General features: G+C 40.3%; 2 protein-coding genes across 4 annotated transcripts; both read right to left on the reverse strand.

Moving 5' to 3' along the window:
* Positions 1–3,853: 3,853 nt before the first annotated feature.
* On the reverse strand, positions 3,854–26,226 carry LOC308219000 (coagulation factor X-like; the record flags this gene model as incomplete). Its single annotated transcript, XM_080613538.1, has 16 exons — positions 3,854–5,533; positions 6,357–6,474; positions 6,982–7,232; positions 8,031–8,171; positions 9,091–9,204; positions 11,864–11,888; positions 13,338–13,498; positions 16,342–16,431; positions 18,815–19,351; positions 19,560–19,680; positions 20,145–20,251; positions 22,093–22,233; positions 23,084–23,197; positions 23,291–23,315; positions 23,869–24,029; positions 26,157–26,226. 16 exons carry the CDS (start codon positions 26,224–26,226, stop codon positions 4,986–4,988), a joined length of 2,724 nt encoding a protein of 907 aa, XP_080469664.1. The 3' UTR covers positions 3,854–4,985.
* Positions 26,227–34,162: 7,936 nt separating this feature from the next.
* Positions 34,163–179,796, reverse strand: MCF2L (MCF.2 cell line derived transforming sequence like; the record flags this gene model as incomplete). 3 transcript variants are annotated; one of them, XM_080613331.1, is made up of 32 exons in its annotated part: positions 34,163–34,369; positions 34,491–34,594; positions 34,720–34,832; positions 35,419–35,546; positions 39,494–39,568; positions 40,880–40,966; positions 41,620–41,735; positions 43,110–43,176; positions 43,329–43,407; positions 43,918–44,010; positions 44,551–44,772; positions 45,483–45,608; positions 47,028–47,120; positions 47,295–47,387; positions 48,548–48,617; positions 49,497–49,612; positions 52,289–52,355; positions 53,367–53,443; positions 54,474–54,544; positions 54,689–54,848; positions 55,544–55,735; positions 55,944–56,135; positions 56,973–57,092; positions 58,064–58,178; positions 59,565–59,689; positions 60,364–60,513; positions 61,015–61,131; positions 61,907–62,026; positions 71,672–71,762; positions 88,087–88,201; positions 96,747–96,830; positions 154,116–154,194. In XM_080613331.1, 32 exons carry the CDS (start codon positions 154,192–154,194, stop codon positions 34,275–34,277), a joined length of 3,552 nt encoding a protein of 1,183 aa, XP_080469457.1. In that variant the 3' UTR covers positions 34,163–34,274. The 3 variants fall into 3 exon arrangements, with proteins under 3 accessions (XP_080469457.1, XP_080469458.1, XP_080469459.1); XM_080613332.1 differs by lacking the exons at positions 39,494–39,568; positions 40,880–40,966; positions 154,116–154,194 and adding an exon at positions 179,619–179,796; XM_080613333.1 differs by lacking the exons at positions 39,494–39,568; positions 40,880–40,966; positions 154,116–154,194 and adding an exon at positions 127,930–128,717.
* Between the last annotated feature and the right edge of the window lie 23,716 nt (positions 179,797–203,512).

Below are 203,512 nucleotides of genomic sequence, written 5' to 3' on the forward strand. Positions count from 1 at the left end.
TCTAGGTTTTTCTATACTTCCTTCTGGAGGTCAGATCATGAAGGAGCTCATGATTTTGATTAATCCTCCTGACCTTTCTTGACCTTGGGAAAGTTTGGACATGTGCCTTCAGCACTTTGGGATTTTGTGTTTAGTTGTTTTTTCTTTTTATAGAAGTAGCCTATCTCTTTTAAAAGATACTATGATTATATTCATTTGTCCATTTTCTTTGCTTCCTTCATAAGCTCTGACATTTTACACTTACCTTTATTAATCCTCTGTCTCTGTGTTGTCAGCCACTTTTAGTCTGTTGATGAAAATAAACCATAGATGAGTGCACTTTAAATTGCTTTCTACTTGTTTGTATGAGAAAAATTTCCTTGAAACCTTCTGAAGACTCTTGGGGCACCCTGTGTCCCACTGAGTACCTTTTCCTGGGATAAGTACCTCACCTCTGGGATATCAAAATCTTCCTCCAGCTCCCAACTTTTGTAATGTGGATGGCTCAGGTGTTTGTTCAGTTGTCTCCAACAAGCCCTCTGTAATCACCAAATGATTTTACAACAAAATTAAACAACAAAGCGTGCATCATGTCTGCGGTATGATTCACACATTCCTTAGAGAAGCATCTCAGGGTCCAACCTAAAAGACAGGTGGGACACTTCCTCAACTAGAGTTGTGATGTTTGTGTTGTGACTTAGACAAACGCAGTGGGTGACGGTGTAGGGCTCTCATTCTCCTCTGCACTGTTAAACATTGTGGGGTTCATTTTGTCAGCCAACAGATTATGAATGGTCAGTAAGGATTATTTATCTCATCTCTTAAGGATATGTCAGTTATGTGCTGTCAGTCTGAAAGTCCTGCATATTGACCCGAAATTTTACATTGACACAATTATTTCAGTCCAAAATGGTATTCTCCAAGTGACTCAGCCCTGGATATTACTGCTCTGCAGCATACCAGTGGAAACAAGGCAGGTGAGAAAGCAAGGCTACCACTTTTCACTCATGCCGTACTTGTCCACAAAGCACAAATAATGGCAAATAATTACCTGTGTGGTTTAGGCAAGGCATCACAAAGCCAAGTTAAAGCAAAGGCTGTACCTGTCTGCAGCATCTGAAGGAAGACAAGGACAACAGGAAGAAGCCACATTGTCCAGCAATGACCTGCCATTGCCATCCTCTGAGCTGACTGTGTGTCTCCCACCCGTTTCTCTGCAGAGTTCTGGGGTAGCTGCTAAATGAGAAACTGGAATGCCAAGATCAGTAACTCACAAGAAAACAAAACCTCTCAGAGCAAAGCTTGGTCTTAATGTCAGCATGGGACAGAGCTCAGTAAGCATACTGCAAAGATACTGCCTCCCAGTTCTGGTAGCGCCTTAGGAAGCAAGTAAAGCACAGAGCTGATCAGAACAAGAAAAAGAAAGAGAAAATTCAGAAGTTTTTCTGCATGAGGCCAATAAGGTCTGGCACAAGGTTTTGGTCTCTGATTCCAATCCGCTGTAGTTTGAACTGCTTTAACTAGAGTGAAATTAATTGTCATGCTTGCAGGTAAAGACTTCGAATCCAGCAGAGCTGGAAAGCGGATATCCTGTATAGACGCAGCAGGCTGGATGAAACCTCTGGGACACACAGCATCCAGCCTCTGTCAGAAGCACCAGACCATGCCATACTTGCACAAATTCATCAATTTCTACCTTATTCAGAGTAGAGGGTTTGTTTTTTTTTGGTTCACACTACTCCATGGGGATAGCTATTGACAGCACCTTGTGGTCTGGGGCCAAGCCTATGGAAGACAAACCTGTTGGACGAATCAAGCAGTAGAGGGGAAGGAAAACCTTGTTTGCTTTTACTGTGATAGCACAAGTCACAAATGTATGACCATAACAGTGACCCTTTGCTTGTGTTGCTCACCTGGAAATGCAGAAAAACAGGGGCTGGCAAGACTTCCAGCGTCACCAAGCCCAGCTTACTTAGCCAGCAAGGGATCAAGTTTACCTTTATTATTCTTGGCATGTTGGACAAGGCTCCAGCAAAGGACCTTTGTGGGAAATTGCTTCCAGTTGGACACTGTGCCTGCACAAGTATGTTTTTTTGCTGTTCAGTTGTGTACCATAATGAAGGCCAGCTTGTCCACATTCGTTCCCTGGATCAGTCCCCATCGTGCTGCACAAGTAGCAGCTACTTACCTCTTCTGTTCTGAAAGACTACCAACATCAGAAACTTCCCTGCCGTCCAGACAAAATCTGTTAGAGGGCCTTTCTAGTCACAGTGTTGGAAGGTTTTCCCTGGGAAGCTCCCTGAAACTTTCCCACCACAACTGAGATCTGCTCTGTCTGTTTATCTTCACCACAGACATGAAGATCTGATTAGTCCCTACCTCTGCTATTGCTATGTTTCTCCTCAGGCTTCCTCTATTTTAGTCTAAAGAAGCCTCATTTTTCTGAAGCCCAGTAACTCGTGCACAAGAGTCTCTTGCCCAGATGTATCACCTTGGACTAGGCCTGAGCAATGTCCTACCTTCTTCTTCTTCACATCAGTCCCTTTCAAAGTCTGAAAGTGACTGTGCTCTTTACTTACCATCCTTCCTTTCTTCCCTTTTTTATCAAGACTGGCTTTTCATTGAAGGCTGAGCACTTAGAGCATCTCCTTCTGCCATTCTTGGTAAATGTCAGCTCCTGCCTAAATCAGCAGTGTTTACCTGCCATGAGGAGCTGTGGTATTACTCAGCAGCTGTGTGCTGTACCTCTTTCCTGGATTTTACAATCTGTTCAAATTTTGCTAGGTGAAATTACCCCCAAATAATCAGTCTACATTAAAAAGTGAGCTTTACTTCTTTCTTGTCTTGCAGGCCTTGGAGTTGGTTATGGGCTTTGGTAGGAAGCCAAGATGCAAGCAGATGCTTCACTCATGTCCTCCCAGCATGGCAAAGACACTATTATAGAATGAGGAATGAACATGAAGCCCTTGAGCCTCGGGCACTATAGACACCATGGCACAGGATGAAAGGCTCTCTAGGAACCAGTTTCACTTGTAAAAGACAAATCCCGAAGTGTTGCACACTCTGTAGAATAACAACACTTCTCCTCTGAGCACAGTCGTGTTGCACACAAATATGGACTTTCATCAGCCTCTCACATACTCATCTGTTACACCAGCTCTGTGTCTGCTCTCAAGGCACTACTTGGTTCAATAAGAATGCATACACATATCAGCTAGTAAAACCCAGCTACTGTCACCATTGCCAGGGGGAGGTCCCCATTTCAGCTACCTCAACACCTTGTAGCCCAGTCTGATTTTCACTTTCACAAGCTTCACTGAAGTAGAAGAATGCCCTTAGCACAAGTACATAAATAGGATTTGGGTGGCGTCTAGGCCTGAGGTTGTCCCCTTAAAGAGGGATGCTTCACCCTGGTGGAACACAGAGCGAGCAACCAGTAGGACAAGGGATTCAAACAGCAATCCAGTGGTCAGAACTCAGGGAACAAACATTGCTGAAGACACACTGAAGTAAGCCTGCTGAGGGTTTATACAGGTGGAGACCATCAAGCTGGGGTAACTGACCTGCAGTCCTTCCTGCTCACAATTACCTCTGACTGCAGCAATACTGTGCTGCTGTGTGGAGTTGTATTTCCAGTTTGTCAACCTAGTTTGCTCACATCATCTGCTCTATGAAACTAGCCAGTGCCAGCTCAAACCCTAAGAGATAAGTAGCATGTGTCTGGTGAAGATCAGTGTAGCTTGGACAAGAGGAGAGCACAACAGATTGGAGAAGCCTTGGAAAGGCCATCAGGGGCCCACAGCACATGATGTACAGGAACAGGCTGAGGGGTCTGGCTTTGTTCAGCCAAGAGGAGCTGGGGGATTTCTGTAAGTAGGGCTGAAGCTGAGAAGGTTTAAAGAATATATGAAGGAATACTCCACATACAAAAACCCCTATCAGAGTGCAGAGGTTCTGCCTGGAGTTCTACTGCGCAGATCAGATCACAGTAGCTCAACTACGTGTGGGAAATCACTGCATATGCCTCTTCCTTAGAAAATTAGTATCTTGGCATCTAACTTGCCACTTAGGAACCTCTAGGCGCCCCTCCATTCTCTACCTCCTCATCAGCCTTGTCACACATAGGGGCATTCACTCCTTTTTCACTCTCAAGTGAGATTTTGCCTTCATACATTTGTAAGCTGGCTGGAGGGAATAAATAATTCAAAAAAAGAACAAAAAAAGAAAGAATTCTTTATTTCAAATGCTGGTGTACATTCAGTATTGCACCTTGCAGAAACACCTAAAACACATGCAAGGAGCTTTCTGATCCTCAGCCATACACAATCCAGAAAACAGTGATCATGCACGCATTTTCTTTTCTCATGAGTAGAACGTAAGTGTTCAAATTAAAGTGAAGTACAATCCATATAAAGTGCACACACACACCATACCCCCCTTTTTTAATTAGCTGCTGTGACCTAAGCAGGCAATTTTGTGGAACATGTGGTTATTTAGCATCACCTCTTGAATACTTACTTGTGTCTCAGCTTTTACTAAGCAAGCTTCCATGCTCCCTTAATCTTCTAACTACATCCAGAGGTAGAAGCTAAACAGCTCTAGTAATAACAAACTCCCTGCTGAGCCAGCTGGCTGCAATATGAGGATTAACTGGAGTCCTGTCCTTCCCACTTTCATCATGATTAGTGGAGGTTCATAATACGTTCAGAAGCCACTGGTGGAAGCACTTAGGTGAACAGGCAGGAACCAAAATGGCAATATAAAAATAACAAAAGACCCCACTGAACAGCCATTTTTTTGGGGGAAAGCCCCTCGCTGTACAAACAACACCAGCAGTCCACATCTATATGCTTTAAAGCAGGAATAAAACAAAAAGAAGCAGCACCAAAACTTTAAGGAATCAGCTCTCGAAACAAGTTTAGTGGATGTGGCTAAACGATACAAATAGAGTTTCCATTACAGAAAGTGCACCTTGTTAGCTAAGAGAAGGATCAAGAGCTGTACCGCTACAAATTTTGTCTCATGACTATTTTTACCCAGCGTAAGAACCTGGACAGTTTGGTATAGACACCATATTTGCCTTTCTTTGCACATCCTTCTCCCCAGCTAACAATTCCAGTGACAAAATAAGTATCCTTATATCTGGTTACATGGGGGCCTCCACTGTCTCCTTGACATGCATCTTTTTGCTCTGTTTCATAACCAGCACAGAACATGTTTTCTGTTATTGCAAAGTTAGTGGATTGCTTGCAAGTGTTCCTATCAACATAGGGGACTTCGAGCACTTTCAGTTTTTTGGAGAGTCGTCCACCTTCAAATTCACGCCCAAAGCCACTGACCATCCCAGATTTCTGGTTCATCAGAACTTCATTAGCAAAGTCTGCTTCTGGGATGCATGCTGCTATGATGTACTCGGAAAACATTATAGGTTCCTTCAGCTTTATTAAGGCTATGTCATTGTCGTAAGTCTCAACAACGTATTTAGAGTGAACAAATATTTTGTCCACAGTATGCATCGTTTCAGACTGTTCTTTCTTTTCTCTGTCCACTTCACCTGCATAAGATTAATGAAAGGGTCATTAATACGGGGATAGCATAAGAAATTAAGAACCTTGACAAAGGGAGAGAGTAGTATACCCATTGCTAACACTCAGCCTAAGCCTTTATACCATACAAGTAAACTGTAAAAATGTACTGCAATACTTATTATCTGGATCAGTTTAAGTCCCGAGCTTTTGTCTATGGAAATTTTTTATATACATATAATACATACTACAATATATACATATTATAAAGGCATAAAGGGATTCGGCTCAATTAATGCAACTTTGGATGGAAGCTCTTAGAAGAGCTTGAGCCTGGCTTGCTTCAAAGAAGAGAAATTGGTGGGGGTCAGGACTAAACCAGTGCAAAGATAAAGTTATGTTGATCTAGTCTCATGCCTCAAAAGTGAAGCAGTCATAATCTGAATTTGTTTCTTTTTCCTCTATTCAATGTGCCACAGTTTTCCTGTGTGTTCCAGAACAAACATATTTATATGTTTCAGATGTGCCAGGAATGATCCGCTTTCTAAAGAAGCACTACTCTCATGAATGCAGTGCTAGCCAACACTTCTAGAACATTCATTCTTAATCACTTACAACTAGTTGGCAAGGAAGAAAGGGAGGCACCATTATCACTTTCCGCATCAGCTGGCCCTGTAGTTACAAAGCAGGATTCCCACGATAACAAGAAATTCCAAAAAGCGAAACACCAGAAAAGAAGTAACAAACCATAATAAATAAATAAGAGTACATCTCACATGAGATTTAGAGCACAGAGGATAAGCATGCAACACATAGTCAAACATCACAGGGGTAAAATAAATAACCACTTACCAACAACAACTTTGATTTCTTTAGATTGGTTCATGCAATGAGCTGCAGTAAGTATGAAATTTTCATTCAAAATAGTTCCACCGCAAAACTCTTCCCCTTCCTCATTTAACAGAACAGCCTGCAAGTGCAGCATTAAGAAGAGTAGTTTAATGTCAATGAGCTATAAAAACAGGTTATTGATTTCTCTGCACACTGCATATATGCTTATTACTGCAGCATGTACTACCCTGCAGGCCTCTCCTAATATGGCATTCACACATGCATGTGCTACTGAGTCTTGACTGTCTTCATGGAAAGAAGATGTTTGGATGCCATGTTACCTCACTCACAGTGCTTAGTAATGTCTTTTAGGAACAAGACACTGACTGAAAATGCTGTCACCTCTGGTGACAGGTTAAGCAGCAGCATCTAGAATTGCACAAAGCCTTTAATTTTGATGTTTCAAGGCTGCAGTTTGCAGAACAGCACATTGAAGTGCCTAGGTTCGTGTAATTCTGCTACCTTCAGCTAGAAATGGCATACTATATGGGTACCATTCAGAAGGCAACCAGGTTAAGTCAACAGTGGCACATTTTTCCTCAGAAACACATTCTGCTTACAGGCAGAGCACAAACACCACATTTACCTGCCACGGACATTCACCAAGACGACACTCGTCACCACCTACTATCCTGGTATTGACATATTGAGTATCGCTATTTGTTTCATTTCCAGGATGGGAGGTTGGGCTTTCTGTGGTAGTAACAATGTCCTCTTCCGAACTTGTTTCATACGTGCGAGCCGTGTCTGGATCACCCGTTACATTGCTGTTATCAGTGGGTAAAATAACCGACCTTTTTTCTCTTTTCACAAAAATTTTTCCACAAGGATATTTTACTGTAAAGACAAGAATGTTAAAATTAGAAGTGGACAGAAACACCACCACATGCAGAAAATCCTTGACAACAGCATCTCACAATAAACCAGTTAATGCAGCTGTCCCGTTTTCAAAACACTAGCAAAACCTTGGCAGATGCAACAAAAGAGGAAGATCAGATGGTCTGAAATATGAAAGAATAAGTATTTGAAATTTAAAACTTCATCTTCGATTGCTTGCATTGCTATATTCATGGACTTGCTTTTACTGAAACAATCAATTAAGAAACTGAGTGGGCTGTTTTATTTTAGGAACAATATAGCGCATGACAGAAATTGATTGCTAGTTATAAAGGATAAAAAAACTAGCATCATGAGTATATGGTTGACTTATCCCCTCCCAACAGGTTTGTTGAAATATATCAAAAATGTACAAATAACATTAATCAAAATTACTTAATGTCATCAGTTACTATTTGACTATGTTAACTGAAATCTAAAGTAGAAAAGATTTTGCAAGCTGTTATTTATATGGAATATAAGTGTTTAAACAAATGAGATATAACTGCAATCACTTTTCTCCTCTGTCAACAGCAGTTTACTCAGGTAACTCTGTAAGGCATCTTGCAAAGGGTTCCAAATCAGCTAGATTTTGATAAGTCATAACAGCATCACCTCACAAACAGCAGTCTTTGGATAGACAAATCAGTTGGCCACAGTGTTAAATCTATGTTATATAGGATGTTGATAGTTCAGAAGACATTCTTTAACTATGAAACAAGTCTCACCACCATTGCTGTTTATTTCATTACTTCATACCTGTTGAAACACAGCGTTTGCCATCCTCTGCTAGAGCATACCCTTTTGCACAGGAACACAAAACATCCTTCTGTACACTCTTCTTGATGCTGCAGAACTGCTCGCAGTCACCATTGTTTATTTTGCAGTACTTTGGTATGACTATAAAGAGATGTTTGGAGAAAAAACTCTAAGTAAAACACTCACTTCTCAGAAGATCTCAAAGTTCACCAAATTAATCCACACTCTTCAAACAGGACCTCTGTCTCCACTTCTAAAACCCTTGAAGCACATCTTCATGAGTGGGTAACATTAGCTTATGCCTGACAAAGCAGTCACATCCACCACATGAAACTTACTTGGCAAGTCCAAGTGAGCCCAATTGCCATGTCATGGTGAGCTCAAAAAAGTAGAGACAACCTGACAGTGAAGGAATGAATAAAACACTAACAGAGAAGCCCAGATACTGTAAATGCTCACATGATTCCTCCCTTTTGCCTTACAAAACTAATCTCATCACTCCTCTCAGTCCTGTGTCCGAGCTTTAGTTCCACACCTTCCACTCTTACTTCTGGGCTACTGATACATGCTCCAGTGACATCATCAGGGTAGTAGCTCTATGCCACAGAAGTGAGACTCAGGAAGGATTTATATGCAGAAATTTGTTCCTTGCAAGGCTGAAAAAGTCTCTGCACTGTCTACTGAAATCTGCTTGCTTTTGTTCTTGCTGCTGCGAGCTGAGTAGGGAGGCTGTACTTCTGAGCTCTTTGATGTCAGTTATAAGAATCCCATGCTGCATAGTTTTATCATCATGTTTTGGGGATTTAAGGTCATGTGAAAAATCACTATCATAATTAAGAAGGCTCTCTCTTGAGCAAGCATAACTTCAGAACATTCACTATCCAGCTATAGAGCTACCATGGCTTTGCATTTCTGGTTCTGTCCTCCAACTCACTGTTCACTGCCATCCTATTCTATGCATTTTACCAAGAAGCAAATAATGTTGGTTAAGAAACAGTTAACTCTATGTTTCAGCTGCCTTGGAAATTCACTGCCACAGTTCTCTATAGCAGAAACCTACCAAATTCACAGTTCTTGCCTTGATAACCATCCAAACATGAGCAAGTGTAGGAACCAATTCCATCTTTACAATGTCCGCCATACTGACAAGGACTTGAGCTGCACTGGTTCCCATCTACAAAAACAAACAAAAAACAAATTATTGTCAGAGTGTAAGCATTTTCAGTGAACTCTGAAGGGGTGTTAATAAGCAATCTTTCATCCTTCCTTTTAAGACATATGTCCTGTGAGTTGCCACATTCCAGATGGAACAAACAGTATGAATGCAATCATTCCAAAGCAGCAATGATTCATACACATATCCTCAGTTTTGCAATCTGCTTTTTATGACTACTCTATGATAGCAGGTATGCAAGCCTTTTTTTGTAATTCATCACAGTTAGAGTATATATATATATATATATCAGTTATAGTGAAGACTGTAAAAGCAGACAGGACATTTCTGCATTGCAATTACTGTCTAAAGATATTAACCTTTTGGCCTCTTGCATTTCCTTGCAATTCTGCCTAATAATGACAACTTAACTTTCATTTAAAGGTCATCCCATCCCTTGTGCACGACTTTTGCCTGCAGTGCTGTTCATTTAAAGAAATAGATATCAGCATATTAATCAGAAGATAAAGCTGTACAGAGCCCCGCTAAAATCTGTGTGGAGGCTGAATTCCTGCTTTGTGCTGCTTATACCACTAACATTTTCCCATTGTATCCACTGAGGTATGAGGTTGAGCTTCAAAAACAATCGGCTTTTACCTCACACTCTCACATCTATGCTGGGATCTCCTACATTTGAAAGGTAGTTCTGCAGCCTTTCTTCCTTTCTGTGACCTGGACACAACTGGCTGACCTGGCTCCAGGGCTCCAGCCACATGTATCTCACAAACTCAGTTACACATAGGATGGCAAGGCTACATCGCATTTGGAGACATGTTCCGTGTAACAGCCCTTTCTCCCACCCCCACAAAGGTATCTCATCTCATCCCTGCACTGATGCTCACTGCCATGATCTCTCCCATCTAGCGATCTGCTGTAACAAATGTGTTCTCCCATCACATGGGGGAACCCTGTTGGGCTCTTCTGCACTGTTTGGTAGGAAAAGCAGAATACCCAGAGAAGTGACACTTGCTTACTAATTCATTGCTTTAGATGACATGCTTTTCAAATTTCGGTATTTTACCATCTCTTCTGCCCCTGTATGGAGCAGCTGGAAGAACAGCAATGCCCACAAGAGACAAGATGCAAGAAGCTGCTCATACTAAGCATCCAGCATGCACAGTGGCACTGGCCTTGTCACCTCATCTGCTGAAGCTTTATTTGTCACAGGGAACACCTGCTGGGCTTTGTGTACTGTCCCCACACCTCAACACCCTCTGTACCTGCACGTGGCCAAAACCAACAACACTCAAATGCTGTGTCTGTGCAGTCCACCACAGAGGTGTTGAAGACTGATCTCTATCCTCAAGAGGGAAGATGATATCACCATTTAGCAAAATAAAGACAGACTTGAGGCCTGCAGCACAGCTCCTGGTTTCTGCCTCCTCTGCAGTTTCAGAGCACTCCATTCTGCAGTGGTCTAAGCTAAGCAGCATCCTACTGTTGGAAACCGTACTTGTTTAGCTTGTCCCTACAGTGTAGCTGCTGCTGTGGTAATGAGTTTTCTATCAATATTGCACAAAAGCATTGCAGAATCCCATACTAAAAAAGGAAGCAAGAGTTGTTTTAGTAGCTTGGCTGAGGGTAGCTGTGGTTTTCAATACTTCTGAACACCCATAAGGCACTCATGGACTGTGGTTTAAAATGTATGAAATTGGCATTTCCGCTAAGAGCACTGGCACCAATGTTCCACTGCTTCTATTCTCATGAGAAAATGATTTGAAATTTCCCACTCCTGTTAGCTGCAACACTGATGTAGGCTCTGCTTGAAATTTCAGCCTGTAGGTTGCAGAGTTCACTCCTGCTTAGAGGATTGTGAAAGCCTGTGGCAACTGTCTTCAAGTTTCTGCACACTCCAAAGGACAAAGCTGAGCTATCTTTGGTCAACATTTTTGAGGTACTCCTCCTAACATGCAAGCTGGGCACGTACTTTCAGGAGAACATTACCAAACACTAACACATTAAAAATCTGTCCCTGCATAGTGATTATGGATATTAGAACCTTAACAAATGCAGTTTAGACCTTAGAAAAAAAAGAACAAAACAGAAAAGGCTGATGGGTGGCATCTGTTAGTCTACTGGCATGTCCTCATTGAATGCCAACCAGTTCGGTAGAGAACTCATCCCACAAAATGCTCTATAATACAGGAATCAACAACACTCTGGCATGGAAGGTGACACAAAACTGGCAAGTGACTGCACAGTATAGTCTAATAAATGCTGTAGCCAACACAAAGTTAAGTGCCACCCTCATCTATGACTCATTGTATCCTGATCTCCTCTATCCAGTTGTCCTCTGAAGGACAATTCACATGCCCAGTTTCTGTTTTTCACTGTCCTTTGCATGCAAAGGGCCATTATTCTTTTTTTTTTTTTTTGAGAGGACAAAAATCATCCCAGCAACTGGAGGCAGCTGAACATTGCCTTTGAATAAAGCAACCGAGTTCAAGCAACAGCAAGGCAATAAATCAGATTCCTTCTTCAGAGGAAACACAAAGTGAGGGTGTCCACGATGAAAAGAAAGGAAGCAAGGGAGCAGGAAGTGGTTACTTCAGAGGTGCATCCTTTTCAATCTTGCAATAAGGAAGCTTAATTCTATAAACAAACGCAGGGTGTTTCTTACCTACATAGATGTTCCAGAATTCCTCCTATAAGTAGGTGTGGGAAAAAGGGAGTAAAAGAAGACAGAAAGAGTTAGATGAGAATTACTGATTTCTTCAGAAAAATATTAGAGCTTTCATACAGAGGATACTTGCAGCTAACAATTGTTAACACAAACATTTAAGTTAAAGGTACATACAGTGCGTTGCAGACTGCTATAGCCATTTCATAAATCAAAACTACCTGCAGTGCCCAGCTCTACAGAAACAAATCTTGTGCATTTTTCAGAAATATCTGAAACTCCTTAGAGGTTTCCCAGTGTGTCGTACTCAGCATAAGGCACTTGATTTCTTTCATCTGTATCTTTCCACCAGTTTTGACTGAATGTCCTTTTAAGCCCTATAATGCCAAATTCTCAGTCTCCACCCTCTCCCCATACTCCCATCAATCAGGACCTCAGAAATCTTGAGTTTTAAAAATATTTGTCTGATTTGTGTTCTTCTTTCCCTCTGCAATGAGGACTCCAGGTATGCTGTCTGGCTGTTTGTGACAGTCCTTTTCAGTGACATCTGGTCACCAGCAGAACAGGCTGTGCTGGTTCTGCTATGGATCAGACAGCCTTTATGCTCTGAAGCACCCTGGCGATGCACCCATGACTCCCTGCCCAGGTCATCTCAGGGCCACTTCAAGAACATTCCGGCTATTAAATAATGCTAAACCGAAATGAATCTGGCCTTAACTTCAGTTTCAGGGCTGTTCTTAACAGCAGTGTAGCTACAGCTGATGTTCCCAATTCCCCTCCACCACCATGACATCAAGTCACATCAAGTTTTCAGATATCATCTTTTCTACTGACCACAGATCCCATAGCTTCCCATCTCTTTAAAACTCTCCCTTGAGTTTGGGAACAGATTGCATTTCTGTCTTAAGTTAAGCAGCAATCAGGGTAGGGCAGGTTACACAAGACTCACAATGTACAAACTTCATTCCATATGGGCAATTTAACGTGAAGGTGTACAAGAATGGTCCACAGTACACATTCTGTCAATTCAGACACTGAAAAAGAGAGCCCCAAAATGACAAGCATTGCAAAGCTGCTTAAGTTCAGCAAAATTCTGCCATGAAGTTTCCATGTCAGCACCTGCCTTCTCAAACTTCCTGCGGACTCTCCACCTAAGAACTCCTGACCAGATAGGATGAACGTATTTCCAACACAGCTTTTAGAAGTCAAACACCTCAAATGGCAATTAAACAGATGAGAACAGGAAAAATAATGGAGGCTTTAACACGGGCTGGCCTTGCAGGAACTGAATTAAGACTGTTATAGTATGTTTATGCCTTAGCAATGCCAGTCAGAGTCAAAATTGCTATTTATTCTTTGTGTTAAGTGACTGGGAGTAACTTCTGAGTTTCGATGCCCGGGCTGAAATGAACTTAATAACTATTCTGAAAAGATGAAATATATAGACTTATGTCTTATATTAGTTCATCCTTACAGTTTTCTCCTGGTCTTCAAACGCTTCTCTTGCTTCTTCTTTAGAGCAGCGCTCCTCATTGCATTCTCTTTCAATATTCCCTTTCTTCCATTCCTCCCAGAAGGAGTTAGCACGTTTTGTTCTTTCCAAAAACTTGTCGGCATTTTCTTTATTGATGAATACTAAACAATAGAGAAAATGATACAGGTGGCAGGTAACATCTGGTAGTGGTAAAGAGTCACTAGAACTAAGTGAAGTAGAAACAAACCCAAACCAGACCCTTTCACTACCTACCAGTACACAACATTACCTGTGAGGTTAGTCCTTACACAGACTGATACACCTCTGAATCTCAGAGCAGTCTCTGAGAATCAGCAACAGGACAACCTGTAGGCCCTCAAAATTATCTCCTACTGGTTCTAGTTTTGAAAATAAGAACATGCAGGTTGATGCTGAGGGCTTACATTTCTGTTGTTCCTGCTCGAGACTCCAGTCTTGAACAAAATGATCTTCCCTAAAGGTCAGGCAGTCTGCATTCCCTGATTTGGTTTTAAAGCTGACCACCAGGCAAGACCACCACCTGCTCCAGGGGCTTGTGATGCAAAAACTAAATGCTACATAAACTCAAGATGCAGCAATATATCCACCAACACATACGAAAAGCATATGTATGAGTTCTACTGCCCTTCACTACCCCAAATCCCACTGTGCACCCCGGGACCTTTCTTCTCTCTTAACATCTCCCAGTCACCCATACAAATGTTCCTGCATTACTGCTAGGAATGCAGGTAGAGCTAAAGCAGCTGACTTCTAAGACTGAACAAAGAGCAAAAGTAAATGAACATCAGCTTCAGCAGGAAAGTACAGCCTGAGGTCAGTTAGCTGGGTTGGTTTATTTCTTAAAAGCTTGGAGCCACAGAAGCGTAAGACCTGCTGCCTTCAAGTTCAAGATGCAGGTAGTTGTTGATTTAAACCAAAGGATTAGAGGCATTAAACTCAGCTCAGACACCTGGCTGCATGAGTAATAGTGTTACTCTCTGTCAGCTTATGCACGTTTCACCAAACAGGAAAACCAGAAACAACACTGGAGTAAATAAACTGCCAATTACCCTGTAAAAAGCATATATTATAGGAAAGTTTGCAAAGTTTGGAAGCTGGTGTTTAATTATGTTCTAAACACCTGGAATCTAAGGAGAAAATATACTTTCTAATCACAGACTGAAGTGTAGAAGGCAGCGCTGCAGATGGAACTTCAAGGCCAATGGACAAAGGCACGTACCTTCTGGAGCATTGTTCATGCAGCTCAGTTCAGCAATAAACTTGCTGGTAGTAATCATACACCTTAATATTCTCTAAGTGAACATAGAGGGGACTTACCCTGCTTTCACTGAAATTGGTGGATCAGCCACAGGAAGCCAGATTCTGCTAGGGCTATTTATACTAAGCAATCCTATAGAGCCCAGGTATAATTTGAAGCTGCACTTACTCTGAAAAGGCTCCTTGCAAGGAAGGCTTACAGAAAGTGCTTTTAACTTGTAGCACAGTAACTGTTAGTTCATTCACCCACTATCTTATTTGCCCTTAAATCCCTCTCTGCAGTGACAGGAAAGTGACAGGACGCAGCCGGTGGGGTTATCGCCTCTGTATTCCTTTGCCTCCACATCACCCGTGTTAAGCGGATGTTTTTGTAAACTTGAATTAGCCCATTAGTCTTCTGAAGCTGGCCGTTCTCTTTCCCAAGCTTTCTGTCCTGCTTTCTTCTTTGGAGACATCAAGGAGCAACAGGCATTGGTCAACTGAAGTAGGACATTCCAGAAACATGTGGAAGACCTCATTTATAAAGCCTCAGCAGGCTGACTCACTGAAGGAAGAGTAAACAACTTTTGAAAAGCCTTTTACTGATGCTACTCTGTACTTCGGTGTTGACCCTATGGGCACAGATGGTGGTGAGATGTGCAACCCCTTGCACCCCAGCCCCAACCAAGCCTTGGCCAGGCTTCCCCTCACAGACAGAACCACCTCAGGCTGCGAGGGCAGCTGCGCTCCCACACAATCAGCGAGGCTAGAAAAGACCTTTAAGATCAAGTCAAACTACTACCCCAGGACTGCCAAGTCCACCACTAAACCATGTCGCTGAGGGCCTCATCTACAAGGCTTTTTAACACTTCCAGGTACAGTGATTCCACCACTTCCCTGGGCAGCCTGTTCCAGTGCTTCATCACCCTCTGTGTGAAGAAATTTTTCCTAATATCCAGTCTAAACCTCCCCTGGTGCAACTTGAGGCCATCACCTCTTGCCTTCTCACTTGTCATTTGGGAAAAGAGGCTGGCCATCAACTTGCTCCATCCTCCTTTCAAGTAGCTGTAGAGAGAGATAAGGTCCCCCCTGAGCCTTCTCTTCTCCAGACTAAACACCCCAGTTCTTTCAGCCATTCCTCATCAGACTTGCACTCTAGACCCTTCACCAGCTTTGTTGCCCTTCTTTGGACCTGCTCCAGCACCTCAATATCTCTCTTGCAGTGAGTGACCCACAGCTGAACACAGGATTCGAGGTGCTGCCTCACCAGTGCCTGGTACAGGGGGATAATCACTTACCTAGTCTTGCTGAACACATTATTGCTGACACAGTGGGATGCGAATGGTGTGAAGGGCCAGCAATCCCATTCTATAGGGGAGAACCGGGAAGGTGCAGCAGACAGGGACCCTGGGATATGACAGAGCATCCCGGGGGCTCAAGCACCCCTAGGTGCTCCTGGCAGCTCCCTGCCCGCGTTCGCTGTCGAGGTGTGGAGGGCAGTACAGGTGCAAATAAACCCTGAGCCGTTTTGGAAACCGAGCTCCCCGCGCTGAAGAGGAGCCGGCTCGTCGGGGAAGGGCGGGCTTCCCCCTCCCGCACCGCGGGTGCGAGCCCCGGCCAGCAGCACCAGCTCCCCCCCCCCCCCCGCCTTCCCCCGGCAGCCCCCCACGGGCTGTGAGGAAGGGGATATCCCCCCCGCCCCCCCATAATGAAAGAGGCGCCTCCTTACCGCCTCCTTCAGCCCGGAGCTCGCCCGTCTGCGCCGCGCACAGCAGGAGGAGCAGCAGGCGACCGGCCATGGTGGCGCGGAGACCCCGCGCTGCAGCGGGACGGGGCGGACAGGACGGGAGCAGAAGCCTTCACCCCCCCCAGGCGGGGAGAGAGTGAAGCGGCGTTGCTTCACCCTGCCCTGAAATAGCGGAAGCGCTGGGGAAGGGGAAAAAGCCGCCGCGGGATTTCTCAGCCGGGGAGTGTGTGTGGGGGGCGGCCTCATGATGAGGCTCTTCTTTTTCTTTCTATTTATTTAATTATTTTCTTTTATAAGAAAAGGCAGCAGGCTTCTTTAATTGTACCTTTTATTTGCGGGAGAGGGGAAGTGAACCCTCACGTTAATAAGCAAGCACCGACTGATGCAGGTGTGGGACTCAGCACCGGGCTGAGCAAGGGCAAAGCCAGGTGCTCACCCCAAAACACCCGCCACCCTCGGCAGCTCCCACCACCTTTCCTGCATCCCAGGCCCATAATCTACTGGCACTGCGCCTTCCATACCGAGAGCCCGGTGACCTTGGCCTGGTGTCTGCCGGGAGCTGGCAACTTCTGGCATCTCCGACTTCTTGGGGGTTTTCCCTCAGTTGTGCCTGGTGAGCTCTCTGTGCGTGTCTTTGACGCTTCCAGAGCCTGCCATTAGATCTCCTTCTTGTCTTGCTTAAACACGCTGTTTATTGAAAAAGTGCCCAAATCCCAGCTTTGTTTTGAAAAAGTCACTCTGTGCAGCCATTAGCACTGGTTGTTTTCTTTCAGCATTGTACCCTTGTTCTGCAAGATGATGATCTGTTCATAAATGTCAGTATTTACATTGGAAAGTGACAGACAAGAAATCATCCTATGGAGTATGGAATATCCCAAACTGTTCTAGCTCAGGGGGTCTGGAGGGATGATTTTGCAATGCTGAATGCCCCGTCTTGGTGAAAATGAGGCTTTATTTGCTGTTTGCTACTCCTAGTCACCTTCCGTCCTGGAAATATATTCTGCTGGCATATTTGCTTTCCTCTTAGGAGTAATGAGAACCTCTGGGATATGTTTTCACACTGTAAGACCTCTTGTTTCTGAGGCCTCTGAAATTTGCTGCTTTTTCTAATTCAGTTCACTGTTAAATGAAAAGTATACTATTCTTCTATGTCAGTAAAGCAGGTTATAGCATGTTCAGTATTACATGGTATATGTACCATATAATGTCAATGTTTTCCCCTAATAATAGAGTATGGTCAATTCTGTGTCCTACTTGTTTATGAGCTTTTGTGATTCAGCATGATGTGAATGATATTCAGCATGATGTGAATGAATTTAAAGTGTAAGCTTTGTGTAAAACAAACTGTTTTACATCCCCTGGTCAGCTTAATCTCTCTTTTCGCTGTCTTTATGCTTAGATTAGAAGGTACATTTTTTAAAGGTATAGTTGGTGGTGTTTTCATAGTGCTTCAGGTTCTGCCGTTTTTGCCTTAAGGCTTTAGAGAATGGTCTTTGGCCAGTGCTTTGCAGAGGGTGAGGCAATTATCTAATTCTAGTTTTGGATCTCAGGATAGAGGCTACACATTGGATTATACTGGACAACAAATGAAACAAACATTTCTTTTCATTAGTCCTCTTCTGTATCAATGACCTTAACATCAAGGCAAAGATAAGATTAAATTAGCGGTATTCTTCACCACTCATAAATACAGGATTAAATATTACACTTAATAGCCTTGCTGCAATAACGCTTGGTGCAAGAAGACTAAAACCAAGCTTTCATAGCAGACCTGTAAATGTGAAATTAACCTTTTCCCAGCTTTCTTATTCTGGAGACTCTCCACAGTTCCTCTACCTCAAATATACCTGTTGCCACTGCAACTTTTGAAGGAAGCTACTTTAATGTAAGCTAAAAGAAATACTTTTTCCTGTTTCTTCTGCTATTGCATCATCACATTACATGTAATGTACAGGACCCATCAGCACAGGAAGTTGTGAAAGGCAGAAGCAGAAATGTGTTCAGAAGAGATTGCACACATTTGTGGACAACAGGTTCATTCATGACTATTCAACTTAATGCAACTTCTAGCTCAGGAAGTCTGTACCTCACTGATTACCAGAAGCTGAGAGGGTAGCTGAAGGTAGGATCATGGTGTGCTTGATGTGTTGCTGACAGTCTTTCTCTCAGCACCTCCTTTGTCCCTCAGCAGAAATGGACGCAGAGCAAGAGGGACTTTGAGTCTGATTTGTTATGTCTGTGCTGCTTGACAAGACATGCAAGCTTATAAATGATAACCAATAGGGAAGTTGTTATTATTATTCAAGTAGGCATTAGGCTCGTTTCAAATCATTAATAGCAGTGTGGGTATCACATGTATCACATATGATGATGAAGGAATGTTTCAGTAGGAAAATGGCAAAGAGGGACTGGGGGGCAATAACCCGATCTCAAAATTCTCTGTTTCATCATCCTTAATCCATGTGCTTCTTTAACCATTCGATGTATCTGGATACCCTTGTGTAAACCCCATAGCTGCCTTCAACAGCACAGCCCTTTCCCCAGCTAACAATCCCAGTCAGAAACCAAGTGTTCTTGTACTTTGTAGCATGAGGTCCACCACTGTCTCCCTTGCAGGAGTCCTTAGTGCCGGTCAGGTCTCCTGCACAGAACATATTCTCTGTAATATTTAAATCTGTCTCCTTTTCACATTCTTGTGTCTTTACACGTGGCAAATCAACCCTCATCAAAACAGATGAAGTGGCACCTCTATCTAGTAGGCGTCCCCATCCACTCACAGTGGAGAACTTAATGGTGGACAGTTCATACATTGCAAACCGTTTTTCAGGCAAACATATTGGCACCACATAGTCGGTGAGATTCACAGGTGTTTCCAGCTGCAGGAGGGCAATATCATGATTAACTTGTCCATTCGTGTATTCTTCGTGAATGATCATCCTGGCAACCCCACTTTCTTGCTCAGTTTTCTCATCAGCATTTGTTGAGTATTCACCTGGAAAAGTTATTTGCAGGTCATGTCAAGCAGTTCCTTGATTCCTCAGAGGTCTGAGGGGATTGGGGGTTTTTAGTCTGACATCTCTTAAGGTCAATTCCCTTATACTACCAAGGCCTGAATATTTTGTCTTTTACTCTGCTTTGCCAGGATGAGAAGCTGCCACCACAGCCACGGCTTGGTAACAGAAGGAGGGGAAGATACATACCCAGTCTCACTCGAAGCTGTTTAGGATGAGTGTACTCCAAACAGTGAGCAGCAGTGACCACCCACTCTGGGGAAAGCAGGGTACCACCACACTTCTCTTTCTGATTTTGTATTAGCAGGGCCTGCCGACATAAAGCAAGTTCATGTCTTAACATCAAATGTGCTTGACCTGGATCTCAGTAGATCTTCATGTCACTTTATGCAACAGTGTTTGAGAATACTGTGCTGATTGCACAGAGAATTTAGGAGGCGGAATGTTCCCATTGACATTTTCACCATCGTGTAGTATGGATCCTGCCTATTATGGCCAAGAGCGTATCCTCACAAGCTGAAACTAAGGATTAAGGGGTCAGAAAATAAAAGAGGTTGCATTGCCACTCCACTCCTATGAAAGCAGGCACTCTAGAACAAGGCTAAGATGCATAATTGAAACAGGTGTACCTGCTGGCTATGAATGAAGCATCAATTTAGTTATCCATACCTGGCACTTATGGATTTTTAACATAAAATATTTTAAACAATGAACATAAGATAGTGGTTTCATAAGGAAAAAAAAAGTGGCAATGACAAATTTCTGAAGACTCACTTGCCATGGGCATTCACCTGGAGGACAGATTGAACCACCTACTATTCTCCCTCGTGCAGTTGCATTTTTTTCTGCCAGCACTGGTATTTTTCCACATGGGTATTTCACTGAAAAAACAAACAAGCAAACAAACAAAAAACCATAAAGGACAACAAGTGTGATTTTTTTTGCACTGAATTCACAGCAAAATGTGTAATGTCTTCAGTGAAGTTGTGTTAGGTGAAAAAACTGGGTTCTAGTCTGGGAGCATGGGTTCTCAGAAGTAATTTAAAGCAGGTAAGCAGTCTTTTTGTTTATGAACAGCCAGAAATGCTTTTACAAGTGAGGTGCAGGCCTATACACTATCCACACACCTACCACAGGAAATTGTAACCAATATACCTGCTTAAGATATATGTTAACACAAAGGGGTATGCTACAGGCCAGAGAGCAGAGGAGACTCTATCAAGGTTCATAACCTACATATTTTCACTGAACTTACTGACTTTCAGTCAGTTGCACCAAATGCACAGCATCCATGGCTGATACGAAGACTGCATCAAACTTTTACAGGTACAGACAAGGTATAGTGAAACAGGACTAGCTCTGTTGTGGCAGCTGGTCAAAGATCGGAATAGGTGCAACACAAACCCATACCCTCTAACCCTGTATGCAGGGAAACACCAGTTTGGGTGTTGAAGGGGTCATTGTGAAAGGTGACAGAAGGGTGGTGAAGGGACTGGCATCCTGGCAGTTACACAGTTTTGTCTTCTTGCAACACACTGTCAGTGCTATGGTTATTTTGATCCACAAGAAGCAAACAGCAACAATCACATCTTCCTCGCAAGGGAAGACATGCTGAAAAGCCTGTGGGGAATTCTTTGTTCTCAGCTTTTAACAAAAGCAGCTTCCCCATCACGTGATATTGCAGAGTCTGCTAATAAGGGATAAGCACATTAGTGCTCATTTTTTTCTAATGAAATTGCTGCTGTTGAGAGCTACGTTGTCATTATCAGTTCTCTGCATGAGTGCTCCATTAAGGTGTGTGTAGGGGGTCATCACCCCTCAGAATTACTTTGCATGCTCCCTGCAGCTCTGTCCGTTATGTTTATATCCCCAGGGGTCACTTTTTCCTCTCTAAGAAAGTAATTCAAGCAGGCATCTGCAGTAGGGTAAGGTGCCAGCTTATGTACTGGAAAAATAATTAACTTGAGCTACCCTAGTTCCAGCTGAAACTTACCTTGTCAGATGAGTGAGAGAAATATCTAGCCATAGTGTCCAGATGAATACTAAAAGGGTATTAGTCCAACCAAATACGAAAAAAGAAAAGGAAAAGGAAAAAAAAAAAAGGAGAATAACTGTTTTTCTTTTATTTTATTGGCCCCTTTCTTTCTTGACTCCAGTGCTGAAATAAACGTGGCAATAAATTCCACAGTTACATTTCAGATTGGAGATCCAACAGTGAAACAATGCTGCCCCAAATATATTTTCCCACCATTGCTGTAAGCTAAAACAAAAAAGCACTTGTGAGGCACAAAGCCTGTCCACTCACCAGCATCTCCTCAGCCTGACTCCAAATCCCTGGCGACCTACTGCTCTGCTTTATTTACACAACCTGGCCATAAGCTTGTCTCCACCACTCAGTTCTTCTCTACTAGACCAGTGGTGAGAGCGCTTCCCGAGCAGGAGACCGGGGTTCACCTCTCTCCTCCCTCCTACCAAGTGGGATGTTCAAACTCAAATTTCTCTCTTCCCAGAGGAACAGACTTCTGGGACCAGGAAGAAGAGGTCCAAAAGGCTTCCTGCTCAGTGTGCACACTTTGCCAGCTGCTTTTTTAGTGTCTAACTTCCACCAGAAGCCCAAACGTGCTGCTCTGAGGGTTATACCTTGCACCTCCTGATGTGTACATGTTGAAAACTTTTCTTCCAGAGGTGGTTTAGGCTTAGGATCAGGCTGGTAGTATCTTACCTTGGGGAATGCAGGACACACCATCACTTGCTATGGTGTAGTCGTCAGCACAGAAGCACACTCGTTTCTCAGACCTCTCGTCAGTACAGAACTGTTCACAGCCACCGTTTTCATAAATGCACTTCAGTGTGTCAGCTTTGGCTAAAGTCAGAGAAAGAGCATTTAGGTTTCCAAATGTGTATTTGGTGCTTAACATAGATCAATTGCAACTTGAAATGCTGACAGGGAAGCAAGGCAGCAAAGTAGATTTCTGTGATTTATGTACAGTGACTGCATAAAAAGCACCTTCCATTTGGCAAAAGTTAAGTAGGCCTGGATGTCCAGGGGTTAGGGAAGAAAACGGTTAAGAAACACACACCTAAAATTGAGTTAATCTCATTTCTGCAGTGTCTGAGCTGTTTAAAGGCTGGAGATGCCATAATTGTGTGATAAATATAATAATATTTGGTTGAAAAATTATTAACTATTTTGTATTTTGACATTTGGCAGAAGGATGCTCTAGGATGACCTTCGAGAGAGCCTGATTAGACTTAGTGAGTGCCTAGTCACTGTTAGGTCTCATTGTGTTCTGAATGTAGTGTAGATAAGCATGTTCTGTGAGTTTAATACTCAATGTGCTGTCCTTAACTGCTGGATGTGTCCCCTTGGGCTCTGTACAATGCATATGCAGCGTAGTTCTCATTCACATTTCTAAGTCAAAGTAACCTAAGCACTTGGGAAGGAAAGATAATTCCTCCTTGTCTCTCAGATGGTGCACAAAAGGCAATTATTTTCTTTTACAAAGTCATCACAGGGTAATAACTATCCTGCTGCCTTGCAGTGCCTGACTGCCAGCTGGTCAGATCCATCATGCGACACCGCCAGCAGTGTGACCAGTAGCTGTCACAGCTAGAACGATGCAGAATGATAATGATTGTTACTGTTTATCTCAGTGCCTTGCATTTGAATTAATAATGGCATTTTGATTTCATTAAGCTACCCCAGAGCTGACCTTTTTCACAGGTTTTGCCCTCATATTCGACAGGACAGCGGCAGACATAATCCTGAAACTGGTCATCACAACTCCCACCATTCTGACAGGGGTTGGAGTCACACTGGTTAGGGTCTGTGAAAACATTCAGTGTCAGTCCAGCTCATGTGAAGAGCTGCAACAGCAGGAGTGTTTTTGCAGCTGTTAGAACATCCCAAACCATCGTACCGGAATAGATGTGCCAGAACTCTTTCTGGAAGAAAAAGATGCGGGATTTAATTAAAGAAAAATTAACTCAGGTTAAATCCTATAGTCCTTGTGGCACAGGAGGGGTTACAGAGAGCCACAGTGATGCCCCTTTTGCCTTTGTAATTTAAGAAAGTTTATGTCCATAAAATATTGTACATTGTTTTCTACATTCGATGTTGTTTCCGCATACCAGTAAAGAAGGGCACTGTGTAATACACACAGATAAGTTATTCATAACCTCTGTATAGTTGAGGTGGGGTTGACTGAAACAGGTGTTGCTCAATACAATAATTTAAATTATTATCTGGTCAGGAATTATGGGGGTCAGGGAGATGACTTCGAGCATCCACTTCCCCCCCTCCACAAATCGGTACTGCCTGGGGCAGCCCATGCTCTATGCCCTCCTGCAACTCACTGCTGCTGCATGTTCCCCTATGAGAGAAAGATGGAGACAGCAGGACACAGTGCATTTTTCACTCTCATGTTTTAAGTGTCAAACCACACCCTTGAGTAGGGGGAGTCCATCTGACAGTGCCCACACAGCCTGTGTTACTTACTGTCCTTTCATCATCATGGTAAATTTCTCTTGCTTCCTCAAAGGAACATTTTTCTTCCACGCATTCTCGCTCTAGTGACCCCAGTTTTATCTCTTCAAAGAAGCTGTTGGCTCGTCTTTGCCTTTGCAAAACGCTGTTTGCCTCTTCCTTCTTTAGAAAGACTGAAAAACAGCAGCATGTTCTGTTTGTCAGTCAGCTGTGCAGCCCTGACAGCAAGGTAGGGGAGACAATTTTCTCTGAAAGCTATTCTCTTCCCAAGCTTCTTCTGAGACACTTCAGAAAGAAACGAGTAAATGTCAAAGAATTCTCTGACTTGCCTCCCGGGTAAAATGGCAGCACATGTACTTTGCAGAGCCCAGAGCTTAGGAGAAGATGGCATGTTACAGCAGTGCTATATGTCAGTGACTCCTAAGGTACTATTCCACATCATATAGTGGGTCTCAACATGCACAGCACAGTCTTTCCATTCTAGCAGCTGAAAAACCCATGTTGCTTTATTAAGCACTGATGTACATGGCAACATGTGATTTTTTTCTGTGCTTACTACAGGATGTCACTTGGTGACATGTGGACCACATTCATCCCTTCACCCACAGTCACGGTGTCTCACACCCCTTCGCTCTTTGGATCTGCAGAAAGGACTCACCCAACCACTAGCAGACCACAGTTTTAAATCTACTGCCTTAATACATTTATCTTTAGTTTTCTTCTGTAAAAAAGGGCTATGTTAAGGTACATAGGAAGGCTGGACAATGCTGTTTGTGTTCCCAGTGAAGCCTGTAGATAGTTCCTAGCTGCGGTTAGCACCACAGACCATAGCCAGAGGGGTCTTCTCCCTCTGCGCCTCTGCCATGCTTTGGAAGGACATAGGGTACACAGGCTTGATAGCAGACATCAGCAGAGCTCACTTCCTAGTGCTACATCAACTTGCAAGTGCCAGAAACGTGCACTAAAATCTGGAACTGTTGTCACCACGTTGATCTGCTCCTCTGCTTCAGAATACAAGCACATCACACAACTATGCCTCTCCTGGTGTAACTCAGGCCAAGGAACAAGAAGTCCCAGCGCTGTGATGTACTTTTGCTCCATTACTACACAGAGCAAGTGTTGAAATAATTAATTTTGGGAGTTTTTTCTCTTCCTCCATGTCAGTAGCAGATTCTGGAGCTTTGTGACAACAACTTACATTTCAGTGCTTTTAACTATTTCACCTGGGATTCTGAGTAGCTTTAGGGATGGAGGCTGATGCATATCACCTGCCTTTCCCCCAGGACATTCTCCGCTACATGACCCCTCATAGAGTAGAGTTACTTTCTATGTGATAGGAGAGCCCTGAGGTGGTTGCTGACAGACAGACTCACTGACTTACACACAAACATAAGTACTTTATTCCAGTCTGGTGAGGTGTCTGTAAATGTTTGTGTCTAATCAGAACATGCGCTGAATTACATGCAAAATAGTGGTAATTTCCCCTATATTTCAAAGTTATTTAAGGAATAAAATATTGCATGGGGTGCACTGAATTTATCCCAGGGTGTTTCATAAACATTTGCTCCCTGTAGGAATGTAAGCTGGGTTTTTCTGCAGTGATTTCGAAGTCAGACTCTATGCGTTTAATGTGGCTGTCTTTGAAGGCTTTTAATTAACCTTACACTGCAGATACATGACCGAGGAGTGTGCCTGGGTGCATGGCTGGGAATATACTTCCTTTTTTATTTGGGTGTTCTCCACTTATTTACATTGGAATGCTTCCGACTTTGCTATGTATTTTTCCAGCTTTTTCACTGCAATGCAGGAGACCCCGTCAGTGGCTAACTGGGAATCTGAAAGCATGGGGTCAGCTTTATTAACCTGTGAGCTGATTTTCAGGCACATCCTGGAACCACCGAAGAGCTACCACCTCACTGGCTTTTACTGCTACCTGTTTAATTTCTCATCAGCTAAATGACAGACTATTGATTCTTTGCTTTGAAAAAGCCACAGGTCAATATGAAATAACAATAAATCCAAGTTTCACGTAGTGGGCAGACAGCTAGTGGTTTGCCTGCTGTCTGTGCAGTGAGATAATAGATCCATTTAGCTGTCTAGAGGTGCTTTTCCTTAGTTAACAAAACAAGCTTGTGGATGCCATCACTGAAAGCAAATAAGAGCCTTAGACTAACTCACAAACACAACCAGAGGCAGGATGAACGTGCAACAGTGCTCGAAACTTGCAATGAAAATTACATCTGAGTAACAGGAGAGAAGTCCGTTGCAAGTAAACATAATCACATAACCCTACGACATACCTGCATCCAGAGAAAGAGGAATCAGTAGCAGAAAGCAGAGAAACAAAGCCACGCACTGCTTGGAAACCATGATGAACCCAGTGTCCCAGTTGTGTATTGACATTTCAGCAAGAGCTCTTTGGCCAAAGAGCTCAGCTTCAAATGCTCAGAGCTAGAGGAGGGGCCGGCGAGTCATGGAAACAGAAAAAGATCCATCACAGCCCGGTGAGCTGAGCGGAAAGGCACACGCGGAGCCTGCAATGTGCCCTTTCCACACTAGCGGGGAGTTTGGTTTTGAAGCATTCTCTCCTGACCTGTGCAAAGGCTTTGCTGAGTACACAGGCTGCTACCCCGGGCCTTCAGTTTCCATCTAATGTGCCTTTTTCATGAGGAACATAAATGCTGGGAACCTATGTCTGTGTGGTTGGCACTAACTTGGCCACGTAACCTCACATACAGAGAGCAGAGACGTGATATTTATCTTGAATCGGCAGTCAAGTTACAGCCAAGGTGCAGCCTTTCAGTGCTTTGGAGTATGATCGGATCACTGACATCTGTCTTTTCCCATTTCCCTGTCACCAATTACTACTCTGCACTTCTGGCTGAATTTACTTGGAGACACTGATTAACTAGCAAGAGACGCCCTACCCTGCTTCTCTCCACCTTTACTGCAAGACCTATGTGGCCTGCACAAGTTGAACCGGTTGGAAGAGGGGCTAACCTGATCCATGTTGTATTTCATTAGTAAGGATGGAGTTTTGAGGGGCTGACCTGCAGACAATGTTTTATCTGGAACACAAGCAGGCCTCCGATTTAATAGAAATCAATTAATGGCATCAGGCTAGAGAGTTGACAGCGTTCTTGGGGAAATATTTACTTAAGATAGCAGTGAGGTAAAGAGCATGTTTGCCTATGGGAAGTGAACAGTTGCCTGAGGGCCGGAGTGTTTTCTAGGCCATTCTCTCCTTCCTTCATGGGAAGGGAGGAGGGTCAGCTCTGTTTAAGTGCTACAGCAAAGAAAAGCAACAGCTGGAGTTTTACTTTGCTGCCAATGCTCAGTGTAACTGCCTGCAGAAGCCATGATTGCATAGGAAGCTGGGCTCCTGGACGTTCTTTGCATGCTGTTTAGTGGCTGTGTGCACAGCTGAACATCCTGCTTAGAAATTGCTTTCCCAAGAGAGTCCATCTGGGCACTTCTCTGGATTGCAGCCTGGCTAATTCCCAGCAGTTCCTGGGATGGCTGGGGATAGGATGCCTGCCTGGAGCAGAGGGAGGAGGCCAGTTTCTGGAATACAAAAGGAGCTACGGCAGCCCGCTTGTCCCCATCCCTTTTTGGGAACCCTCACCACACCTCATAGCCTGCCTATGGCAGTGAATTGAAAATAGCAAGGGCATGTCCAGTTTAGCAAAACCAAAGCTGGGTTTGTTGGAGCTGCTTGAACATTTGTCTCTTTGTCTTATCTTGGGGCAGACCTGGCCCTGCTGCGCTGAGTGTGTCAAGCAGATCAGAGCATCCGCTCTGCTTCCCGCACTGAAGCCAGCCCCGTTCTGCACGTATTGTCCCCCTGCAGCCGTGCTCCCCCAGGCTGAGTGGGTATGTCCTTGCCAGGGAGGGTGAGTGACTGCCACTCCAGAGTGGCATTACAGCACCTCTGCACCATGGCACCTCTTCACTCTCTTGTCTTCTTCCTTCATAGTGTGCAGGTCCATAACATCCTTTAGTGCAGTATTTTCCTTGTGTCTGCCTTCCTCTGTTGGTATCCCTTAAAGATGAAAGATTTTGCTTTTATTGCTTGGGAATACAGCCAAACACTCAGTTATTACTTTTAGAGCCCAGGGAGAAGCCCAAGTGCTGAGAACAACAGTCAGTTCATATGGGGACAGTCCTTTTCCCAAGAAAAATTAGTGCACTTAGGTTTCATCAGGGATGACTGTGCCCATGAGGAACATCACTGGGGATTCAGCAGTACCAGGGCTTCATGACAACTCTTGACTCACAAACTTCATAGTCACAGATCTCATCTCAAAACTGTTTCCTACAAACTTTAGCTGGGCCAGGTATTTGGTTTAAGAGCTGTGTTTTGAATGAAGAGCTCCCCTTCCTTATTGTATTAGACCCCAACCAGAGGAGCCAACATCAGTTTGTTAGCTTTTCTTCCCCAGAAGATCTCCAAGTCTTACTTCATTTGTCTTCTTGTGTGGTCTTGCTATAGTTCATGAGAATTGCCCTGGTGTTCTGCTCCATAACAGCTCCTTGCCAGTGCAGGCTTTAGCTTTGGTTTATGTTTTGTGAGCAATTCCAAGGAAAATAATCTGCTGTTCAATTAGATGTAAATATATATTAATACAAACATGCCTCTCTGCTGCTCATGGGTGCTACTAGGATCAGTCTGGGGACAGCTGCTCAGAAAATACAATATAGGATATTTTTCAATGTATGCTTTGGATGTGCCCGGGTCGCGTTATTAAAATAAAACAAACAAAATCCCACAACGTTAAAGAACTGAAATGTAAAAAATGTCAACAACGTGGAATAAAAAAATCTCAACCGGAAACATGAGCCTGGGGGACACGATGAGCTGATGCCTCTGAACATACCATTCTGTATTCTTGTTTTGTTTCCTACTGACATTTTGCAAAGAAAAACTCTTAGGATTTAGTTATTTTTAGCTCTGTTTTGGGTTGAAGAGAAGACAGGTACAGAAACCACTGGGAACTGTGCAAATTGGTCTGATCCAGCAGGTCACTGGTCATTTAAACCTGGTGTTTTGTCAGCACTTAGGAACAATTTAAATAAAGTAGATCAGCGGTTTCTGTTTCAAAGAGGCCACAAGAGATCGTCTGAGTAAGCTGGCAAGGCTGTGTCTGGATAAGAAAGGTTTAGGAAAAAGCTGCCTCCAGAATTTATGGAAAATTCAATTTAAATCCCCAATAACAATGGCAACTTGCCATCACTCATTTATCAGACTAATTACAAGCAAGCTAAAGCTGTGATTAAGTTAATAATTTCCTTTTTCTGATGTACTAATCTATAAATATATGAATATCATGCTGCTGAGCTTTAAGCAAATGATTTGGGTTTTAGACCTCAAAGGAGAACTGTTTATTTCCAGGAGAAAATTACTTGCCTGCTTGACTGAGTTCTGTATCCTCATACATTAATTATTCTCATAAAGAAGTAGAACATGGGGAGATAATATTCTTGATTTTTTTTTTTTTTTGTCTCCTGCTCTGAATACAAATGCTTAACATTTTAATTTTTAATCTTCATGTGAGTTCTTTCTTCCTTTGCTGCCTGAGGAGAAGGATATCTGAAGATATGTAGGTAATAAAGGAAGCAAACAACGTAGAAAAGGCAGTATAAATTAAATCTACAGTAAAGACAGCGTGCCCCAAAGTTGACTGTTTAATGCCACCTATCTCAGTTGGCAATGAGAGATATTACTCTGCTACAGACCTTCTCTTAATTGTCCTGAGACCATCACAGCTGCAACCACACCACTAGTAAGTTCATAGCCTTTTAAATGCAGCTGGGGACTGTCTTGCCAATTGATGTGGAATGACTAAATATGAAAACCTGACAGGTGATTAATCAATACACCTCAATTGATTTGTCAAAGATAACATTTCAGCACCACATGGGCTCATCAGACTAAAAACCTTTCAAGAATGAAAATGCAAAACTTGATCCTTGATTTTCTACCACCATCTTTAGGCCACTGCTGGTACAGGTGGTGGTGGCTGCAGCAGTACTCGGGTAAGCTACAAAGATGCTCAGCAAGCATACTTGTGTTCATCGTCCCTTTTTGCCTCACTGCTATAGGGACTTAATGTTGTGGGTGATTTTGGCCTGTCTCTGCAGGGTCAGAGCCACAGAGGAGCTGTTTGAGCTCTTCATGGTTTGCCTTTGCCCTTGCTGTAACTCGGCCTCTCCTTGCTGAGGGCTGAAGAACTCCTCTTGCAACACCGCTAGGTTGGATGAGGAAACATTGCCGCTTTGTGTTGCTTTTAGTGTACATCACACTGCTTCTTGCTCTTGAGGCTTTGTTTAGGCATAACGCTGCCCCTAGATTTCTCAAGAGAAGGCTTGAGCTTTGAGTGAGGGTGCTTCACTGTGACTGCCATTTGGACTAAGCAAAATAGTTGGAGCATGAAAATCCATGTCATGGGGTGTTGTGTGTTTATTAACAGACGGCAATATTTTGAGCTAACCAGGTACAACAGCGCATGAGCAGCCGAAGGAGGGAACGGATGCGAAAATAGTTGTACTGGCCTTATTCACACTCCAGCAGAGCCCTCCAGTGCCTCACTGCCCTGGCCATCCCTTGCCTCTGCGCTGCTGCACTTGGAGGCTGTCCCTGTGGGGGACATTGCAGAGGCTGTGGCTATAGGAGCAAGCATGGGTACTACCGCTCAGGAGGGGAATGTTTCACCCAGCCTGGGAGCTGATCTATCCAAAGACTGCCAAGGAAAGATGGGTGGGAAACTAAGTCGCTTCCTGGAGCTGGCAGGACCAAGAGTGAAGCACTTATGAGGCAGGAAGGAAGCAGGGGGGTTTGTTGCTGGCTGGCAGAGGCTCCATGCAGCTCATATCTCAGCATACAACATGCAGTGTTTCTTCATGCTGAAACATGGCCTGTGCTTCTTGCCCCATTGCACCCACCAGCCCCATCTGCTCCACTCTTGTGGTACATGCTCTGCACTCTTCCCTCTCTGCCCTTTGATCCCAGGCTGACATGGTGCCCTCACCTCACAGTGCCCTGATAGCTGGCCAGAGCCCTGCCATCCATTCCTATGTGCCAGGCTGGCACAAGTAGTGGTTCCTTCACAGTGCAGTTTATAATAGCCATCTGACATATGATACAGAAGGAGGAGTCCCTGTCATTTTGAGGCAAGTGATGAAAATGAGTTATGTTCCAAAGTCCCCAGTTTTACTTAATGACAGCATCTGTGCAGAATGGAGAAAGGGTTTTGTATTACAAGCAAAAAGATTATCTATGAAAGACTGTGCTCCAACTTTGAGCCAGTGATCTAAGAAACCCAAGATGATGCCATAGTGCTTGCAATGGGAGAAAAACAAACCTTACAATTAAAAAGGAATGAATCATTATCATTAGATCTTTATATAGAAAATTCTTTACTTTCCACTAAGGTAAATCTTGGCTGGAATTCTTTCATTCTTTTGCTCTAAGTATGATGAGGACTGACTTTTCTGAGCAGAGCTACCTCTTGCTCAGAAAAGTAGGACTACCGACTAAAGAGGTAGCTGTTACGTTAACAAGAGTAAATAAATGCAATCAAATCCCAATAACACCTTATTGACACCTTATATGGATCATGAAATTGTTCATGGCCACTAACTCAGCCCAAATCACTACAGTGAGTGTAAAATTTGCCTTCTGCCATGGCATGATGGTCCTTAGAGCCATTAACCAGCGAATGCACAAACACATTCCTCTTCTGATGCTGCAAAGGTGAAAATGGTTTCCCTTTTTCACCCATCTGTGGCCAGTCACAGATCTCCAAGTTGTTCTTCTAAGATCACAGGATCAAGAGGAGCATGTGTAAAGGAGGAAGGGAGCCATGGGATTCACAGCTTTCTTTGGGAAAACCCAACAGCAATGTGCCATCTTTCAAAAACGTGTGTGTGTGAGAATGGCCATCGATCTGATTACCTGGCACTGGCTTTCATTTTTCATCCTCAGCCTGCACACACACTTTAATCCCTGGTGCCAGGTACGTGAGACAGGATCACAAGATAAACTGGTGTTTTTCTGAGATGGTCCCAGAATGCATAGGCAAAGGATTTGAACACACAGACCCTGACAAGCCCAGCAAGACAGACTTGGGCTTCTGTGACAAATCCTTCAGCCTCTGTTTTCATATGATACCCATAAGAAGCTTTAGAGACTGTGAGACAAAATAAACCACAGAGCATGTCTATATAAAGGCTTTCAGCAAGAAGTGCTGAAATTTATTAAATTTAATTACAATAGAGACCTCTGACTTTAACTTCTAATTCACAACAGCAGTAAAAAAGGAAATGGTGAAATGGGTTGTATTAAAGTGCAATGATGTGGAGAAAAACCATTGAAATCACACAAACGAAGCTGCAGTGAGAAATGAAAGGACAGTCTCATAATAACAATGACAGCAATATATAAGTAAATTATGTTACAGATAATTTACAAAAATAACTTACATAGGTGAAGATAAGCTGAATTTCATGTTGCAATTCCATTGTTAAATATCAGACTAAATATTCCTGGTCAGCACAGTATTATATGGGATAATTAAAAAAAGACCAGAGGATTTTTGCGTTGGAAAAGATGCCCGAAGTAAAACCCTGATCAGCCTTTATATTGAAGTATTGCAAGAAACCTAAGTCTTTATGAACTGTAAAGTGACATATTCAGCAGCATGAAGACTATAAATACATCTTTTACATTGATACATTATATCTACACACATATACATATCTACACACACATATATATACACACAAGCACATACATGCACATAAATGTGCATATGTGTGTGTATATATATGTTTCAATTTGTACTGATTATGGTCAGCTGCATTTTGATTGCATCTGTGGTAGGGTTGCTTTAGCAACCTAGGAGTAAGATCAATCTTTAGAGTATTTGTTGTTTAAGTTTCCTAAGCTGCAGTCTCTAAAATATAAAACTCTAGCACAAAGATAGACTTCAGGGCTCAGCCATCAAAGGGTCTGATGATGAACAGCAGCTTCTCTCGACATAATCTGCTGCGCTTAGTGCTTCTGAAAAACTATGCTTTTAATGTCTGCATTATAAGTAATATGCTATGAATGACTTAAAAACCTGTTTTCATATAAGTAAAAATATTTGAGAGATGGACAGGAATGAATACAATATTCCATACATGCACACAGTTTTGAACTGTTTGTAAGGATGACATGCAAAGAACACCTGACAACATGAAAATTTACAGCATTGGTTTACATCATACCTTCAAAAATTGGCAAGTTTAACATCACCCTTCCTTTTAGAAAAATTAAAATACTTATCTGTAGCATAAACCTGGCTCTTACCTAATACAGGTTTTTTTCTCCCATCCTCCCCTTTTATGGAATAATTATGTCACTGTTTCTTTTCTCTTTGAATAACTGCAACAAACACTATTGACTAAAAATACACCCAATTTCTGGCCCTCATAGGTTTGTCTCAAGGAAGGCTCTTGACCCATAGTGCAGCCCAATAGTTTCCTCTGCCTGTAACTGCATGTTAATTGTGAAAGCTGAAGGTAACTGTGTAATTACCATTTATTAAGAAATAATTTAATGAGTAAGAATGTGTTTCATTGTGCACCTGTGTAAGAAAAAAGTATACTACTAAGTTGCCAAGTCTATGTAAACACAGTGATCTTGGTAAAGAATTTGGTTGTGAGGCCAAAATACCTCAGAAAACAGTTATTCCATTGCACACATCATTAAAAGATTGGAAAGGATAAAATAATAGTTTCTTTTGATGCTGTTGTGGTCAGTGAATTGGTCATGTCTGCATCCCAGTCTCTAGGGAGCAGAAGAATGTCCTGAAGGTGCAAGAGAAGAGAAAAGGCTGGAGCAAACCTCCTTCCCGGTTGCTGTGAGAGTCCCATTCACTGCACTGTTTGAGGTACATCCTTGGAGAAAGGGGATTTTGGGGAGGAGGAATTGTAAACTCTGATTTATTTTCCTCATACTATTCTGTACAGTGATTGCTATGTTATTAGTTTACAATGAGGATTTAGCACTGAACACATTTTGTTTGCTCACATTCAGATTCTGGCTGTTACAAAATGATACAGTTCTGCAGAAACCTGATTGTGTATCAGTGAGAAAATGTGTTTTATGCTAACAGCTCTGCAGCTTCAGACTCTAGAGTAGAAGCCTCTGTAAGACCTTATTTCAAATCTTTTAACTTTTATTTACAACTTCACATTCCATGCACTTTTCATTGGGATCTTCTGGGAGAACCAGTGAAAATCACCACTGAAAATACTCAGGGCTGGCGACATAGAACTGGTGGTTCTCCATTGGCGTCTCCGGTGTCCAGAACTTGGCACAAAATGACAAATTCCAGAATTACCTTCCATTGAGGTGCGGTGAAAACTTGATGTTAGCCCTTAATGTCTGAGAAGCTGGTGCTGCTGGCATTGCAGCTATCACTGCAACTTGATGATGTACTCAAAGTGCTGGAGGCAGTGCCTGATTCTGGGAAAGGGAAACAAAAAAGAAAAAACCAACAAAATGTTATATGGTTGTTCTTCACAACTTTCTTTGATAATAGGTATCTTCAGAGACGCAATCATCTCATTTAAAATGAATAGCCTACCAGAGCTGCTTAAAGACTGAGCTGATTTGGAATTGCCTATGAGTGTCAGCAGGTTGTTTGCTGGAATCCAACCTTCTCTACCAGTGCTCAGGTTCTTCACATACCTAAAAAAAATATGAAAAAATAAAAAGTAGGGTTGCTTCATTTGGAATTTTTGGCCTAAACACCTGTCTTATGTCTTCCAAACACAGTTCTGCATATAAAAATTTCCAAACACAGATCTGCGTACCAGAGTCCATCCTCCCCTTCATGAATCAGTTGAACTAGATCTCCACTTTTCACTGGAAATTCTTCAGAAACTCCTTTCTCATAATCAGTCACAACTGTATATTTACCAGGAGTCTAAACGAACACAGAGGAAAAACATAAATTATTTCTGTTGAGTATTTTAAGGGACCTTGTAGCTTTTGTTATGAAATTAGAGTACTCCTCCCTTCTTTCTTGTGCACATACATGCTGAAGACAGTGCAAATATACATACAGAGACAGTAAAACTTTGCTGTTCAATTACATGCAAATTCAGTACATGAATTCTCACCCCGTGCGAAACATTCAGTGAATTGTTTCCATTACAACAATTAATTCAAATGTCTACAGAAAAAACTCAAAATAACAACAAAACCCCAGAATCATCTGGCAAACAACTGCAACATGATGTATGTGTCAAAGTCTGTCGACATGGTAGCTGAGCATGTCATCGCTTAACTGCTGTACTACAGCATAAGCAGTCACGGCCTCACTAGTCTTCAGGTTCACAAAGACACAGATGGACACTCCCAAGGTACAAACAATGCTGATTTAAGAGAATTTTGTTCAGCTGAGAATTTCAAGCCAGACACTTTCCTTCCTGCAAGCTTCAAAAGGCAAAAGCCACACACAAGGTATTGGTATCATTGGCTTAGCTCAATAGCAAAGCATTTCTGGTTACCAGCTTCATCTCGCCTCCCCCTCCTCCTCCTTCTTCTTCTGCATCTGACGAATTCAGTGGATCTTCAGCACTAGACCAGCCATCATTTTCTTCAGATGCATCAAGAGAATGAGATGTTTTAACCCAACCTTGGGGAACAAACAGCCAACCATTAACTCTGCAGCAATGAGCCACTGACTGGGAGAAGCATTCTTTCCACTGAGAAGCTCTTAAGTGATCAACATAAACAGGAGGAAAACCGAACACAGAGAAGTTATTACAGCCACTGGGTGAAATTCACAGCTGGCAAAAGTTGGCCCATTTCCATCAGTTGTGGCAATGCACAGCAGTGAATATGGCCCTTTGGACTTACATAGAGGGAATCAGATGGAAAGAATGCAAATTCCCAACTCAAAAGCAGCTATTTCTCTCTTATACAAAGATGAATGATGGATAAATACTCTTTTTCTTGGGAGGAGGTCCAAGACAGGCATGTACACTTTATGGGAAGAGGATGAACACACAGGATTACCACCCAAAGCAACTGAACCAGCCTGCTGGAACAATGGATGCACGTGCATTGCCTTCTTCAAACTGTTGAGCACTTAGAGCTGTCAAGAAATTCAACACAAACTACCAGCACTCTGTACTTCACCTGACAAGGCAGCATATTATTTAAGGGTATTCATGCTGACACAAGGATACTTAATCACGCTGACTTATCTTGGTTCTAAGCCACCAAACATCACAAGAGCAGTCTCCTGCCTGTCATTTATTGCCAAGTGTTCCTTTTTCTCTCTCAGGGTAAGGCATTTCATTTATGTAATCAAGCTGAATCATATCAACAGTGTACAAAATCCCTTTTCCAAATAAAACTACAGTAAGTTTTACTAGTAAGATGCTGTTCACTGAGGTCAGCAGCTGCTAATAAATGTGTTGAGTTTATAAAGAAAAAAAATGTTGTAATAAACCAGACAAATATTTGTAAGAAAGATTTTGGTTCAAGCCAAATGGTAGTAACAATGAAACTCAATGAAAAGAATGAAAGGAAAAACAAACCTCCCAACTTTTATGTAACTATTACTTAAGAAAGCATCAGCATTTTTGCTCTTCACTGCTTCTGAGGCATTTGTCACATAGCTGATCATGTCAGTATATTAGGAAAAAAACTGAGCATCACCACAGTACAGCCAAAGCAATCTAAGAATTATAGAAACAAATCACACCCAGAGCACACCAAATGGAGTGGGACTTTTACCTCGCCTGTGCTGCTGGATGGACCTGCACAAGGTTACAAATATTGACCCATTTGGCCTTGTCCAGTGTTAATAATGAACTTCCATCTGTGAAGAAACTGAGTAATAAATTCCAGCCATATTCCATGAAAATTTCCTTGGAAGTTCACATCACCTAGTTGATTTGTGGGACACAGCTGAAAATCTTTCCATTATTTCCAAGTTAAGAACAATGCAACCAAAAAACCCTTGGTTTCACCTAATTGTTCCAACTCTCATTAGAAACAGAACCAATGAGCACCACAAAAGAAAGTCAAATCACTGTAATTGCTCTGCCTGTAGCATCATACTCACTGGCCTGCTCATCTGTAACATTTTGGGTAACAGCTCTTATTCCTCAGCTTCTTTCTTTTCATATATTGTGCTGGTGTAGCTAAGAGCACACCTGCCTGATTCTGCCCATAGCAACAATATACTCTTACTCCTCATACGAGCTGGCACTCTACTATTAACAAGTCTGTATAAAAGCCCATCTCATCCTGGGCACAGAAGGGAAGAGGTCACTGTGATCATAGAATCATAGAATAGTTAGGGTTGGAAAGGACCTTGAGATCATCTAGTTCCAACCCCCCTGCCATGGGCAGGGACACCCCACACTAGCACCTTCGGATCCTTTGGTTTTAGCTTTGGAAAAAGAAAGGAAGCAGGCAGGGAATAAATTGGAGAGATGTTGTTCTGGTTGTGATATCGGGGAAATGTGTTTGAAGCTTAAGAAAAGACCTGGGGATAACCGGGTGGAGGATAGAGTGGAGGATTATGTTTCCCCAAAATTATTGCATCAGAGATCATCTCCGACTGAGGAGAATCCAAGATCACCTCTGATTGAGGAGGAATCCTCTGCCTCAGATGAGGAGCAAGAACAAGGTGAAAAACAAATTTCCTCCACTCCTATTGCTGCCCGAGTTCGTAGTAAAACTAAAACTATTCTGCATGCCCCTCTGAGGGAAGCAATGGGACCGGAGGGATGTACCAGAATAAAAGTGAATTTTTCTCTAGGAGATTTGGATAATTGGAAGCAGATTGCAAAAGATCATCGAAATGACCCATATTCATATTAACTACAGGCATCAAAATTATGCATGCACATTCAATGTGCACAGGTATATTCTGCATGGTGTGACTAAATCAGAGCTCCCTATAAAGGCAGGAAAGGTAAGAAAATGGCAGGCAGTCTCAAGAACAGACAAGGTTATGCAGAAACGAGTTTCGATTTGAAGATGGCAGGAAACCCAAGAATTCATTAACCACTACTCTTCAGATATGGGCCCACAGGTTTCTTCACAGAGATAGGACTGATCTGCAAGATGTGATTCTGTAACTAATTCATTTTCCTTGAGCTCACTGCGATGTAAGTCTGAGCAATATGGCAGTGAAAGGAAACAAGTGGGGGCAATGCACTCTGCACCAGGGAGCTGTGGTCACCACCTGGTGTAGTTTCATCCTAAAATGCCTGGATCAGGTGCCTGTTCATCCCTCTGAATTGGGGAAGAAAAGATGAAGTGTCAGAAAAGCGATTGGAAGGTGCCAGACAGAAAGGGGAGTTACTAGATGTTTTAAATTCACTTATGAGGTTTAGTGTTTCATAAAGCGAGGGGCTGCTGGACAGGGCAGCAAATCAGACAAGTCTGTTCCAAGGACCCAACAATATTACTGTAAATTAACAATGATCAAGGACTGTCCACCCAGAAAAATTCCAGCACCTGTGCAACAGGCCACAAAACACCCTTTGCTTTCTGACAACATTTTCAGGCCCTCAGGATTTTTGTGGTGTCTGGAGACCTCAGAGGTTTGACTGCTACCTGCAGAAAGTTAACCTGTAACTCCCATAGCTATACTTGTGGAATTTCTGCATGCATCCAGCCTGGGATTATATTTCCTGCTGCTCAGATGAGGTGAATGGTGTGGCATAGTTTCCTCAGCACAGCAGCTGGACCTGCATCATTTCCACAGGTGAGAGAAAGACAAAGGCTGTGGAAACCTGGAGAGGAGGACAATGGTAGGGCTTGAAAGAGCTTAATCTTTAGAATAATATTTTCCAAAAGAGATGGTGGAAAGAGAGTCAGGAAGAGGGGGACTGCTCTCCTTGTACCCTCTAGTCAATTAGCCCCAGGGATTTGTACTCCAGCCTTTACCAACAGCCTTGCCGGTTAGAAATGGGTCATTTAAATGATTTTCTATTCTTCACCTGGCCGTGGTTTGGGAGGGCAGGAGGCAAACTGCTACAAGGGGTTCAGCTAAATCATCTTGGGTTTACAGGGTGGTAAAAATTGCCTACTGTCACCCAAAGAAAGATGCAACAGAACTGTGACTACAGTAATAAATGCAGATCTAAAATGGAATCACATGACATGACAGTGATGATCCTCACTCTGAACAAAGTACATGAGGTTTGGATTTATTTTTTTTCTTTTTAAGAAGTTAAATCATCTCCACAAGAGGCACAGTGACAGGAGGATGCTAACTGGAAAACCATGTGTCTTATAGCAACTCGATGCCCGTGTATTGCCATTAAACACCCAGATTCTGGGTATTTCTTCAGCAGAAGATCTCTTTCCCTCTGCTGTCTCCTAAAAACTAGTTAGACATATGCTACTTCATTTGATGTCAAGGTAAAACTTCAACCAGTTGTGCTATCAAAACCAATATATACAGAAGCTGACAGATGCACTTGGAAAAACTCAGCTGATATCAATACTGCTGCACAAAACAGCATCATATAGGTATCCCCAGTACTCTGATATAACATATTACACAAGGGACGTGTGGAAATTTGTGGAGTACAAGATGTGGTATCACTATACCTCTTAAACCAAAAGGAGTTGGGTCACTCACTACTTCATGCCGTTTAGCTTTTTTGTCAGGACTGGTAGGAGAAGCTGCAGGAGGATGAATAGGCAAAAAACACAGAAGAGAGATATTGAAGAACTGGAAAAAAGAGAATAAGTGGAGTGCATGCTAAATACCTTTGAGTTTACACTGGAAAACAAGTGGATTTCTGCAATCTCCCTAATTTTAGCTGTCACTAGTCAATTACAGTATAAGGAATTAATTATTTACATGTATTTGGAGATACTGGAGATATTATTTATTTGGAGATTAAATTGATGAATTTATTTTATAGTAGTAGAAGAAAGTTTATGCAGTCTTTTCTAAATGAAGTAGACATCAACTGGATACAATTAATTTCAATTTGAGACAAACATTACCAAGTTAAGCAATCATTTTTATATAAATCTAGTACTACAGCAATACCTGGTCCTGTAAGAAGGATCATTGGCAATGTCTGGCTTTTAGCAGAAGCAGATGGAGTTTCTGTCAAGGCAAGCATGTGATATTAGAGCTCACCTCACCAGCATCAGATACACGACCCTAGAGCCTCTCCAGAAAGAACTCAAAGGTAATGAGGTTTTAGAAAGGCATTTGGAAAAGATGCTTGGGAAAAAAAAAAAAATACATCATGCTCTTGAACAAGTGCCATCATCTTAATGCAATTCATACTGTTCAGAGACAGCTGTTTAAAGCAAGAAGTGAATGTATCAGTGTGATTACTTGGCAGGAGGAAGCAAGAGCGGTCTCAAACCCCCATTTCCCATTTTAGGAAAAAAAAAACCAAGTAAAGATAACTTCTGGAAGCATAGGAAAATTATTATTTGATTTTGTACCCAGCAAAATAATGTTGTCATACACGTTCTGCTGCAGTCATGTTTTGGGAAGTCTGTTAGCAAAGATGCCAATAGAGAAATACTCTAGAAAACCTTGATTCCTTTTTGCCAAGTACAAGTGCATTTGGGGCAGAGCCACAGAAGCAGACCAGGTGTCTGATCTGAAGACAACTAACTTCCTCTAGTTTTCCTATAGGAATGAGGCACTACAAACTTTCCTTGGACTTGATAATGAGACTGAAGGCATTGGAAACTGCACTCCTTCCCTTGCAAATCCAACAGCTCCACTTCTCCCAGTTGCATCACACCCTCCCACTCTGGAGCTGGTTTCTCTTGATATCTCCTTGCCAGGGGTGGTGACTCAGGAGCCTAGCCTGAACTTCGGAGAACAACTTAGTGCATACACCGAGTATCTGTCGCACTACAAACACACACGCACACACACACACACAAAGTGATGCTTCAATTACAGCTTTAAACAGAAAACAGTCTAACAGTCTAGCCTTTTTTTTATTTTTAAATTACCTTTCTGACTTTTGAGGTTAGTAAAGCCCTGCAGTGTAAAGCGCTTTTTTGACAGTACAGAGCATTCTGAGGTAGAGTTAGTGTCATCTACAAAGGAAGAGAGAGACACAGAAAGAAAGGGGAGAAGGCCACGAAAAGATTAAGGCAAAAAATCATTTGCAGCCCTGATGGGGAATCTGCATGGCAGGATGAGAAAGGCCAACTGAAAGTCCAGGTACAATAGAAGAACCTGAGTGGCCAGTTGTTCTCAATGTGCAGGGGCTTGTACTGCCACCGGTTCAGTAAATAATCTCCAAGATGGGAACCAAAACTGGAGAAAAAAATGAAGAAAAACACCACCAAAGCTTTTCAGAACAGGTAATTCCAAGAAATTTATCCAGAGGAAGAGAACCTTGAGAAGCTGGGCAGCTCTAGGAGAAGATCTGCCTCATAACGCATAGTTTCCACCTCCTTTTGGCTACCCTTCATTCAAAGTGGCTTTGGGCCTCTACACACCACACAGTGGAACACAGAAACCCCAGGCTATGGGCAGATAGGAATGGCATGTGGCTGCCGACTGGGTAGCACTTTGTGGGTGGGCTGCCTTAGGGCTGAAAGCAGCAAAGCCCTGCTCATTCAGGTGTAATGCAGCATTTCCCTGCACTACCATGTCTACTCTGCTGGTGGATCTGCCTGTGCATCTGCAGTGCAGGCATGCTTTTTGTAATTAAAGGCAACAAAGTATATATGTGTAAACTTACCTTTGCCTTTCTCGGGGTACTTTGGTGCTACTGTGGTGCCAAAACTTTCTAGACTTGCAAGATCAGCTTTTCTCTCCTCCATTTTTTTGGTGTTTCTGATGTGGTTTCGTGAAGGGCTGTTTATTGAAAGAAAATTAAGACAATCAATCCATCTTCAGCAAATTCAGGTTTGAACAGGGCTGATGACCTTTGGTCATGGTCTGCCTTTTACATACAGATACCTATGCTGAAACCCATTTATTAACTACTTCCCAGATCATGGCTTCCAGGACTGAAAAAGTCATTGGTGATTGTGCATTTAAAGACCATGAGCACATACAAAGGAGAAAGGCTCCCCTAAACAACTGCAACTGCATGAATTATGGCAGTGGGAGCTACCGAAAAGACAGCTCAGGACAACTTCCACTCATTCTCAGCTACAGGACACATTCTGTGCTGAGAGGTTCTTCCTGAAGGTACTAAGTGAAACAAACGAAAGGAAAAGAAAGGAATAAACTCTGCCCCTCAGAAGCTTTTAACCCAGAACTGATTGGATACATAGGTTGAAGAACAATAAGCTGGATCTTGCTGTTGGATTCTGATCACATCTCCATTTGCAATGGACTGGAGAAACACATCCCACAAATACTATACATCTGGTAAATTCTCCCTGAGTGATTAAGTTGTTGCATAAAATATGCAGGGCAGAGAGCTACTGATACTTTTTTGAGCACTCACCATGTGGGAATGACTGAAGATGTCAGCACAAAGGGTTCTAGGGGTATATATATACATACACTTACTAAAAAAGAGTGAGTAGCAGAGGATTAAACAGAGGTGTCAGAGAAGGGCTGAATAGAAGGTAAAAGCAGAAGACTGTATAGCGTGAGCGATTAAAAATAGGAAAAGAAGAAAAGCTTGACACAGAAGTTGGGACACTGAAGGAACCAACACATCACTTTTAATAAAGGAAACTGAAAGAACAGAACGAAGAAGAGAGAAAAGATAATGCTCTGGGGGGGAAAAAAACCCACACAAACCAAACAACCAAACAGGAAGATAGCAAGACACTGGGAAAGGAAACAAAATATAATTCAGGTGAAGGAAAAGAACAAAGAAAGAAGGAAAAGGCTGCTCCACATAACTCTTTTATCTGGGATGTAAAGTATATAATTAGCTGTTCAACAGACAGAGCCATAATACCATCAGGATTTTGGGTGGCACAGAAAATTGCCTGTATGTGTTCTCTATCAAGTGGCAAAGTCTGTGCCACTGCTCCTCAGTTTAACAGTTCTGGAGACATATAAACTCTAAAGTTCACAGCTTTACAGTAGGAAGAAACCTACTTTCTCCCCTCTCCACCCCCCACCCCTCCCCCCCAAAAAAACCCCAACAAAAGCCAAAGCATAAAGGGGGCAGTATTAAGGTATAGGAGTAACGAAGAACTGCAAACTAGGTGTATTAGTATATTTGCATGACAGCCAGGCAAATTTGACAACATACTTGCTCACCTTGTACAAGATGATGCTGGTAGAGGTAAACTTTGTGTTTGTTCTAGTGTCCTGTGCTGACTAGCTTCTGTAACGGAAGAAAGTAAAAGAACTACTAAAACTGATTTGTGTTTTAAGCTTTTCATTTCTACAGTCCTACACAGTGAAGATATACAGGGCTGGTTTTGAAGTGCAAAGAGAAAGGAAATTAGAAAAATATATACATCCAAAATATTTTACCTCTGCATGCCTGCAGTTGACTTGTCAGCACTTTTCTTATTTCATTTACCCAAGTAGCTTTAACTTCAGGTGTTGGTGCCTACCCGAAAATAAATACAACCAGCCATCAAGCGTAGAAGACTTATTACACAGAGTTGCATTCCAAAGCACAGCCTTGGAGGAATCATTCAAGAGAGACACACAGAGCTGCCTCTCCAGTCCTTAGTCAACAGAAGCTAGTTGTTAGAAGTGGAATACACTAAGGCAGAGGCTGTGCACATGCTACAGTCAAACACTGGCTCCCAAGCCATCCACTACTCCAGTAAGAGCAATAGTAATGGTGCACACAATATTCTCCATGGATATAGTAAAACACCACTATTCCACCCCTTGCACCACCCTGCCTCTCCACCTCCCACCCTCCAAAGACTCTGCAATTGAAATCTATTAAGACACTACCTTATGGATTAATCTGGTGGTGGTTTGGGATTTTCTACATTTCCTCATCCCTATCTATTAGTGATAAACCAGTGGAAGAAAATTCCAGATCTTACAGTTAGACTTCCCACTGCCTTCTTTTTCTTTTTTTCAGACACGGTTATTTATTTACCTGTATAATGTAAACTTCTTCCCTTGCATTATACCAGATTTCAAATTTTTTTGCATCACCTTTGACATTTTCTGTTATTCCAACTGCTGCCATCTGGAAGCAAAGAGAAGAGAAGCTAACCTATCACATTGTTACAGAAGCAATGGAAACATTATGGAAGCAGTATTATCTGGTACCCTATTTCTGGAAAGGAAAACCACATTTGGCTTCTTGCTCTAGGAAAAGAATAGCTAATAACACATGATCTGCATGTTGGACATATGAGATTTAGCGCTTTGTATCAGCTTGGCTACCTTGGAGGAAAGAAAGATTTAAACTGACCCACAAGACATGGCTTTTAAAATCCAGACCACAAAATCTCAGATCTATTTTATACTACCCTGCCCTACATTCAGCTAGACTAGTACAGTTTGGACTTGGAGTCTTAGAGGGTAATTTACACCCCCTCTCCTCCAACTGTCTAACAGCAACACAAAGTTAACACAGATCTGCAGCACCACTTAGGCCTGCCTGAAAGGGTTAAGTTCCCAGTGCAGAATGGTAACACAGCTTTGCAGACAAAAACCTAAATGCTTTATTACTGCAGGCTAAACCCACAGTACCTCGACCTTGCTGGACTGCTAGGTGTCTTACATTTAAGGAGTGTTTGTAGCTATAAGAAGGTGCTTTCTCATATCCTTCTCCATTTTCTTCTCGCTTTTTACAGAACAACACTGCTTTCTCATGGAGGAAGAGATGTCGCTGCATTGGCTTGAAGCGAGCCAAATCTTTCACCTTCGAGTGACCCTTTTTATGATCAGTCCAGACATTGAAGGATCCCTGCATTAAAAGCTTGCCTAGCTCATTCAGGTTACCCTGGAACAACAAAAAAAGTGATATTTTTAAGTACAAAGAGATAACATCAGACTAAAAAGCATATTCTGAACAGGTCTTCACAAGTTCTGTCATTCCAAATAATCTCACACATCAGTGTTTATGTTGGGTTTGGAAACATAATAGAAGTAAATTCAGTGTTGGATTTTTACACATTATTTTTTCTCCCTACCACTGTTCAGGCAGGATTTACAGTCAATAGTACCACTAGCAGAGCTACACAGATCTACACAGAGGGGGAAGTGCACTATGCATATTAGGCTGTTTGGGTTTTTGCCCCCCAAACTCTACTCCGCAGCTGCTTATTGTGATTTTTTTCTTTCACTGGAAGTTTTGAGTGTAATTTTACACATAGATATAAAAACTTAGTAGTGACTCCATTTGGCCATAGCCTAAACCAGACTCTTAAAGACAATTTTCAGTCTCTAACTCAAGTGTCAAGTACAGCAAAGGAAAAAACAAACAAACAAAACATCCTTGGATAGACAGAGCAAAATATTATTCATAGCAGAAAAACTTCAGAACAGTACAGACAGACCCATTTTGCATTATTTTCACTACACAATTCAGTTTAAAGAAACTTTTTGTATAACATTCTGCTCATTATTAGTATGCATATAGGGTATGCTGTGCATATATCTAAGAAATGAATGAAAAGAAATTTAAAAGTAAGTAAAAATACTGTTACTCACATCGTAGCCTGTAATAGCTATCTGGTGCATAGAATCATTAACTGCTTTGAGAATACCCAGTATAGAAGTTAATGCCTCCTGAAGATCTTCAGCACCTTCACAGTTTTTGCTGTACTTCAGCATTTCCTGAGTGGGCAAGGAACGACAACGTACTTACTTAGTTTTGGAAACATCAGGAACTAGAAACATTCACATCCTAACACTGAATTTGGGCGAAGTTTTTTAAGTTTTATACCTATGATCTAGTTGGTTAAATACTGTCTGGAAGTCAGAAGACCCTAAGGTTTCAATTCTCATCTCTGCTGCTAATTAGCCAAATATATTTCATTCATCTAGAGGTTTTGTAAACTCTACCTTAGAATTGTACAAACGTAACTTTGCAACCATTTTTTCATCACAATTTAAAAAAGCAGCAAGCCCAGACAACCCAAAACAAAACAAAACAACCAAACCCCACAACAAAACCAAATAAAATTATATCTGTAACTTTTTGGAAGTGAACAACATATGTAAACACATAGGTCAATTTCACTTACTATTTCAATTATGGCAACGCCAGGGATGCTAGTAATAGACTTAACCTTACCGCACATTTTAAAAGTCACCCCCTCTCCAAAGAGCTTATTGGCAAAGCTGTATCTTCCAATTTGATCCACATAAACATAGCTGCAAGTTCATGAGGAACCCCCCAGACTTCATAGTATGAGAATAAGCATTTACTTGTGGACTGCAGGCAGTAAAGATACTTCAGATCAAAAACCTTTTTAATAATCCTCTCTTTGCACAAGCTTAATGTAATTAATTTTTAAAAGCTATTAACTTCAGATCAGTTTTAACTTAAGAGTAAATTTGGTCCAAGGCAATTTTTTAAACTACTATTAAACACAATTACCGAAACATGTGTTCATATGGGAAATACTTGTTACTTCAAACATATCAAAACCTTTTACGTTAATTTGAAAATTTATTATAGGATATTGCCCTCATTTTGTTCTCTCAAATGTTAGCACATTTAAGTAAATCACAACAGCATCCTTTGTAAAAACACCACACAGTGCTCTTGGTCAAGTACATTTCCTAGAACACATTCCATAGAACCCAGCAAGGCAAATTCCTGTAATACAGACGAGACGACTGTAACTGGTGACTATAACTGTGGTAACAAGTACTTGAGATACCACGTTTTCTTTGTTGCAAAAGTTTCTTGGTCCTTCTGTTTCCCCTAATCATTTTTTCATTCTGTTTCCCCTAATCATTTTTTCATTCTGTTTCCCCTAATCATTTTTTCATTCTTTGCTTCAGCCAAAATACAAGGGCAAAAGCAGTTGCACAGTGTCCCTGTGGAACATTTGGCTGTCTACTAGCAGCTTTTTGGCTGCATGAGGAAAGAACCAAGCTGAAAGCTGATAGACTGGGATTTTCTCTGTTTCAATTTATACACCTGTCCACTAGCTTTCAGGTTTCTCTTCAGCAGGCTGAGAGAAGCAGCATTTAAAAACCCAAATGCACAAAATGTACTTAGCATTATACTTCAGTAACACGTACCTTCAGCAATAATTGGTATTTGGTTATTCTTTGAACAGGTTTCAGCAAGTATGAGTCCAAACTGAGCTTGTGATCAAGCTTCCTTTGACATTCCTGTAATCAGTGTTGGATTCCATCAGGACACTAATCAATATTTTTATCAATATTTTAAAATCAATATTTATCAATATTTTGTTATTTGTTCTTGAGATAATTAAATAAAACAAACAAAAACAAACCACAACAAGACCAACACCACAGTTATTTTAGACACACAAGCAATCTTACTTGAAAGAACACAGAATCTGAAAACTGCCTCCACAAACTTTCAGACCGAGGTTTATTTTGACAGTATTTTTCATAAATCTGGAAATCTTCCATCTGAAATTTGGGATACAAGCAAAAAGTTAATAAATTCTTGTAACTGTAATATACAAAGTTCATAAGATTTTTTTCTTTTAATAATCTATAAGGCTATGGAAGAACAACAACAAAAAGGTAACAAATTGAGGTAACCCAAGCAATAAACAATTATTGAAAATCACTGATTTTGTAATGACTACTAATTTTGTACTTGGAAGATCAGAATAAGATGTTCCTGTTGATATTTGCTTCAGTTGCATGTTAAGTAACTAAAAAAGAAGCATATATTATATTTACAAATATATTTCTATTACAATATACAAAATACTTCTATGTATGCCCAACCATGAGTCCCTCTGCAATTTATTTAAAAGTCTTTCCCCTTTATACATTTTCCTTTTATGAATGTGGTTTGGCCTGGGAATTGCACTAAGGTAGACCAAGCAGTTTGTTGCCCCTTATCACTTCAGTACTTGTCAAAAGCAAAATGAAATAAAACTGTTGAAACTGTCAGAGTAAGTATGAATGAAAGACTAGACAGGAAATTGGCAAGCACAAAAGTACTTCTGTCCCTCAATTTTAGGCAACAGCATCTCCATGGATGTAGCCAGTAAATAGGAGGGAGAGGGATGGCTTCTCCCAGGAGTTTCAGAGCATCAATAGGCAGCAACAACAGGAGATTGATTTCCATAAGCAGATTCCTATTTAGCCCTTTAGTGTGCTATGGGTGAGACGCATTGTTTAATAAATCCCAGAACAAAAATGGTTTTATTTTGGCATAGCTTTCTCTTTTCATAATACAAATATTTTGGACTTAACTCTGTTAAGGTGTTCTCTTTAAAGAAAAGAACGACAAGAAAAGTATCCAGTAAAGAAATCTACCCAAGTATACCAACCATTTATAGTGATGTGGAACAATGCAGCGCATGACTCCATGTTTTCCTAAACGCTACTTTAATAAAGTGGTTTCGCTTCAACAAGGTAGTAGCTCTTTCTAAGAAAATTAATCACCCCACACAGCAGAAAATATCCCTACTCTCAATTAACATCTACATTCCCAGTGTGTTATCCATTCAAGACAAAGGGGACGTGGTGGCAATCACATGAAGACCACTGTTGCAGGTTACAGCCCTACAGGGGGGCTTATGAATGAAAAGCCAGGAAAAGATGACACATACCTGATCCAGAAAGCACCGTCCTACTAGTTCTGGGTATTCTACATAGTTTTCTAGTTCTCTCAAGAATATTCTATGAGGAGCAGAGAGCATACATTAAAAAAGTTGCAGTAAATGTTTACATATTGCAATTCTTCTAAACTTTTGGAAACAGAGTTGTAATTCTGTACTACAAAATATTATAAAAATTATTATAAAAAAATACTACTAAACATCACAAAGCAAACAAACCAACCAAATCCCACCTCCCCAGACAAAAAAAACCAAACCAAAACAAAACCCAACCCAACCCAACCCAAACCAAAACAACACAAAAAACCCAAACCAAACCAAATACAAATAAAAAACATCACCCAAAAAAGTCAGCAGCAGAACTTCCAGTGTAGTTTTACTGGAATAAGAAACTATTTAACATGCTTAACTTCTCTTGAAAATACTTCTCTTTTCTACCAATTTAAATATTATCCTGTGAAGAAATACCTCTACAGTAGCAAGGACTGAAACTTCACAGAGAGGTCCCTCAAGTGTAAAATTAACCAGTCTCGACCAGATGGAAAAGTTGAGAATTTGTGGTTTAGAATCACAATTTACTTCCCATAGCAAATTTCATTAAAAAAACCCAAAACAAACAAACAAACAAAACAACCCAAAAATCCCAACCAAACCAACCTTGCTTTAATTAGGTTTTAACCAGATCCCAATACCTTTCTTCAGGAAGAGGACCACAATGCAATAATTTTACATGTGTACCGCAGTTATTTGAACAAAGCTTCAGGCAGCTTTGCTCACCTGTTACAGATATTTTGCTTTTCCTCTTTTATGCAACACGAATTTTGACACATCAGATAGCCAAGTGTGACTCAGTAAAGATCTTCTAGCAATTTATTTCAGATTAATAGAGTAAAAAAACCTTATCCAAATGCTATTTTTAGATCTGAATGCAAATCCTTACCTGTTGTGAAAGTGATAGATTTCTTCCATGTTCCCAAACAAGATGTCCTTCTTATTCTGGAGTTCTGGTGAAATGAGATGAGCCATTAAGGGGCTGTCCATCTCTGCAGCATAACCCTGCAACACAGGAGAGAGGAACGCTGATTAGATCCCTTTACTTACAGCATTTATCTCTCATTGACAAGGCAGTTTGCCTGCAGACTGACATATATCAAAGAAAGACCTTAGTATTAATTATGAAAAAAGGATATAAATTCTGGTTTTCCATCAGTTCAGTAAGACACACTGATAGCCTTTAGTAAGACACTTGAATAGTTACTGCAAATTTAGTTAAGATGAAACAAAGTTTGCAATCATTTCCACCAAGCAAAGATTATGCATTCCCATACTGCTTATAAATTATAGTTCATACTTTTTCTGTTAAAACTTTACACATCTGCATTTAAAGATGCAATCCCAGAACACACACAAACCTTCATGTCAGTCTTAGCTATTAGTATGAGGGAACAAGCTGCCTGTAGTTATTTGCAGGTAACAGAACATTGCATTAGTGACACTGATACAATAAACTGCACTGAATTATAACACACTGACAAATTAAATTCAAGGATAAGCAAAAGTACACCTACAACTAAGATTCTTAATTTCAAAGTGATGTCTAAACTACAAAAACTAGAACTAGCCTAGCCTGAACAATCCAAGCATTTGGATAGGACAGCAATTAGATTTTATTTGGTTTTTAACCTGACAGAGCTCAGAACTTTAGAATTCTGAAAAAATAAAAGCATGAAATCCATACATTTACAAAAAGCTTTTGATAATTTTTTTTCACTTCAGACTGACGTAGTACTTATTTTAAAAATGTAATATAAAATATTTTCATGTTTTACTACCTATACAGTACTTGTGTTTTAAGAAAGAGGAGGGAAAGCTACCCTATGCAGTCACAGGGATCATTTAATCTTCCTTTAACAATACATAAGGCTTTGCTTAAGTCTTCCATCTGAAAGCTGTTCTAAAAGCATTGAAATAAATGGAAAAAGGAATCAAATATAATAAGTAAAAATAGACTAAACCAATATTTTCCCCCAGTAAAAATTACTGGATTTCACAGACTAAAGGTAGATGATCATGGTTATTAATGAAAGGAAAACTCAAGTTCAGATAAAAGCAGCTATAGCAGTTTCAGACTGTCGTGGTTTAAACCCAGCCGATAATCAATCTTTGGAGCTACCTTGCTCTTTTACATTGGGAGCTTTGGCAGGGAGAAAATGCAAGGCAATTAAATATGACATAATAATGAGACACTTCCCATACAAAAGAGTATCAGGTTATTTTACAGGATAAATGGGAAAATTAATAGAATAGGAGAAACAAAGGAACTTGGAAAATAGCCAGAGGTATGGATTAACTAGCATTAATCAAAAGCGGGAAGACTGCCATTGAACCACACTTCAGCAAGGATCTCATCCAGAATTACTGTTGGCAGTCCCAAACACCCAAGTTCACGAGAGTTGAATCCTAAACTGCAAGGAGGCACTGCAAAGTGTGCCTGGCATGGTCAGGGTATTGTAGAGTCTACCACATTGTCGGAAAACCAAGACAGCTTGGCCTAGCAAGACAAGGGTTGGACTATATTTTATGCAAAACAAGAGTAATAGAAAGATTCTGCAACAACCGTCCAGTAGCAGAAGTAAGGACTAAAAATCCTTGAACTATTTTGAGTCTTTATTTTATGAACAGAACCACAGATAGCATTGTATTCAAAAGCACAGAATAAAGTGATGCTTAAGGTCTACTCCAAACCTACCTTTCCTTATTACTGCACAGCAGATAAAACCATCCTACTGTCATCAACTTCCTAGCACTTGGGACTGGACCCAGGACATAAATGCTATGGGAAGCTGAGCACAAACTATGCAAAAGCAAGACTAGAGTTCAAACCCCTCATACATTCCTTTAACTTGAAGGTATGCTTCCAGAAATCATTACTTCCAGTCCATAACTTAAAACAGCTCCTATTTAGGAGCTTAACATCGGCATGAACACCAAAAGTACCCGCTTGGCTCAATTCCAGTTCATCGGCCTCAGTTATCTGCAACTTAATCATCTCCTACAGACAAATCAGGCTACAAGAAAACAACACATCCATGTCTGGAGACTTACCAGACTTGAGGAACAACACAGAATACTGCAGCATATTCCTACAACCAACGCAGCAGTATTGCAACTGTGCCTTCACAAGTAAGGAGCAAAGAGAGTATCAACCTTTGTTCCCTTTACAGTTTTGAATAAAGGTGGTATTATTATCATTACAAGGAGCTCTGTTCCCACTACTGTACCCAAGACATTTGGAAGATCACTTAAAGGTATGCAAAGAGTGATGCAATAAACAAATTTTCTCCTCTGACACAAGGTTCTCTTGATGCAGATACACATTCCCGTGTTACACATGACCTTCCTGGAGCTGACCCAAGATTCTGGAATGAACTTTTGCAGGAATTAATGATCATTAGAAATCCCACTATGTTCCACCTAAATACATAGGTGTATCTTGTTTTCTGCTCAATTTGTGTTTTCTAATACAAAATCCTAGTTGTATGAATATTTCCAGAAAAAAAAATCCACATTCCTGACTTTGTGCAAATATGATGCAGAGAGGAGAGGTGTAATGATCACACTGCTTGACAGGACAAGCAGACACATTACAGCGATAAGTAAAGCATCAGAGCATTCATGAAATGGAAGAGAGAAATAGATTCACTAACAGCTGCAGTGGAATTGAATTTTTACCTCAAGAACACAGAGAAGTTCTTCCACATATGCTCGTTCAGTCTCAATAAGTTCATTCATTACATGCCTGTAGACAAAGAATGGCAATTAGGGCAGGCCTATTAAGTTATGCAAAGTAACGAGGCAACATTAACTTTGTGTTTCTACTTTACCTCAGACAATAAAAGAACAATTTCCAGGTAACGGAAAATGAGATGTTTCATAGGTATTTCTGTCAACAGTTTACATACTCTTATTGGTAAGCACATATTTTTAAAATATTTTAAAATCTCTGAAAATGTGTTTAAACAGGAAAATAAGTCAAATACAGCATTTTAAGTACTATAGTAACTGAGCTGAAGTACTGAAGCATTTTATCATTCTATATACAAAACCTGCTTATGCTGCGTTCATAGGTATTACAAGAGCTGGAGTTAGTGTTCCACAGAATTATCAAATACAGACTTAGAGTTACACCAACCCTTTTAAATTAACAGCATTTAGGGCAAACTTTTAATATCACAATGCTCCTTTAATTTCCCTAACGGTTAAGCAAGCATGCCTCTCCCAATCTCCTCCCCTTGTGATTTTGTATGATTTAACATGTGCTTGTAATGGTGAAAAGACAATATAAGTATCCAGTTTACAAGTAGAAAGACAAGCTCTGCCATACACATTGCAGATGGTACTAAGTTACTTTTTTTAATATAAGTGATGCTGCTCAGTATTTTACAGGGACTAAAAAGTCAAATAAAAAGACAAAGTCTCCTGCAGCATGGAGTCCAAAAACTCCGACAGATTTATAGGAGGTTACTACTCAAAACTATGTAATCTCTGAAATGAAAATACGTAGTTATCCTGCCATAACATCACCCTGCTGCAGCAAAGCTACAGTCTGGGTACTATATGAACTATAAATAATGCTGCAGACAGACTGAAATATCTTCCTCCGGGTACAGAGCATAGCCAAAGTATTTAAAAAAGTACCGAGACTTAATTTAGAGAAGCATACTTGTCTTATCAAATCCTTGGCCAAACTCAGCCTTTGCTGGAACCAAATCAGAGAAAAAGGATTTTTCTTTTATCAAAATATACTTACTGCCGTAACACAGCTAGGTTTTCTTCATCATCCATTGTAGATCCTCCTCTGCTTTGATGGAGTTCAGTCATTTCACTCTAAAGGCGGAAACAAACAAACAACAAAAAAATTATTATGGCATCACAGGTGGGGGAAAACTACTTTAAAATATGGAGCTTTGCACTCAGCATGTGTTTCCACAGGAAAGAGTGTACTCTATTAAAAATGAAGGCAATTTGCAAGAGCGTTGCAAAAATATCCAAGTCAACCTGGAGGTCTTGAAGTACATAAGAACATTTAGACACAGGGAGTTAGTTCTCCATGAAAGACCAGCTTAGAAAAGACCGTGGTTCAAGGCACCTTTCCAGGAAGACAACATCAGAGCATCAGCATCATCTTGGGGGCAACACTGGCCTTATGTGTTTTCCAAGCTAAAAATGAGGTACTCTGCTAATGTTATGGTAACTTCATACCTTGTCACAGAAGTTCATTCTTACAACTTCTACTTTAACAGCTGACCTAATTATGTCTTGCTGAAAAAGTGAGAGGTCTGCTTTCAATCCCCCTTGAAATAACCCCGTCCTGAGCTGTTGTCCCTACTGGTCATGTGGTCCTGCCATCCTCCTTGTGCTGTCTTTTGCTGAACTTTTCGCTGAGTTGATTTAACTCTCTAACCCAGTGGGAAACTACTTGCCTCTGTGCTGCTGTCAGGTTACTTTCCTCGCCGGAGGCAGGACAGGAAGACCATCCCCACTTGGGAATGGCAACCCATTAGGTCAGGTGAAGCTGTCTTGGAGCCAATGACAACTACCTCTTCACTTTTGCCAGTTTTAAGAGTAGCCAGTTACTACTGGAAAATAAAAAATATTTCCCGTTCATAGATTTTATATTTTGCTGCCCCTAACATTTTTCCTAATATAGGCAACTATTTACTTTACCTTCCCTCACATCCAGCCCAGTGACAAAGCAGCCTCTATTCAATCCACATGACTGCTTCACCAGAGTTACTTCAATAGGGGCAATACCATCACTTTTTCAGTGGAATTGCCTCATTCTTCTTGAAGTTCCTGAATATTCTGTTGTATTAGGACATTCTCAAACATGAAAAGTGCAAAGAAAAACAATTACCTTTCCTCTTCTGTAATTTATCCTCCGAAGTGCACTGCTTTCTGAGTTGGATACGTATTCTCTTTGAAGACCTAAGCATGTAAACCAAAATCAAACAGCAGTTAGAACTTGAGCAGATCTGACACAGATGTTTGTGCAACCACAAATTACAGCTGCAAGTTTCTTTAAGTTTCTCAGCACAGTGCAAAAAATTAAAGGCTGCTACAGTTACTTACCTGGAGAGGTACAAGGAGATTTTACAAAGGCTTCAGGTCTTGGTGCAACTGGCTGAACAGGACGTGTCTGCTTAGCTGCCAGTTTCTTAAGACTCACTTGTCTCTTTTGAAACATTTCTTCCATACTTTCTTGCTTCTGGAAAACCTTTTGCACATGCTCCTAACATTGCCACAGAAATAAAGAAAATAAATGGTCAGAGAGCCATCAATAAGCTACATTGCCACTTACAGCACACAGATTTGCAATTGTGGTTGCTTTCATTCCACATATAAAAATATTACCTTACTCTTCACTCCCAACAAGGCATAATTTCCATTCATTTAGTACACTTCAAAACTGGAACACCACTTCATAAAACATTTGTGTGCTTGCTGTAGAGAAACCAGTGGGTTTCAGGTTTCAATTTAAAAATTAAAAAAAGAAAAAGTTTTTTTGACAGTGTCTAATGGTTCTGTTACATGAAGAGATCAACCAAGAGGAAAAGGGACGTGTTCTCAAATTCAAAAACGAGGCAGCTACAAAGTGGAAGTCATACAAATGTTAAGGACAGGAACCTTTTATTGCTACATAAAAAAAAAAATATATATATATTTCAAATATTCACTTAGGACGATTTCTTTTAAAAGCAATCTGCTACCTGAAAAACTGAAGTAGTTATTAAAAGGCTCTGAAGCCCTTGATGCTTTTCCAAAGATATGACAGGACCTGCACCTTAGGTTGGGAAATGTGTTGGCTTTCCAATTCCCAGGTATAATTCCTAATACTGATTATGTAGCTTTATCAATAGCCATGCAAGAGAGCAATTCTAAAATTAATAAATGGCTGCATAGATACACATAAATGTCTTCTGGTACCTTTAGGTCTTCATTGAGGATGTGTGCATACTCTCTGTAAATTTTATTCAACTCCTTGATTTTATTGCTTGCGCCAGTGTCTAGGAACTTCTCAATCTCCTGTAATGCTGATTCTGCACCATCCTGAGACTGACACTTATCTACTGGCTGGGAAGCCAGCAGATAAATTCCTTCATCACACCACTTCATAGACTAGAAACACAGAAAAGAACAGGTTCAGAATGCACCAATGTTAGCATCAAACACTAAGAGGTCTAAAACATTTCATGCCTCTGCTTGTGACGTATTCTAGCTATTTAAGGAGAAAACACACACATGTTTTACCTGCCATTTTGACAGCTGGTTGACTGAGGTTTTAGCAAACAATATGGGAAACAGAACTGTTCCATACAAAATTTACCTTTTCTAGTAAGCCATGCAGTTCTAGAGATTTGTTAAGAAGATTCCTCCTCCGTTCTATCTCAGTAGTGAAGGCATCACAGAGTTGATGAAGTTCACTGCACTTTGGAATAATGGAGTCCACAGCATAATGATTGCTTTGAATAAAAGCATCACCCTCTGAGGCTAGCATTCTGGCTTTTGCTACAGTTTCCTAAGAAAGCAAGTATGACTTAGGGACATCTTTTTTTAAATCAACACCAATGAAAATGTTTTATGTAGTAAATACACATGTTGATAAAGAATATATCTTCAGTTAACAGCTGCCTTGCTTAATAAATCAAAATGATTTCTTTTCTTTCCAGATGCCCAAGAACTTGTATGCGACCTTCTTTATTGTATCAGAGTACTTCAGAAACATCAATGAATTTTATCATATGCCACCCTGTAAAGGAAGCACTACTGTCTTTCTATGCCTTATGTATTTGGCAGCTTGTTTGTGTAAGTATACAATTTGGAGTACAGTAGCAACCTGAACCCAAATTAAAAAGTACCTAACTCCAGCACTTTAGCCCCAGGAGCAACAACCTCACTTACAGAGCTATATATTTTATTGTGAAGCACAAATTGTAACAAGGTGCCTTTTCTACATTGTTCAGAGTGTCTGTTTCTGTTGTTCATCTTTTAACATATTGTACATTCAATACACAGCTTTCTCATTTCTGAGATTTAATTAAATAAATGGCTTTAATTGTAATGGAAGTGGCCCCCTGATTGCTAAGTGCAGAACTTGGCTATGCATACTTCATGCAGTTCTTCGCAAACTGATCACCCTGACTTTGTGAATGGTCACTCTGCTCTTTAAGAACTGAGCTGCTCCAGTGGTTAAAGACTTCATTCCAAATTCCTTCTACACATTACTTGAGAGACTTCTTCTGCCCTGTTGTCAGCTTAAGCTCCTGCTCATAAGTTACACTCAATAACCAAATACAGTTCCCTTCCACACATGCATTGTCATACTAGAAATTAAGGAGACCTAGAGAGTTCTTACACATGAGTTTTCTTCATAGCTGGCAAGATCTTTCAAAATATGCTCCACATGTGAACAGCTGTTTCCCACATCTATGAAAGCAGACAGTCTCTCGGACACAGTATCTAAAGCTGCTTTGACCTGAAATGAGACACAGCTATGTATCAATGAAGATGATTCCACCTCTCTGAAGACCCATTAGGGTAAATAGCTGCCAGCTACTACTTCTAGTCAGGTTATTCGCATTATGGGGTAACTTGGGCACAGAGACAAATAACTTTTTTTGTTAGCCTACCTTTACCCCCAATTCAAAATGAAAACAAATGCAAAGAAAAAGCAGTGAAATAATCTTGTGTCCTGCTACTGAAGATTAAAAAAGAACAGGAAAACTAATGCTCAGGAAACATTTATGATCTTGTTCTTTCCAGATGACAACAATACAAAGTCACATTAACATAAACAGCAAAACGTGAGAGATAGGTCCTCACCCTAACAGTTGGTTGAGAGACAGACGTACACTTGTAAGAGGTTTTCTGAGCGTTGCTCCCACAGAGACACAGGTGCTGTGCTCTGAGATCAGCTACACCAGTGTAAAGAGACTGTAAGTGCCACCAAGCACATGACTTAAACTAACATGAGATCAGAAACTGGCTGTAAAAATTGTAGTTCAGCCTCCACCCAGCTTCTAACAGTGTGTTTCCAACTTCCCACCCACAGTGTTGGAGACTGTTTTATAAAATTTCAGCCAGAAGGTTTTAGCTACGTCTTGGTTCCATAAAAAGGCCTACTGGAAAGATGAAAGCCTTGCAGACAGCAGATTATGCTTCTGTGGTGGAGAGCAGGTTTCAAAGGAGTTTTTGAACCCCTATACACTGCTGGGCCCATGGAAGAAAAAAAAGATCGTAAGACTGCAGAAGAGAAGCTATTATGCATCCATAGGCAAGTATTCAAGGTAGTAAAGATAGCAGTATGTCAAGTAAGGACATGTACAAGAAAAATGTTGGAGAAACTTTCAAGCACACTCAAGAGCTGAAAAAAACAAGAGGGGGAAGTATTTTCTTCTGCATCATTTCTGCATTACCAAATATTGACCGCCACCCAGAAGTTCTCACCTCTCTGAAATTTTGTTCAAAATTCCGAAGACGCAGGCACTGCTCAAGTTTCTGCTGATGCTTAATCCAAAACTCATCAAAGGCAGTCTCCGTTTCATGTAATTGAGCCAGAAGCCTTAAAAAAACCCAAACCCCAAACAAACAAACATCCCCCAAAAAACCTGTAAGAATGATGGGTGCAACCTTCAACGGACAATACAATCTTACACAGTAAACAAACAGCTTCCCCAAAGCAATATTTTCCAGAAAAAATAAACTGGATACAGGAAACTTTGAGTATTGCACAGAATTGTTTCCTAAAATAACACTGATGTAAAACTGAAACCCAACACAAATATCAAGTTCTGAAAAATTGGCAAGTGCTGATTTGGAGCTAGCTGCTGCACATAGACTTCTTCTCAGCTCTGGCCTGGGGACATGGGTACTTAGGGCTAGCAAAAATAAATAAAACATGCAAATGTGTGTGGGCTAGGACCCAGAGGAACCCAAGCCTTGGGCTATGAGCAAAAATGAAGGCAAAAAGTCGTACTCCTGTGACCAGCCAGCTGCCCTTACATTTCATTCCTTGGAGCAAGGCTCATAATAAACCTGAAGGTCATTGCTTCTCTTTCAAGCAGAGTTACTTCTTAAATACCTCAGGCAAGTGCACAGCAGTACTGCGATGAAAAGAGCTTTCTTCAAGTATAATTTTGGTGAATGTCTTACAATTTTTACTTTTGAACTTATCTTCTAATACTGGATTTGACAGTATGTTATCCTATGGACTTTACAGTGTGCTTTGCCTTTATATAGGCTATATCCACAGAAGGCCATACATCAGAATTTTAATGAACTCTTGTCTTCGATAGCATGGAAATAAACCCTGAATTTACAAGTTAAAACCAATTAGAAAAAAGGCACATGCAAACACACACAGTTTGTTCCAACTTCCCTCAGATATTATATTGAGTGGGAACATTTTGGATAAATTAGCAACCCCCACCCTGACTGTCCTGAGGATGGCTGATAGCAACAGTGACCAAAAAAAGTGACTTCTGCCAAGCTTTGTGTATTTGGAAAGAAAAGTCAGCCCCACTGTAGCAGAAACACAGAATGACAGAGAAAAAAAGAATGCAGAATATTGCCTTGGGGGAATAAGCAACGCTTTCATAGCTTTGTGAAAATTTACATCTGTTCTATGGTGATAAAATGTCTTCAAACCTGGCAGCAATTTGCAGGGGTAGCAAAGGAAAAAACTTCTATTACTTATATGCCCAAAGGAACCATATAGGAAGTTTCTGCATAGATACTTCAAGAGCGGTGTACTCCTTAGTAACAAATTAAAAGCTACTAACAACACTGATGGAATATCAAGCAAAGCTAGAAGCTCCTTCGGGCAAATTTAAAGTAAAAGAAACCTCCCACTTCAATTCAAAAGCATACATAAGGAACTAAGTAAAAGAGCTGGGAAGGGGTCAAAAAACCCAGAAAAGCAGCACATTCAGTATTCTGCTCCTCTCACCTTTCTACTGTAGTTTGATTGTCTAGCTGATCTTGATTCAGTTTGTATTCAGGATTCTCAGTAACTGGTTTTGTAATAATTCCGAGGATATCATCTCCCTGTTCTACTGCTAACCTGATATCCTCCTACAAAACAAAACAAAACAAAACCCCCCCAAACAGTAGTTGTGTGCTTTTGGTTTTTTAAGCACACTTCATAAAACAAAATCCTTTTTCCAGTTTTAAGCCTTAACAGCAGTAGAGCAAGCATAGTTTCATTAAAAGTAGCGTTCGACAACAAATACAGACAGTAAATTCTAAATGCCATTTTTTTCCTATGTTTACCATCTTGAAACTCCAACGTAAACCTAGTTTAATTTTCATGATACATAGGCTTCTCATATCTCCTTAGGCTCCAAATATCTCATAAGTTTTAAATATAGAACTTTGAAATCCTCAAACAGGTTTCATTTCAGCTGATTCCATTTTTCAAAAGGTCAAATATTTTCATATGTGTACACAAATACAATCAAATTTCTTGTTGCAAACAAAAATGCAAATCAAACACACCGCTACTTACAAAGGAATTTCTGATTCCACATACAAGTCATTATGCACTTGTACAAACATAAACTTAGCCTCAAGAAATGCCATTTTGAATGGAAGAAGGATATTTAACATCAAACCAAGCAAAACAAGTTCAATGAGATTTCAGTATTTCACATTGTCTGTTAACATCCTCTAAATTTTCTGTTAACATTATTAGCTATAAATTAAAACAGTTTAACTGGAAAACAGCATTTTTACAAAAAATTACATACCTTCATTTTGTTCTTCTTTTCTGTGTGTGTTGCAAGAAGGGAGCTGGTTGATTGTACATCATTTGGTAGTTCTGTTTCAGCCAGCTCAGTCCCAAAGGACTGAAGAATCTGAGCTGTTTGCTTAACCTTTTGGGCAAAACCTTCTATAGCCTTTTGGAATAAAAATCATTAAAGATGTTTCATTGCTCATCGCATACATATATACAAACACACACATGCATACAAAATGTAACTTTCAAAACAAACCCAAGCAGATGAATTACATGAAAAATGGTCAAAGTATAGTTTTGCAAGCAACAGATACCGTCACCATTAATTCCTTAATTGTATATTTTTCCTAGGCTTGTATCGGGTATATCTTCCTCATGTTTTTTATACTCTGGAGTTATTTTAACAACTTGAGCTTTTTCTTCTTGTAGCAAAACCAATAAACCTCAACACAATAATATACTGTAATTCCTTTGCTCCAAGTGTTCAGAAAACCACTCCCAAATTATTACTCATATTATTTCTCCAAGATGACTAAGTACCATTGGGAACATCTTCTCAGTCTGAGCAAGTCAACTTGCATCACTTGGAATCTATTTTATAAATGACAGGGTATAAACCAGATCATTAAACTGAAAAGTTATAACAACAACTAAGACTTACAGTGCGACGGGACAGCCATCTGTTATGGCAGTAATCCAGGGTGCCACCAAGATCTTCTGTTAATTGTGTTTTATCAATGTAACTCTGCAGTTCTGATACTGAGCCTAGCATTATGATCTGCAGCAGCAAAGAAAGAAAGGGAATGCGTTGAGAAGTCTCTTGTTAAGGATTCTAAGCCCCATCCTTCAGCCTCCTATCAAGAAAATTCAGTTCAGTACAGAAGCAAATGATGGAACTATTTCCTTTGGGTACAGAAAAATAAACTTAACAGTTGTTTCAGTTGAAGATAATGGTAAAAGTAAAAAACTGCATATGAGCATGAGCACCAGGCAGATTTAAAAAAGCTTATGGATTTTACAACATGAATTATACCACCAGATTTTTTTTAATCTTGATAAACCATACATGGCTATTTTCTAAAAGCAACATGCATTTCTTTTTCATTTTCCCTTGTTATCCTGCGTCTGTGGAAAAGAACAACAGTATCTCCAGTAGTTTGGCATATAAAGACTGTTTCCCCAAAATAAACAAGGGGTGGGGGAAAAGTATCTTAAAGATTATCTTTCACCCTTGAAGTTTACATCCAATAAGTAAAATAACTTGTATATTTTTAACTTGTATAGTTTCAGAGTTTATTTTAAACTATAAACACTGTACATTTACAAACAAAAGTATTATCAGTGGGTTTACTGGTGACATAACAACAGGGAACAGTTGTATGTTTGCTCAAATGATAGAAACTACAGTATTTGTCCATGGGAAATGCATCTGCTTAAAAATTCACATGCTTCTTTAAGCGTGCCTTTTTGCTGGGATTTTTTCAGTCCTCACTGGCTACATTAAGTACTTTGACGGATTTTGGACAGTAAAGTAAAAACAGAGGATTACTCACAGGTACTTTCATTTTAAACTCATCTTTGTTGAATTTGAAAGCAATGTCCGAGAGAGCTCGATGAAAAAATCCTGTTGGGCGCAGAACGAGGACTAGTTGCAGGTTTCCCGGGAAAGATGCCTGCCAAACAAGTTTAGTCTGTTATTTTCTGTGTCTCAGCTCCAGAAAATATTTTTTAACAAGGAGAAGCCCCCATTAAACCACAAACTAACCCTATCAAAGGCCTCCCATAATGGGGTTACCAATTACAAACTTGCAAGACTTGTACAAAGAGCTTCATTCAAACAGACATTTACTCTTCTTTGGGAACGGGAATCTATTCTCCTGTAGTCACATTTTTCGGGGCTGGCTTGTAATGCTCTAACTCTGACCCTAAGATTATGTCCAGCCAAGGAGGCTAATAAACAGTGGTGGATTAATACTTTTTCAACAGCAATACTCTCACAGTTACCTTATCTTCTCTTTCATAGGGGGTGCCAAGAGAAACCTCCATTATTGTCTGAACACCTAACAACACATTTCTAACTTGTGCATATACTGCCTTGCCAGTTGCATACACAAACCATTGCCACTGAGACTGAATTTCTCAGACAGCAGCTTAGAAAAAAGCTTTAATTTTACAGACAGAAATAAAAGCTGAACATAATAATTCTCAGCTGTGTTTTTTTCCCCATCATCTTGCAACCAATAGTCTGATGGATCTTTCCCAGTTCTTGAAGTGATAGGGGGGAAACAGAAAAGAGAAGAAGGAAAGCACAGAAATAGCATTAAATTACTAAGGATCTACCTCTGCCATGGCAGAGGTTTGCATACTTGGCGTTTAGCAATTCTTGAAATCATGCAAGTCTTCCCCCCTATTCAGTATTTCCACTGTATGGAGACAGTGAAGCTCACTACAGGGATGAGCATTATAATAAGTGTAGTATAGAATCATAGAATAGTTAGGGTTGGAAAGGACCTTCAGATCATCTAGTTCCAACCCCCCTGCTATGGGCAGGGACACCTCACACTAAACCATGTCACCCAAGCCTTCATCCAACCTGGCCTTGAACACCGCCAAGGATGGAGCATTCACAACCTCCCTGGGAAACCCATTCCAGTGCCTCACCACCCTCACAGTAAAGAATTTCTTCCTTATATCCAATCTAAACTTCCCCTGTTTAAGTTTGAACCCGTTACCCCTTGTCCTGTCACTACAGTCCCTGATGAATAGTCCCTCCCCAGCATCCTTGTAGGCCCCCTTCAGATACTGGAAGGCTGCTATGAGGTCTCCACGCAGCCTTCTCTTCTCCAGGCTGAACAGCCCCAACTTTCTCAGCCTCTCTTCATATGGGAGGTGCTTCAGTCCCCTGATCATCCTTGTGGCCCTCCTCTGGACTTGTTCCAACAGTTTCATGTGCTTTTTATGTTGAGGACACCAGAACTGCACACAATACTCCAAGTGAGGTCTCACGACAGCAGAGTAAGTATGCCATTTTCTTCATTATACTGTTGGAAATTATGTCACATTTCTAGCAAATTAAACTACAAAAAAAAAAAAAAAAAAAAAAAAAAAGGACAAAAAAAGAGGGCAAAACCCAGCAAACATTTAAAATCCAAAAACAGATTGAAGGAGCTGTTACACTATGCTCTGTTTCCATGCCTAGTGAAACTGTTAGTATCTGCCAGGTTGGAGAGTAGTTTTTAATATTCATTTTGAAGTTTCCAAGACTTCCAGGTATTTAGCACTGAAAATCACAAACTTTAAAAGAGAGAAGTGATTAAAAAGCTTTTCTGGAAGACTTCACTGTTGTTCCCCACATATTCAGTATACAACAGAGATCTCAGTTTGATTGAGGAACCTTAAAGGCTTAAGCTTCACAATCTGCCTCCACTTTGGTGATGTCCATGTTTTCTAGAAAGCATGGGGTTCAGTCCCAAAGGAGTCTGTCTGAGGGCTGGGAAGAGAATCCAGGTAAGAGTGCCCACACCAGCTCCTCATCCTTGCACTTTAACCAATCTTTCTCTGTACTAAAAGTAGTACACCCTGTGGACTTACTAACCCACAGTTTTCAAATTAAAAACTTTTAGTAGAAAATTCCTGACTGTATTCAGAAGAAAAAGTTAAGAACAGATGGGGTTGTTACCATGTTTTAAAATTATTGTATCAAGGACAGCTGCAAATTTATTTGAGAAAATTATTTAACTTGGAGGCATTGCAAGAATGGACAAAATATATTTTTTTTTATTAAACCTCCTGACTAAGCTTTTCAGAATGATAGCCATGTAGCCTATTCATTTCACACATGCAATAGGCATGTGTCAATTAATTTTGTGCCTATAACAGCACTGTTCAGAGCCTGAGCTGCTGATTTTCACCTTCAGCTTCCAAAAGGTTAATTCATTGGCAATGACAACATTTCAGACGAAGAAGCTCCAAGAAGAAATATCTTTTAGATAACACATTTTCATATGAAATATCTACTCCACCACATGACATCCAGACATAGTGTCGTTGGCAGCACATACTTGCAATCCATTTAGCCTTTACCCAGAATACTGGGAAATGTCTATGCTGTTAATTTCAAGTTGAGTAGGTACATTAGAAACATACAATAGGATGGAATTATGAAGCATGAAAGACATCAAAAAGTAAATTTAAGTTACCATAAAGATGATCAAAGGGCTGGAGAACCTGCCTGGTGGGGACAGACTGAAGGAATTAGTTCTCTTCTCCCTTGAGAAGGCTCAGGGGGAACCTCATCACAGCATTCCAGCTGCCACTTGAAGGGTGGCTACAAAGAGGACAGAGGCTCTCTCTTCACAAGGAGCCATGTGGAGAAGAGAAGGGGCAATGGGCACAAGCTGCACCAGGGGAGTTTTCATCTTGATATAAGAAAGAATTTTTTTCACAGTGAGAACAATCATTCAATGGATGTGGTAGTCCCCATCACTGGAGGTTTTCAAGATGAGATTGGACTGGGTACCAAGACCAACTCATCGAGGCTCCCTTTCCCTATGAAAGGTTGAGCCACATGATCTTTCAAGGGTCACTCCTAACCCAAGCTGTTATTCTGTGATTCTAATATTTAGGCAAACAGTGGTAGCCAAATGCAATGCAATAGTAAATTTTTCTAAACCCTGTATTAGCTTTTACGAAATAGTTTAATTGCATGACCAAATTAAGTAGGTTGCCTCATCAGTGTTCAATTCAAAGAACAGAGAATACACATTACAATTATTCCCCATCTTGGTGTGTCTACCCAAAACAATGCTATTTAAGTCAATACAGTCTTGTACCACTTTAACTCCCATTCAAGGCTTGCCAGAAGTTTCCCCTCCCTCAACAAAAGCTCAGAGTTTTTTTTATTCCCCCCCCTTTCACCCATGCCCCAAAAAACCCAAGGCTTAAAAAAATGCCTCCTCTGCTTGTTATGGCTAGCGTCAAATCTGCAAATTAATCTTTGTGAAAACAACAAGAAAAGGGAGCATTGCTACAGTAAACAATGTTGGGCCTGTACCAGTTTTTCCAGTTTATCTGAGCTTGTATCTGCACTGCTCAAATATTACTATTTTCCTAACTTCTCCCCCCCCGCCACCAAAGCCCTTGTGACTTGCAGGGACAATGATATGATGCAAGACACACTCCTTAGATGCGTGTGAACTTCATCAGCCAGTCAGCTTCACCCTGAACACAAGAGAACAAACAAGAAATCTCTGTTCCAGTCCAGCAGCGTATTTCTTTGAAGTCATTGTATGCTAAGCAGACAGGGTGAACAATGACTTCTCAATAATGTGGTGCCAAATGTTAAGCATGCGTGTTTAGCAGTGCCATAAAATAAAGTGCCTTCAAGGACTGTTTGGCGAAGTCAATGAACATCACTGAGACTTGAAAAGGGTTTGTGTGCTTGAAAACTTTTTTCCAAAAGCGTCTGCCTATTAGATCAACGTTAACTGCTCCCACAACATCTTGTTTCAAATATTGCAATTAAATTAATTTAATATCTATGCAAAAGGAAATCAGGGGTCATGCTTTTGTTATCCTCTATGAAAATTAGGGTAGCCCCTATTCTACTCGAGTGCAACCCCTATATTCCTTCATCTCACTTGCATTAACACTGGCACTTGTTTGGTACTTCATGACAGGCATGGGATTAGTTTTCTATCTGCTTCTCTCATTCACTTTCCCATCCAGCCAGGCCAGTGCCAATTCCAAAGAACAGAAAAAGATGTAGATGTGCAAGTAAATATCAGCTTTGAAATAAATCTGACCAAAATAGGAATTTATATTCAAAATGGCTGGCCTATAAGTACCGTGAACATGGGGAGAAACTTTGCTGGCTGGACAAAATAGGGACTACCTTAAATACCCCAGGAAACCAGTTAATTAATACTCAGGAGCAGGTTGACGCCCCTGCTTTCAGGCCTCTGCTTCTCAGGGATGGGGAGCTTTCCACTGCATGCTCCAGGCTTCTGGAAACGGGCAATATTAGGCAGATTGAACCCGTCTGGGTTTTTGACAAAATGTAAAATTAAGTTAGATACATATAGTCTTAAGGAGATGCAGGCCATCTCACATATGAAGATGACATGATGCTGAATGGCTGGTAAGCAACTGCAAAAACTGAGCAGGAAACAACACCTGCTTGATGGCTGATAAGCTTATTTGCAGGGCGGGAGGGACAGCATTTCAAAGACAGGTACTAAGAGTCTTCCTATTTCTGGTTTCCAGTTTGTAATGTGGTCTTGCTCTGTTGGTGCCCAACAGGGAGTTGTTTAAGTCACCCAACAATTTACGTGGACCAGTCAGGCAGAGCAGCAATCCCACACACTCCTGCCTGTCAGCAATTGTATACGGCATGTGCACTACAGGCTATTAGGCAGATGGCATTTTCAAAGAAGGAATAAGTCTCATTAAATCACATACTTTACAACAGTCACAATATTTACTTAGACAGTATGTAGCACTGCCAGGCTGCCGCTCCCAGAAAGAGGCAGCACACAGCAGAGCAGTGGCTGGGGTCTGCAACCAGACTAGTCACTAAAGCCTGCAGTAGTGAATACCCGAAGGTGAGCTTTGGGAAAGAAAGCCAACACTTCTGAGATTTCATATCTCACGTATGCTATGTCTCTCTAAGGCTTATTTAGTATACAAAGGAATTATGTGGATAGGTATGTATACCTTTTAGAGAAGTACTTAAAATAAAGTTGCCGTCTACTGTTCAATCCCACAGAGCAATTCACTCAGCTGCCCCAGTGCTCAGAAGTCTTTTATACTCCTACACAGCAAAGGAAAGTTTTTCTGATAAACAGTGAACCTACAAAACCTTTTTTCCCCCACATTTCAGGTAAACAGCTTTCAGAACTATCTGAACCATGTGAGCCATCAAAGAGCTAGTGCCTGACTCAGTCTTAGTTGTTCTGTCTTAAAATACTTGGAGCAACACTAGTTTTCATTTTATGAAGAGCTTCAATATACTCACACCACCAAACTCCGTGGTGGTGTTTTCCCTTCCGCACGTAACTAGTATGCCACAAGCCACAGGGCACTTCTTTCCAAAATACCTCTGTATATAAAAGGAGCTAAAAAGTGCCCCCAACTCCCTTTTTTTTTTTTTTTTTTGGTCAAGACTGTTTATTCCTGGCTAGAATGAAGCCTTTGAAAGAGGCATCTTGTCAAGAAAGAATCTTGAATTAAATCAATTTATAAAAGCAGCAGTTTGAAATCTAGTTTTAAAAACATTGAGCTGTTTTGCATTAGATCTGTGTTTAATGTTTGTGATGTTATGATCCTGTTTTCAGACCTTAAGTGAACCCACTTCTCTCTTTTTGCATATTAAAACTTTATATAATAAAAACGAAAAATGGCTGACTTTACAAGGGTAAGGACAAAGTGTCTGCACATGTAATATTCTCAAAACATCCAAAGCAGTAAGACAAAACCATACAGCATCTCAAAAGAACCTTTTATTTTATCATTAACTGAAATAATTAATAATAATAGCCACAATATTAATATGAATACTAACTTCATCATATTGCCACGCTCTTGTTTTAAATGCAAGCAAAAAAAAAAGAAATGAGTAGGGGCTGAAAGACCACTAGCTTTTTCAAACTTAACCATATATGAATTGTTAAGGATCATTAGTGAACATGATTCAAAGAGCTCGCTAGAAACCGGCTAGTGAGAAATACTTATCCATAACATAACATAAAATAGTGCCTTTCACAGAGCATCACTTACTAGAAGCATCTTTTCTCCAACAACAACTCACTAAGAAACTCAACACCTCTCTACAAAGCCAAAGAACTCAAGGTTGGATTACTGTAATTCACTGTTTCTCACCTTGGATGTAAAAACAACTCCAGACAGCACAAACCCGGGACTGCCTGGCTCCTGCAAGGTTTAGGCTGGTATTAGCACTCCAGTCTCTCCACTGGCTTTTGGTCTTCCCCTGCCAGCTAAAAGTCTTGGCCCTAATCTTCAAAGCCACTAATAGGCTAAGCCTCTGCTACAGCAAAGACTGCATTTTGATTTACGAAAAACTAAGAAAAACAGTGCTCTGGACAATGCAGTCTAAAACAGAAGGCATGAAACCTGCATGCAATACATCCTTAGTCAAAAATGGCAAATCACAAACTAAGCTTCTCTAGGAGGTTGGATAAAACCCAACTCTTCTCATATTTAGAAATGGCTGCAAAGTTTGTGAATGGATAAAACTTTCTCACTACCACCTGGGCGACCTCCACATCAACTGCTTCCTTAGCAGCAGTTGCCCATACATATGTTATTCCCTAAACACCAAATTTAAGGACGTTTATTTTCTCTGGACTTTCAGTATGAGGCTGATGGCTATGGTGGAACTTCTAATGATGTTGAGTACAGTTTTTTCTTTGAAAGACTGAGTTCACACTTCAGCCTTTCAAGACAGAGGAAGACAATGATGACGAGACAAAGATGATGTAATGACATAAGCTTCATTTTTTTAAGAAAACACACTGGAACTAGTGACAGAGCAGCACCCTTTCACATCCCAGGAGAAGAGGTGCCATCTTTCAGCCCAGTGCCTCTGACTTTGGTTTCAGTTCTGCTGTCATTGCATGTGCTTCAGCAGCAGACCTCCTGGATGAATGATGCAGCCACTGCCCTTCCACTGTATCTGCAAAAATAGTTTTACCTCTGTCTTTACAGCCTTGACTGTCTATAGCAACCTTAAAGAATCACCGTGAAATACAGATTCAGCTCATTATTGTTCTTTTTCAGTCCCAGGAAAGAAAATGATCCCTAACAAAAAGAGGAAAAAAATGAAGTCCAGAAAATTTTCATAATATAGAAAGGTTTTCCACATCAATTTCAGCCTGAAAAAAATTTTCTTCAGCACTTCTGTTTCAAAACATACTTCCAACACCCACTAGTACTAATCAAACAATTCTATGTGAAGAGTCTTGAAAATAACACAAAATAGTAATACTAAAAAAATACATGCTAGTATGAATTTCTGGTTAGCAGCTGCTCAGTGCTTACCAATAGATTTCCTACAGCTGTCCAGATATTAGTGATGGGCAGATGCTCCAGACACAGCACCCCACACTGGCATCTCTGATTTCACAAATCGAGAGGGTCAACCCCCTCAGGACGATTAGAGAAAAGTCAGGAAAGACAACAGGGAGGACGCTGCAGGAACTACAACAAACAAGGCAACAGCCAAAACTCTCTTCTCAAATAATGTGAGACATATCCTCACATACAGCAGCAATCAAAATTGCTTGGGATACCAGCCTTTCAGACATAAGTTTCTATCTGGACAACACAATTGACACTCAGATTCCTCATCACTATCAAAAGACAACTCTGACTGTTAGAAAAAACAAACAAGTAGAAATTAAGTTTCCAGTTGCCCTTCAGCCATTTAAAAAAAATCTTTGTCCATCAACAGGACCCAGAGAAATCCTCATGAATGGTACAAGACACACATTGTGTATATTTGGCTTTGCTGTTTTAAGGAACAGACAGCAGAAACGTATTTAGAGTTCATTTATGGCAAAGATAATAGCAAACAAATGGTGGACAACAGCGAACTATTTTTCACCATATCTTTTTTTGGAACAGGAAAATGAAATTTTCAGGCATTCAAGGATGATGTGACTCCTGCTGAAGCCCAAAGGAGGGCTGCCACGCACATCCATGCGTGAACTATGAAGCCAGAGCTGAGCCAGTTCAACAAAACAAATATAGAAAAAAAAAGATCATGCCTCTAAGAGATTAGACTTCAACTAAGAAGTGTGGGGTTTTTTTCTTATTTTATTTTAAATAAAGCTCACAGAAGAATGAGAAAAGAAGGAAAAAGGAAAGTAACCCATCATCAACAGCACTGCAACCCACAGCACTTCCTGTGCTTAACACACTTCTCCAGGCAAAGCCCTGAGGCACGAATTCCATCACTCCAGTGATGGGTCCCTTATCAAAGAGGATAGATACTCAGGTTCTGTATATTGTGCTTCTAGGCAAAACGATGCACACGGGAGGAACATTACCATAAACATTATTATTATGGCTATAAGCAATGTGTCTGTAATAATCTCCCACCTGCAACCACCCCAATTATATAAGTAAAAGGACTGCCATCTGTGGAATACTTATTTGTCCTTGAACAGAAACTACAGCATTGAATTTTTAGAGATTCAAAACCTCCAAAGATTTAGTGCTTTTTTTCTTTAATCACCCCAAATTATGCTGCTCTCAGTTTTCACTACTGGAATTATCTCAAAGCTGCATCAGAAAATTTCAAAATAAACTGCAAAATCAAATTTTGTTAATATTCTGGTATATTTTCAATATTTTAACATTCCTGACATACTTATCATGGAACAAGTTGTATTGTGGGAATATTTATCATTACATATTCATTCACAAGAAGTCATATAGTGGGAGTAATGTATTACCTTTAATAAATACCTTTTAACTTCTGATAAATAAACAGTTCTTTGGTCAGAATGGGGCTACACAAAAATGACATTCACTGTTTTGATTTCACTTCTATCTTACAGAGCCAAATTTTATTAGCCATTAAAAGTTAAAGATGCTTACAGCTCTGTTTTGCAGCACTTACTGGAAAGATTATAAGCACTAACAATACAAGTAAGGATAACAAGAAAACAAGTAAAGTAAACCAACAGTAGGTTGAGCACATCACAAACATGAATCTGTCTTTTCCTACATGTATAAATAAAAAAAAAGCCTCTCAGAAGCTTTGTTTTCAGATTTTAAAAACATTAATTGAAAGTGGGACTGAAAGTTAACTGTGTGTGCTGTTGATGGATCACAGTAAGTACATGATATTTTCCTGTTTACAAGCAACCCCTGTTTTAATTTGGACATCACGAGTCCTTTTGCAAGCAGCAAAGCAAGACAGAATCCTCATCCTCATCTCTTCCTATATGGGAAGCTCACTGGAACAGTAAAAGGTAGAGTCATGGGCTGTCCATGCAAATATTGGTCCCTACCTGGGAAAGCAGCAAGCTGCATGCATTTACGTGCATACACACACACATGCTCTCCAAGTGCCTTCTCAGGAAGATGTCCTGAGCTGCAAACTGCATTAAAAGCACACCACAGACACATGATGCTCAGTTCCAGTCAGCTGGGATGCAAAAGAACTGCTGGATGCTTTTTGTGCCATCTATTGGCTACCGTTCCTTTGAAGAAATTCGTTGTTTTTCCACTCTAAGAGGAAGGTTCAACACTAAAAAAATCTTTTGAAGGAGTTAATTTAAGACAGTACTCACTGTTATTCGCAGAACAGAAGCTTTCACGGAGGTCCATTTGTCCTGTCTGCGATCTATGACAAGAATAAATCCAATTCCAGCATCTCGTAAACTAAGTTTGGATGAGGAAAAAAGAAAAAGAGAAAGTTGAGTTAAAATACAAGAGGAATTCCTCTGGTTCTCTCACTCAAAAAGGCAGCATGACCCAGGCATGTCCTTTTCGTGCAGAATCTTCTTCACCTAAGCATCTCAAGATATACTATACTGTACACCTTTGGAAAGATGCAGCAGTCCCAAATATGTTCCACAGAGCTTCAAACCATAATCAAATCATGAATTCTTTTTCATGAAAGGTAGTTTTTACATTTCTTGTACAGAGATTATTTCAGAGAAAAATAACCCCCTTTGACTCTCCATTGTTTTGGTGCTGATACAATCCATCCTTCATGCTGTTTTCAGTATAATTTCAGTGCCAAAATGAAGTTGTTTTCCTTTTGCATCTGCTCTTAACCTTCTGTTTGAATTGTCTTCCTCCTCACTGATATTTAAAACCCTTAAAAATGCAGATCCTTCTGATCATTTCATGATATTGCTCCACACACCCGAAATTCTCATATGCCTCCAGGTTGCAAACCTGTTCCCAGGTGCATTTTTACATTCACCAAAACAAAAAATCGCTATGGCATTTAAACAGTCCAACTCATAGATGAGAAGAATGAGATCAGATGCACTTCTCTGGAATGGAAACATCTGTGAGAGAGATTCTGCTAAAATCCTTGCGTACGGGTGACCTTTCTTTTTCGCCTGTGCTCAGCTGCATGTGCTACCAAGTCCCAGTCAAGGGATCTGCTCCTGTTTTGTAATTCTCCATCTAAGCCAATTGTGCAATGCCAGCAGCAGCCCTTGCCAGCCAATAGCAATCAAAATGGAAACGACAGGCAAATACAAGGCAGGCAGGCTTAGATTTGTTATTTTCTCATATATTGGGTCATTTTTAATAGATGTGCTGTATTTTCAGTCCAGATAATAATATATTGCAAGGCCTATTGTATGCACTGTGTGACATTTACAAATATTGTGCACCAATTTGTTATTGTCATATCTTAAAAGACAATATAAACCCCAACACAACAGAATGTCAGGATCCCTTATTCAAGATTGCTGAATCATGAAAACACCAGCTTTGCTTTATTAGATTATGTCTGTAGCATAACAGTATGATGCTGAGGAGGATGAAGAACACAGGTACTCAGATGTGTTACCTTAAGCTACTCTGCAAAATTACAAATTTAAGCATGACTTACAGTCTATTCCCTCTCTTTTACAAACTAATCTCTCTCAAATTTGCAGACTAAATATTTAGGGGGAAACACAAATAATCATAAAAAATGCAAATTAACACTGTCTTTCAAAAGAAGGTAAGCAGTCATTTTAACATAGGAAATACTAAAACCAACCCCTTACTGCCCACATTCAGTGCACATTACTTAACTCTTGCCTCTGGGTTAGTACAACACTGATAAACAACATCTGAGTACTTGCCTTGTAAGCCTGAATAACCTTTGCAGACAAACTGGACTTTATATTAGCAATATGCTTGCCACTACTGTAAGTTTCCATGATTTTCTAAGTCTTCCCCCTCCTACTCTTTCTTTACATGAAGGGAAAGGGGAGGAAAGAGATCCAGATTGATTTTAGCCTCTTCCTGTTCCCCACTTAAAGTTTTCACCATTTTAATCTTTAGTGACTGAGCAAAATAAAATGCTAATAGCAACCATGTTCCACAAAAATTAGGTACCAAAACAAACTCCTTGGGACATACAGCCTAAATGTGGATGAATGGAGTCAAAAGGTGTTACCAGCTGCTCCCACAGCAGTTTGTGTGGAGTTTGAAGTGTATTCTGATGAGCATTCAGACTCTTAACAGAGCTATTTCCCCTGCTCAGTAGAAGTCCCTGGGTGTTCTGGAATTTCTGCATACTTCCTCTGTGGAAGCATCATCTCAGATCTCACCAAGTTCCTAAATGCAACATCTGTATCATATTTCAAGAAACTATTGACATTTCTGTGTAACAGGAATAAAATTAAAGCCTCTGACAGAGCAATCAATCAGATTTCTCTCCAGGAGCACAGGGAAAGACAGGCTCAGCTGGGATTCTGGAGAAAATCTCGATGGCAGCTACACACAATTGTCTGTTTCAACACCTGGCAATAAGCAGAGCTTAATATAATCCTCCTAGGAAAAACCCAAACAAACCGACAACCCCCCAACCCAACAAGGCTTTCTTAAATGGAAGAGTTGACAAAGGAAAGCACATCTCTAAGATAGCCCAAAAGATATCTTTAGTCATCCTCCTTTTTCCACTGGATCAAATATGTTGGGTGGTTTCATTATTCAGACTGTCAAATATGTTGGGTGGTTTCATTATTCAGACTGTGGTCCTCTTCAAGGCTCAGACATGAAAGCCAAGATTCGCCATTGCTGGCTAGAAGAGACCCAGTGCAAACTCTTGAGCACCTGACTTCAAACTGTTAACACTCCATTAATATAGATTACTTTAAAGAAAAAATGAAAAATGCTCTGTTCTGAACATGGTGGGGAAAATCTTATCTTGACAACAGCGTCTTGTGAAGGGCTGGCTTTGGAGTCTGGGATCCAGCTCCAGCAAGCCCTAGGCAGGAAGCAACAAACTAAGCTAAGACATTGTGTACAACAAAGTTGAGAACATTATGAAGACAACAAAGTCACGTATTCATGAAAAGTAAATATTGGAAACAGGTTTGTTTGCCAATACACCCTTGGCTCTACTGACCTCCCTTTGCTGCCACACACGCCTGTGAACATAATTACAAGAGTGTTTGCAAAACCCCCCTCTCTTTTAGGGCATAGGATGAATAATGTTTTGGTAACAAGAAGGTATTAAACTGTGCTTTGGCTCCTGATTTAACCGTGAATTACAGCTGTCTTTCCCTCAGCCATATTTATTACATTCTATCCAAATACTGATTTTCCCCTCCATGCCTTTAACTTGAGAGAAAAGCACTTCGGCTTCCACTCTGTGTCAGCAGAAACATGCCCTGATAGATATGGCCTGTACTGCTCATCAGGCTTTACCTCCTGGCTTGCTCCAGTTGCACTGCAATCATCAGCTTAGCCCAGGACTTGCATCTGTGTAACACGCTCCAACAGACTTACCACCACCCCCCACATTTGTCTCTCTCATTCATCCCTTCAATCATTTTCATTCCTTGCTGCCTTATCCCAAGAACAGCTCAAAAAGAAAAGTCTTGGAGCTTGATTTTTTTAATTTTCTTTTTTCTTTTTCCTCCATACTGTCAGAAGAAATGACCAAATGGGCTCTCACCCCACCCCTTCCTGAATATCACAGTCCCCTTATCCTCCAACCCAAGTCTCCCTCACCCTACTTCCTGCTCAGTCCTTCAGTATCTTCCCTCTGGTGGACCCTTCTTTTGGCTGTGGTCTTACCTGTTGAGACAGTCAGCCTGCTTGCACTGCCTGCTTGTCAACAGGCAGCACTCATATCCCATCACAGTCTTCCTGCTCTCAGCCCTGGTAGTGGACCTGGCTCTAGAGCAATTAGTTCTGCAACCATAGAGAAGCCCCTGCTCAGCTCCAGGATAAAGCTGGTCTTTTTTAACAACAAACTTGAGTAGCTACTTAGCATCCATGACCTGGGATTTAGGCAGTTTTTTCTGAAGGTATTTCCTTGACACAAAGGCCATCAGTTTTTTAAGTGTCAAGTTGAAGCACTTGAAGGCTGTTTCAGTGTTTGAAAAGCACAGTGGATATGTCCCCTTTCTTGGGAACAACTCGGCTATTTTGGCTGAACTTTAAACCAAAAACTCAGGTGAGACTTCACAAATGGAAAGAAAATTTGGCAGAGTTGTAAACAATTGGAAGCCAACAGTGAGAAACAGCAGGCAACCTTAGCAGAACAACCTGCCTATTAAGCTCCTTGACACTTCCCTTACAACCTCTGTTTTCTTTAATGCATTAACTTGTATCCGGTGTACTTTCTGAAACATAATTTATATAAGCTTGTAATTCAAACTTAGTATTTCCTTCTTTTGTTTCCCTCCTATCACACACAACCCCCCCCATCATGGGATAAGCTCTGTTCTTCTGTTTACTTACCAGCACAAAGAACAGAACATTTTTAGAAAGGCAGAGAAACCATTCCTGCTCTGCAGGAAATGTATCTGACAAACTCACAAAGGCCAGGTCAGAAAGGTAGAAAGCAGTGGAAGAGGACCAAAGGCCACAGAGGACAGGAGAAAACACAGCAGAGGATAGACTTTCTTCTCAGGCCTATCCTTCTGCCTTGGGGAGCCAGTGTAACACCATTTGGAGAAAATAAAGAGTGTGAGGTTGAAGTACCTGCCAAACAAGCACCAAGTTGTCCGTGTAGACTGTAGAGCAGGAACTGAATTTTCTACTTAGTGACTCCTCAGCCTTAGATTATAAGGACATCTCCTTTGTCTTATTTGCAAGATTTATGAGCTCATGCACCTGGGAGAAAGGGTGGGAAAGCTTATAATACATAGGCCTGCAGAAAGAAAGTTCCCTCTGGGGTGTGTGGAAGCAATTATATAGTCATCATCTGAAAGATCCTTGCATTTCTCTAAAGTATGGGTGGTGACAACTGCTACACAAGTAAGTTCCCATTGCTTCTACACTGCTGTATGGAAACTTCTCATGTACCACAAATAAAGCAATTGTTCAGGTTCATCACAGAGAATTGATAGTGTAAAACTTTTGCATGTTTGAAATTCTGTGCAACATTTTAGGTTAAATAATCCCATTTTAATAAAAGTGAATTTCAGTCTTAAAGCCTTATTATTACACAGTTGGGTTGGCAATTCCACTCCAGATTGTTCCCTACCTTGATTACCTCTATGTATACATACAAACTGATTAGAAAGTCTTGTTCTCAACAGCTGAACAGCTATTTTGACAGTAGGACTTCAGTAACATTCAGTGAAGAGTTACTGCACTGAGCAGAGCACCAAGGCAATGTCTACAGTAATCTGCATTATGAGCAGCTAAAGCTGTCTTTAGATCCCTGGTACCACTCATTTTTAAAGCTTACTCGCCCTCTGTAGCTCAGCACTGACTGTCCATGTGCATCAGTGACAAACACACTGCTTAAAGAGATGGGAGGTCTCAGAATGCTCACAAATCCTGATTTTTATATATTTTTGCATGCAACACATAGGCCTATGTAGGAAGGACCATGGAACTGGCCCATCCACCCGTTTCCAGCCTTACTACTATACCACAAAAGGGCAAGCATACAAGACATGATGACAGATCATCTTAGGGATGGTACTGCCCATCCTGTCTATATAGCAGATTTATACCTGGACATGCCATAAAGCCTGTGTGGACCAGCTCTTAAAAATAAATAAATCCCCCCTCAAATGCAGAACTGTATCCAGAGCAGAAAAATACAAGCTGGAGGTCAAACAGGTTCAGCATATACAACGAGACAGTCCAGTAGCCTGAGCACAGGGGTAAACAACACTTTGAACACGAAGCATTCCCATCATGTCCCCAGTAATAAAAATGCTTCCAGCAGCTACCACTCTTTGAAGTCAGAAGTCATCCTATATTCAGTCATCAGCATACAGGCTAGGGTAACGAAGAACACCATTCTCTGTTTCTTTTCTTAGGAACAGGTGATTGGAAACCAGACACTAACTAGCAAGGTCTTTAGAATTATATTTTGTTATTTTTATGACAGAAAAATTGAGATTTGCATTGATATTGAGGTATTAGTGGCAAAGAAACAATCTGCCAGGAAAATAAATAGAATGAAAGCATATTCCCAAAAGATGGCTGTATAAACAGAAGCTTGATGCTGTCATGACATTTGATTGGTTAGACAGAAAAGAGCAGTTTGGTGCCAAATTCTGCCACAGATGTACATATATGACTAACTGAGGTCAAAGAATATTGCACACATCTGAGAATAGAATTATTCCTAAGAAGGATAACATTTACAAACATCCAGGTGAAGCTCTCTGGTCACCTGGCAGACCTCCTTAGCTCAAAAGAAAACTGGTATGACATTTTGGCTATGATTCAAGGTGTAGGCCTGACATCTTGGATCAGATTCCCTCAAGAACCACTTTTAGTTGAGATGTGTAACTGGTCTATCAGATATCGTTATTTTTTTCTTGTAAATGTTGCTGGAATAAAAGAACTGATGAGCACACTATTTTTGGCACATGGCACTGCATATGAGACAAAAATGTGAATGCAGTGATTAACTTCTTCATAATTTTGGGATTAGTATTATAATTTTGTCTTTATTTTTTGTAACCCATAGCTCCTTAGCTAAAAACACTGAAAAAATCAGCTAGCTAATGCAGGAAGCACAGCTCGGAGGACATGTCCATTGCTTCTGATCTCCTTGGAAAATCAACCATAGAGCATAGAACCAAGGAACAGGCACATCTCAAGCTTCCCGAGGTGCTCAATTTAAAACCAGTGCCTGGTGGCATGGAAGTCACTTCACTGCACATATCTCTCTGTATCCGCATCTCTGAAATCGGGAAAAAACCTTGCTATCTACTCCTTACTGTGTTTAACTACTGAGTGTCTGTAGTGTGCTTCAGCAAAAAGCTAATTATATAGAAAAATGTGTTATATTTGATTATTGTTGGGCTTTCTCACAGTCAGCTCAATGAACTTCAACTGTGGAAGGAAAACCCTACCAAAGTCAAACTAAGGCTGACCATTGTTCATGAAGAAATGTAGGAAAAAGAAGGAATTCCAGCAAAGAAAATTTAAAATGAGGCAGTCAGAAGTGCTGCTATACAAGGGCAGCCTCTAGTGGTCTGTCCAAAATCACTGAATGCCAAGTAAAAATTATTATATATAAAGCAGTAGCAGCTGCATTTCGTCAAACATTGCTGAAGCTGTGACACTCCATAGCAGGAACATAACCTATAAGCAAGGAGGCACCCTTTCTCATTGATTCTTATGTTTAAAGTCTGATTTTGAAAATAAAAACTGCCTTCTCCCTCCCCTCAAAAAGCCCAACTAAATCACTATGAATAAAACAATATGCATACTATTCTACAACCCTTTTCATTCTACACTGGAATTCTGTGAATAGATGCATTTTAAAATGCACATTCAAAACAGTGTTTGGCCCTTCTCTTTACTTTGGTTTTGGTAGTTACTGCCTTCCCTTCAGAGAAGCAGATGAAACTGCACAGGAAATGAAGAAAATCTGAGCCTTTGTGTTGGAGCTGAACCTGTTAAAGTTTCATCATTAGGCAAGGTTCAGATAAGAAATTTGATGCATTTCCCTCCCTCCACTATGTACATTTTTTATTTCCTTCTCCCCATTCCAGTTAACTAGATTTTATCCAGCTTAGCACTGATGAAAACCTTATCTCTTCTCTTCCCCATTATGCTTACTTTCAGTCTCAGCTGTTATTAGTTCATGCTCCATGTTTGTCTGAAACCACTCATACTGTACTTCATTTTTCTAAGGATTGGGGAATCATCAGATACACAAAATTGTATTTTATGATCTCACAGCATGCAGGCAAAGAAAAGTTTAGATGAATGCTGGGTTGCGAAGTGGCGTAAATAAGAACCATGATAGGCAAGTGGTCATAATTTGCTCATGAGGCAGAACTGATAAGCAAAATCATATAGCATGGAAGAGTGACACCATGAAAATGCCTTTTGAAACTTTGTAAGCACAGGCAAGATTATTACACATGATGTTGTGTCAGTGACAGGAGATCTTAAAGGCCAGATAAACAGGAGACAAAATAATGAAAGAAACTTCAAAGAGCTTTGTGCAAGGGACTGATACTAATTCAAAACTTCGGAAGTCTCATCTAGACTTCATGACAACTGTAGCCCAGAAAGCCACTTGTGGTTAACATGCAGCCCTACCCCTGAAGATCCTTCTGTCACCACAGGACTGTGACCGCAACAGCTCACTGCATCTGCCTGCAAAGCAAGAACCAACAAGAAAGATGGGCCACTACCAGAGACGCATTGTTGATGAGATGAGTGACAACTCATTGACAACCAGGAGAGCTGCTCTCAAGCCTTGGTCCTAGGGGCAACTGAAGGTCTTTATCCTGCACAGCAGTAGGTCCCTTGAAATTGAGAGATACAAATCCAAACATTTTTACTTAAGGCATTGCTTGTGTCCCTCAGCCAAATAAGCAGCACTAGAACAAACCTTATTTATTTCAAAGTGTTTGCACCAATGTATATAGCATACACAGTTCCATTTCTCTTTTCCCTCCCCACTCAGTTTCAAAGAGATGGGCATCAGTATCTTCCTTGACTGGTTCCTATAGCTCACTATACCTCATATGCTACTCTAGATCCTCAAAACAGCCCCTCTTCCACTTCGAAGCCAATTCCTCCTTAAAATAAACTCAACTCATTGGAGTACATTAATGCTGGCTATATTCCATCACATATGCATACATTCTTTCTGCTCCAAAAAGCTTATGCTGTTGGGGAGGGGGAGCTGCGGGAACGTAATCAGTGTTAAAAAACAAAAATTAGAATTAAAATGTCCAGGCATCATCATCTGCCAGTGCCTGGACATCTGCTTGTACCACATGTGCTCATTCATTCTCTTTCCACGGTACCCATCAGCCTTTTTTTTATGGCAATTTAGGAAGCTTTATCCCACCGAGGAGCCCCACAGACTAAAATCAGAATTACTTCGATGCATTTCTGCAGGTAAAAGAAATACTGATTGAAAGACAAAGTTATTGCTTAACAGATCCTCTTTTAGTGTGTGAAATTGACTACAATAAGGAGTTTTAAATTTTCTAAATGGAAAATACAGTGTAATTTCTTCAGATCACACACAGCTGCTTTTGGAAGGACTGTTTGAAGAAAGACAACAACTGAGGACTCATTTAGACTTAACTACAGATGGCTGAAATAGGCCATATTATCCTTGAGGGGCAATTAAGGATAAATAGGTCAATAAAGGCAAAAGGGCTCTACATTGGTTAAGCTTAAGTAAATATAAGCAGCAGAAAGTGTATGAGATCCTCACCTTAGAACTATTAAGTCTGACTCCATAAAACCATTTTTACACCTATTCAGAACTATGATATTGGGATTGTACATATTTCCGGTACACTGCAACAACCATTAATGACACTCCAAAAAGTATTGGCACAACCTTACATGTAACACTGTAGGTTTTGTTTTAGAAAGGAGAGTTTACACTTAAAAAGGGTGTTCAAGTCTCTAAACTTAAGACTGGATTAATGAAAACTCCTGCGTGAGGTCCAGCATTTTAGTACTTAACTTTCACAATTTTACAGTTCTCTCATTGGCAGATTAAATTTATCACTGGACAGTGTGTGTCATGCATACTATTCAAATCCTCTAAGTCCTTAAGGTGTGTAAGTGGGATTTTAAAGACTGAAAAGGCTTTCCCTGTACAGGGCTGAGCTTTAACCAAGTTTAAGACATTCAATAGGTGGACATCAAATTAAGTGTAAATTGTTCCAAGCCCAGTGAAATTTCAGACTCTTAAGTAACATATTGAGCTTTGATCTGATCTTATTAAACTATGTATCTGACACAAAAGCTTCAGACTACCACTTTAAGATGCAATGCTCTTACTTTAAATTTAAGCCTTTGCATTTCCGTTCTGCTTAGAGAAACATATGGAATTTACAACTGTTTGGCAGCTGTGCTCTGAGAAAGGAAGGGTACACACAGCATGACAGATTTTGCTGGAGGTCCTGGGATGTTCTTACTGACAATTTTGAGGGCCTGCCAACGTAACAGCAGGGTACAGGTTCCACATCTTCAGCCTGGATTGTAATCCAACAAGGAAGACAGCACTGAAATGAAGCACAGCTGACAGAAATAAACTCTGAAGCTGCAAAGCTGTTGCTCAGCATGTCAGTGAGAACTGTCAGAGCATCTGTTTTTTGGCATTTCTTACCCATTATGTGTTGAAGTTCATCCCTGGCACTCCAATAAAACAGAAGTGGTTAACTCTCAACTAGTGGTGGGCTGCCTGTTTAGTTTGCAGATAAATGAGGAAACACATGTGGTTACCCTCCCACACTGGCTCTTCACAAGATCAGCCTGGATGGGGGCTCAGCAGCTCAAAACCGAGCATTACCCCAACACCACTGCCCTTGCTTCAGCAGTGCAGTGGTGGATCTGTGCCAAGGAAACTGGCCAGACCCAAGATCTATGACCGCTGTGTTCTCCAGTGCCCCTCATGATGAGGTTTGTTAGTTCCAATAACCATGCTGTGCTGTGGCATGTTCTTCTGGTCCCTATCCACCCAGCCACACTTTGCAGTGCCCATGTTAATGAAGTCTCCTCAGGTCTGAACCCACAGGAGGGCTTAACAGAGGCTTTGTTTTGTTTTGGTTTTCTTCCGGTCCCAGTGTTACCCCAAATGATGAGGACCTCGTGTTCTTAACAAGGAAGCGTCTACCCAAAGATTAGCAAACCTTAACAATCGAGCCTCCAAACTGTCTGACGTTGACACTTTCAGAGGTCACCTCGTTCTGTTTCGTTACTTGGACAGGATGGCTCCCTAGTTTCCAACACCAGACTGTACCACAAAACAACAGGATTTCTTAGAAGGCCACATGGTGTTCAAGCATTTGGGATCCCAAAGGAGGGAACGCTCTTCCCAGGCAGGAAACTGACAGGGACAGCTTTCAAAACAGGAAATCGCCAAACATGTCAAGTTAAACTGAGATATGCTGAAGATCACGCAAGGGGACAGAAAGGCTCTGCAAAGAAAGACCGTACAAGGCTCTGTCAGAATACAAGGTGAAAAGGCCTGCAGTGTGGGACTCAAACTGGCCATCAAAACCTGTTCTGAATATTCTAATCTACACTCTTTCTCTTGAAAGGAATGTTGAATTTAAGACTCAGTATTACACTTCTGAATTATTAATTTTCCAATCTCTTGTGGCCACAAGAATTTCAGCATTGCTTTCTTTGTTCAAAGATGAACCTGTATGAGCAACAAGGAACATTAAAACTATATCCTTGTGTTCTCTCATACAGCATTCTGCTTTCTGAATGCAGTAGAAACTGCTAATTAGCCAAAAGCAAAACCATATGTTGAAAGATCCTGGTTTTTTTTTTTTTTTTTTGTGGGGGGTGGTGGGTGTTGTTTTGTTGGTATTTTTTAACCACTGCAATTATCTATTAATTTCTTCTTGGCCCAAGTTCTCATGCTACACCCCACATTTGGTAAATTCATATTCCAAGAATGTGTACACACTTAAGTTAATAAAATATGTTTACAGTGACTGTTGTGATAGATAGAATTAAGTATGAGTAACACTTGCCTTCAGGATACATTGCAAAACTTAGAAGTCAATTTACTAGGATAAATAGAAAGAGGAAATATGCTTTCAAAACAGAGAAAAAAAGAAGAGAAAACAGAGTACCCTAAGATGACTTCTTAAGGGTACACGTGGCAGCTATTTCAGGAGCCTATTGCAAACCTGACTGGAATATTCATTGTCCAACCTTGGTATATGGGGGCTATAAAAGGTATATCCAACAGGTGCTTCTCCCACTTTGCAGTAAGAATGATGGACACTGTGTATGGAGGTCATTAGTTTTTTACTCAGTTAAGAGGCTAGACAATCTTGCTCTACATGACCTCCTTTTCCATGACTCAGCTCAGCAGCAATCCCCAAAGTTCTCAAGCCATGAAGTAATAGGAGACATTTTTCTCTGCAGAGAGAGAATCAAACCAGCTATGTGGACATTATAAAATGGCCTCAAAGGATCTCAAATAGATGCAAGACTTTGCTCACTGACCTCTATTGAAACACAGTTGAATTTAAAGAGCTCAGCTCTTACAGACGCTTATTACAGTTTATTCAGCAACTCCATCAATAAGAACTATTAATTCCCATGGATCAATACTTATATGTAAAGTATTTGTACCTATTCAGCATTTTAACTCAAACACTCTTCCTAAAAAGTATTGCTTTAAGTACATTACATACTGCCACGGATTCTCCGTTTTTCATCTAGGGTACTACATGTATAAAACCAAAAATCAATTGACCTAAAAGAAAATATTTCAAAGAGAATACTCACCTTTTTTAAAAAAAACTTTATCTTGTGATTCAATAGTAATTATAAAAAAAAAATACTATCTGTTAAAGGGAAAAACCTGATTCAGAAGTATTACATCTACACGTTTACAACACACATGTCATTACCAAAACAGCTGTTATAAAAGGATTAGCTGTCCTCTTCCACTACTTATAGTACTCATCCTTAATTCATCATTCTTTCCTGATAAAGCATCAATCTTTAAGTACACAAGGTACATGACTGTTGTCACAGACTATGTCAACAATCTGTACTGAATATTATGAGATTATTACAAACCATACATTAGACATTGTAAACCTGAACTGACCTTGCAACTTTAACAACACCTACCTGAAGAAGATGGTTCAGCTCTCTGCTTAATGATATACAGTTGTACCAGGGTTAACTGAGTATCTTAAATTGAGATGAGGTATTCCCTTTCCACTGTCTCTTTCTTAACATCCTCATGTATCAGGCATTTACACATCTGAGCACATGCTGGTAACTCTACTGTTTGCACTATTCTACTCCATGGTCATCGAAGTTGGTAACATGCAGCTTACAATAGTTCTATTTCTAAACGCAAGGCGCCCCATGAGACACTTAACTCTTCATGATTAAAGTTCACTATGAAAAAGATGAAGGTTTACACAGAAAGAGCTTGCAAAACCTAGTGGTTAGATAGTATAGAACAAGAATGCAAAAAGAGGGGACGAGGTCATGTTTACCTATAAATTAGAGGGGTAGGTTAAGAGGTTTCAGTTTTACTTCTTTCAAAGTCCTAAGCTAGTCTTATTACCAACACTACTTCTTCCACTTGGGAACAAAACTTGAAAACCTGATGCCACTGCTAAGATTTATTACACCAGTAAATATTTTATTGGGTCAACTCCACTGCAGAGCACAGAAAGGTCCTTTCTTATGAGGCTTTTAGTAGCTCCTCACTGTCATTCCCAAGAAATATCATTTCCCTTAACATGCATCTGCAGGCAGTCAGACAATGAGCTTTGAGTTATTGCTGCCAACCCCTTGCTGTGACCATGAATCTTGTACAGGACCAAGTAGCACAAGTACCTTTCTGAGGAACTGTTGTGGCTCCAGACATCTCTGTGCTCTGAGGGGCTAGAAAAGTCCATTTCCCCTTACTTGGTCAAAACAGCCCAAAAACAGAGTTATGTATTTTATAACCTATGTAACACTAATCTGGAGAGCAGTTCATGCATAAAAGCTGTGGGCTGTATTTCTGTCCTTCTTGTAAAAATCTGTACTCCTTACTACTTTTTAATAAACTTACAAAATAAAACAACTAACTGCCTCCACTTCCCGCAAAAGCAGTTTATAAAATATCCAGAACAGCATTTGAAATTTTTGCCCTTGAAAACTAAGATAACAGCAAAAATCCTACCTTTTGACAACTTTAACAGCACTAGAAATAATCACAATTCAAGGAACACTGCAAACCTGTCCCCTCTTTGGGGTATACACTGTCAATAACTTATCATTAGCAAAACACACTTTCTAAAGGGATGAATGCTAACATGTAGCTAGTGGCATTTCTGTGAGTTTTTATTCCTGTAAACCTGCACATGGGCTCATAAACATATAAATTTTATACAGTAAGCTCGTAACACCTCTAGTGCAAATGTCAGGGGTGTCTTCAGCCCTTCAGATTATAGCAATTCTCAGGCACAAAAGGGTCTCAGGTTTATCAGCATCTTCACAGTGGTATTATTTTTACAAGGTTGAAATTGAAGCGTTATTGCCCTAATACCTGAAGTATTGCTATTTTTACAATAGTTAATACCTTACTGTTCACGTCTAGCCAGCTGGGCTATCTCCTTTGTTTGCACAGAACAACAATCTCTTCCTAAAGAATTGCAAATTGAAGAAACGGGAAAATCATACAAGAACCACCAGACTTTAGGAATGGCCACTTCTACTTCAATATACATTGTTGTCAGGTAGAGGAAACTAACAGAAAAGCCTCCAGAAAATCTCCTCCAAGACTTTCAATTAGTAAAAACATGCTCCTGCCAAACTGAAGCTCTGGGATGCACTCAGCACTCCCCCTCCCTGCGCCAGATGCTGTTTGTTCTGATCAGAATTTCTCACATAAACCACACTGTGCAGAAGTTCAATGGGCCACCATGAAGAGCACCACCAAGGACTTTCAAAAGGAGGAGCAGATGTGAATTTAGTACATAATTATTTGTATTAACAGTATCTAAGAAAAATACCACCAATGGAGGCTTAGCACCATGCAGTTTAACCAACACAAGGATAAACAAAGAAAATGCAACAATTGGCTGTTAGCTCCACAGCTCCATTCTCTGAAATGAACTAGGAACTAACAAGTACAACCAGGAGGGCACCTCACAGTACTGCACTGCATATAACCAGTGGTCCCTCACAGGGAGCAGGTCCTTCAAAATAATTAAGAGGAAGGCCCTTTACAAGACCATTACTTTTCTTCACGCACGTACAGTAAAAAACAGCATGTACATGCACGAAGGACAGCTGCCATGAGTAGCTCCAAATGTGAATTCACCATAATCCATGCTGAGATGTACTGAATGCTGTCAGCAAAAAGAAAGCAAAATACAGTTTGAGACCAACATTTCATGAGCATTACACAACCTGCATCTCTAAGGCTTTTTAATCTGGGAAAGCCTTATAGCCCAATTTGGAAAAGACATAAGGAGATCTCAATTCATACAATGATTTAGATTTGAAGGGATAGCAGGAGGTTTCTAGCCCAACTTCTTGCTCAAGGCATGATGAATTCTAAATTCAGGCCAGGTTGTTGATAGCCATGTTGTTTGTACAGCCAGATCTTGAAATCCTCCAACAGCAGAGACTCCATAGCTTCTTGTGGCAGCCAGTCTCTGTGCTTTATTATTCTCCCAGCAACAAAGTTTTTCTCTTACATCCAGGTCAGAACCATTCTGTTCCCATTCCAACCATTAGCCTATCTTTCCCGACTGCCCACCTCTGTGAGAAGCCTATTGCTTTTCTCCTTCACAACTCTCAATATAGCTCATCTCATCCCAAAGAATAGTTTAGAGTCAAGATTTCTCAAGAGATCCTTAACTTGATTCTCACCCGTTGCTAATTATTCTCCTCTGTGAACCCTCACTCTAAACACATAGGCCTGGGAGACACTATAAGAGAAGAATGAATTTAAGTGTCTTGGCCTCATCTGTGTTGGCAGCTACTAATTTACCCAGCCCATTCAGCACAGGTCTGCATTTTCCTTGTCTGTTCCTGTACTGCTAAAGCAACAGAAAGGGGTTTTTTTGGGTAGTCCTTGATGTCCCTTGTTTCTTGTCCTTTAGCTCCAGGTGTGCTTTGACTTTCCTGAAACCATGCCTATGTGTCTGGAAAATGTTTCTGTATTCCTTTTTCTCCTTTTGTAGCCTGTCCCTGCTTTCACCTCCTGTATGCTGTCTTCGTACTGCAGCTCAGTCACAAGTTCCCCATTCAGCTAGGTCAGTCTCCTGTTATGTCTATTCATTTGCAAGGGTGTACGATTCTTGTGCTTGGAGGATGCTGTCCTTAAAAACTTGGCAGCCTTCCTCAGCAGATTTACTCTTCACGTTTGCTTTCCACAGAATCCCGCTTACCATTTCCCTGAATAAGCCTAAACTCTGTTTTCTTGAAGTTGAGGGTCTGTACTTATTCTGCTACTTGCCTTCCTCACCTCCATCAGGACCTTGAATTTCACTATTCCATTCTCTAAGAGATCTTCAACAAAATCACAATTTTTATTGAGCAGCCCACTGATAACACTACCGTGCCCTCTAAGGGCCTGCTTAGCACCCTCCAAGTTTTGGATGTGCTGCAAAGACTGTATATTCAGCTGAGCCAGGGAAACAGAGCACAAGTGGTTAGGACAAACCTTGGTATGCAACTATGGAGTATTCCCTCACACTGAGTAACATCTTGAGTGCCACCCAGGAATTAGCATGTTCTGCCAAAATTATACATGTTTTTAATTAAAACACAGAACGCTGCACTCTAAGATACAGCAAAGATAAGAAACAAGAAGACAATGTCCATCACAGAATCTTCATCCATACATTCTTCCAGGAAGTAATTTTCTGGTTAAATATAAATAGCACTATTTGATTCATCTAACAACTACATTAAGCAGCTGCGACTAATCGACACTTACTGACATTGCACCATAGCTGCATTTTCCTTTTCTTTAATTAAATACCAGCCTGATCTTTACATCATCACGTAAGTGACTAAATGTGAAAAATCACCTAGCAGATAAATGGGTACTTTCTCCTAGACAGGTGCTCACCTTGGGATGCTTGTCAGGTAGGTCAGGACATTCTGGAACTCCTTTTCAGGGATCTCACTGAAAGCTGGGTAGTCTGGAAAGGTTATAACAGGGCATCCATCTCCCCCTCTCCCACCTACAAAAGAAACAAGCAGCAGGCATGTTTATAAACAAGTCCCTTTACCTAGCCTGTAAGTTCCCAGTAAATTAAACTACTGTGTTTCTTCAGGGTTTTTTGGTGCAGGGCTCATCAGCATGGATACTGCTTACTCTGAACAGCCTACTTTCTTCTTCAGAGCTTAGGAAGTTTTATAGAACGGAGCTTCTTACACCACATTAGTTTTCCATACAAATGTCTGCTCATGTGAACACAGTTTTGACACCAGATGGCAGTGCATCTTTCTTTTGATAAATGTCAACTGCAAGTAAATATAACCAATTTGGAGAGAGAAATGAGCTAATTTCGGGGGGGGGAAAATGTTAATTCAGACTGAAGTAGGTGAATCTCCATCTTGAACTGAATTCAACCTTCCCACCAGTATGAACTTGTTCATGCAACAACCCCCTATTCCCTTTCCACCAGGGTGCTGTGTTTCCAGGATGATCTAAAGAAAGTGACAGAACATTAAAAGAAACGGGAAAGTGTTTCAAATGAGATTTGCTGTTAAACTTCTGAAATTACCTACAAAAGGTAAAGCAGAGCCAAACACCTACACTCCAGTATGGCTGCTGATGAGCTGATGAGTATTATCTGTATTTTTTCTGGCTTTTGCACCACTGGGGTAGTATTCACAGATGCAATGCTTTTTAATGCACTTCAGACATATTTTTATATGCAAAATGTAATATTTTCATTTAAAAGCAATGTTAGTGTATCATGTCTTAAGCCAGCACATTTTCATAAAAGCAGGCTGGACAAAGAGTTTGTTGAGCCCTAGCAACTGCACAAAGTTGACAGTTGGAGGGTAGCAGGGACACATTGCTAGAAAGTTCTTTGCTTCACAATTGAAAGAAAGGAGAAAAACAGCCAAGAAAACTACTGTGGTAAAGTAACCAAGACATTTTTTTTTCAGACCCAAAAATCTTACAACTGAGTAGAAATCAGCTGTAAACTATATTAACAACACCAATCATGAAAGCAACAGTGATATGTGAAAATTACAGAGCACTATCTACTACCTATGTCCTTGCTTCTAACCAGAAAAAGAAGAGAAATATTTGAGCTCAGGTTCATTTGATAAAAGAAATCACTGTTCCACTCCAAACCCACATGTAATTAGAAGAGCTCAAATACTATCCTTATGTTAATTTGTGGTGAATCTGACTTTAATCTACCAGCTTACAGGCAATATGGTGCAACTAGCTCTTGAAATCAAACTATGTCAGAAAACAATGTGTTCTGAATGCATTTAAACAACAAGAAAATGCAACTATTATGCAAAAAATTGCAAGTTTGCAAATACAACCTTTACAACACATCTGAATATGGCAATGTTAAGCCAGGGGAATTAATTTTAGCTAAATAATGTTCACAATACTAATGTAAGTGAAGACCCATTTTGATCCTATTATTTTTTTGTTCTACCCAGGCTCTCAGGACCAAAGCATTTTCCTCTCTCATTAAAAACAAGCAGTTTCAAGCACGATAATGATTATTTCTGTTGCTCATGAGGTGCTCTGTTCTCTCTAGAATATCTATTTTTAGGTATAATTACACATTATTTGCTGTATCCCCACTGGTTACTTGCTTTGTTCTACTTAATTTCTATAAATAGGACATATGAAACAAAAGAACAACAACAATAGGCTTGCAGGACACATTCTAAAAGCAGAAGCTCGGGCTATGACCTTTAGGGAGTTTCCAGACCACCATCAATTGTCAAGGATATATAGCACCATCCTGCCTTGACACTGCCTATTAATTTTAAGTTTCTAGTATAGTCATGGTTATCTTGGGTGGAAATTACTCTGTCCTGCCACATGCTGCTAGAAGATAGTTGTTCGCTGATTATCTTTTTCTCCAGTATTTTCCTGCTGGGACACTTAAGCACACATGTACCTTGAAATGCTGCTCAACTGCTTTTTTTCTATCAGGATCATCTGCAGAAAAGAGTTTAGGGCACAGTGACCTGCAGTGATATACATAATCAATTCTGTAGAATTTCAGCTTTAACATCACTGACCCTATAGCAGTTGCTTTCTATATTGCCACTTTACATACATGGCCATCAGTGGAAGACAGTCCACTCTAGCAAAGCAGTTGAGGGTTTGACATAGCAGATTGCAAAAAGGACATGAGAAATAAAACAAATTAAAAATTCTACATACAAATTTTGCTTGTATTAAATAATAGTAAAAGCAGTAGGTGGGTTCACTTTTTAAAGAGTCCTATATTTCATAATGAACCTGACACAGAAAGGAACTGTTTTTTCCTTTTATCCTGAATCGCTTTTTGTTTTTCATCTCTGCAAAAGCAGCATTGCACAGTTTATTGCTAAACTCACCTTGTAAAATGTGAGTTTTCTTCCCTTCTCCCAGAAGTAAATCAAGCCAAAGAATTTAGAGGGAAGAGATAAACATGAAAGTTTAGGAATCCAGGTAGTGTTTTGTTGTTTTTAGTGAGAGGGAAAGCATTTGAGTGACAAAATGAACCATTTTACTTCTTGCATCCTTCTTGAAACACAGGTTTAAGGCATAAATTTAAAGCATTTTATTAAAACCAATTCACATTATAACCTTCCAACATCTCAGAATTATATACACCCAATTGCAAAAAGAATGATATGTAAATTTAGATGAACTTCGAGTGCTACAACTCATGAAAATAATTCAGTCTGTACAGAGTAATTTTTAAAACAAATGACTGGAATTTTAATCACCATCCAAAAAAGTAGCAATTTAACTGTAACATTTTAATAAATTTAGGTCTGTTGGTAGAGTGACTACTTCTAATTACCTCAGTCATAACCATGGGAAAATCATCTCTTTCTCCTTCACCTCTAGCTCACAGTACTGAAACTTCAGCTACATCCGTGGAACAGCCTAAATTTATTTACGGGGCAAGTTCTGTACACACTGACACACACAAGCCCACTCTCCTATTTCTAGAGATAAGCAGGGATGCTCTCACCTATACAGTTGGAATTGAATAGTTTTATGCATTCCTAAGAGAACCAAATATGTCCTTGAGAGCATTGAGAACATCTTCTTAGTCTAATCTTAGTTGCCAGGGTTTTTTAAAATATAGATTTCCAAAAGGATATTAAATCCCCTTATTTTTTGTTAGAAAATATAAATACTGTTGTAACTATGCAAATGTCAGGTTGGATGGAGCATTGAACAACCTGATCTAGTGAATTATGTCCTTACCCACAGCGGGGGGGTTGGACTAGACGTCCTTTAAAGGTTCCTTCCAAACAGTTCTGTGATTCTATGAAAATGTGGAAAAACATTCAATATTATTTATTCTTGAAGTATTAAACAAATGCCACTTGAGTGCCAGCTTTAGGTTTTGTTTATTGTAAAGAGCAGAAGAGAACATACCCCTTAAGAGAACACAGCCCTTAAGCATCTGCAATCAGTCCACACACGTTTTACCTGAAATGGTTCCCAAGAATCACTTGAGACTTGTCTCATAACGTGCAGCTGTAAGGAACATTCGCCAATTGAGAGGATTATTATTTTTCAGTCTAAAAATGGAAACACCATAGAGGTAAAGAGCACATATCAGCAATTTAAAAAAATAAAACTACCACACCACTTCAAATGAAGTGGATGTGCTTCCATCCTACTTCCATGAGCCTTCATTAAAGGCAAACTTTTTTATTAACCCATTTATAACTGACTTTTACAACCTATTTAACTGAAACTTCTTTAACAGATGTGGTATAAAAGAAAACACAAATTACTGCTCTGAAATGGTAATTTTTCAGTGGCTAAACATCTAAAATTCCACTAAACCTCCAGTTAGGTGGAGCTCTTCTAAATAGACCTGCATGCCTTAGTCTAAAGTCAGTTTTTACAACAGCAACAACACTGGGTTTTGGAGAAACATGCATTTTACAAATATGTTGAAGTGCATTAGCTCCACAGGTTAGGCAGCAAAATCACTTCACTGTGCTTAGCAAACAGCATTTCATGTTCCTAACTTTTGCATACAATTATTTAAACAATAGCACAAACTGTTAAAGTTATATGGACCCAACGCATTGTGATCTTGTGTATGAAAGGAGTGGAAAAATCATACTTGGAAAACTAGCTGTGCTATTGTGAGATGGGACTGGTAAAATTTACCTTATGTCTAGGTAATTTAGCTTTTATTCTTTATAATCTGCAACATCTAAATGTTCCTATTGCAGCTGTAATCTCTTTTGGGTTTGTTTTGTTTGGGTTTTTTTATTAAGCAGGTAGGGTGATAGTAGTAGTGCCAAACCAAGGAAATTAAAACGCTGTTTTACACAAATCTAATCAAAAGGTGTATTAGTGACTTGGTATCTAAAAACAATCTCAAATAAGAAATAATTTCATTTCCATTTAAAATGGCACTAACAGGGAAAATTACAAAAACTATGAATTGTACAGCAGCTAAACTACACACTTGTGGGTGCACGCACACATAGAGAAAAGGGCAATTCCTCACAATGCTGTGAAAGACACATTGCATTGGGGTTTTTTTTGGTAAGGCCAGCAAAACACAGGAACAGCAAAGAGATTGGTCAGACTTCCAGGAAAGAAGAGCAGGAGACTGTTTTGCAGTGTTTCCCTAATTATCCCCCTCCTCACGCATACGGAAAGGTATTCTTAAAAATACTCTGCCCAGCCCCACAAAAGGGAAGCAAGGTAGCTGGATAATTGGATGATGATGGAGCAAAGAGATAGGTCTTCCAGCCTGAATCTATAATGCAAATTAAATAGTATTCAGACTATTAAAAAAAAAAAAAAAAAGAAAAGTGATCCCTACGTTGATCAATATGCACACACAAAAGCAGGAGCATTAACATCATTAAACAGTTCAGAACTACATCTTTGGTTCAAAAGACCTAGCTTAAGTAAAGTAACCTTGTTTGCAGTTATGTCAAAAGCAAAATTCTTGCATGAATGAGAGAAAGGCTTACTACAGATTTTGCTTTACTGTTATGGTGGTTCAGCTATTATGTCTCTATGTTTCTGATAAAGAATTTCTCCTTTCTCCTTGCATAATACACTGTAGTACTTAGGAGTATCTGAAATTACGTGTAGACTTCAATGAGGTAGTGGATAAAAGCTTCGCAGGATACCCTTTGCAAATAAAAATAGATTTAGAGAAATTTATTAAAATATTCTTTCCTTGAAATGAGAATTTTTACTTGTGTACCTTTACAAGCTGCATTTTGCCCAGGCTGATAAGCAGCAAGTGTACTGGCTTAGAAACCAGACTGAAGTAACTAAATTTGTACCTGAATGTATTTGAACTCGAGATCTCTTAGCCAAGGATTCATTTTTTTTCTTTTCTCTTTTTTACTAATTTTTTGTTTTAAAAAATAAATCTCTACAGACAGTGGGTTTAGCACAGTGAATATAAAACAGCAATTAAGTTCATACCTGCACAAGACAGAAACTGCTACATAATACCTCTTCCACTGTCAATATGCAACAGACATTGACCATGTTGTATCAGCAGCATATAGTTGATATTTTTAACTAACTGATGCAATGTATGTGGTACAGGACCCACTCAGAAGTTCTCAAACACAATTTTACAGACAGACTTGGCACCCGTTGAGACTTCAAAGGGAACAGTTTAACTAGTGAGGTATTTTCAGGTCATTTCACCACAGGTGAGCAAGAACATAGCCAAGTAAATAAAGTTACAAAGAGCAAGGAGAAGCTTATTATTTAGAATGATAATTTAAAAGGCCAGAGATATGAGCATTTGGAAAACTAGTACCAATGCTAACTTTTTCCAACAGCAGGAAAAACAACTATGAATTGATGGGTAAAAATGCAAGTACCATGAACTCATATTTGTATTTCTTTTAATGGAAATATTTTGTTTGAAGTTGTTCAGTGCAAAGAGGCATTCAAAGGAAAGCAAGTTGAAATAACTAGTTCAGTACTTATAGCGTCCAAGTGTCTCACTTGCACATCACATAGCTTGTACAATCAAAATGCATATAAACATACACACCTGTCTGTACAGTCTTCTTCATCTACATTTATTTTAGCATACCTGCATACAGCAATGGCAGATAATTGCAAAGTTGGGTATGAAAGTCACACAGTACCGTTCCAATCAAGGAAAGAAAACAGAAAATACTAATAAATATAAAATGTGAATGAAATACTGTAAGGAACTGAAGCATTAATGCAAGTTTTTGTTTAAATTTTTTTTCATTCCAAACCTAAATTTGGATGTTTCTGCAGCATTTCCATTATGATGTAGCAGAATGAGGGACACAAATTACTTTGTACCTGCTGAGGAAAAGAGACCAAGGGAAAAAATTTACCCCAATTTACACCAAAACACAGGAAGTAGCCCAGAAGGGCTACAGTCTTTAGGCACAGAAGCAGACTAGCTTTCATTCACTATTCAAGCAAGTGTCCCACAAGACCTAGATACATCCTATTAGAGACACTAAAGTGATTCTCAAGTATATGTCACATTCCTATTACAAAGCCAAAACCTAAACCTTGAAATGCATCTAACACATTATTCAAATCACCATACCTGCAAAGATACTATCTACTAAATATATTTGTAATCTATGGACTTTCATTTTAATAGTTTTTATGCTAGGTCCTAAAATTCTATTTCCAAGGCAACTTAGAAATAAACAAAAAAATCCCCTTCACATGAGCTATGTCTTAACTGACATTACAGCAAAGCCACTTTGTAGCATAACTGCAAGAACAAATTGTGCATAAATCAATTATCAAAATATTACCTCTGCTCCTTTGCTCACAGAACCTGTACCACTATTTGGTACAGCACAGAAAATTAACTGTTAGTGTCCCGCAAGAGAATATTACCATAACAGAGTTGAAGTCCAAAGTGTAATGAAAATGCCCAGCAGTCAAATTGCCCAAGAACAATAAAATACAACAGAGAATATAGTTACAGTCCACGGTAATGCAGCTGGCCTAGTATTTCAGGAAAAAAACACCAGACTTCTAGTAGACAGCAGAGTGAATAAATAGAAGAAAATAGAATGAGGAATGGCTGCTCTTACTAAGCTCCACTGCTCAGTGCATGTAAGGTATGCTGAAGATGCTTGTAGTTGTGTGAACTCAACAATCTTAAAATGTGAACAACTTCCAGTTGAACCCAATGAGATTTTTTTCAACTTACCAGTTTCTTCCCTCACTTTTGAGGGACAAAGTGTAAACCCTACTTACAGGTGCCCAAATAGGCTGATTCTTGCATAACACTATTATGAGCTATTTTCTGCCCCTGAATAAAAAGGAAGAGCCTGGAAAGTCAACCGACAGAAAACAATTGAAGCTTAAGTACCATCATTTCAAATGGAGCATGAATAGCCAACTTCATAAACAAAATAATGTTATTTCCAAGTGCTACCACCACCCCTTAGAAAACACAGTCACTACCACAGACCCACACTTAGTTTAGCTTGTGTGGCAGGGGTAAATCATAATTAATGGTTAATTATAAGTACAGGATTCAATGAGCTATTACCATGCAAAGTAGCATATTTCTTCATTCTCCTGTGTTTCTTGATCTTCTGCATGGAGGGGTTAAAAGGAAAAGGGAATAGCTTTAAAGCCCAGCTTCAGCCCAGAGATGTAATAATGATTCACTTGTCCTACAATGTGGGGCAAATGCTCCTTATACTGAAGGAGGCAGGGCAGGGCAGCTCTGCAAAGCCACTGATGCTCTCTCTATGTATGGAAGGAAGGGCAGGGCAATAACTCCAGCAAGTTCACTGCTGCACACCTAGAAGAGCTTTACAGGCAGGAAGGGTGAAAACAAACTCAGAAACTTATCAGACACCTGACACAGCCTGATCATTGAGCAAACGAACTATATCTCCTTTTACCCATTATGAGCCAGTGATGCTCCCAGCATCAAGATGGACCAAGCTCTGCAATCAATATTTGCATGGCACAAACACAGGTTCCCATCACCTACCTGGCACAGGTTATCCAGGGGCAAAGATGCTCTGTGCTGGGTGAATATGGCTTTGCTGCTTTTAGAGATGGTTTTACACCTGAGCAGGTTCCAGGCAGACAGTAATACCACACCAAAAACCCTGTTCCAGATCTTGATGCTACATGTGCCTGACTATAGCACTGAGGCTGCAGGGGAACACGGTACCATGCTGCTTACTTCAGCACTTAGGTTGAGACCAAGGTGTCAGCTTGGGCTTCAGTATCAAACCTGACAGTAGAGCCAGTGGCAGCTGACGCTGTGGGCCGAGGACTAAAAGACCATAGCAACGACCAACACATCCACGCTGCATTCTCCAGTTAACTGGAAAATTAACTATAATCTAAAATTTCTGTTAGACTTTTTTTTAATAATAATAAAAAAAAAATCTTGTAAATCCTAAAGTAACAAGTCTAGATAGGCTGTATTTTGAGTTTCTCATAAATACGAGTTTCTCCTGTATCAGAAACGGTGAAAGCACAACAAGCTGAAGCACTCGTCTAAGAAATGTATATAGGAGGGAACACCACAGTCTTACCTGACAGGTAAGCAAATTGTTTCTTTAACTGGTCCTGAATATCTGCGGCATAGAGGGGAATGATATCCTGATGCATGATTTCATCTGTGGAGGAAAAAAAAGAAATACATTAAATCTGCATTGCAAAACTCATTTTGTGTAAAATTTCACAGCAGACATAAAAAACAAAAACAAAAACCACAAACCAAAAAAACCCCACAAACACCCAGAAAACTGTCCAAGTTTTGAATTTTTTCAAGTGTGTGCCAAGGACAAGCTTTTCTTTGAATAGCATACTGATAAAACAGGGAAGTAATCTGGATTTGCTGACACTTGGAAGCAGTGAGGGATGTCACTGAACCACTGCAGAGCTAATATTCCTCAGGAATGATATTAAACAGTGGGGATTTTTACACATCAAATTCAATTTTTATTAAAATCTTCTCAACTTGCACATAAAAAGAAACTTACGATCCCTCTAGCTTGTTGTCTAATGTTCAAATACCCCAAAGCAATAGCATTCAAGAAGGCAGAACCGGCTTGAAAGTATATCCTCACATTGAACACACACATTCATACTTGAACTGTGAAAAGTACTGCTTAATCTTTTATCTCAGCCCTTCCACTTTAGCCTAATGACAAACATACTGCTTTCCCAAGTGTTCATTTTTTGCCATAGTGTTTGAGCAGAAGTGTTTCCCACAGTGTATTTCCAGAGGTCAAGCAGAAACCTAAGTTTCGCTGAACATGATACAGACTGTATGACACAGAGTTGCCCCGTTCATTAAACTATGATCTCATTGCTCTACAAGGAAAAAAAAAAGTTTTACTCCTTTGGAATTCCTAAAAGATAATTATTCTACATTTTTAGCCTGACTGAAAAGTAGTGAAGGGATAACCTGTAATTTTCATTATTTGGTTTTGAACATTTCATCTGACATTGTATGAAGAAGTTTATTTTTTTTAATGTATACATTGGAATGCCATTAAGATAGACTCTGATACGCAGAACTGTGAATATGCACAGAAAAACAAAGTAAAAACCTAAACCTGATGTAAGGATAAGTGTCACCTGCCTTGAAGTACAAGCTGATAAAACAGGAGGAGAGCTCTGGCCCTCAAGGACAGGACTCACTATTACTGAGTTCTTTCAAATGCTAGATCTTGAGCAGAGCACCACTCACTTCTTATAAGCGATGCTCATATATATAAAATTCTGAGAACGGCAGCTATTTAAGAATAGCAAAAAACCCCATTTTCAATTACTTGTTCCAGATAAGCAACAACTAATACCAGGAAACAGAACTTCTCTGTTCTCTTTCAGCCAGTCAGGCAGAAGAAAACCCATGACCATTTTCAAGGTCACACACTGATCAGGGCTATTTTTCTCCATCCGGTGAACTGCTGCTTGATCAGAAGACCTCTGCATACCACACTGTCAAATCCATAAGTGACTTTTAAGTCATGTTTCACCCAGACTTTCAGTTATGTCATCATCTTAATGTTCTTAAGAGAAAACTGAACACAGATCTTTCTAAAGTCCAACTGCAGATGGCCAAGTCATTTACAGAAGGGGGGTCCCTGCCCTCCAAAGGCAAAAGGATTTTAGACTTCATGTTTATTGTCAGTGCCTTTTAATATAAGAAGCCCTCCAGCAGCAGTTTTTAAGAAACTAAACACCCCTGATTCTCCAAATCTATGCCTGCAGGTGGACCCATTTACCTGAATATAAACTATTATCTGATCAGTGCCTCATCTTTTGATGGGAGATGAGAAAAGGGAAAAGAATGTAATCCCTTTGTTACATGCCATCCTGCCTACAGTCACAGGCAGAAATAATTTTCATTACTGTAACCTAAGCCTGTAATAAAATAGGTGTGTTTTATATATGTAAGTAAATACATGACACACAACATTCAAGCAGGCAAGACATTCATAAGGAAGGAAAAAACTCTTTTGTGTTTCCCAGATACGTAACGATTGCCCTTTCCTCATGTATCCATGATATCAATCCCACTGTAGTCCTGACTTGTGCTGTATGAAGGTCCATGTCTAGATTCTAGATTTGATTGCCCGAGCATTCCCTCTGATAGAAGCAACAGCTTTTGCAAGCAGCACAGGGCAGCCCCACAACCTTGTCATCAAATACTGTTTCACTGAAAAGACAGTATTTTCCTGCCCCTGGTTTTAAACTTAGTTTAAACATAAATTTAAGAGCCAGTCTGTTTGCAACCGGAGGAGCAGCACACCCTGTCCCTTTACAGACAGAAAACCTCCAGGAGCCCTTCCTGCTGCGCTGATTTGGTTTCTGGACACACTTCTGGAAGCAGAATACACATTAACATCAGAGTTCATTTTTAATAATTTGAAACAACCAAGATAAGCAATAGCAGTTCAAAATACAGCAAGAAAATGCAGCTCTTGGAACTGCTGAACATTTCCCATCCAGCAGCTTGACTGGATATGCTTGAACCCCATGTCAGTGCTCACAGATTTGGCCAGAAATCCCTTTCCAATACCCTCTGCTTCCTTTTAGAGGAGATGCAATTGTAAAACTTCATCGCTCTGCATCAGTTCCTTCATATTCAGCATCCCTCTAGAAAAGCAATTTCATCACAGTTTGGGATTTAATCCGATTTCACTTCAATTTTGTCCATCATTAATAGAACACACCATTTCTTTAACAGGATAAAGTAACAAAAGGCAGGCATGCTAAACAGTCTGCGAGAGCACACACTCCTTACACTCATGGACTTTTGAGAAAATAATTTCTTGGAAATATTCTTTAAATAGAGAACCTGCCACCTGCTAAATTCCTTAGGGACAACTTCCATTTTAGTAAAGCTAATTAAGTGCACATTAAAATACAGAATTACTGAAAATCTTTCACTGTTTTATAAGGTATTTTTGTAGTCTTGAACTCTACTTTCACTTACATGGATTAAGATTTACACAGCCATGATTTTCCCCTTTCTACACGGACTGCTTTATGCAGTATTTTCAAAACAGAGAACTCTGTTCATCTGTTTTACAGTATCCAAAACCCATAGCTGAAAAAAAGATGCTTATATCAAAATGTGCTAGAATACCCAAGACTTTCCTGAAGAGCTCATTTAAAGAGTTTTTGAGAGTAGCTTGCTTAAAAGAAAGCCCATGGAATTTATAGTGCACCTGCTGTTGTAGGTGCTAATAAACAGTAAAATAATATTCTGCAAAATTTTTACCTCTTTTTATCATCATCATCATCATTATTTAAAACTGAACACACAATAGCTGCGAATGTACATTTTTTTTCTAAGCCAATAACTGGAGGCTCTTTCAAAAAAACCCACATTATTTAGCATTTAAATTATAAGAGAGGACAGAAGTGTCATCTTACTAACATGGAGTCAGTTAAATATGTGGTTCTTAGAAAAAAAAGCATTTCTCTCTAAAAATGTGACAGTCTTACATATATATCATCTTCTAATTCAGTTTTAAATCTTGCTTTGATAGTCATGTCTCTATGATGGAGAAAGATGGCTTAGAGGGGCCTCACCCCATCCCATCAAACACACCTGACTGCATTTCAAATTAAGCAGGATGACAGATTTAAACATGAGGACACAGAGATAACTTGTGCTTGAATTACCTGGTGCCAGTAAGCCCTGAAGAAACCTGGATCTGAGGAAACAATCAATGTCACTCAAGTCAAGAGTTTCACTGTTTCACTTATTGGTAAAAGGTTCCCCTTTCTTTTCCGATCAAACTGAAACTCATCATCATTCAGAGTTTGCCTGATATGTGTAAGCAAAACCATCTTCACATAAGACAACACTGAAGGGGAATCTGAACAGACTGTATCTACATTACATGGAAGGAAGTCTCCAGACACAACTCATGAACCTCTCGTAATGGGTTTAATCAAATTCCCACTGAGCCAGCTGGAATTACACCAACCTTTCATTAGTTCTGCCTGAAATTCTATGGCCATTACTCTATAACAACTTGAAAGCCATCCTGTTTGTACACATACGGACACAATTATGCCTTTCAGCACAGATCCCAAGAGCCCACCATAAGGCAACTACAAATAATTTTTTCTCTTCCTCTTTCTAGCCAAGTCATCAAGATTTCTCCTGAAAACGTATCTATGGCTTCTCTATGAAATTCACCCCTTAAATTGAAAAAATAATGTCTTTTTCTAAACCAGTTTTGTTTTGCTTCTCCTCTGCAACAGCTTACCCACTCAAAAAGTTGAATGCCCTTTATGAAGGGGGTCTTCATTTGAAAAATCTCTTCATTAAAGCACCCTCCCATCTGGTAATTATAAATGCAAGATAATGACTTTCAGAACAGTCCCTTCATCTCTCTCAGCCTCAAGGCAAACCTTTCATTTCCTCATTCTTCCCTCTTCATCTTCACCCCCTGACCACCATCACTAACAGTCAGCTCCTTTGTGTAGCCCTCAAAGGAGGAAGGGGCAGAGCAGCAGAGCTGGTGAAGATAGCCCTCTTCCGTGCTAACCCAGATGAAACTAATGAGCTAGTAAAGATGCTGAGAGAGGTCTCCAGCTTTAAATTGAATTTGAAAAATCACTGCTAAATAGTGACAATGTCTGCAAGCTCTGTGCTAGGTGTGCTCAAGCACAACAGCTGCAGGCCGAGTTCCTTGGGTCCATGTGCTATTTGTAGCTACAACAGGCGGATGACAGGAGTTCATACAAGTGTTCATTAACTAAGTATTAAAACCTCATTGGTTTGAAATATCTTCAGGAAGAGTCAATTTCTACTTTATTTGACTACACTGCCATCAAAACAAAGGGCCAGGAAAAGAAACTGATGAAACCTCTGGAATTCTCATGCTTTCTGCTAAAGTGTAGTTGGGAAGGAAATTACCACCTGGGTAAAACAGTACTCTCACAACTTGCTCATTTCTGGTGAGCTAAAACATCCCAAGCAAGCAGGAAATAAAAATTTCTTGCTTCTACCAGCATCCCGATTGCCAGCACAAAGAGAAATAAAGCAACCTAGTGTTCCAAACAGCTTCATATGGCACTGGGTGTCCAAGAAACATTTCAAATGATACAGTTATATAAGAATTTTACTTGTAACAGCTTTACAACCTACAGTCAAGCTACAATTCCCACTCCCTCTCAAAGTCAGAAAAGACAATTTCCTCTCAAAAGCCCTGGTACATAAAACAGATCCTCAACTTGAGATACTTTTAAGTGAATCATGCTTTATATAAGTTCAACCTGTGCAGTGTTACTAACATCAGTTCATTTTCTAGGACTCTATAGCCTATTGCCACAATATAGAACAGCATGAGTGTGTAGCCCATGATATTTGTAGCTACAATAGGCCAAATTGGAATCCATACCTTTTCAGTGTTAAGTAAGGGTCTAGTTGAGTCAAGATTTGAAAATGGTACTGCCAAAGTAAATCTAAAACTTTAGGAGTAATGTTCCCTCTGTTATAAGCCCCATATGCAGTGGACAGAGGCATCTGTTGTTTGACTGGTGTTTTGAATGCCTCATACATCAGAATCCTTGAGCATGCAGATCTTCCACAAAGTCTGTGATATTTCTGCAGCACTTTTCATGACCCCTAAGTTTTGGTAATATTTAAATTATTCAATTGAAATGAAACTCGATCACTCTGCTCATTTAATCATACTTGAAGAATACCACAGCTATCTGGAAGACACATAAATTAACACCAAGAGGCTGCAAATCCAGAATTTAAATACAAGGGACAGGAACTTGTCGTGGGTGAAATAACAAAAAAAACGTAACTCCTACTTCCTGCAATGCAAATTAAAGATAAAAGTCCACCTCCACCTCTTTCTTCTTCTTGATCAGAGTTGGAGATTTAGCACAGGAATATCTACAAAGCTACAAGGATAATGGTTCAGTTTCAGGTAAGGAGATTAAACACTGATCCTTTAAAAAAAGAAAAATAAAATAGAGGCATACAGCAAATGCCGTGCTGCTGGGCCGGCACAAGATTACAAGAGGTGTAATTGTCCCCATACCTGCTCAAAAGCATGCTTTGAGGGCTAGCAAAGATTTTGGTTTCTTTCAAACTCTTCCCTAAAATTTTTAGGTTTGACCACTTATATTGTACGTCAAAGGATGTACTTGGCTTTGTTCCCTTTCTTCTTCCATCTCCCCTTCTGCAAAAGGCAACAAAATTCTTTGTCATAGTTTGCCTAAATAATATCACCTCAAAGCACAAACATCAGAGCAAATATAATCCTCCCTTTTCCACATACAGTAGATGTACTTACAGGATACAGTCCTAAATACTACAGCTTCTTCCTCTTTGCTTCATCAGTCACACCTGCTTGACACACATACTCCATAGCCCCACAGCTTCTCAGGGATCAGCTTTAATTTTAGATATGGCTTAAAAGAGTGATCAAATGCTTGCTAATATGTAACTAGAAGAAAATGCTGTAATAATTAGAAAGTCAGTCTAGGGATCAACAACAAGACGTAGTATTTCTTTGTACTTGAAAAAATTCTAAAACAAGGTAAAAGAGCAGAGGGGAGGAAAGATGATGCAAGTTTTGCAGGAAATATTAAACTGTTACCAATTATGGCATTAATTATTTCTTTGCTTCCCATGCTTTTGGTCCATCCAGTGCTAAGGTGAACCTACTATGTTTTGGTGAGAAAGAGATGTTCTCTGTACTATTTAAAGTTATAATAATTACTCCCTTCCCAAACTGAGAAGTACAGGGAACCTTGAGTCATGCCACACAGCCATATTACAACAAAGATTTTGTTAGCCACAAAGAGGGTTTAAAAGGCATCAATACTGTCAAATTTACTTACTACCTACAAGTAAAAATTAACCTGTACATATGGCATGCTATGACTATTGCAACAAAAATATTCCTCTCGTCCTTTTTCCATGAGAAAGCCAAGCCTGCTGGGTAAACCCTTTTCTGTTCTTGCGGGATGGTTTCAGACTGCTAGGAACCATGCCACCAAAACAGCATTAAAATATTTCCAAACTGCAGCATCATTAACTCCTTAATGCTGCAAATCATGCTGAGTGTGTAGTATAAAAATATTTCTAAAGTATCAGATGTACTCAGTCACTTACAAGCAGCAGATTTTGCTAAAAGCAAAATTTTCTTTTTTTTTTTTTGCTGGAGAAATAGCAGATACAGACGGAGCAGCAGAGAATGCTCCCCTTGCCAGCACTCTAGTAATATTCTAGTACTTCTAGTATTCTAGTAATACTCTAGTAATGAGTGACCCAAATGTGTCTCAGTACTTAAGCAACCAAGTCTCCACGGAACAACAAAAATGCTAGATTTTGCCAACTGCATTTACTAAGATTTAATGCTCTGAGAAAACCATTACAGAAATTTTGCTTTCTAAGCACTAGACCCCTGCGAAGAAGGGGAAGTCTTAAAAATATGGAAAATGGAAAGATCAACTGCTAATAAAAGAGCTGCATGCAAATCATAGGACTTCACCATGACTTAAGAACTAATGATGCAATCACAAAACTTAAACACATACGCTAAAGTGGACAGCTTTTCAGGCAACCACACCAAACATTCTTCTTACTGAAACCACCTGTTTTAAACCCTCTCTGTGCAGAAAAATACATGCCTCAAAGCATACCCCCAAAGTTTAACTGAAAAGTCGACAAGTACAGGACCAGCTGCACAAACATTTGGCAATTCTACTAAACAGAACACTATTTTCGGATGATATTTTGGAATCCAGGTAAGATTTTTAAACAATGTGTGATTTTACTCTTGATCTGAATATTAAAATCACTTTCATAAAACAGCAAAGTGGTAAAATTAATTGTTTATTGGAGACATCTATTCTGGACAGAAATTATAGCAGTGTTAGCAATCATGAGGTTGTCACGGGATGGTCTGCATTGGAAGAGACCTCTGAAGATCATCTAGATTAACCCCCCTTGGTTGGGGGACACCCTTCACTAGATCAGGCTCCTCAAAGCCCCCATCCAACCTAAACTTCAACACTTCCAGGGATGAGGCACCCACAACTTCTCTGGGCAACCTGCTCCACTGTCTCACCACCCTCATCATATATATATATAAAAAAAAAAAATCTTCCTTATGGCCAATATAAACCTACCCTCTTTCACCTTAAAGTGGTGCTCTTCATGCTGTCATTGTAGGCCCTGATAAAAAGTCTTTCTTGAATTTCATCATTTCAGTGATATGGAGGATAGCTAGAATCACTTCTAACAAACAATATATTTTATGGTACTTTGACACAAGCACATTTTCATTAGTTTATAGATGTACGGTTCTATGTTTTGAAAGGGGATATGAAGCACTTCCTTGGTGTGAGAGAGAAGGAAGAGCCAAGTGTCCACTAAGTGGCTTATCTGGAGCTGAGTACTAGTTTTCAGCCAAGATATTTATTTGGAGTTCCTTGTAAACTTCCCAGTATGTGGGAAACAAATGACTTACAAAGAAGAGGTTACAGAGTTCATAACCAAACTGGCTGTCCCAGTTTACCACACAGATGCCAGAGTCATTAATGAAGGAGTTCTTGAACCACTGTGGCTTGCTACCCAATGCCATTAAAAAGATGAAACCCATCATGTGTCTCTAAAGCAATGCTAATATGAACTGCTTCAGGCAATCTGAACAGAGGCAGGACATGGACATGGTTCAGTATCTCTCTGGGAGATCAGATAAGGAGAGATACTGGGTTCAGTATCTCTCTAAAACAGGGAGTTAAAGAATCTCTTAATACAAGACAGTCACCTTCGCTGCTCACATGCAGTGTTTTGAAGGCAGCGTGCTACAGACTTGGCAGGAGTCTCCTCTCCTTTGCTTTACAGAACCCCATTTTCACATTTTTTAGGTCTCAAATGAAGCATCCATACATTTTCCAATCTCAGAATCTGGCACATGGCTGTAATGACTAATCAAGTTCTACTAAATAAAGCTCTGGCCCTGTAAGCAAACCCAGTTTTGTTGGAAACTAAGATTTAATTTATTGGATTCAATTCAGTGTCTCATCTGCAAGAAAAACATTAGATTCTGCTTCCATAAATACAACAGTCCAATTAGATGTTACCTCTATTTTGAGAGGTTGTTTTGCTATACTTTCAGTCCAAAGATTGACAGCTTTCTCTTAAAAATCCTTGCTTAGAACTTAAAACCAACAAAACCCTGTCATGTTCAAACTGAGAAGTGAAGAGATAGTTCACTTATTCTGAATGTGATGACTTCCACGATTTCTCTCACCCAAATGAGCATAAAACCAGAAAACGAGACCAATTACAGCAGAGCTGAACTTAGTTTTCTACAATTCCACAGCTCCATGGAATGAGGGTGTATAAAAGCCAGGGTCTTTAAAAAGTACTGGCAGTGGCCGCTTTCCATTTTCAAAGGCTTTGGGTCTTCTGCATAAAACAGAGATGCAATAGGGATGCATTTTGAAGAGAAAAGCAATGTAAATGAAGCAAGTTCTGAATATTCAATGCTTAGAGAAGTGCTCAAGACTCAGCGTCTATAAAACTATTTGAAGAAACAAACATATAGGGCTCCCTTCATTTCAAGGTAACACGGTAAGGATGAGAGACAATCTCTCAATCATGTGTGGTGAAGAGGCTAAGGAACAGACTTTGACCTTGAACATCCTCATCTGAAGTCTCATTTGACCTCTCTAAGGAGTCTTCTCCTTTGAGACTGAAGATAAGTTAAAATTAACAAACAAAAAGCCAAATGAACAAAGTAAGTCACGTCAGTGGTTTTATGATGAGGATTTACTTCTATAAACCCAGACCTATATCCCATGCCAATAATTTGTTTCCTAAGAACTGTTCACAACGCTCCAAAAAGATCCTGTGTCAACAACTAACAGATTCACAGGATGCAAAACTATCACCCAATAGCAGATCCCTTCCTGCTGCAGCATTATAGTTCTGAGAAGATCACTTCATACCTGTCTTATATGCAAACAAGCATAGTACTGACTTGCCTTGCTTACCTCCTTCAGGTAAAGCTTTGGCATGCTCTTAACACTGAGATGAAGCAAATAACGATGATTCATCCACTGCACCATTTGTTCCTCAACATAAAACTGCCATGTGCTGCACCTGAATCCAATAAATGGAGTCCACCTTCATGGCAAATAAGGCTGAGACAGCCAGATTTTAAGAACACACCCCTGAATTAGAAGGACATAGAAGACGTGTGCTGGGACTCCAGTCATCCTCTTTCCACATTTCCTCTACCTACTGAGAAAATTATGAGAATCTCCATGAGGGATACTTCATGAGATCATGTTCCTTGGAGATAGCCTGCTAACTCCTGGGGATCCATGGCCACAGATGGGCAGCACTGGCTCCACACCACACTGCTGCAATCCCAAATTGTGTCAGAAACTTTTAGTCTCGCCATGTATCTACAAGACAGGAGGTGATTTCATCCCCAGTCAGATGCTGAAAACCAGAACCAGCACTGCTTACAGCTACATGCACAGTCTTTAAGCAGAAAAGACACTCTGGTCTATATATTCCAAACCCATCCTCTTTTTCAGTTTGTCCATCCTTTTTGCTATCTCCCCACCCCCACTCCTGCACATAGACTGACAAAGGAATTCCCCTAGTAGACAGTTTTCCTTGGAAATTTTCACAGGGATGCGACTGGAAAGATGGGTATCCAAGTCCTCTCCTTCATTTTCATTTTCTTCCCTCTGCTGACTGTAGGCACAAGAAATAGCCCCTACAGTGCTTAGAAAGAAGAGAAAAGAACAGTGCTGGAGAAACGGGCAACCTTCCTGCCCACTTCTAACACAAAATCTTTCAACAGTTCCCTGGGAAGAAGCAGTCTCTGGCACACCAAACATGCCCACAAGAAGTGGCAGCAGTCAACAGATGAAAATCAAGCCTTGGTAGTTGCTAACAAAATAAGTCCCACTCATTTCTCAATAATCAAACACAAATTAAAACCCCCTATTTTAATCTTGGCAATGTAGACAAATAGTCCTGGCATGGCTACATATGCACCGCTATGGTTTAATACAAAACACTCCCTGGTTCTGCAGTTTAGAACAGACATTCACTCACTAGTGTAATAATCAGTGTTCCCTAAATCCACTCCTCCCCTCTCAGCACAGAAAGGATGCACATAAAGACCAAAAGTTACCCACAATGATTAATTTCTCCACCTTTCTTAAATCTTTCATTGATTCCTCCTAAGCAGCATGATGCCTTCTGGTATTAAACCAATAGCATGGAGCACTACTGAGAAGCAGAGCACCCTGCTTCACATGTTGATAATTCAATTAGTAATACTAATTAAAGATTAGTAAGAAGAGCCACCCTTTACATACCTGTTTCATTTAATTTTGACATTTCAAAAGTGACAATGTTGGAAGGTTAGACACCAGCCCATGGACTCAGTGCTTTTTCTCTGGTCCTCCTCTGCAATAGTCACGCATTCCAAAAGCAGAAAACAGAACTGGAAATGTGAATTCAAGCAGCAGAATAAGGAAGCAATTTTTGCTTGTGCCTATTCCACAAAACACGCTTTCAGTTTTGCAACAGACTGTAGCTGCTCTATTAACAGCAAATAATATCTCCACTATTTCACTATATCTCAACAGAGACAACATTCCTATAGAAAGCTTTGACTGAAGGAATTTAAAAAATAATGCATGTTAGATTAACCCTCCTATACTGACAACTAGGGGATGCCAAATTGTGTCCTTTGAAAGAAACTATGCTTTTTCCCTACCTCAAATAGGGATCAGGAGAAATTACATATCTGATATTTACATAAAATGCAATGAACTGAAAATTAAAATCCACTGTAATTCAGCAACAGCAGGACAGCTTTTTGCAACAGCAAATTCTCTTTGTGAGCTTCAGCAGCAGTTCTGATTGCCATAATCACTGCCTGAGCGAATCCTGAACAAAGTACCTTCCATGTAAAATACAGGAATAGATTTAGCAGATACATCTGGGTACCAAGAAATACACCTGCAAATAAAGGGATACACTGCAAATTTCCACAAGGACAGAACACACACACCCATTACAATAAATTGTATACAAATGTACACAAAAAGAGTACAACTTCTGCCTTTATACTGAAACACATTCATTTTCCTCAGTAGGATGATATTGTCTGACGAGAGTTCTTGCCTAAGCAACTAACCAAATTTGAAAAACTAGACACACCTGTGCTTTTCTTCAGAAGTAGCCACAATTCAGCAATATCTTTGTAGAGCAAGGAGATCAGGCTTAAGGTCATGCTGCTTCTAATCGATTTACTGCAAAATAGTTCCACAGACAGTGACCTATTTATCTGTGAGCCGGTCTTCAGTGCAAAATGAGAGCGCAAAACTCCATCTTTCAGTCAAAGCCAAGCCACCAGGGACACAATGCCTTTCTTCAAATTACATGCAGAGCAACTGTGCCTGTCAGCAGGCTCAGAGGTCTCCAAAGGGCTTGCCGGTTGCTGGCTACCGCTTCTAGTCTTCCTGCATAAAGCGCTGGCATGCATTAAATATAAGCTGTTTGCTTTAAATGTGAACACACACACACACACACACACACACTGTGCAAACATTATCAGAGTAAGACTGCATTAAAAAATTAATCCTAAGTGTGTCTTGTCAAGAACTTCCCTTTAAGAGCCCTAGCTTTAACAAGTGATGATCCAGTAAATCCATCATTATCATCTTTTTCTAACACTCAGTCCTACTGCACAGAGGGAAATTAACTACTCAAGCAGCAGATGTCCATTTCCAATGAATTATTGGTGAGAAAGTTCCCCAGAAATACATCCAGCATTTCTTATTTGTGAGGGAATTCTCACCCCTATGTCTTTGCCGGAACTGAACTAGGGTGTTTTCCTTGGTGGTAAATCCATCAAGCACCTGTTCCCTATGAAGGAGCCTACCCAAAGCAGCAGCAACTGGCAGAAAAGCCATGTATTCTAGTAGCGTGACTTTGTAAATTGAAATACATACAAATCTTATTCAAAATAAGGTAATGGGAAATAAGACAACAGATGAAGAAATCAACTAGAACCAAAGTATTCCATATGATCTTTCAGACACGAATGCTGAGCCATCTTGCTTTACTTGATTCTTTAAAGTAATTGTCCAGTGACACACTACCTGTTAAATAAGACACTTTAAATTAGTTACTGACCATTCAGACTCACTAATACAAAGAGTGAGCCAATGAGTGGGAGTGACAGCAACAACCATATGAAAACAAATGGATTGTTTTTCTTCACTTCATGGTGTTATAAGACCCCTCTCCCAACTAGAGGGGTCAAGGAAAGAGGACAGTGAGGATAAAAAGCTTGAATTGATGGTTACATCCATTCACAAAATCCCATTTGCAGATGGGCAAAAGCTCTATTTCTGTTTTAGCACTTCCAGCCATCAACCAATTCCATAAAAAACCTCCAAACAAACCGAGGTCATCCACAGACCACACCAGAGGTTATTTTCTGAAGCACCCCACATCTGTGTTCTCACCAGTCATCTGCCACAGAGCAGGAACTGTTGATAATCCCAAACCAGTCAGATGTATTATAATATAACTACCATCTATATAAACAGCTCTGTTCAGTGCATGGCGTTAAAATGTGACCTGAAGAATATAATTGAGCTAATTTATTTTAATTCTGCTATTTAATTTTGGAGCCCATTACATTTTGTACTATGTCAAAACACAAGTGTTTCCTAGGCAGAACCAGATGTTTTTAATTAAAGGTATATTTAAAAGAAATAACACTCCTTATAAAATTTTCACTTAACTTTTCCATATTCTGTGAGGTCATTACTAGCATATTGGACTTAGGTGAGAGTTCAAAATTGGTGAATGAGTCTTCACAATGCTCCTGCAAGTCACATAAATACTCTCACATGTGAAAGTTGAGAGGAGTAAGCGACCTCTCTTGGATCAGATAACAACACTGATAAAAACACTGTCACAAAGTCAGAAACAGGATCTACGTCTGGTCTCGAATCCCTCCTTTCCAGAACTGTCACCTAAAGGGCTTGGTGGAGGTGTGTGCTCCTAGACTGGTATCATGGCTTGTAGTCCTCAAACAAAGATCACAGTTTACAGCATTTTATTTCTAGCTCTTGCAGTACAACGTGGCTCCAGGAAAAACAGTCTCAGAGCAGCTAGAAATCCTACTACATATGATACACCATATGCACATCGACACTCATTTCTTAGTCAACAGCATCAAGCCAGTCTCAAACACTTGCTAGTGGGAGTCCTCAGCAATATGCTTGGCTGGCTAGATAAGACTGTGAGTAGTAACATGGGTTTGCTGTCACCTGCAACACAGCATGCTGAAGACCCAATTCTTGTTACCAGAAGATTTACACAGTGATAAAGCAGGCAGAGGAGTGCTTTCCAAGCTCACAAAGAGAGGGCAAGGAAGTTTCATGGCCCTCCTTCAAAGATTAAAACCAAGCGCAAGGGGAGCTACAACCTTCTGAGAAAAGTATCACCCTCACCTACACCCATTCAGTGAGATAGAGGAACCAGGTATTTTGGCAATCTGGCTATTTCCTTGAACAAAAAACCAAACCCATGAATGTAAAGGAGGAAAAAGAACCCCCTACAGCATGTTGGCTGTGCTTGTTCTCATTGTCAAGACAGAGAGGAAGTATAAATCCCCATATTAATCAACACTGCCTATTCCAGAGCCCCTTCATGTTGTACGTAATGTAGACAACCACTTCTCAACAGTCTTCTGCCTTCAGATTTCAGAGGAAATAGTGGAACGAGTCATTCAGGTGAAACCCAAGTATTAGTTTAAAAATAATTTCTTTTTTTGGAGTAGCACAACTCGTAATATCCATCCTCCAGGGTCCCATCTAGCTTCCTCTTTCCTAGCTTTCAAAGCTCCAAAACCCACAGTTACATATGTTTTTCCATGACCACTCAAGATCTAATAATGACCAAGGCTAAGAGTACCAAAATACAGCATTGTTTGTTTCAGCCCCACTATCCTTCAGTATTAACCAACTAGACACACCTTTCACCTCCCACTTTCAGGAACCAGCATTCTTAGACTGAACACATGGAAACTGTACAGAGAGCTCAGTCTGTGCTGTACGGAAGACTCAGAGCCTGCTCCCAATGCACTGAAGGAACAGGAGCCCACACAGAGTGTCTCTGTGGAAAGCGGCCTCAGCTGCTTGGCTATATCGTATTTCAGGCAAGGGTGATTTTTTGCTTTTTTCTGGTTGTTCGGTTTTTTGGTTTATTTTTTTTTTTTCCTTAGCAGATCTATTCTACACAGAAAGCTTAAAATTTCACTGGGCTAATGACACTATAGGCTCCTGTGAAACACTCGTGTGGGAAAAAATGGGCTCTGGACAGAAACCAAATGCTTTTTTAACTTAGCATTCTGTTTTGGAGCATGTGCATAGGGGAAGCGTTTGCTCCATGGTTATAATACCTGGTCTTCTTGCTATGCACAAGAACAGCAGCAAGAAAGGAACTGAAGCACCAATCCCTTCCCTGGCTTTCATGATCCAGCCTGAAATATAACTGGAGAGGAAAGCTGTGTTACGTGGGCACTCATGTTAGCAACAATATTTAAGAGCAAGTTTAACCTGTATTGAAACACACAGGAGCAAGAGCCCTCCTGAGAAAATCTGTGTGGGCACATGTCTCTATATTTATAAACACAAGAAAATTCATTTCAACTCCACTCATGTTCCACACTCAGGTTAAGCTCTCCCTGCCACCTCAATGTGGGCTGTGAGTGACATATTCCAACCCACAGAGCAATGCGCTGTGGGAGATGCTGTTAAAGCATGCATGCAAAGTCAAATGAGGGTAAACCCCAGTTTTACAAAACCCAGAGAACGAAGCTGTGTCTGGGGCTTAAATAACACAAGATCCTGTACCTGCTTAATAAAACACATGCAAGTGTGCAGCATGAGGGCGGCAACATTGGTTAGTGGTAAAGGATATTAAAGTTCAGTAAATTCAACATTAAAGGATAATTATTAAATGTTTATTTCCTTCAGGAGTACTTAGCAAAAACTTAGTAAGTACTTAGCAAAAAGGACATCAATAAAATGATGCGGCACTTTGTGGGATTCAGCATGACAAATCTATTCTTATAGGATGATCTTTAGCATAATGTAAATGTATAGTCTCTCTAAAAACACATACAAAAATACACCCAATTTGCACCTGCAACGTCAGAATTTATAATTGGATGGAATTTATGAAGACGTTGCGCAACTTGATGCATAATCTGTTAGCATCTAGTTTAGCATACAAGACTACTTAAAAGCCCTATTCGTTTTCTCCTTCTAATCCTCCTTGATGGCTTGGTTTTTCTGTGGGGAGGGGGTTCCCCAAAGAACAAATGCAAAAAAGGTTTCACTCTTTTAAAGTCATCATTCAAAACTGCCAATTCTGTCTGGTTTACATCAAAAGACTGCAAAGCCTTAAAAGGAGTTTATGCACACTCACACAAAAACACACACGGGTTTGTATAAATCTGTTATACAAAGCAGCTTGTTAAATATCCATGCAGCAATAAAACTAACCCATTTTGAAACTGCTTTGGCAGTTTTCAAGTCAGATGCTAAGTCATCAGAAAAGTTCTCTATCACATCCAAACGTAAATTTAAGCAAGCACATGCAATCAAAAATAATGGTCAGAAAAAAGCAATAAAGACTATGATCCATGAGACAGACACTCTTTACATGAAAATGAGCATGCTAGTAATAGCAATAGTTGCTGGAGCACTTAAAAGTGCCGTTCAGTTCATAGGATGAACCCTGCAATATCTTCCAAAATGATATTGCCATGAAGAAATGTAAGGAAATCTGTTGAGAAATTACATTTTGAAAGAACACTTTGCATTTCAAAGCTTTGAAGATTACACATCCCTTACACCAAGTATCCAGAAAGTAAAATTTATAAGGACATTTAACACCCTATGAAGGATGGCACTTCTCTGACCTTGTGACCTTGAGGTTCTCCCGAAAACCATGACAGAAGCCTGGCCACTGAATACAGTTACCACACATCTGTTTCAGTTTCTAATTTTAAAATTATATCTTTCTGGTGTTCTGTGAACTGTTTGTATTTTCAGTTTATATTTTCTGTTTACATGTCCCTCCTAAGCAAGCTCCCTCGCAAGTATTTAATCATAGACCTCCCCCCTTCACTGTACTGCAGGATTTACCAAGGCTTCTTATTTCAAAAAGACACAAAAACTGGACTTTTCTTCAGGTCAAATTTCATCACTCAGGAGTTAGTAGTAAAATACTTTATCCTGCAGTATTTGGTGACGGTCCACAGCTGCAAAAGCAAACCAAGAAATGGATGTGACCTTTTTAATATCATGAACAGCAGCAGTACTCCATGTACAGCAGTGCCTGCAGTGAGATGTGGCTAAATAGACTGCACTGGGGTGAGGAAAAGAGGACTTCTGGCTCTGTGTCTTAGTTGGCTGCAATGGTATTCAAAATTCAGGAGATGGGAGACTACAGTCTGACAAGAATTGAAAACTGTAATTAAAGATGGAAACCAAGTCACCACTGACATTAGGTAGAAGGTAGGACTAAAATTCAGGAAAACCACGAGGATGAGATCCATTTTTTATCGCAGCAGTGGGATTAAAGGAGCAAGTAGAGGATACAGAAAAAATAATTGGACATGGAGCTTAGTGGCAGCAGAAAGGAGAACCCAACACTGAGTACTGAGAACAGAAACACGTGATGAAAGCAGCACAGAAATTAAACTCAGGAAAGGAAAACCAGGTTTATTTTGTATGCTGAAACATATAAGCTTAGTAAGAATATTACTTCAGAAAGCAAGGAAAACAAAGAGACCATTACAACAAATGATGACTTGTGCCACAACCACATTTATAATCAAAATATAAAATAAAACTTTGTCAGCAATAGGAAACCCTTTTTATGACTTGGTACACAGAATCATTTTTTTCCAGATTAACAAGACACTCAGGAAGCAGAAAAACTTTCAGGTCAAAAGCTGTGGGAGAATCGGTTCCAATAAAAATACCAGACGCTCCTGTAACACTGATGATAAAGGCTGCAAAATTATTTATTATAAAGGAAGGAAGGGAAAAGACATTTGCAGAAATCTTGAAACAGCAAACAGGACAGAAGAGAATTCATGATAAAATTAAGAGACAGAAAACATTCTATCACATCTCTAAAATAATCATTGGGGTGTATTTGGACAAATTAGTCATGATATTTCAGTACTGGAGGATCATTCATAGCTTCAAATAATAAATAAATAGATCTGGCTATTAGATCATCTCAGTTACCTGCCATTTTAGATTGGTGAGTATAGGCAAATTCCCTTAGAGCTGGCCATCAGCTTTAAGTCTTACACTGCATAAATCTGACTCACATTACGATGAGGTTACACTTGAAAATGGTCAAACCCACATAACTGATAGGATAAAAATGTCACTGTCTACCTAACAGCTTTTTACTTTTCAAGCCCGTTTTGATTTTGACTCATGACTTAGAATCTTCGTGGCCAAGGCATGCATGCTGCCTGTGGCTGTGCAACCCACCAAGTCCCCACACATATGGGAAAAGCGTGAAAAAATGGAGGCAAACATGTTAAGCAATCCTCAAAGCTCACCATTTCCTCCACTTACAGGTTTCTAAAATAGTGTATCAATTTCTCCCATTGCCACTTTTTTCAACACCCAGGGCTTCAGCAAGCTCCCCAGTTTCCTCAAGAAAAGGAGACTTAACACCAGCAAAGAGTAAAACAAAGCTCATTTTCCATGGATCAAAAACAAAGAGAACATAAAACACACTTAGATTAGCCTCTTCTGGAGAGTCAACCCAGAGAACTGCTTCAGGTTCTCGACAGAAATTCAATTCCTTCCAAGAAAGAAAATCTCACTGCAGCAAGAGAATAAAATACCTTATCCCTTACGCTTAGCAGCGTGATACTCTTGGTTAAATTTAGTCTATGAAGGAAAGACAAGGCTCACATTGGTTGCTCTCTGTGGAAATACACGACATACAATCACACTTGACCTTTTTTACTTTGTAGACACAAGATCTTGAAGAAAACATTATTGTATTGTTAAAAAAAAGGGAGTGATCCTTTAATTAATACTTTATTTAAAAAAAAATCTAACCCTGCAAAGAGCGGCTGTAATATCCATAAACAACTGCAGCACAGCAGCTGTAACTGTGTCCTGTTTCCAGTCTCCAGGAAGCAAACAGGAAACCTATATCCTTACCTGATTGAAAAAGCAGCAAGCCCCCCGAGATTTTAATCAACCTAAAGCAACAAATATTTTCCTTCTTTTCCAATTTCCTGGGTTGCTTCCTGGCCCATTCATGAAAGCAGTATAGAGACAAGCTTTTCAACAGCAGCTTTACCTTTATTTTCCACATTAAATATTGCTACTTGCCCCATTATACTGTATTTACTTTGGCCAGGTGTTACAGTTCAGGCAGGGTTGTGCATTCAAACAATAAAACCACTCCCCTGCCAAGGGCAGTTTACTAGCATTAGCCTCGAACTTCAGAAGGCAGGATCTTTCAGCTCACCTCAAAACCCTTCCCACTATTTTGAGATGAACAACAACAATAGATGCACCATGCAAGAGATGTAATTATGCTTTAACTAACAAGGAGGAAAGACCCATAAAAACTTGGCAACCCATCACATCCACCCCTTCACCTCTGCTGATCAGGATTTTGCAATTAACAGAAAACAAAACTTGCCAACTCCCTGCCTTTTGCAGCTCTGGGTAAACATCTCAACCCTCAAAAGCATTTGAAACAGTTTTGTGTTTCTTCTTACCATAAGAAGAATGAAGACGTAAAGAAGGATGAAACAAAGGCCAAAGAGCAAATTCCACTTGTTCTGACACATGCAGCAGCTGAACTAATGCCCATGAATCTCAAAGGAGTAAGAGATAACCCAGACAATCCCCAGCCATTCTTTCTTTTCTTCCTCTTGTTGCCTCTGTAAAACATGTACTTAGTTCCCAACAGCTCCTGCCTTACCAAGTGTGTACCTGATTAGTTCAATGTAATTTTAACTTAGCCCTTACCCTTGTATTTGCACTAAAGTGAAAAAGCACAGGGCAAGTGGACCAAAGGTGAGGGCATCCTTTGTAGTTCCCTGCACTATGGTGGCAGCAAGTAGGGCCTCTTCAATTCAGGTCTCATTCTGCAGCCAATCTTTGAAGTATTTAACAGTGTCTTTTCAACAGGACAGATTTTATTTCTTTTGCTAGGAGCCCCCATCTCCCCTTACTCAAACACATTCCTGTTGACCACTGCTCTTTTGATCCCCGCGCTATAGCAGCTTAGCCAGTGATGAATACATAGACATCTTTCCAGGACACCAAACACAGAATACGGAGGATAACAAATACAGAAAACCAGCCAGTTCAAAGGCTTAGCAAAGAACCAAAGATACCACTCAGTCAAAGAGAACAACAGCAAAGTAACACCACAAGTATTCCCGCTCCCCAGTGAGCATTTACTTGCTGTGCTACATTTTGGAGGGGAACTTCAGGGCAGGTAATGAGATATTTTTTAAGAAACATTCTGCACAGACTTCTTCAGAGCACTTGGGCAAGCAAGGTGTAAGGGACCCCAGATATTCCATTTTTTTTCCACTTCCATTCTAGAGGTATTTTCCAGCAGCTCCCAGGGCTTTTTTTCTAAGTTTCTCCACATTATGAACAAATTTGGTGCAGCTTACATATGAGATGTGTTCAAGTCCCTACTGTTAGATGTACATAATTTCTTAGAGCACTAAAAAACAATCTACATCTTCCTGTTAATCTCTCTAGTTTGTTAGCTAGTAAAGGAACTAGCAGCTCAGCTACAAATAAGAGCATATAATAGTCTCCACAAACCAACAACAAAACCCCCTGATTTCACTGGGGTTTTTTCCATGTTTTTTTTCTTCAGGCAAGAAGGAAGAAACTCTCACTGTACCTGAGTGGAAGGAAAAGCCTCACAACTCTGTCAACTTGCCCAAAAAAGCAGCATGCATTCATCTGGCACTTCCTGGCAGCTGACTGGTGTTTAGCTTCAGCCAGCCCAGCTGGAGTTGATTCACAGGCATTTAAAGATGCACAGGTGCAGCCACCAGCAGTTAGGTGATAAGAGCTTGTGCAAATACTCCTTTTGCAAGTAGGTCTTCAGATGGAGTGTGGTGCTATAAACCAGCAACTGAGGTTTCACCTGAAGCCTAAACACAGACAAATGGCCTCCTATGCAACAGCAGAAATTAGAAGCTAATCTGTATATTTCTGGTGTGCTCCACAATTTGGCAAACTGTAACCCAAAGTCTGCTTTGTCATGTTTTCTCTGTTCTTAAAGCATTGTTTTTTACCATATTGCCTCCCCTTGCTTGGATAACTCTTGGTATTACACTCTAAAACATGCCTTCTGTCTCTAAAGCACTGTTGCGGGTAGCAACAGCAACCTCTGTTTTTTCCTTTCTAAAATAAACATAGTCACATAGAGGAAATTGTTTTTTAGAAATTTAAACTATTCAAGAGTGAACAAGCCCATTGTTTGGAGAGGGGACTTCGGGGCAGCAGTGCACTACAACTACTGTGCTACAGAGCATCCATAAAAATCCTGTGGACCATAAGGGTTTGAGGTTGCATGTGCTGGGACAGGGAGAGAGGGGACAGAGCATTCTCATTGTTTAAATGTAAACAATAATAATAATAGGTTTTCGTAACTGAGAAGGAAGCAATCTAATGTGGAAAACAGTTGTTATTACGCTGTTTATGACTCCTTGTTCCCGAAAAATATGCTGGGTTACTTTGGAACACTGAAGCGGGCTAAACTGAGGTGACCTGAAATTGGCCTAGTGGCTGAAACACCATCTGATAAAATGGGATTGGGAATGCCTTTTCTCTTTTTTATACTGGAAGCATGCCAGAGTGGAAAATACTGGGTGGAGGATCCATAACTCCTGTGACTGCAAGAGCTTTATACTCAAATCCCCAGACAGATTCTAGTTGTTCAAGGCAGTATCGGATTCACTGCCAAAGGTGACTTCAGGGAGAAAGCTGTTACCTGAGTCCAAGGGCATGATCCTCAAATCAATCTCCTGACACGTCAAAACCTGATGGCTCTTTAGAAGTTTTTCAAACACAACTGAAGTTCTCTGCATAAAGTCTGATCTGCATTTAGACAACTTAATACTGAAAGAAATTCAAAATTTCAAAAGCGAGGCCAAAACCTCAAGTCCTTCCCTTGGGAAGGAAACAGGCTTTGTTTGGGGCCACTAGGACAGCTCTTATGTTTTTAAGCTCTAATATTAAAGGTTGGTACCATCAAACTTCCTCTAATGCTTTCAGTGGAAATGGCAGCAGAGGTTGATTTTGCATTGAACTGCGGATGCGCATTCCTCATCCTTGGAGATTGCTAACCAGATCAGGACGCCTCATTCTGGGAAGTTATCTGGTTCCAACCCCTCTGCTGTGGGCAGGGGCACATTTCACTAGACCAGTTGCTCAAAACCCCATCCAACCTGGCCTTGAATACTGCCAGGAATGGGACAGCCACAGCTTTTCTGTGCAACCTGTTCCAGTGCCTCACCACTGAGGCAGGTTTGACAATGTAAGCCTTAAAAGTTCCAGTCACACTCAGAGAAAAAACAGCAATCTTCCCTTAGGCTATCTTAAATATGCATTTTGTCTGGCTGCTTCATTTAAAAGATTACTAAATCTATGTTTTATATCTCTGATCTCTTTTCTCCTACATAGCATTTTGTTGTGTCTACAAACTGTTTCATGTGTGAAGCATTACAAGACTTCACAATCAGTGTATATACCTCATTCGCTCAAAGGAGGCATCTTTTAATGAAATACTAAGTTATCTCTCTTTATCATTATTCGGCACGTGCATTTGGAGGCTGTCACGTCTTATCTGATCCAAGTAAAAATCCACATATTTCTGTAAGCAAAGCATAGCATAAAATGTTTTCATTTTACTGATGTTAGAGAATTTTTCTTATCAACTTTGAAAAAACTTCTAATTACACAGGGAAACACTCAAAAAACTCAGTAGATTGATTCCTCCTGCCCCCCCCCCCAAGGAATCTAGCCCTAAAATAACTTTGTAAAGTCACATGACAACATCTGCAAAAAATATTATTAGAGCTTACCTTGCAGATAAAGAACATAATTTTCAATAGCTGGAAGTCAGGAAAAAATCAGAGAAGGAACCAAGGTCAAATATCATCAGTCAAAAGTTGAAAAGGTTACCCTAAACAAGGTAGTAGACACCACCTGTACTTGCACCTGAAGCCCTTAAATAATCTTTGATAGCCATTGTGGTAGATGATACAGAGATAGATAGCAAAATATTATCTGTGCCCCAAATGCACAGTCCTGTTAAAATGTTTGAACACATTACTAGAATCCTAGAGGTTTAGATGGTAGAAGCTAGAGAGTTTGAAAGCGAGATGAAGAAGAGCTGTGTGGTTTTGGACTCCCAAGAAGGACATGTTTTGAGTTTCTGTTTCAAAAACAAACTTCGACACACAGTATTGGAAAGGTAAAACTTCTCTAATGTAAAAGGATGAAGGCAGTATCTTGAATTCTTGATTTCAGATGCTATCTCTCCTTAAAAATAACTGACCCTATCCATTTTCTCACATACACCTTCAGAATCCATCAAAGATGGTAAGAATTGGGTGTTTGGCTAAAACAGAGAAGATGCTTATTTTTTAATCATAAAGGCTTAGGAATTAAAGAGTAATTCTGATCCACAGGCTCACTGCATGAAACAAGTTGGCTGCATTTCATGAAAGCTTATGACTCTCACCTAGAACACAAAAAGGAGGGAAATACACATTACATCTCTCCTTCACATAAAAGCCTTAAAAGCAAGTAGCTCCTTCCCCAAAAGCCAAAGGACATGTGTCCAGTTCTTCAACTATCCCTCTAACATATATTCATATAAACAACATGTCACATACTGTGGAGACTTCTAAAGTGATTTCTCAGAGAAGTAAATCAGAAGGTGGAATCATTCAGGGAACTACTCATGACTAATGCAATGAAGCAACTATTTAAGACTGCATCTGAAACTCCTAATGATTTTCAGAATACAGCCCCATCCAGACTAAGATTACTGTAGGCAATTCACAAATCACAAGAGTTACTGTAATTCAGGACAAATCTAAGATAAATTGTCACTAGATTTCTACTAGTCACAATTTTTTAAAAGTATGCTCTTGACTAATGAGTCACATCTGAAATTACAAGATCATTCTCTCCCAACTGCCCCACCAACTAATACCTGTTTGCTAAGTGGACAAAACTCCTTAGTAGAAGACAACTACAACTTATTTCCACTGAGCCCTTCAAGGTCTTCTTCTGACTTGGTCCCTGGACTCACTTTCTTTGTGGCTTCTACAAAAATTCCAAAATTGAATAGAAACCTTGAAATGAGAAATAAGTATAAGTCTGATTAAAATAATTAGATGAGGCTGAGATTCACTGCATGCTGACAGCAATACAGGTGGAAAAGTCTCACATTTTTCCACCTGGGGTTAAGAAAGGATAAGAAGCAGTAGCTCCTACAGAAGATTCCCATAGGGTCCTCCAGTTAGTTCTTTGGCCTCACTCCAAAAGGAAAGAATGAGCCTATTAAACAGTTTGGTCCCTCACCCCAAATCGTTTGCAAGTTGACAAACTCACTGTCAATGACACCAAAGACTGCTGGCAGGTACTAAAGAAGAGTTGTCATCTCTTTAGTACCTAAGAGTAACTAAGACTCTCATAAGCAGTCCCTGCCCATTACTTTCAGAAAAAACACCAACCAACAAGATCGAGAAAGGTTTTATGCCATATTTGAGTCAAAGTGCAAGAAACAGTTGTGTGTGAGCTTGGATTGACTGATGACTAAAATAGAATCTCTCTTGTTTTGTTTTTTTTTAATCACCGAGCAAGAAATGAAACACGTAAAAGTTCCGTTTATCTTCGCTTCCTGCTTTGGAAGAAGTAGTGGCTCTGAAATAAGATAAAATAAATAAATAAATACAAGAGCTAGCTTCAATCAGGAAGTGGTGGAAATCTTAGAATAAGCTTTGGTCCTTTTAACTTAGTGTGGTTTACCACAAGACCATGTATGTTCAATCTTTTCAGATTAGCTTAACCTTCAAGGTTAATTTGAAGATGATGTGGGATTTTTTTTAAACAGCACAAGCATGCACAGTAAAAGGAAGTAGTGCAGGCCTTCTTATTAAGCATGACTTCAGTACAGCTAAGCAGATTGCAACAGCACATGACACTGGAAAGTTCTTGAAAGAACAATGAAAAAGATAAAGAGAGTAAATAAAGTTACATCCTGACTCCAGACTGGTTCTGCCCAGAGAATAAATACCTTCTTGTTGACAATTCTCCCTATGGGAAAGCAAAAGCATGCTATAAGAATAGTAAGGCATTTTTACTCTAAATTATTGAAGCAAAGTATCCCTGCTTATTTATCAGGGTAACTTAAGTTCTTTTTTATTTTTTTGCTATTGCATTATTTTTTCATATATTCTTCAGCCACCATAAAAGCAGGAAAAATTAAATTCCTACTAACTCTCCACATACTATCGCATTAATGCCATTTATGCTACAGCCTCTAATTAGATGGGCTTCTCAAATAGCACTAATTGCCAGGAAAACATTTTTTCATTTCAAAAGTCACAGACACAGTCAGATTTTGTTTTCTGATGATTCATTTACATATATTGAAGTAACAGAATAATTTTTGACATTTCTTTCCTTCATTGACATATATAAACCTTAATGTCACAGGACAATCACCCTTAGAAAAGGGCTGTTCTTTGTAAGAATCCTCAGGCAGAGTAAATCTTAGGAAACGGGCAGTGAAAAAATCAGAGGCAGAGGTTGGGGAGGTCCAAGGGGCAAGAAAGCAGGTTCAAGGAATTTAGAGTCAATGGATCTGGTGGAACAGGAGCCTAGAGGCAAGGTCTTGCATTGGCTCTAATTCTGTCGGTGTGGCTTTCCCTCTAATTTGAAAGATTCTTCAAAGTTCTTGTTTTCTTGAAGGAACCATCATCCAGGGGAATAAAATGGTGGCCTGTTTATCAGTATCTCAGAGTCTGCATATTCCTATTATAAGGCACACAGCTGGAGAAATAATATTTTCCCCCCAAATTAAGTCACCAAAATTTTTAAATAGTAACTTTTATAACATTTTAATTTAGAATATTATAATTTTATGTTGTTTAAAAAGGAATTAAAATAACTTCTTAACACAAGAAATGGGAAATATTAAGCAATTTCAGCGATCTTGAGTGGGACCACTCTCAGAAATCTGCTGATAATGTCATCTATTTTAGATATTTCTACTTTCCATCACAGTATGCATCTTAACACAATTGTAAAATACATCTCTCAAACCATACATTTCCTTCACTTTTACTTTTTAACACAAAGAATAAAGATTTTAAATTTATTAAACCCCCCTCCCCCAAAGTATTGAAAATTTCAGGAAAAAAGAAGTTAGAAAAGCAGGCTGGGGTCCTTCAGTTTTATAGAACAGTCAATACAGACACTGAAGTGAAGGAATTTAAACATTTGCCATGTTACGAGAACTGGTACCTCTGAAAGTAACAACCTCCTTATTAGAAAACATATACTAAATACATTCCAGCAGCAGAAATTGCCGTACAAAATTGTGTGATAATGCTGTGAAACTGATTTCTGTATCAGCAGCTTCCTCTTGATGAATATACTGCCTATGAACTTTTCTGGCTTTGGAAGGATGTCAGCTGTGACTGGTTTTGCTGATGTGCTCACTTTTCACTGAGTAACTTGTCTGAGCCAAATAAATCATTTAAGCACATCACAGATACTACATGGTAACAAGTTTGGAGGAGTGCTATTTGAAAGGAAAGAAAGTTCTGTAAAAACCATATATGAAAAATTAGATCCTAAAATATCTAACACTTTACTTCCTTTGGAAAAGAGGATTTAAAATAAAAATCCAAACTCTACCACTCACTATCCAGCCTCTTCCAGTAATGTGTGTATTTTCAAGAATCAACGAGTTAGCAAAATTGACACTGACTCTTGAAATACATGCTTTTTTGGCACATACAAAACATGCAGTCCAGAATGCTTCCAGAACACAGTCCCCAGCCACACACCTTATATGCCCCTGACTTAGCAGACTGTACAAGTCTGTTTACATTTACAAGATCTAGGAGTCATAAAATTAAGCCAACTTACCCTGTGCCACAAAATCCAGCCATGAACACCATTCTGAGAAAAAATAATAGCTCTTCATTTCTGCTACAGAAATTCTTCTATGATTCATCATCAGAAATAAAAAATGTTCACTTTTCCCTTCCTCGGCTCAGAACAAACTACCCCGAGAAGGTAAGAGCTTTCATGTTAAATTGAACTTTGTTCCATAAATGCAACAGGTGTCACAAGATGACTTTACAAATGTATTTTCCCCTAGTAATGCCACTGTTCTTGTAATTATCTCTTTAATTATAGTGTTTTCCCCTCATGTCACCACCCTGAATATTTACAGACTGCTGATATACCCAGTGTCTGATACAGTATATCTAGGCTATAGGCTGAAGCCCTAAGCATATATTCACTCATGTTAGGCTTTAACAAGGCAAAGCAAAACTGTTTTTCATGCAGATATTCACAACACTATCAAGAGCCAGTTGTACTGAATTGCTCACTCACAGGTTTAATGTTTTGATGCAGTTTATCACCTCTGCAATGGATTCACACCCAACTCTCTTCAACTTTCTGCTAGAAAAAGTGCAAGGTCATTTCCAGGTAATGGAAGCCTCAAGAGTGGAAACCTCAAATTTCAAATAAATCCCTTTTCAACATATTTATCCAGCCAGCAAATGAAGGTGTGAATACAGCAAAACAATAAACACAGCCTTACACACCTAGATTTATCTAGAATGGGAACTAACAGTAATAAAGGTGTAGTGGCAGACTTTAACACTGATCAGAAATCTCAGCATTTACACAGGCTCCAGGCAGGCTTTTGCTATGTTGAAGCCTTCAGCTAGTTAAGTATGTCTGCTATATTCCTGTGCTCAATCTGACATTTCCTGCATTCATATATTCTTCTATCCTGCCTGTAAAGCTAGCACTCTCTCCCCATACAAGAATGCCCAATATCCAACAGAAATACTCATAGAACTCTAAGGGAAGATGAACAACGCCACCCCCTTAGCAGACACAAAACATTCAAGAATGCTCTTCCTCTAGATCCCTCTTTACAATTTGTATTGGATTACCCAGGTTGAGGATTAACCAAGTTTTATCTGATTATTTCACTACAGAAGTCTATTAGTATTAGACACCCACATTAGAGTGCTGCCTCACTATACCTTGTCACAGAACTTCTCTGGATAGAATTGGAAGAACCCTGGGACACAGACAATCTCCTCATCTATAGATTCATTACATGCCTAGAGCATACATGCAAAAGCAAACCACTACAGACCTTCAGTCATCTTCATCGGAAAAGCACCCTGAATCCCGTGTGAAGATGAAGACTATAGGATGCCTCCAAAGATACTCCCTGTCCATACTAAGTGCAGCACAGACTGAAGACGGATTTCTCTGAAGTCTCCACTTGCCAGACTTGTTTTGCAGCTTTGGGTTCAAGCTGACCTAGTGTTCCTGTTTGCTTAGGCAAAAGGGAGAAGAGGGAGAATCTCAAAGGACGGTCTGTGAGCACCATGCCAGGAAGCCCATCACAAAGGGCCAAAGCAGGTCAGGAGCCTGGGAAATCTCCCCTGCTGATGGGAGGATAGGTGCCCTCACAGAAGACGGCTTAAGCCACGGCTTTCAAGGGCTAAAATCTGCCACAAACTGTACAACTGCTGTCCCATGTGCCTGCAGTTGAAGATGCAGAAGCACACAGAAGTAGTACGGTCAGGAATGGATGCATAAACCATGATGCTGCCTCACATAAGCCTTGGGTATCAGCCTGAGCCCTGCCTGCCCAGGCAGGAAGGACCACACAGCACCTGGTACCTGCTCATGTAAAGATTTCTATAGTCCACATTAAAGATCTTCACATGCAGGGAAAGGGTGACATGACAGTGTGCAAACTTCCTCTTGGCAATTTCCAGAGATGCTAATGAAGAGAGAACAAAGCTCTGTAAGACCTGGGACAACAGGACAGAGTCGCTTAAGTTTGCCACAAGAAGAGAGATGCATGCATCATGGGATTTACAGAATCACAAACGCATTTACTTTAGAGATACATACTTGCCAAAATTGTAATTTTACTCAGCATAGCTACAGGACAGAAATGTTCCCAGGCTGCAGTACCTTTCCCCTTCCACAATGCAAACCCTTGATCCACCTTTTGTGTAATACATGGTCTGGAAGTGCCACTGAATGTTAACTGAGGTCTGCTACCAGGAAGGTGGGAAAACTCTTATCAGTCCAAAAGGCCAGAAAACGCCTTTGACTGAAACAATGGAATAATTCTTACTGGATATATAAGGTTAACATTAGAAGCATATAATTGCTTTCCTACTGTCAACATAAAACGGGTAACAGGAAGAAAAGGAAACAGAATTTTTGCATACTTGAAGACTTCAAACAGAAAAGGCTGCAACACAATCAAAAGGAGTTTAGGAATAATAAAGATGGGTGGGAGAGAAGACAGACAGCTTCCGACAGAAACACACAGTTTTCTGACTATACACACCTATATATAGTGAAAGGAACCTGTAAGTAAGAGATGGCTGAACAGAATTATAAGATTTATATTAAGGATCCGAGTTTGAAGGAAATAAGGCTAAAATGAGGAAAACTATCTATGTTGGAATGTGTTCAATATATTAAATCTGTGGTGTTCACTCATGCAGTCAGGGCTTTGTCTATACTTGGAATTAGCTCTAATCCATTCATGAATGGCCAGAAGGCACCCAAAACTTTTAAGTATATATATGTTATAAAATAACTGGTGCAAGTGGTTAACTTTTATGGTTGCACCTTGAACCTGACTGCACTGTGATTACTACCAAGTGATGGTTGAATCCTACAAGAAGGTAAGACTGAAATTTGAGGAGGCCTTGTTTTGCTTCGCTTTGTAAGACTGCATCCCATGTGTTTAAAATATTACTAATTTTTTCCTGATTTTTCTTTACAGTGGTTAACAGTAATTAACATAAAAACTTTCTCTCATTTGAGCTGAATAGAATTCATTGTTAATTTTTGATAATTTATTAGTTAGCATTCCTCAAGGTACCAGACCTTGACCTCATGCATGCTCAGAACTGGTAAGTCAGGCACTTTACATTTTACATGAAAACTTTACATTTTAGAGGTTATGAAAAAAAAAAAGGTTCTAAAAAAACCCCTTGCAATTTTCATTTCAAGCAAAATAGATGGCAAAAGACTCAGTGAGCACAGTACCAAAGAAGGCATGAACGAAAGCGACCACCAGAGAGGCATTTTTTTTCTTCCTATTTTTTTTTCTTTTTAGAAAAACCATACTAAGTCATTGTGCATATAGCTAAAAAAGGACTAATTAATTATTGAAAAATCTAAACTTGTATCAGCCAGTTAGGGTTAACCTATTTCAGAAAAAAATCCTAAAATTTAGTAGCTTTACTAAACACAAAAATCATATAATTATCAGTCATACTAACATATAATTACACCACACACCCTATGAAACAAACTTTGAGATTGAAAAGTAAATTTAGTACATTACACTTACAGAGGCTCCTTGATTTTTTGAGTACTGTTTAAAATATTTTTTGTGTAATTAGTTAAATTTTTTTAAGAGCTGAGCACTCAGTGAAGTTTTTCTAGAGTTTCAAGGGATGGTTGCTGTAAAGCATTCAAATCTGTGTTAGACCATACACCTGAAGTGTGAGGAAAACCAAGATATTATGGTTTTCTCCAGTTAGTACTAGTGACAGAAGGTAATCATTATCCACAAATAATATCTAATAAGGACAAAGATATATATTTTTTTAACTGTAACACTTGCCAATCCCTACATGAGTATGCTTTGAGAAAAAATACTCATTCCTGCAATTTACATCAGCTGAGAAAATCAGTAACACAAATACTAGGCTACTTACGGATTATTTTCACCTCACACAATGCTTAAATTTAAGTGCAGCATACTATGTAGATATAAATCACACTATAGGATCACCTATCCATTAACCTCACCAGAGCATATTTGTCGTGGGTTATTTCGTAAGTGTCGTCTGCCATGAAAGATTTGGATGAATCTTGGTAGGGTCCTAAAATGACTTTCATGTCCTTCCCTTAAAAGGCGACGTTGAGACATGGATGCGTATCCCTGTATCTTCACCAAAAGAAACAAAAAAATCAGCTCTTCAGAATTACACTCTTCCAACACACTGAAAGATACTCTGATTTTGGTTTTTAAAAGTCAATGGAACATAAAATTGTGAAATTCAAATGCTACCAAAAGAGATAAAAATAGGGTGCAGATTTAAAGAGTTGGAAATGGGTTCAGTGAGGTTATTTGTACTGTATGTGCTTTCCCTCAGAAACCAATACCTAGGTTTTACTAGACAGAAAAAAATCAGTGGTAGTTAATGGACTGAAAATGCTGAAATAGTTTCTACAGGAAGCTGCGAGACCCTTTTAGTTTCTAGCATTCTGCACTCAGCAGATGACGGGACATCTTGCCACAGCTTTCAGCCTGCTTTCAGTGTGACCAGTACGAATAAATGAGGCACGGCTTCTCACGTAGGCAGATCAGACTTAGCAGATGAAGTTTAAAAAAAAAAAAAAGCAAGCATGAAACCATCTGGTTTTCAATGTTTCATCCAGAATTAGTGTAGCCAAACTGGCAGCCCTGTGCTGATCCTGGTGAAGAAAAAAAAGCCCCCACAAAACATCCAGTTTGTTAGTGCACTCCAGCCATGCACAGTGATACAAAGCCACTGCTCATCCCAAGCAGCTGGTTACTATCACCTCCATGTTCGCATTCTTCTCCTTAATGTGAGGGATGATCAGTTGTTGCAAAGAGAGGTTTCTCAGGTTCTGAGGTTTCTCAGGTTCTGAGGTTTCTCCTGAAGAAGGGCAAGTCGAATGTCTGTCTTATAACTTTACGGAGTTCACAGCTCGGTGCTCCGAAGGCAGAATCTCACTTGCTGCATTTCGTACTTCTGGGTATAAAGGATCCTGTATTCCTCAGGGGCCAGTGCTATGCTGATGCCAGCAAATTAGAAGAAAATACTGTTTTGGTAGCCAGTGTTTTCCATTAGAAACTCCTCTACAGTTTGTGCTAAGTCAGACTCTCACCATCAATTCACCTTCTCTTCTTCCCCCTGCACTTGCACAGAAGTGAGGACCGAGCCTCTCAAAGGCAAAGCCAGTTTCCAGACCATGCAAGCAGAAAGGTCTCATAAAGAAAAACCTGAATCTTCCTGGGAGTTAACAAACTGCTAATAGGAAGGAAGGGAGGGGAAATGAATCCCAGGCTTTCTTAAAACATATCAGGAAACCCTACACTGTCTGTTCCCCCTGTCTCTTTCAATGCAGGAGAGAGGAAACTGATAATGCTGCTTTACTTGGCAGTCAACATTTTCCTCTCGATTCTGTTTAACTATGTCCTGTATGGCCACAGATAAGCCACAACCCCAATATACACCATTACAGACATCAAAATGAAGAAATGTTTTGAAATATGGTGTACCAATTATTACACTGAAAGCAGGTAAGTCACACTGATGTAAATATTAAATAACTTATTACCAAATACTAGTTTGAATATACCTTGTTAACAGAGGAGAATCATTACAATTTTAGCTGGAAAATGCTCAACTTAAAACATGTAATCACAGGCAAATGTGACAATCTTGAAATGTGATGATCAAGGAAAGTATCAAAATAAATAAGAATTGATGTATTTCATACAAATACCACTTGTTTTCCAAAATCATTGTACTATGGAGATGGGCCACTGCATACTGATTCATCCTGAATCAAAGGCCTACCAAGTTTATTTAAGTGATACAGGAATTAAAAGGAAGGAAGGAAGGTAGGGAACAGCCTAGTGGTGGAAAACCACCATGGTACACATTGCCACTGTACTGTATACTCAGGATTTAAACGAAAGAGGAACTGAAGTAACACGTAGTGTCCATATTAGACAAAAATCCACATTTTGTTTGTGCTGCTCATCACTGGGGGACTCAAAGCAGCAGTTCTGGTTTGAAACAGGACAACAGTAGCATCCACAGAGACAACACTGCAGCCTGTTCCTTGCTGCTGACCTGTGGCAGATTGCCAACCATCAGGGCTTTCCTCCTGCCTAGCAAGCTACTACTTGTTTGGGGCTTTTAAGCCACACCAGCCTCATGACCAAAGGATCCCGTCTGACAAATGGGTGGGATGCTGATGAAACCACACATCTTCCAGCAGCCAAGCCACCAGCTTGAGGTAGACTAGACAAGAGGAAATGACCTCAATTTGTGCTACGGGAGGTTTAGACTGGATATTCGGAAAAACTTCACTGAAAGGGTTGTCAAACATTGGAACAGGCTGCCCAGGGAAGGTGGAGTCACCATCCCTGGAGGTATTTAAAAGATGTGTAGATGTGGCACTTGAGGCCATGTTTTAGTGGTGGACTTGCCAGTGGTAGGTTAACAGCGGGACTTGATCTTTAAGGTCTTTTCCAACCCAAATGATTCTATGATTCTATGAAAAGTGACTCTTTGTCCCAGTGGTGTTTTGAAAGTGTGGTGATGCTTGTGGCACACTGTGGAAACCTCACCAACAATTTGTGCCAAGGATTATTACAATAAAGCAAAGGACGTTCTCCTTGCTTTCTTCATATATCAGCTACAAGCAGAAGATTGATGACTTGAGTTGTAAAGTTGTTAAGTACACACAATCCTACTGAAAGCCAGCCATTAGCTACATCCCTGTCCGCAAAACAAGCTTTTAATCTTCTTTCGAGTACTCAAATTTGTGCCTAGAAGCAAAGAAATTAATCACAACAATGGCTATGGTGGTGTGCAATCAGAGGAAACAGATGGTCTAATGCAGTGTTTTCCAAACAGAAGCAGCCTCTATCTCTAGGAAAATAATCTGAATATTTTCCTTTGCCGTTGGCATTACTATAAGAAAAGCTCCTATTAGAAGGATTTTTTCTCTGCTCTGTATGTATCAGCAAATTACATAGCAGTTTAAAGACAGTAATATTCTTTGAGTATTGGTTGCCAGAATAAACTAGACTGTACCTATCTCTTCTTTCACATCACATTCAATGGGTAACACCTCCACAATTATCTTTAAATGACTGCAGACAGCCTGATAGAATCAATAAAATTGTGGCAATGAAATAGGTTTTATTTTATCCATGCTTCATTTCCCGGGAGCGGCCCTGGGAGCCGGTGGCGGCTGAAGCGGCCCGGGAGAGCGGCCCTGGGGACCAAGCGGTGGCGGGAGCGGGGCTGGAGGCCAGGAAGGAGGCGGCTGCAGAGCAGCGGGAGGAGGCGGAGGAGGAGCCGAGTCCCGCGGCGGCCAAGAACATCCCCCAGCAGTCACCCGCCGAGCCCCATGAGCCCCAGGAGGATGCAGAGAGCAAGATACCACCTTTGGGAGCCCTGGCTGGGTCCAGGCTCGAGCATCCGGGACAAGTGGAGGATGCAGGAGACCACGCAGCATTTAAGAAGCAAGGCAGAGGAGGAAGAGCTGGACTCAGAAAAAGAGAAGCTGGTGGTGAGAGAGCCTGCAAGCACAGCAGCTGCACCAGCCCCAGTGACAAGTACAGCAGCATCATTTGAGAGTTCTGAAGGTTTTGAATGGCTTTTGGGTACCCTTGGGACGTGCCTGCTGACTGTGATGGGGATCACCATGTTGGCACACACACAGAGTGTGTTCTACCCTCGACCATTTTGTCGGATCCCGAGAGTTAAGCAGAGTCAGGTTTGGGCCTTGTCTAGGATTAGATGATGATATAGGAGGACCAAGAGGTTTTCCCCAAGGCTGGACAGTCATGAGTGGCAGGGTGTGTGGGACACTATGGGCAAGTATCTGGTCCACTGGGCCCCTCCAGTGCTTTGGAAGCGTTGGAGATGGAAGGCAGCTGTGTGGAGTCCCCGACGACAAGTTGCAGAAACTGCTGAAGGGGAGGGTGAATTATTTTGAGCCTGATGGGCCCATGACACTTCAGGCCGTCAGGGCAGAGATGCAACATAGAAATGGACTCATGATTGAGGGGTGGACTTAGCAATGGACACTATTGCCCAGGTTATTCACAAGTGTGAACACTGCACACAGCCTCTCTTGCTCTGAAAGACTGTTACAAGAGATGAAGCCCAACATCATGAACCGAATGGACTCAGCAGCTTTGTAGGGATTGGTCCGTGCACTAAGATAACAGTGCACTGAGATGAGAGTGAGGGTATATTGAAAATGTGGGATCTGAGCATGATGTGAATGGTATGGAATAAGGGGTGGATACTCCCCTGGTTTAGCAGCAGTCATTTTTTCTACTTCTTAGCAGCTGGTGCAGCGCTGTGTTTTTGACTTTTGGCCTGGGACAGTACTGATAAAACCGATGTTTCCAGTTGCTGGTCAGAATGTTTAGTCTAACCAAGGACTTTGTGAGTCTCATGCTCTGCCAGGGAGGAGGGGAAGCCGGGAGGAAGCAGGGACAGGACACCTGACCCAAACTAGCCAAAGAGGTATTCCATACCATAGCACGTCATGCCTGGGATGTAGAACTGAGAGTTCCTGGAAGGGCTGGATCACTGCTGGGTGGGGGCGAGGTATCGGTCGGTGAGGTGTTGTATTCTCTTCCCTTGTTATTTCCCTTATCATTATTATTATTGGTGGTAGCAGTAGTGATTTGTGTTATACCTTAGTTACTGGACTGTTCTTATCTCAGCTTGTGGGAGTTACACTGTTTTGATTCTCTTCCCCGTCCCTCCAGGAGCGGGTGGAAGAAAGGGTGGGGGAGGGAAGTAGACTGCGTGGTTCTAATTTACGGCCTGGGCTTAAACCATGACAAGGACCACATATCCCTCCTAACTGTACAGTCCTTTTGTGTTTCTTCTGTGTTTCTTCACTCCTCAACACAAGTTACTCTTTGTATCTGCTGATCTGCTACTGCCACTGGTGCTGCTGTTTCTCCCTAATTGTAAACTCCATTTTTTTAGAGAAAAGAGTGCATTTCTCAGATCAGAAAACATGGCACTTCTCATGCCTGGCACTTCAAGATCCCACCATGCACACACCACTCAGTAATCCACCTATGAGATCTGTATCTACCACTCATCTGGTCTTTTCCCCTGGAGTTCCAGCAGGGAGGAGCTCCTGCTCTTCAGTATCAGAAGTGCCATTACATCCCTGATAAAAACCTAGAGGACTGCAGGACAGGTTTTGCATGAAGAATATAAAAGGTTATGAAAACTATATGGGGAATTGCATATAATATGAACATATGCTGAGCATAGAAAATACTATTTCTTGGACCAGATTCTAAACAACAAATATATAAGGGTATAAACAAGGTAAATCTCATGGTCTTTTCAAAAAGGTACAAGTTGCCTGTGTATCTTTCAACATCAGCACAATCACAATAACAGTGGAAATTAAATGAGGAGGAAGAAAAGCAAAATGTTGTTTAGATGTTGCAGTTTAAAGCATACTTCACCTATTTTCTCTGCACACAATTATGTTGTTCAGAGCAGAAAGCTAAATTGGACTATGGTATGTTATTGAACAAAACGATCCTCTTGCACACATGGAAATATAACACACAAGCTACTTCTAATCTGAAATGTAATGTGTTTTATAGAGTTTAACACCCATACACTATAACAAGGTAGCACTGATTGTTGTTTATGGCTAGTCCTGAACTTTCTTATAACCCTACATAGATATTTAATTATGGCAAGTTACTTGTGTTGATTTTTAAAATTAAAAATTAGTTAATAAAGATTAATCCATGCCAGAGGCTAGTCACTAGGCTAAAACAGCAAAGAGTCAGCTAGAGGCTTTAAACAAAAAAGAAAGTGTAGCTGATATGTTAAAGACACAGAACTTCATATTTTTACATCCACAAATTCCACAGGGCTCTTGTGGAGAGATAATGTTGAGAGAAAACCTGTCTGAAAACCTGAGAAATAAATAATTATTCCATGAATGTTCTGGTATTCTTTAAATAAAAGAACAAATCTTCCTTTTTCAATACAGATGAGATAAATATAAATATAAGATCTCATATAATATATAATATAAAATCTCATATAATATATGAGATAAATATAAATATACTTTTTAGAATTGGCTAGGTGTGCTTATATTTCACTTTCAGGCTATTTTATCAGAACATTCTCTCTAACAAAAAGTTTAGAAGGGTCTTCCATAGTGCAATTTAGAGAATTTGTGAACTGAAATAACATTTCATAAAGTACCATAACATATAAGGAGAAGCTGGATTGGAGAGAAATCTCAGAAATAGATATGAATGAATATATATCCTGGTAAATCTAAAAGCTATTAAAACAAACTCAGTAGTTCCCCAAAACATAGACAGTGACAAACATTCTCAATATTTTGATACTGAAAGATTAGGAGCTAAAAGATTAATTTAGTTTCACGAGAAATCTACACAGAAGACCTGAATTAAGTTACAAGAGTGAATTAGGTTAGTTGTCCAAGTTTAATCCTAACTGAATATGTCTGCTGAGAGACAAACCATGATTGTAATAAGCATCAGCTGAATATAAGTAGATTAGGACTGAGATAAATGGACAGCTTGCATTCTATTTATACTTGCACATTATGCTGCAGAACCACAGCTGCTAGTCTTTTTTAAACCAATCTCAAAAAAAAAAAAAATTTAAAGCCTAAAAATCAATACAGAGCATTTAATAATTTAAATGTACAATAAGAAACAAGAATTGCAAGACATTAGAGTTTCAATATTCTGCAAGAGTTAATATTTAATTGTCAAGATAACAAAAAGCTTTTAAAGCCTAACATCTATCCCTCTAATTTAAGTAATCTTATATTCCATGTCTGAATTTCCTGAGGCTCAGCAATAAATTTGACCTATCTCCAAGAGAACAAGTTCCTCCACCATCAGTGTTAGAAAATACTTAGAAAGTCACAATGGATCAAAGGAATAACTAGAGGAGAACAGCTCTTTATGACCAGCCAGGCAAAGTAAGGTTAACATCTAACAAGACAGCACTTCTACTTTGTCCTTTAATGTAGGTCCTTTAACTTCTGAAGGCAACTAGCAATCGATTTCAAAACTTCAGAGATGTTGGGGGAAAAAGTAAGGAAACTGCACTGATGCTGGTAAAGACCAGGAGGCCAGAACATGGGAAAAGCCTGATTAGCACCTAGTGCCAATCCAAAGCTGCAGGTAAAAGCTACTATGACATTGGAGCTAATTAAGCATCTGCCACCACCGGTTCACTCCTTTACTTAAATTCTGTTAGGTAAAATGAAATGAGAGATGACAAGTGCCGGTTGGGATTGAGCAGGTTTGTCCGAGGACTGATGCCTACCTTTTTGGACAGAAGTGGAAGCATGTAAGAACACGAATCTGTTCAGATTAGGAAGCTCCTGGGAATTATTTCAGTCCTATGCTTGCTATAGCTCCAAGCTTTTGCCCAACCACACAATCTCAGCTCTGTGTTCAGCACCCGACTGCTGCTGCTGTGAGCACAACGCAAGGGAGGAGGATGACCATGGTAGGTGGTGGGCCTGTAGAAGGGATTTTTGCAGCAAGAGAAGGAGAACGAAAGCGATGAGAGACCTTCAATGTCACTGCATACCTGCGACTGCACCATGTGAGTCACTGCCAGGAGAAGCTACTGATGTAAACCAGATAAAACAATTGGCAGCAAAAGAAGTGGCTTAATTTGGTTTATCAAATAGTTTTAGTTTGCAATGTCCCATAAAGATACTACAGTTTCAAGCACATTGGCCATTCCCCGCATGAACACCCTGGGTCATAGTGGTCATTCCCATCACACTCCAGATACATCTATATAAATAATAATCAAATTAAAGGGCTGTGGTAAGTACTTTCCTTTACACTTTAAGTTATGCTAGTGGAAGCTCTGCTCAAAAAATCACCTGCATCTGTGTGTGTATACATATATCTATACAGATCTACATAAATACATATAAACATACAAAAATTAGTAATACATGCAGTCAGCAACAGCAACTGACTTGCCAGCAAACAACTCTGGGCAGAATTAGCTGGGGAAGAGAAAGACAAAATTTGATGCTGAAAGAACTCTTGTAGGATTTACGAATACTTGAATTATCCTCAAAAGAGAGTTATAGTTCAAATGTTGTATCTTTTAACTACTACAGCAGGTACACAGTACTTTCTCATCAAACTGACTTCTGGCAGAAGCAGCCAGAGAGGAAAAAGATGTTTGTATGCATTTACACTATGGCCAGATTCTACTGCTTTCTGTCCTGGTTTAGCAGTAGTAGTCACTTTTTTTCCTTCTTAGTAGCTGGTGCAGCGCTGTGTTTTTGACTTTTGGCCTGGGACAGTACTGATAAAACCGATGTTTCCAGTTGCTGGTCAGAATGTTTACTCTGACCAAGGACTTTCTGAGCCTCATGCTCTGCCAGAGAGGAGGGGAAGCCGGGAGGAAGCAGGGACAGGACACCTGACCCAAACTAGCCAAAGAGGTATTCCATATCACAGCACGTCATGCCCAGGATGTAACTGAGAGTTCCCGGAAGGGCTGAATCACTGCGAGGTGGAGGCGAGGTACCGGTCGGTGAGCGGTTGTATTCTCTTCCCTTGTTATTTCCCTTATCATTATTATTACTGGTGGTAGCAGCAGTGATTTGTGTTATACCTTAGTTACTGGACTGTTCTTATCTCAACCCGTGGGAGTTGCATTCTTTTGATTCTCCTCCCCGTCCCTCCAGGAGGGGGAAGAAAGGGTGGGGGAGGGAAGTAGACTGCGTGGTTCTAATTTACGGCCTGGGCTTAAACGACGACACTTTCCTCAGCTCGGTCTGCCACATTTGAGACTAGTGATCAGCTCACTAATGAAATCTGCGCTTCCCCAATTTCTCTACAGAAGATAGAGCGACCTTTTGCACCCCTTAGGAACATGTTTCTCAATTGTCCACAAAGGCCGATTTTGCTGAGGTTGAGGACATTGCAAACTCCATGATTACACAGGTAATTTTCAGGTCTTTTCCTGAAGACAACACCTTCGGCAATTACAGAATGTGGAATATGGAAGAGTCTGCTGCTAGATACATGCATCTAGACTGCTCCCAGCAGGGAGGGGCCTGGGAATAACTTGTATTCTCAATAATCTGATGCATGCAGTAGAAAATGACTGTTCTGCACCTACATAAATAGGTGACAAAATCTTTCTGTGCTACTGCAGGCCAGAAACACACTTTCAGGCTTTGGTCTCTGCTGTCATAATTTCCTTCCTCTGAAAACTATTCTCTGTTGCCATGTGCTTTGGACCCAAGGGATCCTGTGCTCAGCTCTCACGTCTTCTCTGTCAGACTTTAATTCTTTTCCGCATTTCACAATCCTCCTTCTTTAGTCCTCCATGAATGGGGTATTAATAAAGCAAAAGAGTTTTCAGTTGAGTAGCTGCTTTGAAATCCTTCTGCATGCACTGTTAACACCAATTACAAACTTAGATGGCAGTAATCCACTCGGCACAAAAGAAACAGTGCTATTAATACTTCACAAAGCTGGTATGCTGCTATAAGTAATACCTCTAAGGGACCTTTCAGAAATGCTGTAAAAATCTATAGGCTGTAAGAATCTAATACAATTTTTCTCTGGGTATTGTTATGATGCAGCACAGTAGGTTTTCTACTGCAACTCTCTGACATGGCCATAGGGGTAAAGGAGTGATAAATCACATTAAGTGTTTGGAGAAGGAATGAGATTTTCATAATATTAATGAACACAAAAAATTTACAAACTGCTCATTTTGATGATTGCTCATGTAGGCCTCCAGCAAAATGAGATTTTCCCCATATACAGATAAGCATACTTAATTGAACAGGGATGAAGCGAGTTACTTGGTGGGACACCCGCCAGTTTACTAGACAGTCAAAGTTTTAGTCTGCTCATAGTTTGCCTCATTCTGCTTATCAGCTAGACAGTTCTAATAGGCATATTTCAATTACACAATCATAATTGAAGACATTTGAGAAAATAGATCTATACAGATAGTGAGAGAGAGACCAAGGGTCTTTACACCATTTGAAACTGCAAAGGATTAGGATAAGTTTGTGTTTAAGTTTAAAAATGAAAAGCTCTTTGACAACTAAGAATGGATAGACAATTTCCTTCTGAAAACTTAAAAAAAACCAAACCACAAACCAAAACAAAAAAACCCTGTACGATGCATGGTTACTGTGGCTGTAATTCTTGGAAAGACTGAAAAACTCATTCCATCTATAGTGTTTTATCAGCAAGAACTAACACTGAATACAGCCACAATCACACAGGCACTTTGTTTGACCTGACTCCGTACTGCTGCCAAAGCAAGGATTCCAGTAACTCTTCCAGTAACTTCTTCATCTTGCTTCCTTGGGTCATTTGCACTTGTGCACACATGGTGAATTATACATGGATATGCTCCAGGTAGGATAAGCAGGACATGGACACACGATGTGGCTCCTGTGTGAAGAAGTCAACAACCCTGACAAGCAATGAGGCATGTGGGAAGCTGCTGAAATTATAAATATCTATTGATTTCCAGGTTGGGCATACTGTTTAATGATCATGTCCTAAAATGAGTACTGCAAGCTGTGCTTGTCTCTTTTGGATTCTTCAGCAGAGATCTTCACATGATTTAATAAAGCAGTACTACTGATTACTATTTATGGCTATACTCTTAGAACCCAAATAAATGCACAATGGGTAAACGTGTCATTGGAGTTACAATCTCCAAATAAATTATTACATAAAAATGTGTTGAAAGTCAGTGAAGATTTAGTGAATTAAATATATGAAGTATAGTCAGTGATTAAATCATGGCTCCTCTTGACATAGCCATACAGCATGAAAACACTGTGGGAAATAACATTGTTAGTATGGAAGTTATTAAGAAAAAGGCTAGACATACTAAAAAAAAATAAAATCATAGTTTATATCTGAATAGAAATATTAACAAATCCAGATCATTTTAAGAAGTAAGACCTAGAAGCCTTCATAAGATCACTCAGTTTTGATCTATTAAAGATACATTTATAGAGAACAGCAAAATTTTTTGCTCTGCCACAATGGCACTGAAGTGCATGTATGCTTTGCTGCAAAGGTTTTAGCTAGGGGGAAATTTTTAACACTGCAGGCTGTCACCAAATTCCAGCAGCCAGCTAGGCAACAGGTCCCATGTACCCTGCCCATGTACCCAAAGATGCAGGAGGCTCCTGAAACGTCTCCTTCTAGAACATCTCCATCCTTGGAGGCATTTGAGAGTCAACTAAGCATATCCATAATAAACAGTTCGGCTTTGAGCTGGTGGTTGGACTTGATGACATCACAGAAGTCCTTTCCAATCTAAGTTATTCTATGACCATCTTGTCCATTTAGCTCCCTCACTTTTATCCATTGAGTTCACTGCTTTGATTCCCACAGAGAAAAAGTGAACCATTTTCAGTGCTTAGTTTTATATCGGTTGTTTCAATTTCCCAGTGAATTAATAATTTAGCAGAATTTATCTTCCTCAGTTTAGAGTTATGTGAAGAGGCCAAGTGGTAAAATAAAACATTAAATTATTTACAAGTTGTACACACATGCAGGCAGATAAATGTTGTAGCATTATATATTTAACAGTTCTTAAAAAGTACAGAAACTATAAGCATAACAGCCAAACTCCTTTGTCAAAGGGGCGAAAACTAGTCTTCAAGTCTGTGTTAATTTTTTTAGACATTAAAAAGAACTAAAGCAAATGTATTTTAGGTAAATATGAAGTCTGTAGAAACTTCAGAGCTACGAAAGTAAGCAGTTTCTGGCTGCAAATGAAGGAACGAGGCTATATTTCCCTGTTGGCAGAATTCTTCACAAAAGGCAATTAAAGCCCTGCTTTTTCAGCAGGATGGAATTGTATAAATCACAAATGTGCAGAACTTTCAAATGCTGCAGCTGATCAGGTCATCACAGACTAGGAGAATAAATTATAAATTAGTTTATATGGATTTATATGAATTTTAGATTTTATATGACTATACGAGTTCATTTATATGACAGTGCTATAAAACAGCAAACAGATCCTAAATCCTCAAGTATCCAATTACCAATGCTATTCAGTTTGCATAAATGAAGGACTATGTCTTCTCATTTTGGTGCTCTGAGAAATAAAGAACTAAGAAATATTAAACTGTTGAATTTTTATACAACTCCAAATAACCTCTACACATGATGAAGACAAGTCAGTGAACAGAATTCCTCATAATTCAGCCTTTCTAAATGTATTTACTGTCTTACACATGCAGCTGAACAACCTCTTTTGATTAAAATTTAACCAGAAATAGGTTTGAAAAGATGGAGATAAGTTTGAAGTACCATCCTCTGAATATTTACTACAAAGTAACCACGATACAGAACAAAATATCGCTCTAGTTTTTTTTTCCCTGTAACTTCACTTTTTTCTTGAGAACTGATTTAAAAGATATTTATTTCTTAATGCCCACATACTTAACACAAAGACCTTCTGTTAAAATTCATCTGGCTATATGACCCTCTCTTTCCCCCAAATGCATACAGACAGACATAGTCATTAAAGGATTGGCTGAACAAGATCTCCTTTCTTTTCTGATGGGGGCCCCCTCTAACAAAGGACTTCGAAAAGTAGTCATTATTGTTAGGCACCGGGTGATGCAATTCGTTACAGCAGTCAAGATTCAGGATCTGCTTCCTCTATGTCCTGACAGCCACAATTCTTACGCCCACTGTATTAGTATCCTTCTACCCTCTGGTTTTCACAAACTGTTATGGCTTGTCATTGGGTTTAAGTTCGGCAGGAACTCCTCGGAGCACCTGATACGAGCTCCACCATACCCATAAGGTAGCTTTCTACCAATAACATGTGTAAAGGTCATAAGCTGTGTTGTAACAACAGTGAGAGGAAAGCATGCCCAGCCTCAGGGCTTGCCATATTTCCACAGAAACCCAGGAACTCACTCCTTCCCCTCATGCAAACCTCTGCCTCCTCTCACCAGTAGAAAGAACACCAGGTGTCTTAAACATACTTGTTTAAAAGGTGTGAAGAATTTTTCAAAAGAGTTAGGATAAGTGGTGCCATATAAAATGTAATTATTGCTACTTTTTACAGCCATGAAATTATATTTTGTGTAAAAACAGAGTACAGATATCACATCGTAAAGTGCAGTAGTCTTCAGTTACAGGCAGGTGAGAGAATGAGCAGAAGTGTCACATCTTTCTAATTCAAGCAGCATGGAAGACTACACCTGACACTATACCCACTGAAATGAGCATCAAGATATTTGGTAAGCTCAAAATTAATTAATTTGAACCCTGACAGAAGCATGCATTACGTCAAACGTCTCAGTCCAGAAACTGGTTTCAGTGGGCAGTGGATCCATGCAGATTTCTGCAGAAATCAAGTACCCACAGTGCTGTAACAAACAGATCAAGAAACATATCTCAGCTTTGCCAGCCAATGAACCAACATCCATAATATTCTACCATGAAATACCCATTTCAGATTTGAGGTTAACTAAGACAAGTAAACTTCTAACGAGATGACTGCACTTGACTCAGTCACTCAGGAAACAAGAGATTACGGGAGATGGTCACAGAGCTTCACCATTCTCCACTGAATCAACTGCAGAGCACTAGTGAAGGGAAGTCCTACCCCATCCCTGATCCTCCAGTGTCACAGCCACGTGTTCCCACTGCTGCCCCAATATCAGCTCAAACAACCATAGGGTGAGGCAGGTCTGCTTACAAATATGACAGTAAGCACACTTCTCTCCATGATTCTACGAATACCTCAATTAAATGGAATCAGGGCTAAGAGAAGTGATGTGCTTATGGAAGCATCTTTTCTCTACACTGCAATCAGTCAGAGTATTTACTAGTGTTTTGGCACTAGTAGAGCTCCTTCCACACCTCTGTCATGTTATCTAGGGGTAGGCTGGGAAGGTATTTCACAATAAATGTAAACAGGTCATAAGGCCAAGAGTTCCAAAAGAGCAAACTTCATCTGCAAAAAGCCAAATGAGGCCATTATTTTCCAATATTCCAAATATTCATAATCAAGCAGTGTGATACACTCACACTCACGAAAAGGTATGTCCAATTTTTTAAGAAAGCACAAGGTTGGATTTAAGTTATTAATTGTTCTCACTGAGACAACTGATAGCCAGATAATGCAAGTGAAAATTACATGACAACAGGCCAAAAAGAATATATCGCCTCTACCTACAAAATGCAGCTGATTTTTCATACAGGATAATCTTCCCAACTGAACAACTTTTGAATTGAACAGTGTTGGGCAATTATTTCAGCATGCAAGCACTTCCATTACTTCTTCAAGTATGCTATAGTTTTTCAATCATGAATCCTGACAGTTTTATAAAAGAAAATTAGGTTCTTTCCATAACTTATTATGCTGTCTCTGTCAGATGCCTTCTGAAAGGATCATGACTTATTTCTTTTTGCAGCAAAGTCTAGTGTGTCTAGCCTGTTTTCAGAATTTAAAGAAAGAACAATTTTAGATAATAATTTGATTATTCAGACGTATTTTATGCTATCTTTACAGTAAAAGATAGCCTCTTTTTCACAGGCTTACATGATTCTGAATATGGCATCTAGAGATAAAATACACATTATATTTGCAGTCACAAGAATATTAAAGTCTCCTTTACTTCAACAATACCATTTTGCTAAATACTACTAATCATAAATTTCCAGCATTTTTAACAGATTTTATTTTTGCTACACAGAAAAAAAAAAAAAGTTTTTTTCCAACTAACATTTCTCATTCGTTGGTTGGAATTTTGCTTTTAGTCATAAACCGTATTACAATCAATTCCAGTTTGAAAAAAAAATCATTGACATTTGCTTTCTTCTTTTTTGCTGTTAGCTTTGGCAGAAAACTGCCTTCTCATTACAAACGTGGCTAAAGCTCTAATAAAGAAAGCATTCTAATCCACATACTGAGGGCAAACAGGGCAATGGAGGTTCTTGAAAAATGCTGTTGAATCAACTCTTCAAGAAGCTTCAAAAATCAAAAACTTCACTAAAAATGGTTGGTTTGGGGTTTGGGTTTTATTTTGGTTTCGACTGGCCTATTTTATTAGGTAGCAATAACGTGGTTTATTGCTAGCAGTCAAACTACTGCTTGACATTAGGAACTTTTGTTTTGGGATACTGCAGTTTTGTTGACCAACCATCTAACGTCTGTCAGAGCCTATCACGCTAACCAAGTGTTGACTCTACAATGTACAAAGCCACAATTCTGCATTAAGCATTGTGAAATGTGATGTTTTATGCCATTTCCAAACAATTTCTAAAAAAAAAACCCCAACCCCAACAAAAACAAAACCCAATCCTTACAAAGATGAAAACTGAAACATTGAGCAAAATTGTTATTTCGTATCTCAGTGTTCATAACATAACTTCAGTTGCTTACTGACAGAAGCAACTGAGGTGAAGAATATGAAGAACAAGACTAGGTAACAGCCCTGGATATCCTGGTTTACCTACAGTCATCATCAAACAGAGGCCTCACAGGCTACCTCTGGACAAGACAACACAAGGGTGATTGCTGTTTCCCCAGGCTCTCACCTTAGACATGCCCTGATTTTGTTGGAGGGGGAGACACACAAGTGTCAAACCCTCCCTTTGCCCTGTTCCCTCCCATCCCACCCCATCCCTAGGAAAGGAAACCCAGGGGACTGAGCTGGGCAGGAACCACAACAGGACTCCCTCCTCAACAAGCAGAGGACCAGACTTGCCAAACGATACAGAGGGCATGCACCCCTTATTCTTCCAAAGAGCAGGCATAGCTAGAAAAACTGCCTGAAGGCCACTGATGACACTGTGCAGTGATGCGCCTGACCTTATTTCTTGCCAGGAATGTTCCTCCCTCATCAATTCCACCACACTTGTCTGACGTTTCCTTTTTTGCTGTGTTGAATACAGATAACAAGTTACTTGAGGCAGGGAGCTGTCGAGTGCAGTATAGCTCATCTGCAGAGGGCTTGGCAGGCTGTGCACTGCCATACCCAGTAACAAAAATAGAGCAGAGCAGATGACCAGCCTTTAAAACAAGCACAGTTTCATTTAATCATAGCTTAATAACTTACTAATTCATTGCCTAATGCGTTATCAGCAACACGCTTTAATAAACAAGCTTTGACCCTCAAAAAATTCCTTTCTAAAGGCATAAATAACTCAAACTAAGCTTTTTTCCTCCTAAGTATTTTGTGAATGCAATAATAATTTTCAAAGGCTGAGATCTTCAGTATTAATGATGTTATAAAATTAAACCTGATTTTCTAATAACTTCTCCCTGAATACTTCACACTCCAGTAAACCACAGCCAGTGCAGCAGTGTGTGGAGCTCTCTGAGCAAAGTGGGACAAAGGGTTCCTGACAGGCAGGGTGGCCCACACAGCCCCAGACAGGCAGTAGGGCAGGGTCTGCAGGGGACAGCCCCACAGAGGCTATTGAATAAAAATAATCCCCACATGACTGCCCCACTGATCTGCAGCTGATCTGCTGCCAAGAGCAGGAAACAGAGAGAACAGTTAGGAAAAAGTGGACAGTGGGTATACAAGTCATCTTGCTTCTTTTCCTTCCTTGTGTATCTTTAAACCTGAATACTATATCCTGCATTTGATCCTATTTAATGCCATAGGGCTAACTCACTATACCAGCCATGCATCACACATCCCACGTCACAGAACGTTGAAGACTGGCTGTCAAACCAGCAAGGCTGCCAGTCCAGGATGGTGGAGATACTGAGTAGGAAAGCTCCTCTCTCTCGTACCACCGCCTGCTCCTGCTTTCCTTCTCAGACAGGACACACACCAGAGAGCCAACAGCCACACCACAGCTCAGGCGGTGCCCACGTGCAAAAGGTCAGGAGCTACTTGGTGGGAAAGGATGAGAGAGGAACTCCTGAGGGCACATGGGGGACTAGGAGGGGCTTCTCCATGATGTGAGTGCCAAATGGTAACACCCAGATCCCTTCCTGCCTCGGCAGCCGCACATCAGGACCGTCTCAAATACCTGTATTTCCCTTCAAGCCACTCTCGGATCTCCCTAAACTCTCACCCACCGCAGGGGATAAAAATTTATATCCCGCCTGTTCTCACCAGCTCTGATAAGGGTTCCCTGCAGCATCATATAAAAGTCCGGCAGAGTCTTTACTGAATTCAGTCCTAAACCACTACCCTAAAAGAACCATTGCAGGGGAGTGAGAGGGTGTTTAAAAAAAATGTCAAATAAAGTCCAGAGTAATTATTCTGTTTCCATGTTTTAAAAGGCAGGTGGTAAGATGCAGAAAAGTTTGTTCCCTATTTTCTGAAGGCTGAATGGGAACTGTCAGTACTATTTTTACTTAGACAACTGCTAAGCACAGTGTGCAAAATTACCAACATAGTATTTCATGCATATCTTCACTATCCTGATACAAAATGTGTGGCAGACTTCTGAGCCATCCAGCTGTTACCAGACCCTTTTAAGTCCCTCTTAGATCTTAAAAAATGTAAACAATTGCTTTGAAAAACACCTCCACCTGCCACATTGAAATACTTCATCTTCTGTCTTGACACAACAACAGAGAAAAGCTGTTTCTATTAATACCCCTCTTCTGCTCTGGGCAATGTGCTCTCAAGGGAATGCAGGTATACTCTTTTCAAAGGAACTGACTGTGAAACAACGATGGCACTGAAGTCAGAAGCAGATTACAGTATCCTTGAAATGCAAGTACAGCATGAACTGGGGCTAAGAAACACTGAAGAGACTATGCAAAATGAAATTAATAAAGTATACAACTAGAAAGCTGAGACTGCTATGTGTTACATTTTTTCTTACCTTTACTTCATAAATGAGCCTGGCATCTGCTCAAACATGAATTAAGTAATTATGATGAATTTTCATCACTTTTGTAATTCCATTTATGCAGGTCATATTCCATTGCAACTATTAAACATAAAGCTATTGTATCTCAGACACTGTATTAGGGGGGCACTAGATTCACGTCCTACTAAATGACTGTGAGAAAAACATCCAGAAAATCTTTTTATACCACCTCATTTCTGCCAGCTTTCCATTCTCATCCAAGCTGCACAACCAAACATACCTGTTTTGCTTCTTTACCCCACCTTTCCCCTTCTTTTCTTCCACTGCCAAAAGTTCTCAAAGTAAGGTGAAAAAATCTCTTCATCAAACACAAATGTGCTTTTTTCTCTACCTCGTTTCACTGAATGTTTGTGTGGGAGCTTTGGGTTTTTTTCTGAAGTATTTTTACAAGAATAGACCATTTTATATAAATGTACTTTACCACAACAAATATGCTGAATATCTGACTAAAGCACGTCAAAAAAGTGAGATACTAAGTAAAGAAAGCATCAAGCTGCCTTTGTTAACAATCTGTTGGGTAATAAAAACCAAGTTACAGACTCGACTGGAAGCTGAAAACAAGACCCAACAGAAGAATTACCCAGTGTTTGGAGAGACCAGTGCATCCTTTACAGCAGCAAGAGAGGACTAGACAGGTAAGTTTTGCCCTGCTGCACAGCAGGCGCCTGCCTTGAGAGTTCAGGTGCTTCTCAGAGGCATGTAGGGAATCAGACAAACCCACTCTTAGTTTTCATCTCACCACATGAATTCATCAAATGGCTCTCAATCTTCACTGTAGTAAATCTGAAAATTGAAAATGCTGAAATAATGGAAATAGGGAATAATCAATTCAATTACAGATACTCAGTGGCAGCAGGATACAGAGCCATAGGGAACATTAAAGCTTGGCAGGGCTTTTGCACAGCAGTTGCTTCAGGAGGCCTCATACCTGTAGTAACGCATACAAGGTAAACACGGAAAGAGGAAATGGATGAGTCATAGAACAGGCTGGTTCATTTAGTGTGGCTGATGCAAGGCTGGGTTGGCAAAGCCACTGTTAAAACACAGGTGTGTGACATGAGGTAAGTTAGACCAACCAACTAATTCACACAGGGTAACTTAGAGCAACAACCAGCAGCCCAGGACAAAATACCGACCAAAGTAAAGCACTTTGTTCAGCCCAGAAGCCACACACAGGACTGTTTAAAGAAAGGCTGTGACTTATTGTTTCATGCATTTAATAACAAAGGTTGTAGCCTGAAGAGTAATTTTTAAAATCAGCTAAGTGTATTCTCATTATTTTCTGTTTATATCAATTATTCTGTCGTTTCATATGCAAAGCTACCCTCCCTTTAAGTTCATCAGGCTATAGGCAGGAGTTGAAAGAAAAGGAAGATACATTTCTGGCCCAGCAAGAATTGAGGCTATAAAAGAATTAGGACAGTCACTTCTTGGTGCAAATTTTCAGTCTGGTGTACAAAGTGCTGAAGACAGAAAGACTTCTAGTAAGACCAGCACTTAGCAAATGCCTCAAGCACAGGAAGGGGGACAGCACCTACACCTCTAAACTAACAGCACAGGTGGAAAACAAGAGCCTACCTACTGCACAGCAGTGTGGTCCTCAACTTGCCAAATAGCTATTTGCCCAGATTATCAAAATTAAGGCGACAGACTGCTGCCAAGCAGCATTACACACCTACATCCTCAAAACCTGGCAGTACCATGCTGCACTGAGCTGTATCAGCTTGCCACAATTTGAGCACCACATTCTGTTACAAAGCTGCCTTCCCCTGTGTCCTCAAAGGAATTTAACTGCCTAAGGCCCCATCACACTGGCTTCTCCCAAGCTCAAACACCATCAGTCTTCACATGAAGATAAAAACATTTGGGGATGGGTATCACAAGGCTTCTCAGTTTCAGCTTATTCTCACGCTGAAACTTGCAGCCAGTTCCACCTTTTGTGATCAAATTTGACATGTCTCCACTGTAGCACAGGATGGCTGACTTCCCTCTGCCTCAGAGAACCACGCAGAAAGCCCAACTGCTGGTACACCACAACTCAAATAGCACTTCCAGTCAGTCATCAAGAAACTCAAAGCATTAGTACAAAACCTCAAAAGCCACAAAAACACCGGCAGAGACAAATTGAGGATATAACTAACCCCCAAGACTGCTGTAAGTGAAGGAATCTATTGTCTGAAGCTGCCCAGACTGTGCAGCAAGTCAACCTCCAAGATGCCGATCCTGTCTTTACCTACGCCCAGCACTGGGTGCTTACACTGACAGTTCCACAAGGTTTGTGTTGGCTGCACCCACAGTGCTGTTAGAGGCAATATTAAAGGGTGGACTACCAGACAGTTTGCCTCAATCACAAAGCCTGCATTCCCACATGTTGAGCCAGGTGGCTCATGCTCAAGCTATGCAGCTATGGGGATAACTGGAGAATCTAAAGTGAGGTCAAAATAGCTAACATAGTATTGCAGGCTTACCTCGAGAGATCTACAAATGATTAATCCATATAAAAGCATTAAAGATCATGCTCTACCTGTCTGAAATAACAGCATGTCTGGCTGATATTTGGTAGGACAAGACCAAAGAAACAGTGAAAGAAAATGAAAGTGGCTTTGCCAGATACTGTAAAACAGCAGGCTTAAACTTCCATTTGAAATGTTTCAGATACTGAAAACCTTACAAAACTGTTTGGCTGACTCAGGAACAAAATCCCTAGTAGCTTGCTTGATCTCCTTTGTTAAAGTAAAAGAAGAGTGACCCAAATGCCTCCTGCTCCCTGGCTTTGCTCAACACAGCAGCTTAGATTAAACACCTTGAAGACAACTCAGCCTGTGTTACGTATCACACCCGTCTGTCCCTGCGTTGTGCTGTTCCTTTTCTGCAGAAGTTCCCTGTTACTTGATATGCAAGAGGTAATCTTGCAGGCTTGGCTCTCAGCGGGTGTAAGCGTGGCAGGCAGCTGTGCCAGGCACTCTTGCCAAGAAAGTATTCTGAGTCACTATCATAATAAAAAATGCATCAAAGTAACAGGCTTTTTGTCTTCTTTCATATCACTAAGTGTACGAGTCCAGGCAGGGCTTTTCTGGCTCTACAAGACTTAAGTTATACTTAAATATACCCAAGGTCCATAGAGTGAATGGGAGACTGACATTTATGCATCCTGCAGTCCTCTGAAAAACCATTCTTAGTGCATCATCATTTACTGTTTAATGCCTATTTTGCCCAGATCTCCTGTTTGTGTCTTGAAAGACAACAGCAGCGGCTGCAACTTTCCTATTGCAGTTCAGCAACTGCCATTAAAATCAGTGAGAGACTGGGGTAGATGTAATGATAACAAAGGTCACTGACAGTCCTAAAACAAAGTGCATATGGCTATAAAGTGAAGTGGGTATTTTCTTTATTTATTTCTTTTCTTTTTCCCCCATTGTATGTGAAGAAAGAAATCCTCCTGTGCTGAAATGTTCTGGAATGCAATTTTAGGGTGACAACAGTTTGGTTAAAAATAAAATCTAATCAACTTTAATGCCAATCAATTTTTTTTTTCCTCAGACTACCAGAAAGGCAGCTCCCTTTAACAAGAACAAGACTGCTGCCAAAGCTGAGCCTTACTTCCACCAGTTTCATTATATCTAGCTATTTCAGTAGTAAAATATTTTGAGTTAGCCCTTAGTATATTAGAACATACTAAGAAATGGAAGCCATGCAGGTGCACACAGAACAGTGCATGTGCATAGAAAACATGCACATTCCACTCCTAATTGCTTAATTGTGTCTGTTAACTGCAGCTCCCACCCTCTATTCTTCAAATTTTAAACCTCATGACAGGAGGAACATCCCCTCTGGCCCGGGAAATCAGCGGCATCTTTCATGGTTAAGTTCAAATGGGGTCAGGAAAGCTGAAATGAAGGGCCAGCAAGCTAATGCTAGGCAGAGGCATCCCACGTTACAGTTATATGCCACCTGAGCACAGCAGAAGTCCTAACACCCTTCAGATTTCAGAGCTCTCAACGGTTCTTTTCAACTGTACCAGCTACATAGAAAGTTGACAAAGCTGCCAAGTAGTAATTTAATGCCCTTCACGCTCAGACCTGCCTGCCTGCCAAATTAACACATGGGCACAAAGTATTCTGCCACCTGCAGAAAGATTTTTAGGGATCCTGGAAAATCAAGTGAACAAAGGACAGATGCTACAAGGGTAAGAAAGACCAGACAAGCTCACAAGAGACTAGGAATGGGGAAGACACACAGAACAGGTCCTTCCAGCTGCCCACAACTTTGTAATGTTCCTTCAGTGTTCCTGAGGGTAGCCCCAATACTACTTGTGGTAAGCCAACTCCTTCCAGTTGATGTTAGGCACTTGGAAGTGGTATGTGTGTCCATTCCCCCTACATCTGTTCCTAATTTGTCAAGACAGGTGAGCAAGCCTTCAAAACCTCAAAAGACTGCCTGTCAAGATAAAAAAGCCAGGAAACGAAGTGTAAAGTTTCAGCCCAAATTGTGAATGACAGAAAATCTGGAGCTACTGAAAACTGACTGAAGCTGAAATCGCTAAGGAATGCCACCTGTACATAAAATACTAGCACTGCAATCACATTTACTAAGGAACTATTGACATGTTTATCTTCTTTGATTTGCAGATGTTTCTTCTTTTTGCAGAGTGCTATAATTTTGTTCAAAGAGAGGAAACAGATGGTAGCTATAATAGTGGCACCTTTCCAAAGTGGAAAGTAATCATTTGTGAGGCTACCACAGCCTTAAGGCTGGGATTGTCAGATTTGCATGGCCTGCATGAATTGGACACCACCATCATTGCAAGGTTTCCAAGCTCAGTGCTGATGCAAACCTGAGTAGTGACTGACAGAAAGAACAGGTGCCTTAATGCTGTTTCTGTATCAATCAGAGCAAATGGAGTCTTCAGCAGAAAACCCATGGCACATAGGAATATGGACAAGGTATGAGGTCCCAGACCAGAACCATTTATAAGCTGAGGTTTTAACCTCAAAGCTACTGTTCCACTGCCAGGTGAAGTTCCACCCATAAACAGCAATTTGTGGAAGAGGGTCTAATTTAATACAGCAAGAACTGAAAGAGAAAAAGAAAAGTAAAAACTATGGCCAAATGAACAGAAATGATGCAATTAACCATCAAAAAAATGAGCACAGACAAAAACCAAAACAACAACAACAACAAAATTTAGGCAGAAATAGGGAATTTCCTTAGATCACTTCCACCTTGTTTTAAGGATTTATATGAACAGAGGGAAAGCAATAGGCTGGTCATTCAAGTCCAGCAAGCTCTTTTGATAGAAGGGAAGTGATTGTGATGGCTAAAGAATATATGTGGCAAAAAAAAAAAACCAACAAAGGAAGATGTCATGGGAGCAACTTCTTTAGTCTGGAAGGGGGCAGGGTACAAGTTTATTTTGAAATGTGGAGCAGCAGTCAGAGAAATAATAGAAAAGGATAATAATTCTAAAATAAAAAAACTATTATTTTTATGATCTTAATCGCTAAATATATCCAGAAGCAGAAGATAATATATCTGTAACGTGTTGGAGGATTAAGTGAAGGTGAGCAAGATAAAATAATCAAAACTTTGCCAGAGGAAGCTGTCCAGGTTTGTAAAATGTAGCAGTGTAAGGCACTCAGGGGATCCAGTGAAAGGATCACACATTCAAGAGAGAGTAAGGAGTGACAGATCAGTAATTTACCATGGGAGCTGAGAGTGTGAGCAAACTAGAACTTTAGTCAAAGCAGAGGGAGCAAAAGGACCACTGAGGAAAGTGCTGGTGGTGACTGACGCAGGGGACTTGCTAGCTGGAGAGCCTCCAGAGGTGAAAAGGCTGTTGTGGTAAAACAGCAGAAGACTACAGATAAACCCAGATTTACCATACCTAACTTCAGGCGCTAGGGAGATGCTAGGTTAGGAGCTGAGATACTCCAGGCTTCCAGCTTCCCCCTCCTGGTCAAGGGAAAGAGTGCACCTCAGAAGGCAAAAGAACTTCCTTTCTGCATGTGCCCCCTTCTCTCTTTTCAGCGCACACAGATTTGAGGGGAATTTCTCTTCTGATTTAGATGCTTAAAACTACCTGGGATAAATCTCAGCCTACCTGCGGTATCGTTCAGAAGAGTAAGTGAAGGAAGAAGAATAGCCTTTTTCCTCGGGTACTACAATGGGAGAAAATTAATCCCTTGATGCCTGAAGGTGGAGAGCTGTACTACGGGGCAGCCAGGGAAATCTTTGCATTTCAATTACTCCAGAGCAGGAAGCTATTGAAAAATGGGCTTGGAAAAATCCTGCAAATGATCTTGGGCTGTTAAAGAAATCTCTGCTTACCAAAGGTTTCTGAGTCAACAGAAAGACAGCCAGACAGCAGCTAATTTGACCCAAGGACAGAGAATATAGCCCAAGAATGGGAGTCAGCAACCGAGAAATGGTCTAAACAACCTGAAAGGAACAAGGGAAAAACAAAGAAAAAGAAAAAAAGATAAATAAAACGGAAACAGTCACCTATAACTACAACCACTGGTTGTAGAAAAAAAGGTGCCTTTGGCTTGGGAACACCCACACAGGGATTTACAGAGAGAAAGAAAAAGGGGAGGAGAAGGACCAGCTAAAGCACATGAACATGAATTTGGCAGTAGAGTAACAGCTGCTTTTTTTGGAAAAACATGCAAGTTTAACAAGCTAAGTATCAGCACACAGTCAGAGCCTGCCGGCAAGTGTGAAAACAGCACTCAGAGCTGCAGGCGCCTTACATGAAGGTCACAGTGTACCTACATCTGCACAGCTGAGAGACAGGCAAACAAGGCAACCTGCTCCCAGGCTGGAGGCTCCTTCTTCAATACAGGAAGAAAAGGCTCCCACAATTCCAACCAGTTCTACCATATGTTACTAAAATTTACCTTCTCTCTGAAAAACTACAGCAACAATGTTAAGGAAGTGGAAAAAGTAATGTACAAATTATTAAAATAAACTGCAGAAGACAGTATGCCCTAGCATATACCAGGCTAGCTTTCTTTTTAAACATTACGAAAATCAGAACAGGCAATGCAACAAATATCCAAACATTTAATAAAGATATGTTCTGAAAATAGGAAAATAATCATGGGAAAAGTGCATAAGAAGAACAAGGGAGAAGAAAAGATTATGTATGGTGACCTATAGTTGTAATTTAATGCTTGTTCTTGTCAGATGAAGTCTTGCTTCCTCCCCCCCTCAATGTTACTAAGAAGGTAAAATACCCACTTCCCCTATCCAGGAAAACTGATGCAGCTAATCTGTCCATTCCACATTTGTCATTTAATCTATCTGTTCATCAGACTAAAGCATCAGCCATCTTGCTGATTATCTCCTTGTAACACACAGAAATTGAAAAAGCTGAAGAAGTCACCCTGAGGAAACAGTATCAGGGAAATGGGAAGAAAAAAAAAATCCAATGTTTGATACTACAATGAATAATATCTTAAATAGTCTATATCAGCAAACCACCGGTTTGCCTCAGATAACAAGATGCAAGACTTCTGACATCTGCCAACAGACTAAAGGGCAAAAGAAACAGTTTCAAAGGACACAAAACCCATATCTCTTCTCTTTCCAGTGAACTTTTTATTTTGAAATATGTTTATATCTCTGCATGAGCAATACCCAGGAAAACAGTCCCAGACCTCACCACAGATCACCTGATTGCAGACGGCCGTTTAGTTCTGGTTTTTAACACACAAGCATTTAAATTTTCAAGAAAATAGAACAATCTCTCAGAATCATAAGAATCTTTTACAGTGCTAAAACCATTTTAGTACTTCTGATGCAATTTTTAAGCCATACAAATGTAAAACTACATTTACCATGATTAATGCATTCAACTTCATTCTCATGAAAGTGAGACCCACCCTAAATACTGCTTGCAGTGTCTTACAGTTAGCCCAGCTTTTCACTGCTTCATATTAGAGCTGTTCTGATACAACAAATCTGTAATTCTCCCCACTTTTCAGCTACAGCTGAATCAAGACCCATTTAGAGTATTTGACTGCGCTAGCAGTTACCCAGAACTATTCAAGAGGAGATTCTAAAGCTTGCCTCAGGAATGCCCAAGCACTAAAAATGTTAATTAGTGTTAATATAAACAAAAGTTTAACCTGGTGACAAAATATCTTAACATTTTCTTGCCTATTAATACGAGCATGCATAAAGAATCTAGTCAGATTACCAGGATTTCCTGTAAATCCTACAAAATCACTAACAGCGTCCACAAAACACATTATTTAAGACTAGCAGCTCCTCCTACCAGCACACTGGGAAACCGCATTTAATCTTTGCATCAATTCTTCTAGGGCCATTTCTTCAATTTTCAGCCAGCATCTCATTCTTTGATAAAACAAAAAGAATCCACAGCAAACATGCTCCCCCTGCTCCAAGAATAAAGGAAGGAGGGTGGGGGGAACCCCAAACCAGACCACTACAGCAGTGCTTCGCAGCCCTGCATTTCAATTACTCCACTCGGATCCCCCTTCAGCACAAAGGGAGGCAGGAGTACACGTTCCCTCCTGGCAGCGCTTGGGTGAGGCGGGCGCTGCTTGAAGCCAGAGCCGTGAATGTTAATGACAGCAGGACCGCTTATAACTTCTCTCTCCTCCTCTGCGTATGGGTTTGCCCGCAGTGAAGCCCTCAAATGCCAGAATTAATGCGAAGCGGTGATTAGCCGACGTTATCACCAGTCTCTCCCAGCCTGCAGCAAGTGCTGGGAAGGGCTGCGCTGAATCCACAGCTCAGCGAGAGAATGGCAAGCAGCTGGAGCTTGGAAAAAGCCCCATTCTCATCCTTATGTGAGCGCTCTGCTCCTATTTCTACCTGCCTGTCAGTTGCTGCAGGGTGAGTAGCCGTGGAGGAAAATGCCTTTCCACTGACAATGCCAAGCCTATTCTGCTCTTCCCAGCCCGCATGAATGCCTTCATGTTCGGTTTGAAATGGTAATTTTTGAAGGCTTTCACATTTTCTTTAAACACCAAAATAACCACAGCCACCTTCCAGACTATTTGGTGGAGCTTGACTGCCTAAATGTGCCACAACAGTCTCTGTAACTCTGTGTAACTTCCATGAAATCTGAATTACCTCCTTTAGGCAAAGGGTTTGTAGAGCCAGAATCTGTGGACTTCACAAGGTGTATGGAATATATAGAAAAGAACTGCTGTAGAAGGTAGCAAGGAAAAGCAAGTCTAATAGACTATAAATTTCTATTTCCTATAGAGGGTACACTATCACTGGAAAACTTTTAGGGATATAGAAAATTTTACAAGACTGAAAGCCGTACAATGCCTCTCTGTACAACTGCTCCTTGCAATTGTTTTTCAGTGCTTTTATACAGCCTGTTTTACAAGTTTCAAACCATGAGGCTTTTAACACTTCCTTTTTTCAAGACTATCTTGATGCCTACTAAATCTCAGCAGAATTCTCCCAGTCTTCTAATCATCCTACTGGTTTTAGCTATGTCCTCTTATATTTTAGCCATTAAAATAAATAAATTGTTAACTATGGCAAAACCAACAAGGGATGTTTTCCTGTATGCAGTCCATCCAAAACCAGGACAATGCTTGAAAGAACTGCACTGTGTTATTTAGGATAAAGATCCTTTCTATGGATTACATACAGCAGGCAAAAAGCTGTTCATAACTCTCAAAAATAACATTAGGGAGCGCATGAACTAAAAAAAAAAAAGATAAATTAAGAGGACCCATCAATCTATCTGGGCTTCCTCTGTCAATAACATTAATTGAGATCATACTTAAATATTCATTTATTAGAAGCACTACATCATTTTAACTCGAAGTAGGATGGGCTGACAGCAGCTCCATGTATTATATATGACAAGAGTCATATATATTTCCATTTGTATATTAATAGAAATTAAAAAATTAAGTCTTCAGTCAAGCATTTACATAACAAATGTTACCACAGAAATACAACACAACGGTAGGAAATTTTTCATAGAATAAGAATGGTTTGGGTTGGAAGGGACCTTAAAGATCATCTAGTTCCAATCCCTTATCTCATAAGGTCTATCTTTCCATGATGTTTTCTCAATGAAATAGCAAATGAAAAGCAAGGTATAAATGTATTGATGAATTTTATCACATCAGCCAGTCAACTTTCAGGATCACATGCACATAAAATCTATTTATATTTGTGCAAAATTAATGGAAAACTCTCATATGCTAGTTAAACCTCAGTTATACCAACATCGCCACTTTACATGTAGTTTCTACAACTTCAAACAAATTCAAAACACACAAGGCACTAGCAGAGCATCAAAGCTAAAGGTTTCAGTTAGCTGGACTGAAAGTTAGTTTACCTAAAAGTAGGGGGAGTTTTGTAATCATGTAGTTGTTTAATCATGTTCCTTCACAGAAATCAAGCAGCCCTGTCTGGAGTGATACATTAACGAGCTTAGGTGTAGTTTCTCTACTGAAGGAAACAGATACAGTATGTTCAAGATACTTAACCAGAATGTGGGATTAGCATCTCTGCTAGTTTGAAACTGGATCATCTGTGGTTTCATGAATAAACTTGAGTCAGAGTAAAGAAACAGACCTTAAACAAATTCAAATCAACTCTCAACAAGAGGAGTCAGCTGAACTTCCTTGCAACAAAAATCCAGCCAGTATCTTACAATGTGCTACCTAAGGAATCAAAACAATTCTGGAAATGAAAGCCTCAGTATAGCTCAGGGACGAGCTATTGAAATTTTAATCTCAAAGTTTGTACCTGATGCCCCACACCTCTGCAGGTCATCACAGTGATTGTATTAGGGAGTTAGACATGGCATTTCAGCCCCACAGATCTCATGCTTCATTAAAATTTGAGAGTAAAACAATGTTCAGTTCCAGCACTGAGAGCCTGTAAACACAATAGGAAAGGTTTAAACTTTTCAGGTAAAATCTCATTTTGTTTTTTGTGGTTTGTTTTTTCTTTTTTTTTTTTTTTTAAATAAGAAGTTCAAGCTCCTTTTGGAATTCTGATTTTTTAACTTCTGCTAACTTCTTCTGGGAAAAAAAATCTTCAGCAGTCCTAAGGCAAGTCCCTGCTGCAACAGAGGAATTCATACGGAAGTATACACCCTTGTGTAAAAACACTTTCACAAAGAAATTTGAGGAACACACAGCCTTTCAGTTCCGTATTAAATGTTTAAAACACAGTGAAAACATTTTTGTCAAATAGTCTGTATTCCTATTTCTTTCAGTGCAAATGCAAAGATAATAAACAGGGAGCTTAAACCACGACAAAATGTATTACTGAATTTAATCTCCAGCTTCCAGGGCTTACATGGATGTTTAATTCACCTGATTTCTGCAGGTTTGTATCTTTTTTCTAAACGTCTATGAGGTTTGAGTGCCAAAACAATATTACTTTTTTCCTTCTGTACTCTACTTTGTTCTGGTTTTGGCTGTTGTCTGCAGCAAAGCCTTTTCAAACACAGCAACATCACACCTCTCTTATTTTCAAACAGCTCCAGCCAAAAAGCATTACATTTCAAGAAATTGTAGCTATTTTAAAAATGTTCCAGAAGTAATACACAAAAACGTCTCATGCGAGCAGCCAAAGCAATACTCATAAGTCATTATAATAATGTAATGTAATGAGTTTTGCCTGAGCAAAAGATACTTGCAACTACATAAATTTCTCTGCTAAGTTTACTTTGATCTCCATAATATCAGTAGTCAATGAGTTCCAAAATTTAATGATGTGCCCTGTGAAAAACTGCTTTTGTTCAAACTACCTTCCTGAAATTTTTCTGGTGCCCCAGTTTGCCTTTTGTGAAGCAGTGGAAAAAAAAAACCCCAGGAAATAAACACACTCCATTCACTTCCCCAAGCCATTCATGGCTATACAGACCTCCACTGTAGGTGATATTATGTCACCTCCAATTGCCTTTTTTTCCTGACATAAAATTTCCTACACTAATTAGTTCCTATTTGTACAAAAGCAACCCCATACCTCTGACCGCCTTCTCTGTGCCTCCACGTACCCTAATTCTGCTCTAACAAAGGGAACAAAACTGGACATGGTACTCAAGATGTGGGCACAGCAGAGATTACGCAGTGACATAACAATTTTGTTGTTCTCGGGTTTCTCTCAGTGGTTTGTAGTGCTCTGTTTGCCTTTCGGACCAACACTGAGCAGCGACTGAGCCACTGCTGTTTTCAGGGAACTACCCACAATCAGTCAAGGTCTCTTACTGAGGGTAACAGCTAGCTTAAGGAACAGCATTGTCTTTTCTAAGATTTATCACTCTGTACAAACAACTAATTTCACCCTTTCTACGGATCAGTTACTTAGCATCACCAATTTATCTTCCAACTGTTTGCATTCAGCACTGAACTTGACTATTTTGAATAACTTCACGTTTGCAAATCTTGTCTTTCCATGCTTCCTTTCCATTTCCATCTAATTTTCCACAGAAAACTGACCACCTAAAGCAACTCTCTCATTTTTTAATCAATTATTAACCCACAAGAGGGCTTCCATTTAACTCATAGGAGCTTAGTTTCTCCAAGAGTCTGAGAGCAGCTGCAGTGGAAGAAAGACTATTTATAGAATATAAAGTAGGACTACAAGAAATTAAAACACATACAGGTTTTCCTGCTGCTTTGCATGGGCCCTATCACATTGCTTGTTATGAAAGGAACGGGCAGAGCATATGGATGGTTAATGATTATGCGGCTGAATCCTTTGCCAAACATCCCATGCTGCTTTCCAGCAATATCATGTGGTCAGCAACAGGCAGGCAAGTCAGCCACACTCTTTTCTGGATGGCCCCAGTGTCACATGCCACAAAACTCTATATAGAGTATGTAAGCAATGAAGCCACAGGCATCCACATCACCACCACTGTCCTAAGACACTGCAGACGTAGCCAGAAAGACTTACCTAAGCTGGGCTCCTGCAGAGCGGGAAGAGACTCATTGAATGTGCTTTTCATAACCTGTGTCCTCAGAGGTCCTACAAAAAACTTCCACATATACCCACTGCACAAGAGCAATACTGATCCCCAGCCTTAAATAAAAGGGGAAAGAAAGAGGAAACAGGATAGTTGATATGAAAGATCCAAACAGAAAATGCATTTTTAACATTTCAACCTCCTCTTGGCACCAGTTCTTCCTTCATGAAGCAAAGGGATTTTTCCCTTTTATTTTTCTGAATGACTGAGTTCTCTTGGTAATCAGCCCAGTTAGGCTTTATTATGTAAAGCATCTGGGATTTGAAACTCGGATTCATAAGCAGAGATGGCAGTATTCTGGTTTTGGCAACACCTCACCCTTTCACAAGGAGAAAATTGTTCCTAGATTCACAATCTCAAGGAATACAGAGAACTTAGCATTGAACAAGTCATTACCCTGCAAATACATGCAGGAAGAGGGAAAAAAAAAAGTAAAAGGCTTTTCCTCTTAAAAACTTGACACTCAAACACTCGTACCAATCCAGAGCATGGGCAAGGTTCATAGAGACACACAGACACAGAGCCTTCAGATGTGCAGAAGCATTTAATAGACGTATTTCACCAAAATTATGCCTTGTTCTACTAATCCATTAATTTACCAAATCTCTACCAAGTTCTCAGTTTCAGATCAACCTCAAAAATATTTTCCTTTGATGAAGTAAGTGCTATACAGGAAAAAAAGGCCTAGAGCTGCTATCCATGCTCCCTCATCTGGGACGTGTGTTTAGCCACACACTGGAGCCAGGCTGAGGTGGCATCCAGACCAGGTACTCAGCAGTAGGAGAAAAGGTTCTTCCCTCAACTTCTTTCTACGTAACTGCTTCCCTTCCCTTCTGTTATTGCTCAGGCCCATGGCTGAGTAGTAGAAGATGGAAAAAATGCAACATACTCATTTCTATTTGGTGGCCTCTTCTCCAGCTCAGCCCAATCTTGCTACAGTCCAGCTCCTAGTACTTTCAGTTTTCTTCCCTAAACATCTTTTTCTTCTCCTTATCAATTGCAATCCAGCCTCTCCTTAAAAAAATAAAAAAATAAGATTAGTTCTTAAAGCTTATCTTGACCACTAAACTCTTCCAAATTCTTTTTTATGTCGTATCTCAGTTTCACAATAGAGCAGCATTCCTCATACTTCTGTGAAGGTTTTTGTAGTTAGGCTCTTCAGCCTGAATGAACTTAGAATGACTGACCAGATCAAGGGTTTCCATACTTCCTAGCATAACAGGCAGAGTCTTCTTTTACCCCAGCCTCCCTTACTTGTATGAAATGAATGAAATGTCATTTGAACCTCTTCCACTTATCTTCTAAAGAGCGCCAAGTTTCCCAATAACTGCTTCATTCAGTATTTCTTCATCCTCCTCTTTTGCCACATGGGTGTAAGTAATCACTGCAGAGCCAAGAGCCTTCAAAGAGTTTATTTAGTGTAACACCTCCAACTGCCCCAGTTCTGCTGAGGGCTGCTCCAGCCCTTTATTCCCCTCCAGTCTGAGGAGCTAAACTACCCAGATGTGTGAGCAGCTGCACTCCTCTAAAAACAGGCATGGCAATCAATGAAGGTTGCCTTTTTGCCAGTGCAATGCCAAGTAAGATCCTACCTTTCTAAGTTTACTGAGATGTCTTTATAGATGAAGGAAGCATTTTCCGTAGAAGTTAGGAAGACCGAAGACTAGGAAGCATACAAATAAGCAGGAAAAGAACTTACTGCAAACAGAAGATGGAAAGAAATAAAATGTCAGTTATTTTCTTCTTGGAGGCGCTTCCTTGGGTATGTATAATTAAAGGAAAGGCCACACAAGAGAAATTACTCAAACCCATATAAAAGTGAAACCACAAGTACTTAATAGATAGAAAAAAAGTTGAAACTGAGAAGCTCTTGTTTTAGAAGATCAGACATTGAAAGGTACCATGGTAATTAAATAGGTGGTAGAGTCTGCATGCAGAGATGTCATAGTCATATTTCCCCCCTACACACACAGTATTTTGTATTTAAACATGGAAATTAAAACAATGCAGAACATACACATCTTCTGCTATGTACTAGGCTTTAAATCAGTCCCTTTTTGTGGGTGTTCGGATTATCAAGAAAAGAAAGAACTGGCCATACACTTCAAAGTTTAGCAGGTCTGCCACTCGAGAGTCAGGGCTGATTTAAAACATTCTCAGGAAATTACCCTGTAACACAATGTGATATTTAACTGTCACTTATAATCGTAAATTTTACATACAATCAGCAATCTAAAAAGTACTCTGAATGAAAGTAAGTTTGGTATTCCCAGACTATTCAGTTTGATTGCACAGAATAAAACTGAAGCGCTTACCCCTGAGGAACAGGCTGACAAGTTTTATCACAGATAAAAGGGTAGAAATATGTCAACTTTAATTCAGAACCTTCATTTAAAACGGGACATATCTTAAAATTTGACTGTCATTTTCCACTTCTACATCTTTAAAAACGTAGCATTCACTGGAACTTTAGGGTGTCAGAAAGCTTTTCCCCTTCCAGAAAAGGAAATAGTGGAACACTCAGGGAATGAACCGAGAACAAGGGAAAACTCAGTTTGTGATTGGGTCTGGCTGAGTTGCCCACCTCTGGCTGATGTGCCCCACAAGGCTATTTACTATTCTGCACCTGGGTGCTGGCCTCACTTCTAGACTGCACCCTGTTATAGGACTTGGCTTTGTAAAAATTTAAGTCATCCCAAAAACCAACCAGGAATAGAAAAATCATTTTCAACAACCTTAAGGCTATTTAGCCTGCAGCCAAAGAGGTCAAACCCTGAACGTGTTCTGCGACAAGACTGAGATCTCTTGCCCTCACCACAGGTCCTTCCTTTGTGTCTTTCACAACAGAGCTGTGTGTGTTTCCTTAATAGGCCAATTCCCCCATCTATTTTATTGCATACAATCCTCAATAAATAAAATAACATTATTTTCTTAGTCTGGTTATTTGTGTTAATGGATGCTTACTATAGGAGAGAAAGACCAAGTCAGATCTCATCCAAAGTGGCAGGAGATTTGAGTCAGGGGAGAAAAAAAAAAAAAAGAGAGAAAAAAAAAAAGGCTTTTGCTTTTTCACAACCTTTTCATTTTTGACAAGCAAAAATCACTACGTCCAGTTCAGAATGGTAAGAGTTTTCGGGGGGAGGGTTGTTGTTTTTATTAGAATATGAAATAGTGAACATTTTCCAACCCCCTACTTTTTTTCCCATGTAATATTTCTCACAGAAGATGCTATTTCCCAAACCAGCCAAATTAAATTGGTCTTTCCTGGAAGCTGGTCTGCACAGTAACTCAGTAGATAAGGAAAAAATGACTGCTTTTCAGTTTATAGTTTCTCTGCCTTCATTATGGTAAAGCTGTCAGAAAGGAAAATGTCATCTAGGCTTCTTCACATTGAAAGCCACATCCAAACCACCATTTCATGCTTTCTTGAAAGACTGAATTCTTGCTTTAATTGGCTTCTAAAAGTATTGCTGTTAGTTTTCTTGAAGGACCACAGTCCTGAGTAGTTGCTGCTTTTAAAAGAAAAAATGTAAGCATGCCTGTATACATTTCCTTGTTATTTTGATTATGTATTGCTGTCGCTTTTTCTTCTTTCCCCTCCTTCACTCTTAGAGCTATTTCCAATCCATAACAAGGATTCTTTTGGGATTGACAAGCTCAATGCAAAGCTGTTTATTTTCACTTTCTTTGCCTTTAAAATTAAGTAAAAAGAAGTGGTTTTTGACAAAATATCTATTACACATAAGAGGTTGCATGAGCTTCAATTTCAAGTATTTTTTTAAGCTTTGTAATACTTGGATACTTTTAAAAAGTATCTCGAGTTGAGTGGATCACAACTGCAACTAAGAGCTGGCTCCATAAATCCACAAAGATTAACACAGAAGGACAGGCTCACAGTGAGTCTCAATTGTGGAGCACAGTACATAATTTCTTATTCCAAGTCATGAGACATGATTGTTTCTATCCCTATCGAATGCTGTCAGGTCAGCTTGCAAAGTTATTGGTAACTAATAACCTCCAGGATGCACCAACTGGTGCACCAGAATATCTCCAACATTGATATTCTCAACAGGTGCTTTGTAATCATGCACTCTTGCACTTCATTCTGTTGTCCACTGATTCATTTCATTTTTTATGAGACCTAAACAAAGTCTGAAGCAAGAGTACAGAACCTGAAATTTTGTTGAAATCTCAAGTTAATTTCTGCAAATTTGTGTTCTCAGAGTTCTTCTCGAGACCAGTTTCAATGGGCTGAAAATACTTTGATCCTTCAGCTGCCAGCCCCCACCAGAGACTCAGCAGAACGTTAGTGCCATCCTATCCCACACTTCATCCACTTACCCGTTTGTGTTTACTCATCAGAGGTAACTACCACATCCAAGACTGAACTGCAGCAGTCCCCTCAAAAGCTCAATAGCAGAATTCCTACTGAAACACAGTTGTACAACTTGGATGTGCTGATTCATAGGGCATATCAACAATGCCAGTTTTGGTTCAGCTCATCAGGTGTTATTTGTGACAACATTAAAAAAAATATTACTTAATAAAAAAATCCAAAAGTAGAACAAAAATTTTCAACAAAGTAAAAATACATTAATGTGTCAGGCAAAAAACCGTAACATCTCACACTAACTCTTTGTACATCTTCATATTTTTGTCATAGCATACAATGCTTCTGCATGACTATTGTCAGGATGTTAGGCCTGGGAAGGACTTCAAAGAAAGAAAAAATTATCATACCATATGCCCCTTTCCAAGACAGAAGTTATATAATGGACCAGTCTCTATGCATGTTCCTGCATATTTCATGGCAATGCCTGGATCTCTCAAGGAGAATATCCTTCACCGTCCCAGCTGAGTACCCAAGAAGAGCATTTTCAGAGATAAATATTGTTAATGCATCAGCAGAGCACAGACAAGCAGCAGGGAAAACAGGGAGGCTAGAATTATGAAATATAATTGAAAAGCTGTCATTCCAAATGGCAGCATATAGAGGAGGCTTGAGGATGTCAGATACCATGCACTGGAAGGCCTGACTTGAAATTTTAGCTATACCACACCAATGCACCTAGAAGGAAAAGTCTCTCTGCAGTCTGATCTGCAGAATCTGATCTGCATTAGCATCCCCCTAAGAGCCATTTGCTTCCTTCAAAATTTTCACCAACCCTTTAGAGAAACAAAGAGGCAGTAAAGCATTAAAGTCATGTGGTTATTAGTCTGATTGGATCTGCCACTGCTAGGAGCACCTGCTACAAGAGCAAAAATCACTAAGGAACTTTGTCTGAAAGACTCTACTGGATAAAACCAAAGAAACACAAAAATAAACCACCTACCAGTGGTGTGGTAATGCATGATAGGCGAACAGCTCTCAAAAAGTAGAAGTAGCTGTTATTAGATGGTTTAACTTTCATCTTATTGCTTTCATGGGATTAGGCAGCATGCTGTTCAAGGAACTGGACTCTCTGCTTTACTGTAGAATATATTTGTATTCATTTTCTACGTTTTAAAATGTGTAGAGGCAACAAGGAGGGGTGGGATTGGATTCAGAAGATAGACTATGAATAGCAGCTGACATACAAATAATTCTTTCACTCTGCTTCTATCCCTTCACTTCCTCTCCCCCTAACATTTGCAAAGGAGTATTTAAAATTAAAGATTAGTTTCTCACAGAAAAGACAGAATCTGCCTGCTCTTCCTACCTTCTCAATCCCAGATAGGCTCAGTTTGCAACTTAGAGCACCCAAAACAAATAATGATAAAAAGAGAGTCCATGAAAACTTCAAGTCCTTTATAGAGAGAGAACTCTTTTTAAAGATATATCTCAGCAAGCAACATTATCTTGGGGGAACAGAGTAAGGTCTCGGATTTAAAGGTTGCTTAATACTCATTAATAAAATCCAAATGCAAAGGACCTTGTGACTAAACATATATAATTTCATGTGAACAGCTGCCTCCATTTAGAGAGGAAAAGGAGTTTATGAAACATTTAAAAGCCTATTTTCACAAGCAATCCCACCATGGAATTACTGCCAGATGTCTTTACGATATTTGACAAGCTACAGACAATGTTTTGTCAACATGTGTTAAGTATTTTTCTATGCAGTGTAGTCTTCCCAGTACTATATGTTATTTTTCCAATATATATGGGAAACTATTTTACTATATGAAAGACAGTCTCAAATGTGACTTCTACCTCATGTACTTGTGACCCAGCTACACACAAGAAATCATATTAAACATACCTGCTGAAAATCAACCTAATTCTTATGCAGTACTTGCTTAAAAGAGCTACTCTTTCTTAAAGTATAATAATGCAACTAAGTTTTAAATTAAATCTGACATAATTAAACAACCATACTGTTGCACAGATTTGGTTTTGGCTTAAACAGTGGAAGCTAATCATAAGCATCATTAAAATCTTTTAACACAATATATGAAATCACACTCCTCTCACAGCCAGAACAAAAATACTAATCTATGAGAACATACATGTATCCCATATTGAATTACTTAAGTAAACTACAAATAAAACCAATGTCCTGCCAAAATCCTATTATGAGGCATATGTACCATCAATTCCTTTCAGCAGCTCTCTGATCTCCAACTCCAAAAAAACAGCTAAGACTGCAACAATATGCAAACAATAGCACTGAGCTTTAAAAGGCAATGCTTTAAAAATAAATGTTCAGAAAACTAGATGCTGTAATACATACACACATACACTGTCTTTGTTTATGCTTGTAAATACCAACCTTTCCTGTTGTTCTGTCCAAAATCCAAGGCATGCTGCACATCTCCTTTGATCAGGTGTTTTTTGTGAGAACAGCATAAATAACACAGCATTTGAGCAACAAATGTAGTAAAAAGGTCCAAGTGTGCATGTTGAATTCTTCTTAAATGCAGTAGAACTGAGGCTCAATGCAGTGCATTGAGCTTCCACAGCAAATTTGTTTCCAAGGAAACCAATAGCTGCAGGTGTTTTCCCATATAACAGTGAAAGAAAAGTCATCAGTGAGAGGACTTGTTTACTCAGTGTTCTGTTCACATATTTTTTTCTGAACAATTACAAACTATTCCAAAAACTCTGTTAGAAGACCATACTACATTAAAAATAGTTTAAAAAAGTCTTCCTTTACATATAACCTTACTGGACAGATGCTGCTAAAGGAAACATCCCACCTTTAAGTGTTTTCCTCCTTATCCTCCTTCAGTCTCCACTGCCAAAGTGAACTGCCTCCCCTGTTTTGTATCCTTCAATAAGAGCATGCAAAACTCACCCTAAATTATGAGGTTGCATCCTAAAAGGTGCTCCAACAACTAAGCAAGGCCCCAGCTTCCAAGGAACAATGCTGACTTGAAGAGGCTACAGGAATGCCTATTCCTACCATATGACATAGTTTTGCCAAATGGGTGATATCTCTGTAGCATGATATATGACTGACACAAATATAAATATTTAGTAAATCCATAAAAGAGATAGCAAGGTGGAAAATCCACTTTCCCTGCAGTTCTCCCACAGGACATTAAAGCTATAACTCAAAATTACACACACAATGAGTACTTCTCATTTATGTCGCAGATTCTCAAGCCAATATATAAAAATAAAAACATTATGGGAGCTGAATTTTAGTTTTGAAAAATTAAACCCCTTTTCTCTGGATAAGATACCAGAATATTTACCATTCCATATGAGCCCTGAAAGCTTTTTTCCCCACTGTCCTCTTTCAGTGTTATTGATTCAACAGCAACATCTACTGGGCATGAAAGGGCAAGATTCAACTTCTTAAAAGACATTAAAGGGCCAGGCACAGCAGTAGGAAATACTTACAGCATCTATCTATCTATGGATACTTTTCCCAGTCAATGCAAAACCAGAACTGAAAGGAACAAAACTTTAAAATATTCATTTGCTCTCTCCTCACCCCTCCAAAAGGAAAACAAGCCCAATAAAAAGATGGATAGAAGAATAGCACTGACTTCTGTTTGCCATTTGTTGAGAAAATATTTATGTTACATCTTGAGGAACATTAGATATACTAGGCTAACAGAACCAGCTGACAGGAATTCTGCCAATAAAAGTATTCAAACAATCTTCAAGTTCATGCAGTGAAGAGGTTTATTACACATCTTTTTGTTCTTTAAATCTATTTACCCTCTTTGTTAAAGAATTACACAAATTAAAACAAAAAATATCAAAAACCAAAACCCCAAAACAGACACACCCCTCGTCACCTCCCAAACCCAAACAGAAACCTAAACAAACAACAAAAAAAAGACAACCAAACAGCCATGACTAATAACCAGCAAGATCAGATGAAGCAGACGTTCTTCAAAACTTCATTGAGAACAAGATGAGGACATGTGGACCTATAAAATGCTAAGAACAAGGATCTCAAAGGACTTTGGCCTAATGACACCCAGCATTTTCCTTCCATAACAGAAGCTACAGGGGTCTAAATTCCCTAAGTGGAACACAAGAATTGAGGTCTTGTGTGTGGGACACAGGACAATCCACATTTCTGCAAGCTCCATCTAAGCCAGCCAAAGAAAACAACAGAGAGGCAGCTCAGCTCCATCCCTCTTTCTGACTTTCTGCAGAGACTAGCATTTCAGCTGCTTGCCGAAAGGCACGAATTATGATCGGGATTCACAATCACAGCCCTTACTTGGCTTTCAACATCAACACAATTTCTTCTCTTAAAATGCAATCAGATGGGAACAGGATCCCTTCAAACACTGTTTATGCATCTCATATCAAGTGATTAAATGCTACTGGAAATAGAAAACAAAACTCAAAGACTCTCATTTTAGTGAATCTTGTCCTTCAAGGTAGTGACTTCACCTAGGAAGACCCCAGCAATTGGTCAGCTGAGCATCCTCCCAGCCCTCTTGGCTGAAGAGGAAAGCAGAGAGCATTCTCTATTTCTCTGCAAGTACTCCAATCACTTCACTGTGACCTGTGTCAGGAACCCAAACTTCTCTGTATCTAGACAGCATGAAGCTGACCATGCAACCTTTTGAGAAGCTCAGCAAGGCCACCTAGCAATCTAAGAGCATGGCACACACCAAACTGCAGGCAGCCTTCTCAAGAAGACAGCAGCTCTGGGCAAAGTCAAGGGGACCCATCAACCCCAAGTAGCTCAATCCTCACCAGTAAAAATACTGAAGCAATTACAAAGAGAATGAGGGACACCTCTTGGACTTAAAACATCTAAATGCTACTGAAGTGCCCTGAACACTGGCACTTCTCCCCTGTGCTTCTAGTGAGCCTCTTTCTTTGCAGCGCAGCGAACAAAACAAGGGCAACAGCCCTGCTGGAGCCCCACCAGCTGGTAAAACAGGAAGACAACTCAGCTGCTCCCTTCAGGTCTGGTCCTGGCTGCACATATGTATGCCATTCTGATACATTCTAGAATCTCATTTATAGCCTTCCTATGTAAATGTACTTTGCAATAGCAAAGAGGGCAGGATTAGACAATTCCTGTAGAATGAAATGTGCCTGGGTGTGTGATACAGCACATCATAATATGGCTCAGAGCTGAAATTATACAGCACACAGATGGAATAGCAGATTTCAATATGCAGAACAGTTCTAGAACATACATGTTCAAAAACGAGACATGTTTGTCCAAACAAGCAATAAGGAGGGTGGGGGGAGTGAACCAACTTCCTTAACATGCGTAACAGGGCATTTTTGCAGTATTATTTCCCCACTCCTCTGCCTGCAAGCCCTGTTCATGCAGAAAAAGAAACTTCAAGGATTTCTCCTGGGGAAATATCTTCCTTCGGCATACAGAGTGCTAGTGAACAGGACTTCAGACAGCATTAAGAGAGCTCGCTCTGCTTCTAGGCCTAGCAGCCTTGTTCCAATTAGATTTTTTTTGCAGGTCCTGACAGCATTATAAAGGTTTCTAATACCTTCTCTGCACATACACAATCTCATGCATTTATCCACACACCTTAATGGAAACAGAAGCTGCTGGCAAGACTGCCTTTTTTTTTTCTGAGGACCTGCTCTCCACCTCACAGGAACCGCAGCAGAGACAACACTGATGTGGTCTCCCCGGAATTTTCACCTTTTGGACAGGTCTCCTTGGCAGCAGTTAATCCCCTGCAGCTTATTTTTCACTCAACCTGTCATTTTCAGTGTAGCTGGTTTTCCCCAAGAAGAGATTCCTGGATGGAAATCACACATGCTACACGGCTACTACAGAGCCTTTCCTCCCTCCCTCCACACAGTAATTATCAAGATTACATTTCCCCAGGTAAGCCTCTGCAAAACAAGTCACACAAATTCAACAGCAGAAAGCTTAAACTGACAGACTCCAGATTCAGTATCAAATTTATTCCCTTCTCTCTATATAAAAATCTTGTGTAGAAATGGCCAACATATTCAGTGCTGCTGGAATCCCAGAGTAGATCTTCCCACAAGAAATCTGTGAGCAAAAGCTGATGTTTAATATTTTATTGTATACAGAGATTAAAAATGTACAGAGGCCTTGTAAACACCGCCTTTAATCAAGCCTTACCAGGCCATTACCATATACCTGACAAGCTCCTAAATTAAGCTACCGGTTCGGTCAGCTTGTTTTAATATTGATGCCACTTCAGTGACCATTTAACAAGCTGGCAGCCAGTCTGCCATTATGGAGACTCCAGAAGACAACAGTTTAGTTCCCTCAGCATCTCTTGAGCACAACGTATTCAGCTACTGGGGTCAAAATTTCCCCCAAGGAAATATGAATGACTCCAGGGGAAGTCACACAGGCTTGAGGGGAACTTCAGCCAGAAGTCACATGCCTTAAGCAGGAAGCGCTGCTGGGTGTCTGACTCCAGCTTTGTCTACCACGTACCTAGCTGTTAGCTGAATAAGGTGTCTGAGTACCAGGGCACCATAATGTACAACATGGGGGGGGGAGGAAAAAGACAAAGTAAAAATGAATGCAAAGTAAACATTCGGAATTTCTTTCCAGAGGAGCCACCTGTGTGTCTTGCAGCATTAATGTGCCCTTTTCTTCCCAGGCACCACGCTAATGGCATATTATATTACGAAATCCCTGATGTGTGGAAATTCTAGGGCAACTTCCTTGCTCAGCTGTGAATCTAGGCTTGGACCAGAGGAATTTGGGTCTAAATTTGTCCCATATAGATGGAGAACATAGGAACTAGTGCATCCTCGTCTCTTCCATTAGAGATCCACAGGACAGAGCAGGAGGCACGTCAGAAATGTCAGTCAGAGGGAGAGGGAAAGAAGGGTGACCAGGCAGGAAGATCATGAGGGGAGAGGAGGGGCGGCTGTGAGGGGAGACTGTGAAGGGAGAGGAGAGGCAGCCATGAGGGGAGATCATGAGTGAAGATCATGGGGGGAAAGGAGAGGCTACCATAATGGAAGGTCATGAGGGCAGATCATGAGGGGAGAGGAGGGATGGCCATGAGGGGCCATCATGAAGGGGGAGAAAGGGAGGACATAAGGGAAGATCATGAGGGGAGTAAAAGGCATTTGTGGAGGAAGACCATGACAGGAGAGAAGGGGTGGCTGTGAGGAGTGAGGAGGGATGGCCATGAGGGACTATCATGAGGAGAGAGGAAGGGCGGCCATGAGAGAAGATCATGAGGGAAAAGAAGGGGTGACCATGAGAGCAGATCACAAGGGAAGAGAAGGGGCAGCCATTAGGTGAGATTGTGAAGGGATAGGAGGGGTGATCATGAAGAGGGATCATGATGACACAGGAGAAGTGGCCATGAGGGGAGATTGTGAGGGGAAAGGAGGGGTGGCCATGAGGGAAGATCATAAGGGGAGACACCAGGTGGCCATGAGGGGTGAAGGGCCATCATGAGGGGGGATCGTGAGAGGTGAAAGAGGAAGATTCTGAAAGGAAAGGAAGGGTGGCCATAACGGAAAATCATGAGGGGTGAAGGGCTGTTGTGAAGGAAGATTGTGAGGGGAAAGGAGGGGCAGCCATTAGGGGAGATTGTGAGGGGAAAGGAGGGGCAGCCATTAGGGGAGATTGTGAGGGGAAAGGAGGGGTGGCCATGAGGGGTGAAGTGTGGTCATGAGGGGAGAGGAAAAGCGGCCATAAGGGGAGATCATGAGGGGAGACAACAGGTAGCCATGAGGAATGAAAGGCAGTTGTAAGGGATGGCCATTATGGGAGATCGTGAGGGGAAAGAAGGGCTGGCCATGAGAGAAGATTGTGAGGGGGAGAGGAATTTTGTGAGGGGAAAGGAGGAGTGGCCATGAGGGGATTTTGTGAAGGGAGAGGAGGGGCAGCCATGAGGGATGAAAGGCAGTTGTGAGGGTATATCATGAGGGCAGAGGAGGGGTGGCCATGAGGGGAGATTTTGAGGGGAAAGGAAGGGTGGCCATGAGGGGATTTTGTAAGGGGAGAGGAGGAGCAGCCATGAGGGGATTGTGTGAGGGGAAAGTAGTAGTGACCATGAGAGGAAAGCATGAGGGGAGAGGAGGTGTGGCCATGAGAGGTGAAGGGTAGTCATGAGGAGAGATAGTGAGGGAAAAGGGGGGGGCAGCCATGAAGGGAGATCATGAGGGCAGAGGTGGGGCGGCCATGAGGGAAGATCGTGAGGGTGAAGGAGTAGCAGCCATGAGGGGAGATCATGAGGGGAGAGCAAGGGGAGCCATGGAGTGCTAGGGTGTGTTAGGTGGCCATGAGGGTTAGGGGAGGAAGCTATACAGTGTGGGCCACTATGCAGGGCAGATGAGGGGTGACTGCAAGTGGAGATCATGAGGGGCAGCCATAAGCGGAGATCAGTTTGCCCTTAGTGACATGGTTTAGTGGTGGGCTGGGCAGTCCTGGGGTAACAGTTGTACTTGATGATTTTAAAGGTCTTTTTCAACCTAGTTGATTCTATGATTCTATATTAATCTGTTCAATAAGTAGTTTAGATGACATTTTAAGACTAAAAGCAATAAGCTAATTATGTGCAACAAATAATTTTAAGGAATCACAATTTTTCTAATGTACCTTATGATCAACAAATAGGCTTAAACAGATCTGATAAGCTGAGCTGAGAAAAATAAAACTGCTCACTAAGTAACTTAAATTGCATGTCCAAATTAAATAAACTCTCTTTGGCCTCTAGCAATTAAAACAAACGCAGTATCTTTAGCTGGAGGAAAGGTTTTCCTTTGACAGCTGGCCATTTAACTAATTCTAGTCAATGCTAAACAGCACAATTTTCATCAGCAAAGAAACCCAGCCATATCAGTATGCATCTAGTCTGCAGTTTGTACCTTTGAATAATGAACAAAAGGGGTTTCTAGACAGCTCTTCATTTTCAGTGGTAGGAAGATTTCTATGCACTTTGTGGCCATAAAAACCTGTTGTTGTCATAGCAAAATGCAAAAATAGACCTAAAAAAAAAAAAACAACTCTTAAATAAATTATTTCATTATTTTCCAGTATTACTGTTATCTAAGCTCCCTCCTCCTATGTAGTGATGGTTTACTTTCTAAACACTCAAAGAAAGTGTATTGAGTAACCCGAGCAAATCTGTGCATTTCCATGAAACAGCCCTCAGTAATTCCTCAGTGCCAGAGGCAACAACTGAACCCAACATCTAATCTGGTTATGGGCTAAAACAGAGGCAAAGCAACTCATTTCCATGACAAACAGTCCAGCTGGAAACCAGTGAGTCAATCTAACCCATCACTTTTTACCCCTACAGATGTGTAGATAAATGACACTGAAATTATAAGGGAGCCCATGAAACTTTGTAGCTCAGATGGCTTCCACTGCACCTATGCAAGACCTAATGTTTACATTCCCTACTTCTCCATCTTCATGGCCTTAAGGACTGAGTGCCAAATCTAGCAAGCAGTCTGCTGCTACAGAAGCAGAGGAGGCAAAAGGCAAGGAAGAGCTCCAAACTTGCCATGTGACAGCTCTATTACACTAGGGCACATGGAAAGCATGAGATGTCTAAGGTCATGCACTATCCTGGAGGACAAATAGGCCAGTTTCTGTAACACTGTTTGTTTATTCCTGTTTAGATATTATAATCAAGAAGATTTTAAAATATATCCACTGCCTCCAGATGTAGAAAAATGGGATTTATAGAGTGCCTAAACAGGTTGGACATGTAACCCCTCCTGAATTTCAATTACACTGCTGCTTGGACATTTTTCCAATTTCTCTGGAGCCACCTAAGGCACTAAAAGCACAAAGGTACTCATGTCAGGAGCTAAACAGAATTGACAAAGCTTTCCTACTTTAGTTTCAGCAAGTATCTAATATTTCATCCTACATGGAGAATATCTGAAAAGCAAAGCATGATTTAAATCAAAAGAGAAAGATCCATTACATTCAGAGGCATCACAAAAGCTATTGATTTTCATAATAAACTAGATGTTATTGCTTTCTCTTCTGATTAAATGGCTATATATTTCAAGTATGTTATAAACAAAAGGACATCCATAACTACATAGTATTGAAATATATAAATCCAATAAAGTTGTACTAACTTTTACTAGCTTAATGTTGCTAGAGAATCATTTCCAACATTCAATGCAACATAATGCCACCATTTGAGGAAACTCCAAATTTCAGTTTACATACATCACATTTTTACCGTGAAAGTGTTCAGAACCCCATGGAACAAAGCAGGTATAGCTTCCCCCTAACATCATCTTAAAAAGTCCTTGCTTCTTTGTACAGGTTATTGGTGTTTGCCTTTCCTTTGGCAAGGAGCTCTCCAAGCAGACAGGCTGGCAGAGCTCCAGCTATACCTCCCAGGTTCATGTGATCTCACAGCTAACAAGGAACCCCAGCCAAACTCTTTCAGAAAAAAGCAAAAGACTCTCTAGGAAATGGGAGAATAGAAAGCGAAAAATAACAAATGCTGCGGCTGGGCCGCTTATTACAACAGCAAACAAGAAGAAAAGTATAAGGAAATGCAACAATGCAGCAAACGTATTTCCAGTACACCTCATACACCATTAAAAGTTGTGATGGATTAGTATAAGCCGTTGCAGCACACAGTACTTGGAACATGTCCTGAAAATCTTCTCCCGGTTGCATTCAGGGAACTTTGAAGAAAAATTATAAATGCTTTCATGCCTTCACTATAGCTGCAGGTGGTACCATAAATTCTTCTACTTTATCTTAGTGGCCTGGCCAAAAAAAAAAAAAAAAGAAACAAAACAACCAAGCAGCTAATAAAGGCTAAGTTTAATTTCAGGCAGTTGGTGTAGGAAACAGCCACACATGCAGGAAACAAACAGCGAAATTCAAGTGTGGCACCGAATTACCTACACGTGTAGACATATATGTATTCACATATACATGTACACACGGTCTCTGAATATCATTGCTGACATTACCAAAATACCTCTCCGTACCTCATTTTTAGCTGGCAATGCCTTTTTACATTAATGGAACTTTTCTCCTCTAACTTCTGGAATTGAATGCTGTTAGCTGAACAAGAGGTTATTTTTATATATTCCACATTTGCTGTAATTCCCAGGAAAGAAGGAATTAGAGTAAGATGTTTAATATTGATTTAAGAGGCTGGTTAATGTGCATAGCTTAAAAGTCTTAAGACAAAAATCTTGACAAGACTCCTACTGATTTTAATCAGGTTGGGATTTCATTGCTCTATTACTTAAAGCAGCAACAAGGTTTACCATGTAAGTTCTCTTTTCCATGTTGTTAGATAGATTATTCCAATCAGCTTTGAATGTGTCTCACTTTAAGGAGTTAAACTTACAAGAATTTGCCAAATTCCTCCAGTAGAAATTTAGTTTTATAAAAAGCAGCTCTTTTAACTAATACATTGGCCTTTAAACACATGCTGAGTCTGATAGCAGTCCTACAGTGGCCACTGAAGGAACAGGCCTGTAAAGACATTTGTTTATAAAACTGAGTTCCACTGTAAGCAAATAGACATGAACACTAAGAAATGCTAACTGTGCACACATAATAACTGTTAGATCTTACTCGGACATGCACTTCACATTAATTGAACTACTAGTACCAAACAGAAAGCTCAGCATGGATAGTATCTGAAGGGGGCCTACAAGGATGCTGGAGATGGACTATTCATCAAGGACTGTAGTGACAGGACAAGGGGTAACAGGTTAAAACTTAAACAGGGGAAGTTTAGATTGGATATAAGGAAGAAATTCTTTACTGTTAGGGTGGTGAGGCACTGGAATGGGTTGCCCAGGGAGGTTGTGAATGATCCATCCTTGGCAGTGTTCAAAGCCAGGTTGGATGAGGCCTTGGGTGGCATGGTTTAGTGTGAGGTGTCCCTGCCCATGGCAGGGGGGTTGGAACTAGATGATCTTAAGGTCCTTTCCAACTCTAACTATTCTATGATTCTATATTTCAAAGCTCCCATAGTAAAATCCAGCCAGTCCTTTTGGTACAAACCACTGTTACCAAGCAGAAAAGTAATTTTATTTTAAACAGTATAATGTTATAACAGAGAACATCTACAATATTTCCCAACAATGAACACCTATAATGTTTCCCTCATACATTACTACTGAAATCTTGTATTTACACAGCTGCAACCAGTGGAAGAAAGGGGCTAATGTGTATAACTGCAGTGATACTCTAGGTTCAGAGTATCACTGCAGTTACCAGGATGTACAAATGTTTAACACACAGCATTGGTTGTTGGTTTTTCCCCAATTTTGATGCAGCAACTTGTGGTCTTGATTGTAACCTGACCGCACTGTTCCAGACAGTGATGCTGCAGCAGCTACATAATTCAGTCAAAGCTGTCAGCTTCAGTAATGCCATTGAGCAGTGCCTAAAAAAGGTGTTTATGTATGGAAAACAATGCAATTTGACATTCTGAGATGATACCAAGCATATTTCTTTCAAACAATACTCTTTTCCAAGATTACATGAGTTTAACAGGCATTTCAAGTGCCTGTGAGTACAACAGCTGACTGTGTGGTTTGCAGCACTGTTAAAAGTGTTAGAATTGGCACATTGGTCAGTCAGATGTCTTTTCAGCTGCCTTGTAATTTCTCATTCAAAAATCCTAGAAATCATGTAAAATGATAAAAAGACACCCAATTTATAATTTCAAATGGTATAAATTTTTCTGCTCATGAAGGTACATCTGCTCATGAAGGTACATCTACTCATGAAGGTACATCTACTCATGAAGGTACATCTACTCATGAAGGTACATCTACTCATGAAGGTACTCTTCTCAGGTACATTTGGACCAGGGAGACTTAAGACAGCAGTCACCTGTATCCTTGGATTCCTCAAAACCTGGGCAGAGTCATGATAGCTCTCTTACTTTTGTAAAGGCTTCAACTGTAGCACCCTCATGGCTTTTTGCTACAACATCAGCAATTACAGTTCCCAAGATGTCACACTAACATATCTAGATGCCACAAAAGGTTTCCTCTGTTTCCCGATTTAACATCATGGCAGTAGGCTAAAAGAACCTGTGTGAAAAGACTATATTCAGAACAGATCTGAAAAGAAGAAAAAACCAACCAAAGAAGATGTCAACCATTTGAAGGGCTTCATCTTTAGAGCAGAAAAGCCCCATTCCAAAAAACCCAAACCATGTCGCTGTGTAAACAGGCCTCCAAGCACAGCACTCCTAAAGTCCAACGGCAAACAGGTAGGACAATAGGCACTGAGAAATTATAGAAATACTGTATTTTTAATTTTTTACTTTTAAAGACTAGTGTCTGCCTGCCATGCCTCCATCCCTTCCCCATAATCTTTCAATTTTCCAGCCTCTTCTGATGACAAGAGGGGGAAAGACACATTATGCATACAATTTGAAAGGAGGCAAAAGCACACACACATGTTGGTCACATGTTACTATGCCTCCATCTTGGCTGTGCTCTGCCTCAAGCTGAATTTTGCACACTGCTTTATCTATCCCTTTCAAGCTCAGCTTTTAAGCCTTCCAAGATGCAACGCATTCTTGCTGTGTGTAAACTCATAGGCACAATTAAGATCTGATCTTAATTATAACTTCCAGGAAGACACTGCAGTAAAAATATTGCTATTAATGTAGTACCAATAGCATAGCAGATTAGTTCCTGGGGAGGGAGTAGGAACAGAGGCATTAAAACTTTAGCAAGAGCAACATATGGTTTAACTAAGAACAGCAAATTGCTCTCCAACTTACAATATTATTAGTCTGCATGAAAGACTAAGACCCCTCACATTTGCTTACGGAAGACAAAAACAGGGAAGGGAAAGATTCCAACAGCATTGCTGGAGTTTATTTTCCACAGCAGAACTTATCTTTCTGCCTCTTCCCACCAGAAGACTATAGGCTTAACTTCACAGAACAAGGCACAATGGCTTTCTTTGCCAATCACAAAAATACTTGCTTCTTTTCCCAAAATAAGTATTTGAAAAAGTATTAGAACTAGAGCAAAACAAATGCTCATCTCACACATACAAATTGCCCTTTTTAAATATTCACCATGTTATGATGCTGTAGTTCTTTTCAGAGCATATTCTTTTTAGCAGTCCCTTGATAAAGTCAGAAAATACTAACATGCACATTGCATCAATTAAGAACAATGTTAAAAAACAAAACCCAATAAAATGGCCACAAATACAACAATTCATTCAATCCCAAATACTAGCAACAGTATTAGTTGCGATACAGAAAGCACTTTCATACTGAATTTAGTTTTAACGTTTAATAACTTTACCAGAATATTATCTGAGAAAAAGTTTCTCATGCTTAGCTTCAGGAAAGCTCCTTTCCCAGTTCTGTTCTCTTCAAGTCAAAAGAAAATTAACATACCTTTTTTTTTTTTTAAACTACATCCCACTTTTTCCAGGCCTAAAGAGTATTATCAGGTGCTTTTCAGCTTTGATTAATGGCTTGCAATTCAGCTGTCAAGCCAGGCATGGATGTAAGCCTCAATGAAAAATCTGCTGCACCTCAAGCCAGGAAACTCAGTCCAGAACTTCTTTCAGTAAAGCTCATATTCCTTTCACATGGACTTCAGAGACAGCAAGACAGCAGCCACAGCTAAAAGCTGAAATTAGCATGGTCAAGTACATGCAATATGTATATACACTCAGTTCCTGGTCCACCTTCACTGCTTTGATTCTGATCGATTCAGCTTACTAAGCTTCCTTTGTAGATCAACCAGTCAACTGTTGATTCACTGTTACATCAACAGAGAATACACATGCACCTTAGTCTGAACCTAACACAGCTCCCTCTGAATTTCTGGAGAGGACTAGCAATTTCCCATTTAAAAACCTCCAGATGGCAAAAGACGAAACTACCTTTCCTCTGACTTCATACTGTAGGCCTGCCTTCCCAGGGCTTGCTTGCTTCATCTTCCACTACAGAAGCAGCATACTAAAAAAAACTTCTTGAAATCTCTTAGCCTAGCTTAAAGCACTGAGATGGAATCAAGTACAACTAGCTCTTCTCCAAGAGTGGTTTGTTTCACTAAAGTTTCCATTAAGAACAGGCTAGAGACTGCACAACCTCTTTGATAGTCTGTTTAACAAACTCAACAATTAAGTCTAAACCTTCTCTGCAGAAATCAAGTTTGCATTTCCTTGTTCATATTGTATTAGATACAGACAAAAAGAAAATTAAAACAAGCAGATGTCCACCTTCTTCTGTAACTTACTACGTTCTCCCCTGGGAAATCAGAATATGTGTGCTCTCCCTTCTGTTTCCTTTTGCAGTCTAGATACAGCCTCCTTATTTCCACAGGAGCTGTCTTTTGTAATCCTCTGACCAATCCTGACATACTCCTCTGGAATTTCTGCAAGTGGCTTTATTGCATCTTTCCTTGTTGCCTTCAAAAGGAATCTTGTATTCTGGCCGAGACATGACTAGTACACAAATAAAATGATTACTCTAATCATAGAATGGTTTGGGTTGGAAGGAGACCATAAAGATCATCTAGTTCCAGCTCCTCTCTTAAAAGCCAGAGCACAATATGAATCATTCTATGCCAACATCATTAGCTCATCCAGTCTAAAAGAATGAGCTTTTTTTCTTTTACGACAAAGAAGTCACATCCTGCCTTGTAATTGTATATTAAAAGCAAAACTGTATTTGAGTGAATTTCACTTTCCTGCTTTTGGATCATCTTTCCAGCTTAGAGAGATTTCAGTAAATATGTGTAGATGTTTTTTAATTTTACTTAGAATGCTTTTTAAAAATGTATTTAACAAAATTAAATGAAGATGTGTTAAAAGACCAATTGTAATGAGATGCAACTGCTAATCAAATATAGACTTCTAGTCCATTTGTACTAGTACCAAGACAAAGGCCACATAATTCATATATGAATGCAATAACCTCCTGCATAGGTAAAGGCAGGATCAAATGGTACAGGAGAAAAATTATTCTTAATCCCTGTAACTAGCACTCCCTACAGTTTTCTGCTCATGGACCACAACAACAAAACAAGGTGATAAGGTGCAGAGGTATTCTGTACTTGCTTCTCAGCAGTTTCTCTTGAGTAGGATTTTGAAACTGTAGTAACATAGGTCAGGTTTCTCTGGGATGACTTTTTTTGGTAACAAATTAATTTCTGGAATTATTGTAATATATTGTAAGAAGCATCAGGCCTCCTGAGTAAAGGTCTTCACTCTTCACTGGCTGCTGCTAAAAGTTTGGTTTTGTGCTGACATCGCCCTCCTCCAACTAGCTCTCAGCTATTCCTCTATTTGGGCTCCCTGCCTCACTCTCACTGCTAGTGATGAGACACCACTGGTAATATTCAAGCCATCAGTCCTCTTCTTCACACAGTTTGGCAGCCAGCTGGACAATTGTCAAAATATACTATATTTCTCTCACCTGCTGTGCTTTCTGGCACCTCCTGTTTATCTTGCACAAGCTGCATGATATCTGACACTACAACTTGATGGCTTGCATCTTCCTCTTTCTCTTCATTAGAGTGGTTGGCTGTTGAAAAACAGTTGCAGCTTCCAGATTCTTTGCATGGGATCAGCCTCCAATACCAGTAGTCAGACATGAAAATGCTATGAGTTGATCTCTGAAATTTAAAAACAAACATTTCTCAGCAGAAAAAGTCAATATTTATTCTAAAAGCACCTGCTAAAACCCAGTTAACTAGGTGAAAGAACACCCCAGAATATGGACTGTCAAAAAGTGAAATAATGTAAGAATAATTTTTTTTTGCTTTCAGAATACGATATTATTATTCCCATGATATGGGATGCTGAAATCACAGAGTTTGAAAGGTACATAAACAGATTAACCTTGACAGTGGAAATGTGGCAGGAGGAAGAGATGCTTTTGTTTTTGACACAGCACCCAAGTCTTCAAGGCTGCCTTCTTCCTGAGCGGATTAGCCTAGATCCAGCTAATTCCCAGGCTTACTTGTGCTTACACGTAAGAGAGCAAGCATGTTCTTAGACACCTGCAGGTTTCTCAATTTACACATACAAATGCTAGAACTACATTTTTACTCTTTACCTACACAAAAATCACCTCCTTCTTGAAATTACAACTAGACCGCTATAACCTGCAAAAGATTTCTTCCACATGAGGAAACAGCTTGAGCCTTCCAAATACTTACAGTTGGTAAAAGGTATTTGTGAATTCTGCAAAGAGCTAGCAAGGTGTCATTTCTTAAGGAAATTATACCACACCCAGAGATGGGTTTGTTCCCACCCTCCCAGGGGCATATGGGCAATAAGAAAAATGGCCCAAGCCTTCAAGCTCAAGGGACCTGAGCAAGCTTTTCCAAGCCTATCTGCAAAACACCAATCTCAAGCAAGGGAAATGTGCATCTCTCCAGGTAAATTTAACGGGTTTTTGGATAAGGAAGAGAGGCATGATCTCCATTTGTCCCACAAGCGTCTAAATCTGAGTCTTTCCAGCATCTCTCTCTTTCTAGCTGCTGATTAACTTGAGCAAAAGCATCAATCCAGACTATGGATATTAATGATGATTCTCTACATTACATTTAAAGTTTGCACTTTTACAGACCTGAAAATAGCTAACTCCATTTAAAAAAGCCTTCTTCATATAAAAAGGTTATCTGCTTCAAAGGAAACAACCCAAAAAAGAGGACATCCTCTCTTCCTCCCCTATTATTTAGCACCAGATCTCCCAGGAATCACCCATGAAGGATTAAGTACTCGGTCACTTACTACATTACTTCAACAGAAGAGAGGATTTCCAGATAAAACACTGTCTTTCAAATACTACTGCAAAGTGCATTTTGTTTCCAGTTTAAAGACAGTCATTTTGTTTCGTTTTAGCCAACACACTGCCAGTGTTCTCAGTTCTCCCTTTGCCTGTTGCCAGACTTTTAGGCTTTGCAACATTTGTCAGAGGACAGGTAATGCAGTTGAAAGCAAATCACTCAGCTCTTTATATAGGTTATGAACACAACGAGTACAGTGCTCACAATCTCCTTGCCATACAGGTACTGGCAGTTACAGCTGTACTAAAACACATGCTGCTTGTAAATAATGTACGTGGTACATAGTATGTACTTTTAAGCTGCATCTGCCTCTGCAAATGACATGTCACATGCAATGATGGGCACAAGCATACACATGCAGCACATGCACTGGCATTTAATGAAAGAAGAATTTCTTAGCACTTCAATGTTGGTTTAGTTTTGTGGTAGCATGAGGGGGTGTCTTTCAATTACCTTTACACTTGAGACATTAAATAGATTTTACTTCTGCAAGCCACCTGACAAAGTTTAAAGTTTTTCTGTCCAGAACCTCTCCTTTTTACCCCCATAATTAGGGCACAGATGAGGAAGTCTCTTCTGAAGGAGACAAAAATCCCAGAAACTTCCAGGAGTTCTTCCCCTGCTCTCTTCAGTGCAAGGTGAACTGAAAAGCAGCTGGATCTATTCTTCAGTAGTCAGCAAGCTACTTGAGGAATAATCTTTTGATTTATTGCTTTTCCTTAAGGAATGGAAACTCCTGAAGATAACCAGAAATAATTATATCCAAGCATGCAGTTTGTGAGACACATTTGTGACCTTAATCCTACTTTAATTAATTAGTTTTCTGGCCCACTCATCATCTGATTTTTTAACAGCAGTAATGTGAACTTAGTTTTTAAGCCTTTAGTTTTTAAACCTAAATTTTTAAGCTCAGGGACTCAGAGGGCAAAGAAGTTGGGGAAAAAATATGGGAGGGTCAAGACATAATCACCACCTATATTTTTCATACTTTCATGAAGAACAGCAGCTGGCAGAGACATTTGCAAAATTGACTTGACCAAGATTGCCTGTAAAAAGGAAAACATAAATAAGGGAGGGAAATCCACTTGCACCACCCCAAAACCCCAACTTTTGGCTTAAGGGCTGTTCCAGAAATGTTCTGAATAGTCAGAGCACCCCTGACAGATATATGTCCAGATATATGTATATTGTCCAACAATAGATGCAAGTAGCTTTAATTTTTATCTCAAAACATCCAAAGATACGCCTTCAATCAGCATAAAGACTAGGCTGATGTACCAAGAAAAACACCAACAGGAATGAAACCTCCATTTGATATTTACAGGTCTAAACAAATGCTCCTGAATCTCACATTTGCATGCAAAAACCAATACTGTTTGTGGGTTTGGGTTTTTCTAATTTGTTTTAAAACAGATTGTTGACATCAAAGTTGGTAAAATACCAAAGGAAAAGCAAGGTCAGAATTTGGAGCCATTTGTCAGGGCTTGAAGGCGCTGGTAAACTTCACTGGCCCTGACCAGCCTCAGCCAGGACCTCTACCATGGGCTCAAGAGCTGCACGCAAGTCCAGCCCAAGGCCTTCAGCCCCTATTTAAGCTATGCCACTGACATGCCTGTCTACAGCCCTGTCTCCTGAGCAGGCCTACAGCAGACTGTACCTGCTTTGAGCTACATCACAGCCCTGCTTTGAGTCCTGGCTCTGGATCCTTTCATCCCAGACTGGACTTCCTGAAGGGACCAGGTTCCTTGCTCACTGGGTCAGGGACAGCAGGTAGAGAGCCTGGTTCTGGTGGTCAGATCAGTGTCCTGGTTGGTAAGTCTCTGCTGGGACTGCCCTCAGCTCCTGCCTCAGCCTTCCTTTTGCAGCACTTCTGCTCTTGCTGCTCTCTGACACCAATTGTTAAGGTACTACGTACTCAAACTCAGATAAAGACCTGCTTCTCAGCTCAGTGAAGTTTATAAATACGTAATCCTAATGGGGATACAGCACACATGGATATGTGGGGCTTGGCAGAGTACATCTGACCACCATGACAGTTCCTTACCACTTCATGAAAGCAGGCACAGATACATTACTGTTTTGGTATATGCTCTAAGGTTGGAAAGGAGAGAAAGTCCCCAAGAACACAGTAGGTACAACAGGTCACTGTGAACTCACAGTCCCAGTGTAAAAGCTCTACTCTCCCCCTACAATGCCAGTCACTTCCAGAGGAAACACTAGGGTCACCATGCCCCCATTTACTACAAATAATTGCCAGCTATTCTGATATCAATAAAGGTATGCTGCATGATTTGTCCGTAAGTTCTGGCAGCATGCTAAATGCACTAGATCTTATATTTGTAACTAATCACCTCTGGGGCCAATAATACATTAATATGCAATATTAACAAGTAATAGGTAACATAACTACATAACACTCCACACTACTTAACTAAGATGCAAATGCTTCCTGAACCATTGCTTATGAAATTCAGACAATAGAGCAGATTTTGAAAGCAAGAGTTCTTCAGTTTCCATTACTTTGCACACACACTTTACTGAATTTACTTCAGTTTCCCATCCAAAATCCCCCTTTAATTCAAGAGTAGCACTGCAAAGGGAGTAGTTAATAATTATCTTCAAATGTAAACTGGATGCCTTACATAGTATGGTATCTCAGAAACTTAAATCCATATTCTCCAACCACTTCACTGTGGCAGTTTAACCTGACTCTGAGGGTCCCTGTTGCTATGGGCCGATTCATTATTACTGAATTTCTGTTGCTGCCACACAGTGCAAGTTCTTCAGCTATTTCCCTTGTTATTTAGGTAGGGCATTATTTCTAGTCAGGTGTAACACAGACATTTAAATGTAACTCACTTATAAGACCATTTGTCTGAAGTTTTCATACTGTCCTGTGAATTACCTCCCTAAGCATTTAACCACTGGAGTGTTTTACCATGCTTTCATTACTGCTCCATTTAAGTCACTGGGGAAAACTGCATCTGTGTGGGGAAAGCTGGTCCTAATTTAGCACTTACTAGGATTTCAAACTCTTATTTTCCATATACATGGTGACACTTTATTCTAATGCTCTTAACGAAAAATGGTTTAATATGTTACCCAGCATGAACAGGCAGGCTTAAACTTTGAAATTCACCAAGCTCAGTACATCCATATCAATAGAGATAGGGGAGTCCATCTGATGAAGTAAGAGCTCATCCCTATACCTCTCAAGTCTCTGCAGGAGAACTGGACCGAACTGGACACCAGTGTCTGTACAGTACTCACTAACATTGCTCTATTTTAAAATGGATTAAAATACACAGAATGGTATTTAAACCCATCAATATTGTTCTGATGAGAATTTTATTTTAAGTGCATGTATCTGAGCAACAACATTCATTCCAATTTTTATGCTTTGCAGTACTGACCAGTCATTGTTCCCATTGCACAATACACGGACAAAGTACAAAATACATAAGACACACATACATTATAGCCCAGGTTCCTCTCACCTAAATTCAGACATAAAAACCAAGACAGCCAAGTTAAGAACCTACTTGACCTATAAGCCTTCAGTATTCACTGATGTAAGAGATATGCATCTCCTGAGGATCACCATCAGCCCCTCACATTGACTTGAGAGACCAAGACAAGCCGGGTGAACTCGAATTTGTATGATGAAAAGTCCCACTTTTGTATACATTACTGACAGAGTGCCACAAAGAATGAGTCATGTAATAAAAACAATAAAGCATTTTAGGATCTCAGTAAAGCCTATTAAACTACTCAAGTTCTGCCTATGGAGATATTGTATTTCTACTCTTGCCCTCCCCCAGTCCTTTCACATTTCATTCAGAAAGACAAAAAGGAAAAAGCAGCGGCAACAAAGCCCCGGACACTCTCATCTCTCTCTGAGGCACACAGAATAAACACCCTTACATGTTTTAAACCAAAATCAGTTTAAAGACTAATTTTTTTCTCATTTGGAGCTTTACTGTGATCAACATTTAACTTGAGCACTAAGTCCTTCAAGATAAATGTTCTCATTTTTTATTTAAAAGCCTTTCACAAAGTATTAGAAATCAACAGACTTATGTAGAAAATACTAATTTCAAAGAAATTGCAACAAGACTATTTAGGAAAAACTAAGCTGGGGCCTCTTCAAAGGAAGAAAAATATATCAAATGTGTTTCCTATGAGAAATGCTTTCTTATTTATTCAACTTTTCATCTTATAGGTAGCCACTTCTCTTCTGAGGAACCCTTGCAAGTTTAGATGAAGTCCCTCAGCTGCCTGCCTTCCTCCTTTTGGGGCAGACACATGAGTAAAGTTCATCTTTTGTCAATTAACTCAAAATCATGCATATATTCAGACATCTAAAAAAAGAATGAAAAGGTATACACACACCACAGGGTAGACGAGCTCTCCCAAGGCTTCAGCAGCCTTCCCCACTGCCTGCCTACACCACTCTGCATGTAGGCACAAAGTAGCTTCAAGTACTCAGACAAATTCTCTCTCTTTTCAGATCTACAAGGCCAGGGTGTCCCAAGCTGCCTGCAGACCATCAGATTAGAGCACAAGGGCATGGGAACAGCTTTTTGCAGGTATGAAATGAGGTATGGACAAAGCCAGAAGATCCTCTTTTTCCCCCACTAGCTGTATCTCAAGTCCTTCAGAAAACTGGACCTTATACACGTTTTATGTCTAATTTGGATCCACTACAGGAAAAAGCAGAGGCTCTCAACCTTAATATGGTATTGAAACTGTGGCTTGCTGCCCATTTTGCACAAATTTCATGTCTAATGTTAGGTGAAATATCTTCCCTATTTTCAGCAAAAGAAATCGGAGTCTGAGGAGTATTGGTGTAAATGTGAGAAAAGCACTATATTACAGAATTCTAGTTGCCTAGAGATCAGTATTAGCAAAAGCATAATTTCCTTAGTCTTCGAAACTCCCACCAAACCACCTACATTTCTGAAAACTACGCTTTTAGAATTAGGTATCTACATTTCTTCTCCTCTTGCTCCCACATACTGCCCCCATACACTAAAGTTTCCTTTCCCACTCTTTTCTCCTACCATCCATGAGAAATCAAACAATCACACTAGTCTGAACATGGTGTCCTCTAAAACGGCATGGAGGAGAGTTTACATCTCTCTAAAACTGTTCACAGTGTGTATTTGTTTCCACTCAGATTACATTTCAGAGATTTTTTTCAAGACCCTGGAGAATGACAAGCTAAGTTTAATTTTTAAATTAAGCCTGAAACACAATAGATGCTGATAGTGCCATGCAGCATTCTGTGGAGAATGAGGTGGTTACATGCTTGACCCCTTATTTCAAGGGGCTGATAAATCTTCCCTTATTCAAATTGCTCTCATGATAAACCTCAACTCCCATCTCACCAATGTGTTATTATTGCACATGCAAAGCCGTGAGAAACACAAGACATTGCCACCAGCATGAGGTAACTATGCAAATACCATTTGTGTAACTCGGAGGTACCCATAGCCAGGCATGCAAATCCAGACTCCTAGACTAATTCAGCTGAAAGAAGCAAAATATATGCTACTTCCTGAAAGTCAGTGAACACATGGCATGTTCTGTTTATTTTTAATTTATTTGTCACAGAATTAGAATATTAGCAGTTTCTCTTGAAATCTGAACTTGCAATGCCAAAGACCTTTCTCTGGAGAAAGCTCCCAGGGCAGCATCTTTGTTCAGTGACCGTATAACAGGAGTACGTGCTTTCCTCAGCTTAGAGGACACAGGTCTCCAAGAGATCACTTGGGTCATTTCATCCCATCGACTTGCTGACAAACATATAATAGGTGTCCAGTTTCAAAGCGCTCATACAACATCTACTCCACAAGTCCCTTCTCTTTCTCCTCCCTTCCAACCCCTTGTCACAGATCAAAAGCATTTTGCAATAACCCATAAAAAACCCTCAAGACTATAGCTTCCGCGTTCAGCCTTTTACCATAACACACATGGGGGATAAAAAAAAAGATATGGCTGAGGTTTCCTAAGGCTCAAGAAAATCTTCCCTACTGCCTGTCTGCAGAGATGGAGAGGGCTGCCAATATCCTGTGCCTGCAGAATTTGTTCAACAGAAGTGCCAGGTGAAGGGGATCCTGTAAGAAGGAAGAGGTAAGTTCTCTTCTGATCTGTTTGGTATTAATTTTCTGTTAATAACCATGCTGAATATTGCCTAATAAAGTCGTTATACATTCACCTAGCAGGGTAATTGTGTTGGAAACAGCAACTGACAACTTTCACCTTGAAAGGAGCACTGTATTAAAAGTTTCAAGTAGATGTACATTTGAAGATGATTAAACCTAGTATGTATTTTGAAGCTCCTGCAAAGCCTCAACAGTGCACACAGGTGGCTGCCTTCAAGACTGGTTTTACAGACATCTTTTGTCATTAAAAAACAGCCCTTCCACGCAGCTCCTGCAATTACTTTTGTATAGCCCAGTCCTGGATCAGTGAAGCGTATCACTTCTGGAAGCCATCTGAAACATAGTAATTTCAAAGTTCTTCAGAAAAAAAATCATGTGATGTGGCCCAGACCTCCCTACAGAAGGGACAAGGACAAAAAGGAGGGTTGTGCGGCAGCCGCCAGGCTCAAACCCCAAGAAATAGCATGCAACATAACAGGTATGAAAACAATGTTCAATTCTCGACCCTACAGCTGTGCCTTTATTAGGCATGTGATCTAGTACCTTCTTAACTAGGGTCCAAATCAGACTTTTCCTCTCCCTTCCTACTTAAACGACAAGCTATGTAACTTCGTTTAGAATTCTATTATTTATTTTTCAATACACTAACCAAACTTGGACTGGGTATCCTGCTACTGAACATTGACTCTTCCACTCTCCAAGCCAGAAAGGCTGCACATGTACTAATAAACTCTGAAAAGCATTTGAAATTTGTCATAAAAAGGCAGCCTACAGGAGATGTTTCAGAAAATAAGCTTGTTTTCTTTTTATTTGCTTTCTGAGCCTTTACTGTTCACATCCTCAACCATTCTAAATTCACTATATTAGACTGGCTTTAAAAAAGAATAAAGTGTTTGCAAGAGCAAATCTACTGCCGAGTCTACCAAGATACAGTTTTACGTTCTTTTTCAACGTTTTCAGCTAAAAATATCTTTAAAACAGTATTTAATTCTGGCTTTTAGATGGCAAACACTTATTTTTCCTTCCTTTACAGATACAAAAGGAAACAGAAATAAAAAAAACCCAAACAAACTCCAAAACAAAACAAGCCAACAAATCTACAGACAACACAGCTGGCTAATTTAATAGTCCAGCCCCAGCTAAATGCAAAATGTAAATAACCACCACAAGCGGCAGAAACATCCTATTTTACAGTCCGCGTGATTAACCATTGCAGGTAACACCAGCCAACAATACCCCGTACTCGAAGCATCTTCTTCACACCAGGGGACCGCTTTGTTTCTCTAGTTCGGGGATGGTGAACCGATCTACTCCAAAACCGGCAGCACCAGCCCCGCTCGCTCCGCTGCAGGGCAGCGCAGGGCAGGGCGGGCCGCGGCGGGGCAGCTCCAGCCACCACCCCCATCCAGAGAAGAGGGGGCATCCAGGAGCGCCCACCGCATTTGATTGTTTATCCGCCCGTTTCCAGGCAGGCTACCGTGCTTGCCTTTGTTTCGCTTCCTCCTCTAGCCCGGACCTATCGCTACCGAAAGATAGGGGGTAAAAGAGAGAAAAAAGACTCATCCACACCCCTCCCCGGCGAACACTGCGAGGAGTCCCCGTGGCCAGCAGTGAAGTCCCTCCGCCTGTGGCCGGTGAGGGGAGCCCGCCCACTCTCCCTACCTCCTGCCCGGGGGCTCGCCTGCCCGCAGGAGAGCACTGCCCCCGGCACGATGGTGGCGTTCCCCAGGGGCGAGCGGTGCGGTGCTGCCCGCCCGCCTCCACTCACCTCAGCACCCTGCCTGCAGAACCAGGTGGCCGCTGCCGCCGGCGCTCCTCTGCTCGCCCGAGCGAGTGGGGCAGCACCTCCCTCCGGGGCTGGCGGGGAGGTGCCGTGGGGCCCCGCCTGCAGCCGGGAGAGGGAGGTGGTGAGGGGCTGCCTTTTGTCAGGGCCCCGTTCCTCTCCCCAGCACCAGCACCCCACACGCGCGTACACACACACCCACCCGCGGGCGTGCTCCCCGGGGAAGCGGCCGGAGGCTCTTTGTGTGACGGGGAGCGCAGCGCTCCTCCTGGGCCCGCCGGCCGCCCTTCCCTCAGGCACCTGTAACTCCTCTCCCGGCCGCAAACCCGAAAAGGGAAGAGGAGGCACGTACGAGGGCTCCCACCGCCCCGCGCCCCTCGTTGTGACCCTCGAGGCTGATGGGACCCCGCTGAGGCGGGGCCGGCGGCAGCGCGTCGCCGAGCGCTGCGCCCAGCCGGTCCGTTAACGGTTGGTTTTGGAGGGAGGGGTTTGAAACTGAGGGCTCAATCGTGCTGGGTCCTGCACAGGCACCCGCAGTGTCGGAGTTGGGCTCTTCACGTGCCTCTTCCTAGGGAAAGCGGTTGTTTCCAAGGCAAGTAGTTACTACCTCTAGGAGTATTGCTGTGTCTTTTGGGAACTACGATAATAGCACAGATGTACGACCTGGCCAAAGTTTTGCAGCCGCGATTCTGACGTTTTCTGGTATTTTAGTGTTCAGCTTCCAGCATTTTACTTTGCTTTTATCCCTACAAGTGAAGATAACCGCTTTTGGTGTTTGCATGTTGATCAGACAACTGAGCAGCTGGAACTGGATTCGGTTTTGCGTTATGAAAGGAAAAAGTAAACAAAGCTACAAACCAACTAACAGCATGAATTTGTTTTCTTATTTGGGTATCCCAAACAATAAAAACTTTGCCTGTAAGGAAAATAGTGATGATATATCAACACATGGAGGATGGGTGCTGCAGAGAAGGCGACTGCTTCAGGGGAAGCACCCCAGATGTGTGCGTAGCTTGGAGTACACACACACTTCCCAATGCCTACTCTCAGGCAGTCAGCAGTCTTCCACACTACTCTCCACATCTCTGTGACTGCAACAGTGATGGTTTACATTCCTCATAACCGAGCCACAGGTTTTGGAAACTAAGTTTCCAGGAAGAGTATTCCAGGACTAAGGAAAAGGGGGGGGTTACCATTTACCTCTTGCACTTTCTTGAGTGAGAGGCGTTTGATTTTCAGAAATGCATCAGATGACAGAGATGTGCTGTGTACAGTTGTTGTCTTAGCCTGAAATGCTCTTAAAGCCTGGTGACCCACGGTAGAGTCAGGAAATGGCTTAAAGAAACAAGGTTTCAGTGTCCAGCAGCTTCTTACAGCAGCTTAACCCAAAATGGGGGTCAAACAGAACCTGAGATGCAAAGAGGTCATCAAGTATCCTTAGCAGTAACCATGTTCCACGAGATACCCTGTGCCATAGTATGCAATGGGAAAAGTTGATCCTACAACACTTCACTGCAGAACAGAGGATTCCGTGGAGAGACAGTGTAGATTCAGATAGGTCACGGTTTATTTTATTATTTGTTTTCAGTACCTCACAAGGATGTTTTCAGTGTTAGTTGAAAAGATCTGGCTGGTTGTCCAGAGAAAAGGGCCAATTAATGATGACATGAAAGAGCAGACGGGACGCTTTAATTTGGAGATATCGTCAAAAATAGCTTTGGAAGAAGAGCCTGTGAAGCACAGGGGAGACGTTGATAAAACTTACAATTTAGATTTCAGTTCTGTTTAGTGTTACAGGCACTTTTTGATCTCTATCCCTATAGCTACCCCTATAGCAGTAGACTTAACAGGGATAGGGTTCAGGCTTAAACCACGGCACATGGTCATCCGCTACACTGTTTCCTTGGTGGCAGTGTCCCCAGCGTGGTTCTGTCCTACCAAACTAGCAGTCTCAGAAGCAATTCCCAGTACAGCTCATGGTTTGGGATGGGCCAGGGGCTGTTCCCAACAGACCATCTGCATGCAGCTGACCTATTTCAGGAGATAAGGGAGTTTAGTTGTGCATATGCAAGCCATGCTGTGCCAGCTGGTTCCCGTGCCAAAGGACAATGCCTGACCTGCTTTATCTGCAAGTAGAAACATGAGGGTTTTGACTTGTGTGATCCCCCTGTGTTCTGTGTCAAACCAGAGCCTCACCACTGGCTGATTTCAAGCAATGAGAGGTCAGGCAGGAAGATCTGAGCCTTCTTCGATCAAGCAGGATTTCTGCAGAAATCTCTGCGCAAAAGGCGGCACAGTTCCTTTGGCTAGTAGTGTCAGAATTGATGGAAAAATCTATCTCATTATGAATAAGCTTTCTTTTGTTTCCTCAGAAATGTTATTTCTTATGCATTAAATGAAATATGACATCGGCTTTCGAATGCTGTATTCCATGGAAAATACTCTTTTGTTTCTGGCCTTGCCAAGAAGCAGGAGTGAATTTCAGCAAAGAAGCAGTTAAGTTTGAAGCAAATGTCAAGCACAGATGGCATTTAGAAGTTCTGAAGAAATTAATAACTAAAGTAAGTAAGCCACTAGAGCAAATGTGTGCTTTCACATTACAACAGCTGAAGGTAAAACTGGGTTGGAATGAGGTTGAGATAACTTAAGGTATACATCCTAAATAGGAGTTGGATGGGATTCCTAGGAATTGTAAACCAATGAAATATTATGGCTTTTACAAAAATTTTATATTGAGCACCTCCTTCAAATGCATGTACCTTCTTTTTCTGGTGCCCTGACAGTGTGCAAGTGCTATAAATAAATATGGGGGTAGTTTTGCTGATTTATTTATTTATTTATTTATTTTAAACCAGCTCAAACCAAAGCTGGGAAGAGAAATCCCAGAAGGATCTAACAAATGCTGAGGTGCTGGATGTGCTCATCTATTGCACAGATGTTGCAGACTGTGAATGGACAAACTGCACTCGCTGGCATAGCTGTGCTTTGGGAGTCAGGTTGAGTACTTGCAGTGAAGGGCCTTTAGTTCAGGAGTTCACTTTTCCCTGTCTAGTGCCCCAGGTCTGTTGCCAGATTTCTCTGAAGAGAAATTTTCTTCTTTCTTCTGAAGAACTAGTAATGATTGTCCACAGGGAAGAACAAGAAATTTGAATGCATTTAAATTGTAAGGAGTAAGAAGAGGTGTACAAAGGTATCTAGATAATATCTCTGTTTATTCTAAAGAAGACTGAGAGGGGATCTCATTAATGCATATAAATATCTCAAAGGCAGATGGCAGAGGGTGGTGCCAGACTCTTTCCAGTGGTGCCCAGTGAGAGGATGAGGAGCAATGGCCATAAACTAAAATACAAGAAGTTTCACCTCAACATGAGGAAGAACTTCTTTACATTGAGGGTGGCAGAGCACTGGAGCAGGCTGCCCAGGAGGTTGTGGAGTCTCCCTCTGGGGACATTCAACACCCGCATGGATGCGTTCCTATGTAACCTGCTCTAGGTGGCCCTGCCTTGGCAGAGAGGGTGGACTAGATGATCTCCAGAGGTTCCTTACAACCCTAATCATTCTGTGACTCTGAATGGGGCATCATTCTTGTATGTGCTGTGTGGTCTGGTGTGATTCTACATGCATGTATTTTAAGCAAGAGCAGAACTAACCATAGTGCTGTAGGAAGAAGTAATGTTACTGTAAGCTGTACCCCTTTCTGCCAGTTATGAGGTCTGGAGGGGCTCCAAAATGGCAACAGGTTGGCTTTCAGGGTGAGATTACATGAAGTATGTCTCTCAAATATCTGAGATCTTTCTTTATTGAGCAACTGGTCTAAGCCACATCTAATACAGAATCAGATATTGTCTGTAAAGTCATAGTATTCTGCTGAGAAAAAATACACAGAAAATTAAAGTTGCTTGGAGAAGTTCTCCAGGGTATGCTAGGAACATTTTTGAAACATGATGAGAAAAACTAGTAATGATTGTCCACAGGGAAGAACAAGAAATTCGAAGTTACACTTTTATGGGTTTTTACATAGGCTGGCAATGATTAACTTCTTTATAACTGTGGCAATAATTAGTGGATGATGTAAAACAAAATTATAACAAAGGCAATCTGAAAAATAATAGAGCAACTGTAATAAAGCACTGGGCTGAAAGATTTATTAGTGGCAAGTGTAACGGAAATATGATAAACTGGGAAAAAGAAGAGCCCAGACTTTCAAGAATCCCATTGGCAGGCTGCACAGTTCCATGTTTTTGCAAGATGTGAGCAAACCATGTTACCAGAAAACCTAGCCTGTCTTCTTATTAAACCATGAACATTAACAAACATGACTCATAGGCTCAGGGGACACGATGCAATCACACTCTGCTTTCTGATGGGGTAAAGCAGCTCCAGAAATTCTTCCCCTCTGGTATGAAATATTTACCTTAAAACAAATCCTAAGAACTCACTAAAAATAGCAGCAGACTCTCCATAAATAATAGAAAGACTTTTGATTTTAGAGTTACTCTATAGCTGAAGTGGAATGTGCTACAAATACCAGCATAGCCCATAGTTGTCCTTTCAGCCTATAGCGAGTCAGATTTTATCAAAAGGGCACTGCTGAAGATTCAGCTTGCTGCGGCTGGATGATGATTTTGAACCCACCAGAATTCTTAACGAAGCACAGGATGATTGCCGTAACAAATGGGATTGCAGCTCAAAAAGAACTGGCTTGGGGAGGAATTGGATGGACAAGAAACTCAAATCTGTGCATTGAATAGGAGGAAAGCTACAGGGAAAAAGAAATGTGAGCACCAGCTGCTCCTCAATGCCCTTCCTGAGCTCATTTTGATCAAAAAGCGTTGTACTGTAAAGCACTGGGCTGTAAAAAACAGGTGGTAGCATGGGAGACTTTTTCAGCACTGTTACAACCTGTGGGAAGACACACAGGGGTCTGGAAATGAAGTCATTCATTGCAAGTCTTCTACCATTCATTGTCATGATCCCCTGAGCCAGCAGTCACTGGAACAAAAGTAAGGATGCTCTCCAGCCTTGTAAGAGGAATGAATAAGCCAGGAAGAACGTAATCTCCAGGGCTGATAAGGGGGAATCCTTTCGTGTGGGACCTCCCTATTGAAAGGTGGTAGGAAATCTGTAGTGCTAGGAGCAGGGACTAAGGGAAACTATAGTTAATGTGGAGGAAGACTCTTCATTTATATTGCTCTAAAAAGGCAAATTAAAAACCCACAAGGGTTTTCTGGGATTTCAGGGGTTTCAATTCTAATCAGAGTTTCAGAGTTTTTCTTTCAGAATTTTTCATCCTACTCAAACCAACATTGTGTGGAAAGCACTAGTGGCAAAGTAGCAGTGTCTGTGCAGTTGTTCCTTACTATAGCTACACTGCCTAGGAGAGGTTCCAGAAGGGGCATGAAGAGCTGCGTATGGCTCTTTCTCAGCAACTCAATCTCAACCGCTTGTCACAAGACAAAAGGTGGTTTCCTACAGGCATGGGGAAATCTACAGGGCAGCATCTCCCTGTATACTGATTTGGCAAATATGTGAGATTTCCAGCAAATTCATGCTGGAAGTGCCTATGGAAAATCTGTCCCGTTGTTTACATTGGTGGCTGGCACAGAATCAGACTCTTGCAACTTCTGGTGCCTGTTAAAGCATATCCGATGTGTGAAGCATATGATTCTCTTTCCTCTCTTCCCTTCCTTCCTTTCAGGGTTATAAGAGTCAGACCAGGCCTCTTAGTAGCAGTCCCACAGCCATTAAAGGTGTTGGGGGAGGACTGGGAGATCTGCCTGTAAGCCAGAGTGGGGAATACATCTAAATGGAAGGAGGAAGATGCCCTGGCTGACCTGGGACTGTAAAGATGCTTAGGTCCTACAAAACCCCACAGCCTCAGGCTGCAAACACCAGACCTTGACAGGTAAATAAGATTAGTATCTAATCTGCGTACTGGGGACATGGCCATGGGCCACAAAAATCATGTGGGAGGATGAAGCTGTAATTCCGTCCTGCTAATGGCTTGTGCAAAAGCCCAAATTCTATCCTTCACTGTTCACATTTAATTCAGTGTGTCTTTGTGTCTATGTTGTCATAGTGACAGAAGGCACTGAGAGTATTTTATCTTTTTTCTTTAGACATGGATGCAAAACATCCTTTGACATGTATGTTTTCATTCCCTCCCAACTGATTTTTTGTAGCCCTTCCTAAGAGTTTGAAAAAGAACTGAAACCTTGAAAGGAGTTCACTGTGCTTATATTTGGTATTGTTAGTGAATACATTTTTAATGTCTGACAAGCAAATATAATACACACTAAAGGGCTTAGGCTGAATGTCATGATTAAAAATATGCTGTAGGTACTATTTGTTCTTATTCTCAGTGTATCATCTCAAAGGGAATCTGCGGCTGGCTGATGTGGGAGCTTAGACACCTGCACTGTACACACACAGCTCTAAGTATCTGAACCTGAACCTCCTGCCTAGTTTCTTGGATTGTATTTTGGTGTTTACTTGTTCAAATACACAGCTCTCACTTAACTCCTGCCTTGGCTTATGCAGAGAAGAGGCAGAGAGGGAGGAAGAGAGTGGAAAAGTTGCTGGGACTAGAAAGAAGGTGTGCTTTGGTCTGCAGTACGTAAGGAAGGGATTTCAAAGTTCTGCTTGCTTGTGTCTTCTGTTTGAAACACAAACTGCAGATCAGAGTTTTGGGCTGTAACTGTGAAACAGCTGAAACATAACGGTGAAGACTAACAGTTAAGGAAAGAAATTGTTTGGGACTGGACAAAACCATGGACTGTCTTTAAAAATATTTGCAAGGAAGAGCATGTTAGTTTTGACTACATCCCGTGGTGGTAGAGAATAAACGGATTCACAGCCCATGAACCCTGTGAAAAGAGTGATGTAACATGGCAGAAGATGAAATATCTATGAAACAGTAATGTAAGAGATGAGTTGCAGGCAAATGTTCAAAATGGAAGTTCCATGTGAGGATGCCTGAACTATACTGTGGATCAGTGAAACTTAGTTTTAGTTAGTCTATTACTTCCCTAATTCCCAAGTCAACATGCTTTAATATAACAACTGTAATGTCCACCTATGGATGAGAAGACAGAGCAGTAACAAGGTATAGCAGGATCTATACTGCCTGGTAGCTGTACTCTGCACTTTTTGCACAATATCCACTTTCCTCCCTAAATCAGTAGAATTCCAAACATACCATCTTGGTTCAATACCTGGATATAAAATTAATTATGACAAATCAGAATTGGTAAGCATGCATCTCATGGAAATGTAAAGGGAATGTAAACCTTCATAAAATGAAGTGGTTAAAAGTTAATCAAGTGGTTGAATATTAACCTCATGAAAAACATGAGTACCGTCTAGAAACCAGTTATTTACTGTTCTGAAATAGCAGCGGCTCTTAAACAATGAGTAAGGGTGGAGACTTCTTGAATGAGAAAATTAGTTGCCACTGAAATTAAGATAATCTCTCAACTTTCTGTATTTCACTGTTCATGCGTATTTGGAAATAAAGGTTTGGCAGATGGTTCTCATGATCTGCATCGGGAAATACAAGATGCCAAAGTGGAGTGCATGAGTATTATTCAGATAGGTTATGACGGAAAGATGTGTGGGCTCAGGATGGTGGCATATTGCCCATATATCATGGTGGATGCAGAACCAGATCAATACGAGGGAAATGTATCTTTCAGATCTAAGAATTTATTTGAAGGGGATGGTGTTAGAATTTAAATAGCCATTCCCTGTCTACAGTACCTTCAAATCTTTGTCTTAAAAATACTATCACTCTTACAAAAGATTCTTCCTGGAGACCCTCAACATGTGAGTGGTCAGGTAATGCGTCACTCAACCCAAAATCATAAGATACAGGTAGTTTGCAATAAACTCAGTGGGTTAAAAATTCTTTTTTTCACCTCCACTTTCAAATCACAACTTCTCATTAAGAAAACAAACAAAAATAAATCCATGAGACCATGTATCTGTTTGGAGCAACCAGATCCATTTATATGGACTCAGTAGAGAGAGGGTTTATTTCCAAAACATGTTGAATTTTAGTACATTAAAGGACAGACGAGCTTATTTTGAGTCTTAAGGAAGATGAGACATTATCTCCCATGTGACATTCACAGTGTGTGTGTTTTGTGGTATTTGTGTGCACGTTTGAGTATTTCTTGCACAGAAACAACCAAGGAAGTAACCATTGTGGTGGTGATCATAAGGCTTCAGACCTGCTAGGCTTGCCTGCTAAATGCTCCTCTGGGACAATATGAAAGAGACAGAGATCTCGTTACCACATATGGGACTATGCTTTGCTCAAACACGGCAAGAATGGTTTCTTCCTTTCATAATGAAGCATGGAGTGCTAAAATAGACTTCTGGGGGAAAGGAGGTACCCCAGCATGTTGGGTACTAGGCAGGGGGCAAGAAAGGGGAAATGTAAATAAATATATGTATCCCATTTCTGACCTACAGGGAGAACAAGAGTTGAGCAGGCATTAAATTTTGAAACCCTGGTCTTACTCTCTAGGTAGACAATTCTGTTTCATCCAGCTTTTTCTTCTTTTCCCTCCACGTGCACATTTTTTACTTACCCAAAGGTGTGGCTCAACTAACCCCATCCCTTAACTCTGTATGCTTGCTTTTTCTGAAGTTCTCCCTGCTGGCTGGTTGAAGCAGTTGCTGTTCTCCAAATCCCCTCAAACCCTGTATTACAGATCAGACTGCATACAGCACAGCACTGGTGCGGCCTCCCTTCATGTCCTGGCTGCAATTTTGGGCCTTGCAATATATAAAGGTTGTGAAAATATGATAATGTGTCCAAAGGAGGGGAACAAAGATGCTGAGAGGACGGGAGGAGATGACGTCTGAGGAGTGCCTGAGGATTGTTTGTTAGCTTAGAGGAGCCTGAAGGGTGACCTCATTGCTGCCTACAACTGCCTCATAAGGGGAGCAGAGAGTAAGGTGCTGGTTCTTCTCTCTGGTGTCTCATGATAGGGTGCAAGAGAACAGCTTAAAGCTGTTCAGACTGGACATCAGGAAAAGTTCTTCGTGAAGAGAGTGGTCAAGCAGTGGAACAAACTCGCCAGAGAAGCAGTCTCAGCCCCGAGCTTCTTGGCATTCAAGAAGCATTCAGACAACTCTTAGATCTATGGCTTAACTTTTAGGTTGCCCCAGCTGGAGTTGCACTCTGTGGTTCTCGTGGGTCCCTTCCAACTCAGGATAGTCAGTTTTGCATGAGAGACACTGGGAGTCACCTTTTGCTTAGTTTTAAGACAAGCAAACAAGATCAGAGACCTCAACACCCTCCCCCCCACTTCCCCCCATACTCTTGAAACGCCTGTAGTATGAATTATTATATTTAGGCCAACTGACTTAGCCGGCACCGGTACTATGATTTACAGAATCTTTTTGATTGCTGCATATTAAAAGCTCTTTGCTGCAATACCATGAATTCAACTTTTCTGTGCAGATGGCAGCAAAAGCCTGTAAACTGTGTACAATCACAAAGATTTTAACTAAATTTATCAGCTTTAGGAGTAAAATCTCATGTTAAGAAAATGTTCTCTAGAGGTTTACCTTATGTTTTACATATGGTTGGAAGTACTTTCTGAAATAAAGTCAGCATACCACTTGATGGTCTTCAACAACTTTGGACCTGGACTTGTTTTCCTTCCTTTCTAAAACTCAAGTGTTTATTAAGATCTATCTTTCAAATTAAGTTAATGTTTCAGTGTGAGGTATCTTCACAAGATATGTTTAAAATCTGTATGTAAGGAAGTGTTGACGTGCTTGTTGAACAACTGTTAACACTTCTTTCCTTGTCAGGAGCAAGCGGCACATTGGGTTTTCCAACATTAAATAAGGAGAATGGATGTTAACAGTTCTTCTGATACAATCTGATCAGGGAGCCTTGGAGCCTAGAAGGACAATGCGTCCTATGTAATTTTTAAAGGCTTAATGCATCACGAGATTTCTTAACCAAAATGAATAATGGAAAACAACAACAAACCTTTTGGTGATTTAAAATCGAATATTACTCCTATTTGTCTCCTTTAAATGGAAAATGAACACTTAAAGCAGTAAGAGTGGCTGGTATTAATTTACTGTAGAACTGATCACAAACTGTTCTCTGTTAAACACATCTCAACCTCGATGGGGACATTAGGCATCTGATAAACTGGTCTACATAATGAGATGAGTTAATGCCTGTATTTGGTTTTATCCCTGTCCTATCACTTCATGCTTATCACTTCCCCATGTAAGTGAAGCTTCTGAATGGCTACAATTTATGCTTTAGCATTTGAATGAAATTAGAATTAAAATGAAAAGATCTGTAAGTATGTGTAATGGAAACAGACACACCATTCTTCATTAGAATCACAGAACAGTTTGGGTTGGAAGGGACCTTAAAGATCACCTAGCTCCACCAGCCCTGCCATGGGGAGGGACACCTTGCACTAGACCAGGTTGCTCCAAGTCCAACCTGGCCTGGAAGCTGAAGGCCAGGTTGGATGGAGCTTTGAACAACTTGGTTGAATACTGTTTTTAAATCCCTGTAGAGTATCACCTGAAGTAACTGGTATATGCAGAAAACAAACCCAGGAAACTTCCCAACCTATCTTACTTCATATAGAAATAACTTTCAGGAGAGATTTTATACAGCAGTATTGCCCATAGTGCAGGAAAAAATGGGGTCTTAATGTATGTAATGTAATAAAGTTTTCAACTATTTTTACAACATAACTTACTAAAAGAGCATAATTTAAAGAGCTGAAGGAAAACATAAGGTATTCAATTTAGAAGACTGTTCAGAAACCACTGACTTGCTATCCTTTTTTCCTTTAAACACACATATTTGTACATAAAATATTTGTCTACTCATAAAGTCATCTGTTCCTCTTGCTACTGTGTTCTTCCTGAATCCAGATGCACCATCAAATTTTCTTTTCAAAAACAGTTTCAATATTTCTTTCTAATTGTGATTTATGCAATTTTTTTTTCTTAATTGCATGAACAAAAAGAAAAACATCTTCCATATTTACCTTTTCCCCTCAAACTACCTTCTCCAGAAGCTCATTCAGTACAAACACAAGATTTCTTGATGTACAAAAGGGAGATGGGTCTGGTATGCTTCTATTGTCTGGATAAAAGAGTTCATAATACATACAAACCCATTCCTCCGAAATCTTCATTACGAGAAGTGCGAGATCAACACACAAAGTGCCCAAGGATTCTACACAGCCTCAAAGTGGAAGGCACCTACGGTTCTGAGTGGCTTTGTAGAAGCTGCTGAGGGTACCTTCAGCCTGACCATGTCAGTGCACAGTGAGGTCTGTAACGGTTCTGACACAACTGAAAATCCCACAGTACTGTAATACCAAATGAAAGTAAGTGATGGCATTTCTGTGCACTCATCCTCTTCTGTGAGCACCACTACCAATTCAGATGGCAAAGCACAAAGGAAAGATAGCTCTGGGTTCCCTGCACAGCAGAACCATCAGGAAACACAGATCTTCCCATGTGTAGCTCACAGGTTTAGTCTGGAAATAACTTTTGTACTTACCCAGTCTGTGCAGGAGGAATAAAGCTCTCCCAGACTCGCACCAATTCCTCTGCCATAACCCCCCTACACTGCTCACATTCCAGCTTTCTCCAAATTTCCTTTCTTGTTAGCTTGTTTTATCAGATGATTACAGATAATAAATGTGACTGCAAGCATAGTAAGTAACAGAATCAAACACTCATTCCATTTTCTGTTATGTACTTACATTTTATTACAGACTAATATGAAACCATCTCATATTTATACTAGATTTTAATTACTCAAGAGCAAACTTAAACCAGTCTTGAATGTTTGTATTTATTGCAAGCAGATTCATGTCTCCTGCTCATATATTCTACATAAGGATCCAAAATGTGACTGAGTATAAACAAAGTTATATTTGGTTATCTACAGAAATAAATGTTAAAAATAGCACTGAAAAGAAACTTTACAGTAATGTCTTCACACACTGACTCTTCAAATCAAATAAACCAAGTGGTACAGGATAATCTAAACATTTGATTTGAAGACTGATTTATTTTCAAATAAATGCACCTATAATTGTACAATTAAAAATGAGTGTCAGTATTTGGTGCTGACAACTACAGTAATGTTTAATGCACAGAGAACTACCCTCCAGCTCCCATACAGCAGATTCTACTTTACATTAGGTCATGAAAGGACATCTAAAATGCAGCGTGTACACAGCACAGAATGTGTGTTGGAGACAACACAGGTTAAAACTGAATTTTCAGAAGGTAAAAAATTAAAGCTGTATAAATGGATTTTTAGATTAGTCTGCAAAGTAGAATCACAAACTTTTCACTTTCATAATACTTTCACAAATTTCCATTAAAGCTTTTTTATCAGACAGTAGCATGAGCACAATGATCCCACTGGCTTCCAAAAGAAAAGTAGTGCAGTTGCTCCACTAAGAGATTTTTTGTTTCCTTTCACATTTGCAAGCCAGTTGGGTCAAGACAAACAGGCTAATGCAAGCGAGAAAGTAAACTGGAAGCTTTTACATTAAGTGGCTGGCTAAACAATTTCATTCATGGTAAAACAAAAAAGGTCTTTTGCCACAAGCCACTGTAGGAATACATGAACTTCAGTGGCCAAAAAGCTTGAAATACTAAGTCATCACGTACATTTGGTTAGCGCTTACCAGCTTCAAGACATTTACAGAAGTAGTTATGGAGACACTATGCTGTTAAAGCTGCAACAGTTTAAACAAGGCAAGTTAGGAAGTTATATATGTTTTTATACTTTTCCCCTTTAATTTTTTAATTAATTTTAATACATAAAAATCTGTCTCTTTTCAGGGTCTCAGCCATAATAAAACATTCTAGCGCAGTTCAAGCTAACTTCTATTTTTTCATCTTTGTATCGTCTGATCCATTTACAAAGAAACTCCCAGGTAACACCTGCTGCTGCAGTGGACTCTTTGCATGGCAATAGTAACAGGGACTGAAGCAAAAGCACATCAAGTGAAACCCAGTCAATGTTGCATGGGGTTTTTTTTCACTGAATGGGCTACTTTAACAAGCAAACTGTACCAACTCTTCAAGGTAAAAGTATTGCTAAATCAAAGCAGAAACTTCCACTTAAATTCAAGCATTCTTTCCCCTCCCAAAAATGACATGCTTAAGTGAAATTTTCCAAGCACTTATAGAGGTGTTTCAGCCTGACTAATGTCAGTAGTTTTGAAATGCAGGGCTACATGAAGTTTGCAATGAACTGCTTTCTTAGTAGGCAGAACAGGAATGCAGCATTTTCAGAAACATCAAGCAAAAAATCTCATTTAAGGCTAAAAGATGGAATTCAGGCAAGTAAAAAAGCAGGAGGCTTCAGAGAGTAAAAAAGCCAGCAGTAATAGCACAGTGCTGGAAGTACAGCGCTTTCCTCTCCACTACTGCAAACCCAACGGAACATCAATAGCTTGGGTGAGACTGGCAGAGCAGCAGACCTGCATTTCTAGTATGACGTTCATCAGCATTTTAACATTCAGCCACAACTCCACGCTAAGCTAAATTGAAGTGGCCAAAAAACTCATAGGTATAAAAAAAGCCTTCAAAACATATACTTCAAAAAAAAAAATAGAAATGGTGTGTTAACAAATGTATGCGTAAAACAGATTTATAAATAGCTACAGTATGAAAAATATTTCAGTGCAAAGGCAATTTTAAGATTTCTAAAAAATACATTACAAATAATTTGATAACTACACACAAGAAATTTGTCACTGCTACCGGTATAAAATTTATAGCCATATTAACTCTTTAAAAATATATACACCAGTGTTTTATGTAGGGGACGGTTCTAACTGACCCACATTCAAGTCTCCAATGGCAAGTACATGTACACCCGCACCCACACACGTATGTATTTCAAAGTGATACTACTATGAGGATATTCTTTGAAACTTAAAAGTGCTACATGTTAAATGGTAAAAATACCTTCAGCTGTGGTGCTCCCCGTTACACGTCTTAAAATTCTCTTCTCTTTGGTATACAGAAAATTTCACGACTCACTCTACAATCTCTGCTTGTCTCAGGCCATTTTAATAATACTTCACTGCTCAATGTGAAAATCGCCCAGAATATTGTGAACAACATTTCCTAGTAAGTTGATTTTTCTTTTATTGAAAAGTAAATTAGTAAGTAAACTATTTGTTTTGGTGCTTCGGGTTTTCTTTTTTAGAACACAAAAGGGAAAATTTTTCTCTGCCTCTCTGGTCCATTCAAAATACAACTAACAATGTCTTGGCTAGGTCTTCCAATAAAGGCTGCAGCTCTGACTCCAAATATTTCTAGCTAATGTCCTCCCAGAGGTATCTAATAATGACTATAGTCATGAACCAGTTCTAACCACCATGCTGAAATTAACTGAAAACAGATTACTCCTTCAGATATTTTTGCACCCCAAAATAAAACACTGGACTAATGAAACAAGACAAGGACACAGCTAATAGTTGAATTAGTACCAGGTAACATAAATGTAGCAAACAGAAGTGCAAGTTGG

This window comes from Psittacula echo (genome assembly GCF_963264785.1).
Source record: "Psittacula echo genome assembly, chromosome: 3".
Taxonomy (NCBI): Eukaryota; Metazoa; Chordata; class Aves; order Psittaciformes; family Psittacidae; genus Psittacula; species Psittacula echo.